General features: G+C 39.1%; 10 protein-coding genes and 1 long non-coding RNA gene across 19 annotated transcripts; 7 read left to right on the top strand and 4 right to left on the bottom strand.

Annotated features, from left to right (window-relative positions):
- Nucleotides 1-16,954: 16,954 nt before the first annotated feature.
- Nucleotides 16,955-45,371, top strand: lsp1a (lymphocyte specific protein 1 a). Of its 2 annotated transcripts, XM_066667321.1 has the most exons (14): nt 16,955-17,255; nt 25,974-26,120; nt 28,727-29,117; nt 29,206-29,357; nt 30,052-30,304; nt 30,533-30,664; nt 32,961-33,002; nt 33,491-33,534; nt 35,388-35,469; nt 36,027-36,167; nt 37,630-37,728; nt 38,354-38,446; nt 38,567-38,675; nt 44,220-45,371. In XM_066667321.1, the coding sequence occupies exons 1-14, from the start codon at nt 17,197-17,199 to the stop codon at nt 44,243-44,245; spliced, it is 1,770 nt and encodes a 589-aa protein (XP_066523418.1). In that variant the 5' UTR covers nt 16,955-17,196; the 3' UTR covers nt 44,246-45,371. The 2 variants fall into 2 exon arrangements, with proteins under 2 accessions (XP_066523418.1, XP_066523419.1); XM_066667322.1 differs by lacking the exon at nt 32,961-33,002 and having other exon boundaries at nt 16,957-17,255.
- Nucleotides 39,607-59,075, bottom strand: prr33 (proline rich 33). 2 transcript variants are annotated; one of them, XM_066667319.1, is made up of 4 exons: nt 58,907-59,075; nt 57,328-57,429; nt 46,139-46,188; nt 39,607-44,005 (listed from the first exon to the last, which is right to left on the bottom strand). In XM_066667319.1, the coding sequence occupies exon 4, from the start codon at nt 43,988-43,990 to the stop codon at nt 40,682-40,684; it is 3,309 nt and encodes a 1,102-aa protein (XP_066523416.1). In that variant the 5' UTR covers nt 43,991-44,005; nt 46,139-46,188; nt 57,328-57,429; nt 58,907-59,075; the 3' UTR covers nt 39,607-40,681. The 2 variants fall into 2 exon arrangements, with proteins under 2 accessions (XP_066523416.1, XP_066523417.1); XM_066667320.1 differs by lacking the exons at nt 57,328-57,429; nt 58,907-59,075 and adding an exon at nt 46,598-46,726.
- tnnt3a (troponin T type 3a (skeletal, fast)) lies at nt 50,154-59,000 on the top strand. 2 transcript variants are annotated; one of them, XM_066667324.1, is made up of 14 exons: nt 50,154-50,173; nt 50,943-50,953; nt 51,687-51,698; nt 52,669-52,839; nt 53,849-53,866; nt 54,790-54,808; nt 54,983-55,028; nt 55,135-55,251; nt 55,368-55,445; nt 55,558-55,671; nt 56,110-56,219; nt 56,307-56,397; nt 56,579-56,619; nt 58,964-59,000. In XM_066667324.1, exons 1-14 carry the CDS (start codon nt 50,154-50,156, stop codon nt 58,998-59,000), a joined length of 885 nt encoding a protein of 294 aa, XP_066523421.1. The 2 variants fall into 2 exon arrangements, with proteins under 2 accessions (XP_066523421.1, XP_066523420.1); XM_066667323.1 differs by lacking the exons at nt 50,943-50,953; nt 51,687-51,698 and having other exon boundaries at nt 52,664-52,839; nt 53,861-53,866.
- Nucleotides 59,076-59,760: 685 nt separating the features above from the next.
- LOC136693923 (uncharacterized) lies at nt 59,761-107,458 on the top strand. Its single transcript, XR_010802130.1, has 3 exons — nt 59,761-59,824; nt 73,874-73,957; nt 107,019-107,458. It is a non-coding gene; the product is annotated as an uncharacterized lncRNA (long non-coding RNA).
- Nucleotides 62,660-64,676, bottom strand: myod1 (myogenic differentiation 1). The gene is made up of 3 exons (XM_066667867.1): nt 64,060-64,676; nt 63,306-63,378; nt 62,660-62,951 (listed from the first exon to the last, which is right to left on the bottom strand). Exons 1-3 carry the CDS (start codon nt 64,570-64,572, stop codon nt 62,707-62,709), a joined length of 831 nt encoding a protein of 276 aa, XP_066523964.1. The 5' UTR covers nt 64,573-64,676; the 3' UTR covers nt 62,660-62,706.
- zgc:172145 (Ferritin light chain, oocyte isoform-like) lies at nt 66,737-71,753 on the bottom strand. The gene is made up of 3 exons (XM_066669901.1): nt 71,378-71,753; nt 68,739-68,885; nt 66,737-67,298 (listed from the first exon to the last, which is right to left on the bottom strand). The coding sequence occupies exons 1-3, from the start codon at nt 71,543-71,545 to the stop codon at nt 67,002-67,004; spliced, it is 612 nt and encodes a 203-aa protein (XP_066525998.1). The 5' UTR covers nt 71,546-71,753; the 3' UTR covers nt 66,737-67,001.
- Nucleotides 107,459-134,932: 27,474 nt separating the features above from the next.
- Nucleotides 134,933-160,677, top strand: ush1c (Usher syndrome 1C). 3 transcript variants are annotated; one of them, XM_066668114.1, is made up of 24 exons: nt 134,933-135,013; nt 138,764-138,831; nt 139,824-139,967; nt 141,244-141,382; nt 142,425-142,533; nt 142,678-142,702; nt 143,442-143,499; nt 143,580-143,683; nt 143,808-143,892; nt 144,023-144,082; nt 144,255-144,311; nt 144,780-144,922; nt 145,467-145,532; nt 145,632-145,771; nt 145,926-145,987; nt 150,712-150,828; nt 151,643-151,705; nt 154,817-154,858; nt 155,234-155,287; nt 156,407-156,506; nt 156,660-156,769; nt 158,442-158,497; nt 158,802-158,933; nt 160,231-160,677. In XM_066668114.1, the coding sequence occupies exons 1-23, from the start codon at nt 134,978-134,980 to the stop codon at nt 158,914-158,916; spliced, it is 1,953 nt and encodes a 650-aa protein (XP_066524211.1). In that variant the 5' UTR covers nt 134,933-134,977; the 3' UTR covers nt 158,917-158,933; nt 160,231-160,677. The 3 variants fall into 3 exon arrangements, with proteins under 3 accessions (XP_066524211.1, XP_066524213.1, XP_066524214.1); XM_066668116.1 differs by lacking the exon at nt 158,802-158,933; XM_066668117.1 differs by lacking the exons at nt 150,712-150,828; nt 151,643-151,705.
- Nucleotides 146,602-150,470, top strand: LOC136694037 (harmonin-like). Its single transcript, XM_066667377.1, has 4 exons — nt 146,602-146,664; nt 146,822-146,960; nt 148,919-149,525; nt 150,391-150,470. The coding sequence occupies exons 2-4, from the start codon at nt 146,823-146,825 to the stop codon at nt 150,468-150,470; spliced, it is 825 nt and encodes a 274-aa protein (XP_066523474.1). The 5' UTR covers nt 146,602-146,664; nt 146,822.
- Nucleotides 160,678-162,564: 1,887 nt separating the features above from the next.
- abcc8 (ATP-binding cassette, sub-family C (CFTR/MRP), member 8) lies at nt 162,565-225,895 on the top strand. Its single transcript, XM_066667098.1, has 39 exons — nt 162,565-162,804; nt 174,597-174,759; nt 176,362-176,503; nt 177,228-177,349; nt 178,317-178,483; nt 181,924-182,166; nt 184,858-185,046; nt 188,047-188,211; nt 188,590-188,745; nt 190,618-190,752; nt 191,214-191,376; nt 191,927-191,967; nt 192,281-192,426; nt 193,852-193,960; nt 194,082-194,204; nt 194,376-194,448; nt 194,827-194,932; nt 200,434-200,463; nt 200,869-200,967; nt 202,381-202,465; nt 204,510-204,590; nt 204,938-205,075; nt 205,616-205,741; nt 206,144-206,240; nt 210,911-211,158; nt 213,638-213,804; nt 214,263-214,332; nt 215,294-215,451; nt 218,701-218,793; nt 219,554-219,656; nt 221,140-221,253; nt 221,610-221,730; nt 221,988-222,118; nt 222,513-222,591; nt 222,680-222,788; nt 224,360-224,463; nt 224,939-225,072; nt 225,456-225,518; nt 225,650-225,895. Exons 1-39 carry the CDS (start codon nt 162,784-162,786, stop codon nt 225,785-225,787), a joined length of 4,752 nt encoding a protein of 1,583 aa, XP_066523195.1. The 5' UTR covers nt 162,565-162,783; the 3' UTR covers nt 225,788-225,895.
- A 1,099-nt stretch (nt 225,896-226,994) lies between these two features.
- On the top strand, nt 226,995-232,104 carry kcnj11 (potassium inwardly rectifying channel subfamily J member 11). The gene is made up of 2 exons (XM_066666990.1): nt 226,995-227,785; nt 229,455-232,104. The coding sequence occupies exons 1-2, from the start codon at nt 227,405-227,407 to the stop codon at nt 230,229-230,231; spliced, it is 1,158 nt and encodes a 385-aa protein (XP_066523087.1). The 5' UTR covers nt 226,995-227,404; the 3' UTR covers nt 230,232-232,104.
- Nucleotides 232,105-233,677: 1,573 nt separating this feature from the next.
- mob2a (MOB kinase activator 2a) lies at nt 233,678-286,166 on the bottom strand. 4 transcript variants are annotated; one of them, XM_066666994.1, is made up of 5 exons: nt 285,778-286,166; nt 238,764-238,924; nt 238,296-238,389; nt 236,025-236,149; nt 233,678-235,112 (listed from the first exon to the last, which is right to left on the bottom strand). In XM_066666994.1, exons 1-5 carry the CDS (start codon nt 285,792-285,794, stop codon nt 234,838-234,840), a joined length of 672 nt encoding a protein of 223 aa, XP_066523091.1. In that variant the 5' UTR covers nt 285,795-286,166; the 3' UTR covers nt 233,678-234,837. The 4 variants fall into 4 exon arrangements, with proteins under 4 accessions (XP_066523091.1, XP_066523088.1, XP_066523090.1 ...); XM_066666991.1 differs by lacking the exon at nt 285,778-286,166 and adding an exon at nt 261,374-261,587; XM_066666993.1 differs by lacking the exon at nt 285,778-286,166 and adding an exon at nt 258,846-259,092.
- Nucleotides 286,167-286,504: the final 338 nt, after the last annotated feature.

The raw sequence follows: 286,504 nt of genomic DNA, 5'->3' as shown, positions 1-286,504 counted from the left end.
GATAATATCTCATTAGTTTGAGATACTAAATAAATTTATCGATATATCTTAATTTTGAGATATCCATCCATCCATTATCTGTAACCGCTTATCCAATTTAGGGTTGCGGGGGGTCCAGAGCCTACCTGGAATCATCGGGCGCAAGGCGGGAATACACCCTGGAGGGGACGCCAGTCCTTCACAGGGCAACACAGACACATTCACACCTACGGACACTTTCGAGTCGCCAATCCACCTACCAACGTGTGTTTTTGGACTGTGGGAGGAAACCGGAGCACCCGGAGGAAACCCACGCGGACACGGGGAGAACACACCAACTCCTCACAGACAGTCACCCGGAGCGGGAATCGAACCCACAACCTCCAGGCCCCTGGAGCTGTGTGACTGCGACACTACCTGCTGCGCCACCGTGCCGCCAATTTTGAGATAGTAAGTCAATATATTGATATAAAACACTCAGTCTACAATTATAATATTTAGTATCTCAAAATTACGAGATAATAATATTTTTGAAATATTGAGATAAAAAAGCATTAATGAACAAAATATTTGTGATTTTTAAAAATTATTATTTCATGTGGTGGAAACAGGCTTCCATATTAGCCACCTGGAGCCCACGTGAGCTCTGGCAGATCTTATGGTATTACATGACATGAGCTACTTCATATTTAAAATAATAAAGTTTATAAGCTTACTCTATGAGAGGTCATGAACATAGCACTACCTAGTGTTGGCTGCAGAGATATACTTGTTATTATACACTTTCGTGTATGCATGATGGCTGCATATCCTGCTTCTGTTTAATGCCAGGTGTGCATATTCTCAGAAAATAAATGGTACATGGGGCAGTTGCTGCTTTCAAGTACAAGTCAGGTGGTGGTTTCCTCCGAAGTCCAACTCCTGTGAAATAATAAAAAAAATAAAAAAATAACATGAATGTTCTCAAGATGTTTAGTCATGTCATGTTGATTTTAACCTGTCTAGGGTTTCTTTTAAACATAAATTAGCAAAACAACACGTTTAATGTACATATGTACAATGTTCATTGTAGGTTTTTAAAAACTACATTACTCTTTGAATTAAGTACAAATTGTACATTATTATTAGATGTTTTGCTGTGAACTGACTGTTCCGCCATGTTGAAAACAGTGTTTATGTCACAACTCGAGCAGTTCATGCTGCACTGAAAATGTAGATGTTTCTGACTTCAGCTTCTGATTTCAGAGGGTATACATGTGGTGCCTCCTGGTGGGAAACTTGTTTTTCCCATAAAACCAACACCACTTTTATGCAGAAAGTGCACAGCAAGGTCCGCTATTACTTGCGGCATTCACTGGTCTTCCCTCAATTGAAAGCCCCCAGTTGAGGGCAGACCAAAGAAGACTCCAGGAAGCTGAAAGTTTTGTATGGTATCTGCATACATTGCAAGCATGCTAAGCTATGAAAAGACAAGTTTCTTATCTGAGCTTGCTATTCCATATTAAATAATACAGTTCACGACAGAAACGGATTGCAATGCATTTCATCAAATGACCCCATTGCTGTACCAATAAGATTGAAATTAAAACCAGTAATAATGTATACAATTTTACATCTTGGTAAGTAGCAAATTTAAATATTGATTCTGTCTTTCCATCATTGTTTAAGTCATTTATTAGTTTTCTATCTTTGCTCCTAGATGTAGTTCAGTGACTTACCAGAATCACTGGTCACAAGACTGGAATATACCCTATCCATCACGGCACCCATATACAGTCTATGGGCACCATACAGTAGTTATATAATCATTAATAGTCTGTAAGCCCTTATCTAGTTCAGGGTCGCGGTGGGTCTGGAATCACTGGGTGCAAGGCTAGCAACACCCTGGAGGAGGCGCCAGTTCTTCACAGGGCGACACACATTCACACATTCACTCACCCCTATGGACACTTTTTGAGTCGCCAATCCATCTACCAACGTGTGTTTTTGGACCATGGGAGGAAACCAGAGGATCTGGAGTAAACCCACGGGGACACAGGGAATAACATGATTTGATGTCTTTAAGTGTTAGTGATAATTGAATTGAATTGAAGGCCTATGATTATTCTTATAAAAAAATATAAAATATATAAAAGTTGTTCCCTCTTTGGTCCTAACACATTATTATGCCAGTGATGTCATGACCCTCTGTAGTCTCTGGCTTCTTTCAGATGCCTGAACATTTTAGAAAATAAATGTCAAAAAGACAAACCAGCTTCTGTTATTTGTCACACACAAACATGCACATGAGCACATTAACACAATAATATTCACAAAGAGACAGAACAAAACAATGAAAAAATAAACACCATAAAATAGGCAAGGGTATCAGACATAACCATAATAACAGGTTTTCATAAAGGAAAGGGGCTGTACTGCAATGCAAACTGTGTTTTAGGTTGGCCATAATTAAGTCTGTTGGCTCAGAGAGCTTAGTGGATGGCCTCTCTTAGCTAATAAATTCCCTACTGATGCACTGTGCAGGTCAGTTCTACCACCACCTGGTAGCACAGAGAGAATATTTCATGTATTGTAACATTGCTGTTGCATGTACAATAAAATTAGTCATTCAAAACATTAGTTATGACATTCCACTTCAAATGTTTAGTAATTTTCTATAAGAAAAAAAATGTGCCATTTAGACATTCTTGGTGATTTCTGATTATCTCAGCAGAATAGACTGTATTTGAGCAGGAAAATCATAAAATCTAGTAGATTTACAGCAGTCAGAATGCATCTTTCATGTTTTTCATTGCCATGAGTATGCCAGAAATTTGTTTTTTTCCTCCTGTTTTTTTTTACTCAGAAATAGATTTACCACAATACCTGGTGTAGATTTCTTTCAAATCTGTAGTAATGGGATATGATTCTCTCTCAGAGATTCTCTCTCATCTCTTAGAAACCAAAAAAACTTGAATATTGTTTATCTGATGGTGGGTGTTTTGGCTGTCTGCCAGGTCTTGTCTTACAATGCCCCATTTTTTCTGTAACATTTTATTGGTCTTATACCATACCCTATATACTACAACAGTAAAATACATTTTGCTGTTAGAAACAGCCTTCAGAAATTAAACACAGATGGCTTCATACCATTAATGTATCATTTAATATCTTACTTAAAACTGGCCTTTTTCTAAAGCCTGTTTTAGCATGTGTTCTGATACTATCAACAGCGTTAAATCAGGCTACACAGGATGTGTTGAAAAAGCCTGCATTAGATTAACGCATTTGTCAGTATTTGTCAGTGTGCCTTAGGCTCTTTCTGTTACACAAATTGTGTCTGTGTGCGTCTATACTATTGACTGGGTCCACAGAAGGTTGGCTTATGCTTAAATTGTGCTTGTTGAGTTAGAGTTTGCTGTGCTTGGGGGTGGGGGGGGCGGTGCGGTGTATGGGGGCAGGGGGGGGGTGACACTGCACAGTTTTTCCACAAACAGAAATGACGTCTGACAGACATTTTTTAATATTTTAGTGGTTGTTATAGGGTGTTAAATACTGATGCATACGCTTCTGTTTCTTAGTTTAAGCCACTAGATGGAGTACTGCTTCAGGTCATTTGATCTCTTGCAACATGCCCCAGACTTGCCCCTGTATAGGTTTCTCATACTAATAGTTTCAAGCTGGTATTGTTTCTGAGATCATTCCTATGAAAAACATCAGCTGAATAGTGGGGAAGCAGGCAGTATTTTTCCTGAAGGTGTAAACTTACCCTGTAATACCCTACCTTTCTTTAATCAAGCTTGTGTGCCTCATATCTCATGAATCTGGCAAATTAGCATCACATCTGGCATATGATTGGCAGGGACAATGTAATTTCCATTAATGCATCCCCTTAATGGACATATAGAGTTAAAAGTGATTTTAAATTGGTTCCCACAAAAATTTGGTTCTGGAAGCAAGAGGGAGGCATCTGGCACCTCATATGAAATATCTAAGCCTATAAATATGCTGAGGCTCATGCAGTGGCAATAAAAGAAAATAAATAATGGAGAAGTCTTTGAGAAGGGTCTGCCTTCGAGATGGAAGTGCATTCTTGTTCTCTCTGGAGGCCTGTCTTCATGTGAATGGACCCTTATTTTGTCTTAAGGTCCTTAACCTAGTGATGTAAGAAGCCAAACAGTCTGATCCCTTGGTTAGAGGTGCGTATATTGTTCTGTCTAGAACATTTAGACCACTGTGTAGGTAACCTGCTGCTGCCACGATAACTTTGCTGAAACATCCATACCACCTACATCTAGAGGGTAAGGAAGGAGATGAGAGAAAGCTGAATGATGAAACATGTTATGGTGCCCAGGCTGAATAGGACAAATGGTATGGCAGAATACTTACGTGACTGAACAAATGCTAACAGATGATTTGTAAAGACAATTATAAACCGAAATGAAACACCAGAAGAAGCATCTCATTTCTGTTAAATTTTCTACATACATAATTTGACTGTTTCTCCCTCTCTCTTTTTTTGTGCTAATAATTTATTAATATAATTATTGCCCAGTCAAGAACTAAACACATTAATGCCTCTCACAGAAAATCAGGTCACTCCCTGTGGCTATTTAACTTTTAAATATGCTTGGAATATGCAGTCATGCCAGACATTAGCGCATATCTCAGACTTTGGCATTTCGGCTTATTACATTTTTACCGGAATCTGGTCTTTGGTCTGGAGGAAGCAAACAAATTAAAACTTTTTGTTAACTTCCAATGACGTCAGCCCTATTTGCACCCACTCACCAGAACCCAGGAGGGGAGTCACATGGTGAGTGATTATCCTAGTAGAAATCAGTATCACCTCCATGTTGTTATCTCAGCCTGTTGGAATGTGCCTGCACACTGTTTCTGTTCCCAAATCCCGGCAGGGTTAAAAATCTCAAGTACTTGGTGCTGGAGACTGTTTATTGGGGCATTACTTTGGCAGTGTGTGAAGCATTGCTTGCATGCTGTTAAGTGTTAGGTGGGGGCAGTAAAAGCCAGCTTTACAATGTAAAAAATCTAAATCAACTGGGAAGCATGAAGATGCTAAACAGCAGTGAGCAAGAAGAAAACACTGCAACTAGTTCATTATGTTAGATAACAGGCCTGCTTAAAAGGTTTGCTAGTGGAAAGAGTGTCCAAACCTTGTGTTGCTCTGTTGTACAACAGGACATTGTAAAATCTTGTACATAACTTTGTAGTGAGGCATCAAAATGAAACATCTGGTTACTATTATAAAAAAGCCAAAACTAACCAATAACAAACAAACAACAAACAGGGAAATATGGTGTGCAATCCTTCTACATCCAGACACACATAATCTTCTTCTACATAATCCAACAGAGCGCAGCATCCTAACTGAAATATATTGGAGAAACACCAATTCTGAAACTGTGTCGGATTGTAGTTTGTAGGAACGTTTTTATTAGGAATGTAATTAATATTGATTAGAAGATTAGAACAAAAAAGACAAGGTATTTCAATGTATTGAATTAATAATAAATATTTCTTTCGTTTGTTCCTCCTGTCAGGGCACAAACTCCTATGAGAGGAGAATTGATTATTTGTCACTCTGTTAGACAGAGCCAGCACAGAGTACAGATGTGGTACGAGGTTGTGAAGTAATTGGAAGTTCTGGTGTGGTGACAGCTGATGACATGGCATCTGTTTTTTTTTTCTTTCTTTCTCCAGTGCCTGCCCTATAAAGGAGCAGTGAGGCCAGTGCTGCTCTAGCTAAAATAGATGGAAAAAGTGAGAGTGTGTGGAATGTGACATAAAGGCCTGACAGAGGAACACTCATCAGTTTAGGGCCTTAGAGCACCATGTTCGGAATCAGAACTTAACATTCTAACAGCACAGTAAATTTCTTAAACGTCCAAACACATGAACTCCATTTAGGCTAGAAAAGAGTTTTGCTTGGAAAAAAAAGAAATGTAGCTGTTATGCAGACTCTGACGATTGATGTCCAATTTGTGTTTGTAAATATTTTCTTCTGTTTGCATTATGTTTATCTTCGGCATTAACCGTGCCATCCCAGGAAGAAGGGCACTGAAGGCCACAGCTGCTAGGTTCTCAGGCCATTTTTACAGCTCATAAACACACACCAAAAAAAAAACAGCCTCTGTGTCTCTCTCTTCCTCCTCTCACTCTGTCTGGATTGCTCATACCTTTCAGCGCTCCCTTCCCAGCTGTTATATATGAGGATGACACCGACAGGTAAATGAGTCAGACTGAGTGACAGGTCTCAGACTTGCCTCTCTCCGCATGACACCATGACTGGCTTCAAACTCCAGTCCCTGGGTCAAAGTTCTCTCTTCTTCCTCTGCTTATTTTCCTTAAGACACAGGCCACCCACATGTACCAGAGCTTGGGGCACCCCTGAATCTAATGCTGGATAATGGGTTGTATGTCCTTGTGCTGGGAACACATGAAAAAACCTGTAATTTTGGAAATGCTCAAAGATCATTCACCTAGCCTCCACACGCTGTACCTTGTTATAGTAGCTCAGATCCTTGCACTTGCCCATTTTTCCTGCTAGCAGCGCATCAGCTTCAAAAGCTGCCTGATTCAAAGCCTGTGTGCCAAAGTTGAGTTCTGTCCAGGCGTTCAGCAAGCCTCCAAATAATTTCACAGCGACACAGAGTCACTGCTGTGAAATAGTACCATATGACACTATGAAATGACGCATGACTCCCATGGTTTTGTAAATAGAATAGAAACTCCACTTGATTTTCAAGTGTTTTTATTTTATTGTGTAAACAGTGAAGCGAAGGTACAAGAACAAATGCATTTACTTAACATTAAATATTTTAATAGCATTCTGATATTTGTATCAAGGTGTTTTTGTTTTCATTTCAATACACGAGAGGAAATCTAGCATGTCTGACTAAGCCATTGTTTTGTTTACTCATTTACTGACATCAGGGCTTCGTAAACATATTAGAACATATGAAGGCTCAAAGGAACCATGTTTTATGTTCTTGTGTTTTGGTATCATTGTAGCTTTGCTGAACCATGGATGTGAGAATTGGGTATGAGTGTGTGTGTGTGTGTGTGTGATTGTACATTCCTCCTTTTGAGTCATGGGTCAACCCTAAGGCCTATGCAATGACTGGGTTTATTTTGTGTGATCAGCAGAATTTTCTCTTTCATTTCTGCAGTGAGACGGGCAAAGATGGGGTGGGGGGGGGGGGTTGTATTTATGTCCACTGAAGCCAACAGTGTCAGTGTTTTTTTGTTGTTTTTTTTTTTGTAGTTTTCTCTTTACTTTGTGATAAAACGATAAAAGGCTGATATACCACATATCCTATTCTACATGGTTTTAAACTATTCTGAATTATTATTATAATCATACACAGAATGCCAAACAATTAGAGGTTCACATAGGGCCCACCCCACTCTCTTTTTACCAGCAGCCACATAATTTCTATTCTTTCAATCCTACAGCTACACCCTAAAATTGCTGTGGCTGTTTATGGTTCGATCAGCAACCAGCTACCCTTAACATCTAAGGGTACTCATTGAGCCCATCACATCAAACTACCCACTGCATCATTAGCTCTTCGCAGGGGTTATCAGTTAGACACATTCTCTCGTCAGTGTTTCAATGAATTAAGCCTGCGACACCTCCAGCATGTTCAACAGTGAAGTCTGGTGTCCCAGACCCCCCCAAGCTAGATTCCTACCTGTCCCTTCAGTATCAACAACCATAAATACACACTGCAGTTGTAATATTCCTTCTCAGTTTCTTTAAAAAATTGCTCTTAAATTCACTTTGCATGTATATGTATGTTTACATGTGTTTTTGAATGTTATTTTTCAAAATTAAATTTGCTTGATTTGTATTCTATAAAAGTGGGTCGTGACTTAATGCCCATGGAGAAATGTGTGTCCTGGGCTTAGACCAGTTGAGAACCCCTTGTCTACTGCATCTTCAAATGGAATTGTTAACTCTATGAAATAAACTATCCATTTACTTTTAGAATACAGCACCATATCTGGCCATCAGACAGTGTAGTTAATGCAATGCACTCTGGGACCTGAAGTTTTTTACCTACATCCACAAGCAATTTCCAGTCTCGTGCTTTGCACCATCTATCACTATTTATAGCACACTCTCAAATAAGTTCACACTCATGTACAAACCTAATCAATTTATTACTTGTTAATGCATTTACCTCTAAGCATTTGCTGTCCAACAAACATGCTAAAACAGCATACCAACCCCTGTACATAATATACAACTAGGGTCTTCCCCTACCCACTGTCCAAGATTTTGTAGAGGTGGAAGGACATCATAACTTAATACAACGTACCTCCATTGCCCATAATTCTTGCCAAGTGATCTTCCGCTTCTGTAGATTCTCCCAGTGAGGCCACTGGCCTTGTTTTGCCTGTGACACTGCTGTTGCACACCGTGCTTCCTCTTCCTGAATAACAATTCATTAAATAGTTCAAGAACTAAATTATGTTAAATTAATTGTTAAACTAATGACTGACAAAGAAGTTGGCAGTTTGTTGTCAGTTACTTTCCAAACCATGTTATCCGAAGCTACGGACAATTTTAGCCTGCTGTATGCTGTGTGCCAAAGCCTAGCATTGGCAATAACATTATAATGATGCACTCATTTCATTAGCAAACTTGATTTTAAGTCACTTACAAGTATCTTAGAAATATAGCTCCTTATGTCCACATTCTGCTGCCAACCTAACAAACTTGTGTCTCCCGTGATGCACCTGAGTCTTGCACTCGCTTATGACTGGAAATTTTTCCTTCCAGTTATGGTGATGCTCACAACCAAACATAGCTGCAGAGACTCACATGACAGCAGGGAAAGGCACAGGCAATCACTTTGGCCATATGTGTTACGGGGAGGTAGGACTCGAGTAGAAAATGTGATTTAACCCGTTCTGTACCTTTAGTTTTGTGGGAGGTTGAGGGGATCAAATTACTGGTGGGGACAATTCAATAATCACTGGATATTGGTGGGGAAATGTCACCTCTGTCCACGCTAATTCTACATCAATGTAACTGCATTTTCTGGAGTTACGGGTGCAACATTCAATACCTTTGTGTTGAGGTGGATTGGCTTTTGTGATTCAAATCTAAATATTCAGAATCAGTGTCTGACATCATTAATGCCTTTGTGGCGTATTAATCAAATCACCGAATAGAATGTTCCATGCTTTAGTCTTTCCAGAAAAATTCAATCTTGTACTGTAAGCAAATACCCAATATTTCAGAGAAAATTTTAGCGAAGAAAGTGTCTCCTAGAGGTGTTTATTTTACAATGCATAAATTACCTTTTTTTTTACTTTGTGACTATTCTTCTGACAGAATTGACCACCACTCTTTTAATCGTATGATACATTTTGTTTGAATATGAATTTATTACAGATATTCTGAAGCCATAAAAAATTCATTACAGATATTCTGAAGCCAGAGATTTTTAACATAAGAGCTAGTCTAGAATTATGCTTACGAATTTTTGTTCATTATAAAACATATACAAAACAACAAACACAGTTGTTTTTGTGCCTGTTTGTGCCTGTGATTAGTCGAGAAATCTCCCCCAGAGAGAGGTTTTTGTTCTGCTCTGGACCTCCCTGATCCCTACCTCTCTGCAAAAGTTGGAGCTGACGAAAACATCCCCAGCAGGCTAAGCAAGGAGAAAGATGTGGGAATTCTGGAGTGGTTTAAATGCAATAGTTCATTTATGTCAGAGCACCATGGCTGTGCTGTAACTACATCACAAATCAGGGAACATGGCCAGAAGCAGAGCTGAGGAAAGAATGCGGGGAGAATGTGAAGTGGATTTGATAAGTGATGCAGCTGTGATTGTCTCATTTTTATCTAAACATCCCCAAACATAGAAAAATGAATCACCCATTTGTTACATCAAGAACTCATCATACTAAAGTCTTAGAATGTTAATGCTTTGTCTGGTTGAAAGTAACTCTCTATGGAACAAACTGTTTACAAAAAAATATCAGCTGTGAGTTTTAGATCATTTAAAAATGTCAAATGTGAGGAAATAACTTATATATCAACTTAACACAGAAACTGTAAAATAAAAGGAACAAATGTGGGGCTTTGTTTCAGTTACATGTTTGGCACTACTGAGTATTCTGAGCAAATGACTTCAGAATTCATGAGGATGTCACATGGACAATGTTTGTTCTACAGAATGTCTCAAATGTAAGGAAACAGGGAAGTAAAGAAACATCCATATAATAAGGTGGTCCAGATGTAGACACAAGCTGTTGAGGAAGGTGGAAATCATGTCCTAAAATGTTTCAGACTTCTCCCACAGCTTGGGACTCAAATTACTTTATATGGATGCTTTCTTACTTTTCTGTTTTCTTACTTTTGAGACACCCTGCATTTTTTTATTCATTCATTATCTAAAGCCACTTATCCAGTTCAGGGTCGCGGTGGGTCCAGAGCCTACCTGGAATCATTGGGCGCAAGGCGGGAATACACCCTGGAGGGGGCGCCAGTCCTTCACAGGATGACACACAATCACACATTCACACTTACAAACCCTTTCAAGCCACCAATCCACCTACCAACGTGTGATTTGGACCCTGGAGCTGTGAGACTGCGACACTACCTGTTGCACCACTGTGCCGGCCCTCACTTAAACAGTTTGACTTAATTTGTTGATTTTGGCATGTGAGCTATGCTGGTACAAATATAATCACAGACCATAGATACATTTGAGACAGTCTTTTTCAAGGTGGAAATCTAAGATGTTTTGAATGAAACATATTGTATGGGGTCTAGCTTTAATGAGATGGGTACATTCCATATTAAGAAGTACTGTCAGGAGAGAGGGGCGGATTGAGGGAGGCGGACGCACTCGCTAAAACACAGCTTTTTAATAAAGGAAAACAACAAAACAGAGACCTTAACAAAACGAAAACAAACAGGGAGCTAACCAGGCTAAACTAAACAAGGGGAGCTAAACAGGGCAAACGGGACTGACAGACTAAAGACAAAACGAAGGAACGAGAGAGGAAAATAAACTACGACACGAAACAACGACTAGGGAAACAGACACGGAGAAACTGTGGAGACAGACGGACAGACTCGAAAACACGACCGACTAGACATGAGAAAAGTGAAATGAGAAATGTACGACCAACAGGACGTGACACAAGAGGGCTTAAATACAGACACAAACGAGACACACCTGGACAGATAACGAGGACGGGCTGACACATGACATGGACGAGGAGGCGGGACGAGGGCGGAGACAAGGATATAAACAAAACATAGCCATGTGCGAATAAAGCACATGGCGGGGACAACAGACTGACAGGACGAAGGCGTGACAAGTACACATTTCAGAGAGTCAAGACTGTGCTGTCGAACTAAATTACGAAATCCATGCTGTATCTGAAAATAATACCATCCCAAAACCTGAAGTTGGTGAGTGCCTAAAGGAGGTCACGGACATGGCACAATGAATCATACTGGAGGCCATTAAGCCGATCTGGAGCCACACAACCTGGAACCAGATAACCCAGGGAGCTTCTGCACACCTTACTATGCTTTTACTGAGCCAGCCAAGTCTGTCTGTGACCATTAGCTAGAGAGCTTGCTACAGTCAGGGAAATCAACAAAAAGACCAGTTAACAGGGGTTACTTCATCCAGCCCATAGCAACTTAGTTGCATAATCGCAAGTGCTATTAGCTGACACGCAACGCTAAAAAAATCCTCCATGGGCACAAGAAATAACCTTTTCATAATCAGTGTAGGCAGGGATAACAAATTCAGGAACATCTGGCGGATAACCTATTTTGAATTGAGTCATATTGAACATTTTGCGGCTAAGGAAAGTAATATTTGTGAAACCTGACTTCAGACATACGATCTGAAGTTGAAATTAGAATGTTTCATGTCTGGCCTTGCACCCTACTATATTATCACATTTCATGCTGTGAGACATGAGGACAACTAAATTATGCTGCAATCAATGCATAGGTCAGCAGATGATACAAAGTCATGAATGACAGGTGTTATGGATGTCATTATTCTTAGAACTACAAAAATATAAGCGCAAGTTTATTTTGGCCTGGGTTAAATATGGTGTGACATTTAGGTTAATTAATTGAAACTTTAACTAGATCTTGGAAAAAGAATCTAAGTTTCAATTGAATAATAACTTGAAAAGTGTGACTCTGACAATGGTCTGGTTGAAGAACATCACAAGTTTCCAAGTCAGCCAAGCCTGTTCTTTCCATTGGTTACATGTTCTCACCTGTAGAGTTAACTAATGTAAGATGTGAATTTTTTGTTTTATTTGTTTTTAGGATCCCCATTAGCTGCTCAGAACTTTAACCAGTCAAAGTTTTTGCTGCTATGGAATCAGCCAAACAAAACCTTCCATTAGGCAGATATGTTTTCTGACCTGTATTTGTAAGTCTGAGATTTCCTGCGGTAATTTCCCGCTTCCAGATTGTCACTAGGTTCACGCGTGGTGCCTGCCAGCAGCTGTTTGCTCATTTATATGCTCTCATTGCCACTGAGAGTAAAAACAGGTCACTATTTCCTTCCTTAAACTGACATATGGAGGATTAACAAAGTAACAAAGAGATCTGACTGTAGAGAACTATCAAATAATTGATTAACACACACATATTTAGTTGTCTGTTGTTATAACACACACACACATATATATATATATATATATATATATATATATATATATATATATGGATTATGCTTTCATTTTTAAATTGCAAGGTAAGCACTGAGTATGCAAAATCTGCAGATACACGACACTACCAGCAGTGAAAAAAAAATTGACAGTTAGTGGAAGGATATGCAAGATAACCTACTACACTTGTTTTCGTGTGACATGTAGGGGCAGGCAATTCCTTAAACAGGGCTACAGTAAAAATACACTCGTGGGAATTGAAGTGGTCCGCATCAGCAAACACATCAAGATATTTTGTTTACCACCTTCTACATATTTAAAAGAATACTGCTGAATGGTTAAGGAAATGATGTCATGGATTTCTTGGGCAAATATTTAAAAAATCTGTTACTTTTCATTGCAGCCAGTTGCCTGAGATTAGTCCAGAGGTTAGTTTAAGCAATATCACAGCACCTTATAAGAAATAAATGCTTATTCCTTTACTGTGAAAAATGAAAATTTATATTTAACTCTGGGCGGCACGGTGGTGCAGCAGGTAGTGTCGCAGTCACACAGCTCCAGGGACCTGGAGGTTGTGCGTTCGATTCCTGCTCCGGGTGACTGTCTGTGAGTTGGTGTGTTCTCCACCAACTGTGTTTCTGCGTGGGTTTCCTCCGGGTGCTCCGGTTTCCTCCCAAGGTCCAAAAACACACATTGGTAGGTGGATTGGCGACTCAAAAGTGTGAGTGTGTGAGTGAATGTGTGTGTGTCTGTGTTGCCCTGTGAAGGACTGGCGCCCCCTCCAGGGTGTATTCTCGCCTTGCGCCCAATGATTCCAGGTAGGCTCTGGACCCACCGCGACCCTGAATTGTATAAGCGGTTGCAGATAATAAATGAATGAATGAATTTAACTCTATCTTATTGTCTTGCTGTTGCTGGAATGTTTTTCTCACTCACTGAGTATTACAAATATTGCAAATGGTGGCAACATAGAAGTGACACCAGACCCATTGTAAAGTAGGAGGAGATACATTTGAGTTAAAAATAGATTGTGTTGTATTATTTAATTTCAAAACCATCTCATACATATAAACAATATTTAAAATGATGTTCACAATTGTAATCAAAAACCTTTAATACAATTTTAAGGATTTTTTCTCACCCTTTACTAGATCTACATTCCGGTTGTGCTGAAAACTGGTCTAATATGTTTATGAAGCCCTGGTGTGAGTAAACGAGTAAAATAACAAAATAGCTTGGATCATGCTAGGTTTCCTTTCTCTCTGCTCAAGGCAGAAAACAGCAAAGAGACCTACAAATGTTGAAAATACTGGAGAGGGCACCTGTCCTTCACAGGGTGACACACACTCACACACACACACCTATGGACACTTTTGAGTCGCCAATCCACCTATCAACGTGTGTTTTTGGACTGTGGGAGGAAACCAGAGCACCCAGAGGAAACCCACGCGGACACGGGGAGAACACACCAAACACCTCACAGACAGTCACCTTGAGTAGCACTTGAACCCACTACATCAAGGTCCCTGCTGGAGCTGTGTTACTGCAACACTACCTGCTGCACCACCGTGCTGCCTGTAACAAGCATGTTTTTGTGGTAATTCAAACAGTGAATAAAAACTTTCAGTGAAACTTCAGCCAAGTACAAACAACAGTAGTGTTTCCCCTCAAACATAATGTTCCCCTTTACAATATGCAGAGCTTCTGAACATAAACGAAACAGCGAACTACTGTTCCTCAAGACTGTAGACATACCCTTTAAGTGAAAAAAGGAAAAAGCACACATGCCCTGCTCACCTTTGTATAGGAAAAACAAATCACTTTTAGAATAATCAAATATTTGTTTTTCTATGGGTGGAGAGAGTGAGGTGTAAACTAATTTAAAGCCTGAGTGAGGTAAGATATGGTCTAGAGGAACACTGTGCTGTTTCCTGTGTGTGGAGACTAGCAGCTTAATGACCAATGGATCTGGTAGTATGGACCTTGGGTTCTCTCGTGTGCTGTGCCAAATGGAAGGGAAACAAACACCCTGGATATTGATGTAACGTTTTATCATGGATAATGTTTTGATTTTCACCTTAACTGCCATGCTACAGTCAGAAGATGACCATGTCCTGCATGGACTTGGGTTTATCAACTGAGAAAATTATTTCAGTTGTACGTTTGTGAGATTTCAAAAGACATAATCTGTTCTCGTTGAAGGTGCCCATTGGCTCCTGGTATTGGCAGATTTGTTCCAGTTACTTAACTGTAATATTTATTCTGCCTTCTGGTAGTATACCAGTGTGAGAGATATAATTTATCTTAAAACCAGCCCTCTTCTGGGTTTTTATTATTTATTTCATTATTTACTTATCAATGAAAAGGGGAAGGTAACTCTTCTTTTTCATGTTTGTGCACCCTTGCCAGAAATGTGAGAGATTAATTGATGTTCCTACAAGAAAAGTATAAATCTACACTTACACTTATCAAATGTTTCACTCCTCCGATTCCTTTGGCTTGCACTTTGTAAAATCATCTCTCTCTCTCTCTCTCTCTCTCTCTCTCTCTCTCTCAGTATCACTGACATGCTCACATACACATTCACACAATGATGTGTCTGATGATCTTCCTCCCTTGTCTTAATAATGCCCTTACTCTGGGCGCTCAGCCATGGCCTGGATTGAGAGCCAGAAAAATGCACACTTGCCCCATTCTGTCTGTCTTTCTCTGTTGTAGAAGAATGTAGCTTTCTGTTCAGACTCTCTTCATTCGGTCACACTTACCAAAAGTGACACCATTACTTTTTCTCAGAAAATATTTTGACCCAATATATCCTAAATTCTCATTATTACTGCTGCATCTTCATATCATTTCATTATGGCTTATGGATTATTGTAAAACTCCCAATAATATTTTAATGATAAAATCAGTTGAAGTTGAGACCCAAGCCAATGCTTCTCCTGACACTGAAAAGTGGGGGTGAGATGAGTGAAAAAGATGGATGGATGTTAAACTATGCAGGACACTGATTCCTGCATGTTTCACCAAGTGTTTCCATAGTACAAGAGGTCATGTCCAAGACCTTAACAGCACTTCAGACCTAAACGCTGTGTTCCTTGCCATGGTAACAGTGGTAATGTTGTTGGTCTGGTGAACTGAGTGGGCGAAGCCTGTGTAAGTGAGTGTGAGTGCCTGTGGCGTGGCACAGTGGGTGTGAGTGGACATAAAGGGATGAGTGCTGGGATGAGAGTTTGTGGATTTTGAGAATGTTTTGTGATCCATAGCCAAGGCACAGAGAAAAGAGAAGCATTAGCTGCTCGTGTATGTTCTGTTGAGGTTTAGTGCGATTAAAACAATGTGTCAGTTTCTTCACAACATGCAAATTAAGTAGAGTTTTGCTATTAAAACTATCACAGAAGTGTGTATTGCAGTAGTTCCACCAGGATTTCCCAGATGCAAAATCAATATGCTCTACATTTTTAAGCCATGATCAGAGATTTTGAAACTGTGTCACAGCCACCATGGCACCAGCTCTGAGTTCACCAGTGGAAAGTTTGGGAAAACAGATATATTGTACAGTTCAACAAAGGCGGTCACAGTCTAAAAAACAAGCCTGCAAGTTGCAACTATCTTTAATCGTTAAACTGCTCTTAAGTTCTTAACTGTGATTTCAGTATATTCAAAACACTGCATCCATATGGTCAGAGAAGTATATAAATCTGAGTCTAGATGTTGGTTACTTTATATGATCACTATCTTGTGAATCGTCCAGAATTACACAAAAGTCCAGGACACTCCCTCGTCTTGAACCAATAATGTCTTTTAATGCATTATAGTACCAGCAAAACTGACAGAGATGTCAGACTTTGGTTCACTTTATGACAGATATTAAACTAAAAACACACAAGCATAAAACTACTCAAGTAAATAACAATGTGCTTACGTAAAAGAAAACTAAGCACCTCAATTCTTGCTGTATGTCTGGTTTTCAAGTGTTTTCTAAAGGCTCATTTGGTCCCATGCCTTTGTAACAAGAGAAAGAGCAAGATATTGAGTTAGATTGAGTTCTGCCGAAGGGACTGGGGGGCTCAGGGGGGTGGATTAGTGGCATGGGGTGGAGGGTATCATCTTACATTCCCTCAGGGACAGCCACATGACCTCACGTAGAAGGGAAGGGAGGGGAAAAAAAGATGTTGAACTACGGCCTGAGCGCTTTCAATGAGAACCACATGCAGGAACGAGGGGGAGTGAATGAGAGGAGGAGGAGGAAGAGGAGGAGGGCTATGACTAAAGCCTGTCTTTTAGAGAGGAGTGTATACCGTGTAGATCTCACTTGATATTTTCTCCAGGCAGCGCAGAGGAAAGGACCTGAGAGGAGGTGTCTCAGTACCCATAGGAAGAGTGTTAGTGTGTGTATCAGTTTGGTAGTCCAGTAAAGTAGAGAAGGAAATCAAGGAATACAAAGCTTTTCTGAACACACAGCACAGCTCTGTCAGCTCAAAACGTCCAGTAAGGAGACAGTGCTCTTGGGCAGAAGAGAGGGAAACAGAGAAAAGAGACATGTCAAGTGCAATCGTCAGACGTAACTCCAGCAAACAAGGCTTGCAGAACCTCCTAAGGTGAGTCTTTGAATGTAATGTAATTTAATCAGCTGTAGGCATTCGTGTATCCTGTGTTATCTCTTAATTAGCCTTTACTCTAGAAGCATTAGGCAGAGTCAGTGTAAGTGAGTAAATTATGGGCCTGACATTGAAGAATAATAGCTTAGAACAATACCTCTCCTGCGTTATTAATTTTGTTCCCATACAGTTGTTTTAAAATAGCCTTAGTCTTAATTAATGATATTTATTTATTTATTTTGATCTCTTCAGAGATCTTCAGATTTTTATTTTCTGTGAGTGTTAGCAGGGGGTTATTGTTTGTTTAGGAGATTCCAAAAGTCATTAAAGATGGAAGCAGTTGAGGTGAGTGTCGAATGGGCTAAAGGGCCCCTGATAAACGCCTGGGAGAGGTGACCTTGTGACCCGTGTTTGAGAAGATAAGAGGTGACCACCTGGAATGTAGGGTCTCATGTGAAGATTGCTCTAAACAACACACTGGTTTGGACAAAGCAACACAACAAACATTAGCTTTGAAACTCGCATTCATATGTTATGATTTCAGTACTCTATGAATATGAATATGAAGAAGTCCTTACATAGTCCAATAAATATTCCTAAAATATAAAGGTTCCTAACTCATTTGTGACATTTTCTAGAAGAAGCTTTTCAGAGATAAGAGGTTCTTTAAAGTTTAAAATCTCACACATCTCAATTAAAAATTTCCCATTCATTGAATGGTGGCTCTAACATTTACCTATGACAACTTTATATTTCAGTGTACATTTAAATAAATGATAACGTGGCAATCACAAATACAGTGTAACTCCAGACTGAAGCTAGTGAGAAAACTTTGAGTTAGTCAGTACTTAACCTGTCTTCCTGCAGTGATGAGACCTCAGGTGAATCAGGTGTGCTTTGTTATACACATTTCAGGGGCTACACACAGGTTGCATTGTGGAGGGTGGTTTAATTTCTCTGGGTTTTTCAGAGCTGCCAAAACTGTCCTTTCTCACAACAGACAAGGTGTCTTGGCACGTGAATACTGGGTACTTGTCTTTATTACCAGAGGCATAGGCATACACCTGACTCATTCCTATTAATGATGTATACCCTGCTGTTTATGTTGTGTACACAGTCCTCAGCTTCATGGACTTTCATTCTCCCAGAGTGAGAAAAATAGCAACTGAAAGTCAGACAAAGAGTGAATCACAGTGCTCCTGTCTAAAAGGGGTTTTCTGTGATACTGGCACGACAGACATCAATCTGCATGTATCTTAGATGCTCAGCTGTTTCTCTGTATGATTCAGCACTTGTTGGAAATTGAAAGCAATAGTTAATAATTTTATGAGGATTATGTTAAGAAGAAGAAGCACCTAAACAAGTTGTACCCTTATTTGCTGGTACCACAGAGTATAATAGAAATGGATTATTCTGGATTATTCTGGAATATTCTATTTCTTTTTGCACACTCATTCAAAGGAATTTCACATACTTTAATCAAAACAACTGCAGCTGTTAGTAAGTGTCTTCCATAAAGCCCTTCCATGTCTTCCATGTCTGGCCTTTGTCATGTTTATTACCACCACAACATTGGAGCTGAGGAAGTGTGTCATAAAATAAACCAGATAAGGAAGAAAGAGAGCGAATCTGCAGCTGAAAGGCAGAAAAATGGTGTTTGTGAGCTCAAGGCCCACAAATTAATGAGCAGTTTGCCAGAGGGGGCAAATGATGTACCACAGTGATCTGGATTGAATCAGTTAAGTTAGAAGTGTTCCTGTCAGCACCAGCTTTGATCGCAGAGTGATCTCAGGCATGAAGCATGCAGGTGCGAACTGTGATCAACATGTGTCTAATATGTGTCTGTAGGACTTACTTTTGATGCTTTGTGATAGCAATGAATTTTAGCAAAGATTTTGCGTAAGTGGCACTAGTGATAAATATTGGGTTGTAATTGAAATGAATAAGAATTAATGGCATCCAAAGAATCTGCAACATTTTGCTTACACAGTAGATCCAGATGCAAACTATATGGATTTAGACCATCTTTAGTACTGACAAACTTCTAAAATTGAAATATGTGAGCCAGCTTAAGCCACTATAACGCATAAAGACAAAAGAAAACAATATAGAAACCAGGGAAACCTGGACGTTTAGATGGACGTTACTACAAGAGGTTTTTCTACCAGTGCAGGCAACACTGAGTGAAGAGGAAAATCTACAGCTAAACACATCATATATGACAATTGTATATGAGGTCTTTTATCAATCCTCAGTAATATGCAAACATGGCTGTCATGCAAGTGAACTAGCATATGTCTTTTGAGCTTTCAGCAGCTGTCTTAAATTTTAAGAAAAGGTAAGAAAAGCTTAGTTAGTTCACTGATTACAATTCTTTCAAAATGTTATGTTTCATTTGTTATAATTAGTGTTAGGAAATACTGTAACCTAGGGTAAATGTTACCCTACACTACAAAGTTGAGTCCAGAACTTCAGTTCAATTGATACAATGAAAAAAACAAAAACAAAACGAAACAAAAAACAAAACAAACTGCTACCATCCAGATGTTTGGGACAGAATGCGTTTGAATTGAATGTTGCTCAGTAACAAATTCCACATGTGTCTGTCTAATAAGTCTAACTAATATACTGCCGTTGCCTTTTTCACTGCACATTTGTCCAGAGTGTTTGCTTTGACTTACAGAATTGGTTAAGAGTTGTTTCAGTTCGTGTTTTGTTATATTTCCAGTGACCATTAAAATCTTAGATCAAAAACATTCAGTCTAACACTCTTCACAATGTTAGACAATCAATGTGTCAGCAGACAGTTGTGATCGGTGTTTGCCACTATGGAATTAACTATGGATTTTAATGTATTCCTTATTCATCCAATAACTGTAACGTGAAACATCTCTTATTCTTTGCTGGTCTGTGTTAATAGATTCTCTCTGTGTGTATTGAACCATGACATGCGTGATCCCTGAGCTTTACTTTGCCCCCTCTTCTGTTTACGATACTGTGATAAGAGCAGCAGGAATGCAGGTTGGGAGGGAGCTGGGGGCTTAGCCTTTGAATGAAAGGGGCAATAAACTCTTTGCTTTTTGCCATCCCCATTGCAGGGTACTTTTCCAAATGTTGATGGGCTCCAGGAGAAAGTAAAGGTAAACAGTAATGGGCTTCACTGCACCGGCCTTTATATAGCTAAACATGATCTGAACTCTTGTTCCCTTATTTCTGTATTCTGGGTTTGCTGTCCACTAGTGGAATAATTTATACCAACTTTTATGTAAATACTAAGCTGCCTCAGTGTCAGGGTTTAGTGTGACATGCTCTGCATTAGGAAAAGTGGAGCCTGTAGGGTTCCAGACTCTAGCCATCAGAAATGTGCTGTGCACCCTTTAGGCTCTGTTGGCGTCTGAACACTCAGACATAACATGCTGACTGGTGTCTTCAGATGCACTAAGGACACAGCCCTCACTCTTTAGTGTGCAGACCTGGACTATCCACATTACCATCAGAGGTTTGAGTCATTCATTGTTATGTAAATAAAGATGAATATGATGCATGTTTTGGAAAATGAATAGGGCTTTCATTTATCTTAGTCCAGAGAGGCATATTCTAACTGTAATAACTGTCCTTTTTCCACTCTTTGAATTACAAGTGTGTGGATGTAATAATTAGTCTGAGTTATTGAAGACGGATTTTCCATATGTTTTTCAAGCTGTTCTGGGTACACTAAGTGACTTGTGTGAGAAGTTTGTTGAGTCTCTGCTGTACGCTTTCAGCAGGGAGACATTTGAGTTGTTGGTCTGGGTCAATAACTCTCTTTTACTCTTAATCTGTGGCTTGCTACAATGACATCATCTGGCTCAGCTGCTTACAAATCCCATGCCCTAAACCTCAGATGGCCTTGCATGTAGGAACAGGGAGGAAGTAGGAGCATTCACTGGTTGACTTGCTGAAAAAGGGAGTATTTATCTTGTTATTTTTCCTGAAGACAAAGGCCAAAGAGAAAGAAGCATTAAGGTACTTTCAGTAGAGGGTGTGTCTTTGGTTTCCTGGGAAGAAAAGAAAAAAGCCGTTGAAACAAGATTGTACAACTGGTCTTCTAGCAGCCGATGTAATGTTTTGGCTTAATTTGACCAGTATGTTGTATTTTGCTCATTTTATTTTTCTGGAATTATGCTGGTTGTTCCATATATGGTTAATGTGTGCCTTAGTCATGGGTGAAATTGTATAAATATTCTATTATTATATGTAAATGCATTGTCACAACACAATAAACATTACTATATTTTGACACATAGAGACAAATAAAAAAACACTTTAAAAAGCTGCCTTCTTTCAAAGTATTTTAATTTTCATTCAACATTTCATATAATGCACTATTCATTCATTCATTATCTGTAACCACTTATCCAGTTCAGGGTCTCGGTGGGTTCGGAGCCTACCCAGAATTACTGGCTGCAAGGCAGGAACACACCCTGGAGGGGTCACCAGTCCTTCACAGGGTGACTAACACTCACACATTCACACCTACGTGAGCACCCGGAGGAAACCCACGCAAAACACATGGGAAGAACACACCACACTCCTCACAGACAGTCACCCGGAGCGTATATATATATATATATATATAAGAGATAATCCAGGATCAGGTCTAATATTATATCCTAGTTATGTTATTTGTATAATAAAAACACTGAGCTGGTCAGTGTTGTCTAATTACATATATATACATTATATCTTAATACTCTTCATCAATAATGTAATTTAGAACTTTTGCACTACACAGTTGTCATATTGTGCACTTTTCTAACCTATGCATATTGCCTAGATTTGATAAATATTTTCTTATAGCACTATTCAGGACTTCTAAAGCAATGGTTAAAAGAAGATATGGAAAACAGAGCTAGCTGTATTAACACTGGTGCTTCTATTTATTTTTTTCTGTGGGGACATGTCCTGCTGTGTTTCTTATGGTTATAAACTGCCCCCAAACTCATGTCAGACTCCAGGTGTTGTGAATGTTGGATATGGTAAATATTTTCTTCTCCATCCTCCATCCATAAATACCAGCCTCAGCTCAAAGCTCTCGGATATGTTCCTGCACTTCACTTCCAAGCAGGATTTGTCTTGTACATTCCTTTAGACTGTAAATCAAACAGAATTGGCATTCGCTGTTGTTGAATGCACATGATGTATGAAGTGTTTCACTGTGTGTATAAAAAGAGAGATGGATGGGGTATAAATGTCTAGTCTGTTCTTTATTAACTGACAGATCTTTCACATTGTCAGTTACTAATTTTCATGATATTGATATAACTCAGTCCAGTCTGGATCTGGAGGCCCTCACACTGAGATAGTAAAATTAAATTCTGAATTCTAAGCACATTTTATATCACACTGTGCCATGCACATTTAAATGGAGGTGATTCAAGTGTCAGTTCCACATGTAACCTGAATACAATTATGGGCTGACATAAGCTAATTAAAAGTCAGTCTCTAATGCTTATTTAATATATTGTATTCGTATGGAATCAACATACAGGTTTGAACTGAGTTAATTCGAAGCCCAGTAGTTTTTTTTATGGCTATTATTGCATTCCTTCATTCATGTTCAATTACTAAATATATTTTCATTACCCGTATTAGTCAGGTAATGGCATTACTGTGAAACATCCTTACTGTGCTATAAACTTAATTCCACACTAATACCACTAATACTATCACCAAACCTGCATCAACAGTAAAGTTGTCATTATAATGTAGATCAGTTTGACAGTAATGGTACACAGTGCGGTTTCTTCTGCATAGGAAATTTTGACCTCTACCTGACCCATGTAAGAGTGACCAGTTTGGCTTTAACAGTCATTCACTGTTACATGTTGAGGCTTGCTCTGCTGTGATTTAGCAAATGCAACAATAGCCAAAAGCATTCCCTCAGCAAAATCGAATGTTCACCCTCCTCCCTCTCAACACCCCTGGGCTTAGTTGCATTATGCTTAGGAAGCAGAGTCAACAGAGTGTTGGGAAAGGTGATATATGTTGAGCAGGAGCCAGATTATTTTTTTTTTTTTTTTAATTTCCCCTTCAGTATTCCAAACTACATGAGAATAAGTAGTCTGTTCTTTATGTATGCACACTGGATATTCAGACTGTGCTGGAAATGACTAGGTGAAGACAAAAGATGGCTTCCATTTAGTTAAACGGAGGCAGATTGTGTGTTCAGACATGAATGAAAGAATAGAGCGATTTGTGAGCCTGTCGCTGCTAGACAAATCATGGCAAGACCAATGACCTCATCTCCGTTGTTGACGTCATACAGGTGGCCCGTGCCAGAAATGAAATAATCCCATCATACTGATTAAGAGGTCTGAATAACAAAGGCTTCAGTTAAAATCTCAACAAATACATTTTCTATGTCTATGAGCCACTGGAGTTAAATTTGATTCTATGGTGGTGTGTTCCTTTACTTCTGGAGTGAACTGTTAAAGGGCCCATAGCATGTTTAATTCCACAGTTATTAAAATAAGAATTTAATGTAGTTTATTGGTAAAGTTTCAAATTATACATTAGCAGTACTTATGACAATACTCTTCAGTTTATTTCTAAGGTATATAAAATATTATGAATTCGTAGGTACATAAACAAATATACATAGAATAGATCAAGGAGCAAATAAAATGCTATACGTGAAATATGTAGGATATTCATTCATTAATTCATTGTCTATAACCACTTATCCAGTTCAGGGTCACTTTGGGTCCTACCCGGAATCACTGGGACCCAAGGCAGCAGCACATCCTGGAGGAGATGCCAGTCCTTTACAGGGTGATATGTAGGATATGATCCCTTTAAATGGACAGAAACCTTGCTTTTGCTTAAATCTTGTCAAATCACATATTGTGATTTATGATTGTAATTACATTAAATATGGAAGCCATGACTGAAATAGAAAGGAAAGACAGGGAAGAGGGGAAAGAGAGTGAGCAATGTAAGGTCCAGCTGGCTGGTAACCCTTTCACCCTTTACCCCCACTTCCCTTGCTACTCTTCCTGTGAGAATGCCTGAGGACATGGCTTGGCTTGGTCAGACATATCACAGTGCTGAGAGCAGGGGAATGAGAGATGTTTAGCAGACCAGAATGCATGTCCCTTTACAGCAAAATAGCTAATACAAGAATGCAGTGAGGGGAGGCAAGTCAGACTTTTTTTTTGATCATGGGGTACATTTTTGAACCTCCTCTGCTATACATGTCTTTAGGGTGAGCTGTAAAGTCACTAAAACAGATTGTGACTCTACAGGTCTGGTATGCATTAAGGGCCCATTAGTGACCTATGTGGGCCCTTAATTGATCCAGAAGCTGCATTGGTGTTCGTTGTAATATGACACCAAGGCAAACAGATTGAAGCAGTTGACAAACCCCCACAGAAATGCCCCAAAGGCAAATAGGATAACCCACTCTCCAGAAATAAAGTTTGCACTTTCTAACTGTTAGTGACTTTTAACTTGAGCTAATGTAGCTTTACCATCAAAATGTTGAGAATTACCCAAATAGTAAACATTCTGGTGAGTTACACAAGGCTTTCTGCAGTAGTATAAACACACTTTCCTCTGCCACAACCACAGACATGTACACACACACTTGCTTGCACATGCTTAGTGATGAACCATATATATATATATATATATATATATGTGTGTGTGTATTTTTTCTTTTTTTTCTGGATGAATAAACACAGGGATGCATCAACATCTCCAATGTGTGTGTGTGTGGGATGTCATCACTCAATCATGGCAGTTTAAACTCCAAAGCAGATGTTCCATTGGCTCTCTCTCTGGTCCTGGAGACTTAATGACCCATTGTTTAGAGAATCTTCTAGAGACCCTGTGGATAACTCCGTGAAACAGACTCAGAGGGTGTCTGAATGAGTGGTTCTTCTTTGGTCAAACACCACAAGATGTTGTAACAAACCTGCAGAGAATTTGTTTATTATTTGGTTGTTATTTACTATTAAGTTTACAGTTTATACAATGGAAAATAAAATAAATATTTATAGATAGATAGATAGATAGATAGATAGATAGATAGATAGATAGATAGATAGAAGAGAGTTAGTTTAAGTTAAGGAAATACTTTTTTGTTTTTACATGTGGAAAGTTTTCATTTTATATCATTGATCGCCATTTTTTCATGATACAATTTGTGTCTTTTACTGTCTTGTATGCATTTCTAGCTAAGTTTGCTAGCAAGAAAAGGGTACCTTTCTCCATTCATGCTCAAATTGTAGGTACTTATACTATAGGTTTATAAACTAAAAAGTGGGCCAATTTAGTCCACAGTAAGTGTACTTTTGAAATATAATTAAATTTTACTTAGGTACACTTAATACAATTATTAAAAGTATAATTGTATGAAAGTGTATTTTTGTCTTTGACACTAATGATAACATCTTCAGTTCTTCTAGTTAGCAATATGCTGATAAAGTTCTATCTATCTATCTATCTATCTATCTATCTATCTATCTATCTATCTATCTATCTATCTATCTATCTATCTAACACCCACTGACCAGACTGAAGTACCCTGTGTTTTTTGATAGTGCTATTAGTAATTCAGTGTTAGCTAGCTGCAGATGCACTGATGCAATGCAATGATTATTACTGAGTTTAAGAGTGACAGATTAATCTATCATTTTTGTTTACACTTAGGATTTATTCTGTTTCTCTCTACAGAGTGACTGCTCAGCGCAGTATTGAGGATGCTGAGGAGATTGAGAGGGAGCGACGACGCAGGGCTCGAGAGGCTCTTCGGAAAGAACACAGTCTCACTGGATGTTCTGGGTCTCCTCAGGACAGTACAGGGCCATCTGAGGACTGTCTGTAAGTTCAAGTTTGGATATTTTGAGTTAAGTTATTTGCTCTCTCTCTCTCTCTCTCTCTCTCTCTCTCTCTCTCTCACACACACACACACACACATTGTCCCTTCTGTTTCTTCTTACTAAAACAGAGCCTACATATAGTTACAATCTCTTCATTACTTAAGCAGTAAAGTATGTCTGGTGCAGGCTGTATAGGTCCCCTGGTCCTTAGCACAGTTTACACATTGTATGTATAACTTCCACTCTGTATCAAAAAGTGTAATTATGGGTTGTCTGGTCATGGGCCACACCCCTCCGGCGTGCCAAGAAAGACGCAGCTATCACACAGCTCTGTGAGTCAAACGTTTTGCAGTAGAAATCAAGTTGATTTCCAGCGCTCTGTAATTATATTTTTGATCATAGAAGAGTCCTGGCTTTGAGATTCTGAGCACTTTCATGTGTCCAGGTTAAAGATATAAAACTTTTTTTTTCAACAAATGTTTACTCAATACTTACATAAAAGAAGTATATATTTAAATAATTGTATTTCAAAAATATAATATTTGTATGATCTGCCATAGATTTGCAGCATTTATTGTATTTCGATGGGTTATTATTGGATGGAAGTAAGATTTAATCATCTGCTGGAGTTTTATGTGAATTCCTCTCAAGCAGGTTTTGGACAGATGAAATGCATTTTTATTTCAGGACATGTTAATAAACCTAAAATCATTTCTATCGTCATTGAGAATGTACCGGGTTCCTTTAAAAAGGACATGGTTAGCTCCCTTTTCACTAATGAAACTAATGCAGGTGTGTTTCCTTTGGTTAAGTCTGTGAGAAGCCTATAAAAGTGTCTGTCTGTCTGTCTGTCTGTCTGTCTCTCTCTCTCTCTCTCTCTCTCTCTCTCTCTCTCTCTCCATCCTTTTAATAATGAGCCTCAACCAGTCCATCATACTTTGCTTGATGCTTGTGAGTATCTGACGGCACATACAAATGATGCCGCTCTTCATTTATTCAATATCCTGTTAAGTATAACCTTTTATGTATAATTATTTTTATTTTCCAACAAATTCTGTTTTTACAGAACTAGACACAAAATAAATACACAAACAAATTCCAACTCCAAATATAAATATTTTCAGTTAGAAGTTGGTGTCCTTTTCTGCTTCTCACAATCCCAGTATCTTAGATACCTTCAGTGATGTTGAGGTCTGGACTTTGCGGCCAGTCCATTGTCCAGAGAATTCCAGAGAAGTGTTTATTTGAAAACCCTGTTTCCTTCACTCAGTAGCAGCTTCCTCCCAAAAACACATCCTGTCAGACACATAGTGTTCAGTTGTCTTCTCATAATGGACAGATGGACAGAATTACGTGTGGCTTTTCTTCAAATTTAAATAAATATGGTGCTTGATTTCCTCTCGAACATAAATTACGTTTTCGCTATATCTTTACTCTATGAGATTGTTTGAATTCTAGTTTTGGGAACTCCCATTTTTCACTTATTTTCCTTTGACTTTGGTATTATTTTTACAAGTAATTTTTTTATATCCACGCAAGAATATCTCCTGAAAATAATTAACTTGATTAACTGTTTATTTTAACAATAATTAAATAAATGAATGATACTCTGTGATTTATACACACTCTGTTATTATGGATTTCTAAGCTAGTTCTGTCAATCTGTTGCTCTTAGTGCTGTTGAGGCTTTGATCTTCCTATGAATCATACCCGTGGTATTTCTGATGTGTATTCCTCATGCTCATCAGCAGCAGCCTGTAATGTATAATTTGGAGTCACTTTGATGATGTTTTCTACTGTTGGTACTTTATCAGGCGTTGGCATGTCATATATTATGTCACAACATATGTTGGCATATCAAGTGTTAAGTCATTTCAGATGTTCTCTCCTGCTCCCTGACTGTTAGTGTGGTACTGGTTGCCTGTAGCAAGAGAACAACAACTACAACAACAACAAAACCCAACTCACAAACCTCAAACATCTGTTTCATCGAGCTGCGTTTGAAGTGAAATGCCAGTGTTAATAGATGGACCAAATGACATCATTGCATAGTTTTATCACCGAGCATTTGTAGTTATATACCACTACAGGTGTGGGCTCCACATTTTGTCTACCCTGATGGTGTCCGTTCACGCTTTACTGGCTGTTAGCTTGCCCACACTTCTCATAAAATGGTTATATGGGGGGCCATCCTGACCATCCACCGACTTTCAAAACAGTATCCCTCTCCCAGTCTAACTCCCACTCCCACCCAGCCCACTGACTCCCCCTGAAACTTTGATGTTATTCTGCATTCTCTTTGGCTGCTCCTTCTCATTTTCACTCCTCTACTTTTCTCATGCTTGTCTGACCTGACCATAGTCTATCATAGAGGCACCATGGTCTTTTCAACTGGGTCTGGCACAAAAAAGTAGTTGGCAAAGCTTGGGCATTGCTGGCTGTGGATGATAGGGTGTAAGCCTCCTCTTCTTTGAAATCTGAGAAATTCTCTCCTAACACCTGCATAATCACACTCTCAACTGTTTTCATTTACCTCAGCTAAAAATGGCCTTCGCTATAAAGGCTCATGTTGTGCAACACATCTGAAAGCAATGTGTGTAACTGCAGGTACGAGAGCAACCTGAAGCCCAGCAGTCCAGGGGTTCTGGAGGAAGACGAGGGTTTCAGTGACTGGACACAGAGAGCGGAGAGGGGCAGACAGGTCAGACAGGGGGTGAACAGCCCCCGAGAAGAAGACTTGGCGGTAGACAGACCCATGAACGGAGCAGCCAGGACAGGAGAGAAAATCAACTTCCCTGTTCTCACTCGACAGCAAAAAACCCAATGCGAAGTAGAGGACGAAGAAGAGTACAGGCCAGTGAGGAAGAGCAGTGAGAAAAGGATGGAGTATGGAGAAAGGCCAAGCAGTTTCAAGGACAGAGGGGCAGAAGAATGGAAGGAAGCGATGACGAGAGTCACCAAGGGACAAGAGGAGCATCTAAGACCACACATAGACAAAGTAAGAGGTCTAGTGTTATTGTTTTCCATATGGTATTTTTATATTTTGTATATATGTTCTGTTTTTGTAACCATTCTTACAATTGTAGGAGAAAGACAAGAGGCAAGAAGTGAAGGTCTCATACACTTCTAAGGTTTTCCTGCAGCAAGACAGAATGCCCAGTGTCGGCAGTGAGGATACTGCTGGAGAGGATGCTACATCTCAGCTTTACAAACCCAGACTACAAACCAAAACTACAATGTAAGCTATGTGTTTTTGAAGAATTAATGCTCACAAGAGACTTAGTTCACTATGCAATCCAGTTCAGGTTTAAGGACTGGACAGGACATATTAAAATGAACTGAATTATGAATAATTTGTATCTGATCTTAAGATATGGCCACAAAGTCATTTTACACTCTTCTGCAGTTCTGTTAATCATTCATGAATCATCAGTGCATTTCCCCCCTAGATTTTAATTTCCTTACACATTATATGTAATTTGTGAAATAACTCATGAGAAAAATGTCATGCAGTTGCAGATGTCAAACGGGTTTGTTAATAATTCCACGGAAAACACTGATACCAAATGTTAAATTGTATCATATTTTACCACAGTAAAGAAAAACCACGCAAAGTCTGAATCATTCTTTGATCCTAAAAAGGCAACAGGATCGTTTATTGCAAATGTCTTTTCAATGCTGTCATAGCTCATTGAAGCCTCATGAAACTAAAGCCTTCGTATTCATGCCTCAGTGACAAAGAACCTTACAGTGCATCAAGAAGGTTTTTGGTAAGAAATGCATCCTTATCCACTCTGTGAAGGACATGGCTAAACAAAGTGGCTGATGTCATAGTCTGACGTGGATTGTTGCCAGGGAAATTCCAGCTCTGTGAGGTTCTGATATTATGTGACAGCTCTTGCTCATCTTCCTTTTCCCTTCATGTTGAACAGGAGTGCAACACAGGCATCTGAGCCAAGGCAGCAGGCTGAGTCTGGGCTGGAGACAGAGCAGAAGCTGGAGAAGATCCGTCGCAGCCACCAGGAGAAGGAGAGCCAAGAGCTCGAGCAGCTTCGGCAGAAACAGGCTGAGGCAGAGGTGGAGCTGGAGGAACTGAAGAAGAAGAGAGAGGAAAGACGGAGGGTCCGCGAAGAAGAAGACCGCAGGAGAGAAGAGGAGGAATATCACAGACTGGTGAAGGAGGAGGTGCAGAAAAAGCAAACACACAGACACACACATACACACACACAACACAAAAGGAATTTGAAAAAGGGCTTTGTAGACTAAACTGAATATGGGTACACTATACCAACATTAACAATTATTAAGAAACATTTCTTAATGTACATTCCACACACCTCCAGTGTGTAAGCCGCATGTTCTCTGCGTGACTTTATTGTGTGGTTGTCTATAAGTTTGTGGGATGGTTTGCAGGAGGAGAAGCGTCAGATGAAGGAGGATATTGAGAGAAGGAGGATGGAGGCAGCTGAAAAGAGGATTAAGAACCTGAGTACTTCCAGTCCAGATGGAAATGATTCATTTAGTCCAAAGAGTTCCACTTATAAGGTAAAAGATTTAATTTAATTGACAATACCGCTATACAAGGACACACAATGTTATAGATGACAAACAGTACTCTTATCAAAATCAAAAGCAGTATGACATCTAATGATTTAGCCTGCTAAATATGATTGAGTGAGTGAACAGGACAGTTTGATTAGGTGCCTTATGTCAAAATCAGAAATGCTTTGCTTCATACTAAGCACTACTCAATATAGTTCTGGAAGCAGCACTGTGTTCGAGGCAGAAGGATCATGATTGGTTACTAGCTAACAGGCAGGGATGTGATTGGCTAAAATGGATTGGTCAGAGATTGGTCAAATACTGTGCAGTAAACCAGTAAAGCCCTGCCTAAAACCAGGTGTTTGACTGCTCTAAATGTCAGAAAGGACTCTGGAAGAATACATGTGGAGTATAAATTTCTTTTTTTGTTGTTGTTACTGTACACTTAGATCATACTTTGTTGGAAGTGCTGCAACAATCTCAGTAATCAATGCTCTGCTGCCTATGAAGCACATTTGTGTTATGACTGCTGCCTCAGGGGAAGCTGTAGAATGTTACACAATTAAAATGTGGCTGCCTATGAAGCAGATTCTAAAGAAGTACAATTTCCACACTTGATTTATGTTTGGTAAAATGACGTACAATAATGTTCTTCTTCCTCAGAGGCAGTAAAGCATTAATGTATAACATTCTGTAGCCCCTTCAAATATCCAGGAAAGTACTTCAGAATCTGCCGCAGAGGAAGCAGAGCATTATAACATTCTGCAGCTTCCTCTGAGGCAATTACATTAGGTTCATTTCAAGTAAAACAAAATAGTGACGTTTTTTTAGCACTTGCAACACATTTTGAAACAAAGCTAAGTCTACAGTAAGTTATTCTTCCAAAGTCATTTCTGACAGTCACATCAGGCAAACACTTGGGTCTAGGTGGAGCTTTACTGGTTTATTGAGCAGTATTTGAAAATCTCTGCCCAATTGGTTTCAACCAATCACATTAATTCCCGCCTGTTGGTTGGTAACCAGTTATGATCCTTGTGTCTCAAAGGCAGCGCTGTCTCCAGAGCCGTTTTGAGTAATGCTTTTGCTCACTTGCATGTGCTGATGTTATATTTTATTCTTGTGTAAATTATTTAGGCTTTTGAATGAATTAATGGATGGATGAATCAATTGTAGATACTTGTATCAGGAGCTTTATTTACATTCTTTCATTAACAGATAAATTTCACTATTAACTGGAATCTTTCTGCTTGTCATTGAATTATATTTCAAATAATCATGCCCAAACTGACTATTTTTCCAGATGTTCCATTTATACCTGTAAGTTGCATGTGTGTGGTTTATTTGAGTGATTTTATGGTTTTTTTTGTTTCTATCACACCTTACTGGATACACATAAAATGCATGTATAACAGGATGAGGTTAATTGGTTTTGGACCATTTGCAGTTCTGATGTGTTGTATTGTGTGTTCACGGTTGGGCTGATGTTCATGTTAGTTCCTTCAGTGTTTTCTCTTTGTTTCTTTTAAAAGAAGGCCTGATATCACATGCATAGTTAACCTCATATTCCCTGACCTTCAGTTTGCCTTGTTTTACACACAGACATATTTTATTACCTACTAACATTAACCTTAGAATTTAATATTTTGTGTTTAACATCTGCCTTAAATATTGTATGTTTGTATGTAAGTATATATGTGTTTATCTAATTCATCTTCGGTTTGGGACTATATACTATTAAATAGTTTCTAATTATTACACACATTTTATTATAACTTGTGATTGTGAGTTTAGATAACTGAAAACTAGAAATCATATCAGAGCATTTTTTAAAACTAAACTAGTACAGAATAAAGTTAAAATGTAAAATATAAACATAAATATGTATCAGGTAACCTACTCAGATATCTGAATTGGATCTTCCCACCTGAAACTTGCATCAGAAATAGCAGTAAACTACTCCTATTGGTCAGGTTCTAAATGTGACCATGGTTTCATGGTTTTTTCTTCTTCCTAGCTTAGGATGGCCACTGCATGCATCTATCTAAATGCATTTTCTGCATTTACTCTTTACATTTTCAAAATATTCACTGGTAGTGTTTCTCTCTTGAAGGATTTTCACAACTTTGCCTTAATCAGCCTCAAGTAGTGTCAAGTATCTATTCAGATCTATGTGAAATGTGCATGTCCGTACTGTTTTCCTTCCAAATCTGACTGTGGACTATGTGGTGGTGGTTGGGTGGTGTTTCTGAAGCTGTGTCTATCGTCCTGAGCTACCTTCTGCTTGCATGTGTAATTTCAGAGAGAGCATGAGGAGAGATTGACAGCTGAAAGTACATGCTTGGTGAGTTGGGGATCAAAAAGCCAGCAGGCTCCACAGCCACACAAGGGGATCTTTTGTAGGGTTGAAATGAGAACCACTGAGCATGCACAGTGTTGCCCTGCTTTGAAGTACAGAAACAGTGGAAGAAGCATTTGGGGCCTAGGTCATTTTCCACCATGACACATTATTACTCATGCACGTATGAACTCAAACTTTTCACCTGCTCTAGGTTTGATGTGTTTTTTTAGCCACTGAGTAGACACCATTATGCAATACTGGAGGAGCACATGGATGGACGGAATAGACTTAATTACTTCTTTTACTGAATGGGTTGATGTAGGGTTCCTCTCAGTCTAGGCTGCTGCTTCTCAGGAGTTCCTCTTATTTGTGACTGAATAATCTCCCATTAGAATAAAACACTAAGAGTCAGTCCTGGTGATGAGGCTATGGAATACCCAGAAACTGAAATAGTTAAATTGTTCCCCTTTCCTTGATCTCTCTTTTTTCAGATCACAGAGAGAACAGAGTCCTTGAATCGATCCTTAAAGAAAAGGTGAGTTTATTAAGCCTGCATATTCAGATTCAGATGACTTCTATTGCTGCCTAAACTTGGCCTGGACTTGACTATAAATAGTACCTCTATTTAGACCAAAACTAAAGCCATTCTGGGAAAACGACTGATGCCTGTAGGTAAACATTGACATAGGTGCTTTGGGTCACCTCTATATGCTGTTAGTTCACCACCTTTATAGGTCATGATTTATGGGCAGGCTAACATAGTCCAGATGTGGCGTGTGTGTCTTTCCTCTGGTGGCTGGAGAGATATTGTGGTGGACTCAGACCAGGCTCCATACAGTCTGAGTCTGTGACTAAGTCTATATGCACACACAGCACACAGAAATGTAAAACAGACATGGGTGATATGACAATATTGTTATAGTGATAATAGTCATCAGGATAAACGTTATGCTTCTCTTAGCATGTAGTGGACGTCGTCAGTAAGTGTAAAGAACTGATGAACTATATATCTTATTAAAAATATAGTGTTATTAGTTTAATTGGGTGTAGTGCAGCATTGTAATCAAATGTTGAGTAGGAACCACTGTGCTCGGGCAGTTTTTAAATGTGGATTGTGTGGCAAAATATTCTGATTAATATCACATCTATTGGAGACATTTTGGGACATGGTATTTTTGCTATGTTGCTCACCACTGGAAAAGTCATAGAGTCATAGAAAAACTGTGGTCTAAAAATCTGACTTAATGTGACCAAAATCACAGAAGGAAGCTGGAGGTGATATCACACCCAGTGTGAAAATATACTAGATATCTACAGATTACTGTAGAAATGTAGATGACAACAATGCTTGTTTCTCAGAATGTAATGTTCTGGAACCTTTCCCAGATGACATTAAATGGTTGACAGGTCAGTACATGCAATTGATGTCAGCTATGTTGTCTGTCTGTAAGCCTGTGATTGGCTGAACTAACATAACGGTAAAAGATGACGTTAACAACGTACACTTTAAATGTTAAATCTGTCTGCCGCAAGAATGACATCACTCACCATATCTGTCTCTCTCTACGCTGCTCTGCAAGACAGCACAGAGTTAAAATTTATGAGCTGTATTTGTCATGGGAAAGTATTGCGTCATTTGTAAAGGAGCTAGTTAGTCACCCACCATATCACTAATGACTAACATATGTCTCCCCTCTGCTCACTGATTTAATACCTTACACATATGAAGTGACTTTCCTATGAATAGGGTCAGAGTTTCCAACCTGATCTAACTGACCGCTTTTTTGTTGCCAGGTACTGGGAGTCTTTTGTCATCTGGCAGAATAGAAATATGTCCTAAACACACACACACACACAAACACTGATTTGACTGGAAATTATAATGTACAGTGCTATGAAGGAGTCAGATGTCACTCTTTATTTATTTAATTTCAGACAAAATAGCCATTGAATATGTTATTAATTTATTAAGCTATTTTTTGGGAGATGAAAAAAGATAATTTGATTAACTACTTTTTTAAACAGCAAGGTTTCCTTCAAAATGTACAAATACAAACACACACACACACACACATACTTGTAGGATGCTGGCAGAAGAAAGAGGTGACCCAGTTTGCACCTCAAAGTCAACAATAACAGATTGTTCCAGACAGATAGATATCCGCTTTGAAATGATAATGAACGAATGGTAGCGAAAAGATCCCATTGCACTTTGGGGACATTTTCACAAAATAGACAGCCAGTGGGGGAAAGTAATATTCCACCTGGGACTTATCCTCATCTGGGCTTCTGGCCAGGTGATGAGTTTTAAAGCTTGTATGTATATGCTGCTTCTCCGCTGTGCTGTCTTTCACATGCCCTAACCAAGTGCCTTTGTTTTGGAAACAGCAACAGCTTTAAGAAGACTCAGCCGCCAGTGCTTCTTTCTAAGATTGATGATAAATTGGAGCAGTACACTCACGCTGTGGAGGTGAGTTTATATTCTCTTATAGCAACAGATCTCACTGTTGATCAGTGAGATTTCATACACATAATGACAGAAAAATGGTACAGTTATGATGAGATATGACCTTAGCTTTAGTCAGAGGGATGCACTTACTCTACAGCCCTGGGCAATGATTCAGCGGTGACTGTGCAGAAGCTCTGTCATCACACCTCCATTCTGAAGCCTGCTACAGATTGCTTCAACTCCCCTTGTGTTATTCAGAGGTGCTTTGTCATCACCTGCATGTCCAGAGACTGGGCCAGTCCACCATTAAATTCGTTTTTGGTGAAGACTGATGGGAATTCCTGGCATGAATTTTCATGTTGTGCTTGTTTGTGTGGTTGTTAGAGAGACATTTTTTTTTCCTGTAATGCCATCTGAACACAAAGAACCCCAGTATATACTCAGAGAAAGGTTTTACAGGATGAAATGCAAGGTTAGATGTCTGGCCATCATACATCCTAAAAAACTTCATTGCATTTAATTCCACTGCATTTTGATGGGTGTCAATGAATAAAATGAATATCTGTTATGCTCTGCAGGTCTCCTCAAAAGAACCAAAGACAATCAAACCAGTTACAGTGGACATGCCTAGTGTCCCTGAACCAGTGGCTGCCAAAAAGAATCTGTTTGAGGCTGGAGAGGCCTGGAACCAGGGCACAGCCAAAGGCACTCCATCAAAGGTCTGAGAGCATCTATTCTCACTAGACGTTTTGATGGTTTATTGACTGAATGTACAGGGGTTGGACAATGAAACTGAAACACCTGGTTTTAGACCACAATAATTTATTAGTATGGTGTAGGGCCTCCTTTTGCCGCCAATACAGCATCAATTCGTCTTGGGAATGACATATACAAGTCCTGCACAGTGGTCAGAGGGATTTTAAGCCATACTTCTTGCAGGATAGTGGCCAGGTCACTACGTGATGCTGGTGGAGGAAAACGTTTCCTGACTCGCTCCTCCAAAACACCCCAAAGTAGCTCAGTAATATTTAGATCTGGTGACTGTGCAGGCCATGGGAGATGTTCAACTTCACTTTCATGTTCATCAAACCAATCTTTCACCAGTCTTGCTGTGTGTATTGATGCACTGTCATCCTGATACACGGCCACCAGGCTGCTCCAATTTAGCCATGAAACCTCCCACACTAAAATGACAGGTGTTTCAGTTTCATTGTCTAACCCCTGTATACTTTAGTTGTTGTCTAAGTTATGCAATGTGCAGGTTATTTAAACTTTTTATGAACTTATTGACAAATCTTTTTTAAGTGTCTTTCTCTGGCATCACTTACATCAACAACATTTACACCACATTGGGGTGGCACGGTGGCGCAGTCACACAGCTCCAGGGACCTGGAGGTTGGGAGTTCAAGTCCCACTCCGGGTGACTGTCTGTGAGGAGGACTGCTGTGTTCTCCGTGTGTCCATGTAGGTTTCCTCCTGGTGCTCCGGTTTCCTCCCACGGTCCAAAAACATATTGGTAGGTGGATTGGCGTCTCAAAAGTGTCCGTAGGTGTGAGTGTGTGTGAAGCACTGTGAAGGACTAGTGCCCAGTAAATCCGGGTAGGCTCCGGTCTCAACACGACCCTGAGTTGGATAAGGATCAGAAAATCAGAGAATGGATGAATGAATGAACTTTCCACTCTCACCTTATCACATAAAAAGACAGGTTTTAAGATTCTACAGAGGATCTCTGTAGTCATAGAGGTAGACAAAACTCCAATCGATTCTCATAAGTGAGATATAATCATTATTATTGGCATGAAATTTGATTTGGCTGATGTTGAAGACAAAACATATACAGTAGTGATGGACTGGGATCAAAGCAATCTTAAGACTCTCTATATTCTCTATATATTTTCTATAGTTTCATTTCAGCCTAACACACACTCCCCCCACACACTAATGTATCTCACCCAGACAGTCAAAGCCTTCCAGAGAGCTTTATTAGCTGAAGTAAATGTGGTTGGAACTATGCAGGTCTTGGGTATGGGTGGTGAAACTGCTATACGACATCATACTTTGCTTTTTAACTATAGTAATGCAACATTCCCAGAACTGTGTAAATGTGTGTGTGCGCATAAAACTAGTTAGCTATATTTTCACTTTCAATATGTTATATAACGTGTTGTATGTGTGTTTTAGGAAACTGAGGGTCTGAAGGTGGGTGTGGCTGACCTCATTACTCAGTGGGTGAAGGGGAGCCCAGAGGGTGGCAACAGAAACTCACTGTCCAAGCCATCCGTAAGTGTCTGCTGACTGATTCTAATCAAATCACTCCATTGCTCATTCTCCACTCCATTGCTCAGTGGTATAGTCTTTTCCCACAATAAAGCTCTTTTAGTGTAAAATCTGCCAGAGGCACAAGTTCACAAAAGAGAATAGATATTTGAGGCATGTATGTGTCCTTCCAGCAAGAAATTAAGGCCTCTTTTTGTCTTTTTTGTCTTCTTCCAGTTAATATCTTCTGCTTCTTTCATCCTTCCTATATTTTCTATCCAAGGTAAAACTGAGGGCAATTTCTACCTTTCCCTTCCTTCTCTCTGGGATTTTGCAAAATGAAGGTTTACACTGTATGTCAATGTCCTGCCTGCAGACACTTAAATATAAGGATACTTAAGGATTCTTGGATTGGACCCACTATTCTAAGAATAAAAAAGGACTTTGTTATTGAACTTTTTTTAGCTTATTCTATCAAATCTGTCCACAGAACCTTTTTTTAATCTATCCAGTGATTTTGAGAGGACTCTTTATTAAGCAATAAACTTGTGGCATATTCTTCATTACACTGCCCTCTGGTGGGTTACTGATATTTTATTAGCAAATCATTTGCCTGTACAAGACTGATCATCCCCTTGCTCATTCTCAGGATGTTAAAGCAGGAGATGTGCTCCAGAAAAAGAATATGTGGGAGATCATTGGAGAGGGATCAGCAACACCACGCTCAGGACAAGCAGGGAAGGTAATTGTTTCATGAATGCTCCATTAAAAAGTAGAAGAACAGGGAATAAGATGACTGCCTCTGCTTCTCTCTCGCCCATCTTCCTGTTACAGCTGTGTGACATTTGGTTTTTATCTTTAGGGCACTTCTGCTGGTAAACGCTACAAGTTTGTTGTAACTGGCCATGGCAAATATGAGAAGATTTCCATGGATGATGACCAATACGATGACTACCCAAATGGAAAATCAGGTAAAACTGTCTATAATAGCCTATGCACTTGGGTAGTGTTAATGACTCTTGTATACAACCTGCGCTGCACTTTTAGGAACTGCCTGTATAAAAATCATTCTATTGCACCTTATCAGCTGGAGCCATTTTAGATAAAGCCCTGTAAAACCACATAAGCTCTGCTAGGATATAAATTTGTGGGATGTTGACAGGACTCTAACACATGCTTATGCATTCTCGCTCAGCCTGCAGTGGTCTTAAATAAAGACGGTTGGAAATGTTCACACATGCCAGGCTATGCATTGCAAGGCTTAAGGACATTTATTTAGGGCTGTATTTAAGATAATCTTTAGAAAGGCATGTTATATGTTTTATCATGATTAGCAGGTTATCTATCCATTATCTGTAACCGCTTATCCAATATTAGGGTCGCGGGGGGTCCAGAGCCTACCTGGAATCATCGGGCGCAAGGCGGGAATACACCCTGGAGGGGACGCCAGTCCTTCACAGGGCAACACAGACACACACACATTCACTCACACCTACGGACACTTTCGAGTCGCCAATCCACCTGCAACGTGTGTTTTTGGACTGTGGGAGGAAACCGGAGCACCCGGAGGAAACCCACACAGACACAGGGAGAACACACCAACTCCTCACAGACAGTCACCCGGAGCTGGAATCGAACCCACAACTTCCAGGCCCCTGGAGCTGTGTGACTGCGACACTACCTGCTGCGCCACCATCTAACAGTCATTTTATTCAAATATCTGTTAAACCTCTGATTAATAACATGCAAAAAGTAAAAACAAAAACAATAAAACAAATAAATGATGATAATTTGTGGAATAAATCTGTACATTCATGTATTGGGCCCACAAATGATCATCAATTATTTATTTATTTATATACTTAATAAACCAGTGTAAACTTTCTCCAAATCAAGCGTTTTTTTATTAAAAAAAATATAAAACAATATCTAGTACAACACACTTTAAATTGCAAAGCAATTTACACATCACTGCCCCAGTCTGATGTTTAAAGTCATACATGCAAAAGAAAAGGCCAAGCATTAAACATAATTTATAGACAATGAATTAACATCAGATTTTCACGTAACTTTTGTTTGAACTTTTTAAAATTAACATTTTAGCCATGCAAAAGAATCGACAGTCAGCGGACACTGTTCAACACTATAATTACCCATGTTTCCAGTTTAAAGAGAAACCTGTGGCTATTATGTTCCGTTTAGGATTCAGTCAGTGTAAACTGTCTGTCAACACTTGAGGCAAGCAGCTTCAACATGCTCTGGTCACCACGATACCTCCCTACATCATCTCATGAGGATTTTGGTGTATTCAGTATCTCTCAGTGCTTACTGCACATTTATTTCAATCATATTTTATCATAGTCAACCCCAATCTCACACCCTTCTATACAACTTTCATTTACCCTCTCAAACCTGTTCACTTAACACACCATCAGAGCATTGTCCCTCATTATCTTTACTGGTATAGTCTTAAAAAAGCAGAAAATAAAAATAAAGTGGGAGAAATACGTCTAATAACATGCTCCTCATCTTCCTAAGCACCATATTGAATTACTGAGCATTCAACTAAAATTAGTTGAACCCCCATGGTGCCAGATTTTTACACTTCCATTATATATTTCCATTTGGTATTAAAGCTTATGCTTTAAAAAAATTGCATAAGTGAGGTTTTATGATTCTGCCACTAGTGTTTCTCCCACTGGCAGTGAGCAAATATTAACAAAAACAGGTTGTGAATTCATAATCATTGCATTTTTAATCACTGAGGGATTTCTCTCTGCCAAATTAATGACTTACATTACTTTAGAGAGACTGGAAGTGAAATTAAATAACACTATTCTGATCATTAAAATTCCTCAATGTGTTTTATACAAATGATATTTATGTTAACTTTAAGCAAACTGAACCGGGGATGAAGAGAACTGTACAATTTTGAAGAAAAAATGACAAACATTCTTAGCCATTTAACATCTAACAGCTAAACGTCAGTGGATTTTGCAGCACCGAACCCTTTGGCGGTTCTGTTAAAGTCTTTTGGTTCTTCTTCTTTACTTTTGCGGCCTATGAGACCCATCTCAAACACGGTCGCAATCTTTGTCACTGGTCGTGCGGCTGCCTCTCTCAGTTTTCTGGCATCAAATCGAGGGCTGTAGAGGAGAACTGGAAGGCGATGAGCAAAGGCTGGAATTTCTTTTGGTTTAGTCTCATGAACATCTTCTTTCTTTTGCGCATCGCTTTTGCTGGCTTCGATCTGTTGCATAATACTCTCTTTGGTGGAGAACATTTGGAAGAGGACAGCATCCCACATTTTCACAGCCCTGGGGCTATCTTTACCCTCTTGGCTCTGAGATTTTTCACTGTTCTTATCTTTCTCTTTGTCCTGCTGTTTTTGCTCCTCTGGTTTGTGAGCAGTGACAGCAGGGACATCTTTGTTCAGGTTTGGCTCAGGCTCAGGAAACTTGGGCTCCTCGACCTCCACCACCATGTGTTTCTTGAGGCGAGACCAGCCACTGAGTTTTGACTTCATGCCTTTTGGTTTCTGAAACGCCTTCAGGAGAGGTTCTGCAGTTGGGGGGGAGCTGTTGTCATCCTTCTCTTCAGCTGCAGGCTTAGTCTCCTGTTGGGGACTGTCTTTAGCCTCTGCTAAATACTCTTTCTCTGGTTTAATTTTGTCTTCTTGGTCATCCATTGGCTTGACCAGAGGTTTATCTTCTGTCTTTTCAGTTGCAGTTTGTTCGAAACCTTTTGTTGCTAAAGATTTTTGCTCTTTAATCCTCTCTAGTAAAGACTTCTGTGGTACAGATGGCTTCGATACTTTTTTTATTTTTGTAGTAACTGCAGCATCTGCTGGAGTTGGCTTTGGAATTTTAGCCACGTTTGCACTTTGGTCAAATGTTGAAGGTTTTGCAGATGGTGGTGTCGGCTTAGATTCAGGTTTACTGGGTTCCACCTGAGAATCAGGAGGTTGTGTTTTTGGTTTAGGAGGGCCATATGTTGGAGTCCTGACTCTCTGTGTGACAGGAACAGTTGTTACCACCTTTGGAGATTCCGACGGTGGTGTGTCTACTTTAGACACTACAATGGTTGGAATTATAACTAAAGGAACTCCAGAGACCTTTTCACTTGTTTCCTTCACATCTGATGTATGTACCTTAGATATGTCCTGTTCTGGTTTTAGTTTTGTCTCAGTTTTTCGTGTTGGCTCTGAGACTTCAGCAGATGGTGCAACTGATCTTCCATTAACAAAAGCAACATCTGTGGATGTTGGTATTTCACTCAAAGGTGTTTTTGATGTCTCAGTTTCTTTAGGAATTTCTACAAGTCTAGCTGCCTCTTTCAAAGTAGATTGTTCTTTACTTGGTTGATTTTGTGTAAGTTGTTCTGGTTCTTGTACTGGGGCTATAGATACATCTGTGGATTGTGATACAGTTCTAGAAATACTAAATGCAGGCACAAAGACCTGTATTCCCCCATGACTCACATACTCTGCAGGGGTTAATCCATAATATATTGATTTGGATTTTGATGTTGGTGTTTTAGGTCTTTGACCTGCAAATGGAGATACTCTTGTTCTTTGACGCTCTGGTAAAGGTGCTGCAGGTGTTACTTCATTTGATGTTATGAGTGACTGACACTCAGCTGTAGGGGCTACAGGCTCGGGACTTTCATGTACAAGTGCCTTTGAGTTTTGGGGTCCTGAACTCTTTGTAGACTTTGGAGCATCTTGTGTTGGGATCTTTTCTTTGGATAATTCATGTTCTGTAATGCTTTCAGAAGTAATCTGGGACAATTTCAACTGAATCTCTCCATTTAATATAGCTTCTGAAAGACCAGTTTCCTCTGGTTTATCTTTCTCTTTAGGAATTTCATCACAAGGCCCTACTAAACTTGAGGTTGGTGTTTTGGATCTTCTGCCCTCCATATGCACAGGGGAAACAGCAAATAAAAGTGGATTAGCCCTTGAAATTTCTATAACTGGGGTTCTGGCAGGTGACACATGATATGAGGGTGTCTTGGGCCGCCCTGAAAGAGTTTTAGCAGCTATAATCTCTAGTGTTGGTGTTCGTTCTCTTGTTGGGGTTCTACCTCGTTTTGTCTCAGTTATTACTGTTAAATCACTTTTTATCTCCGATGTTGGGGTAGTACCTCTCTTAGTTTCTGGTGTAGGTGTTGTTCCTCTTTTAATTTCAGGTGTAGGCACTGTACTGCTTTTGATTTCAGTTGTAGATGTAGCATTTCTTTTTATTTCAGTTGTAGGAGTGGGGGCCATTTTTATTTCAGTTGTTGGTGTTGGGCCCCTTTTTATTTCTGATGTAGGCGTCGTTCCCCGCTTAATTTCAGCTGTAGGTGTTGGACCCCTTTTGATTTCAAGTGTAGGCGTTGGGCCTCTTTTAATTTCAGATGTTGGTGTCGCCCCTCTTCTGATTTCTCTGGTTGGTGTTTTATCTCTTGTCAGCTCTGACGTCGGTGTCACAATCCTTCTAACTTCAAATGTTGGTGTTGGACCTCGCTTCACCTCAGGAAGTGGTGTTTTACTCCTTTCTTGAGTTGGTGATGATGCATAATAAGTTTTTAAACTTGTAGTTTTAGCAGTGTAATGTGTAATTTGTGGAACGTCAAACATAGGTTTTGAGGGTTTGATGTTATCAAAAGCAGTTGGTTGAGGGCTTGAAGCTTTAGAGGTAATAACAGTTGGGGTAAGACTTGAGTTGGTCTCCAGTTTTGAAGCTAGCACAACACTATTTGTGTGCATAACTGTGGCACCTGATTTTGAGTCCGCAGGTCTGATTACCCCTGTCATGGTAGTTATAGCCGTTACAGATGTAACAGTAACAGAAGTGGCAGCATATGATGGAGGTGTTGTGTAAGAGAAATAATGTTCTGGTGAAGTAAGAGCTGAAGTAGCATAAGGCTGTGGGGAGAAACTTGCTGGTTGGCTGTAAGCGAAACTTCGATGATGAGGGTATGGAGACGGTGAGTGCTGATATAGTGGCCTGACGGTGAAACGTGGGTGCAGTGTACCTCCATAGATGGGTGTTTCTGGCGTCTTGGGTGGAGTTGAATGGTCACTGTGCTCCAGGTCTGGACTGGCCTCATTTACAGGAGAGAGGCTTGATCGAAATGGAGCTTGTGTTTGTGAGGCCTGTGAGGCAGTTTTTTTCTTGGCAGTTTTCTTAAGTAGTTTCTGGAGCCGGACATTTTCTTTTCCAGGTTTAGGAAGCAGAGGTGGTGGGTACTGCTGGGAAAGCAGGCCAGCTTGAGCAACGTTGCCAATATATACAGCCATGGAAATGTCAGCCCCCTAAAACAATGAGTGAAAACATATTAGCATATTTAAATGCTCTGTTGAATGTGTGATGTTAAGTGCTTGTTTGAAGTCAGAAAGCTGAAAGCATACTTGAGCATATTTTAATTGAACAATTTCTACAAAATGTAAAAAGCCTCTAAAAATATATATGGTATCAAGCTAAGAAATTTAAATAGTAATATTTCATTCTTTCTTTCTTTTTTCCTAGGAAACCTGTGCCACAATGACTTGTAAAGGGATGATGACAGTTACTATGTTATGTTTATCAGGATGATTTATTTACAAGTATGAAATTCATATGCAACAATGCCACAGATAAATGTCAAACACCAATGTCTAGCTTAGGAGTGCCAAAAATGATTTTTTAATCATATGAATCACATGTATTATTATGTCTTAATATGTCATAAAGCTCATGATGTTTACTTTTTTCCTTGTTTAATTTTATTCTGCTATGTTTTCTAGATATTACCTGATATTATACAGTATTTTTTTTTGGATAGTTGGTTTGTTTTAACTTTTTTATCTGTCTTAATGATGCAACATTGAAATGAAACTCATGGTGCAAAGCCTTTGTTTTTTTATGTAAATAGATTGCCAGAAATAAAGATGTCATTTTAATATTTCAGAGGTGGCCTAAATCCCAGAACTTTAGGATAGCTATGGTTTAGAGTACATTCAAGGACATTTTAATTGTAATTCAAAGAGCATGACTGGGCCAGATATTTGCCAAGATTTCTCTTCTATTATTAGTCACCAATTCCAACCTGTTAGCAAGGAATACCCCAATCCCTCCCACAACGTCACAAGCCTGGGAGGACAAAACAAGAACATACTTCTTTGAAGACATGTGACGCAGGCCATCACTTCTTGTTGAGCTGCAACTAATGTAACCCCACTGGACAATTCAACATGCTAGAGGAGGGCGCCAACTGGCCAACTCGGTCACATCTGCTAAATTATGCCCACTCTGGCTAGCTATGAACACAATGTGATGACTGGAAGAAGGGGGCCATCCTACCCACACACACTGCGGGAATGTCTTCTGGCCAAGATGGCTGAGGTATAACTGGAGCACAAACCAACGATCTTCCGATGATAGGACCACGGCTGATTGAGCTATTTAAATACATTTCCAAGGACCTAAATTTTTTTTTAATTAAGTCATATTTTTATGTCATTTTAAAAAAGCTGATATAAAAAACAAAACGCTGTCAGTCTAATTTTTTCATTTTTGATTTGTAGTAAACATCTTTCAGTGATGAACATGGTTTGAGCCACAAATCTACACAAAGCAGAGAAAATCATGAAAAGGTCACATTTTCTTTAAACTATGTATATTTTGAGTGCATTAAAATTGAAACCCTCTTCTGTTTTACTGTTTTATAAATTTGACAGTTTTTATACCCATACTGAAAACCCATACTGCTGGCTATAATTATTAGCTCATAATCTTTCAGTTATATCATGTGGCAGTTTTTTTTCTGGCAGTGAAAAAAAGGCCCTTGAGTTCAGTCTGAGTTCAATTTAACCTCAGATCTATAATTCGTTTAGTGTGGTTATGCCAAGCACCTGTCTTGTGTAATACTAGTTGGGGTAAACTAAAGTTTATGGCACCCATCTCTCTTTGCAGTGAGCTGGATATCATCTATGCCAAATTTTAGGCTCAAAGCAAAGGCAAGACTAAAGTGAAATAATGTATTTACAATCATCAAAACCTTGTGGACCAATTTCATTTTACAGTTATTGGACAAATGGAAGTGTGTGTGCCAGCATAATGCTTCCATAACTCTTTGCTGAAAAGTAGGCCAGTCATAAGTGTTTTAAAGGAGCCTTAGTGCCATAGAAACTGAACCTGTCGCCTGCCATATGACACATGAGATGGGATCATCCTTTTAAGGCTGGGGAAGGTTAGGCATTCTGGAATAATTCCAGCCCTCAAGTTCAAAAGAGGAAAGCATAAGAATAGCCAGGCAGTGGATTCAGGCCCTTCACAATGACTTCATCTTAGCAAACACCTCCGAGCAAAAAGCAATAACCACATTTATGCAAACATAGCAGATTTTCATATCTACCCATGGCACATGTGACACTGCTTTAAAAATAAACACACGCACATCAACTTACCAAGAGATGATTTTAACAGATGACAGATGGCTCGCTTCAATTAAAGTCCCCTTTAAATATAAATAAACAAACTGAATTATACCATGCAAGCAAACACAATATCCATCACAAAGGCATATTCATTGGGGTAAAGTAAGACCAGCAGTAAATGTAGAGCAGAAAATTCATTTATTCACATATTTCTTTGCCAGTACTGCAGTCTGGTTTGTATGAGCTGGATAAAACGCCAATCATCTGGTGCACCATATCCAGTACTAATTCCAATAATAGTTGTTTAATGCCATACCCTCAGAAAATATCATCCAAAGACCTGTCAGAAGAGCATGCTACAATGGACCCAAGCTGGCTACAGCACCCACAACACCTGTTCCAAGACTACAAGACCACTCATCGACAGTGACATCAACACACTGACATGCGCTCTTCAGATAGAAAAAAATTTTTTTGAGTTTCTTTTACCTGTATTTCTGCTACTCAGGGGTGACCGGCTGCTGCCTGCTTCTCCCAGCTTAGAGTGTCAGAACAGGAGGCTCATGTTGAGCCCAGCTAGCCCTTTCCTCCAAATGGAAGGCACAGGCTCCATAGCAGTCCAAAAATAAAACCAGAGCCCTTTACTTAGAATGGGCGCTCCGAGTGGTGATGGTGCACAGGGACCACCAGCAAGGAATGAGATTTCCAGAGCACCTTCCCCTCACCCCCACCTTACCTAAAGTCACCAAAGCCCACAAAAACAAATTTCAGAGCCTATAAGGACACTGCCCTCTGCAGGACAGTTATGGTAGGTGCCTCCCCACCCTGATGCAGCCTTTGAATAGAACCTGAAACCACCAGCAGGGTGTGAATCGATAGTGAGATCCAATTACTCCAAATTGGAGAGATGTCCAATTACTAAGACGACATTAAGGGACGCTTCCCTAATTAACCTCAGAAGATTTGTTTCCAAAATACAAATACATTAAAACAACAGTGGTATGAAGGCTGCTTTGCACATACACATGTATTCCCATTCTCTCCCTACAGAGATATGTATTTTTGTGCAAATACACATACGAAATCAAGACATATTCTTTATCATGCTGTCATTAGAGCAGCCTTACGCTGTTTGAGTGCTGAAAAAACTTCAGTTTCATAACTGATTATGTGCTCTCAAAGTAGTTATCCAGAAAATCCTGTGTATTATTTGTATCTTTAGGGTCCATAATGGTTTGATTTTGATAACTCTGTTTGTATATATCCATCTTGTCCCAAGTTGGCTGTCTGTTTTATTATCCTTCAAAGTTCCAATGATATTGTCTTTTCCAGGTTAACAGTACTATTAACAATATGTTCAAAATCAAAATCCCATTTGTCTTCTTTGCCACTCAAGGTATTTTCCAAAGTCTTCTCCAACACCAAAGTTCAAAGGCAATATGCTTCATGAAAACATAATAAAATCTTAATTCAAAATAGCCTATTTTCCGGATGAGCTAACATAGTATAAGATTAAAATAGCTATTTTTAGTCTTAATAATTTTAGCTGAGAATTATTTATATAGCCAACACAACATCTTCATACTTCTTTGTTGCGATTTGAGCATAATTCATAACATCTGACAAGTCATCTGAATATATATGAGGTTTGACTTGTATTGCAACACCCCTTGTGGGATGAATTATTGCACCCTTGTCTTTGAACACATGCCATCTGTGCGTTCATGACTTCTTTCCTTCAGGAATCACCCAATGGAATGAGCCTGCTGATGCCTCCATGTTTCAAATGCCTCTCCCACTCGCTTTCAGACGTGGGCTTCATTTTGCTTGCCTAATGCAATAGCAAATATAGCGATGCTGTCTCCATTCCAAAATTGTGCCTCCCTCCACATTCCCTCAATCCATCCATCTCCTTATTCAGTGCATGGGCCACAACCTAGACATGGCCTCCTTAGCCCTACCCACTGAGTTACCTTGGCCAATGGAGGGCCTTCGCAGATCAAGTGTCACTATAACAGAAGGACTTAATCGGCCCTGGACGTTTGCAGAACTTTACAGCCAGTCTCCACCACCAGGGAGCTCTCTTCTTTCAGCTTTTCTGAGGTAAGGCAGTAAGAAACATAGAATGATAGTAAGAGAGTATGGTAACAATAGAAGAAGAAAGTGAGAGGATGACAGTGTGTCTGTGTGTGAGTGAGAGGAAGCAGTAAATGGAGAACAAGGAACCAAATGCCACCTGTATTTCAGTGGAATATACATGTGCAAAAAGCATTGCCACTGTCGTGCTTTAAATGAGAGGACAGTCCACAGTACCACTCAGTTTGAGACCTGGGAAAAGGTTACATCTCTAACTGAGATGCTCTGGATTATAGCATGTAGAATATCTGCTTATCTGTTGAATAGTGCACTTGGCACTTACATTTTCATTGGTTGAAGAGGACAAATACTAGCCTAGGAATTGCTAATTTGTACACTGGGTTGTCAGTTGTTGATTTATAAAGCTAAAAAAGAAGGCAGTGCCCTGAGTTGACACACTGGTGCCCTAAGGTCACTGAGCCTAAAAGTGTGTGAGTAAATGTGAGTATGTGTGAGTGCGCATGTGCTTATTTGGCGTATCACTGATGCTACTGTTGTTGATTGCTACAGGTGTTGACTGATTAAACTGTGTAAATCACTTCAGAACAATCACTACTGCTGGCTTCTGTTTGTCTTCTCAAACCTGCAGTAGAACTACTATTCTGAAACCTATTCTCTTCGCTTATTACAACTTACATAATAATAATTGGCCAGTGTCACTGACATCCTAGACGTGTTTAATGAAATTTGTTAAGCTCTGGGGCTCTTGTGGTGGACTTTACACAGTGCACTTGTTGAATGTCTTTGGAAGTGTATCTGTAATCTTTATAGTAGATGCAAAATTTAAAAACTGACAAGAAGATAAAAACATAGTCCTAGAGTAAACATATTATATGCATCATTAAAACAGAAAGCAAATAAAATATCACCAAGATGATATCTGTGGCACATTTCGTATTACATTTTGTGTGACCTAGTATAATTTTATAGTCTGTTTTTCATAACATCTCATTCAGAAAAAAATCAAGAGAAATAAATTATTAATCTTTGTTTTGCTATTCAAATTTCACCCAAATTATTATAATGTCATTTTATGAACTTGCCCAAATCATCTTTGCATTTGCTATGACCAGATAAGGCAACTAAGTTTGGGTTACAGATACTATTCCAAGAGAAAGAACCTGATCTTCAAGCTGGAAATTGGATACTGAATAATGTCAGGAAGAGACTTGCAGCTGTTTAAGAGGGAACACTTATATCCATAAAGCCTTGGTGTGTGTCTTAGCCCATAAATATAATTCACTTAAATAAATCACATAATAGAACAGTGAATTTTGTCATAGAATTTGGAAAGATATCTAATTTAGCAACAATGTAAATCAAAAACCTAACAATAGATAACTGTCAAATCAAACCAAATAATCTATCGTTTGGTTACAGAGCTTATATACTGATGGACAGTACTTAACCTTTGACCATTACAGTTGACTCTGGTATTTTGACAAGCCCATTCATATGTCAGACTGTCAAAAAAGAACATGCTGTATAGCCATATGTGGAGTTCTCTCATTTACAGCTCAGCACAGCCTGAAATTCACAAAATCTATACAATTGTTAATCAAGCTGAGTTTATTTCCTAGCTCACACTGAAGCTTAGTGGAAAAGTACTTAAATATGTGTTGAGTTTAAAAACTTCGGTATTCCTCGTGGTCATTTCTACACATTATATTTGTTGTACGGTAGGAATTTGGGAGGACGATGAGTTCAGAGGCTAGTGTTGGGGGGTCCGGGTTAGGGTGGGGTCTATCTGGTAAGGGAAGGAGATCTTTTTATGGCTCCAAGTTCTGCCTCAAGGAAGCTATATATAGCTTCTTGTATCTTCAAAAAGATATTAGGTGTTTCATGTTTAGTTTTGCCAAAGGGATCTAATCTTTCTTTTTGTCTTTCAGTCACAAAGTCCACTGTCATCATGTCTGATACAGAAGAAGTGTAAGTATATTTTCATTCACAAAATCAACTTTTTAAAAAATGCCTGAGCAACAGCACAGCAGACGAATGTAGTGAAAATATATCTCAAAACATTTTGACATACATAAAATATTCAGATATTAATAAAGAATACTAACACTACTGTTCAAATTCTGAATTCACTATTATTAGTAACAAGATAACAATGTGCTTGTAGACAAGAATAAAATTATTCTAATTGGCTCATTCTGTGTAAACATTCAGGTTTCAGATAATAATTATGACAATAAAGGTCTGTAAATAAAATGAAATACAAAATCATATACAGAATCCTGTTTCAAATGTGATAATCAAACTAAAAACATATGGTACTGTGCAGAAGTCTTAGACACCAAAGATAATTATATATATTTAAGCTAATGCCTTCTCAGTAAGTGTGGTGCTTGTATAAAGTTATATATAATCACAGTAATTAAAAAAATAATAATATTATATAAAACAAATACACCAGGAGGTATTTGGAGAAAGTTAAACCAACATATTCACAGAATATAACACTTACTGAAATAATGTTATTTGGTTTTATTCTAATGTTGGATGTTATTTGTTGTTTGTTTTTTAGCAAATAAACACGTACCGCTCAGATAAATAGCTTTTTAAATCATATATATATATATATATATATAAGGTGTTCCAGAATTGTCAGTGTACATGTGCAACATCATTATTAAAGTGTACAGTAGGCTGAACACTAAAGTAACTGATTCCTTTTTTTTTGTTTTTCCCCCAGTGAGCAACAGGGTAAGTACTGTTCATTTTATCACGTTATTAATTATAATATTACATATATTATAATATCATTATGTTTGCATATTTTGCAATGAATCATGATGAATAATCACTGATGTAGTTACAATATTTCCATTTCAGTTGCAGTGTTGTATTCCTCCTAAACCATGGTCATTCATTTCAGTCAGCATTAATAAAATACATAGTATAAATCTGTTAAAAGTTACCATAAATATATTACAGTAACAAACAGAAGTTTCAGAGGTCCGTTATTTTGTAATATTACATTGTTGGATGAATGGTGCTTCTGTACTGTGATCTGAATAAAGAATGAATTATTCCTTGCTCATGCATGGTTGCAGCTACTGTTGCCAACAGAACACTTGCAAAATTGATGAAGAATCGTGTCTCTGTCCAACTATTCAAAATTAAATTACTCCACGCTGTAGATTATGAAGTATGTTTGCAACAGTTCCTGGAACTTTGTATTTATAAATGCACTTCGCTTCCTCCATGGCTGGATAAAGTCATATAAAGGCAGATTTAATTAAACACATTCAATTGGATGTGATTGGTTACCATCACCAAATACATGTGTATTTACAGGCCATTTTTACTAGCTATGGAGGAATGTGCATTACATTGCATGACCCCAAGCTGTACACAGATCACTGATTTGGGCACAGCTGGGCACATATGATTATTCTGCTGATCTACTGCTTTCTTTTTCCAAATTAAAATGAAGTCGGCGATGAAGGTAAAATATCGTAACATATTTCATGCAGTATAAGTACTAATTTTCTAATTTTGCATTTTTCATTTAGATTACCCCGTGACACTCCATTTACCATAAAAATTTATGCATGTTCTTAACCTTATCACTCTCTCTTTGTCATTTGCATCAACCTATTACCTGGACCCATAAATGTGACATGGATGTAACTTATTATACTTTTTTATGTAGCTAAAAACTAGCTGGTTTTATCCAATGATGAACAATTTACAAGTATTAACATACAAACCTGAAGTAGCTTACCTTGCTTCCTAAAACCTTTTATTTGCTGCTAATTCTAATGTTCTACTGACACAGAATGACAGATCACTGTGTGGTGTGCACACTAGTGTCCACATTTATACAGAAAAAAAACTTACATTTTCTTTCTTTAGAAAGTAAAAATATGAGCATTACATAATAATTGTGGCATGCATATTAAAACATACCTTAAGCTAGTGGTTGGCAGACTTTTCTTGCATTGGCCCCTATATCTGATAAGAATATCCACTTCCCCCAACTCTGACACAGTGCTAATTAAAGTCTTTAAGTCAGATCTAAAACTAGGTAGGTTAATAATGATCATATTGAGTTCAAATGCTATTTGCTAAGCTAGTACCACAACTACAGATCTATCTACCTGTAGCTAATTATTAAAAATAATGAAAACAAATGGCATTAATTAAAAGTGATTTCTATTTCCCACTTTAGGTATATTCCATTACCTAATAAATCTCTGTTGTTCTTCCTTCATGTAAAACCAGCAATCCTGCCCCATGTAATTCATATCCCTTCACAGTGCCACATGGTGGCCTTGGTGTTCCTTTCATTCAATGGCCAGTCGAACATAACTCTTGTTCTAATGTCCGATAATCCCACTACCGCCTACAGCTTCTACTAACTTCTCTCACCATAATCCTCCTTTCCTCAAACCCACTCCCTTGCATGAGTATAGTAGAGGAGATAGTAGAGGTAGAGGTGGCGCCTGAGGCAGCCCCAGAACCAGAACCTGAGCCTGAGGCTGAGCCTGAGCCTGAACCAGAGCCAGAGCCAGAACCTGAGCCAGTAGTCCCAGAACCAGAGCCAGAACCAGAACCAGAGCCAGAACCTGAGCCTGTGGCTGAAGGTATGTGGCATGGAATATTCTCTCATCCTTCTCTATATAGCAGCAGTGTGCTCCAGCCAATTACATGCTAGTTATAGTGGACTAATTAGGTACGCTCGGTAATCATACATAACCTCCTCTTCTTACCTGGTTACAATCAGAGCTGCATTTATGCCTTCAAGTGATGGTTAGGATGCTTCATCATGTATCGCTGCCCACTTATGCAGTGTGCAACACAGATGCCAGACTCTGCCTACCTTCTACAGAGTAAATTCTCCAGTGTTAAATCAACACTGTAAGTATTAATTTAACACTGTTAGTGTAATAATTATCACTCTCGGTGTTAAGTTAACACTAATAGTGTTGATTTAACACTGGAGAATTTGCTGTGTAACTGCTATAGATGAGCCTCTAGGCGCTTTATGTGCATTATTACTTGTGCTAAAGCAACGATGGGTGCTCTCACACAATTTCATCATGCGTTGGCTAAAGTGAATAAAGGCTAGGGGATAATATTCCCATAAAACTGAATGACATTACAGCTGTCATAGTCTTAATTATAAAAACAGACAATCAATCACAATATTAAAAGATAATTCATATTCTCTTTTGCTCTTCGTCCTTACTTAGGGTACTGGAAATTATCTAGTATGTTTAGTTGTTGTGTAATTTATATTATTTCATTTAGTCTCCTTTGATGTTAATTTACCACTTAAAGGTCTGCATGCTAGTCTAAAAACGTCTATAAGAAAAAAAATATTTTATTTGGTTTTATATAGAATGGAGAGTATATCTTTCATATAGCTCTTGTTATATCAAAGTATCATTTTTATAATTTCCTTACACTACTCTCTGAACATGAAATAATTTCACAAAATAATCACTTTAATGGCAAAGCTCTTTAACTTTCATTGTACTGAATGTTAATTCTAGCCATTTAAAGTTTAATATAACCTGATGGACATACAGCTGTACTGCAGTTGCTAATATTGTCTGTTCTGATCTTGCTTTCATCGCTTGCTGCATGCAGAGGGCTTTGAAGAGGAAGGTATGTTGATTACATATGTATCCCACCTTTTTTATGTTGGAGGACTGTGTTGTACTTTGTCTCATCTGTCTGCAGTCTCCCTCTATAGGAGAGTGTGTGCAATACGCTTCCCCTCAATCAAACATTTTTTGGAGCAAGGAGCACTGCTACAACTGGCCATGATCTAAAAAGATAACAAAGTAAATAGCTGTAAAACATATGAACACTAAATATTAATTCAAAGTTGAAAATGATAAAATAGAGTTTAGTGTTTGAAGAAGATACCTGATGAAAAGGGTGAAAGAATATTAAATGCTAACAACCACTAATCACAGCAGTCATCCAATCATGCTAAGCCACTCACCTCTGCATGGCATGCACTATCACCCGACTAACACCTTTCAAAATGAAGGACCGCACTCTAACTTAGCCACCAGGCAAGGGCATCATTTTGGAAAAATCCAAAATGGACACACATTGACTGACTGGTGTGGGGATTAACATAAAAGACTGAGACCTGGCTCATATAACGCACAAGGAAAATTACTGTTGGAAATATTTTATTTGAGAAAGCACCATGATAGTGTTCCTTTAAAGAGACACATTATAAATAGAATGGGTATTAACCTTCATGTAAAAACCCTCAACATATTCTGTCTGATTTTAAAAAACTTTGACAGATTTATGGTAATGCCTGTGTATTAATGTGTGTCTTAAGCTTGAAAGTTTTAGACTTGAAATGATCACTTTATACTTCCATCTTTTTCTTCTTAGTCTTTTGATCATCTCTTTACTCATTTTGTGAAACATTTACTCATTTGTTAAACAATTTACTACCAGCATTTGGATTTTGGTTTGATATACCACTTTTCTTCCTACACTACCATGAGTGGATATCTAATCCTGTAATGTGTACTTGTCCCCTCTTCATTCTTAATCTACAGAGGAGAAGCCAAAGTTCAAGTAAGTAACAACCTTCACATTCAGCTTCATTGTGAACACAAAAAAAAACAAAGGTTGACCTAATAATTCTATGGGAAATTGTGTTCTGGAACTTTCACAGTGATTAATGATATATATTTATTAAGAATTTAATTTAAGTTTGTGCTAATTACAATACTTTTATTTTCACCAAAGGCCAACAGCACCAAGGATTCCTGAGGGTGATAAAGTGGACTTTGATGTAGGTATCACTCTAAATATGACATGCTGTAATACTCATGTTTGTAACATCTGAAGCAAATGAAGGGATGAAACTAACTTTATGTGTCTGGGTTTCCACCTCACAGGACATTCAGAAGAAGCGTCAGAACAAGGATCTCCTGGAGCTTCAGTCCCTGATCGATGCTCACTTCGAGATGAGAAAGAAGGAGGAGGAGGAGCTCATAGCCCTCAAGGAGAGAATTGTGAGTGAAAGTGAACAATGACGGGATTCACTTACATCTGTATGGGGAGGACATGAGCAGGCCAGGAGCAAGAGCAAGAGCAATAAGGCGTTTTTTTCTTATGTGTTAAACAACAGGAGAAACGTAGGTCTGAGAGGGCAGATCAGCAGAGGATCATGGCTGAGAAGGAGAAGGAGCGCCAGGTCAGACGTGAGGTATATATGTTCAACAAAACTCCTACTTATAACCAAATAATCACTCAAGAGTGTGAAGACTTTTGAAAATCTACTTCAGTGAACTGAGACTATGTCCTTGTGAATTCAACAGGAGGAGAGGCAGAGAAGGGAAGAGGCTGATGCTAAGAAGAAGGCAGATGATGATGCCAAGAAGAAGTCTGCCTTGTCTAGCATGGGCTCCCAATACAGCAGCTACCTGCAGAAGGTAAATTTTACTTTCCATTCTGTCCTGTGACTAGACATAACAACGAGGCATGTCCCAAAATTCAACACACAATACTATTACAGTGGACACTGCAAACAGGTTTTGTTATTTTTATATGTATTAGATACAAACGGCAGCTCTGGTTTCCTAAGATATTACTATGTTATAGCAGTGTGGTTATCTTATGGTATGGCTAACCTGACAGCTCAGTAACTGCTGTAGTTATCTCAATGTGACCACTTAAAAATGTGTGTGTGTGTGGTTCTCATACATTTGCTTCCTTGCATATGGATATTCCACAAGAATGTAATTCGCAATTCGCAAAAATGTATAAATACAAATGTTTCTTATACCACAGTCACACCATAAACAATGGTACTACGAATATCTTAGGAATGTGACTTACCTTTTATTTGCCTACAATTTATGACTTTGTAGGCTGACTCCAAGAGAGGTAAGAAACAGACAGAGAGAGAGAAGAAGAAAAAGATCCTGGCCGAGAGGCGCAAGCCACTTAACATTGACCACCTTAATGAAGACAAACTGAGGTAAGCACTGGTCCAGTCATCATAACAAGCAGGTGGGGGTAGAGTGTTGAAACATTAACTTATTTAGCAATGTGTCCTGTGCCTCAGGGAAAAGGCCAAGGAATTGTTTGAATGGATGAAGACCCTGGAGTCTGAGAAATTTGATCACGGAGAGAGACTGAAGAGACAGAAGTATGAGGTAAGCAAGAAAATATACAAGATGGCAAATCATACGTTTATATGGTATCTTCCCCAGTGTATACCAAGTCAGATCAAAACATCTTGAGTTAGGTGTTTTTTCTTGTTTTCATAAAGTCCTGTTTCACCAGTTACCGTTGAGATACTGAGATACATGTAAACACAACTTGAATCTCCTTCAGGTTACAACACTTCGTAAGAGAGTGGAGGAGCTGAGTAAATTGTAAGTTGTTACAGATTCAAAAGGCAGGAAGTGCCCTGCTATGCATGGCCTGTGTCTGCCTGCTGAGTACAGTCACAAGGTCACCATTTCATAAGTAGGAAATCTACTGGTAAGTTAAAAAGGTGACTGACCTTTAGGCTCATCTTCTGGTCTAACAACAGGACGAAAAAAGGTAATCAGGGCATTCAGTCTTGAAAGTGATTATTGTAACAGAAGACAAACAGGTCCTCCCTCAGAATGAACAATGTTGGAAACATTGTATGAATTGTTTTTGACCATGAATGTAAGTAAAATAATAATAATAATAAAAAAACACACTACACCATAAGTAACATAAGACCATCTGGGGATGCGCAATGATATTGGAATCATGGAATCAGAGTGACATCAACAAAAACAACTTTCAAATAATGAACAGCATCACACACAAATATTGTTTGATTAAAATTTCAAAATGATAAATATATAATTCTTAAAAAAATAGTAAAATGTTATGTTAATTATGATACAATGCCTAAACAGCTGCATTTATTTTTAATTGCATAAATAGTATTACATTTCTCTGTAACAACAATAGAGAAGAATCTTGTGCTGCATCAAACATGAAGAACATTGGCTATAGATATTTAGACCAACAATTCCAGTATGGCCGCATCCCTAGTCTGATCCTCCTATGCCAACAGTCCTTTGCCAGAAAGCTGCTCTTACCAAGGTGAGACCTGGGTCCCAATCCGTCTGTGCCTCCTTGTATGTTAAAAAGTCTTGATGTGTTGTTTTCAGGTCATCACTTTCAGAAACCGCATTGATGAACTGCAGAAACAGTAAGTTCAGTAAAATGGCATATGTGTATCATCATAATCTCATCCCATCCCATCCCATTTCATTATATTATAATTAAAAGCTGCTTGCAAATGTTGAATAATGGTAAAGCTACCATCACTGCTGAAGCATATATTATAGAGCCACCTTGCATCATTCTTATGGTGACATGCATGGAATAATAATTTGTCCCAGCTTTATTTAAAAAAAACACACAAAACACAAACACATCCAGAGTAGTAGATTTGAGGACTCGGTAAGATGTCATATCTGAAGATATGGACACAGGTTTGTACCAGTCCCACAGTCCATAGTTAGACTTCTATTTCCTGTTTAACTCATAAAGGTAAGTGATGCCTGTTTGTGATTTGGATTGGCTGTACTGCATGAATCCCTATCCAGGGGAGTTTAACTCTGTCCCCCTCAAACCAGTCCACATTTTTTCCCTTCCAGAGGTAAAACAAATTAATGAATGTTACACTAGATACAAACTGACTCGTTTCCCCATACTATAGACACAGTCAATCAGTCAAGATGTTTGATATTTTTTGTTTTAGCAATGGAGCTGATGTAGGTAAGTAATGGAAGATTCAAATGTATATTTTTTTCTTAAGACTCAACTTTTATTCAAGAAGCAAAATTTGGAACCAAAAATTCTCATCTATTTGTTGTACTTATTTATGTCCTACAAAACGTAAATAGGTGAACCAATACATTTTACATTTATTTAAAATTTGTTTCAGAAATTTTCTGCCAGGAATGTCATAGTGCAAATCGGTTGAAAATAAGTGCATATTACTTTTTCCATAAATAAATAAGAATCCTTCTAAAATGTAAAAGTGTATGTTTGGCTTCAAGAACCCTCTTTGGTGTCCAGCAATAGTCTGCCAACATAAAAGAATGGACTGTTCCTTGTTTCTGCTTTCCCATGTCCAAAATGATTAAATCTTTCACAGTGCTCATCACTGACTACACCGATCATACAGGGAAAGTACTGAAAAGCAAGTGCGTACATTTGCTCTACACTCACATTGGCCTTATGTGTTATGGCTAGGTAGGACTCGAGCAGAGAACATGATTAGCCCATTCTGCATCTCTATGTTAATGAGACGTTGACAGATCAGGGTTTTTTTTGGAGGGAATCAAAATGTTAGTGGAGATAATTCAATAATCACAGACACGTCACATCCCTCCTAATTCTATGCGCTTGCTGAAAAGTTTACTGAGAAAATGTTTATAGTAAATATCTGAAATAGATTATTTGGATTCAGTGTGCATACTATTTGGGGAAACAAAACACATTCTAACCAGGGTAAATGGGAAAATGATGCAATAATACAACAAAAGTGTGGACTGGCTGAGGATGTCCCCAGGGACTGAATGGAAAACTCCAGAAACTGGATGTGAGCATTGTGTACCTCTTTTATACCACTACTTCTTTGGAATAAGGTATGTAGCTAAAGGCTACCTGTCTGTAGAAGCAGACTCTCTCAAACGGCTCTCTCCGGCTCTTGTCCCATTACAGCAGCAAGAAGGGAGCCGCAGCTCGCCGCAGAAAGTAAGCGCCCTGCTCCAAGGCCCACGGCACGTAGACGACTCCCAGTCTCAAGAGTTACCGTCATATGTACTCGCTATAGGTCTGCAGCTCTCTGCGCCTGCGCAATGGCAGAGACCTACACTCAGGCTTTCTCGTCTTGGACTGCTCTTTGGTTCTCATTTCCTTTTTTCCATGTAAATAAAGTGTTACCAATAAAGCCTTTGTCAGAAGGTCTGTTGTTATTTAGCCCGAACATCAATAAAATATTTTTAGCCCTTCATTTACGTTATTTTCTTATCTACATCTGAGGGGTTATTTTTGTCCCCACTTATCTATGTTTCTCCGCATAAATAAAATTAAATATTTAGAACGTGTTTAAAATTATATATTTATATAATTTTCTACATTTATTAAACATATCATATGCAAAATTTGAATTTTACGATTTAAAAAAAAAGTGGCACGACCTCTTCAGAGAATACCCTTAAATATGAATTTTTCCCTGTATATTTTTATTTATTTATACTTATTTTCTAAGAATAACATTTTGAAAATATACACTAAAGTACAAAATGCTTCCTACATTTCGTACGTATGACTTTTTTTAAACATATACTGCAGGTGTGTGTTTTCTGGTGTTGTACTTATTTTGACCAAGAAAATCAACGACATTTATGCTATTAAAATTTTGAATTGTGTATTCATTATTGCTAATTTAGCTAATATTAAGATGTTTTTTAAATGTTCACTCAAAAGCGTGCCTTGAGTTTCTGATAAAATTCAAACTGTAACGGAAATATTGCAACAGCGAAAGACCAACCGTTGCATCCGAAGAGGAGCGGGAAACAGGTTAGTGTTTAGTTTTCATTGTTTTTCTTATCATCAAGGGACATATCAACAATGCACTTAAATTAATTATTTTCATAATGAATTTGAGTGGATTTTTAAACATATGCTAAAACATCTGCTCAGCAAAGTGGTTTGTTACAACTCGGCAGTCTACTGAGTCTGCATAATGAAATATGTCCTAGTTAGAAGTTATACATTTATAATTATACTTTATAAGATACAAATATACTTTCCATGAAACAACTTTTAGTAGCAACAACTTTAAAGTACAAAGGTACTCTGATAGCAAGGAGACGGCGGACCACTGTAGACCCACTGAGGGCAAAGTTGGAGGTCCACTAGTGTTTTACACAGCGTTTTCAGGGCGGACCGCCGGTGATTAAACCGAATTTTAGACAAAATGCCACATTTTAGCACTTTTTCATTGACAGTCCAATTTACATTTTTTCCCTTCATTGGGTTCTTTTGTTATCATTTATAAATAAGATGAGTCAATAATTTTAATCCAGCACAGTGTCAACATTTTTAGCATTTAATCATTTTATATCAGGTTTATACCCATTATTATATCTCTCAAAGTTGTTGGTAATATTTGTATTAGTTTGTTTTCCAGAATAAAAGTCTCTGTGAGTTTAAAAGGAGATTATAAATGAGTTATATCCGGTACAGGACAGTAGTCTGAGTTTTCCGATGGTGGACCAGCAGTGGTCTACAGTCAGTGGTGTGCCAGCCTTTTTATGCCAGTGGACCGACATATGCTCGCTGTCTGGATAGGTCCAAATAATTTGATCCAAGTATCTAAATGCAGCGAATCTTCTCGGAACATCTGTCAGGAATGAAAGATTTGAATCGTTATTTCTTTCACTTGGCTCTAAAATAAATGTAAAAAAATCTTAAAGTGTTGCTAATCGAAAATCTGTTACATTAAGCCACAAATGTTGCCACTACATTAAATTAATAATTAAATTAAAATATGAATACAATTTAAAACTCAATATTGTCCTTATTAATACACTTTAGAAAAAATATTTTAGAAATAAAAATATATTCATTGACTTGAAAATACTTCAGTGACTTATGCTAGCCAGTGACACTTCAAGATTTATTAGGACGTCATAATCTTTCACAGTGAACAGTGCTGCTACTTAAAATAAATTGTAATGGTCTAAAGCGCCGTTTCTTTTATAAATCCGTTAACTTACAAACATTAGCAGCATTAAAGACTGAATATTTAAACGGGGGTCTGATTCGGCATTTGTTATTTATTATATAAATATCTGGACTAATTGCGTCAGTCCATTTTTTAAATGATTGTCTTTAAGAGTCCTGTTCATCCGCATGTCACCTTATTTTCTCTTACTGTTTCTGTTAAAACGGATAATGAATATTAAACAAATGCTTTGTCAACAAAAATTAAACAAAACGCATTAAGAAACATTATATAAAAGAGCATTAAGGGTAATGAAACTCACCTAAACCAGTATGATTATGATAAAAGAAGAAAAAAAAAAGTAAACGTGAACACTATCCTGGCACATGTGTGTTCTGTGCTACATCAACACAAGGTGGTGCTGCAGTCATATACAGAAGCAGTCATCTACACGCAAGTACGTCTTGCTTTAAATATTACATTTTCATGATGTTTTTGAAAGTGTGTTTGCACTAAAAACGTATACAGAGAAGTCTCACGAGAGAGTGCAGCAGTTATGTTTGTGCATACAAATAATATATGAACATTTATATATTAAAACTGAACTGAATAAATATTTATATATTAACACTGAACTGTATGCATACATTACTGAAGGACATTTATATTTGCACATTAATATTAGTTTGAATTTATAATGTACATCATATTGAAAACATTTTGACCTGAGAATAAGGTTTATGAATTAATAATAATTATTATTTTATTTAAATTGACTCATCTGGTAATTCAAAAGCTTATATTAAAAGTTGAAATAATGCAGTTTAAATATGTGTCGGTGTATTTGTTTATTTTGAAGGGTATATTTATATATGCATTTATTCATGAAATAAATAAAATAGTATTTTCTGTATATTTGCTGTATACATTCATAAATAATTAACTCAAACAAAAATACACAACTTCAATCTGACTACATTTTAAACCTTCTACCCTCAGAATAACAGACAGACTCTTCTCTGTGTATAAATAAGTCTTATCTTTATTAATTCCACATTCACTCACTGAAGATGTATAAATATAAAGTTGAACGCTTAGACACAACAACAAACTCCTCACACAGGCAGCATTTAAATACACAATTTTGATCACGGCTCCGTTTTCTTTTACTTTTTTTTAACAAAACTCTTATATACACATATACAAAAAATGGTCCTCTACTTTTCATATCTGAAGTGGTTATTCTCTCGTGAATAATTAGGAAATAATAAAAGATGAAGGTGACAGGAAAGAGTCACACAAGGGAAGGATATGGTCACATATTGCAGCGCTGACACAATCATATAAATAATAGTTATATTTAAGAAATTGATTGACTTCTGCAGAGCCATCTTTATAATGGAATAGGCACTTTCTACAGAAAGAGACATGAAAGAAAGAAAAATGAAAAGGGAACATTCGAGAATAAAAAGTAAAAAACAGAAAGAAAGAAAGAAAGAAAGAAAGAAAGAAAGAAAGAAAGAAAGAAAGAAAATTAGGGGAACAATCGAATGACAAAAATGAAGAGAGAAAAGAAACAAAAAAAGCGTAAAACAAAGGAAGAAAGAGTGTAAGAAGGAAGGATGATGTACAGAGAGACAATGGGGATAGATTCACGTGTCCTGCCCCTTGTCCTGTGACGCAGGAACGGCAGAGTCCTGAAAGCTCGTCCACGCGCCTCCACGTGTATGTTTCACAGAACCTGGTAGACGGGATCGTGCGCGTGCACAGCGCTGTTGCCGGGTGACGGGGTGTTCGGCGCGGGTTCACTGAGCGCGTGCTCGTGTTGCGGGGACAGTGCGCTGCTGCTGTCTGAGGGCTCGTGCGCGGAGAGCGGCGGACAGGCGGGAGGCGCTTCGGTAGAAATGCGCTCCACGATACTGGAGAGACAATCCAGACTGGACACCACCGAGGATTTAGAGCTGCTGCGCACATCTCCTGAAAAAAAAAAAAAACACCTGTTAGCATTTAACATTAACACAACCCAAGGAAATACGAATCACTTTTTAACAGAAAGATTTATTTATTATAAATATTTTTTATATGTTTTAGTTTTTCTTCAGTTGAGTAAATGAGTGATATTTCAGTAATGAAAAAGTGTATTTTCATTTTAATTATTTATATTTTCCAACATTTTTAAACAAGGCTTTGTTGCCCTAGCTATTGTTGTGTAATTAAGGATGAATAAATGCTGAAAAATGAATTGAAAACAAAGGCCTTAAGTTAACAAAAATTAAGAAAGAATTCTTCATATTATTATTTTTGGATTTGGCGGTGTCTTGTTAATCTTACCATTGTCGTTGAAGTAGGAGCTGTCATAACTGTTTCTTCTTCTAGACGGACATGTAGGGCCGTTAAAATCCATCTGTGAGGAAATTAAATTATAAATAAGTTATTCGTTCGTGTACAAATTGATTAAAATATATACAAAACAATGTACAATATAAAAAGAAAACGCAAAATGCTACGTATTTTCCCAATTCAGTAAAAAAGTAGCTTGGAGTATATTTGTTTCCAATGTGTTCCGAATCAATCAGTACCGAATGAATTAATCAATCACATTAACACAAACACTGATTTTCATTTTACTTTGACAAGTACTGTGTGAATGCTGAGTGAACGGAATAGTAAGTTAACGGAAGAAAATATGTCAATTGAGTAATATCAGCGTTCAATGTAAAAATGTAAGGCAGCACGAATAAACTTTGGGGGGGAAAACGCTTGTTATCGTGTAATTTCAAAACACTAAGTGTATAGACTTGTGACTTGTTGACGCTAAACAGAAGAAAACGTGTTGATTTAAATTGACTTGAATGAAAATGCGTACACCACATGAACGAACGATATCAATACAGTTGGTGCTCATGTTGTGATTCCTTTTTTGTTGCAGGGAACTGGGTCTATGTGAGGTATTCCATTGAAATTAATTTTACTCTTTTCCCAGTACGTGCTCTATATTAATTTTGTTGGAGTATGTTAAAATCGGTTATCTGTCTTGGCAGTATTCCCTCTCTCTCTCTCTCTCTCTCTCTCTCGTTTTTCTCACCATGCCGTCGGAGCAGTTGGACCTGGGGCTGGACGCGTCCGAGTCGCCGCTGTAGTGCTCGAGCAGCGAGGGGCAATACGTGTCCTCGTGGCTGCGCAGGAGCGCCTGCAGGGACTCGATGTAGCTGATGGCGTTTCTGAGGATCTCCACTTTCGGCAGCCGCTGGTTGGGGTTGGCGGAGGTGCAGCGCTTCAGCGTCTCGAATGCGTCGTTCACTTTGCTCAGGCGCCTCCTCTCGCGCATCGTGGCCGCTTTGCGCCGGTCCGCGTTCGTGGTCTTCCTCTTGCACGCCTTGCACGCCCACAGCAGACAGCGGCCCGCCTGGTGGTGGCCGCTGGGCGCGCGCACGTGCTCGTCCTCTGCATGCGCGCGCTCGTCCGCCTTTAACAGGCTCACGTGCACGAGCCGCGGGTCCAGGTCCTCAAAAAAGTGCATGTCGCTGGTGTTGAAGCACGGGTCGTCGTAGAAGTCGTCCGCCGAGGGCAGTGGGAACGGGATATCCGACAGCTCCATCCCTTCTGAGCTCCACAAAAGCACAGATCAAATACACTCGAATTTTTTTTGTATGTGTGAAAACGAATTGTAGCCCTGATTTTGCCTCCTACGCGCTCTGACACCTGTCTCGAACTTTGTATTTAAAAAATCAAAACAGGCTCAGTGTCCTTGGTGAAGTGAGAGTGACTGACTGAGAGAGTCAACGTTGTAGGTCGGACTCGCTCTTGACCCTGTGCAGGCTGCAGCCACTTGTTGCTTGTGTCCTCACAAGCTGTTTATATGCGACAGCAGCCGCAAAGGGAGGTGGTCTCGGCCTCATTCACTGACCAATAGACGCGTGTGTCGAGGTGATGGGTGGGGCTTGCGTGTGTCCGGTGAAAAACTAGAGGTTACATCGAGAAGTTAATTCAAAAAACAAAATCAAAACTTCACTGGCATGAGAGCAAAGAGACAAATGCACAGAAACGTGACATGATACGAAAAAGAAAACTTATACAAATAAATAGACATCTTAATATAACGTCAACACAATTAATTCGTTTTTTAAGAATAAAAACATTTACTCGTTTTAGATTAAAAATATAATGTTTTATAAAACTCTACATTTTCCGAAGAGGACGTGTTGTGTACCTTATTTTGTCAGTAACTGTGAGGAATTCGAATTCCCATTTTGACAAACCCAGCGCTTTACAGTTTATAGTGTGTTGAGTTTTAATGGCCTACATTTACTCATTTCTGTTTCACTTTATGATTTCACTCCACCGTTAAACCTTCCACCTGAATATTTAGGGGTTCGAGCACGACGTGCTGGAAACCTTACTTTAATTGTTAGGATTTATTGTTTTTTTTATATTAATCTCGGGACCTAAAGCGTTAAATGCGTTCAGTTAATAGGGTTAGGTAATAACTAAGTATAGTTTATTACATCACCTCAAAACTGAATATCCAAAACGAAAACGTATGTAATCAATATCACTTCCCATTCAAATGACCAGTGAGATCAACGGGCTCTAATATTAGAGTTAGTTTATATGCGAATAGTCAAATGAAAATTAAGACTCGAATGTAAGGGTTGAAATATATTGTAGATATTGTCTATGTTGGTTTAGGATCATTTTTCCACCAATTTTCTTCTTTGATGATTACTCTTCAGATCACTGTGTGTGTTCAGAGTCTGTAATACAGCACTCTTAAAAAGAAAGGTACGGGTTTTTAGAGTGATGCCACAGAGGAACCACTTCCAAAAAGGGCCATTTTTCTTTAGGAAATGTGTGTGCGAGGGACCTTTAAAAGTTTTACAAATCACTCACTCGATTTAAAGCTTATTTCCCATTTATACATATTAGAAAAAAAATAGTTCTTTGTGGAACCCAAAGTGGTTCTTCTATGGTACCGCTCCAATAACCTTTTGTAGCACCTTTATTTTTAAGAGTGAACGTGGACAAAATAATATATGCCAATGAATGGATTTAATGTATGACTAAAGGAACCAAGAAATAAATAAAGCATCTGACAGAAGTGACTAATTTTAGGAGTTCATTCGGTTCACAGGCTACGTATAACATGTACTTGCCTACTTTATTTAGTTTCTCTCAAAAATAGGCATCAGCAGTCTCAAATCCTCACCAACAGATGGCACAAATGAGCCAGAAGCAGAGCAGCGTTCTTTAAAAGCCTTCTCAGAGAAACAGCATTTATTACACTTCATTAAGAGGTAGGGTCAAGTCTTTCCACCAAATAAGAAATTACAGGCCTAGACTCATAATCACATGAATACTACTACAGATTACGTGAATGTTTCTGTAAGTTTAATGTTTCATGCGTCAATACACAATAAACACGAAACATGTATAAAATAAAAACTTCGGTTTGACAAACAACATGTTCTCACTTTGGCCAGAAGATAATTCAGTCACTCATTTGAATATATGAGACCTTAAAGTAATATATGTGTCAGATAAAAAAGTTGAATAAAAATGTTAAAACTACAAAACGTTTAAATGATTTAAGTTTAATGATGTAAGAAATATTCTACAAAGTGCTCTACAAAGTTCTTCAGCATCTTTATCAATAACAATTACAATGATTCAGTTTCCAGACTTTAAATACAATAATTTACTTTTCAAAAATAGAATAATTATTTAATAAGCAAGTTATAGGAATCTGATACAAAAACACTCATATTCAGATGAATTAAAAAAAATCAACCGAAAAAAAAATGGCTTATACAATGGTGAAGTTTACACAATACTCCATACAACACTTTTAACAAAGGGGGAAAAGTGAATGAAGTAATAAAAAGTTTTTTCAAGAAATCAACAGCTCATTTCTATCAAGCATCTAAAAGAATGCATCAGATCTTAACTGTAAGGAACAGAAATTTTTAATAGGAAAGAACTGCTGATTAGTCATTTTTAGTGCATCAATAGTGTGTTTTGAGGAGAAGTTCAAGCACTCCTTGTCAGTTCCTCATACAGCTGGTCAATGAGGTACTCCCCGAATCCTCCAGCACTATTACTTGTGCAGCCCACTCTTCGAGCATTGGTCAAGAGGTCACCTAGCAGCTTGATTTTTGGTGCAAGAGGCTGTAGGAAGCGGCTCTTGACCACACTGGAGGAGTGGGGGTCACCATGCTCACGTGCTAGCTGACACAGCTCCACCATGACAGCCATCTCCTCCTTCCAGTGACCCAGCAGGAGTTCTAGCGCTGGGAGCAGAGCACACACCTGCTCTGTGCCTGGTCTCTGCACACCCAAACACAGACACACACACACACACACACACACACATACAAACAAACACCTTAGTCAATACAAAGTGAATATACCCTGTACAGTGGGCAATACAATATACATATACAGTACTGTGCAAAAGTTTTAGGCACCAGAGATTGAGCAGTAAGTGTTTATTTGCTAAAACAAACAAACAACAAACATTAGATTAAAACCAGATTACATTATTCCAGTGTGATACTCTGTGTGTGAATGTGTGCGTTTAACTTTTTCCAAATCTCTCGTGGCAGTCCGTATTATTTGAGGTTATCATCCAATACCTAGTTTTACCAGTTAATAAATAATGAGTTTAAATAATGTTTGCTGTTGATTTTACAAATTGATGCAATCAAGGAGAATCTGAACAAAACATTGTTATTCAAACTCACTCACACCTACTACTTTATAGAAAATATATATATATTTCTTATTTGTTTTATATTATTATTATGTTGTATTTACTGTGATTATATGTAACTTTATCCAAGCACCACACTTACTGAGCAGGCATTAGTTTAAATATATAGAATTATCTTAGGTGCCTAATATGTCTGCACAGTACTGCATATATATATATATAAGCATTATTGCAGTACATTAATTCCTTGGACATCATTTAATGATCAAATAAGAGTTCTTCTGCTTTAAGGAACTTTACTTTTCTGTTTAGAAATGACAATTAAGCAACACAGAGACTAGTTTTAAACACACACATGCCTTAGCCTCTCCATGCATCAGCGGATAACAAGGTGTTCCAAATTGCTGCTGATGGACCCTCACCAGCCTCACTCCAGATCAATTTTACATGAGTCATAAAACTAGGGAAGAGGAGGAGGTTGGAAAAAAAGAGAGAAGACACAGGCCGAAGTGGCAGGAGAGCCAGTGCCACAGTGTACATCTGGAACTACAATTAATGCACTGTCCTTCCGCTTTCACATTAATCTCCCCAATTTTCCGGAACTCAGGGGAAACGTATACCCTGACAGGCATTAGAGAAGAGATCCCCGCAAAGCCCACAGGGGTTTAGCCCTCTCTCTCTCTCTCTGACCCCTTCCCCCTTAAACTGCTGCCCTTTCCAGCCAAGAGGCCTTCCAAAAAAGTGAGATTTTTAAAGGTATAGAGAGACATGGATGTCTCGGTAATATGATGAGGATATCTTTTTGGCAATAACCAAGGGTACTAAAATAACTGTGAAAACTTTGACTTCCCAACAGCATAAGCATGATGCAGATGGAGCATGTGAGCAGTAAGAACACTGAGAACTCTGGTTTTCTGATTATTTTCAATATGAAAACAATCTCAACGTCTAAAACCCATAATCCTATTTGTTTCACACTAACAGTGCTGTTTTCAAATTAAAGTAAAGCTGGGCATGTTCAGCAGTTATGGAGCGTTTTAGCAAAAACATGTTACCTGAACAACTTTGCTGCAGTACTGTCCTCCACGCTCTGACATGTAATGCAACATAGCTTCAGCCTGCTTCTGCTCGCTTACAGACTCCTTTTGGAAAAACTCTGCCACACGGGGCAAAGCTACGTCATCCTGCTCAAAAATCTTAGCCTGAAATACACAACATGCAGAATATCATTTAAAAGAAAGGCATGTTAAACTGAGGTCCGTTTCATATAAACATATAGTAATCACATTCCATTATTATTTTCTGTGTAACAAAAACTGCACATCTAAAAGTCTTCTAATATCAAAGACTGTTTTATTGATTTTTTGTGATATTTTCAAACCCTGAACTTGATAAGCTGTTACAGATAATGAATTAAGTAACACATTTTTTTAGACGACAATAACTGTATATACAAATTGTATATCTAATATATAATAATATAATTATTATTTTTTTTTATTGTATAGCTAATACATAATAATATAATTATATATATATATATATATATATATATATATATATATATATATATATATATATATATATATATAATTATATTATTATATATTAGCTATATTATATATCATAGATCGATAAGCAAAAGTATAAATTAAAAAATGCTGAAATGGGTGAATATGTTATTTAGACAAAAACCATAAAACATTACACTAATCATGTATTAATGTACTAAGAAAAGAGATGGGGACATACTTATAAAAAAGGCTAAGCACCAGCTCTATGAAAGTGTCAAACAAATAAATACATTGGAATTTGAGTTCCTAACGTGTGTTTATTGATAGTCAGAAAACATGTAATTTCTTACTAATTGAAGGAGTAAGGTTTAAAAGACCGTTGGTCCCAATCCCCCCCCAACGGTGTTCGGAAACTCTAATAGGCGTCTTGTCTGTGACGTAGATGGTGGACAACAACTCTGGAAGTTGCACTTAATTTAATGTAAAATGGCGAAAAGGTTGTTTTTGGCTGCAATCATTCAATGTACAGTGGGACATCTGTGAACAAATTGCCCAAAGATTCCACAATATCCAAAAAATTTACTAAATTTGTCAACTATAAACGGGCACTTTGGAAAGGACCCTCCGCTCACTCTGTTATCTGTAGCTCATTTCACTGGCGCTTTTCCAACACTATGGGCATGTAAGGACACCAACGAAAGGTGATCAAGAGCCTCTGTAACATGGAGGTGAACAGGGTAAGGACACTCACTTCGCCTGTTTTAGTTGGTGTTAGTTAACGGTAGCTTGACTCGCTAAACTCGGTGGCTCAGATTATACTCGGCTACGTAGCTGCATTACGGAGGTTTATAGTGAACTCGGATGAATTTGAGTTCGACTTCGATCACATTTACAAGAATAACGGTACCTCTACATTTGAGTTTAGCTTATTGCTTGGCTATTGTCATGAATAATATTGGTTATTTAGCTAGATACTGTCATAACGGTGTTTTACCGCGGCGTTGTTCAGCTGTTGTCCACCAATGACGTCACGGTTGCGTTCAAGAATTTCCGTAGCGAGCTCGGGTTTTTCCGTCAATTTAATAAAATTGTCAGTTTTAAAGCAAATTAAGCGTGATAAATAATGTGAAATATTCATGGAGGTCCATTAAGTGGTGCTTAACCTTTAAACATTCCTCAACTCTGGGCTTATGTTATCTAGATAACTCTCAAATCCTTCTCTGGCTTATACACCCCTGTTCAGTTGTCCAGTTAGTTACCTTGTCTTTTCTGTTTATATGTAGAAAATAGAGCAACTTATAAAAACATTTCATTCATTGCCTGGCTGCCCTACGTTGTGGTTATATTCACCAGTGAATCCTAAACCACATTTTTATTCCATCTTAAAGCTGACAGAGACCTGTCCTCATGTTTCATGTAGAACAGCATTGCTCTAACTTTTCTTAAACACTAACATTTTTCCAAACGTTTCCAATCCTGTATCATTTTTTGGCACATTATAAACTATCCAATTCTAACATAAAGTATTTGCTGCTTTTAGTGTGACACATGAATTGACCTGTCTTGACACTTGCATGAGATGCAATTTAAATTCCCATTTATTTCATTTCCAACTATAAATGTACTTATCGGTACCAGCCTATATGTAGTATGCATATTTCCTTGTTTAGAACCAACTATATTAATGAGCACCAGATCATTTTAAAATGAATAAAACTGCATCACTTTTATATTTTCTAAAGACATTCATGGCATGTAGATATTAAGCAGAGTGTAAACTGTCTGGGTCTGAGGATGTATGAAAAGAGCACTTTAACAGGAGATTGCTGAGGTTTTTTTTCACTTTCCTGCGTAACTCACACGTTTAATCAGAGGTGTTCCGACTGGTTTCAAATGAACTGGTGCCTTTTCAGATTCCTTTACAGTACACATGACAGGGATTAGGGATTGAAATTTCACAAGCATGGCTTTTTTCCCATGGTGACTAGTGAATTGTCATACTTGTACGTTTTTATATGGATAAAAGTATATTTGTTGTAATTTCTTTTCTTACAGAAGAAAGCATTTCACACCACACCACTCTGTGTGACATTATTTACGCATTAGCCATTAGATTATGCACGAAACTTTTGGAAAATGGCTGTAATGTTCCTCTCACTGTGTCTAAGGTCTCCTCTTACCAGCGCATGGAGACGATAAGAGAACTCCATCAGAGAAGTGGAGACTCCACACAGAGCTTCCTCCACCGCTGAGGGCAGATTCTGCTTTACTTTGCTCCCGACCTGAGCTCGGTGTGTTTTACACGCGGGGACACCGCTCTTTAATCTCTTCCCTCGAGGTTCAGACATGTTCTCTCAGACACTGCTGCGGAAGATAACGCGGCTCGCGACAGTGACCTCTCGCCGAACTGTCTCCGATTTCTGAAACGTGCCGCGTGACGTCGATGTTTTCCGAAGTTGCGTGATATCGCGATCTGCGCCACAATGTCCGCGGCTTTTACAGAAGGCGAGGGATTTAACAGATTTGAGCAGCGTCAAATCGTTTCCCGTTCAAGCTCTCAACTTCATCCGGTGCGAGTGAGCGGAGGGGCACTGAGCAAGAAAAACATTCTCTATCGCCTGCACATACAGAGCTCCTCCTCAGGAAACCACACTACCCACCGCTCGAAATGAAATGACACGTTATTGGATGCAAGTGTGCAGATTTGAGCACAAAGTGAATACATGTGAAAGACTAACCTCGCCCACCCATACTGATGAACTTCAATACAATCGGTGTGAATAGTTTTCACACAGTTCTTGTGTGTTTTTTTGTTTTTGTTAAATTATTATCTATTTATAATCTGCCCCACAGCAGAAAAGTTTTCAGCATGACTGAGAAATGGCTCCCTGTTATAATAGGACAGAATTTTGCAGACACTTACTCGTCCAGCATTTCTTTTGGAATTAAAGGCTTAAACAGGAATATGGTCTCCTTTGGCTGCAGTAGCATCATCTATCTAGTGTCGCAGTCACACAGCTCCAGGGTCCTGGAGGTTGTGGGTTCGATTCCTGCTCCGGGTGACTGTCTGTGAGGAGTTGGTGTGTTCTCCCTGTGTCTGCGTGGGTTTCCTCCGGGTGCTCCGGTTTCCTCCCACAGTTCAAAAACACACGTTGGTAGGTGGATTGGTGACTCAAAAGTCTCTGTAGGTGTGAGTGAATGTGTGAGTGGGTGTGTTGCCCTGTGAAGGACTGGCACCCCCTCCAGGGTGTATTTCTGGCTTGCTCCCAATGATTCCAGGTAGGCTCTGGACCCACTGTGACCCTGAATTTGATAAGCGGTTACAGATAATGGATGAAAAACGAGAGAAGTTGTGATGTTGGATAAATAGTTCTGGGTCACAAACAAAATGACTGAAGCTCCATCACTCAAAAGAACACCGTTGTTATTCATTCATGAAATTTTTGAAACTTAATTCAGACTCTGCTTCATCCTGTTTAGGGTTGCAGTGGGTCTAGAGCCCACCCGGGATCGTTGGGCACAAGGCAGGAACACATCAGTCCATCACAGGTCACCACACACTCACACACTCACTCAAACACTCACACCTGTGGAAACTATTGAATGTTCAGTCCACCTTCCAGCACGTTTTTGGACTGTGGGTGAAAACTTCGGCATGTGCTTTTAACACACAACCCCAGGACCCTGGAGAGATGTGACAGTAACATGGCCTGTTTAGCATAAATGCTGGCCCCTCAAGGTGAGCTCATGTGCACTTGCTCCAACAAGTCCCATTATACCAGCAGAATATTTCTTTCTACATATTGTGTAAGTTGTGTGTGCAGTAAAAATGCAGTGAGCTTTAAAAACTTATTCTTTTACTTATTTACTTTTACATGATTGCTAGTAGTGCTAGTGTCGCAGTCACACAGCTCCAGGGGCCTGGAGGTTGTGGGTTAAAAGCACATGCCCAAGTTTTCACCCACAGTCCAAAAACGTGCTGGAAGGTGGACTGAACATTCAATAGTTTCCACAGGTGTGAGTGTTTGAGTCAGTGTGTGAGTGTGTGGTGACCTGTGATGGACTGATGCTCCGGTTTCCTCCCACAGTCCAAAGTCCAAAGATGTGACCGTAGGTGTGAGTGTGTGTGTGTGTGTTGCCCTGTGAAGGACTGGCGTCCCCTCCAGGGTGTATTCCTGCCTTGCGCCCAGTGATTCCAGGGAGGCTCTGGACCCACCGTGACCCTGAATTGGATAAGCACTTACAGATAATGGATGGATGGATGGATGATTGCTTTCAAATGGACGAATGCCTGATTATGCAGATCAGTAGGCAACACAGGTAACCTCTGTAGAGCAATGTTCATAAGGCTACATGACACCTGATTTAAAGTTACATGAACAAAAATCTACAAATATTGACTTCAGGTGGTGTTATCTGTCATATTCACTTTTATTTTATGGGTCTGTTTTAATTGTTAGGAAGGGGTTATGTATGGTGATTGCTGTGGATGCTGCAGAGCTTCTTGTTTATTTCATGCTTTTCTATTGTTTCTAACTAGGACTTGTTACTAGGATTTTTCCCCAGTGAAAAACCAACAACTACAACAACAAAATGACGTTGTATTAAATGGTGCATCAATTTATTTTATGATTTATAAATGTTAATTTTTATTTCATGAATATATCACGTTTCAGGTTCTGAAAGATCTGTTTTAATACAGTCACCATGGATGAGCTGGTGTATGATACAGTGGGTGCTGAAGGAAGCTTACCAGTGAGGTATGTTGTTAAGGATCATAATCCGGCTGGGCAGATGAGTCAGTATTGTATATAATGGCTGTATAATTGTGGCAGTATTTATATAATGGCCAAACGCCATAACGATTTAAGGGGGTTTAATTTTTTGTAAATAAGTTGTGTACTTAATCTCATAAAAAACACAGATGACAAAAAGCAATGCCCCATTCTTCGGCATGTTATTTAGATAAGATAATATACTGCTGAAACACTTGCCCTATTTCTCTGTCTGTGGCCCTCATCCCCCATCCTCTACCCAGTGGGTCCTCTCCTGTTTCAGCCGTGGCCGGTGTTGCTGTGGTCTCTCTGGGCTGTGAGTGATGTGAGGGACTGGACAGACCCTAGGGGCCCACTGGGCCCTGAAGGAAGAAAGGAGAACACCCAGATTATAGGCAGGGCTGGGTCACCACCATGTCTTGACCTCTGCTCTTTAAGGTGTTTAGATAATCACCTTGTCCGGGTTTATGTAAGTGTAACAAATTGCAGATCCAAAAACAGGGCTGAAGTTTTGATGGCTTGTTTGTAATGAATTTGAGGTAAACCTTTTGACAATTGCAATGAAAATAACAGGGATCAAGTTTCTCAGCAACACTCATCATTATTAGCATCATGCATTGTGAGGATGATGATGATGATGACGATGATGAGTGTCCGTGCTTGGGTGTGTGTGGGGGGTATGCTGAACTGCAAAACTGTGTTTTTTTCTGAACGATGAAGTGACAAAGTTTGTCCTACTTTTGGGAAGCACACTTGCAGACCTCCCTGTAGAATGCCACCTGCCTTTTGTCCATGTTTTGTCTCTGGCTGAGTTGTAGAACTGTCTCTTGGCGCAGCTGTCAAAAGACTCCAAACATTTTTGCCAGTCTGTTCTAAAGATATTTTTTTCTTCCACTTTTGCACTTTCAGGCATATTTTCTAAAACCAGACATAACAGAATGTATGGAAACAGTAGCACAATTGTTTTAATGATATGTAGCCATTCAGTAAAGCCATCTATAAGGAGGTCTAATATTATTGGTTCTGGTATTCAAAAAAAATCAAGAAGGCAGAGAGTATACACATGCCACTGTGTTATTAAAATGATAATTCACACATTAATCATGGATGTTCAATCAAATACATGTTTGGAAGTGTACAGAATCTTTGATTATATGAGAACTCTCAGCTGGTACAACAGACCTCTCAAGTATCTATCTTTATTTGTTCATGTCCCTATCCCACCACATGTCCATGAGCAGAGATTCCTGGTTTAAGCTGGATTGAGATATTTGTCAGCTAATTGTTTAATCACTCTGATCCCAAAATAACGGAGCTTGGCAATGCCTGGGCTAGTGGGTTGACTGAACTGAACCTGAGTTAGTCTGCTAACCTTTAAATCTGTCACTGCAGTTTACCAGCTGATTAATTGTGGTTGTGAGTGAGGGGGAGACCCCCTTTCTTCACACCTGCTTTGGGCTGTAAAGATGGTGCTTTGACGCACCAAGTGACAACAAGCTCAGCTCTGTACTGGGACACCTAAGACTCTAGATTACATTACCAGTGAATTACACTTTGTACAACAGTGAAAAGGACACACAAACATGGGCATGATGCAGTGGAGTGCTTATTACTTGCCAAAACCTAGATTTACATTTCTGACATTCAGGAGCCAGTCCAAAGGACTGTTTTACTTGCCTAACCTCTGCTCTCAAGGCCTGCTCTGCTGAGGCCTCTGATGCCCCTGTCTGCCCTGTCTAAAGAAGCCATGGGATTGTCTTTTCTTTTTCATAGCCTGGATTGACTTATAGCGGCTAGACATCCCCTCATTTAATGCTATCCAAACATACCCCAGTTAAACAGAGAGGCTTAGCTTTTTCTCCCTCAGGGATATCGCTTTCTGACCAGTCAGATGATGCTGCTGTCAGCTTTTAATTAATATTTACAGCTTTTAATGAACCTGCTTCTTTTTGGGTATGGATAATAGGCTAAATGATTTTGATTAAGTAAGTTATTTGTGTTGGATATGTACTGCCTTGTTCTTGGCAGTCAAACAGAGTACACCTCATTGTGACTAAATATTGATATCAGTGAAAATGTCACCAAATAGAAATGTTATTAAAGAAATAATGCCTATCCCATTATCAACATTAGATTTAATTAATCTCTATCTTCTCCCATCACTCACAGATTAGCCATCTGAAAAAACGTCTTTCTATATTAGTTTCTGCATTTCTCATTATGTAAATGTGATTTGTAAAGTCTGTCTTCCTGTGGTTTATAATTTCATTTGTGGCACTATTTCTGATGCCGCTGATACCCTGAGCATCAGGGAGAATCTACTGAGTAGATTCTCAGTACACCGCTGCTGGAATGTGGCCTTTCCCATTTTAATGCCTGTCTCTCATTGTGAGCCTCAGAAAATAATATGGAGCTCATGCACATCAGATGTCTTTGAAATCCTTCTTTGCTTCTTAATGGAAACCCCCCCCCCCCAAAAAAAAACAGGGCTTCCTATATGCCTGGTTTTTGTTCTGATAGATATTTTACACAGCCTTTACATGAGGTGGAAGTTCTTTAATATTTAGAAGGTTTTTTTCACACATGCCCATTTCCTTTATTGAATCTTTATTTAAAACCAGTGTTTTCTCTGTGGTATTGCATCATCTTATTCCATGTTTCTCTCTGTGGGTCAGTAGCGGTTCCTGCCAAATCTCTCAGGCAAAAACTGCTAATGTGACTGGTTCATTGGACAAATTAAGAGCTAGCCATTTAGACAATTGGCACATTTCACTATACATATAATATTATAATCTGTAGCAGTGAACACACACACAAAAACTAGTGGCTGTGAACTTACACCCAGAGCAGCAGGCAGTCGTCCCTGGCACCCAGGGAAGTTCAGTGCCTTGCTCAAGGGCACTTCAGCCATGGATGTTCCTGCCAGTCCTGGGGCTCTAACCAGCAATCTTCCTGTAACAAGCCTGGTCCTCTAACCTTTAGGCCAAGGCTACCCCCTTGTTGTCTGTTATCACTTCATTTAAAAATAACACCAGTAACCAATAGATTCATACATCTTTCTCTTTATCTACATAAGGTACTGTACCTGTGGAGAGCTTTATCCAGGATTTTTTTTGCCTCTACAGTGAATCAACAATCAACTGTGGTCTTGTGGGTTTGAGTCCCGCTCCGGGGGACTGTCTGTGAGGAGTTTGGTGTGTTATCCTTGTTTCTGTGTGTGTTTCCTCCGGGTGCTCTGGTTTCCTCCTGTGGTCCAAAAACACACGTTGGTATGTGGATTGGTGACTCAAGTGTCCATAGGTGTGAGTGAATGTGTGAGTCGCCCTGTGAAGGACTGACGCCCCCTCCAGGGTGTGTTCCTGCCTTGCGCCCAGTGATTTGGGTTAGGCTCTGGCACCACCGCGACTGGATAAGTGCTTACAGATAATGAATGATTTTAACCAGAGATGTAGGGCACCACATCAATGTCAAAACTAGAAAGCACAAACCTCCAGGTTGAAAATATAAACCTGCAAGTTTAAACCATTTGTATGTATGTAAATATTGCTTTCTCAAGTGCAAATGTGAAACTCATGAGCTCAGATGGAAGGAAGTTCATGTGCACTGGTTACAATATTGCTCTCCAACTGTCTTAATTCATAACCAAGTGTCTTTTACTCTCTCTCTATTTAATTTTTTTTCCCATGGCCTCTTTCTGCTCTTGAGAAAAGTTTTTTTTTGCACTTGAATTTTGTGGCTCAAGTCTCCTGTTATTATTATTATTATTATTATTATTATTTTCTTTTGACTGCCTGTCTAGTATGAGTTGAAGCAATTTCCAGAAAACAAACATGGAGGACATGTTTTGAAATTGGAAAATTAAAAACAGGACACAACTCCTTATCCAATCTCTGGTTTGAAAACAGAAAAGAAAATGACAAGGAAATAAAACAGGAAAATGCTCTGTTTGTCTGTTTGTTTTCTGGGTCAGTGCTCTGGGCGACTTGAGATTCATTCTCTTTGTTCTTATCATAGTTTTCCCCAGCACAGCACCAGAGCCATAGAGTCATGTTTATTCCACCGTTAATCCACTTTCCTTGTAATTTTTCATTTTCAAACCAGAAATTTTATAATGTGTCATCTCCTGTTCAATTTCCCATTTCTGTATGAAGTTTGAATGACAAAAATGTATACATTTAAAGCAGAAGTATCTATCAAAAACCACCAAGTAGGTGTAAAGAGCAGCAGGACAAACAACCCCTAAAACATCTTCTTCCAAACTTAAAGTTCCTATTAGAAGAAACTAATCAGAAGAAAGAAGAAACTAAAGCAATCACTTTTTGGGATAATACAATGCTAAAATTTTAATGCCAGACTTTGAGCCTTGAGAGACAGCTAATTAGTCCAGGTGCTAAATCAATGGAAAGAGATGATACTAATTCCTAATAACACAGGTGGTATTTAAATGCAAATAATCAAAAACACCTCCCCTTCCACAAAAAGTGTCAGAAATCACAAGACACTTAGTTCCCTAATTGTCATTTCTTCATTTCAATGAATGTCATTTTTTCAATTAGAAATAAATACATGGTACTAATTGCAAATGGGAATTATCCTTAAAAAAGTGCAAGGAATGGATATTTTTCCATCAGGCCCTGTTCATTTAAGAGGTTAACCTTAAAAGTGAAGAAAATGTCTTGGGCTGTTATTGCTTCCTAAATCTTATGTCTGTGTTATTAAAATTGCTTCAGATTATGTGTAATGCTGTGTGCTATACAGGGCCATGACAGAACAGGGAAGGCCGCCCAGGGCTTACAAACACAGCTGGTAAACACATCAATAGGTCATTGCTTTTACCAGGGCCAGCAGCTGTCTGTTAGCAATGTTCAGTAACATCACCGGCACAACAAACCCAACCCACTAGGCTGCTAATTGCCACCCAAACAGGGCAGTGAGACGGGCAAAGGAAAATACAAAGAGTGATCATAACACCAGAAAGCTGGAAAGCTGATCTCTTTGTCAACCCTCTGTTTCATAGGTGGTACCTGACACCTCCCGTAGAATCATCCACAGTGGAAGGGCTGCCTTATGGGGTCCTTTACTGTTGCGTTAGGTTATGCAGAGTATGCTCTTCAGACTCTTTATTTGGTTTTTGTAGTTCTAGTGAAGTTGTCATTAAAATAATGCGAGTGAGATGAGATGCATGCCGTCTAGTTGATGAGCAGCATGTGCTGAGGGGTACTCTTTCTCTCTCTCTCTCTCTCTCTCTCTCTCTCTCTCTGTGTATCCTGGCTGGGGCACATTTGTCCTAGGCACTGCGATTAGGCAGAAATCCCCTGGAATGCTGGCCCCTCATTAAAGAGACAAATATAGCATACTGCGTTTGTGTGTGTGTAACATAACACCATGTTTTATACGGCAAGATCTGAAGAATGATAAATGATGATCATGTTGTTGGTGAAGATGATGTAGATCTTTTTTCAGAGATGAGCTGGTCATGGCTGTTTTGAGCTTTTTCAGTTTCAGTTTTTACCATTACACATTGAATAACAGCATGAAAAAACTGACAAAGGACATAATGGCAAGAAAATATAGATCAAAGTACCAATAATGATAAAGTTGTTTTTGTTAGCTGACGATGCTAAACCTTTTAGGCCTGAGCTGATCAGAATCATAGTTGTTTAGGTTTTTACAGTTTTAGTATATCAGCTTCTCAGCCTCTCGACAAGTTTAGGCAGAGTTACCACCACTGTTTTCCTACTGTTTACCACTGACTGAAGTGGGCAGGTCCCAATACCATGTGTATTCACAATCAGTTGTGTAGGATGTAGTATGTAGGATTTACAGAAGGCTGTAAGGGGTGATGACTTTTTTCTCATAAATATGGTCCCACCCATTGTAATCAAGAAATGACTGGTTGATTCCTGTGTCAGTTCCTCATTACAACATGCTGGTGGTTATCTGACAGGTATTGTCAGGTTTTAACAATTGGAAGTGCCTATTTACCTTTCTCTACACAAAAACCAAGGGCAAATAAATTCTGATTAGACAGTTATAATGCTGGGTGCACCAAATATTTCTGTTTAATTTTTGTTTCAATCCAAAACTTTCAAATGGAATTGCTGTAGTATATTCGGTTGGTTGACACTTGCTCATGGTAACGTATGCCAGCTCTGCAGCTAGCTTAAATACACTGCCAGACTTCTTATCCTATGGGTGAGTTAAAATAACTTAGTGTTTAAAGTGCTACATCTTGTGGGCAGTTTGGCTGTAAGAATGGTCTGGAGCTTCCAGCACTCTGACGTTCTATAAAATGTAATTCATTCCATGGGCCAGAGCTCAGGGGCAGGAGAGTGTGGTGATGAGAGGGCCTGGGCTGGTGTGAATGTTTGGGATGCAGCACTGTGGCACGGCTGACCAACCCACCGGCTTATGTTTCAGCTCACTCTCCTCTGCTGTCAGGAGTAATGGTGACCCTGGCACCATGAGAAAGTCACCTTAGATTTATGTTGCCTGTAACACTGCACATAAAGCTTTCCACCACACCCCTCATTTGTAAAAGTGTACTGCTATGAAAAATGTATCTATAACAAAACTCATTTCATTTTTGCTGACTGACTTCACAGTTTTTCAATTAATTAGTTTCAGTGGTTTATAGTGTCATCCAACTTATTGTTGATGATTAAGTTACCCATTTCTAGTCGTATTTAAACCCAATCAAAATATTACTATACAGGCCAAGCGTATATTTCATATATATATATACTGTCTTGTGAATTATTGGGACAGGGTTGTGGGAGGTATGGTGGAGGTATAATTATGGACCCTCCCTGGAAAATATGCCTATGACCTGGGTACAGATGTAGTAAATTTAGAAGAAAGTAAGGGCATTTTGCCATACTCAATAAAAATGGACATAGGTCAGAAATAAACTGCAGCTGAAGTTTAAATGTATGTGTATTAGTTTTGACTAAAATAGCCCACAGAAATCTAAAAATTTTTAATGCATGTACGGCATGTTTCTTATTATGGTTTGCATTAAAATAACATGCACTATATGGACTAATTAGTAAGAGAATAACAAAAAATTCATATGTTTGCAGTGCTGTGGCCTTAAGGTTAGAGAGACACTATGGCTGACAGCCCACTGCTCAGGTTGTGTGTGTGTGTGTGTGTGTGTGTGTGTGCTCACAGCCTATAGTTTGTGTGGTTAAAAAAATGTTTGTTCACTACCACAAAGAGGTTAATGCATTTCCTAAAGGAGAATATTTAATCTTCTTTTGCTTGAGGCTTGAGATCTAAATAAAAAAAGGATATTTTTAGATATGAATGAGAACAAGTAAATTATTTTAATCATAATTATAATATTGTGTGTGCGGACCCTCCAATTTCTCACTCTCATTACTAAATAACTTACATATTATTATTTCATATATTTGAATTGTAATTTATAGTAGGGACTGAATAATAAAATCTGAAGGTCTATATCTCAATAAAAAGCACATTGTTTAAAAAACTGACATTTTTGTTACCCTAGTATTTCAGTAGTGAGAGTGATATGCTGGAAGAAGTGACCTATGGCAACAGGACCTTCAGGTATAAAAAGAAATTTGGCACTTTAAATGACAGACGATTATGTGAAGATTAGCTGGTGTATAAAGTGTCTGTGTGTTTGGATGAGTGTTTTTTAGATGGCTGGGACATGTCTCTGAGTAGGGAGGGAGGGGTCAAGAGGCATCTAGTACCGATTTAAAGGGCAATGTAATTCTATGAGATAGAGCTGAAACTGAACACTGCTTAAGATCCAGGCTTTGGGCAGCAGGAGGCTGGGGGCTGGACTGTGGTTGAGAGGCTCATAGTAGGGGACTTCTGCATGAACTCCACAAGTCTGTCACTGTGTAGACCCAGCAACACATCACTGAGGTGTGTGTGTGTGTGTGTGTGTGCGTGTGTGCGTGTGTGTGTGTGTGAGAGAGAGAGAGAGAGAGAGAGAGAGAGAGAGAGAGAGAGAGAGAGAGGTGTCATGCCCTGGGTCCCCTGTAAACACTTCTTTGAAGAGGAGCTCTTTAAAACCACAGGAGCAGTCATCAACATACACCTTCACGTTGGCCCACCCAGTCTCATAACACTCTGTGTGTGTTTTTAGCTCGACTCCATCGTCTCACCTATGAAAATAAGATCTATTTTTCTGTTTTCAGTGTATAAAATATTCTGAAATTTAACTAGCATACAGTACCAGTCAAGATAGGTGACAGTTTTTCTCCTCTCTTTCAAAACAGAATGGATTCATTTCTGTTTATCTGATGGTCGAGTTGCTCATCAGGTCTTGCAGAGTTATTGTCTATAAATTAATTATAAATTAAAGGTGATCTCAATATGATCGCTATTAGGTTTTAATTCTAACTATGTTTATTGTACAGTAAGAAAAAAAAATATATATATGCCTTCAACATATATATATATATATACACATATGGGACACCTACATACATGTACACATATTCATATGCCATAAATAAGTTATGAAGAGTCTACAAAGTCTGGTCTGTGTGCATTTACTGCTGTGTAACAAACAAGTACAGTTCTAAAATGATGTATTATAAAAGCATTCATCGCTCACTCATTAATTCACTCATTCATATTTATGCTCGCCCCCTTCAAAAAAGACATTCTATACAGTAATGTACAGGGGCTCTTTGTCTTGCGCCAGCACTATCCAGACAGGTGTTCTTTAATGATTGTCCAGATAATGCTCATAAAGTTCAACTACAATGGGCAGTAAGCTGAAGCCTTTTTCTATCTGACCCTGAAGACCACTTTTAAAATAAATGCAAGAAATTCTAATGAGACTCCTATTACACCACCAACTAGGCACAAGGTCAGACAAAAGTGAGCATGTATGCACATGCTTGCACAGTTATGTCTATGACTGTGTGTGTGTGTGTGTGTGTGTGTGTGTGTGTGTGTGTGTGTGTGTGGACCTCGGGGGGTGATGTGGGGGTGATGTCTCCTCTCTGTGTGGTCTGTTTAACTCTCTTCGGTCCTAAAGCCATGGGACCTCCAACACTCTTGGACCAGCTCAGTCACTGAAGCCCAAATGGGGCAATATATTACCACACATTTTTACCAATTATACCTACATTATCTGCCCGCTGGACAGAGATACTGCAGCTGCTGCTGTGTGCATCGCTCAGTTGAAGGAACTGAAGAAGCCCTATAGCTGTTCTAAGGCCCCAGTTCAGCTTTGTTCCTTCCATTATGTGCCACATCTTTGCAAGTTAATTTCAGTCCTGCTATTTGATTGGCCTAAGAATGAAAGGTTGTTATAGAAACACTTTCACAATCAGTCTCATAAGTTGTGCATATTAAACTGAAAATAAGGAAGCACAACATCAAAATGCTAGGTATATGTTATCAGGCTATATTTTCATTAGTGCCTGTTTGCTAAGTGTTTCTCCTGAAATTAAGGGTATTAACAATGAATTGCTCAAAAATCTGATCTTCTAGGCTTTACACTGGTATGCAGTGTACATTGCCAAGAAGATTTGTTTCAGTCAAATAAGCAGTGAGGTATTGTAATGAATTTGGTTGAGTTTTGGATCACAAACACCACTTCAGCTCATCCCAGTTATACTGGATGGTGTTCATCCACGTAATCTGACTGCTGCACAGCTCAATGCCTCTAGCCTTTTAGCCCACACTTAGCAATAAGCATGGTGACCTTGGGTTGATGTGCAGCTGCTCCAGAGTTTCCCATTCTATTGGCAATGCTTTTCTATTCATATAATACAGCTAGTGTGTGTACATGTAATGCCCGGGATAACAAGAGGTGCAAATCACTCATTAGAGGAGGTGTCTGAAAACCTTTGGACGTAAAGTACACCTAATTCGATAACTGGAGGTATTAACACCTATAAAAAATGTACTTCATAAACAGACTGTAGCTTTAGCTTTAGCTTTAGTTAAAGTATCTAGCATTGGTTTTATGGCCTGAAACACCTGGAATTTAAATGGCTACTATTATTATAATTGTTATGTTCATTATTAAATAAAGCTCTCTTGAATATGTGACTTGCTTTGCACTCTGATAACATGCAAATGGTTTCCCCGCTCTGTGTGTGCCTATCTTAGTCCCTTATGATTCCCGCTGCATGCTTCTGTCCCCCAGTACTCTGTGAGGTTGTCCCCAGCCGTGGTGGCCCTTAGCTGGGCATTGCTGCTACTTTAGCGCCTGGGGGCAGGATCACAGATCCACAATGTTGTGATAGGTTTCTGGCTTTGATCTCCCTGTGTTGGCTTGCGTCCTGGGGCAAGAGATACATGAGAACACACACACACAGACGTTGTTGTGTGACAACAGGACGTGAAGACTCTAGGCCTGGGTTTGGGACCGTTACATTGGCAGGGAAGCAGGTGTGAAAACCAAGCAGAAGACAAACCGACTTCTGCCAAATTTAGCCCAGATTTAGTGGGAGGAGGAGGAACAGTGTGTCCGTCTTGGCCAGCCACCGTCACCTCGACTGCTTTGTTGCTTTAGTCTTGGTGGTCCATTTTGCTACATTTCTTGTCACATGCAAATGGCCAGGAGGGTTCATGGTGGCCCAAATGTAGAATGTTCTGAGTGGATGTGAAGGGTGAGGAATGTGCTCTCTCTCTGATGTAATACAGGGCTTACCTGTCACCAAACAAAATGTTCAGTCTTGCATTTTGTTGGTTGCATTTTTGAAAAAAATCATCCAAATAACCTCTTTTACAAATTGGTTCAAGTAACTCCTTTTACTGATTCATCAGTCATCAGTTCTACTGAAACTTTGTTTATGTTACTGTTTTTCCTGTTTGGACTCTTTACAGTACACATCCTTTCATAACCTTTGTGCTTATTTGTCTTCTTACTGTAGAAATCTCTCAAAGATGAAAGCTGTTGATGAAATCCTTGATTGTTTACCAGATCTTGCATATCTTGATATTTATTCTTTATTTATTATTTATGTATTTATTTATTATTATTATTATTATTATTATTAATACTAGGTTTTCTACTTAATTTCCTATGACTTTACTCTTCCTTGCTTTTCCTTATCCAAGTAGATTATCTCTTAACTCACTTTGGTCTTTTTGAATGAATATTAAATGAAAGAAGGGAAGTTTCTATTTATTGCACAATACAGTTTATTTTAATTATAAACTGCATCCAACATGTTTCATTTAATTTAACACCTATCCAAATGATATTTTAGCCTTCTGTCTTCCTCACTTCTTGGAATGTGTTTGCCACCTTAACATTTTAGAGCATTAGCACATTAAAGTTAAGGGCCATCAGCATGCAAACTGGGGCTGGTGTGGAACAGAAGGTGCTAGTCACTAATTATACTCATTTGTGGTAATTAGTGAGGATGACACATGCCTTCCTCTCTCTGCCTGTCAACAGCAGAATTTAAGGGCTGCATAGAGCTGTCACTAGCATGCAGTCTGCAAACACACAGCTATGGTCTGCTGGAAAGACTTTACTTTAGATGTTTGAACAGTGAATTTGATTGCATTCAGCCACAAGAGCCTTAGTGAGATCAAATTAATTTTGACTGAAAGACACCACTCTAAATCATTTCCAATATATACAGTTCCATCCCCCACAGCAGTAACATTGACTTGTAAGTGCATTGTACCCCAGTCCTTTTCTGTGGATATTGTGCAAGTTGGGGCCAATTAAATAGACAGTGAGTATTCCCCAATGAACAAGTAATTCAGAGTCCCAAATATCCATATATAGCTTAATGTTAACACTAAATTCATTTGTCCTGGGACAAAAATGCATTTGCAACTTTTAATTCATAACATGGCAGGAATTAAATATATAAAAGAAATATTTTAATTAATTCTCATGGAGCGTCATCTGATATGACTCAGGGTGCATGCTGCCACACCAACATAATAACCTGCATTTAAATATGGAACATGTTTTCTAAAGTTACTGAAGGCATTGAGAATACCACCCCAGAGACATGTTGACAGATTAGTACCTTTTGTCAGAGGGTGTACATCCTGAATTTTACTGTTATATCATGATATACATTCTGCGTCTTCTAGCTGACACTTTCTCACAACCTGAGAAGTCACACACTTAACAGTCGCTGGCTCTATTTCCAGTTTTGGGCACCTAAATCATATCCATTTTGCCTCTTAATTCCTCAAGTTCCTTCTTTTGCCCTTTCTGTCGCCATTTGACTAAGTTACTACCCAAATATCTTAATGTTAATGTGAAGCATGGCTGTGACGAAAGTGCTGGAATGTGCTCTCAGAGGACAGTTAAGAGCTTACCTTAGTGTTTATAGCCAGGGTGATGCAGTTCTGTTCTTAATGGGAGGTGCTAGGACCCCTGTAACACTGTGGGATAGAATTACACGAGTGTGCTAGCAGACTCTTACAATGCATGAGTGTTCAGTGATCTCACTATGCATGCTGTGTTTTTATCACAAAAAGGATGTGATATGAAAGGGTTAAAGACACAAATTAGAATCAAAGTGCTCTAATAAGATTTATATGTGGATAATATTTAGTTCATTAATGGTTAAAATTAGGTGGTAGACCCCTTAAAATCGTTAATAATCTGTTACAACACATTTATAGAAATGGCAACAGTAATTTTTTGTTTGTCTAGGAGTGAACTCCCATCCATTTACAGTGTTAAACCTCAGATCTTGCCAGATACTTAAGTTAATTTTGTCTTCTCCAACAGTCAATATTGACACTGTTAGCTTCATAATATATAAAACATAATATTAACATTTTAACCACCAACACAATGTCATATTGACATTAATGAAAATGTGGTGTGTCTTGAAATATAAAATGAATAAATTCACATTCCAAGGTCTTTACCTTGCTTTACCTATCATTTATATTTATCATTTACCTATATCATTTATCATTTATATGCTTTACCTTGACATTTTCAGAAAGTTAACTGGCACGTTCACTATTGGGCAAACAGCATGTCACTGTTGCCTTTTCTGTCCATGGGTTATAACCCATGTAGTAACCATTTAATAAACATATTTTAGACCATCTATAAACTTGTATAATGCTAGTCTTATATTAAAACTGTACCAAGACAGTAATATGGTGATTTTTTTTGTTTAGAGGTAGTTTAGTTATACAGACAGAGTAACATAATTCACAAACTAGCCTAAATTTTATTGTAAGAACTACCTCAACATTAGACTTATAAAATACTGTTTGAGTTACTCCAGAAAACAATTAAAGTGTCCTTTTAAGCCAAAATGATATTGAATTGTTTACTTGTCAAGACATTGCCAGTTTCCACACAAAGGCTAAGACTCTATTCTGTCATAATTCCCCATTTGGTGAGAATAAGTACTTCCCCTCCTAGACTTCTAATTACAGAGAGCTGAGGTGTTGCTGGGATTCAGCGCTCTCTATCAGAGCATGAGGAACTGTTTATTCACAGGTAGGAATGCTTTGAGTTATAAAGGCAGCTTTATTGGTATAGCATAGTGGGTAACACTATTATCTTCCACATATAACAGATTGGGGTTCTGGCAGAAACACACTTTAAAAGTTGATGATGCTTCAGCTACCTAATCCTGGGAGTATTAATCCCTTTTCACACATGCACTGTAACCCAAATTCTTCCGGATTTTACCCGGAGGAGCTGTATGTGTGAATGCACAACATCTGTTCCGGACATTACCCGGACTTTGTCCAACTAGCCCCCTAGTAAACACAGGATAAAGCTAGAGTCAGCACATATGTGACTATGTCCTGCACGCGCTGCACAGGTGCCACCCCAAGCCAAAGCATGCAGTATATTTCCCACTGAGAGAGAGAGCATGTTTGGCACAGAAAATCTCCTGCTGTTTGTGAGTTTGTGTGTGAACAAGGTAATAGAAAGCACAGTATTCTCTCCTCTCTGGGTGAATGGGGATGGCCCACACTCCTCCCTTGCCAGTCAATCATGATGTTAGTCTTTTACACTTCAATGAACTGGGGAGAAAACCTGATGAAAATGCTGAACGTACCCACACTACATATGCCTGATGAAATCATGTAATGTGAATGATCATGTAGTCTCATGAAGCCTCATCTGAGATCACTAGTGTAGTGTTCACAGTGACATTTCAACAAGCAAATGACAAATTATTCTGATATTCTGAAGGATTTGTTATGTCTATGTGTCGTATCTAGTTTTAATAGCTATAGAATATATTTGATCTGATTTTTACAGTGTGCATATGGAAACGTGATCTCATACATGTCCAGGGTATCTGGCTGCTCAGGCTAACTCTGCACTGCAGCATCCTCATACTTGCTTTTATGACAGAGCTACCATTACTGAAAGTTCTGGCGTGCATGGACAACATTATGGAGTATGTCCTATCAGCACCTTCACCATCTGCCAAGTCTCCACAACTGGCTTGGGTCAAACAGGCATTTTAAAAGTAGCAGAGCTCTGAGGTCCACCCAGCTACATTAAAGCAAAACCTCTTGAACTCTCAAAGCACCGGTGGGGCTCTGAGAGGCGAAATTGGAACCTTTGTTTTTTCAAAACAAAATTATCCAGAAAGTCTGAAAAAGGAGGATTGGAAATGACGTTATTTGCATGTTGTGTTGGAGAGCAGGAGAAAATACAACTGTAGAAGGCGGGTCAGCTTGAGGGTCTCTAGGCTTTGGCCACAAAGTTCGATGGGTACTTTGGCAAAACCATTGTGTTCTCGATGACAACGCCATTTGGCTTGTGTCATGCTTTCTCCATTTCTCATAAAATGCCATGCAGAGTAGATCATCACATGGGCTTCCCAGCAGTTCCAGCTTTTAGAGCTATACCCCCCCCCTTCTCTCGTATTGTTATCCTTTGATTGTTATTATTATTGTTTCTGAATCTGTTCAAAAATGTAAACACACTCCAACACATTTAATTAGGTCAGATGTTCATGGCACCAAGAGGCATTTTGGGGGGGGTTCTCTGTTTTATTGGTCATTTCATGCCCAGTGCCAGGTGTGGGTATAGCTTAGGGTTTGGATCTATGCCCAAGTGCTGGGCCTTGTAACCAGGCATGGCCTGGTGCACCGAGCTGAAAACCCACACACAGATCACTTCCCGCGCCACAGCCTTTAAAGACCTGGACCCAAGTAATCCCCACTCCCACAGCCTTGTGAAACATTAAATGTTGGTGTAAGCAGCAGAGGCGCCATCCTGCCCGTCCTGCACTTAATGTGGGCTCTGTGCCAGACCTCGAGTGGGGGGTCCCAAACCACTGGCATTGGGCTTGGAAAATAGGAGTGTGTTGTGCACAAAGAGAGAGAGAGAGAGAGAAGAGTGTGAGCGAAATGGGCGATCAGGTCCGAATGATGAGAGATGTTGAGAGGCTGTGCTAAGCCCTGCCCCCTCCCTCAGACCCCCACTTTCTCCTAATACTAGGATCAGTTATTAGCCCTAGAAATCCAAAGTACAGATTAGATACAGGGATAAAGGGCACTGCATGTTATTGCTTCAAAGACTGATCCTCTCCTGGCAAACATGTTTATGTGATCTCATTTATATACATTTAAAATCAAGAATAATATTTTTTATGTTGCTTCATTTCTCACACATTGTTGGTACCCAAAAACGCCTACTCCCGTGATAAAGGCTGATGTCTTGCTAACATAGGGAGGAGAAGAGCCGTGAAGTATTCACAGTGTGGCGTTGTGCCATGCCCAGTGTCATCTACCATGCCCCTCCACCCACCCACCCTTTCACTTAGTCCAATAACATGTGTGATCATCACTGCCCTCTCCTGCCTCTTGTCCTCCACACACAGGCAGCTCTGACCCACAAGGTACAATTTTGTACTTGCTTCATTTGAGCTGAAAGTCAATGACCAACAAATAAAAACATAAGACCCCACTCTGGTCCTAAATATATTTACCTTAAATCATTAACATATTAAAACATCTTCTGTAGATAAATTATTCAAGACAGTCTATTAAATTAATATGTCATTTATATAGCTATTAAATGGACCTAAATTATCAAATATGTTATTTGATTAAATGGGATACATTTTTGCTCATACTAAGAGGGTTTTTAATGGTTAAGGTTAGATAATATTAAACTGTTCAGAGTACTGTTATGATACATTTAGTTGCTCTCAAAATTAATAAAATGTCCCAAAAATAATAGCTTAATTGTAAAATATTGACTTTTTGTATTAGTGTGTTATACATAAATGTTTCACACATTGTAAAGAACAGCTTCAATGTACAAATAACGTAAAATGTTTAGAATGAAATCGTTTTGACAATATTTGACAAAGATTTAGAATTAATGAGTCAAAATAGGCCCAGTGATTATTTCATTTTAATTCCATTACGTGCTGATGAAAGTGTAATCACACTAGAAAACTGATGTGAAATACTACCTTGACTCAAAATCACTATTTAACACAATGAATTAAGCCGGTCTCACACACACATGCAGGCTAAGCACATTGTGCAGTTAAAGCTGGATGGATTTAGCAGCTCTGGACTGGTCTGTCTGGCTTGGGGAACTCTGGTGGGTATCAGATTTAATATCAATCTGAATCGCTGCGTGTTCTGTGCTCCTAAAGAGCGTGGTAATATGGTCTTGCCCCTCACACTGCAGGAATCAGAGAGAGTGTGAATAATTGTGCCGTATCCAGGTGTATTTAGTCAGGGTGGCAGACAGGGCTGTAAATTGGTTGGTCTGGGCAGTGGACATGCTATGCTCTGGGCTGGGATCCACATAAAAGTTTTGTACTGAATATCCAGATGTTGGACCTGGACATCAGACGTCTGGGGAAAAACCTGTGCCATGTTGGATACACTCGTGTATACTGTCATAACATTACGTTTTCTGTATGTTCCATATCAGGCAAATGTTAATTTTCCATTATTGATTGTCATCAAATATCCCAGATTTGATAAGATAATTTTTGACTATTAATTAATCAAATGATAAAAGGGCCATTTCCAGGACTGGCATTTATTCTACTCCTTGACTACTCCTGTTTTTTGGCACAGCAGATTCATTCTAATACCATATTCATTCTTTTAAAATGGAATACTCAGTCAATTTATTTGTAAGCACCAAGACAAGAGTTCAGGAATTCAATTAGTCTCTGTTTACATTCTGTGAGGTTTTGTCCAATTCTGTCTAAATATATTCATTCTGTACATCTGTACATTTCTTATTTGCTAAATACTGAAAACTAAATTTATAAGCTCATTCTTAATGTATATTTATGAATTTAGTAAATGTATGAAAGTGAAATGTTGATTTAAAACCTTTAGAGTGCTAAAACGAATAATTGTGGTACTTACTGCACTGTCAGGAAAACTGTCACTGTAATGATATCCTCAAGATTATATATCCAGTACCTTTAGTTAGGGAACATAATTGTACCTTATTCTATTATAATTATAGATTTTAAAATAGTGTTGATTTCATACACCCCTTTTCATCTCCCGGATTTATACCTGTTTTTGTGTTTTTTTACACTGATCTACAAATATTCACCCCTTCTTAGGGAACAAAACTGGACTTTAACACCACTGAACAATACTGTACTCTACTGTACCTTTTTTCTAACAGTGTGTTTTTGGAAGCAGAGACAAATGTTTAATTATTTATTACAAATTTACTAGTGTCTATTAAAATAGCAACGCGATCTACACTAAGAAATTAGAATTGACAGTAGTATGGCTGCTCCGTGGTCCAATTGTGAACTTTTTGAGGTGCAGGTATGCAAAGCAAATGCCACCATGCCCCATGTCCCATTTATAGAGGGGAATAGTTGTTTTTAGTACAATTTTATTATGTACTGTATTTAATCCAGTTTGTTGTGTTGTTATGCAAGAATGGTTATTTTGAGAATGTTATTGTAATTCACCATCCTCACACTTTTTTTCCCTGATGGATTCTTTTGGGTATTGTGCTAAATGCTGGGTGGGGCTTTGTAAAGACTGAAGAATTGCCAGCTCAGTAAAGAGCATTACTAGCCATATGCACTCATACACATTTCATACACGTTTCATACACATTTCATACTCTTTACCCAAAATGGCGCAATACTACAACACCTTTTCCAAAAATGTAGATGCTGTGAAAAATTAATTATTCATTCATTCATTATCTGTAAGCCCTTATCCAATTCAGGGTCGCGGTGGGTCCAGAGCCTACCTGGAATCATTGGGCGCAAGGCGGGAATACACCCTGGAGGGGGCACCAGTCCTTCACAGGGCAACACACACACACATTCACTCACACCTACGGACACTTTTGAGTCGCCACCTACCAACGTGTGTTTTTGGACTGCTGCACCACCGTGCCGCTCAAAGTTTATTATTATAAATAACAAAACAAAAAAAAGTGTTCTGGAAAAAACACTTTACAAAATCACCTGAATATACTGAATATTTCATTGTAGCCCTCACAAAATAACACTACATCTAGCATCATTTTTTTCATTCATTCATTATCTGTAACCGCTTATCCAGTTCAGGGTCACAGTGGGTCCAGAGCCTACCTGGAATCATTGGGCGCAAGGCGGGAATACACCCTGGAGGGGGTGCCAGTCCTTCACAGGGCAACACAGACACAAACAATTTCACTCACACATTCACACCTACGGACACTTTTGAGTTGCCAATCCACCTACCAACGTGTGTTTTTGGACTGTGGGAGGATACCAGAGCACCCGGAGGAAACCCACGCAGACACGGGGAGAACACACAAACTCCTCACAGACAGTCACCCGGAGCGGGAATCGAATCCCACAACCTCCAGGTCCCTGGAGCTGTGTGACTGCGACACTACCTGCTGCGCCACCGTACTGCAAAAATAAATTAAAAATTAAAAATTAAATTAATTCTGTATTTAAGGTTGGCGGCACGGTGGTGCAGCAGGTAGTGTCGCAGTCACACAGCTCCAGGGACCTGACGGTTGTGGGTTCAAGTTCTGCTCTGGGTGACTGTCTGTGAGGAGTTTGCTGTGTTCTCCCTGTGTCTGCGTGGGTTTCCTCCGGGTGCTCCGGTTTCCTCCCACTGTCCAAAAAACAACATTGGTAGGTGGATTGGTGACTCACAAGTGTCCGAATGTATGGGTGAATGTATGTGTCACCCTGTGAAGGACTTGTGCCCCCTCCAGGGTGACTTCCTTTCTTGCACCCAGCGATTCCGGGTAGGCTCTGGACCCACCGCGACCCTGAACTGGATAAACGTTTACAGACGTTTATGAATGAATGAATGAATTTGAGGTTGTAAAAAAAATTTCAGATTGGGCATGTTTACTAATGTGTTGCATCATCTCTTTTAACACTCTTAAAAGTTTGACAAGAGCAATCAATGTATGTGACTGAAAGTGAAATGTTCTCCCATTCTTGGATGGCAGAATGTTTCTCAAAATCTCTTTATATCATTCAGCCTTAACAGTACCTTCACAGATGTGGAAGTCACCCTTGCCATGTGTACTATTACCACATCATGGATGTTGGTTCTGAACTATTCACTTATAACCCAAATTCAGAATGCCCATATATTTTACAAAAAAACAATAACATTTCTCAGTTTTAACATTTGAAATTGTGTCATTTTATTACCTATTATGTATACTACACTTTTTTTTCTTTACATTTTCCACTGTCCCAGCTTTTCTGGTAATGGGGTTTTTAATACCAGTATGTGAATAAACACATCCTTTTAAAAAAGAAAAATAATATAACGTCAGATTAGTCTTTCAATAATATGTTTTGTGACAGTATTGTTGCTATTTAATTAAATAATAATTTAAATGTTTGTATTTGGGTTGTGCTGTTTTTTAAAAACATACATTTATGTTATTATATGACATTTTTGATTTTATCAGATACAATAATGATTGTTATTACATTTCAACAGTTGCTGTAATGATAAAAAGAGCCCCCGCTTCAAGATCCCACACTCAGAATCACTGTACTTTCTCATGAAACCCCACTGAATTAGTCTACCACATTGAGCTCTCTCTAAACAAACCTGCGGCCTGTTTAGGGCTCCTCAGTAGCCTGGTTGAGCTTTCCCCGTGGGAGTTTCAGTTCCAAGCCCTTCCCAATCCCACAACCATGGACTGGACAGAGCTCTGCTAATACTAGATGTTTACTGCTGGTCTGAGATCAGTTGCCTCTAACAAAGGTTGGTTAGTATTCTGAGTTGGGGCCTGCCCTAGATCAGTGTTTAAGGTCAGTGAGAGGGGTCCATGGAATGGGCATGTAATGACATGCTGTTCCCGCCTGAGTGTTAATCACACTGGACTGTCCCTACCCTGCCCACTCTCCACAGGGGGCAGCTGCAGAGGACTAGGGGGGCTTCAATGAGGTAGAGTGAGATGTGCTTTCCAGATGAGCTAGGGGTTTTCCCCCACTGTCTTTATTGTTGTTGTTTGTGTTGTGCTTTTCCTTTGCTGACATAGCGTAACTCACGCTAAACACACACTGTCAGTGCAGGCAGAACAATAATGTTTCGTTATTATTAAGAAAGTCTTAAGTATTTCTCAATCAGTGTTGACCACTTCGTAAGTTGAGCACTAATAATCTCTTGAAGCTGAGAATATAGTGTACCTCAGTGATGACCCACTTATTTAGAGGTCCTCTCGTCACCCTTGACCTGAGGAGTAGTGGGCTTTGTTGCTCAGTGGCGGGCACAGTGACCTTCCTGGACAGTTTATCCTGAAACAGGAAAACAGAGCAGGTGGTCTGATCACTGACTGCATCTGCAAAACCATCTGTAAAACACATAGAACTTAGATACAATACAGGCAGTGAAGTGCAGCATCAGTATGGGACAGATGTAAATATCAAGGCAATTATTGGGCATATCATGGTCGTATATTATATTCACATTATGGGCTTTTATTTTTTTTTAAATCTGGTTTAAATGTTAAAAGTTTTTATTTATAGTTTTATATTTGAATCTATTATTTATATTTTATTTTATAAAACTATGCGCATATAAAGCAGTGTTAACTTTTTAAAGTCAGAGGCCACCCTATCTTTATTTACTTTCCATTTAAAACGGCCATTAAAACAAATTGTACATTTTTTAGAAGATACATGAATGGGGAGTGTGTGTAAAGAAAACGAGAAACCTTTTATCACAGCAAAATTCACACCAGCAGGTAAACCTTACTTTAAGCTTTCCTCTGTGAAAGAAAATCATGCTGTTTCTTCAAATCTAAATAAATCCACAGGTGTTTCTCTCTCTGTACAACCCTCCACTGTGAGGCAAAATCTCAGGGCTAAAGGTCTGGTAGGACATAGGTCTAAAGAAGCAGTTATGAGAAAACATATAAATGATAAAAACAGAACAAATTTGTTCAGTTTTTATGAAACTGAACAAATCAAATGAAGAATTCTGCTGGTTTTCTAAGGATAATGATCAAGACCCAAAACCCAAACTTTACAATATTAGTGAAAGTGTTTAAGACTATTTTCATTACTAGAAGTGAAACATACAACCAACTTCTAAGACTGCTCTTTGGGGATTTTGAAAATTATGATCAGATTTCAGTGAAAAATTTAAACCAGATTTTCTTAACGGAATGGATGCTGTAATAAAAGCAAAGGTTGGATCAGATATTGATTGGCTGGGAGTATCTGTATAATTTACTTTAATGTTTAAAGTAATAATAAATTATCTCAGTGTACCTCAGTTTGAAGACTCTCCTAAAAAATGTAAACACTACAATAATAATCTACAGAAAATGATTGAGATGTAATGGTTGTTATTGCCTTCAATATACAATTAAAAAAGCTAATAAAAAAGTTGTATCATTTACTGAAAGCTATGTCAGAACAATAATGTGTGATGTAGTCAAGGTTTGCTGCAGATAATTAAATAGGTTCCTGTTCTCATTAATCTCAATATAAATGGCAAGAGACTTCATGTCATGTGTGGGGAAAATTCATTGTTATTAATTATTTATTGATTATGTTTAGTCTTTGTCTTGAGCAGGTCTACTCAACAGGTGGAGTGCTGGGTGGTGGGGGACCTGAAACTGGCACTCTTTGCCTCTAAATTAGCTTCCTGTGTCTTGACCCCCAGGTCCCTGACCCACAACTGCAATGTATTTTGTGTGACTAACAGCTGTAATTCCCCAATTATCACGCTGTGTTGTCCAACTGCGCCACAGGTTCAGTTACCAGGAGGCTGCAGCCAAGAGCTGGACCTCGGGCCTGGCTCTTGCACCAGCATGAGCCGGACTTTCTTCATGGGTTCCTGCTAGCAGCACAACACTCTTCAACATTAAAACAGCAATCCTGAATGTAATTACATGATTCACTTGTGGTAATGTTAATATTAATATGTGAATAACTTCAATAAGACACAGCTGGAGAGAGTACCGTAATCCAGTGTAATGCAATTCATTTGCTCGAATCAAATTTATTGCCAATGATAGAACACCAAATTTGTGACTGTCTGGAATTTATAGAAATATGGACTAAAGTCATAGTTTCTCAATGGGCCTGTACTAAAGCAAAATTTGTCAAGTAAGTGATTTACAACTGAAAATAAGCCCATGGTAGTTTTTTATACTGTGGTTCTTATCTTGATATTAATGTATAAAAAGTACAACCCTCACCCTTTCCCTCAACTTTAGACCCCTCATTCCCTGTTGTCTCCAGGGTTCAGAGAGAGAACCATGACATTACACAGCCTTCTCTCTAATTAACCAGTGACTTTCTCCAGGACATCAATCTGAGTCAGTCCAGCTCAAAACAAAAAAGCCAAAGATCCTATTAACTGTCAACAGCGAGGCTGCCCTTGGCCCTGAGTGGCTAGACGTACGAGGACAAAATGCAGCGGAACCTGTTGAAAACGCCATTTACACTGCCAGCCTGCTACATATGGCTACTCCATTTTTAAGCTGGACTCTTTTAACACTTGGCAGGAAGGTGTGAAAGAAAAGTTACCTTCTGAGGTACAGGACACATTATAAATAGATCCCAGGGGGCTGTTTGGGAGCGATGCAGTCCAAACCCGTACTGTGTTTGGGGCAGGATTCCACAGCAGCAGTTGACCCAGTGGCACACAGTGAGCTTCAGGATACAGGCTTGATAAAGTGTAGGGAAGCAGCTAAAACCCAAGCATTACTGAATACTGAACTCTAAAGCACAGCAGAATTGTATGTGAAATTGAACATCTTAGTGGTCAAATATTGTCTGTGCAAATAAATCTCTGTGTGAACTATAATGGTTTATTTGGCCATGGACCCTGAGAAAATATTAGAAGATAATTGTATACATTTTTCAGGTGAACATCTGAGCTAAGACTTTTCAGTAACACTATTGAAGTGCAGCTACAAGTTTAAAGTCTTTCTTGGGAACACACATAACCCCCATTTTGTGCTGTCAAATTTTACAGTGAAAAGCACAAGTTGTCCTCATTACTATTATGTGAATTGTATGACAACTGAAGCTTCTCTAAATAAGCACTTATACATGCTTGTATGACTTTTTATTCACCCTGCCACAAACCCCATTGGTCTATTCATATTCAAGATGTACATGGGTTTAATGGACAGTGAAGCTAAATAAAACGTCATGGAAGGTTTCAGTAAAGTCTTATAAAGTGTTTCTTCTTGGTTTGCATTTAGTAGTTTATTTCTGGGTTGTTATATTTGCAGTTGATTTAAAAAAAGGAATTGAATTGAACCTGGCTTCAGGTTACAGAGGCAGGTCACTAAGATCAAGTCAGCCCTTGATATGCAAGAGTTTGATTAATAGTGATGCACTAAAATAACAGCAGGGTTCACCAGTCCTCATATAACAGATATCAGTGGCTGAGGAAGCAGCAGAGGGCAGTGGCAGGGATGGAGTGAGGGGTCAGTCATGCTGTCATGACTTAGACTGGACGGCAATCTCTGTAATCCACCAACAAATAACTCAACATCAACAGCCCCCAAGGCCAAGGTCACCCAAGGAATGCCATTCCAGAGTGAAAGTGTGTTATTGGGCAGCAGTGCATGTAGGATATTCAACCTTAAAACATGTTTATTCAATGGTTTTAGAGAACCAATGATTTTTGATGATGCATGTTTTTGCTCTAATGTTTGGTTCTACCTAAGACATGTGAGTAAAAATTAACCCCACTCTGTCTGGGGTGTTCTGATACCTGAGTGTCAGGCTTCTGCTATGACAACACCCCCCCATCCCTCACCCCTGCCTCTCTTTTTCTCTGTCTTACTGTTATGAATGTTTACCTTTAGGAAAGCATAGTCGTTCCATGTCTTAACCATGAAAATGGATATGCCAGGACGATCATGGTCACTATTTACTCAACTGCTGTGTCCTAACCCTAATGTCTGTGGCTGCGTCTTGACATGATCCGTGTTAATACTGACAAATGACCCTCTGACCAGGAAGTTTAAGGAGCACTTAGGCAGGGAAGTTTCTGGCACTGGTAAAACTGAACACTGGAGTGTGTATACAATCTTTAGTTTGTACTGAGAACACACAGAAAATGCTCCTATAACTTGGAAATTTTACTTTGCAAATACTGAAATAAGTACTATGGATATATTATAAAATTAAATAATTTTCTGTGGCTAAATTGATAAGTACAGGTCAGCATTGTCCAATAAATAACATCTTGAAGTGAGATAATCATGGGTTAATCAGGTTTAGTGGTCCTTGCAGTTACTTAAAACACACCGCAAAAAGCCCAGAAAAATGGTGGGAAACTCATGAAAGTAAAAATGCTGAAATTCACTCTGTGATGGTAATCCAGAGTAATGCCATTGCAATGAGAGCAGCATGAGCCTGATAACAACTTGCTGAAACTCATGTCATATCATTGTCACTGATGCTGCTGTTTCAGCTGTCAAGGATCATGCTTTGGTTTTCTCTCCCTCCACAAAATAAAAACTTCAGTTAATGTCTGTATTAACTGGAGGATTTAGTAGATCAATTTTATATATCACTTTTCTTTTTTTATTTTTTTGGCTTCTTTGGAGATGTTTTTAATGTTTAAGATTAAAGGAACAGCTTTCTGTCTCTGACCTGCAACAAGTATTGGGTGCTGATTTTAATAACTGGCTTGTCTTGATCCCTCAGCACCATCTGACAATTGTGGAACTGTTTGGATTGTGTAAAGCAGAAAAGCAGAAAAATAATGCATATCCATTCGACACATTAAAAGCAAGTGGATTACATGTATTTAATGGTTGTTTTGACTAGAAATTGAATAAAAGAATAGTGGTGTCATTTTTAGAAGATCTGTGTGATCCTCACAAGGAAGAATAGATATGAAGCAGGGACTGACCTTGTATATAGTTATAATTTAAAGGGTACGAAATCTCTTTTGCCCTGTGAAGGACTGGCATCCTTGGGTGTGTTCCCACCTTGCGCCCAGTGATTCCGGGTAGGCACTGAACCTACCGCGACCCTGAACTAGATAAGCGGTTTCAGACAATGAATGAATGAATGAATGAAAATTTCTTTTTCAGTGCATTAGCATATTAATTTGGGTATCTGAAATTCATACAAATCCACTGTCTGTAAAATAAAACACACCAGTCAGGTATTGTTGTTGTTGTTGTTGTTGTAAATAAAATTGATAAAATGTTTCTTTAATTTTCTATGAAGAGTGCAGACACTTTAGAATAGTTCCACCTCTTCATCTCTCCAATCACAACAATAAATCTGTGTTTATGTGAGTACATAAAGATGATGTTAAGCAGACAAAACAAACAGAATAAGCATGGAGAAATGACAGTATTGACTTAATACGGAGAAAACCAAAATAGTGAATGGAGATAATGGTTTAAAAACAGAGTTTCTGCTTCTCGCTTCTCACTCCTGGGGTCTTGCATTAAATGTGAGCTGTGGCTTGTTCTTCTTTAAAGGAACAGTGGCTGAAACAGTTGTTCTGAAAAGGGCTGTTTAAACAGGGTAAGAACGATGCTGCGTTGTTTGATCCCTGTGTCATTTTGACCAAAGCAAGTCACAGATGTTTCAGTAAGACTCAGAGAGTGTGTTAAATTGCTGAATAAGTTTGGGGTAGAATAGGAGGCTGTATGTATCCAGCATCCATGCAAGTGGCCACTGGCTGCTGTCCTATAAATAAACAGTAATAACTGACCTTTGCAAAGACAACAGAACAAAAACATACACAGAAAAGCGCCTGTACTCTGAATTCATTAGATAGTATATTGGTGATTAAATGAGCGGTAGGCATTTGTCTAGCTCCTAAGCCTCCATTTCAAAGCAGTGGCAACAACCAAACAGCCATTCTCAGCTTCTTTTCTCTTTTTCTTATTGTTTGTCATTTATTGCATGTAATTGTCCACACTGGCGTCCAGCCTTCCATACGCCCTCTCTTCCTGCATCATTAGTGTCAAGTTTCTCAGCTCTGTTCCCTTAATGGAGCCCTGGTTTGGGCCAGAGCTTTGTGTGATGTTGGAGAAGGACCAGATGGGCCGTCTAAAACACACTTCTGTATTTCCCTGTTCCCTAAAACCTCCATATCCAACTCATAGTGACAGACTCTGTCATAGGCTGTCATCACTGACAGTGGTTTAATTGCACACATCATCAGACACATATATGGAGGGACGTGGCCACTGTGACCTCCTGCAGATGGAAGTAGGGCATGGCTTCTAAATGTATCAACAAATTCAAATACAGATGGATACTTTTGTAGCATTCAGGACATATACTTTACAGTTAGAATAGTCGAGGAACTTTGAGTGTTACAGTAACGCTTCAGAGATTTCAAGCTGGCAGTTTGAAATCAGACCGGATTTCAGCTCAAAACAAACAAAGTGTAGTTCTTGGATTTCTGCAAAAAGCACACATTAATATTTATGTCAAAATACACAATTTTACACTATAATCTATAATCGTTTTTTTTTTTTACTGAGTGAAACCCATTGGAATGAGAATCGTTCCTTCATAGAGCTAATGTAGTTTATATAGCCAAGCTGCTGGGTTAGTGGCTCAATCACAGTGACAGTCGAGTTAAAAAAGTAGTCAACTAAAATACCTTGTTTTTAAAAAGTATGATATTTTAATTAATTTAATACTGTTCCAATTCATATCCAACACCTAACTACTCCTAAATATACATAAGATGTGGCAATGTCATTTTCCAGCAAAAGTTTAAAGTGTAAAGATCAAAAGCCCTGCCTTAAACCCACAGATCATCGCTGTCTGTTTGTGTGTCAGAGAAGTTCATTAAAGATGACCCACATTCAAAGGGGGCTTGTTGTGAGGGTTTGGAAGAGGTGGCAGGTCACTTCCTCATGAAATGAACGGGGGACAAATGTCATGCTCTGTGGTTCCTGTCACATGGGCACTCACTTGCTGTTCCTCTCCTAGTCCCTGTCAGCGCCTGCTCAATGCTGCTGACTGCTGCTCATGCTGGTGTCATTAGGACTCTCCACCTGATTCTGACATTAGGAGGAGTTTCCCACACTTCCCCCCCCCAAGCAGCTCTGGAAATAACCCCAATCAACCCAGTTTAGGGCTTGTGAAATAGCCCTCTGATGATTAGGTAGTCAATTAAACACTTTTTTTTCTCAGATGCTTCCTAAGACGAACGGTCATAGTAGCTTCTTTCAAGTGTTTATAAACTTGCACCAAACATATGTTCGCAATATTTACTTTAAACCTAGAGCTGTGTATTAGCAGTTAAATTTGCTCTACTACATTAACTGGAAACATATTGATCTTATTCCTTGTAAAGTACCTTCAGATATAAAATAATCTATTTTACATTTTTAGTTTACAATTTTTGTTTTTTTAATTTTACAAATTGGGTTTCATTCTTCTCCGTCACCGGGTCATTCCACTGGCCTTTGAATTTGAGCTTTTTATTTTAGAACAAAGGAACACAGAAGCTTCCATTCTTATCCTGATCGTTATTTTATTTATTGCACATTTGTGTCCCAACAGTTATGGAACTTAATAGTATTTTTTGAGCTATTAAGCACAGATGCTTCATGAAAAGGGACTTTATGCACTCCTAGTTGACACTTGGCATGGTGAGCATAGGCTCATATGTGTGCTTCAGAGTGTCCCATTCTTTCAGTAGTGCTTTTCTATGGATATCACACAAGCCGTTGTAAAATTCCTGTCTTGCCTTGTTTCTCCAGGTCCATGTGCTTTTGTTTGTTTTGGTTCTGTGGCTCCTCCCTTGCTCTGTGACGGTTATGTGTTGTCCCTTAGAGTGGTCAGTAGCCATGGTTACCTTTTGGTACCAGGTGTTTTTGATCTCTTGCCACGTGTTTAAATAACCTTTGTCTTTGTCCTTGCCTTTGCTTTGCACTGTGATGTTTGTTTTGCATATGTGTATGATTCTTTGTTCTAACCCTATTCTGTGTTTCTGTGATTTTGATCCAGTTTAGTTTGTGTTGCTAGTAGTGTATAATCTTGTATTCTTAGCTCTGTCTTTAGTTAGGTCTTAATTATGTTTTCTTAGGTGATTTTCCATACTTTACAAAAAAATGTATTCAGTAGTAAGTTTTAAATATTCAATGTTAATTAATATGTATATGTACATTCCTTTTAAGTAAATGTGAGTTATAACATCTTACTACATAATGCAGCAAAAATGCCAGTGTTGCCTATGATTCTTAAGATTTTTCATGTCAAAGGGTTACATGAATTTAAATCTACATCCAGAGATATGATTTAAGTAACATTCATTCATTCATTAATTGTCTGTAACCACTTATCTGTTTATCCAGTTCAAGGTCACGGTGGGTCCAGAGCCTACCCGGAATAACAGGGTGCAAGGTGGGGACACAACCTGGAGGGGGCACCAGTCCTTCTCAGGGTGACACACACTCACACATTCACTCACACACTGACACCTATGGACACTTCTGAGAAGTCAATCCACCGTTTTGAACCGTGGGAGGAAACCCACGTGGACACTGGGAAAATGCACCTCCTCACAGACAGTCACACAGAGCGGGGCTACAACCCACAACACCAGGACCCTGTAGGTGTATGACAGTGACACTACCTGCTGCTCCACGGTGCCGGCCATGTACTCATTCTCAAATGTTGTATCTGGATATAGATGACTGAATTTCATGCAACCATTTGACCAAAATGTTGTTGTTTTTTTTTATGTGTGGCCCTGATTTTTAGGTTGCCTTTGAGAAACACATTTGTCCTGGTTGCTTCAAGAGTAAGTTTGTTGCATAAAAGGTTGTTTTGATTGGTCTAAAGAGGACTTCTACTTTAGTCGAGTTAGATGAATATGTAACAGTGTGAAGTAGATCAGTAGTCCCAAGTGACCAAGTGTAAATTTGATCATAAATTAAGGGAGAAAAAGTTTTCTTCAGATTTGCGTTCAGGCATTCTCAAAAAACAAGGACTGAAGGACATTTCGGGAATGTAATATCAGATATGGATATTAGTAGATTCAGTTTATATCCAAGTCTAAAGCCAATCTGGCGGCGGTGAATCTTACTCAGTATAAATACAATGGAACTCTGTTGTAGAAGTGTTGTCTGCAGAATATATTTGATACTCTATATAATATAGCTGTTGCTGTAGTCTTACTGACATGGAAGCATAATACATATCCTCATGGATTCAAAATGAACTGAAAGTTACCCTTGTCCCCAGAGGGATTTATATTGATAGCAGGGGTGTTATTGAGTGTTTGGTGCTTATACGATTCATTGCATATTTTTAGGGTACAGTGCAGAGCAGGATGGAGTGGAGGCTCAGTTCTAAAGAGATTTATGGAACTTTTAGCAGCAGAGGGCCATGTCCAGCTGCCGTTATAGTCACGGGAATCAGAGGGAGCAGTGCACTCCTCTGCCTTAAACAATGGAGCAGTGAGTGCCAGGGAGAAAGAGAGAGAGAGAGAGAGAGAGAGAAAGAGAGAGAGAGAGAGAGAGAGAGAGAGAGAGAGAATGAGTGTATGTGTGTGTGTGTGTTTGCGATGTTGTATGGAGAAGAGTCCCAGGTTCTCCTGTAGCGTCTGTCGAGTAGATCAGTGTTCAGGGCGAGAGAGTGCTGCCCTTATTGTTTGGGCAGGTGCGAGCTGTGTGTGTAATGGTGGATCGAAGTATAGTTAATGTTTATATTCTAGAAAATATACAAAATATAGTCTTTGTAAAGGTTGTGGCATATTTTAAACTTCCGTTATATAAAATGTTTAATAAATAATTTTTAAAAATCTAAAATATTTTAGTTAGACTTTTTAAAAATAAAAACATGTTTTTAGAAAATAATCAGAGATTGTTATTTTACCAGTTGTGTTCAAACTTTTGCATACGCGTGTGAAAAAAACATGGTTAGAAGTGTTTGTTTTTTAAATCCAATGAATTACATGTAAGCTGTCAGGTTTTTGACCTGCCAACAAGCAGCCAACAAGGAGCTACTCTAAACAGGAAGAGCGCGAGCTAGCAGAGCAGATCAGTTGATTTTTAGTTTACTATATCGTTTGAACACAGTAAAAGTCCTTCAAATTGTGTGAAAATTTTATTTCAAGATTAAGGTTAAGTGAATTAAATTTTTTCCTTCTCCTATAAACTTACTATAAGTTTCTGTTCGGACTGCAAAGATATATGTTTCCCTATAAAACTGACTAAGAGAATGCAAAGCTATGTAACACTGTAGCAGCTGCACATGAGCCTAAGATCACAATACCCAATGCAAAGTGTGGGTTAGAGGAATATAAAGCCCTGGGTATAAGGCCAATAAGCAGTGGAGCAGAGAAGTGTATTCCCTGTAATGGCGCCCCATCCAGAAGTTGGCATGGTGTTGGTAATCCAGGACTAATCATCCAAGACTTGATCTCACTAATGTCCTCGTGGCTGAATGCAATTCAGATGTCGAAACATTAAAAGTTAATTAAAAAAATAGTCTAGGGCAAATATTTGTCCAATAAAAATGAAAAGTAACAATGAAATGTTCATAATGAAAATAAACGTTCCCTTAAAGGTGCAATAACAAAGACTGTACCTTAAGGTGCACAAAGTTGCAATAATAAATTAAATATTCTGTAAAAACATTGATTTTCCAGTGGAATGCTTGGATATTTGTAAATTTAGCAACATAACTTTTCTATACAGAAAATACTTAGTGTGAAGACATGGTTTATGGAATTGTGCAGTTATCTTCATGTAAAATAACAAATTTATGGTTTATCTTTTCTCTAGAAGTTAATCAATTTGTAATATTTGCAATTTGTTTAATGTTTAATGATCTCCCACATTTTGAATGAAACATGATGCTACAGAGAACTTTCTGAACATTTTCTATGACTGTGTAAACAAGAATACAATATGCTCCTCAAGTTATTTCATACATTCTTTCACCTGTCCAGATCAGAAGCAAACAGCAGACCCACCATTATTTATGTAGGTTTATATCATTTCTGTTGACAAGCCCATGCCTGTGCCATTTAGCCTGATTAGCATTGCTCAGCAGAACCTATTATAAATCATATCTATTTATGTATATTTTGCATCTTAGAGATGATCGTTTAAGAACATGTAAATTATAAACATTTTTAAATTTATGGGGTGAGTCAAATGTCACAGGACCCCTATTCGGCCCTTTTGACTATGTCCGGAACATAGATCAAGGGCAATTTCTTCCAATGACAAGGTGGTCATGTGCATATCAAAGAAATAAAAGGGTGTCCTGTGACTTTTGACTCATCCTGTATATTTAAATTTCACAGTGGTCAAACTGCACACACACACACACACACACACACACAGCTCACGTAAAATTCATAGAAAAGTATTCCTGATAGAATGGTACTCTTTGGAACAGGTAAACGAGCATCAGTTTACCATCCACAATGCCAAGTGTTGCCAAGTATGTTCCAAGAACTGGGCAATAAACATGTAACATGTAACACAACAAAACATGTTTCCTATTGACACATCTGCATTTTTGCTGTTTTAATGCACAAACATGGAAAGTGAATAAATAAATAAACATCATTTTTAAATGATTATTTTCTTGTCATCAGACATAAGAAAGAAAGACATAAGATAGAGAGCGGTCTGTGCTGGACAAATGAACTGGCAGGTCTTAACTGCACTTCCTACTGATGAGGTGTATATGGGCATCCCCATAACATAAACAGAGAAGGGAAGTGGTGGATGTAGGTGATCAGCACAGGGCCATGCTTCACTGTGTCCAGCTCTAGCTGCTGGAATGGTGTTTACTGTTCAAAGCCAACTGGCCCATCCAGTTCTGGGCCACTTGATCGTGTTGTGCTCCGCTAGCTCCCCCTCTTCCAGTTTAGAGCCGCTCCTCATTGGCCGCTTGTGTCGTCACGGAGACAACAGCTGTCTCCGGGATGAAGAAGCTACTTTTGGGGTGCCAGCCAGTCTGACTGCCTGCAACTGGAGAATCCCAAAGTCCCTCATGGCCTTCAAAACACACATTTGCCTTATAGCAGCCGACACACAGACAGAACAGTGCCCTCTAGAGGAATGATGGCAGAACTTTGTGTTGCTGCCTTACAGGTCTCACTGTCTACTTACCCTTTTCCAAAGTATAAACCTAGCAATCAGCCTTGAGTTTTAAACTCATACTAAACCCCAAATATTCATTGTAACTCAAATATAAACTTTTATTGTTTTACCTTGTAATCACAATCATTTCTGTGTAATGCATGTTGGTTAGTGAAGGACCACTGATGAACTCACATGAAAATGATATAACATATGGTCAATATGACTAAGACATACAATTTTGTACAGGATATTGCATGGAAAGTTATAATGAGGAAAGAGCAAGTGGAGTGTTCAACATCTTGTCCCAGAAAAAAGGAGATTAATTTATATTATATGATTAATATATTAACTTAGATGCATATCACCTACATGTTCATTACAAGTGACATAGACTTATGTAAAAGCAGCTATATTAACTGTAGGAGAAAATGTTAACCATTTGTGTAAATCTGCATACTGTTCTGTCTATATGAGCCCTATATGAGTGTGTGTGTGTGTGTGTGTGTGCCCCTTTGGGCCTATCCCTATGTGACTGTTTTTAAGTGTGTGTGTGTGTGTGTGTGTGTGTCCTTTCAGAGAGACAGTTGAGCTGCCCTTCATACTCTACACAGGAGAAGACCCTTCTGTAAGCTGCACCTGCTGCTTGCCCAGCACGTTGGTCCAGCCGGCTGATCCCAACGCTCTATAAGAGTCAGAGTCAGTGAGGCTGGGCCACAGGCTGCCTGGCACCCTGGGGAACTTGCACCCAGGCCTACAGAATGGAGTGGACACAGTGCGAATGGATGAATAGACAGCGCATGGAGGATTATGCTTGGAGTAGGCGGAGGGTGTGGAGGACAGGCCTGAAAGTCTGTGTGTGTGAGCTATGATTCAGAATGACCTGGATCAGCTGTTTGCCTGGAGTATATTTTTCTCATGGAGAATGTGTGTGTGTAAAAAGTTACTGGCTAAATGGACTTTTTACTGAAGACTGTGATTAGAGCTTTGTGAGCTATATGTGAGAACTTCAGTTTCAAGATGACATTAGAAGTTTGAGTCGTATAACGCTTTTTTGAATATGACATTGTAATGTTCAACCTGACGTAGACTAAGTTCCTCTTAATGTCTGTATTGAGATTGTTATTTTGCTGCTGTACTGGGTTTTGGCTCATGCAATTTTGTCAGCGCTTGCAGAAATTTCACAGGCCTCTGGATTTTTCATTACAAATATCATCATTCAAAGCTTTATTCTGTTGGAAAAGCTTTTATAAATGTTTACAAACGTATAAGTCGTTTAGTTATGGGTCACGCTGGTTTAAGTTTTGCAGGTACAGTTTTCCAACGCTGAGTTCTGGACTAAAGATTATTCAGAGAAACCACCTGAGTGAGCATGTAAGATTACAAATGCAATAAGGCAGTAATACAATAGTTAACACTTTGACAACACTCTTCTCTCAGCTGTACTTCAGCAAAGAGAGCAGGCAGCACAAGTTGTAAAAATGGAAGAAGGGTGTATTTTTCAGTCCAGTATATCATCAGACAAGTCATCAGTCAACATCTCCGGTAAAGAAGCCCAGTGCAGAAGACATAGTTCATATTGAATTGTCACTGTAGGCCTAAGGAGGTTTATGACATGGTGCTTTAGAAATTACAGGATTTCTCTCTCTCTCTCTCTCTCTCTCTCTCTCTCTCTCTCTCTCGCTCGCTCTCTCTCTCTGCTGATTGACAGGTGGGGCAGGTGTGGGCAGTCCTGGGTTGTTCCAGAACCCCCTGGACGTCCCACCTGTTCACTGCACACTCTGTTCGGCCCTTGACCTGATGATCAACTTCAGCAAATGTGGGCCAGGGGACCGGCTGGTCTTCATAAATAACAGCTCATCCAAACAGAGCCTACCTGACCTCCCTCTGTACAAGCTGCCCACTGTGGTTTACTGGTATAGACCCTGCTCCTGCCCCCTGACCCCTGCCCTGAATGGATATTTTATAACACACAACATGTACAGGGCAATGGGCATAGCCATGTCAACACTGGGAGGTGATTGTATTTACAAATCCCCCTATAATATATGGATTAATGTAGAAATGCAGTAGCTGTATATATTGTTTCGCATTAATACAGGAAGTATTACAGGAATCTGCTTGTAAAATGTGAGATAATATTTCCAAAATTCTAACTTTACTGGATAATGACATTTATAGCTTTTAAAACAAGTTGATATACCAAAGTCATTTTGGAGCACATATATAGTAGGTTCATTTACAAATATTATCACAGTGCAAATGGAAACACATTCATATTCAACCAAATGTATATAACCAAAAAACAAGAGATACAAGGATTTGTTCTAAATGTAACCTTATGTTTATAGATCATGCCTTTTCTAATGTGTTATTTTGCTAAATTTCTATCATTCATTCATTATCTGTAAGCCCTTATCCAGTTCATGGTCGCGGTGGGTCCAGAGCCTACCTGGAATCATTGGGCGCAAGGCGGGAATACACTCTGGAGGGGGCACCAGTCCTTCGCAGGGCAACACACACACACTCACTCACACCTACGGACACTTTTTGAGTCACCAATCCACCTACCAACGTGTGTTTTTGGACCATGGGAGGAAACCGGAGCACCCGGAGGAAACCCACACGAACACCACACCAAACTCCTCACAGACAGTCACCCGGAGTGGGACTTGAACCCACAACATCCAGGTCCCTGGAACTGTGTGACTGCGACACACTGCCACCCTAAATTTATATCAGTGAATATATATTCGGTAGAGTTATGAATTTGATTTATTTAATTAAGAAATGCCCCCTTCAGGTTTGTTCCTGTCTTGCGGCCAGTGATTCTGGGTAAGCTCCGAACCCACAGAGACCCTGAACTTGATAAGTGTTACAGACAATGAATGAATGAATAACTAAGAAAATGCACTTCTATACATTCATTCCACTAGTTAGTCCCTTAATGTACTTAATATCTAACATTAGCAGTATAGGAACTATTAATATTAATGAACAAGTAGTATATAAGTATATATTTGTAATCAGCTATTCCTATTGTCAGTTATAACAGTATTATTGTATTGGTGATAATTAGACCATAATTTGGCCAGAGACAGACAGGCTTGCTCTGTCTGTTGTCTGTTGAATAAGCTATGACGTAACCTATGACGTAAGCTATGACAAGTTAGTCAGACATTGCTCACTGAAACAGATATGCTAAGCATTAAATGGATTTGAATTTTTACCTCTATTTGATTTAATAATTTAAATGTTTATTTTTATAAAGAAGACTTAAAAATTGAATATATATATATACTCTTTAATTCTACAGAGAGGCAACACTCTAGACAAACCACTGTTTTAACTAAAAAAGAAATTCTAGTCAAAACTTTTGAACTGATTGAACTTTTAATAGTAAGTTGACAGATCAGGAATCTTTTAAACTCTGTGCTTTATTTATATGAAATTAATTTAACAAGGTACAAATCAAGATTTATTTTGAGATTTGTTAGAGGGGGCTCAAGCCTGAGGGTGGGCTTATTATGATTTCAGAAGTAAACTGGAAAGAATGTCTCTGTTGAACAAGCCAGTTTTCTCACCGTGCAAAATCAAGTGAGGTAATCGTCGCTTTAACAAGCAATGACACTATGTGTAAAGTATGAGAACAGTCATAAGCACTGTAGTTGACAGGCAAACGGGAGTTTTCCCTGAAACTTATGGGCAGCTCTTCTTGTATTCATTTTTAATAGGTGTAGTGCTGCTGCTATCTTATATGTACTTTACTGTATCATGTACGCTTTCTGTCACATTGGGAGTCAATAGATGTCACTGCAATTTTAGTAGGTGAGGAGTTCATGAGGCATTCTGGAAGACACCAGCTCTCTCTCTCTCTCTCTCTCTCTCTCTCTCTCTCTCTCTGACTATACTCAGTCGATGAGTTAACACTCAGTCATTTCAGCATACTGTAATAATCTGCCTCCACAACATGACACATTTCCTGAGTCATGTTCTTTCTCTAATAATGATACTGAAGATAATCTTAATGATACTTAACATCTGTTGAATCATACAACTGTCCATATTATATTTATTGGGTCATGGGAAGGTATGCCAAATAACAGATATATTTTACAGAAAAATTACCCAGAAACCTCAACAACTAAATATGATTCAGTGTTTAGAATGACCACACCGCAGTGGCATTTTTTCACAACTCAAAAATTCGTGCCCTGATCAGTCCCAGTAGTCTCAAACACAGCTCAGTTCAGACTATGGGACTGAGAACACCAGCACATTGTGATTATTTCCTTTTTTCAGTAACACAATGAAAACTGCACTTCCATGAGTTGTGTTCCTACAGCGAAAACCAGACAGAAACACCTGTGGATGTTTTTCATATTTGAGGCAAGCATGTTATTCACCTGTCTCTCAAATATAAATGCTTTTACATATGATGGTCTACAAGAGTTTGCATTGTTATCTTCATTTCAGTCTTTTTTTTTAACTCAGATTTTGAAATGTTTTTTTTTTCTACTGATTCATTTTTTTTTTACTTATTCATTCATGAAGCTGCTTTGTGACAACATCAGTTGTAAAAAGCGGTATACAAATGAATTTGATTTGATTTGAATTGCTAGGAAATTAAACAAATAAACATGGTCTCTGATGTCAGCAAGGTACGGTATACAGTAAGTAACTTGGGAATAATTTTAGAACATATGAGTAACTTGAAGATATCATTGGCATGGATGTGGTCATAGCAACATTTTGAAAATTTGATATGAGTCATTTTCAAATGCAGATTTTACATTTCAAACAATCTATATTTGGGTTTGTAAGTAGAAAAGGAGATATCTTTTTATGAATTTAATTTTTTGAAAGTTTTGTTGTGTATATTTTTTATGGTGGAATATGGATTATTTTTGTCATGTAAATTAAAATATGTAATCATCACGGTATGGGCATGTTTGGACGGTACAAATAAGTGAGTGACAAACAACTGTTAGTCCGCATGTGATTTTCATTTGAATATAAAAATAGCTATCATCTTATTCATGTTAATTAGATAATGTCTGGATTGTGATTGTTGTTTTTTTAGTATTTTTAGTGAGGAAGTGTGCATTCCTGTGTTTTAGGAGACCGTGTGCTGATATCGAAACTCCTTCCCTCTGAGCTGTGTTGGTGTCTGACTCAGACATGCTGGCATTCCGCTCCCTCACCAGCGCACAAACCCTCACTACACAGGGATTATCCAGCCACTCCGAAAAAGATGTGTGAAATTGTGATGAGCACGGAAATAACACAGGAAAGTGTGTGTGTGTGTGCGTGTGCATGTGTGTAATGTATGCCTGGTGTGGCACGCTAGTGTGTAAGCTGATATGTGTGTGTGCGTGTGTGTGTGCGTCTGTGTGTGTGAAAATCATAGGTGCCATAAGAGGATTTTAACAACATGCTTCTACGATTCACCACATTATACAAAACAACTGAAATACTTTAAAGTTCTCATTAAAACTTAATGACACAAAGTATACAGTTTAATGTAATGAGAATCTACTGATGTTATACACTGTAAAAAGTAAAAAAGGCCAGAAACTGATTTGAAAAGTTGCTGAGGTATAAATTAATACCAAATTATCTAATTTGATCCATTTTGGCTTTGAAAATAGTTTATCCAAAGTAGTTTTTATTTTGAATTGAATATATTCTTTTAAAATGCTGGTTACATCATAAAGTAATGTTTAGTTTGCTTTAAAGTGTGAGGTAAGTGCTCATAATATATGCAAGGGAGATTTTATTTATTTATTTATTTATGATTGGTTGTCCTATACTAAAGGGCATTTCCAGTTTCAAGTTATTAGTAGAGGCCTATTCTCCTCAGTAAGTACATCTATCAGTACTGGAAACAGAAACCAAAGCAATGCATGGTTTCATATTAGATAAAATATAATAAAGTTAATAAAGAAAAATTAAAGAGGTATTTATTGTATCTCTTTGAATAGATAGCCCCCATACAGTTTTTTTAATTAAGTCTTTAATTAAAACTCATAAAAGATGTTTGATGAGACCAAAGCATGTTGGATTTAATTTGCCAACTGTATACCATGTATGTATCCATTTTCTTTACTTACCAGTAAAGTAGGAAATTATTTACAGACTGCAAAAAGGATGCTAGGGCGGCACGGTGGTGCAGCAGGTAGAGTCGCAGTCACACAGCTCCAGGGGCCTGGAGGTTGTGGGTTTGATTCCCGCTCCGGGTGACTGTCTGTGAGGAGTTGGTATGTTCTTCCTGTGTCTGCATGGGTTTCCTCCGGATGCTCCAGTTTCCTCCCACAGTCCAAAAACACACGTTGGTAGGTGGATTGGCGACTCAAAATTGTCCGTAGGTGTGAATGTGTGAGTGAAAGTGTTTGTGTCTGTGTTGCCCTGTGAAGGACTGGCGCCCCCTCCAGGGTGTATTCCCGCCTTGTGCCCAATGATTCCAGGTAGGCTCTGGACCCACTGTGACCCTGAACTGGATAAGCGGTTACAGATAATGAATGAATGAAAAAAAGGATGCTAGATGTAGTGTTATGTTGAGAGGGCTACAATGAAATATTCAGTATATTCAGGTGATTTTGCAAAGTGTTTTTTCCAGAACACTTTTTTTTGTTTTGTTATTTATAATAATAAACTTTGAGCGGCACGGTGGTGCAGCAGGTAGTGTCGCAGTCACACAGTTCCAGGGACCTGGAGGTTGTGGGATCAAGTCCCACTCTGGGTGACTGTCTGTGAGGAGTTTGGTGTGTTCTCCCTGTGTCCCCGTGGGTTTCCTCCGACCGTCCAAAAACACACCGTAGGTGGATTAGCAACTTGGCTTGCGGCTGATCCGCTGCGGCGACCCCGGGTTGGAGCCGCTGAAAGAAGAAGAAATAGAAATATATAATACTAACCTTTCTAGTTATGATTTAAATAGTGAAGCACTTTGTGTCTACAAAGCCAAATGCAAAATGAGGACTGGCATTTTCTTGCTGAAATAACCATGCAATTCCCAAGAATATATCTTTCCTTGACGATAGCATTTATTTTTAAAATCCCAAACTATAAATCAAGTCAATCTTACTTTCACATATAAACAAGTTACCTATGTAGTGGGTACTGATGTACACCCCATGACAAATACTGGCTTTACAAGATTCCCAACTATTCAGGAAATTTGCATATGTTTACCTACATTTTCGGTCTGGAGTTTAGATCTCCACTTTTATGGTTATTTTAGACTCTGTGGTTGTGTTAATAATTTAAGACATATTTACGTTCTTAATATTATGCAAATACAAATATGTACTGCACATTATTAACATATTGGGGCAGCATGGTGGTGCGACAGATAGTGTTGCATCCACACAGTTCCAGGGTTCTGGGGGTTGTGGTTTCAAACCCCGCCTCAGGTGTCTGTGAGGAGTTTGACGGGTTCTACCTGTGTCTGCGTGGGTGTCCTCCCAGTGCCCAGGTCTGCACACTCCAGAAGCACATGTTACTGGATGAATTGACTTCGGTCAATCACAATATATTTTCTTCTACTCCAATATATGTATTAGGAAATAAATGCAGTATAAGTCTAATTTTCAGCCAGACAGGACTGGGCTGTCCTTTCTGCTGCGCTTCAATACATTACACATAGTATTTGACAGCAGTTTTTCTAATGGTCCTTTTACTTCTACTTTCACTTTACCAAGGTAACAACACATTTAATTAAATAGAATTACGCACTTCTGTGTATTGGTTTGATGTTTTGTTGTATGTTTATGTATCTGGTTGTAGTAGTTCCTTAGTGAGACATAAGGGTGAGGTGTATTTTGCCTTGGTAACCTGTCAGCGGCAGTGTTTTGATCAAAGAGGCAGATTAAAGGATTGCATTGGAATGTAAACTCTGATTGGATTTGCAGAGCAGTGAAGAGGTCTTAGATGAGCTATGTCTATGACAGATCAATGTTAATGGATTCTTATACATATGACGACTATACATTCACAAATATTACTGAAGAATTGTCTTTAGAGGGGCTTAAATACACTAGGATTTCAGGTCATTTGAATGCTTAAGGTCATTTTAGTGTTTTATTTTAATTATCAATTAAACATGAATGTCTTGTGTGTGGTTATTAACATTCTGATTTTACAAGGTAGCACATTTCTGTTAAGCATGCTAAAGGGAGGCAAAATGTGTGCACAAGTTTGTTTTCATGCATTTTGGAGACAATGCATTCATTTTATGGAAACTTAATCTTTTCTTCTCCATTAGCACTATTAGCATGACATTAACCTTACCCTGTCTTTACAATATGTGCACATGTTATAATATAATAGTTAATTGTTTGGGGCCAATTTGTGGTCTCCCAAAAGAAGAAAATACTTTAGATTGGGAATGTACAAAGAGTATTTAGTCCTCACCATGTGATATATACACAGTACACACACTAGAATCAAGAGAGGAACTCTCGCAAGCTGTCTTATTTCAAAATACTGTCAGAAGGCACTAGCCAATTCTGCTGAACATCTGCAGCTTCTCAAACATGGCTTTGCTTTTTTTTCCCCTTGGTCAGTAAGATCTCTCTCTCTCTCTCTCTCTCTCTCTCTCTCTCTCTCTCTCTCTCTCTCTCTCTCTCTCTCTCTCTCTCTTTCTCTCTCTCTCCCGCTCTCTCTAGTGGTCTTCTGATGGGCCAACACAGCTTTCATTTCAAAAAGCTGGTGAAAATGGTCTCATGGTCTACAGCTGGACATAAGGCCTTTACTTTGAAATCAGAGCTGGTTTTCGAGTTGTTTGCATACCGCGTGCAAGCAGTGTGTGGATTTGAAAGAACACATTAATTAATGGTCAGGACCATACCGATCACTCACAGGGACTCAGTCTCTCACTTCACCTCCTCTGATTTTGTGACTTACCACACAAAATATTTGAACATCAATTTAACATTGAAATTAAGCACATTGGTCAATTCTCTCTCTCTCTCTCTCTCTCTCTCTCTCTCTCTCTCTCTCTCTCCTCTCTCTCTCTCTCTCTCCCTCTCTCTCTCTCTCCCTCTCTCTCTCTCTAATTCTGTTTTTTTTTTTCATTTGTAGTTGGTTCTGCAGAATAACATATTGTTTCACCTGATTGTAAAACAAACTCTATGAGTTCTATGAATTCAGTAAATCCCAGTACTTTACTGTGATCTGTGATTGTAGTCTTCTCTGCAAGCACCACTTCCACAGCACTAGCAGCAGGCCTGAGAGTTAGAGGTGAGTTAATTAAAGGTGTGGGTCCTGTTTCAAATCTCTGACCACTCCAAAGTGCTAGTTCCTCTCACAAATGGTGCTTTACCCTTAACAATGTAACACTAGCTCATTAGCATCCAACTGAGATCTTCACACTCTGCCCCAAGTACTCTGCCTTTTTAGCTTCTGTTTAAGCAGAAGTCAGGGGTGGCAGCGACAATGGAATTAGAGATTCAACTCTAATAGGATAAGTGTGACAAGCAACAGTTTGTTCTGTCTTTCACTATCTCTCTCTCCATTTAAGATTTGTGTATCACACTTCTCATTTCCCAAGTCTTCATGAAATTATGCTTCATTTAAACAATGAGGGAGAAAAGAGTGTCCTTTTCTAATCGTGGTAAATACATTTCCAACAAAGTAAAAATTTTACTTAGGCACAAATAATAAGGTAAATGCAACATACAAATGTCTCTCTCTCTCCCTCTCTCTCTCTCTCTCTCTCTCTCTCTCTCTCTCTCTCTCTCTCTGTGTGTGTGTTTAGGACAGAGAGCCAGAGACCTGCAGTGCCACAACACTTCCCAAGCCTCTCTCATTATCCCATGCAGATGTTAAGCAGCCCCGGCCAGTGCCAGTGTCAGTATAAGGTGACCTCAAATCTAATCGATATCAAAACCCTATTAAAACTCCAGGGAGATGCTAAGCCCTGCACTGGCTCTCAGGTTTCAGCCACTCGTAAAAGTCTGGATTTTTTCCTCCTTTTCTTTGCTGTAGAAAGCCGTTGGTGCAGAGATCACACGCTGTCCTGACTTCAAAGCCACTCCGAAGGCCTCGCTTTCACAGCCTCAGAAGGTCTCAGTTCCACCTATTCTCTCTATGTTAGCATCCTTCAGTATCTGGCTGCTTCGCATCTGAAGCGCTTAATCAAATGAATCATGCTTTGCCTTTTATCTCACCGTGGGGCCCTTTGTTTTGGGCCCCTGAAACAAAAGCATTAATAAAACCTACTGGCAAACAGTGGATCTGACATGGAAAAGTGATCCTGAGCTGGTATTACAAAGGCACATAGGAAGGGAATTGGAAGATTAAGCCAAGGATGTGGCTGTAATGACTTTAAAGCAGTTAATCCTGCCCATCTGGGGCTGGCAATTGTTTGATATTTAGAGTTGATCATCAGCCTTAATTGGTTTGTTATTCTTTATGAAGAGAATCTGAATGGGAAAGGGGTAAGCTGTTTAGTTTTCATTGCGGTTCTTCATTGTTCACACCCTGGGATTATTTTCACAAAGTCTTCTTGTGTTTTCTCCTGGTGCTTTTGTGGTGAAGGGGTAATGTATAGGTGTCTCTGAGGGACACTGGGAGCAGACAATTTAAGCTGAAATTAAAGCATGGCCATGCTCTCTGTGTTTGAGCCTTAGAGAGGATTATGGATATTATGGCTATATTAGATCAGAGTGAGGTTCTCACAACACAACACTGTAGGAGCGCTCCTGCTTTTCCTTTGAGTGAATGCAGTTGATGTCTGTGTGAATGCTATTGATATCTGATACTTAGCTGATATGGGTATGATCCCAGTGTAGTTTTATGGATGAATCCAACAGTGATGGTATGTACTGGGCCTACATGGCATTCTTGAGACTTTTTCCTGTATGACTCTTGGTGTCAGGGTACTGCAGAGAGTGCGTCACTGCATGTGTCCTGTGGCTGAGAGGTCTGCGAGAGCTCCACCTTTAGCCCACTTTCGTGATGGATGGCTTTATGACTCTATTCTTGTCTTCAACGTCAGTGGGAACCCAGCCATTCTGAGCTGAGTATGTGACCTTTCCTTCTCTCTCTCTCTCTCTCTCTCTCTCTCTCTCTCTCTCTCTCTCTCTCTCTCTCTAATAAGTGGTCTGCGTACAATAGCTTGTCCTAAGTTAGTACCTTGGCCTTGGCAGATGATAATATATGTATCAAAATATCAGGCATAACTTTACTGTAGGTCATCGTTCATAAGCCTACATGACATCTACATTCACTTTTTATGACATAAACATCTATAAAGGTTTAGTCAAACAAGACAGCTGTCATAAATGCTGTTTGGTTTAGTTTAAATAAGTGTCAGATCTTATCTGGAAAATAGGTAAAAGCTTTGATTACTACTGTAATGACACCTGCAATACAACAAGTGTGATTCTACAAAAAAATAATATCTACAAAGCCTCAGAAAGCATTGATTAAGTTTTGAAAAAGATAATCTGATGTTAAAAATTGATAGCTATGGCATAATCATTGTATTATAAATATTAAATATTAAATTACCCACAAAGCCTTTTCAATCTTAAATAAAAATATGTATTCAATAAAATCTATATCATTTACTTTTGTATTTAGTTAATGATATTACAGTCAATATTGTGTATTATATTGTGCTAATATTAATACATTTGAGAATGCTTTCTCCTTACAGGATATCTTTACAAATATCTGTAACATACTTCAAGAACCAAGTACTGACCACTAGAGGGCAATATATAGCACTTGCTGCTTACATAAAGTATGTACCCAGTTTGAAGACACCCGCACATGTAGACTTTATTTTGAGAGAGTGTTAAATGAAGTATATATATATATATATATATATGTGTGTGTGTGTGTGTGTGTGTGTGTGTGTGTGTGTGTGTGTGTGTTGGAAAGTAAAGATGACTTCAAAATAATTGAATTATTTTTTTTTACTTGAAAGAAAAAGACATCAATGTTCAGTAAACATTAATAAACAAAAGATGGTCTGTATTATATGTGACAACCATTAGCTTTTCTTTTATCTTAAATATTAGTCCTAGGTACAGTTTTATAAAGATATTGGATGGTAGTTTTATTACTATTATTATTATTATTATTATTATTATTATTATTATTATTGGTAAAGTAAATCTGAAAAATACTTTTGCACAGTACTGTATATATTCTAGGGGCAGCATGGTGGTGCAGCAGGTAGTGTTGCAGTCACACAGCTCCAGGGACCTGGAGGTTGTGGGCTCGATTCCCGCTCCGGGTGACTGTGAGGAGTTGGTGTGTTCTCCCCGTTTCCCCGGAGTTTCCTCCGGGTGCTCTGGTTTCCTCCCACAGTCCAAAAACACACGTTGGTAGGTAGATTGGCAACTCAAAAAAGTGTGTGAGTGAATGTGTGTGTGTGTGTTGCCCTGTGAAGGACTGGCGCTCCCTCCAGGGTGTATTCCCGCCTTGCGCCCAATGATTCCAGGTAGGCTCTGGACCCACCGCGACCCTGAATTGGATATATTCTGTTTGGTGCACTATAGATATTACAGTGTGCAGCTTATGACCACTGAGCTTTAATAAGTTGTTATATGCAAATGCTGAGAACTTATCTTAAGTTTGAGCCCCATTTAAGCAGCACTTGGAGGTCTCCCTTATTTTACAATTTAATTTCAACAGACCTGGCTCTAATATTAAGTAGCTCCTACTTTAACTTGAAGAGCCGTGCCTTTTTGGAGTTTGGTTTGGAGTTTAACTCTGTAGGAGAGTGGAGCTCCAGAATCAGGACTAGACACCCCTGCCAACATGGATGACGGTTCACCACACACCTATATCACAAGAACACTGGTTCAGGAGATGCACACTCCTTGAAGACAGCAACGTTACATGTATATGACTTTAAAGAAGGCATTACAGTTGTGAGTTAGAGTACAGTTGGAGATGAAGTGTTAGTGTCTTTTTACATGTACAGCAGTGGGCAGTATATTGTGAGCTAAGGCTGGGCGTATCACGGCCTGTGAAATGCCAAGCATTTATGGAGATATGTAATAGGCAGAGGGCTTCTCCTCTGATTGATGTCTGTCTGCTCTAAAAGCAGTAAAAGATAAATCAGAAATGACTTCTATCTGCAGTTGTCACAGTGGACAATGTTTGTTGTGCATTTTAATGAGCTTCTGCAACACATTGCTCTGTAGAAACTGAGCTGCCATTGTGTTTAGATCTTGTTGCCCTGCTCGTGTGTGTGAGGCAGCATGTGTGTGTGTGTGTGTGTGTTGAAACGGTCTGGAGCAGTGAGGGTTAATGGGGGAGATGTGTGGCTGGTGTTTGGTGCGTGCCAGCCTACAGAGACTTGGCTCAGGTCTCCACCATCACAGCCCCTCCATGCTCTTTGTCCGCCATAAAATCTCTGAGAGCCCCATGGTCACGGTCCTCGTTCCTCTCTGGGCTTGGTCGACTCTGCCTGAGCCAAGCAGCTAAACGCCCATCATAAGTTTCACAACACACACACACGCACTACCCAGCAACACACACACAGATCAAGGGCACACTCACTTACTGCCTCAGTACAGATGCCCCTCAGTCATTACTTAAACTTAAACATATATATATATATATATATATATATATATATATATATATATGTGTGTGTTATACACATATGTTATATGTTATATATAGGTTAAATAAGATTAGACCTTTAAATGCATACAGCCTTTAGTCTGTTGAATATATTATATATTTTCTATTGCAAACTTTATTTTGATGACTGGTATATTTTGACTGGATATTAAACAAGTCCAATTTGCTCTCAGAATTTTGCATGGTGTTGTAAATTTTTGGAAAATTTTGCTTCATGAAACCAGTTTAGAAGAACAGAGTTTACCTCAGAAAATATATTCATAGTATACTATGAGGAAATGGATGTATTGTGTTTGGAAAGCCCAGATAAGTGAAGTCTTGCTCATAAGACCGGGTTTATCAGAGGGGTCTTTCCAGATGTGGTGATGCATAGCCTTGCACTGAGCCAGGAGCACAGGCTGCATTACATCTCCTCTTGCACCTGTAGCAATGAGCTGTCCTCGACTGGACGCCCAATTAGAAATGCTGTTTAATCACGGGGTCTCTAGGGACCTCCGCAGGCCTTTGTGAGCTGTGTCTGTGTGTGTTGGACAGCCTCTCAGTGGGATCAGCTCCCCTCGCCCCCAGGTCCTACGCCCCCACTTGCCAGTAATCCCTCACTGTTAAGGCTATGTGGGCGATGCACGCGAAGCCCTCAACACACCATGCCTACTGCCTTTAACACCTCTGACCTAAAATCACCACACATGCACAAAGACACACACACACACACACATGAAAGAATGGACACACGTGCACATGAACACACAGACAAGCACTAGCACACACACACATAAGCAGGCACCCCACATCACTCCATACACATGCAGCATGCAGGCCTTGTGTGGAGGATTTCACTTCGTCTCACTCTCGTCTTTTTTTCTTTTTCATGAGGCATCTTGTTTTTTCACTTGCTCCGTGACATTTGTTCTTGCAGCTGAACATGTGCAGCACAATTTCTCGATTCTTCCAGGGGCGGACAGCTGCGGCGCAAATTACACTAAAGCCGTTTGCTTTGGGGGGATTAGGGCCGTACAGTGTGTGTGGAGTAGAGGCAGGGGGTTCAGGCTTCCCCATGGGTCATATTAACCCCATCCAGCCAAAGAGCCTCACGCTGTCTCCCCACACCCTCACCCAGCAAGCTGCACTTAGATACAGGCCGCCAGAATCCTGCTGACCTTTAGTAGTGGCCCTAACAAATAAAAAATTGATAGTATATATAATTAAATAAATAGATGTGTTTAATTGTGCTCTAACTATTTATTGTCAGGAGATATTTGAATACATGTGTTAAAACGTGTATATACTGTAATTAAATCCATACCTCAGGCCTTAGTACTGTCAGAGCAATATCTCAGCAAAGTGAAATTATTGTTTTGGTACAAGCAAACGCTTATTAAGGATCATTTCTGAAGACCAAACTGCATAAATGAGCTATAGCACCGAGAAATAAATTCAGACTTAGAACAATATCCTAATGAGACATTTTAAAGTGATTTTATTTACAAAGATTACATTTTTTGTGTACTCACTGTAGCCACACCCCTTCTACCTGGTTTTATACAGTCATTACATTTTTGTTTTTGCTATTAAAATGATAAAATATATTTCTAAATGATGTTCTTTAATCAAATGTAGCAGTGTAAAGTCCTAGAACCTAAAAGAAAGTAAAGAATGTGTCCCAGTTAAAACTTCTTTCTTTGTAACACACACCCAAGCCACTGACATTTAGGAAGCGTATTATAATCATAGTTATAATTCCTAGATTGCTAATGACTTGAGGTAGGAATAAAAATTGATCAAACACCTGCTGATTGATACAAGTTAAACGACATGTATATAAAGGTTCAAACTGTGCTGCTAATGTAAGTAGGGTGTAAGTTGGTCAAGAAGGGGTTAACTTGGCCAGGGATGAGTTGTTTTAAGCTCAGCCTTTCAGTGATAGCAGCAGGGAGCAATCACTCTGGTTCAACCTTGAACATGAATCATTGTAGCACAGAAAATATATTGATTTCCACAGGAAGAAGTTAAAACCCCCTGAAAAATTGTGCCGGTAACATGAACCCTCGCTCCAGAGAGCAGGGATTTCTATTCTTCTGAGAGACTCTTGTGTGCAAGAGTTGCCCCCCTTCAGCTTCTTTGAATCTGCAAACTGTGCCAACATACGAGTCCTTTATTGTTGCCTTTCTTGACTGATGCATGGCCATGAGCTAGTCTGATTTTAATGGCAAAGAATACGAGCACATTTGCTCTGTTGACAGATGTTTAGACCATCGCTAACTGATAAAAATGTGGAAAAAGTGCAAAATTAAAAGGTTGTTTAATGTTGAATTATTGGTATTCATCCACAAGGATACAAACCAAATGTTGTCAAAATATTAGATTAGAATTTAAGTTTTAAATTTGTTATTTACTTGTTCAACGTTAGTGACTGGTTGAGTGAGAGAGTGAATCTGTCATTGAATGGGCAACAAGAGAGGTTTCACAGGGTACTTCAGGCATCCAAAACTGAATCCACTTTGCCAGTGTGATACTGCACCTCCCTTATAAAGCAGGGTTCTTCAGTAGTACTTTAATAAAGACAATGGGTGTTTAGCCTGGTGAAACTCATACAGCAGTTTGAATGCTTAAATTATTCTCTGTATGGTTTAGTATTTCTTTACATGATGTATCTGTTATATAAGGTTGTTCAGTCCATGAGCCATTCTTTTAAGTATGGAATAAAATATTTTTTTCTAAGAGTGTACAGAAACGGAACATTTTTCAGTGAACTTTACCAAGTGGGAGATATAACTCAGGCAGTAGGAATTCTTGCCGAGCACCATGACATTGTGTCTGTATGCTCATTTGGGTTGTGTTTCTGACCCTTAGTAAGACTGAAGGAATTTGGTCCTCACCTATTGTAAAGTCTAAAGGCAGTTTGTTAGAGAGGAGGAGTTAAAAGATTGACTCCATGTGTTCTAGTGTCTGTAGTAGAGCAGAAGGTCAAGATGTAATTATTATTCATATTAATTGCCTGTAACCACTTATCCAGTTCCGGGTCGCGGTGAGTTCAGAGCCAGCCCTTCACCTACCAAAGCTTGTTTTGGACCATGGGAGGAAACCAAAGCTCCCGGAGGAAACCCACACGGACATGTGGAGAACACACCAAACTCCTCAATTACAGTCACCCAGAGTGGGACTTGGTCCCTGGAGCTGTGTGACTGCGACACTACCTGCTGCACCTCATGTAATTATTACAGTGTTGCCCTCTGCACAAAACATTAGAGTTCCTGGCTCTGAGAAAAACACCATGCTTTACTATTAAGAGTCCTTGGGTAAGACCCCTAATCATGCAATGTCCTTTCTCTGTTACATGATTAAGAAAAGTAGCTGTGGTTAAGAGAGCCTACAAAATGCCTTACATGTAAATGCACTGGATCTTACTTATGTCAGTCTCTTGCTGACTAAAGTCCAGAGGATGCAGGTCATTACATGAGCAGTCTGGATTAACAGTGCTCTTTTCACATGGATTTTTTCTTAAGTTTGAATCTCTCTTCTAGAGTCAAGCTGATGAATCACCAGAAAACAACAGCTTTAAAGAGGCTCACTGAAGATGCATTTAAAGACAGCACTTGACCTGGGCTCAAACAGTGTGAAACACTACACCGCCTCCCTGGGTATTTAAAGGTGAAATGAAACCTGTTAGTACCCCACATCTGGGTTATGACAAGTGTTGGTGGTTTGTGTGTGTGTGTGTGTGTGTATGTGTGTGTGTGTGTGTGTGTGTGTGTGTGTGTGTGTGTGTGTATGTGTTTATGTGATGAACCTGTCTCACCTCAGTGATTCGAAAACCATCTGGGGGTAGCTAGGTGTTGTTATCTCTTTGTGAGACTATGCAGAAGGTAACAGGCTTATTTACTGCACCTTATATTTACATGATAAGTGGCACAGCCCTGACTGACACGCGAGTGTCTTTATGACTGCCCACACATGCAGTCAGCTCACTTCTGTTTATTTAGTGTCCAATGCTGTGTTTTCAGAAAGATGCTTGTCTTTATCACCTTCATGATCTGCTGTCAGAGCTAATATTGAAGGTCTTTTAGTGGGCCTGAAAATTCTCTTGAAATATGACCAGTGAATTGCTGAATCATACTCAATCATCCATGGACTGAGGAAAATCGTACACCAACTCTAACCTTTACCATTTTCTGAAATGAGAAGAATGAAGTTCCATTGTTTCCAGAAAGAGACATGACATAAATATAAAACAGTGCCTTTTTGTATTGTACTATTCATTGGATTTTTTGTACACAGGACACAAGCAAGTAAAACGATCAAGCACAAGAGCTGAGCAACATTCATATTTTCAAAATTGAATAATATGCTTTCTGGAATTCTAATATTACATTAGGTGTACAACTATGATTTAAATGGTAACTGATACACATTATTAAAAATGATCATTCAAATTTTATTCAGCAACAAATGACTTAAAAATGGGGTATTACAACTCATTCATTATAAAATTCCTGATCACTAACATTGTTATCACTATCTTTAAATCATCTAAATCAAAACTCACAAGTACTTTTGCATACAATATTATCCCCAAACAAGAACAAGCACTTTTTCTTTGATGGAGCTCATAGTGAATGCAGTGATTAATAAATTCTTCTCGCTGGCCATTTTCAAATTACTTAGTGTTTAGTATATCTTTTGTTGAATAAAATGACAGTTACCATACCATGATAAGAGTGTGAGAATGTTTGAATTACAACTTTATGTTACACAAAAATCCTTTAAAGCTTAATTGTATATCTAATATTATTGGTATGATTCAATCAACACAAATCTATGTCTAATTTGATCCTTTTAAATATATGCATTTTATATTTTTTGTCCACAAGTGGATACTGTGTACTTGTTGAATTTTCCTCCACTGTGCAAGACCACTTACCTTGCACAGCTCTCTCTTATTGTGAGACTCACAAAGTCCCTGATTACTGACTCAAAGCACACGTATTATTGGTCATACTATTAACATTCAATATATTATCATTGAATCATTTCATGTTTGTTTTGCTGGGCTTAGAAAACATTGTGGAGTTGCACTACACTTACGCAGGTGCCTGAGGTACTGATCAACTGACACTGAAAGAATTTGAAGGTGTTAATGGATAAAGAGTCTACCATAGACATACTGACAAATACCTTCAGAACTGTGACCAACCTCAACAAGTTTGACAAGCAATAGGCTTGAGCACTGCGTCATCTTTTTCACATCCTTGCTCCTTGTTTGCACTAGCTCACATCCCTATCGATTACTCAGTTCTCAGTTACCTAAAAAAGTGTTGTTCTGAAATCCACAATACGAACTTGGAAACAATTTAGGTGTCACTTTTGATTGCAGATTTATTCTGTCTAAGCCCCTGTGGTAAATAACCATTTATTCCCTCCCTCCTTGGTGGATGGGGCCTTCACCCTTTGGTATCATGAGATATTTTAGAGATTTCTATATTAATAATGTGTTTGCTTCGTTTCAGCAAATATAATTTCTCGTTACCCAAATCCCATTGCACCAGGTATCTTTAATTCCAAAGCTTTGTGCACAGGGCACTGTTTCACTGTCATATAATACAATTCAATCCCTTGAATATTGTTAAAATAGGATTGTGGAAAAAGTTTCCAGTACTGTATAATAATAAAACATATCTTTTTGATACACTTGCGGATGTAGCTCAGACACCCATTGGTCCATCTCCTTTTGCTTCTATCTTTAGTGTTTTTCCTGAAGCTATCTCTGTCTCTCAAGCTGGACTTTTGTTACTCTCCTGGCAAGATGTCTTATCCTTTTAAATGGAAATCATCAATTTCTCCAACACATCATGGCGGGATTTGAGAAGTTTTTGCATATGAAACTTCAGAAAATCAGATGCACTTTAAGAGGTTTTTGTAGAAATTTTAATAAAGTACAGGACAGCTCTTTAAACATATTGTATCCTACAATTTCAACTTGCGGTATGGTTTCTGAGTTTTTAAATATTTTAGATTGTAACACGTCTTAAATGTTAGGCTGATACGCTCGTTCTTTTAACATGCATGGGGGGGTTGACTTATTGTGTGTATCTTCAACTAATATTTATTATTAACCTCTTTTATTTACTAGCTAATATGAAGAACAACTGTCTGAAAGAAAGAAAGAAGGAAACATGAACTCGTGTGTCATGAACAAGATTTCTTTTAGTCAGGAAAGCACATTGCGATTGACCTCTATTGATAGGTGTCAGACAAGTTTCAGGGCAAGACCCAGCGACAGAGGAAAGCCAAACATTTCCTAACAAAGCCTGTTCACTGGGGAATTTAGCCTCAAGAGCAGCTGCAGAAACAAGAGCCCTGTACCTGCAGATGCACTGAACTCAATCGAGGAAAGAGTTAGCCCTAATCCTCAAATGTTCCTTGGAGAATTGTCAACACACTTCAAACAGCAGTGCAAAAAAATGAGGCAAGGGTTTTGTGTGTACAAACTTCAGTTGGTTGCCAAGATTTTTAAGGACATGGAGATACGTATATGGTATGTGATATATACGAATGCACAATGTATGAAAAATCCCTGAGACACTCAAAACCAGTGGCTGTTTTAATGCTTATTAGAATTATCGTATAACATGGACATGATTTACATGATGAAATGTGTACTTCGGTAGCAAAATCAGTTTACAAAATGAACATCGTTATGAAGGATTTCCATTCTTGGGATCAGATGCTGTGTGAAGTGTACAAAAATGCTTTGATTTGGTAAAGAGAATAAGAACGTAAATTGCAGTTGGTAATTTCTCTTTATCACCCTGCGAAGGACTGGCACCTCCTCCAAGGTGTGTTCTCGCCTTGCGCCCAGTGATTCTGGGTAAGCTTCGGACTACCGCGATCGTGAGCTGGATAAGTGGTTACAGACACCGAATGAATAAATGAAATTCTCTTTATGCTAAGACAGATCCAACCTTCATTTATGGTACTAACACTAGGGTGACCATATCTGAGATGGTGAAAAAGAGGACATGGCTCGGGGGGGGGGGGGGGGGGGGGGGTTTCTCGCCCCTCGCTGTTGTTGTATGCTTAGCTGAACCTATGTGTGCTCTTAGGTCCCTTACACCTTTATTCGCTACACAAAACATGGGAATTTCTTTTTTATTCATCCGAGAACTTACATTTACGTTACGGCATAGCTGCTCGAGCTGAGGGTAGGTACATGAGCTTTGCCTGACGTAAACAAGGACTACTGACGTGCAGACTGACCAATTAAATGTTTACAGAGGTTATCGACGAATGACAGTAGCTCTACAGTCAGACCGTCCAATCAGAAGATTTTAGGCTACTTCACCATGCCCCCTTCTCACTCAAGCGAACCAATCGGAGGAGGGGAGGGCGGGACTAGTTTGTGAACGAAACGCTTCTCGAAATTCTATGTAAGCTCTAGAAAAACAAAATCCCGGACGTTTGTGAAATTCCGCCCGGACATTTATTTTAAGTCTAAAAAAGAGGACATGTCCGGGTAAAAGAGGACGTCTGGTCACCCTATCTAACACAGAACAATGCCAGACCACAGAGAAAATACACTGAACAAAGTAATGTTTTACTTCATTCAGCCTTGTACAACTTCCATAATAACTTACAATATGCTCCATCAACATAAATTACATTACTTCATCTCCAGGTTGACTTACTCTGAACAATAATTGTGTTTATGTAACAGACTTTATTCGTTTGCTCTGTAGGCTAACACTAACATGCAAGTTTGTGTTTGACCTCTATGAGCCTACTGTCCTAATGAAGGGTGCAGTGTCTTCAGTGTGAGCTACTGCACTGCTGGGGGAGAACTGTTGGGGGTAGTGTTGTGTGGAGTGGTGTAGATGGAGTGGGGGATGGAGCGTGCCATGGACAGGGCCGCAGTAGCCGTAGCGACCGCAGAAATGACAGCTGCAGGTGCCGACACGGGGCCTGGAGGGGAGGAGAGGGCCCAAACAGCAACTGTTGGCCTAATGCCACTGGGATAAATAATAAAACAACTGTTAGATAAGCGCTCCTATTCAAGCGAAAAAATGGAGAGGGAAGAGGAGAGCAGGGGGTGGCCGAGTAAATGCATAACTTGTGGCAGAACTCTAAATCCTGGCACCCGTGGTTTGGCACAGGAGATTATGGGCCAGAGGTTTAATTAAACAGATGTCGCGATGAATATTTCAACTTGGGCGAAACTGGATAGTGGGGTGAGATGATGTAATTTACAGAGGGATCAGTAAATAAGGCCCAGAGCACGCGTGGATAGGGTGCCGACACTGTGGCCGTGTCACGCTCCTCAGTGACCCCTGAGTGTGTTTGCACGTGTGTATGAGGTTTTGTTTTCGTGTGTGTGTGTGTGCGTGTGTATTCCAGTTGGTCTTTAGTATAGTGCTTAATATTCAATACCAGTAATTCTGTCTTCTAAACATATTGCTTAGATTTTTAAGCAAATACTTGTATCCTAAACTACTCTGACACTGGAGTTCATTTTCATATGCGAATTATATCATACTGACCAAAATTAAGAAATATACCCTGATGTAAATTTTGGCCATATTGTCCGGCTCTATTTGAGGGTTGACATCAAAGGAACACTGTGTAATATTTTTACTTTAAAATTACACTTCAAAATCATTGGAATGCTCCACTGATCTATAATAGATATAATAGGACCTCTGATGTTGCTACTCCTGGCTCAGCACTAAGGAAACTGCACTATGTAACCTTTGGGAGAGGGTAGGACCCCTCCATCCCTATGTCTGAAAAACTGTGGTAAACTGACCTTGATTCCCATTTCTAGGAATCTGACATAAACAGTTCTACCAATAAGAGTTTAGTTTGAAATAACGAACAGTCAGATATACACCTGTAAATCAATTACAATAAAACAAAATTCATTCATTCATTCATTATCTGTAACCGCTTATCCAGTTCAGGGTCGCGGTGGGGCTGAAACCCACCCGGAATCATTGGGCGTAAGGCAGGAATACACCCTGGACGGGGTGCCAGTCTTCGAAGGCAACACACACAAATATATTCACTCACACACTCACACCTTTGGACACATTTGCGTCCCCGTTCCACCTACCAACGTGTGTTTTTGGACTGTGGTGAAAACTGAAGCACCCGGGAGGAAACCCATACGGACAAAGGGAAACTCCTTACAGACAGGCAGAACATACAACCCTGGGGCTGTGTGACTGTGACATTACCTGCTGCACCACCATGTCACCCTCATAATTTGGAAGAACATTTATTTTTTAAATATTTTAACTTTGTACAAATCTGTTGACAAGGATAAGAAAAAAGATTATAGACGGCTAGACACAGCTTGATAAACTGAACTGTGCTACTGGATATTGAGGTGTTGAGAACACACACATACACACACTACCACCATCTGCAGGAATCTCATCTGCAATTGCAACATACTGTGTAATTTTTTTTATTTATTTATTTTTTGAGGTTGATATTAGTATTTCAGAGCACAGAAAAGGAAAATGGAGACATGATTAAAGTGAAATTAGAGACATATATAAAGGATTTTTGGGCCGTGTTTCTGTTCAGTCCAACTCTATACTGAATAAAGCAATGCACTGAATTTACCATGAATTCTCTGTTAGTAAACTGTATCACATCAGTACTATCTTGAGTTAATGTGAGAAATGCTAGGGATGTTATATATTTGGATCAAATCAATTAAGCTCATTACTATTTTCAAAGTTAGTGTTAATTCAACACTGTAGGTGTTAAGTCAGCACTGGGGATTTTGCCATGAAGAAAGTAAGAACTTGATCCTAACTCAGCAGTCCTAGCCCAAGATGTTTTGTGACCCAGAATGTTTTGTGCTGCTCTTTTAACACTCTTGTAATGCAACTCTTTCTATCCAGCCAACTGGACACTGGACTACACCACCTCAAACTGGTCAGTGTGCACCATAGCCCATAGGCCTTCTATCTCTCTGTTGGGTGCTTTCTCCACCTCCCCTGGGCTCTCTCTCTCTCTTCTCCTTGGCCTGTTATGCCTGGCATCCAGCGTGGTCAGCAGGGAAATTCTATCTGCTTTTTTGCCTGTGGACTCTGGCCCTCAGTGTAGCTTTCCCATTAACTAAAACAAATGCTGCTGTATTTTTAGAGTCTGTAATTACCCTGTCTCAGCATCCTGGCTCTCAGAAGAAGCACATATATACCCTCTACTGCCACCACCCCGACTATCATTTGGACACCTCTAACCCCCACTACCCCCATTCCTTGAACCGCCCACCTGGAACATGAGTATGGGATAAGATCATTAACGTAAGGTGGGGGGTGATGCAGATTGCTCTGTGATGTGAGCTGCAAAACAGAGGTGTGATTTTTCCACTTGGATCATGTGAACATGCAATAGATCTGATGAGGACACACATGAACTTTTTAGCTACTTTAGGTTTACAGCTATATCTGGATGTTCATTTTTCATATAGCACCAGTTAAGCAACCATATTGATTTTCTCAGACAACTGATTGCTTTATTAATTGATATAAAATGTAGAAAAGATAAAGGGTTCTATCAGTTTTCTGATCTTTTTGTTTTGTTTTACTTTGTTTTGTGTGTGAACAGTTTTGAACTGTCTTGGTTCTGTTTCCAGAATAAATCAACACTTAGGTTTATTGAAAAGTGCTTTATAAATAGAATGTATTATTATTATTATATATAATGATTATATATATTATTATTATATTATTATATTAATTATTATATTATGTATGGGTTTCCTCCCATTGTCCAAAAACACATGTCGGTAGGTGGATTGGCTCCTCAAAAGTGTCCATAGGTGTGAGTGTGTGTGTGTATGTTGCTGTGTGAAGGACTGGCGCCCCCTCCAGGGTGTGTTCCTGCCTTGTGCCCAGTGATTCTGGGCAGGCTCTGGATCCACCACGACCCTGAACTGGATAAGTGGTTTCAGACAATGAATGAATTTGACATGTTATATGCTATATATAATAATTTTATATTTTTGCTTTTCAAAAAACATGAAAGAGTGGAACTATCAAAGCAAAGAGTCAAACAAACACTGTTGCTATTGCGCAACGGATTGATTATAGCGGTTTCTGCATAGAGTGACCGTGTCATCCTCCACATATCTCAGCATCCCTGTGATTAAAGGCTTTCTCCCTCCCTTAGCAGCCTCTTGGCACTGACAAAAGCTGTCATTCCTCCGTGAGGTCGAAGTGTGCCAGCCAACAGCTGCAGGGCTCAAGCTCATCCAGCAGTGCTGCCGCCTGCCTATTAGTACAATCCCACTGGCCACAGGGCCACCGGGGGGCCAGCACAGGGCAACTTTAAGGCTGAGGAGCCTAAGCCACCAGAGGCCAAAGCACATCAATGCTGCCATTGTTTCCTGATGGTACGCCCAACTTCTGCAGCAGATCACAGAAAGTGCTGAGGTCCAACATATGGTGTGATATTCATTTCACAATCTTATCAAAGGCAATGAAAGCTCAGACTTGAGCGCTTAACATAATGCAATATTTAATTACATACAATCACCAAAGCCTACATGACAAAAGCGCAAATGACTAGTGCAAGCTGTTCAACCCCAACACGTAACACATCTAATGAGCAAATTAGGAGCTAATTCAAAATGATTGCCTGTCTGCTTATGCAAGAGCCATTTTAAGGTTTGTTCATTTTGCAGAAACTGAGATGGTTGTCTAACCATAACAAATATCTGAAGCCATGCCATCGAGGCAAATGCCATTAAATGCCAAGGCGTCAAAGGTCTTTTGATCTTTCACCCTGAGGATGGCATGCTCATGTGTGTGTATGCAGTGATCTCCCTAAGCTCTACTGGCCTTGTCAGCATGGGCCCTCAAAATTGACGTTTAAATGCTTGGCTGGTTCATCAGCCTCACAGACGTCATACGGGTAGCGACACAGTATCTTACATGAACCAATCAATAAACTGCTGCATTTTATTTAAGTGAACAGCAACGGAGTGCCAGGGCAACACTATTTCACTGCTGTTTTCAAGCTCACTCCTCAGAAAACCTGCAATAATCTTGAAAACATTTAAATAATGACAAAGAATTGTTTTAATATTAAGTGCTTTCTCTTGTCCATATTCTTCGCTGTCACTGAATTAGTGACTTTGTACTTTTCTGATAGCTTAGTTGCAGAAGAAGCAAAGCTGTAGATGGCGGATGATTTACATTGTCACGCAGTGAGCTGGATGAGTTCTGAGGTTTGCGTTGCCATGAAGAGTAACATGATATCCCGGCCACCATGAGCTGCTGTGGGTGTGTCACTAAATACTGTACTGCACGTCTCTACCAAGCTGCCAACACACACCCACCTCCTGCTCCCTCCACCCGCCAGAGGGCTGACCTCAGAGAGAGAGATCAGGAAAATGCTTAATCAGTTTTCTAAAGATAACACGCCATGGACCCATTTGATCAGAGTTCCTATTACTTGTCATTCTAAATTATTTGGATCTGTACACTTCTCAGAAGAGGGTTGGGTGTTCTATTTACATTATGCTGAAATAATCTTAGGAGACATTGTTGAGAAGTGTCCAAGTAACCAATCACATTGTTTACAAAATCAGAGGTGTACAAACAAGTTTTGTGCCCTGGACACTTGCAAAAGTGTAAAACACACAAACAAACACAAAAACAGCTGAATCTAAAGGGATCAACATACAGATAAACAGAATTTATAATATTAGAAGTTGACTTTTATTATATTATGGTGGAATTCAGTTGACAAAACACACTGATCTTATGTAAAATAAAAATAACCTCACATTTTTAATGAAGATAATTAAATAAATAAATAACCTTTTATCAGTATACTTTATCAGTGTAGATTAAATGACATCTGCATAGAATGGAAAACAAGGGCGATATCCAAACCAAATGTAAAAAGCATCTTGGCTGAATTTGTTTTTATTTCACAGTAGCCCTGTGACAGATTTGTGTGGGCATTCCAAAGTGTGGGCTGTCCACATAAACCTACACTAGAACAACAGGGTACAGGTGTGTGGGCTCACCCACGCTAAACCTGCATGGATTTAAGTGAAGACTGCCCACATAAATCACTAAGACACTGAACCTTGTGGGTGCAAAATGGATTCACCCATAGTGGCCCTGCTTGGGATTTGGGTGGATTTGGGCCCAGCTAGGGCTGACCCAGAGAGGCCTTTCATGGGATTTGAGTGGGCATTCCTATGTGCAGGCTGCCCACTGAAACCCCACTTTGGCCTATTTCTGAAGTGAATGGGCTAGCCCCTGCCAACAGTACTAACGGTGTGCCCACAAATGACCAGAATGTGCATGTTTGCTGAGACCATCCAGAAAAGGATGTTAAAATACTACACCAATATTGATTGTGCTTTTATTTGTAAAGTATTGGTACAAGAAAAACCGGCAAAATTCCCTCAGTAATATTAGGAAACTTACTGACACCTAGAGGATTACAGGTGCTCTGCAGCTTCAGTCATGCTGCCATTATAGTTTTATCATGTCATAGCTTGACATGATAAAACATGAAAAAAACACAAATATAATATTAATATCTGTATTGTTTATACAGATAATAAAACACATGGCATTTTAATAAATAATAGAAGATAAAAAAATAATTAAATTCCGAAAATATACTCAATGTCCATGAGTTCAAACAACTTACTACATGTAAAGGCTTCATTACACTTCCATTGTTAAAGGGATCATATTAAATTAATTGAGTATAGCATTTTCAAAAAGGTCTGAAGTGAATGTAAATGCTTTTTTCGTTTAAATGTTGTGAGTCCGTGTATGTTTTGATGGTGAGTGCATGGGATAGTATTACAGACTGTAATCCCTCCTTGTACACCCCATAGGTCAGGGCCTAAAACCCCCTCCTCCTAACAAAGCACTACACTGCCAACAGCTGAACCAGCAAAGGGCCAAACTGCCTACTCTCCCTGCAAAATGGACACTTTACACACGCACAGACGCACTGAACGCTTGAACTATAATTCTGGGTCACGTACTGCAGGTACATGGGGAAACATGGATTGCTTTTCTGAAAACTGAAACTCAAGTTCAGCTTGCCCTCACAAAACCATTTTACAACAGAGCATTACACACATAGTTGTTAAGTTGTTACACACATAATGTTAAGTGTGATTTTACAAAGATTGTCATGTTTGTTTGTATTTGTTTATCTTTTAGAAGTAAGCTTACGTAGCTTAATAAATGAACCTAATAGTAAATTTAACAACAGCAAATTATTGGGAATTATTTGGGAATCTGTTTGTTGTCTGTATTGTGTGTAATACATTTATTTATAATATTTCTTTATAATAAATATATAATACATAATAATAATAATTCATCATCTCATAGTCATATCCTCCACCAGGGGACGCCATAGGACCCCTGTCACAACCTGGATCCTGTGAGAGGTTCTGGGTGGTCATTGGTGGTCTGGTTCAAATGGGAAGAATCCGTTATCAGCGCTGATTATCTCCTCATAATAAAAACTCCGAGGTGTGCTGCTGACGTATATCCGCCAGTTTCCGTTAGCCTCGCAAACCCTCAGGCTTGAATTAATCTTCTTTTTGAATGAGGACCAAAAAAAAGCCTGTTTAACAGTTCAATTCTTAGAGATAAAGAGAAGTTGAACACTAATCATAGAAAATATAACCACTTAAAAAATAAATAAATAATAATAAAAAAAAAAAAACTCGTCCTTACTAGCTCTAGCTCATGACACAAAAGAATATTATTTTTGAACAGGGCACAGACGGTCAATAAAGCAGCAATAAAACAGTAAATGAATCCTTAGCGACCTCTAACCGACTCTCTCTCTCTCTCTCTCTCTCTCTCTCTCTCTCTCGTCCACACACACACGGGACAGACGACGAACACGGTGAGAAAACTCCTCTCAACATGGAGCGTAAAGTAGCTCGAGAATTTCGCCACAAGGTAAGCGGCAGTTGACATTGTGCTTGTGTGTATTTCCACCCGCGGTCACATTGTTAAAGTATAAATAAAAGTAATCTATAAAACTGGCCTTTGTCCGATGCTGAAAGGTGACCAGGGGCCCTTTAAGAATGGCGGAAGTCATCACCTCTCACAGCCCAGCAATCGTTAAAACATGTTAAAATGTCGGGCAGTTTATCGCTGGCTGATATTAAACATAGGACGGATACAGCTAGTTATGAATATATTTTCTATTGTTACACTTCGCCCTCGTTGATATCTATGAGTTTTGAGAGGTGAACTGTCTGTGCACCTGCTCCTTACACTTAGCAGAAAAGTTACTTTAAAGCTGTTCTCCGCAGGCATTTTTTTTATTTACACCTGGGTCCCAGTTAAACTCTGGGGGTTCTTAAACTTACCACAAGGGAGTGGTCCGCACAAACAAGCTTTTAAACATAATTGCCTTCATGATTATGCTCATGACTAAGCAAAGCACAGGTGATGAATACACAGTGGCAGCAGCTCACAGAATTGGTTTTAATTTTACTGCTGTTGCTATTATTTAACATTTTTAACCTTTTAAAAAAATTATTTAACTTTCTATACATGAATGTGCCATATTCCTTTCATTAACTTGTTAATTTTAAAAGCTGTAAATTTCAGCACGGACAGAAGTACTATCTGCTGCTGTATATTTATGAAATACTTATGCCCAGAACTTAATTCGAAACAGTTACAGTAGCTTCCTCATGTGCACTATAGTAATAAGCCAACATAAACCATCTGCTGTGTGTGAGAGGGGGTTGGCTGGCACAAAGGGTCGTTCTTCACTGTTTTAGATAGATGAAGTGGCAGAGGAGTGCAGCCAGGCGGAGAGGATTGCTTCATTTATTGTTTGGCCACGCTGCTGTGAATGTAAGCCTAGGACTCGCACTAATAACCTTTTGTTTTATTTTAGTGCTTGCAAGCTGATATTTCTTGTCAGCTGTTGTGAATTCCTTAAAAATTTCAGTAGTTATACACAAACATTATGCTATTTTGACCTTTAATAAATAAATAAAGAAAGAAAGAAAGAAAGAAAGAAATATGCTGTATGTAGCAGCTTTATTGGTTTATGGTGTTAAAGTCCAGTGTGTGACGCATGTGGAGCTTTTACCGTTTCTTCTTTAACAATCTTTCCCTCTCCATTTAGAACATATCTTATTTTTTCTGTTACAGTCTATTCATTTCTATTCTATTCTGAAAACACCCTGAGTGACAAAATATTAACAACTGACACTTAGATAAATGGAACATATGACAATCTAGCAATCCTCTGGCATGTATAAGAAGGTTGAGCAGGCATAGTTGTCCAGGATTTTGGATCAAGATGGCCAGAGTGGTCAGATTGTGTCCACAAGTGCAATATAAAAAAACAACCAGGCTGCACAGAGACAGTTTAGTGGTGTTGCATTGTGTAAAACTCATCCTATAGACAACTGCACATTTATGAGTTTAGTGACACATAACCCATATTCGTGGATGTACAGAGAAGTGGGACATTTTCTCAGATGAATGAACCTTCAATAAATGGCGTATGGGCCTGGGTGTTTGACCCCTACAAAGATGGAGTCCAGGTGGGTTGTTAAGTGTGGGATACATTTTTCTAGCATGGTGTGTGTTCACTTGTCTCTTTAGAGTGAATGGTTACTGCACAATATTAGTTCTGAGAGATGGTTTTAATAATGAAACATTTCTCTTCTGATTAAGTCATCTCTTCCAGGGTGACAGGGCCCATCCACAGGACACAAGGCTTCAGTGAGTGATTTGATGTGTTTGACAGTGGTATAAATCATGTGGTATGGCCTAAGCAGTGACCTAATCTCAATCCTGTCAAACTCCTGTTGGGCAATGTTTAATCTACACATTGAAGAGCAGTCTCTACCACCATCATCAAAACACCAGTGCTTCTGTTTCCCAATCCCAGAGATTTAGAGAATCAGTGCCAAGTTTCATTCAAGCAGTTTTGGCTGCTTTGTTGTTGTTGATGATGATTTTTCTTTAATTTGTCATCTGTCTACAAGTATAGACTACATTGTATTTCCGTACACTATTTTGCCAATAGTTTCTGGACTAAATAAAGTTTATCAATAAGTCGTATGTCCCACTTCTCTGCAGCGACATCTTCTAGTTTTTCTGAGGAGGTTCTGATTATTTCTGTTAAGATTTGATGGTATTCTGTCTTGAGAACTTTAGTGAGTACAGATGCTGAGGATGTATACTCAGCTTTTGATCAGAAACGTCACGCCAGCTCATCCCAAACATTTTAAGTGGGGCTCCATCCACCAGCTTCACTGCTCCAGCTAGCCAGCCTTTGACATTGGACATGGTGAGCTTAAGCTCATGCAGCTGTGTCCCAATTCATTTTATAATATTCTATGGAGATTATATAAACAGTGTATGTACAGTTGAACACCTCTTTCCACAAATTTAGAGAATTATCTACAAACTTTAGGAAACATTGTGTATATAAAGTGCATTTGTGAATTTGAAATACTAATGCTGTTGTTTTTTTTTTGGTTAAATAATATATTCATATGTCTCTACTTACATTCAGAGACATAGTTTACCATTTGCACTTTTCTCTCATGAGTTTGTTTGTTTTTGTCTAAACACACTCTTGCATTTACAATCAATACCTCCCCAAAGAGAGATTCAGCCACCTCTCTGTCATTAACACATGATGGACTCACCTCCAACTATCTTCAACACTACATGGACCCATACCTTATTCTGTCACTAATGCACTAAATTGGACACATACCTATCCCTTACTACTCTATTTAATGTGCAATATTTGCTGCTATAATTCATTACCTGTATAACACTCTTGACGGCCAATTTCAGTATTTATGTGACAGAACAGCACCAGTGCAATACCTACACAATCTATGTGCAATATCCATGTGGTGAACTTGTATATTGTATAGTCTTTATTTTTTATGTCTCTGCCACCAGATGTTTACATATTTATGCGTACTGCATATTTTATACTTGTAAAATGCGCACCATTGTCTACGTATTGCTTATTGTTTATTTTATTATTACTTATTTTGTATTCTCTGCTGCTGTAACAATGAGAATATCCCCCCATGGGATAATAAAAGACTATCCTATCTTTTCTGCAAGAATACAACGTTTTGTGCCGACGTTGTGCTGAATTCTCTAACGTTTTATTATTGTGACACAATGTGAAAGGCAGAATGCATTTTCAAATAATGACAAAAATGAAAAATAACAAAATTGCAGGCACCAGGTTTGGTTTAAGCAGTGAGGATTTGCTTTTGACGTAGGACAATGATGTAAAATGAGCCTCTTCAGTGGCAGAATGTGGAGTGCAGGGCAATAAGCAGGTCTAGTCAAGCACAGCAGCACCAAGCAGTTCCACCTGACCCGCCCAAACTACAACAATAGCTTCTGTGACTTCAGTCTTCCAGATCACATACACACACCTCCCACATACTGTCCTACACACACACACACACTCTCTCTCTCTCTCTCTCGCTCTCTCGCTCTCTCTCTGAATCCTCCTTCTATTTCTTGCTCGAACTCTCTCTGTGAAAGAAATGTGCTACATCATTGACTGGCCCAAGCGCTTTCTTAAAACATTTCTAGAGCAGTTCAGTCACCACCAGGTGAGTAGGATGCTTTAGATGGAGTTTTGCTCTGAGTGGGATTGTTCCAGCAGATTTTCTGTCTTCTTGTGCATTTCAGGTCGAGTTGCTGATTGATAATGAAGCAGAGAAGGACTACTTGTACGATGTTCTGCGCATGTATCATCAGTAAGTCTGATGTGGTGTGGTTCTGAACATATTTTGTATTGATTGAGCATCTAGACACAGGTTTAAAAAGGGGTTCAAATGTAATCAGAAAGTCTTGAAAAAGCTGTGAATATTCCAACTTCCTGGAATATTTCTGTGATCTTGGCTTGCTTTCTTGTGCTACACGCTAGCCTAAAAGCTCAGAATACACCTTGACATCAGGCCTCTATTGTGACTCCTGAAATACATTGGAGGTTGTTGGTAATTTAAACTACATTAATATAGTACACAGGATGTGTCATGACCATTTAAAAACAAAGTTTCTTAGTTTTCATTAGTTGATAATCCCTCTTTAAAGCAGCCTGGCATCTATCACATGCAGCTAAATCAGACAAATGTATTCAGTTTCTCTTTATTTGACTTGATCTGAATAGAGGGAAAATAAACCTGCAGCTTTTTCCACCTGATCTTTGTGTAGTTGCTTCATTGGACATGGAGCTCAAGCTTGCACTATTGGATGGAGATCTGATAGTTTCCACTCTCCTCCACCCAGTCACAAGCAGCCATTCACTAAAGCCCCTTTGCCTCTGATATTTGAGTCAGGAGTGAAATACCTGTCATTAATGATTAATGGACCAGGGCATGACACCAAATTCATATGCAGTTATTATTAAGAGTCACTTTCTATTTCAGATTGCTAAAGACAAAGACAGGGCAATATTTCAGTGCTCATTATTAAATTGTATCCTACTGTAGTGCGTTTTTGTAGGAAGTAGGATGGGATCATGCATTATTTACCATCATTTATTCACCAAAATATTACATTTTAGTGTTCATATGCTTTATTTCTTTACTGGATTTGTAAATCCAGTTTAAAAACAAAATGTTATGTTTAAGTGAGACACTTAAACTATTCCAGCACCATCCACAATAATGCTGTTATGTGTTAATGTCTTTTGCTTTTATTCATGTCCAGACTTTGTCTCAGAAAATCTCTTTTATTTGTGTCTCAGGTCTATGGATCTTCCTGTTCTGGTGGGGGATCTGAAGCTTGTGATAAATGAACCCAATCGCCTCCCTCTCTTCGATGCTATCCGGCCTCTGATCCCTCTCAAGCATCAAGTGGAGTATGACCTGCTTACGCCTAAGAGATCCAGGTGAGGGCACCATCCAAATAAATCTAGAAATAAATATACTGTTTTGAGATAGAGGAAAAGAAGGGTCACAAACAGAGGAGTGGTGTAAGACCGTGGCGCAGGCCCCTTCTGCTGGACCAACGTAATTGCTGTCTGTCATACTTGCTGAAGCGTGGCAGAGGAATGCTGGTTATGAGCCCCAGGAGTGCAGCCGTGTGTGTGACACACAGCTCTAATGGAGCAGAACCGCATTGCACTCAGCTGTAGTCAGTCTAATATGAAAGTGTACATTCTGGAGTTAGGGAAATTGCTAAACAGCTCATTGTAGCTGAAATAAGGCTAAGTCTTTATAAAGGTCCATTATGGCTAGTGCTCTTAAGGTGGAAATGGTAACAAAAACAAACAATTGTGTTTAAGAATCACTGGTCCAGAGCTGTGATGGTGAATGGTTGTTTACTGATTGATGATCAGAATCAGTCCAGAGCAGAATTGTCTGGTTTTTGTTTAAAAGCAAAAGGGAATCAGTTGCTTTAATGATGGGATAAAATGTTGTGACAAATATAATAGGACCCAGGTGAAAAGAACTTGTGTTTTACTTGATTCTGGACCAAAGGCTTGTACTGTCACACATTGTGCTAAATAATATGAATAAGCTGAATGTAATGCCAGTTTGACCTTTGACTATAGACGTTCATGATTGATGTGTCCCAAGATTGATGTTTACAAAAATGTGTTTTTTTTAAATAAATAAATAAAACTTAAGGCTAGAAAGTTTGTTTATGGAATATGAAGTAGTTCTGTAAGAATATTCTGCAATGTTGTTTACAGTAGGACTATGCTATATAATCACTATATCACTTGTTAATGATTACTGCAGTATTCACCTTTGCACTGCAGGCATCACTGGGGACAACAGTATGCAGAAATGCCCTCTATATGTTTTTTTATGATGTACCAATTTTAGATTTTCTCAGAGGTGTTTCAGGGTTGTTCTTGTGATCCAACAAATGTAATAACTGGTGTCAAATTAAGGAAAATATTTAATTATGTCAGCAGCATGTGTTTAATATACTAAACACATATAGCACACAACAGTGATATATCACTGTTACAACCTGTAAAATTACAATTAATATATTGATCAAAATTTATTCAGTTCAATTTCCTATTGTATTTTTAGCCAGTTTCCTTTTCTGTTGTATAGTAGGAAAACACAACTTTTTAGTTGACTTGATAAAATATTATCTACTTTGATTGTGTGCTGTGCTCTTTAGTAATGTTGTGTGTGTGTAAGCAGGAAGCTGAAGGAGGTGCGTCTAGACCGCACTCATCCTGAGGGTCTGGGTCTGAGTGTCAGAGGTGGACTGGAGTTTGGCTGTGGGCTCTTTATCTCACAGATTGTCAAGGATGGACAGGCTGGAAATGTGGGCCTGCAGGTGAGAGAGAATAAAAGACGTCAACATGTGAATGCACACACACACACACACACATACACCAGTATATAACATTATAATTAATATGTAATATTTAACATATGTATTTGCCCTGTGAAAATTCGCAGGGTAAATATAACCACTTCCCTGTGAAAATGACTAAAACTATTTAGTGTTGGAAAAGGAAATCTCACAGAATGTGTGTGAGAGAGTGTGAGAGAGTGAAGCGTTCAGAAGTAGGTGTGGCACAAAGGAATTGAACAAATGAAGTAAATTAAAATTGCATCCTCATACCACTAGATGGAGTCAAGAACCCAGTGTTGGATCTGATCAAGCCGCTGAAACAATGGCAAAGACATTCTATTTTTATATTCACAGGTTTATCACGTTTGAGAGAAGGTGTCAGTACTGGGGACTACGTAATATAAAGAAGGGGCTGCAAAAGAGAGGAAAGGAAACCTTACTGGAAAAACATGCTATTTATATGCTATACATGAAACTTAAATATTAAATGATTAATGAGATGTTAATGAGGCCTTTGAAAATGCTAATGAATACAGAGCCCGGAAAGACATAATGTGTATATACACCATGCAGATTCCCTGACACTCTTCCTCTAATGCACAGTAAGGTTATAGTAATACAACGTCGTCTTTTTAAGTGAAAGAGTAATGTGCTATCGTAAATCAAGAATTAACTGGCAGCAGTTAATTTTCAAACAGCAATTTTCTTCTCAGCAATCCATGCCAACTAAAGTCACAGCTATTTGCCATCGAATATGAGCCAGATGGGACTGAATTACTCTGCGGTCCTGTCACCGTTGGACTTAATTACATCAGCAGAATGACTTCTGTGACCCGTCTATATATATATATTCAATACAAGAACCTTTAAAACCTTTACCCATTTAAATCTCTTACATTCTTTCTTTTTTTCTACACACATATATACACACACTCTATCTATATTTTATAGTAAAGTAAAGGACACTTCTTCATGGGTTCCAGTCAGCTCCCATTTTTACCATTAAATCGGTTGTTTTTAGGTGGGGGATGAAATTGTGCGAATCAATGGCTTTTCCATCTCCTCCTGCATCCACGAGGAGATCATCAGCCTTATCAAGGCCAAGAAAACTGTATCACTTAAAGTCAGACGTGAGTAAAGATGCAGTGCAAGATTTTTCATTAAAAAAAGCATATGCTTACATCTATAAGGATTTATTATAGAGGCTTTTCTGATGATTATTTAAAGTAAAGTGTATGATTAATTACCAATTTTTTGTGTTTGTTTCTTCACAGATGTGGGAATGATTCCAGTAAAGAGGTAAATTTTTTACTAAATATCCAGATTAGTTATCATATATCCACTATTAACCTTTATATCATATATCAATTATATATCATATCATATAATGAAAAAATCATATAAATGTTATTGAAACATTCAAAAAAAAAAAAATATATATATATATATATATATATATATATATATATATATATATATATATATATATATATATATATATTATTGGGCGGCACGGTGGCGCAGCAGGTCACACAGCTCCAGTGGCCTGGAGGTTGTGGGTTCGATTGCCGCTCCGGGTGACTATCTGTGAGGAGTTGGTGTGTTCTCCCTGTGTCCGCATGGGTTTCCTCCGGGTGCTCCAGTTTCCTCCCACAGTCCAAAAACACACGTTGGTAGGTGGATTGGCGACTCAAGTGTCCGTAGGTGTGAGTGTGTGAATGAATGTGTGTGTGTCTGCGTTGCTCTGTGAAGGACTGGCGCCCCCTCCAGGGTGTATTCCTGCCTTGCGCCCAATGATTCCAGGTAGGCTCTGGACCCACCGCGACCCTGAACTGGATAAGTGGTTACGGGAATGAATGAATGAATATATATTATTGTCCAGCCCTACCTTGGATACTAATTGTTTCTATTTTCTATCTACACGTGTTTGGTTTCCAACAATTTGATACTTTGTTTAATATTGTAAACTACAGGCTGAGCTTTGTTGGTCTATGAGAGTTATGTCAATTTTGTCTATAATTCACATTGTTTCCACCAGTTCCTCTGATGACCCTCTGAAGTGGCAGTTTGTGGACCAGTTTGTGTCTGAATCAGGGGTAAGAGCAAGTCATTTCCTTTACTCTTCCTGTGTAATTATCTCTAATATATTCTGATTATTAACATCACTGACTCTCAGGAGAAGAAGAACAGTATTGCTGGCATGGCCTCCCTCGGAGGAAAAGAGATTAAAGAGAAGAAGTTCTTTCTTAGTCTGGTTGGCACTAAGGGCATGGGCATCAGGTGAAGTTATGGTTTTATTTACAATGGCTTACCACACAGGTCATTTCTTTGAAATCAAAGTATTATTTGCAAGGGTAGCCTGGATAAAAACCACTATTCTAACCACTATGACACTGTACTGCAGCATATCAAGTGGTCCAACCCAGAAACCAGGGATCTACATCAGCAATGTAAAGCCAGGCTCTCTGTCTGCAGAAGTGGGCTTACAGGTATGGCCCTGTCTAGTCAGTATGTGAAACTGAGCTTCCATTCATTTCTAAAAACCCTTTTAAGACAACATTAGTGTGCTCCTATCTCTATACCAAGACCCTCATGTTCTTACGTGTGTGGTGAATATAGGTGGGCGACCAGATTGTCGAGGTCAATGGGGTGGACTTCACTAATGTGGACCACAAGGAGGTAAGTGACATTGCCGAGGCAACTCTGTACACTGCAGGCAATTATCTTGCACATCTTTAAGCGTCTCATGGTTCCTGTTCACTGCTGAGTTAAGTTTTACAACTGCAGAATCAGCAGACTTATTAGAATGGAGATTTGAACTGGAAGTAACATGATGTTTGTGTTTTTCTAGGCTGTTCGAGTGCTGAAGAGCAGCAGGAGTCTAACTATCACTGTTCTCACAGGGGCTGTAAGTACTGTAATTCAGTCATCCTAGTCCTCTCAACCCATGTGGCACTCCTCAGCGCTCCACTGTGTCTCATTAGCACCTAGCAGAGCCTCTCCCCCCTTCACAGAGGCACCCATTACTCATAGTCATTTTCCGAGCTGTTTTCCAAGGACGGGAAATTAAAATTTTGCCTCTGATGCTTTTTTTTTCTTAAGACATACCTACCCACAGATGACACCCAAAGACAATGTGGCTGTTAAAAATCTAATCAGATATTTCTCATATTCTGCCCAAGATGAAAACGATAAACTCAGAGGTTATACAAGCGCAGTGTGACACCGAGGTTTATTGGCAACTTACTTATGACTGTTTAGGGGTTATGGTCAGATTTACCATATTATGTGCTCACACAGTGTGTATGAGTGCGCATGAAAGTATGTGAACACACTGTCAATAAATTTGTCCTCAATTTGCCTGGGTGTTTTTCAGGGCAGTGAGTTGTTTATGACTGATGAGGAGAAGTTGGCAGTGGAGGCTCGGCGGGAGCTGGACCGTCAGGAGCTCATGCACCAGAAGAGGGTGGCCCTGGAGACTAACAAGATCATCAAAGAGCAGCAAGAGAAAGAGCGCCAGTCAGTCAAAGAGCCTGGAAATTCCCTATTGCACACATAAAATACACACAATCAGAGAGAGCTCAACTCTGTCATCCTGTTTTGGTTAATATGACAAGAAAAATATTTTTAGAATTACGTGTAGCAGAATATGAGTGAAGCAAGTGTACAGTTAGATGAAGGCAAGATTGGTTCCTGACATTTTGGTGCACTATAGAGACTGCTTGTATTTGTGAGTTGTTGGATTTATTAGCTAAAGCTTGTATGGGATGGTAATTGCACTGGTCGTCCTTGAGGAGGATAGAGAAAAGGTGTGAATATTCAGGGTTTCACATAGTGTGAAAACACATATTGTGTGTCACTCATTATTCCTACCATGATTAATCTGCTGCAGACACAAAAGTCATGGCCTCATTTTTGAATTTCATTTGCACATGCCACAGTATTTATAGATTCAATCTTCTCTCAGTTTGTGATTCAATTTGCAGTTTTTATATCTGCCTACTTCATGTTTTGAGAATTTCAATTGATTAGTAATATGTTATTGTTTTGTTTTATTTTTTAGGAGAAAGGTGGAAATTTCCCAAAAGACTGAAGAGGAAGAGGAACGATACAGAAAAGAGATGGAAATGTATGTTTCTCTTAGTAGGGATCAGATAGAAATTTGTTATAGTGATACACTCATTTGTCCCTTCTTCTGCATTTGTGTGTGTGTGTATGTGTATGTTAGCATCGAAGCTAAAGAGAGAAAGCACAACAGAGAGTGGGAAGAAGACTGGGGTTCCAGAGAGAAATCCAAAAGCCCATCTCCTGCTCCTTCTCCTTCACCTCCATCTCATTCCCCACCTCCTTCCAAACCTAGGAGCTCAGGTATGGGATCACAGTGGATTTCATTTTATGACTCCTCTGTTGCATGATCATATTTGCATTCTGCCTTTGAATGCAAAGCCTTTCTGTTTTCTTTCTTCTTTAATCTCCCTGTCTGGCTTGTGTGTGCCATGGCTTGCCTTCCTGACCCATACAGCTGCTGAGGCTGATGATAATGAAGAAGAAGAAGAAGAAGAAGATGGAGAGGAGTGCAGAGAAGTGAGTGATATGGCTCTGAAGGAAACCTGATGTGTAACACACTGCATGTTAAAATATTTCCTTTCACAACTCTTTCACTATGGTTATGTTTCTAAATCACCATAACACTACACAATTTGAGGTGGTAAGCATTTTTTGGTTGGGTCACTTCTTGGCAGCTGTTGTATTTTCATTCTCAACATATTCACCCTTTCATTGTTGGTTCAATTTAATGCAATCCACTCTTATTCCCATAGCTCTCAACTGGTTTTACCGTTATGAGGGAAAGTTGCCTACGCTGAGAAAGGTATTTTGTGTGCTGGAATGGAGTGCAGTGGTTTTAATTTTATGATACTTGCTAACTAATTTTCTTTCTCACATGAGTTTAATAGTTAGAGTACTGAGCATCTGTTCAATATATTTATGGCGTGTTAACTCAGTATTGTTCTTGGCACTGTGCAACACTATCAAAACCCGTGGTTGTTCTTGGCACTCTGCAACATCATTAAAATTGCACCATGAAAATTTAGAAAGGAAAAGAGGCAAAAAAGAAAAAGAAGAAGATGTCCAAGACGGACACCCTCCCAGCAGAGCGCAAGAGCAAGAAAGAGATGGAGTTTGAGTTGAAGTTAGCCAAGGAGAAGGAGGAGATACTTGAGCGAGAGAAGCAGATGAAAATCAGTCGACTCTTACAAGAGGTACACCCTTCAGTAGTGCTTTTACATTGTGACTGTGTTCCATAGACATTCTCCCAAGCCTCCAGATTAAGGCAGCACTGTTTTTTTTGTCTCCTGGTTATTGTTGAATGAAGAGAAGCTTTCAGTTGAAGTTTACAGTCTTAGCAATATTTCTCAGAATGGCTGGTCTGGTGTGGCAGGTATCTGAGACGGAGCGAGAGGATCTGGAGGAATCAGAGAAGGTCCAGCACTGGGTTGAGAAACTATGCCAGACTAGACTGGAGCAGATCTCCTCAGTGGAGAACGATTCTCCAGAGGTATAAGCCCCTAAGTTCCCCCCATGGCTGATGCTCATGTGATATCCAAATTCATTATGTGATTTAATTTCTATACAAATGTGTGAAACTACAACCCCAATTCCAATGAAGCTGGGACATTGTGTAAATCATAAATAAATACAGAATACGATGATTTGCAAATCCTTTTCAACCTATATTCAGCTGAATACACTAAGACAAGATTAAGACAAGGTATTTAATGTTCAAACGGATAAACTTTTATTGTTTTTTTTTTTGCAAATATTCACTCATTTTGAAATTGAGGCCTGCAACACATTCCAAAAAAGTTTGGACAGGGGCATGTTTACCACTGTGTTACATCACCTTTCCTTTTAACAACACTCAGTAAGTGTTTGGGAACTGAGGACACTAATTGTTGAAGCTTTGTAGGTGGAATTCTCTCTCATTCTTGCTTGATGTTCAAATTCAGTTGCTCAACAGTCCAGGGTCTCCGTTGTCGTATTTTGCGCTTCAGGTCTGGACTGCAGGCAGGCTGGTCTAGTACCCGCACTCTTTTACTACAAAGCCATGCTGTTGTATTGTGCAAAATGTGGCTTGGCATTGTCTTGCTGAAATAATCAGGGATGTCCCTGAAAAAGACGTTGCTTGGATGGCAGCATATGTTGCTCCAAAACCTGTATGTACCTTTCAGTATTAATGGTGCCTTCTCAGATGTGTAAGTTACACATGCCATGGGTACTGACACACCCCTTATAGCATCAGAGATGCTGGCTTTTGAACTTTGCGCTGATAACAATCCGGGCAGTCCTTTTCCTCTTTGGCCTGGAGCACACAACGTCAATGATTTCCAAAAACAATTTGAAGTGTGGACTCGCCAGACCACAGGACACTTTTCCACTTTGCATCAGTCCACCTCAAATGAGCTTAGGCCCAGAGAAGCTGGCAGCGTTTCTTGGTGTTATTGATATATGGCTTTTGCTTTGTATGCTAGAGTTCACTGACAGCGGTTTTCTGAAGTGTTCCTGAGCCCATGTGGTAATATCCTTTACCAAATGATGTCGGTTTTTAATGCAGTGCCGCCTGATCAAAGGTCATGGGCATTCATTATTGGTTTTTGGCCTTGCCGCTTACTTGCAGAGATTTCTTCAGATTCTCTGAATCTTTTGATGACGTTATAGACTGTAGATGATGAAATCCCTAAATTCTTTAAGAAACGTTGTTCTTAAACTGTTGGACGATTTGCACATGCAGTTTTTCACCAAGTGGTGAACCTCGCCCCATCCTGAGCCCTTCGGGATGCTCCCTTTATACACAGTCATGACACTCACCTGTTTCCAATTAACCTTTTCACCTGTGGAATGTTCCAGACAGGTATTTTTTGAGCATTCCTCGAATTTCCCAGGCTTTGCTTGCCCCTGTCCCAACTCTTTTGGAACGTGTTACAGGCCTCAAATTTAAAATGAGTAAATATTTGCCAAAAAAGAGTATAGTTCCATTTGAAAATTTAATATCTTATCTTTGTAGTGTATTCAATTGAATATAGATTGAAAAGGATTTGCCAATCATCATATTGTGTTTTTATTTGTTTTATACAACGTCCTAACTTCATTAGAATTGGGGTTGTATTTCCAACACATTTTGGGTTGTGACTAAAGTGTAGATTTAGTTGAATGTTTATAGTGGCAGTTTAATGAGTATGTATAATCACATTTACATTTCACTCTTTTTCATTATTCAAAATGTGATAGATTAGCCAAGGAATGTTTGGTGGCTAAACTGTTCTTTAGAAATGCACTGGTGCTATGAGACTAAACATGGACATTTACATAATTTGGAGCAGTTGTTGCAGCCGTCAAATGCCTGAAGATCAAACTTCAGACTCCAAAAATGTCAGGGTTGCACTGTACTCTGTGAGTGTGGCATGTTGAAACACAGGTTGTAGGCAGGTGTTCTGAGCAGATAAGGTGTTTGTGCAGATGTCTCCACCTCGCTCTCCCTTGTCTACTGGACCGGCTGTGAGAAGATTCCCTGGAGGCCTGCAGCTGGCCACAACTGACTTGGATGACATCAACCTGGATGAAGTGGATGAGAGTCTGAGAAAGCCTCTAAAACGACTAGCTCCTACCCCACCAACCTCCAATCTACCACCACCACCTTTGCCGCTTCCCCCTCCCTCACCTCGCCTCCACCAGACATCAGCCCACCACTCTCCATCCCCAAGACCCTCCCTCACTCCATCCCGCCCTGCTCCCCCTTCTCCAAGACCAGCTCCTCAGCGCCCACCTTCTCCACCTGCTTCCAGAGTGCATCCTTCTTCCATCAGCCGTGGGAGACTCCCCACATCTTCATTTCAAATTCAGTCTCAGCCCTCCTGGGCTCCATCTTCCTCCCATCCACCCCCTCCTCCTCCCCCTCCCCCTCCTCCCCCTCCCCCACCACCTCCTCCACCTCCTCCTCCCCCTCAGCATGAGGAAGATAAATACCACACTATGCCTCCCAGCTACCGTCGCCCCTCTGAACATGGGAGTGACTGGGAAAGCAATGGCTACAGGCAGCGAGGGGGCTTCCATATAAACGGCCATAGTGAGCCAACCTACCCCGGCAGCGCAAAGGTAGCCTCATATCAGTTTTTCAGTGTCCATACTTTCACACACACAGGTCTGATATATCTATCTTTAAAATATATATATATATATATATTTTTTTTAAGAATATTTTAAAAAAAAAAAGCAAAACAGTAATAACATATACAGATCTACAGGGTTTAATGAAAAAGGTCTAACAAAGTTAAATAAATGAAATAAAAGTTTTAAAATATTGGCGATAGTAATGTTGGTTATTTAAAGTAAAAGCATGAGTGGAATCTTGTATGTATGTATGAATAATAGCTGCAGATACATTTATAACACTGGTGATTTATTAATTACATAAAAAATTGACTTTAAACAACATTTTATAAACAATATTAATAATAAATATAAAAAGTACTTAAATACAACACCTATTTTGTGCTTAACCGTTATATAATACCATCAATACTTACATAATACCGGATATTATTTAGTAAACCTTAAAGGTGATACAAATTCACTCATATGTAATTGAGTAGCAGCTCAGTACTGATATTGAATATTGATATAGGACTGAATTGGTGCAGGAGTATCAGGCCTCAGCAAAAATGAAAAAGACAGAAATGGTGTTCTTTTAACGGTAATTGTAATTATGGAGTTTAATGGAGCTTGAATGATGTTTTCAATTTATAGATTTCAGGTGTTGTTCAGGTGCTGAAGTACTTTTCATAACAGTCACACTGATTGTGTAAGATTGCTTGTGAGTGCTAAGAGGGGGAAGAATGGTGCTGTTCATGCTCTTACATTGTGATGTGTATATGAGATGCTTGGTTTTGGTTTCTTTGAATACATTGTAACATGTTATCACTGTGGTGTAGGTTATGAGAAACACTTCTCATGCCAGCAGAATATCAACCTCCAGCAATCCACTGGTGAGCCTTATCCTTCTCTGCTTTGATCAAAGGAGAGTGGCTGCCTGTGTCTCTCAGAACCACTTATAGTAATTCATACTGGATTCTCTGTTCATGTGAGACGTTCTGTGATGCATGACCTTTTTCCTATATCTCAGCTCACACTCTTGTTCTGGCCCTGGTTCACAGGGGTAGGGTGTGTTTGTGGGTGAAATGTTACTTGCTGAAGTTGACAGTCTAAATGTAAACCAAACTAATCCCTAATGCCTAATTCTGGTCACTCTGTAGCAAATAGCCCCCAGCCCTCCTAACCAGAGGAGACAGGTCAACCCTGTCATGTCAAAACCAGTCATGCTGCCGCAGTCTCAGACCTCTCACAGACCCATATTACGGCCAGAGCCCACGGTAAGTGTGGCAATGTTAGGACTTTATATAGGACTAAATATCTTGCCTATGAATACAGACAGATCATTTCCCTGACTGCGCTCATTTATAAGACCTCTGCCTCAGAATGAGCATTTCAGAGAGTCAGAGAGATTGATAGTGGATGTGAAAGCAATGGGGAAAAATAAGAGAATGGGATGACAGAGAAAGATAAGGGAGTTGAGGATGAGGGAAGAGAGAGAAAGTGGATTTGTGGAAATTTAGATTGAGAGTGAGAAGTGAGTTTAAGTTAGAGAGAGAGAGAGAGAGAGAGAGAGAGACGGGTTCCCACTGTCCAACTAAATCCAATTGAAATCTAAAGTCTGACGGATAGACTGTCTAAGACTGTCTAAAGTTGGAACCGTCCTCTTATCTATGCTGCCTCATCTTATTAGCTCACTAAAAACGATTGCATTGTCTTGCCACCGTGTGTATTCTGTGTTGCTATAAAAAGTGTGGTAATATCTTATTTGTTTCATACAACTCAAAAAAATGCTATAAGTCAGACACTGTTGAAAATAATTCCATACTTTTTCTGTACTTATCTTTGACAGCCTCCAGGTAAAAAGTTAAGAAGCAGCTGTATTTTCTTAAGGTCATTCAGTCCCTAGATCATCTGTATTTAAAGAGCAGTCAGGCAGTATGTGTGTTTGTGCAGTTCAGAAGCACCTTAATTGCAAATATAACCCACTGGGATGCTGATGCAAAGGTACTGAGGGAGGTGTGTGTGTGTGTATGTGTGTGTGAAAGAGAAAGAAAAATAGTATTTTGTAACTGTCATGTTCAATGTTTGTAGTCTCCACAGATGCTAAAACGGATGGTGGTGTACAACACGTCCTTTAAGTCCAACAAGAAACAAGTAATTAGAGTTCTCACTATAAACCTCTGAGTGATTTTTGTGTTGTTAAAGTGTTAGTGTGCATGTGTTTTGGAGTGGAGTGTGGCACTGACCTATATATATATAAAATAACATTATTCCAGTGAGTGTGATACTCTGTGTGTGAATGTGTTGGTTTAACCTTTTCCAAATCTCTCCTGGTGGCAGTCCGTATATTATTTGAGGTTATCATCCAATATCTAGTTTTACCAGTTAATATATAATGAATTTAAATAATGTGTGCTGTTGATTTAAAAGATTGATGCAATCAAGGAGAATCTGAACAAATCATTGTTCTTCAGACTCACTCACACCTACTACTTTATAAAAATATATATATATATATATATATATATATATATATATATATATATATATATATATATATATATATATATATATATATATATATTTTATTTGTTTTATATTATTATTTTTTGGTTTTTACTGTGATTATATATAACTTTATACAAGCACCTGTTATATATATAGTTTATACAATTTATCCCAACCAGGTTGTTGGGAGTCTATGTTATGTTAGTTGTTTAATATATTTTAGTATTTTGTAAATCGTATAATTGTTTTAACTTTCTTCTTATAAATAGATAAAGAAAAACTGTCACTGTGGTGGGGAACCTCAAGGGTACAGTTCTGTACCATCAGTTAGGGCACATAATTGTACCTTATTCTATAATAATTATAAATCTTAAAATTGTGTTGATTTCATACGCCCCATTCATCTCAGTGACTTATATTATGTTGTAATTTTACACAGTTTTACAAATATTCAACTCTCCTTCTGAGAAAATGCCATGTACCTTTAGGAAAGGCACCACTGTTGTACTTTTTAAAGACAAGTTTACACTGTTTGTACCTTTCATGACAAATAATGTACCTTTACCGTACCATTTTTTGAGAGTTTAGATACACTTCAATTACATCTATATTCTTATGCATGTGTGTTGTATTTACATTGTGACTTCTGGATTGACTCCGCACTCAGAGCTTAAAAGCAGCTAATAAATTACAGCACTGGGCACGTTTCCAAGATCAGCCTCTTAGAAAACCATTATTCCCTAATAATTATTCTTCAAAAGCCTGCTAATAGCACTTAGCAATGTTTATCATAAATGTATTTTAAAATGGCATTGCGAATGCTGATAGTTACGGAGAGCAGCATGGTGGAGCAGCAGGTAGTGTCGCTGTCACACAGCTCCAGGGATCTGGGGTTGGGGGCTCGAGTCCCGCTCCGGGTGACTGTCTGTGATGAGTTTGGTGTGTTCTCCCTGTGTCTGCGTGGGTTTCCTCTGCACATGGATAGGTGGATTGGTGACTCAAAAGTGTCCATAGGATGTGAGTGAGCGTGTGTCGTCCTGTGAAGGACTGGCGCCCCCTCCAGGGTGTGTTCTTTCCTTGCACTCAGTGATTCCAGGTAGGCTCTGGATCCACCGTGACCCTGAACTGGATAACGGTTACAAATAATGAATGAGTGAATAATAGTTTGTGAATGGTTAATTACAAACAGCATCTAAAAACTTTATCAATAATGAAAATATGGAATATATGATTCATTCTGTTGGGAAATATTACATTCATCTTGGGAAGTATTATATGTCATCTGATAATGATTTTTATTTTGTAGGTTATTATATAAATTGAATACATCTTCTACACAATAGCCAAAATGATACTGTCAAACCAGACTGTTTTATGTCTTTAATTCATTCAGAATTAAATCTATCCACTATGTGGTTTGCTGTCAAACTGAGCTTTGAATAGGTGTAATTTAACAGTGACATTTCTGTTACATTTGAATTTGAACATCAAATCAATAGCAACCTAATAGTAACCTGTCTCTCATATGTGAATCTAGGAGAGACAGAGTGAGACAGAGGTAGCAGTGGCTATCTTTTATTCATGCAGAATAAATAGCAGCTCAGTCATGCTAACCACAGTTGGGATATGTGTGTGTGTGTGTGTGTGTAATCCTTCACTATGACAACGCCTAAATGTTGGAGATTGCAGAATGACATGCTTTGTTTGATGCTGTTTTGATGCCAGTGAACATTTGTCACTACCTATTCACACTACATATTGAGTAAGACTGTCAGTGTTTATTTCCCTCATTGACTTCATCCACCACAAAGCTGCCAGTGATTCAACCAAAGAGCCTCTGCCTCATACCCTAATTTGTCAAATGTATATATGGAATGTTCAGAGTGTCTACATGTCTGGGCATTAAGAGACTACAGGAGACTAGGGAGGGTTGAAGACTCTATAACTAAGCGGGTATTTGTGATATTTTTTAATGAGATATCTATATTTGTTTCATATAGCAATAGTGTAGATATTTACCAAACACAAAATTATGTTTCTGTTTTAAACATTGTTTCATTCTTACCACCCGCCCTCTTACGCATTTTACACAGCAAATTAAATTAGCATATGATTAGACCATATAAGCTAGAGTAACTGATATATATTACACACACACACACACACACACATACATATTTATGTATATATAATTAAAATGTACATCTGACAGACAAGTAGTCTTCAGACTTCCCCTGTTACCTTGGGCGGGGGGTGGGGGGGGGGGGGTGTTGTGAATGACAGCAATGATGTCAGTCCCTTATTTTGATGAAACTGGGGAGTGTTAGAGCTTGCCCTGTGTTAGAGCACTCCCTGGTCTCCCTGTGTGTGCTCTTCATGTGGGGACATCTAGTTCATCTATTTTAACTTTCAACATGTTTAATACCAATAATTTAACTACAGTGTATGTTTCAAACACAAAAGGATTTTCAGAATAACGTCCATATCCATATTTCACTATGGTCACTCTGTTCCAGACGGAAATTAAACTGTTTCTAACTTTGATTGAAAGTAATTGAACGGAATATAATTCATTTTGAATAAGAGCAGTTAAAGCTGAGGGATTGTAATTGAGTTGAGGGCAAATTCATTGTGTTCATAACAAGTAAAATCTCTGGGCAAATCAATACACATTACTCTGTGTGTCTGGCATAATTTCTTGCTGATACTGGCAGTCATTAGAGATCTAACTCTTTTGTCTCTTATTTATTTATACAGGGATTCCAGAAATATGTTGATGACTTTGAGCCCTACACCATGGTATTGTATAATTGTAATGTTTGGAGTGGCATGTCAGTAAAAGACTGTTGTTAGTCTTAATTTACAGCTTCAAATATTGGGCCTATAGTAAAATGTCATAAGCAAATATTGTGGTAAAACAAATACATATCTCAGAAATAGTAACTGAGGGCATGTATTTTACAGCTAAACATTTTTGTTGTAACTGACCTCTAGCCACCTGCTTATATCCAGCTATTTCTGTAAATATGTCGGGTGCCTGTTAGACCCATCACGACCCCCCACCCAAAACCTATTTATCTCTGTGGCATTTAGCCAGAATTCCATTGTTCTGCTGTTCTAACTGTCCTGGTACTAGTATATTCTTTATCTACAATGGTTTATCTCCAATAACAGTTCACCGCTGAGCAGATAGCAGGAAAAGATGTGCGGCTGCTGAGAATTAAGAAGGTAACATTCCTATTGTCTGCTTAAAATTAAATCTTTGCTAGATTAAGAGTAGTGTTACACTTCCTGCTTCTAATTCCAAGCCTTGTTTAGAAATTTAGGGCAGCTGTGAAGGAGTTATCAGAAACAGCTGAAAGGTCTAGTCAGTGGTTGTGGATAAGGAAAGCACAGATTTCTTGGGGAAATGCACTGTAGAGGTGCTGTTGTGGTGGTTGGTGATGTAGCACGTGAAGACCGCATGGAACTGGTGGCACTGAGCATGTATTACCGGCGGGCCCAGTGGGGCTAGGTACAGCCTTAGTCACCAGGGAGGCCAGCGTGGATTTACGGTTGTTGATGGTAAAGGGTAAGATAGGACTGTAAAGCTTGGAGGGGGGTGGGTCTGGGACGGCAGACTTCACTGTTGAGCCTTCTGGAGGTGTCATGGGCTTAATTCAGTGAAACACTGATGAGGGGAGGTGCCTACATAATGACCCCTGTGAAGAGCTAGTGATACAGTGGGTGGTACTCATGGGCTGGGATCAATGAGTAACCTTAGATGTTAAGGGTAGCTGGTTGCTGATCGGATCATAAATGACCACAGCAACCATAGGGTGTAGCTGTAGGATTGGAACAATAGAAATTATGTGGCTGCCTTTAGGAAGAGGGAGGGGTGGGCCCTGTGTGAAGCTCTAATGGATTGGCACAGGATATTTTACATCTTATCTTGTGTATGATTATAATTACATTACTATAAAATGTATTGTTACGTTGAAAAACACATTATTTAAAAAATTCTCATGTCAGCCTCAGTGTGCATCATATACAGTTGAATATGTTTTGCTAATTGTAACGGTATGTTGATATTTAATTTCCATGTAATTGTATAATGCAGATCAATCATTTGAAAGTTTAATTAACAGATTCTAATAAAAACTGATTTTCCTGAACTTGATAAATGTTGTAGATTTTATAGCAGTGGGTGCCAAGCTCACGTTCTATGCTAGAGGACTACTCTTTTTTCCATGCTTCAATACCTCCTGACATTTGTAATTATCTGAGGAGTCGTTACGTCTGGGCTTTCATTAAATATTTGTGCTCTGACCACCAAGGATTCAATTTACACTGTTTTATGCTGTGAAGGCTGGAGAACTGGACCTAGCTGTGGAAGGAGGAATAGACACTCCACTGGGAAAACTTGTGGTTTCAGCTGTTTATGAAGGAGGCTCAGCTGACAAGCATGGTGAGCTTACTGACTTATTGTTCTCAATACCACTGTAACCCAATCTGCTACAGTTCCTCTAACAGAACCTCTGATTGGGCACATGTGTTAAAAATAAGAGTTTCATTTTGAGCTGTCTTTAAAAATGTCTTTCCTCTTGTCTCTCACTCTCAGGTGGGATTGTGCCAGGTGATGAGATCCTGGCAGTAAATGGAAAAATTTTGACAGATGTTACCTTGGCAGAGGGTCAGAACTCTTTAGCTCGAGCCTGGAAGAGTGGAGGGGTGAGGAGAGTTCACGCACATATAGTGATGCTGATATTAACAAAACGTTCCTATGACTGCTACCAGTGTCTTTCAGAAACTTTGTATCAAACAGTTTGGAGCGACCTGTTCTGATATAATAATATTTACATTCTGCATTTGCAGGTTTGGGGTGGTATACTCTTTAAATGAGGCCAGAAATGTGACATTAGGGAGCCAATGTGGTTATACAAAGAACATTTAAACATGTGGTTTGTATAGATGCCTGAGTATGAAGAGCCTTGTTAATGTAACCTAACTTAATTTAAAGATACTTGTACAGGGGTTAGACAATGAAACACCTGTCATTGTAGTGTGGGAGGTTCCATGGCTAAACTGGAGCAGCCTGGTGGCCAATCTTCATTAATTCATTAATTCTTCATTAAAACATTGCACCAGTAAGACCATGTGCATTCAATGGTTTAAACATTGTGTCCTGAAGGTGGTGCCGTGTATCAGGACGACAATGCACCAATACACAGCAAGACTGGTGAAAGATTGGTTTGATGAACATGAAAGTGAAGTTGAACATCTCCCATGGCCTGCACAGTCACCAGATCTAAATATTATTGAGACACTCTGGGATGTTTTGGAAGAGCGAGTCAGGACACGTTTTCCTCCACCAGCATCACGTAGTGACCTGGCCACTATCCTGCAAGAAGAATGGCTTACAATCCACTGACCACTGTGGAGGACTTGTACATGTCATTCCCAAGACGAATTGACGCTGTATTGGCCGCAAAAGGAGGCCCTACACCATACTAATAAATTATTGTGGTCTAAAACCAGATGTTTCACTTTCATTGTCTAACCCCTGTATGTAGAACCTACAAGAACCCTTTAAGAATAAACATCACACTCATTGTCCTTATCAGTAGGATTCTTTAGAGGATAAAAGAGATTCGGTGGAACTGTTCTAAAAGCCCTTTGAGTGACACTTTTGACCTTTCTCTTTGTTCCATTGTCCTGAAATAATAGCAATGGGACAAAAATGTAATTCAAACTCAAACTCAAATAATACTACAATGTTCTTCTCTATGTACAAAGTTAAACATTTACTATCCACAATACTAACGGAATGTCTCTGTTTCACTAAGATACAAGTGAGAAATGGTTTGTACAGAATAACACGATACGTTTTGCTATTGCTGATGATCATTTTCAGTTCCCAGACCTAATGTTTCCTTTTTCTGAATCTAAAGATTTTGAGGCGAGTGTACTAGTTAATTATCCTAGTGATTATGATAATGTTAATGCTAAATTTAGCTGAATCAAATGTTGTTTCACTGGGTGTTTGATTGTTTCTGGTATTGGCCACAATAGGAATTGATCTGACCAGACTGAGAGGAGAGGGAATCAATACGTTGACAGAGTGCCTTTCTTTTTTTCATGAGGAACATAGAGGTTTTTGTGTGAACAGTGATACCATGAGATAGCGCATTCAATTTCGTTTCCAGAAATCAGAAACTGTTATTCATTACTTGCACTCTGTGAGAAGTGCTTCCAGGACCAGCAGTAATGAAATGGTAGAAGTGTTTATTAAAATGAGATTAGGAGCAGAGTAGAAGATAAATGGGATGTGGTGACAGGGGTAATTGTATTTATCTAACAAGCTTGTGTGCGTCTGTATCTTTCACTGTGCCTATGATTTCAGGACTGGATTGACCTGGTGATAGCTGTGTCTCCACCAAAGGAGTATGAAGATGAGGTGTAAGTACACTGTCAGAGTTACATATGCTTCATCTCAACCTTGTAAATCTAATCGTTTAATCACATCATATCTTTTAAATTTGCTCTGTGAAGGTTAATCAAACATTGATGTGAATCTTCGCTGAGCTAATTTAAGTTGATCAAAGTGTTGATCACCTTTGCATACCCCCATATTTAACCCTAAGACATATAATAATGTCAGTATGTGTTTTAAAGACCTGTGTTTATATGTGATGTAAAAGATACAGGCCTTTAGTGTGTGTCTGTGCTGAATGTTTGCCTGTCCTCTGCACTACGTGTCCAGCCCTAAAGCAGCATCAGTCAGTTCCACTGCAAACAGAAAAGTTTTCCAGGGCAGTGCCTCAGTGTACAGGCAGGGCTATGTGCTACAGATGAAATCCCCTGGCCCTTCACCCTGATCAACTACCTCCCTTGGGTAACCACTGTGAACCTCTGACCCCCATTCAAACTAGACTAAATGTATGTATCATGTACATGTGACAGTCTCTCTCCAACCAGAAGCACACCTGTGTTTAACTGGGGAATCCATGGTACATCCAGGGTTAAACAATATGGATACCGATATATATAAGGCCATTTTTCCACTGTACAAGAATGGATAGGAATGAAAACCAACATAAATTGTGATTATAGTTACATTTCTATCTGGTTGAGAGACAGCTGGAACCATAAATATCATTTTATTCGACACCTAAGTGTGGAGCTACAGTGTTTGTGATATACTGCAGGGTTTGAAGTATTTCACACAGTCCTTATCTTCCTCTGGGGAGTAGTGAATTTGCTAAGTCATTATCTTCAGCTGTAAGTTTCACAAAGTAAATTTGTCGAATACAAGGGTATCTCTTAAAACTCAACTTGAGAAGTTACCAAAACAACTAAAAGACTAGAAAGTTCGGTATTGTACCGATGTCCAATCGTAAAAGCACAGTTAGAGTTTCTTTTGCCAAAGGATTGTGCAGTTGAACAATGTCTACTCTGACATGCCGTATGTTAAATACAAATTAATAATTGTGATGTCATTGGATTGCTCTCCATTTTTGGACCCAAATAGTTTATATTTTTGTTGAACTGTGGTCAAAAAAGCATTCTGATTGGTTTGAAGCTCTTTAGCGTATTGCATATCGTTTTCTATTAAGCAGCGATGCAAAGGTCAGTATCATAACGATTAATGAACTCCATTTATCTGTTCCCAGTATGATATGATTAACATGTAGAACATTCCCAAAGTTTATGTCCAAAAGATTGCTCAAGCAGTATTTAAATCATTTTCACTGCATCTGCAGACTACTTAACGAAGATGAATTCTTTGGCCTCCTGCTACGTTGGCAGTCACCCTGATTGATGTTGTCCAAAGGGACTGTTACATGTCATGACTCATACAGATAGATATTGATTTTGATGGTTTGATTTCGGACCTTGCTACAGCATGTTGCTATGTTGTGCCGAGTGCAGAGGCATTAAGATTTATGTGGAAATTCTATTCTAATTCTAAGTCATTAACACTGTGTCACATGGACGACATCGTAAAAGAGGTCAAGTGTAAAATGATGTGTTATAAAGAACTGGATTCATTTAGCAACATGCTGTGCTCCAGATGTGTTTCTGTCCCTGTCTATTTTAGTCCCTCTGTGTGTTGCTCTTGTGTGGAGGTGTGGGACACAGCGTCAATTTTATGCTATTTTTTACTGTACGTTTTGTCTTATTTCATGTAGGACTTTCTTCTGATACCCATGTTCAGAGCCTGCGGACACAAGAGGAGCTCAATGTGGACACTAACACCATTCTGTTGTATTTTATTTCATAAGGAATTTTGCTAAATATTACGTGTAGTCACATAGATTCACATAGATTTTATAATATATATATATATATATATATATATAATATATTCAGTTCACATATTACACACAGAAATGGGGGACATATAATTTCACTACATCTGTAATGTATTCCATACAAGGAAATTTGGTCATTCTCACAAACGTCACAAAAACCAGGACCTAACTTGAGGAAATGAATATTATTTTGTCTTTCTTCTTTTTTTATTTTTTATTTTTTTATGGTGTAATTAAAAAATTAAAAATGAACTGACTTGAAGAAACACAAACAACTCCTGTATTGAAGACGATGTATTATAACTCATTTTTGTAATCTATATACTCACTATGTGTTATTAACCTAATAATTAAAATATTTAAGAGGAACTGCGTAATTGCAGTTTTATATTATTAAAAATTCATTAATACATTGAAGTCTTTGGGTTTTTTTTAATTTAATGTTTCCATTTTTGCTGTTTTCTATAGATTCATAAACTATTTTTACCTTCATTCATTCATTGTCGGTAACCGCTTATCCATTTCAGGTTCGCGGTGGGTCCGGATCCTACCCAGAATTATTTTCCCCTAATGGCAAATAAATAAATATATTAAATAAATACCTATCAGAAATAAGAGATATTCACCAGCTCATTTAAAATTTCTTCTAAAATCAAGAGTATTGCTAGGGAGCGTGTTCCCATTTGCTGCTTAACCGCTTCAGCTCTTCTTCAAAAGCTATATATATATATAAAACAGCAATGACATCAGTGACATCCACTACTGATGTTGGACTGTTAGATCTGACATACAAATACTGTCTGTATTATTATCCCAGGGGATTTGTCCAGATCCACTCCTCCACAACCGAAAGCCAGGTGGATAAACTCTTTTTTCCACTGTGTGGTATTGGGCATTGTGATCTTAAAATTCAGGTGCAGCTTTTCAAAGTAATCCTGTTTATTTTCAAACTGTTACGTGGACATTATACACAACTGAACATCTGTGTCTACAATGAGTTCTCATTAAAGTAGCTGAATTCAATCATGGGGAACAAACAAACAACAACAATAAAGATGCATCCTCCTACGCCACCCTGTTCCATTTCCAGGTGTGATGCCCACACGCCTAATGTAGGCACTTTTGGTGGTGGGCAGGTGTAAGTACAGGTGCTCTGAAAGGTCTTCAGCTATCTAGCCATATATTAAATGATCTGTTTTGTAGTGTGTTTCAATGCCATTTGAAAGGTTCTGACCCACAATTTGGCCCTCGATAAAGTCTCTCACACCCTTACAGTTTCCCATATTTCTTTCTTTCAACACATCAACTCCAAGAACTGACTTTTCACAAGCTGCCTAATATACTGAGAGCTGCTACTGAGATGAGAAAATCCATGCTACTCATGTCACCACTCGGTGGTGTATATCTTATGGCTGATTAGTGTATATTAATTTTAGTAATCTGCGTAATGTTTATGGTGCTCAGATATTGATGGGCATGTGTCTGTTTTATGAGCATGAGCAGGTATCTGCGGGTAATGTTCTGTTTTTTATGCACAGTTTTATTGAATATTGATTGTATTGCAGGTCAGTGAAGTTAATAAAGTAATAAATAACAGTGACCTGAACTTAATCGAGCCTCGTTGCTGTGGCATTTATGGACTGTAGGGGGCAGTCGTGCGTTTCATGTTGAGGGTGACATTCAAAGGGCAGTTGTTTTTGAATGTGTAGCCTATCCGTGTCCTTTCACTGCTATTTCTTTGTTTGTGTTTCAGCATTTTAATATACAGACACCCGATTTTTTTTTGTTGCGCATACAGCTGTATGATATTTTTCTATTAATATTTGCTCCCTGATTTATGGCACATAAGCGTCACATTTGATGTTTTGAACATATATCCAGTAAAGAGCTTTTTGCGGCACTATGATATAATTCAAGAAATGGTAAATTGCGGGCTCGGTGAATTAAACCACTCACCAGCGGTGTGTATTGTGTAAGTGAATGCTAGGACCAGCAGTTGACGTGTGATTCAGTTTCCTGTGTGTAACATGGTTGTGGGTTGGTTCCAAACGCACACACACACACACACACAGAGTACACAGTATACAGATAGTACCGAAGTCTACATGTGTACGTGACCGCGCTCGAACCTCACACACTCTCCAACCTCAACGAAGCTGAATCCACAGAGGACTTTTTTAACACCTCGTTTCAGCACCATGGCCAGTTCCACCGACGGAAACGCGTCTCCATAAAGACCAGAGACTCCGTCACTTCTCCGCCGCTTCTCAATCGCCGCTTCTCCATCGCGGTTCCTGGAGAGGAAGAGCCCAGAAGCTGATCACCGGACCTGGACACAAAGCATGTAGACCAGCCGGCCGCCTACAGGCGCTGTGTACGCGCTGGAAGAGCTCCGTTGCTGGACTAAAGTGGACAATTCTGGCGTTAAAGATGATCTCCCGCCACAGACCGGTACGTACACCATCCTCTTCTTTTCTCCGTACAGTAGACAACGGTGGCGCCATTTATGATGGTTATTTGAGCCACGTACAGACTGATCATTATAATCCGAGAGCCAAATACATGTTGCATGCCATTGTTCCTCCCTTTTAGTTCGATTCGGGCAACGTCTGAGGCACGTGTGGGGTCATTCTACAGAGTTGTGGGGCCAAAAGTTTACTCCATAAATCACATCGTGACCCTCAGTGGCACAGCTGGTGTATATGCTTTGTGTGAAGAGAAAAAATATTCTGACGTACTGTGCCGTGCAAAAGTCAGAGGCCACTCCTCATATATTTTATCTTGTCAAAAAGACCATTCAGTAATACAGTAACAACAATAATATTGAACATTTCAATATTTCATGTGTCTATCATTTGCCTTTATTACAGTGTCCAATCTTAACAGATTTGCTTTCAGATTTTAAATACATTTCCAGGGGGATGCTACAAGGATGTTGAAGTCTGTGCTCTGATGCCAGTCCATTGATGAAAACACCACGAGGCATCATTTACATTATTTGATTTACTAATGTTAATGCAAAGCTACTCCCACACACACTCACATCCATAAACACATGGTTAACCTAAACATTTTCTCAAGCAGACACCACTCATTTAATTATAGGATCTGTTCCAGAAGGTGGTGCTATTCAGTGCTTTGCATCAAAAACACTTTGTTTTTTGTTTTTTTTTTTTGGTCCTATGTTTTCCTTAGGCAAGGCAAGTTTATTTATAGAGCACCTTTCATACTCAAAGTGCTTTCAGAGTCAACAGAAGCAGTGAACAGTTACAGTGACTGTTATGACCTCTCTTTAAATTCTAGTCAACGTTTTCCTTGAAATGTGCACTTTGATGATGTTGTCGAAGGGTGAGGAAATGGGTGAAAGTGTTCAAAGTGTCTTAGTGTTCAGACTGAGAGCAGAATCGGGACACACTCTGCCTCTAGCCCTTTCAGCTGTGCACATCACTACTGCTGAGGCTGATTTACTGAATGCTTGAACAGAAAAGGATGGAAAATGTATTGAAAATCAGACAGCATTCAATCTGATTCATGTGTGGAGCCATTTCTGTGGCCAGTGAACAGCCATTAATTTTCTGCTCTATATTTTATAAAAGTAAAAGTCATCTGTCTCTATAATGACAGGAATACATTGCACAGATCTGAGTGTGAATGCCTCTTTGATGAGTAAACTGAAGTATAGATCAGAATAGCTTTTCTGTTTAATCTCAACGTTACATGGTAATTCTCTGGACTTATTAAAGAGAGCCCATGGTTTGCTCAGCATATCATATGGGGTTGTGAATGGATTTAACTAATTTACCTATAGCACCGTTTTCTCAACCAGACAGGAGAACTTCAGGAAACAGCTCTTTAAATGTGAGTATTTCAAACGACTGGTCCCTAGCAATGTCCCGTCTCTATATCGAGTATATTATTATCTTGTTGATTAGAGTAGAGTTGATTAGACTAGAGTTCTGAAAGTGTGTGTGTGGTGAATCCGAATATCCACATATTTTTCTGATATTGGAATATCGGATTTAATGCTGGGAGATTTATCTTTTAGAGTGACAGCGAAGGACTAATGAACAGAACAGATTTATAAACATTAATATTAGTACTAGGGCGGCACAGTGGCGCAGCAGGTAGTGTCGCAGTCACACAGCTCCAGGGACCTGAAGGTTGTGGGTTCGTTTCCCGCTCCGGGTGACTGTCTGTGAGGAGTTGGTGTGTTCTCCCCGTGTCTGCATGGGTTTCTTCCGGGTGCTCCGGTTTCCTCCCACAGTCCAAAAACACACGTTGGTAGATGGATTGGTGACTCCAAAGTGGAAGGTGTGAGTGAATGTGTGTGTGTGTCTGTGCTGCCCTGTGAAGGACTGGTGCCCCCTCCAGGGTGTATTCCCGCCTTGCGCCCGATGATTCCAGGTAGGCTCTGGACCCACCACGACCCTGAATTGGATAAGCGCTTACAGATAATGAATGAATGAATGAATATTAGTACTGCACATTAAATAGTTAAACAAAGACAATTAATCAATGACTACAATTAAGCATTTTCAAATACATTACTCTTCAAAATCATATCAATCTGAATACAGAAATAGATTCCATTCCAGGGCCTTACATTTTCTTGCAGATTCATTGTGTTGAGTTACCCTCTAACTGTGGAAGGACATACACTGTTTTGTTGCTGGGAGTTTAATTTTTACTTCATTTGTTTATTTTCTTCTTCCTTGTGCATGTGGATTATCTTATATTTACAAATGAATTGTGCTCAGTAGCTGTTTTGATTGGAAATTAAACAGGATTTGGTCCCCCATTCTGGAGCTGGTAGTGATTTGCGTGGTAAATGTTTAGTGTTATGAATGTTCGGCCATGCGAAGTAGTGAGGCACCACTATGTGGGCAGAAAATCAATTTGCTTCTGAACACTACAGCAGCCCTGGCCTCCAGACCATTCTTTTATTACAGCTTTGTGTGAGTGTGTGTGAAGTAGTGAGAGAGGAAAATGAGATAAAGTGAGAGCCGGAGTGAGTGTCACAGCCCAAGAATGCTTCTGCTGCCTTCTATGTTTATTAATGATGCATCGTCAGCCTCTACCCTTGACCTATGATTCCCTCCACAGTCTTGTAATAGCTCAGCTGGGACCGCACGGAAGACTCCATCCACCTCAGGCTGGCACTTAGGGATCTCACTGTCTATAGGAGCTGGTTTCTGTTTGATTTAATTGTGACATGAGTTCTCTTGTATGCTGCATTTCAGCACATGGTTTTGAAATGAAACAATAACAATGAAGCCACTCCTTCTCACTTTAGGGCGTCAAAGTGCATGCCAGAAGAAATGAACCACTAGGAACCAGTCTATGTACAAGGCCTGACACCACTACTGAATGTTTGTGACCTCTAGACCTCAGCTGACATTATATTAGAAACGGTCATGCAACTGTTGTAAATGCAGACACACAGGCTCAGGAATATTTTGGAAAACCGTCATTCATCACTTACCACAGTCCGACACAGCATCAAGAACTGAAAATACACAGAGTATGCAATCCATCATATCTATGTAGAAAACCTTCACTGGGCCCAGGCTCACCTCAGATCGCCGTTCAACATCAGTAAAAGGTAAAAGCCATCATCTGTCATGATGTGAGTGTATGTCACTATCCACAGCATGGGTGACTTTGATGTGGAGGTGTATGCTGAAATTTTACAGAGACATATGCTGCCACCACAATGTTATCTATTCCCTGGAAATCCATGTTTATTAAAACAGACAGACAGACAGACAGATACATAGATAAATAGATAGATAGATAGATAGATAGATAGATAGATAAACAGACAGACAGACAGACAGATAGATAGATAGATAGATAGATAGATAGATAGATAGATAGACAGACAGACAGATACATAGACAGACAGACAGACAGACAGACAGACAGACAGACAGATAGATAGATAGATAGATAGATAGATAGATAGATAGATAGATAGATAGATAGATAGATAGATAAACAGACAGACAGACAGATACATAGATAGATAGATAGACAGACAGACAGACAGACAGACAGACAGATAGATAGATAGATAGATAGACAGACAGACAGACAGACAGACAGATACATAGACAGATAGATAGACAGATAGATAGATAGATAGATAGATAGATAGATAGATAGATAGATAGATAGATAGATAGATAGATAGATAGGTGGGTGGGTGGGTGGGTGGGTGGGTTGTCATTGCACAAGTCCAAGAAATGCAGTTAGCATCTCCCCGAAGTGCAAAATATTAGCAACAGTGAAAAATGGAAGAGTGAATTTGTGCATGAACTATATCAATGGTAGTTCATGTATTAATTATTTATATATAATGTGTGGAAAACAGAAGAATGAAAATGTGCATGATGTATGTCAATGATAATATACATGTATTATGCATACATGTATATAAACAATATAAATAATATAATAATATGTTTAAATATATGTTACATTCAATTGTTATTTGACAAAGCAGTATGCGTTGGGTCAGTATACCATGTTCTGGCTGTAGTACAGGAATCCGAGGGACAAAAGACTAATAAATAATAAATAAGGTGGGGTGTGCAGTATATGAGAAGGCATGTTAGTGGTGAGGTGTGGAGTTTAACAGGGTTATGGTGGAAAGAATGAAGCTGGACTTGAGTTGGCCCCAGTTGGACACTCCTGTATCTCCTCCCGAATATTAGGAGGTTACATCTGGCTGTGGTGGTGAATATCACTGATGGCAGGAAGCTGTGCACCAATGCTGCACTGAATGGCTTTCACCACATTTTGGAGGGCATTCCTCTCATCCAGCGTAACACACAGTAACACAGTTGGTCAGGGCGCTCTTGATGGTGTAGCAGTAGAGGTTTGTGAGGATCTGAGAAGACTGATGGTCCTTCTACGGAATTTAATTAGGCCCAAACCATTCCAGTCCTCATTCTGCTCATGCTGAGACAGTGCGGCTTGATAGAAAAAAAATTGTTTTGTTTGGCCCGTGTGCACTTCAGATTTGTCTCCTCCTGAAAATGCATGGCGCATCATGGAGCTGAGCAACTGTTTATTATTTTTGTGGTCTTGATCTAACGTTAGCATGGTGGAGTATTTTTATATGTGACTTATATATGTCACATACTTTAGCTTAAACCTGAAAACTGTTCTACAGCAACCATTTGCTATAGTTTCTCATCAGGTTGAAGGGATTATTTCCAGTGCTCTGTAAAACCAGTCCAGCCTTGCCACAATCTCCACATTAAAATGCATTTGTTAGACGGTGGATAGGTCAATTAGACATTGAACTGTTCAGGTTTCTTGGCCAGTTGTTTGTCACTGCATCATTAGCCCATGCACAAGAGACCTAACAAAAAGGTCAAGCGCTAGCTAGATGTGGCATTTTAAATGAGAACCACACAAGTGTCAAATCTAGTAAAGCAGGCCATTGGAAAAATAAGAATAGATCAATCAAAGGATTATCCAAAGCACAGCTGTGTTAAATACAGCTAAACTCTAAATTAGAAAGAACAAACTGCGGTGCTTAACATGAACAGAGTACAGACGACACAATACTTTCATGGCTGCATCTTCCAGAACAGTAAGTATGGGTTACATTTGGATAAATATTTAAAGGGTCTAATTATAGATGATTTACAGCACAATATGGGAACAGGGAGAACACGTATAAACAGATCATGATCCTAAGTAAGATCTAGACACTATTCTAGATTCATTCTAGATACACATATTCTCCATTCCTAGAAGCATGGTTAATTCCAGTATGTTCTGATGCATTCTAACTAGGCAGACCTAAGAACCCCCCCAAAATCTTGTTAGCAGAACAGTGTGAATAAATGAACAATGGGAAATTGGAGTAAAAATGAATCACCAAATCACAAAGAGCCAAATCCCACTGAACATTTCCATGAGAAAAGAGTGAAGGTCAAATGAATGATGAAGTCCTACAAAGCAAGTGGAAATAAAGATGACTTCATTTAGAGCTTGCATAACATCAACAAGGAGGACACCGAGGGTCAAATGTCAATAGGTTACAACTTAAAGCAGTCATTGATTTCTCTGGATTTTCATCCATGAAGTCATTATGATCCTTTCATTTATGGTTAGTTAACTTGCCCATTCATTTGGTGTTTCCTGAAATTAGTGGCCTTTGTACACTTACGGTCAGTTGAAATGAGTGAGTGATGATAGGTTGGATGTTGTCGAAAGTTTCATTTCAAACTGCTGCAGTGCCAAGGTAAAAGATGGTCAGAGTTATGTCACTTAAACTACTGCACTGGATGTTGTGTTGCCAGGTAATGCTATCAATTACAGAGTTATTTCACTTATATACACTTCCACTGGAGGAAACATTGAATTTGAGGACTATAGGTGTGTTAAACTTTATGTTCTATTTGTGGCTTACTCATCTCCATCAATATCACTGCTATGAGAAGCTAGGGATTTTCTCAAACAAAACACAAGTGTCAGTATTTTAAGTATTTACAAAACAATCAACAACATAGAAAACGTAAAATAAAAAAATACTTTAAGTTCTCCAGAGGGACCTCATTTGTTTCTGCTTTGTAAGGGTAGAAAGATGGATGAAACTGTTTGTATGGGAGAGAACGTTGATGAGAGTCCAAGTGTTGTTTGCTGTTTCTTATTACTCATTCTTCAGTGTGTTTCTGATGATTTGGAACATGTCTTTGAATTTCATTTTGTTTGTGTGCCTTTCTGGTGTCACTGCGTTAGTAAGTGATGTATTCAACAGCAAGGCAGCAGACAAGCTGATAACAGAAGCACAGTATTATTATTTGAAGAATATGACATTTGTAAACAGATTTGACTGATATTGCTACATAACCTCGTCATAACATGTATATACCTTGACTATGTTCATTTCTCTCTGTTGCTTGTGAGGTGTTCTTAATGTGAACTCTAGGGGATACTTAGAGAGACTCTGAGACTCATTCACTGAACCTAACCTTATTGGATCTCGAACACATTCGATTTAATGTAACCTAATCATTCAGTTAAATCAGTTCAATAAGCCAATTTATTGCCGCGGTCGACTGGAAACAAGTCGCAAAGTCGAAAGAGCCGATCCCATTAAGCAATGCAATCGACCATTTTTTAAACGGTGAGCTGCCACTGATGACTCTGATTCAAGCAAACTACGGTACACTGGAAATGTCTAGATACTGCAGTAAAAAAAGGTAGAGTAGAGGTACATTATTGGTCACTAAAAGTACACACAGTGTGAATGTAGCTTTAAAGGTACAGCAGTGGTGTTCGCGTCCTGTTCTGAACTCATTTTAGCCAGTAAAGAGAATGAGGTTTAGTTAAGTCAGGAAATGGTTCTGGATTATTCCAGTTCAGTATTCTAAACGAGTCTCTGTGTCTGTTTACATTTTGCATTAACATACATTTTTTTAGTGATTGACTGAAGACTTGAACAGACTTCACTTGACTTCTATAAAAGCTAGATGTAAACACACTAAAGATACACTGTAAGCCACATTTTCTTTTTCACCAGTCCTGACTTCTGTCTCATACAAAACCTTCAGCTGCCAACCAAAATATTCTTGTGCCAAGACAGAAATTTGTTGCCTGTTGTAGGCGGTTTCTGCTCATATCTGACAGCGTGTAAAACACTGGCGATAGCCTGTGAGAATCATGTTTACAGTAGGTTTATGGAAGTAAAATGGAAACAGTTTTCATGCTGATGTGTGTTTCATGAGAAAAGTAAGAGCAGACATTAACAGGAAACGCTGGGAATGCATTTTAGTGAGAAGTGTACATGTGTCCCACACAAGAATTTTCAGATACGATTTTAGGTCCTGCTCTTGTCATCAAAACAACTGTTCCCCAATGAGGCATGGACTTCACAATTCTTCTGAAGGTGTCCTGTGGCACAAAGACATTATCTGCAGATCATTTAAGCCTTTATAAACCTAAACTACTGGGTACATTTTTGGAATTTCTGACATGCATTTTTTCTGTCATTATTTATTTTATTATTTTCTGTTTTATTTATTATATATATATTATTTCAGATCCAGGTTATTCATTAATTTCACCTTTTTTAAATATGTGTTGACCCTTTGCTTGTTTATAAAGCTGTGTGATTTTTGGAGTTGGGTAAATCATTAATTTGATAGATATGTTCCTGTTGATCATGGACCATGTTGGTAAGTTAACACCTTCATTAGTTTTGAACTCTAATGATTTATTGAACATGTTATTGATTTTCCTAATAGGGTTTTTTTTGACAGTGCTCTTTTAGATTTTAACAACCATGGGATGGTTGAATAGATGAGGGCTTACAGATTGTTTTGGTTTGTGAATCAAATCTGAAAGTCAGTACATTTCTGAGTTATGATGTCAAGTCTCAAATTGCTGGTTTATGTGCAAAGTCCTGTAAATTGTAAGGTGCCCGCCCCTCCATGTTTCAGACTTGTTTTTCCATTACATTCCACGGATGTTCAAACAGACTGAGTTCTGGGGAATGTGGAGGCCAAGTAAAAATCTTGTAATGTTCTGCAAAAAATTCCTAATATAAATAATAATCCACATAGATGCCAGGATCCCTGTTTTCCCACCAGAATGTTCTCCAAAGCATCAAACTGACATTGTTGGCTTAACTTCTTCCCAAAGTGCATCATGGTGCCATCCCAAGGATCTCTCTCTCTCTCTCTCTCTCTCTCTCACACACACACACACACACACACACACAAACCTACAACCACACCACAAGTTGTAACAGTGAAGCTAATATGAAGGAATGCTCTATATTTAAAGTTAAATTTACATATTGAATGGCAGACTTGCTTCACACTATCAGGTGTAATGGAGTTTGAATAAAAACCTGAGATGTAACGTTAATCAATTTCTGCCTCTTTAGATTCAGCTTTGAAATATCAGCCATTTAAGTGAATAAGAGTGCTATAAAAAGCAGCTAATTTTTAAACGCAATACACTGCATCATGCATGTTGCCATTTACCAGCCGAATATGACCAATATACATCAGATACGGGCAGGTAATAAAAAAAAAACACTGTGATGCTAATGGCTATTGTTAGACTTTTTACATTAAATATAAGAATTTGAAGCATAGAACTGACTTATTACAACATATTATACCACACCTCATCTGACAACTGATCCTCGGAGTGCTCCATTTCATTTGGGTTAATCTGGTTGTGTGTTTTTAGGTTTTAAGACTGTGGGCACAGGTAGCCTATCAGAATTTATTTGACAAACAGCACCACAGAGCCATAGGCCACTCAGTTAGTATTCTGGAGGTGTGCGCATCTATGAGCCTTTATGTGCAATGCTTTTATAATTGCAATGCAATTATTTCTTGACACGGAGACGTTTTCATGAGTCTACACAGAAGTATAAACTTTGCTGAGGGCCAAATTGTGATAATCATAAATATTTTCAAAACAGTATTTGCTATTTTCTTCACATTGTCCCTCAAAGTGTCTGCTTCTCTCCCACATGTAAAACCACACAGTTGCAAAGAGGAAGGAATATGTTAGAACAAAAATGTCAGAGGGCAGAATCAATGGATGTACTACTGCCTGTATGATTGAGATGAGGTATTTGTTGGAATCAATATTTGAAAATGTCATTTCGCTGTGTCACAATTAATTTGCATAAAATCTGAATTCTCTTTGTCTCTTGTTGCTCTTTTGTTGTGTTGCTTGAGGCTTGTCACTGAATTGCAACTACAAGTCAGATTCTCCCATAGGAAATGACTGGTCAATATTTCACCTGCTAGTGTGAATGCACAGTAAGTCTCAGTGGTGCATGTGGGGAGAGATGATTAGGCCATCTGGTGCAATCCCACAAAAGACCTATTGTAGCACAAAAAAGTTAATGCTGCCTGTGATAGAAAGCTGTCAGAAAGCACAATGCATTGCAGCTTGTTGCATATGGGGCCAATTCACCACAGAACAGTCAGAGTGCCCATGCTGACACCTGCCCATCTCCAAAATGTTCGGCAAGTGAGAATCAGAACTGGATAATGCAGCAATGGAAGAATTTGGCCTTTTGTGTGTGTGTGTGTGTTTTGCTGTCCTGGGGAAGAGATGGCATATGTATGCGCGATGGGACAAAAGCAAGCCTCTGGGTAATGTTCTGCTGGGAAACTTGAGTCTTGGCATTCATGTGGATGTTACTTGGGTAAATGCCAACTACTATAACGTTGTTGCAGACCATGTACAGCCTTTCTTGGCAACTGCAGTGACATTTTTACAACCGGATAATGCACTCTGTTACATCAAACACGCTCAAACGTTGTTTTAGAATGGCTTGAAGATGGGTGTGAATATATCAAATTTATCCACAGATTCCTCCTCTAGTGCACTCTTTTTGCAGAACCTATGGATATATTAGCAGTTATTTAAACACAGCATCGCTGCTGTTGATTACATTTTATTTATACTATATTTAATTAGGGTTGAATGATATGGGCGCAGCAGGTAGTGTCACAGTCACACAGCTCCAGGGACCTTACATTATCTGTAAGTGCTTATCCAGTTCAGGGTCGCGGTGGGTCCAGAGCCTACCTGGAATCATTGGCCGCAAGGCGGGATTACACCCTGGAGGGGGCGCCAGTCCTTCACAGGGCAATACAGACACACACACATTCACTCACGGACACTTTTGAGTCACCAATCCACCTACCAACGTGTGTTTTTGGACTGTTGGGGGAAACCGGAGCACCCGGAGGAAACCCACGTGGACACAGGGAGAACACACCAAACTCCTCATAGACAGTCACCCGGAGCGGGAATCGAACCCACAACCTCCAGGTCCCTGGAGCTGTGTGTATTTAAAAATCATATTGCTATTATTGAAACATTTTATATTGAGATATATATTGAAGTTATCATCCAGGCCTATATTAAATGTCCTAATTAACTGTCACTTTTCTACCCCTCCTTGAAAATGTCAGTGTGAGTGTCTGTGTGCACTTGGTTACCCACTCGCTCCACCTCACTCCACCTGCCTGTAAATAAGAGTCCTGCCTTATGTGCCACTCATCAGGGAGTGTGTTCGGACGAAGGTTCCCAGGTCGGCTGTCGGGTGGTATTTGTGCATGAGACAGGAAGTGAGAGGGAAAACGAGAGGGGGTATGTAAGTGCCTGGTTCCTGATTTCTGCATAGACCAGGTAGCCAGCCTAGACTTAGACAGTATAAATGAAATAATATAGGAGTTGGACAAATCTTTATGTGTATGTTTAGGTTGTTCTTATTTATGCTATTAATTGTGAGTTTTCAGAGATATGTAGTGACAGTTTCTATATTTACCAGACCTTTTAAAAACAGAATATCAGAAGCAGAATCTGTGTTGATTAAAGACTTAAGATCTGTGTCAAACTGTATTTGGTAAACAAGGTGCTCAAAATATGAATTACGTAGGAGCTCAATGGGTTTGTGGTTTTTCTCTCTGTGTCCTAGTTATGCAGCTATTTTTTGCTTCTGCCATCCTAGAGGGTTAACATACTGCTCGCTTTAATTTGCAGAAAAGCATAAGAGCACAGTTTTTGTCTTAAGGATTTCTGTTTAATTCGGCAGTCATGTGTGATTTATCATGCCAGACACGTACCTCAGCATGATGTGTGAAAGGATTTTTTGAAGCTGCTGCTGCTGCTGCTGCATGTCTTCAATCCCTCCCCCATTCTCCTTCAGCTCTCTCTCTCTCTCTCTTTCTCTCTCTCTCTCTCTCTCTCTCTCTGCAACATCATTCTTCTGTCATGCACACACACACTCATATGCACATACAGTCTCTGAGGCACAGAAATGCACCGACATCCTCTCACAAGGTCAGCTTTGAGTGCTCATGCACAGATGCAGAGACTGCAGTGTGTTCCTAGCTGCTGTTTTCTCCATGTGTGTTTGTCCGCATGTAGTTGTTTTCCTGGAAATGCTTTCTTTTTTTGGCGGTGAGCTGAAGTGGTTATTAAAAGGATGTCTTTGAACTGGATGTCTCTGAGCTGTGGAACCCGATGCAGACATTCTTCGGTTTCTTCAGTTAGTGAACAGCAGCTGCTTTGCCAGAGGGATCTAGAGCGCCACTTCCATCGGCGCCGGTCTCCTGCACTTCACCTGCAGCAAGGATGTAACCCTGCTATGCCCTGACGACCTCTTTTCAGCCTCTCTCCTTTGTTTTCTGCTTCCCCACCCTTCTCTCCATTCTTTCTCTCCTTTGCCACTGCTGCTGTAGAGCCCGGGCTCCACCATGTCCTTGTCCTTCTGCGGCAACGAGAACAACTCGTCTGCCTACAATGTGGACCGTGGTGTGCTCAACAACGGCTGTTTTCTAGATGCCCTCACTGTGGTGCCCCACATCTTCGTGCTCTTCATCACCTTCCCCATCCTCTTCATCGGTGAGTGTCTGGGACACGCAGAGTGGCAGAACACACGTGGCTGCATGTTGTGTTATGTCATAATACTAAAAGCCTGAATTATGCAGTCACGAATCAAAAAACGCCTGATTGTATTTGCTGCATGTGATATAAGCTTGCTTGCATAATGTGATTGGGGCTGTAGACTCTTTTCCTACTTATTAAGATGTTTTCCCTGTTCTTAACACTTGAAAATGACCTGAAATGGATCAAGTTTAAGTGGCTGTGTTATATCAGTGACACACTAAATCAGTGCTGGGAATTACTATTTTAAGTTCCCAAAAATATTTATTTTGTAGTCATGTCAGTAATAATAAGTGTTGGTTCCCAAAAGATCCTTTTAAGGAGGGATAGATCAAAGAACCAGCTTGACAAATAAGAAAGTCTAAAATCTTACACCTATGACATTGTAAGGCTGCTTATTCATAACTAATATAGACGTTGCAGGTTGGCTGACAAATATGGAAGTGTGTAATAGATGTTAGAAGCTGCTATTGGCTTTCTAAGAATACTAGATAATCTCCACTTAAGTTAAAAGTTCTATCCAGATAAAAGTATTCCTTTTAGAGGCATATATCCCCTTTAGGATATTTTTATTTTAAAGGGCCCTAAATGATTATATTAATGGTTTCTCACAAATTAAAGCCTATACATAATAAATTACATAAATAATTTCCATTACACCTCTTTCACACTAAAAGATGCCAAAAAAAATGTTGTTTTCAAAAACATTATTTTTGGCGCCTTTATTTTTGACAGTCTTGCAAGGCTCATCTAGGCCAAAGATAAACACTGCAGATGAGAAAGTGAATTGGAGTAAACATTACCTAGCATAAACACCCAGGGGGTATTCTGAGAACACAGCAAACAAATATTACCTTAGCAGTGCCATTTACAGAACTAGAGCTGACACCATCGCCGGCCTTGGATATGGGGATTGTTAACAGAGACCTCTGCACCGATACTGGTTATCCAGACTAGCTCTTCTATTACATTTCATTATAATCAGTGTGTTATGTGTTATGATCAGTGTTTACAAAAAATTCATGTCTCTATGAGTTACTGAGATGAAGGGGGAGGCCCTTCATTTAAGGGGTTAGTTAGCCCACAAGATGTAGTGAAGCATTTAAGCTGCACAGCTGGAAGGAGCACGCAGAGCTGGAAATATTTCTTCCAGGATTAAACTAATCCCTTCACCTGGGAATGCTCCTTCTCAATTAGCATAATGTTATCGACAGGCAAATGCCTTTGTCTCCAGAGTAGGGCATTATCAAGTTGGACAACATCTGAAGTACAATGAATATGGGGCTTTATTCTTCAGGGATATCCCTGGCTCTGATGAGGACAGATGTGCCCCTAGCTCTGCATCAGATTGGTGCTTATCTGAAATAGCAACTTCAGTACACTTAATTCAATAGAGGGGTCTAGGTTTCTAAAGCTCTTATATTAAAAAATGATAAATAAAATGTAAACTTGTTTTGTAGAGAGTGTGAATCTGAGAGCAATAGAACAGTAGTCATTATCTGGCTATGGATTTCATATTTCATGATTTCAGGCTGAACTGTACTGTATATGTATTGGCAGGTTGGGGAAGTCAGAGCTCCAAAGTTCACATCCATCACAGCACATGGCTGCATTTCCCTGGACACAATCTACGCTGGATCCTCACTTTCATCCTCCTGTTCGTGCTGGTGTGTGAGATCGCTGAGGGCATTGTGTCCGATGGGTGGGTTTTAGTTCCAGAACTCTTGTTTATAGCTGAAAGCATGTTTACATTGGCTTTACATAGTGATCCATTGTAGATGTTTGTTGCATGAAACAGTTGGCGCAGCAGGTAGTGGCACAGTCACACAGCTCCAGGGACCTGGAGGTTGTGGGTTCGATTCCCGCTCCGGGTGACTGTCTGTGAGGAGTTGGTGTGTTCTCCCTGTGTCCGCGTGGGTTTCCTCCGGGTGCTCCGGTTTCCACCCACAGTCCAAAAACACATGTTGGTAGGTGGATTGGCGACGCAAAAGCATAGGTGTGAATGTGTGTTGCCCTGTAAAGGACTGGCGCCCCCTCCAGTGTGTGTTTCCGTCTTGCGCCCAATGATTCCAAGTAGGCTCTGGCCCCACCGCGACCCTGAACTGGATAAGCGCTTACAGATAATGAATGAATGAATGAATAAATAATAAAAGACAAGCAATCTTAACAATGCATCCATTACTATGTAAGTTAGTATCTTGCTATAGTTTGTGCAACCACAGTTAAATAGTCTAATATATATTATCCATCCATCCATTATCTGTAACCGCTTATCCAATTTTAGGGTCACGGGGGGTCCAGAGCCTACCTGGAATCATCGGGCGCAAGGCGGGAATACACCCTGGAGGGGACGCCAGTCCTTCACAGGGCAATATATATTATTATTAAGGCAAAATATTTACTCTGTTTCTTTCACTCTCACACAGGTTCACACAGTCACTTCATCTGCATCTCTATATGCCCTCATGTCTGGCTTTCATGGCAGCCATCACTTCTATAATCTACTACCACAACATAGAGACCTCCAACTTCCCAAAGTTGCTGATGGGTATGTTTAGCCTCAGTCCAAGTATGTACATCACATGGTTCCCTTTTACATGTTTGCTATTGATCTCAAGTGAATGGTGTTGTTATAGTCTTAATCAGCACTTCATTACTGACACTTGGATAGCAAACAACAAGAACAAACAGGTTTCTGGCTTGCCTCATGCTGTCCATATGGTCAGTGATAGTTCAGACAGCTGTACGTAAAGAAGCATAATTACATCTAATGCTGTAATTACCTGAGGCTTATACGATTATGGGGATAGTAACAACAGCTTAAAGATCAACATGAGGAAATGCTTTGCCATGCCTATTTATCCCATGGGTCGTTGTGATGATCACCACAGCAGCTAAAAGGAATTACCTTTATTAAAACAAAATAACAGCAGCTATATTGCTAGTAAAATGCTGGTAAACTGGATTGTTTTAACAAAAGCCATTACACTGCAGGATTTGAGATTAATGATTGCTTTTTGGTTGAATGCTATTTTCCTTTCTGTAATATGCATCCATATACAGCAACATGTGGATCTATCCCTGGTAATCTCTTTGAGTCAATATACACTCTGCAACCTTTTGTATCAGTAGTATTAGAGCCGTACAGTGAATCTAGGTCTACGTGCTTCAGGTCACGACTGATGCTGCATGTGACCATCATTTATCTCACAAATTGTCTGAGGATCTCTTGTGGTTAAAGAAAGACAAACGAGAAATCTAAGATATCCACGCCAAAGTTGATAGCATCCCTCTACTTCTAAGCATCATTATGGTTTTACTCTAATTAGATCAAAATTGCTGCGACAGTGCACAAACTGACTGTATTGCTGTAGTTATGGATAGCTTTAATAACATGGAAGGCTTAATGTCTTTACTCAACTTAGAATTAAGTCCCAAAGCTAACACTGATTGCTAATGTAAAAATTGAGAGCAGTCGTTGTTTTTGAACTGTCATTGTTTTGATCTGTCCACAGCTTTGCTTATTTATTGGATCTTGGCATTTATTACAAAGACCATCAAGTTTGCCAAGTACACAGAACATGGCATTGGTTTGAGACAGCTGCGTTACTGTCTGACTGGCCTGCTGGTGCTGCTCTATGGCCTGCTACTGGCTGTAGAGATCAACGTTATACTGGGAAGGGTAAGTATTATAAGGTATTGTATGGGAGGTGTGCACGGGTGAATCTATTATGGCCAGTAATGTTAAATATCTAGGAGTGGTTTCCAAGACAGAAATTATAAGTTTCTATAAGTTCAGTTTCATGGAAAATCACAATACGAAATGCTGTGTAGTCCAGGGCTAGGGCTAATTCCTGTCTGGGAAACCACTCCTTATTCTCCAGCATGTCATAGGCGTGTGAAGGTAACTGTTATTATTGTATTTATATTTGTATCAAACTTTGCACATGAATTATTGCTTCTAGCTGTTGCTATTGCTGTTGTGTCCTAACCTTGCACAAAAGTGCACACTTGTGACGATTGTAATGCTGGAAAAGATATACACAATATTGGGTCACATTTCATACAGCCTAACAAGAAACGTGAAACAAGAATTTTTGAAATGTACAGTTTTAAGTGCTTCAAAATCTATGTGCTATAGCCATAAATATCTCTCACTATAGCTGAGAGACAATGAGCAAGCTGGAAATGGCAAAGAAAAATTGGTGCCAACAATAACACTATACCACACAAAAATATACCACACTGGGTATATATCGTTGCTGTCCAAGCAAAAACTCGTATATCCATTTTTGTCCATTTTCATTTTACTACCTCATTGTAACACAACACCTGTCCTTCACACATAGTGAAAACGTCTGGATGTATAGACCAGAAGAAAAGCTCCAAATTTACTTCAAATAAAATCTTTTTACATTCACATCCATTGAAATTTAAGAACGTTTTTTTTTTGCTTTATGATGCTAGCCTAGATCTGAGTTACGAGTGTGCAAACTTATCCCACCCAACACTAGATAGCCCAGCAAGCATTCAGTTCATTTGTTCATCTTGCCGTGCAAGCATCTCTGTTGTATTGTTGTTTTTTGTAGCATTAAAGCATTCAGTGTGAAACAAGTAAGTTAAGTGATAGAGCATGAATACAAAAGCTCCCTCAACCTCCTCCACCAATCTCTTTCACCTCCACCAGCATCTTCACCTGATCTTTATGGTAAATACACTTAATAAAACCACCAGTTTATTTCTTTACATTCTCTTTTATTATGTATTTTATATATATATTATTTGTATATGTTATTTATAAAGTACATTTTTCATATTTAAAAACAAAAAATGTGTGTAGTTTTTGGGGGGCTGGATTAATAGCATTTCAAATTATTTTAATGGTGAAATTTAATTTGATATATGAGCAAACTGAGTTATGAGCTTGGTCACAGAACGAATTCCTTCATAAATCAAGGTATTACTCTACGTGTTTTTGATTGGACAGCAATGATATATTAAAAAATCTGAACTGTGTGGTGTAATTTCTCAGTGCAATGGCACCAATCACTGAAGTTTGTCAAACCTCACAAAGAGTTGCTTTGTACCTCCAAATGTATGTATTTTTATTTCCTCCACAACTACTTACACAGAAGAGATATGGAATCAGAATAAACGTACTGAAGCAAGAAACTGAAGTGCTGCTGAATAAATATGTTTAACAAGTGTGTTAGTCAGCAACTGTAAACGACACTTGAAGCAGCATAATGATGAAAGCTCCAGCCGAGTCTCACGGTAGATTCCTGCAGCTTGTTTAACATTCAGTTGGAAATAGTGTTTTTATCCTCGAAAACATTTCTGACCTTCTACTGCAGCCCTAGAATTCAGGCCATAGATCATTGATAGAGTCGTGTACTGCCTTGTGATCTCAGGCTCAGGGACACTTTATAATAAACAGACTTTATCCATGTGTATTGTCTAGGACTGAAGACCAGTTCCATTAGAAAGCAGCATTGTCTCAGTGGCAGGCTTGTTAATCTAGGCACAGGGTTACCAATTTGTTGAAAACAGTGCTGCAGTTGCTAATGATATTGATGTTTATCTTGCTGTTTGGTTTTATTTGCATAATGTAAATAGCAGGACCACTGTCTGATCACTGACTGGAAGGTAATTATGCCACATATGAAAAGATTGTCATGGCTGAGTGATCAATTTGTTATTACTGTTATCAGAATATCAGTGAAATGTGTCTGTGATAGCACACTGGGTTTATGTGAACTTTCAAAGAAAATTCTTTGATCTATCCTCAGAGTGTCCTTCAAAGCACAAGTCCACTTCCAGTTGAATGGACACTGTGCATGTTTACATTGAAAGCTCAGTAGTGGCACATCTGCACTCTCTCCAAAAGCAATCAAGCCTCTTGGCTTTCAGCATTAGCCTTTTACTTTTTCAATGCCATTTCTGATTTTCTTTCTTATCAGAATTGAGTCTTGCCAAAAGCCTAAGAGACAGTGATGATATGCTCAATCTAGAGGCCTATTAAGGGTTTGTTTTTGACTTCAATAATAAATTGATAAATTGATCACTCTTTTAGAAATGCCTCATTAGTGTTAATATATAATTATAGTGGTAGTTTGTTAACTGCTGTGGTTAGCTGCAGAGTGGAGAATGGTTAAACATTGTTTCTGTTCTATATCTTTGTAGATATAAATAGCTTGCTACTTGTAAGTTCCTTGTATGATCTTTTGCTGGCTTGTAACCTACTTTCCTCAGGCTACTGTTATTGCAAGTCAGTGATGCACAGCAGAAATGCATAGGGATGTTTTTAAAGGGGAATCTCTCTTGATAGACCTCTGGCATGTATATTACATTGTCTCTTTTTCCTGCTCTGGTTTCTTTTGTTGCTCTGTATGTCAGTTTTAATCTCAACAACATATTCCAGACTGTGTCTTGTCTATGGCTTACTTTATAAACAGCATTGGGCCCTATTGTAGAAACAGCTCTTCCAGCTCTCTTTGTCTTATTGCTGATGTTAGTGTGCAGATTTCAGTAAACATTTTCTTTTGGCCCTCATTGTGACCTGACTAACTATTATTGACCGCAGCCACCTGCAACCACTCTAAGAATCCACTCTCAAAACAGCCTTCAGTCTGCCCAGCATTTTTATTTAGAACTGATTTAAGTGAGCTAATGGATATTCTGAATTTAACATGAAATGTATTCTTCCTGATTTGCTTTTTTTAAATTAATAAATTGATTTGGTCATCCAAACATAGCTATAAACAATTAATTAACAGCAATTCATTTTTTTTAATAGCCAATTTCATTGGCAAAGGTTTTAGTGGGAATATTAATATATCAAATCACTCTGCTCTAAATGTAATGGAAATGTTAATGTATGTCTTTTTCATTTTATTTGCATTTACATAAGTATACTTTGCCTTCAGGTCTTTTGATGTATTTTAGAGGATTTCTCAGTGGGTTCCTCAGGTTCTTTCATATCTTCATATCTAGTTAATATACACTGTTTTAAATGCTGACAACTTACGTTAAATGACCTCTGCCTGCAGTTCTATACTATATACATTTCTCCTAATCCTTTGCTAATTTTGTGGCTCATGTTGTCTCACTGTTTGTGTGCAGCGCTATATGTGTTTCGCCAACCCCATGGAAGTGAAGCCTCCTGAAGACCTACAGGACCTGGGCGTACGTTTTTTGCAGCCATTCGTCAACCTGCTGTCGAAGAGCACGTACTGGTGGATGAACACTTTTATAACATCCGCCCACAGGCGTCCCATTGACCTGAAGATCATCGGCAAGCTGCCCATTGCCATGAGGGCTCTTACCAATTACGTGAAGCTACGCAAATCCTTTGAAGCTCAGAAGGTACTAGAGATGGAGACCATGGAGACAGATAGAATGCCACATTACCACTTAAAATCACAGTTATAGTTTCTGTTGGGTTTTTTTTAATAAGTAAAACAGAAATCATTTAGATTTTTTTATCTTCTCTTCCACAAAGATGCGAGTTGTTTCAGTTAGAGATTGTACAGTTTTCCTTGATCAGTATAAACATTTCAAATTTTCAGCCTCTGTAAACCTTCACCTTCAGACATTCAGCTTCTGTAAACCAGGGCTTACCCAGAATCACTGGGTGTGCAGTGCTATACAGACACTGAAACTGAAAATATTCCCTGAAATCTTTTGAGAAAGTATTTCTCCCAGGATTTGTTACAGTTACACATGTTTTGTTGTACACATGTTTATTTCTTTTGTGTTTATTGGAACAACACAAAAAACAAAATTTATATAATTTAGTGCAAAACTCAAAAAATGGCACCCTCAACTTAATATTTGGTTGCACACCCTTTGGAAAAATTAACTGAAACCAATTGCTTCCTATAACCATCAACAAGCTACTTACACCTCTCCAACTGGAATTCTGGGCCACCCTTCTTTTGCAGACTGCTCCAGGTCTCTCAGATTTGAAAATGAATATTAAGATCTCTGCACAGATGTTCAATGAGATTTAGATCTGGACTCATTGCTGACCACTTCAGAACTCTCCAGCTGTTTGTTTCCATCCATTTCTGGGTGCTTTTTAAAGTATATTTGGGGTCATTGTCCTGCTAGAAAGCCCATGACTTAGGAAGCAAACCCAGCTTTCTGACACTGGGCCCTTCATTGTGACCTAAATGATTAGGGCTGCTTATCCACTATCCAGACTATCCTGCGTTGCAGCCTTTCATTAATTTTTCTCTTCTGTCCACGTCCGGGGGAATTAGTTTCAGTGCCATGGGTTGTAAACTTCTTGATTATGTTGCAAACTGTGCACAAAGGAACATCAAGATCTCAGGAGATGGACTTATAACCTTGAGATTGTTGATATATTTCCACAATTTTGTTACTCAAGTCCTCAGACTGTTCTCTTCTTCTCTTTCTGTTCTCTATGCTGAGCATGGTACATACAGACACACAATGCAAAGATTGAGTCAACATCTGTCCTTTTTATCTAGTTTCAGGTGTGATTTTTAAATTGCCCACACCTGTTACTTGCCATAGGTGAGTTTAAACGAGCATCACATTCTTGAAAGAAAAAGTTATTTACCCACAATTCTGAAAAGGTGCCAATAATTTTTTCTGGATAATTTGTGGAGTTTTGCTTGAAATTATAAAAATTTTGGTTTTCTTTTCTCTGATTTCTGTGTTGTTCCAATACACACAAATGAAATAAGCATGAATAAAACATGTCTAATTGCAATAATGTTCCTGTAAACATTTCAGGGGTGCCACCACTTTCAGCCATGTTTGTGTGTGTGTGTGTGTGTGTGTCTGCATTTAAGACAGGACCATGTTTTCTTAAAATTGGTCATCTAAGGCTTCTTATTCCATAATCAGTTGTTCACATTGTCTGCTGTAAAGATAGGTAGAGTATGAATGATCTTCTTCTTGTTTCCCTTTTGATTTTATTTTCCGATGTAACCCTTCTGTATTTCACCCTTGGTCCACAAGCAAATTTTTTAAATTTGAGGGTGGCTTTTCAGTCTTAATTTGAGATTTTATTAGTCATATTGGTCTATTTCTGCTGATCTGATCTATTCATTGTTAAAATTAAGCATAGCGTAAATAACAGATGTTTTCAATTAAAAAAAACAAAACAATCAAAATGCATAAATAAAAGACGGGATACACCAAGATCAAACTTAAGCTAAGCCCTCTGGTTAATAGGGTAGTGTGTGTTTAAAGATAACTCTGTAACTTACTGTAGCTCCAGCAGCTCTTTGATGGTGATGAGGTAGCTCAAATGATACTGTGTGGTCATGCTAAGGGCTTCATACTGGAGATCGGTGAGGTGGTCATCATTTTCCACTCATGGTCTGACCACACTTTCATTTACTGAATTGTGTGTGTGTGTGCATGTGTGTACACTCGCGCTTCCTTCCGGGGGATGGAAGACGATGACTGTTCCTTTTCCACTGTGAATGCTGTGACATCTTGACCTTTAGTGGGGTGAAAGCACTCTGTCACCCTCTGTTCATGGGAATGAGGAACGCTCTGTGTGTGTGTTTTTGTAAGAGAGGGGGAAACTGCAGGTAAACGGATGCTGTGGCTATGGTTCTGCGTCAGAGTTCACGTGCAATGGGAGGGATATGTGATAACAGTCACGTCTCTGATCACAAAGTATGTCTTCCCCTGCTCCAGATGCTGCTAATGATAATAAACTCATATTAAACTGGGGCTAAAAGGCTACATTACAGGCTTAATAAACACCCTCACTCACATACCGAGTAGTGCGTTAGATTATTAAGCATCTCTCTCATCCTGATCAAATAAATACACATTTTTACAGAGAACACACATAATGAAAATAATAATTATGTGCTCAAATTAGCAATATTTAAGTTAATTCGCTAAGAAATTCAACAGAACTTATTTGACTGGGGCTGTCTGAAATTGTACAAAAAATTTAGTGTAGAGCAGTTTTTGAACTTCATTACTGCACTATAATATTTTATGTAAATAATAATTTATAGCTCTCTCTCTCTCTCTCTCTCTCTCTCTCTCTCTCTATTACAGAGGCCTGATGGTCTTCAGCCTCAGGGGCCCCAGTGGATCTGGAGGGCCCTTCGTCAAGCCTTTGGAAAGCCCCTGTTACTCAGCATCACCTTCCGTTTCTTGGCTGACCTGCTGGGTTTTGCCGGGCCACTGTGCATCTCAGGCATTGTGCATCACATCAGCAAGGAGAACCATACCATCCAGGCACCAGTAAGAGCCCTTACCTGCTAGATGTTAGATGTAGGCCCCTCAGAATACTGCAAAGGAATATTAGTGCCATAATGCAAAGTAAGATTTGCAGAGCTCAGAAATTGCAGTTTGATCAAAAAAGTAAGTATAATTGAATATATTTGATTATAACATTGCAACATAAGTACAAAAAATAAAATCTCCTCCTGCAGATCAATACAGAAAGGTTGAAAATTGAAGGATGTTAAGAGCATATTTATTTTTATTATGTTTATTTAGTTTTGTGTGTGTGTGTTTTTTTAACTCTACAAAAATTGATTTTTATGACATCGCATTCTAAATCCATAGGCATTAATATAAAGTTGCTCCCTCTTATGCAGCTATAACAGCTCATGTCCTTGAGGGCGTTTTACAAGATTTGAGTGTGTATGTAGGACATTTTGCTTGTTCGTCCAAAAGAGCAATTGTCAGATGCTAATATTAGACAAGGGAATCTGGCTTGTAGTCTCTGTTCTAGGTTATGCCAAAAATGTGTGATGGGGTTGAGGTCAGAGCTCAGTGTGATCCAGTCAAGATCTTCTACAACAAACTCCTTCCCAACCATGCCTTTATAGACCTTGCTTTGTGCACTGGGGCACAGTCATGCTGGAATGCTGGAAACTGACATTCTGCAAACTTTTCTCACAGTGTTGGAAGCATATGTCCAAAATATTGTGGTATCCTCAAGTATTTAAAATGCATTGTACAATATTCTGACAGTGGATGTCACACTAGAGCACTAGAATCTCAAACCAAAACACACACTTCATATTCAGCCATGCTTCCCGTCAAGCAGAAAAGCACATTGAATGAATCAACAAACAATCATGTCTATTCTAGCTGTCAGTTCAGAAACATCAGTTCAGAATCATTTTTGAGGCATTTGGCAGCTCTGGTCATGCATTCACACCTGCTTTGTTTGTTGTGAATCAAAATAGTATGCATGATGCATGCCATAGACCATGGTTCATAAGGGAGAATGACATATAACATATCTCCAGTTTCACACATTGATTGTCAGGGTTTTTATATTGTGTTACTCTAGTGAACATAAATAAATGCTGAAATTAAAAAAGTAATTCTCACCCTGTTACAAATTGCACAGTAGCTCACTACATAGGTTATTAGATGGTTTTAGAGTGCAGTTGTGTTCCCTTAAAGGCACATTACATTCTCTTTTCTGGAAGGAGAGTTAATATATACACCACATGTCCTGGAGATGAAACTGGGCATATGAAAACAACATATCTTAAAGAATACAATTAATAAAAACATGAAACATTTACATTCCCTAATTTAAAGTACTTAATATGTACCGTTGTGGGTGCCACCAAAAACAACCCCATAGCTTTATCTCTCCTCCACCAAACTTTACAGTCGGCCTCATGAAGTCAGGCAGGTAAAATTGTGCTGGCGTTCACCAAATCCAGACTCAGTAGGAAGTCAGCAGAGCGTTGGTGACTTTTACACCTTGTGCGCCTTTGCATTTGGTAACCCCACCCTGTAACTTTATATAGTCATTTATTCTTTTCAGTAATACCACTCGCAGTTGACGGTGGAATATCTCAGAGGGAAGACATTTCACAGACAGAGATATTATTAGAGTACCACATATATAATCAGTTATTTACCACAACCCGTTTTCACAGCTGTTTAAAAAGGCAGACTGCAGGTGCTTGATTTTATAAACAAGCAGTGAGGCAGAATGAAACACCTGAATTCAATGTCCCTGTGTCCCATTACTTTTGTCCATATAGTGTACATGACACCACTTTAATGACAGAAACAGGCATATTATAAGATAGTATGGTGTTTGCTCACCACTGATTTTATCATGATTATACCTAAGGGTGTAGCAGTGATGCTGATTGGTCTATTCTTGGGGGAAAACTGTCCATATTCATTGTGCTGATTGTCCCATGTACTTCAAGGCAAGGTCATGTTTTTTAGAGACTCTTTAAGATTGATTGGGAGTCATTCTACTCTTATGCCTGTTAGTTCTGTAACATGATGTTCTTCTACACGTACCATTTCTTTGTACTTCATTGCCATGATGTTCTCCTCCATCTTCATGAAACATTAACATGGCTGAATAGAATGCTGTCTGCCTCTCAAATTTCTGCTTGTTCATGTATCCAGTGTTACAATATGATCTTACTTAACACATCAAGAACATATCTTAATGTGACTGAATTAATTTAATGGTATACATTTATATTATATGATAGCTACTTATATAACATTGATAGCCAGTCTTACAATATAACTGAATATTGTTTGATACCTCCGTCTGTGTTAATCCAAGAAATTATTTTGACAAAGTCTGTTGTTTACATTCACTTCTTTAATAAACAATATAAAAATGTTTTGTTAATTTCAAACAACATTTAAAACAAATGTGCTTTCCTGAAATTCCCAATAAAGTCTTATGATCTTTCATTCATTGGTAATTTATTACCCCTCTCTCCCAGATATGGAGATGGAGTAGTTATATTGTTCATCTGCAGGGCCTGGTGAGAAGGCAAAGATGGATCTGAATTATTTAAAGCTATATTCTTTAGCCATTCCATCCCCCTCAACTGCCCTGCTCTCTCTTTGACTTCAGCACAACCTTGGTTATTATTAGCTCTCTTCCATCACCTTGCTTTGCTTACTAACACCATGTAATGTTTGATATTGACTAAAGGCATTTTAATTTTATTTTAATCAGAAGGCCCTAGTAAACTGTCACTTTCATTTAAATTAGCAGCAATCTCTCACACTTAGAGTCAGGATTTTCTCTTAATCTGCTGCTCTAAGTGTAATGCGTGATACCAGACTCCAGCCAGTACCCTATGACATTGTGAAATATTAAAGTTTTCCCTTTTCTTTCCTAGACAGAATGACCTTGAAATGCAGACAGTGTGAGACACTCACGCACACCTCGCTCATGGTGCTGAAGCTGTTCTCACTAGGATGAATATTTATCTTCTTATGTTTCAGGCCCAGTTGTTGGGGATCTATTTCATCTCCTCACAGGAGTTCTTGGCTAATGCCTATGTATTGGCCGTATTGCTCTTTTTCGCTCTGCTGCTACAGAGGACCTTCCTACAGGCCTCCTACTACGCAGCCATCCAGACTGGAATTAACCTGAGAGGAGCTATACAGGTATATATATATGAGCTGTATGTTTTATGACAGTCTGTTGTTGTTAGTCTAGGCATTTGTTCCTAAATGTATACCAAACCAACAACATCAACCATGTCAAACCCCTAAGACATAGAAGGCTGAACTGCTTTCTGGGTAGAGACAAAGAGGCCATAGAGTGACAAAACACACATAAAAATCTATCTTGCCTTTGTCAAGGAGACCATCAGCTGTATAAATGTCAAGTCTTATTGTTGATGTCACTCCAAAGATCCAACAAATAGCATTTGTAGATGGGTGTAAGGTTAAGCACTTAAGGTTATAGGCCAAGGGTCATGGAAATGGTATTTGCTATGAATGTCTTCATGATTGTTGCTTTTGTGGACTTGTCTCTGGTAGACGAAGATCTACAATAAGATCATGCGGCTTTGCACCTCCAACATGTCTATGGGAGAGATGACAGTGGGCCAGATTTGCAACCTGGTGGCCATAGATACCAACCAACTAATGTGGTTCTTCTTCCTGTGTCCCAATCTCTGGGCCATGCCAGTACAGGTAAGATTCATTGGAGACGTTTACAGTCTTTTGTGGTAGTGTCAAATGATTGCAGTAAAAGGGACTGTGTGGTCACTTTATCATTTCATTCCTTGTTGGTTATTTGTAGCTTAGAATCATAAAACGAAAATGCAAGTGAAATGTTCATCGATTCAATAAAATAACAGAATGTGTTTGCTCACTGGTATCACAGAAGAGTTGTGCTACATTACACTATATTATAATTTTTTCATATAACTAGCATGCTGCTCTATTGCACTTCTGCTGACTGTAAATGTAATTTACAGAGTTATTATTTGCTTTCAATGGCTTTCGGCTCAAAAGATATTCAAAGTCATTCTCTTTGTGTTCTTCATGCAGTTTAATATAGCATATATGATAACATAGTAATGCTGGCTACAACTTCCCCACTGACTCAGATAAACTTAGCCCTAACCTGGGGAAAATTCAGCCATAGGAACATTTTCATAAGAAGCCGTATTTTTAGAACCATTTGCCATAGATGCGTTCTGATCATGCAGAGAGATAGGAATGCTTCTGAAGATACGCTGAAGGTCAGCCTTATTTTCCTTCATCTTTAGGACCACATAAGTGAAAAAAACATGTTTTTTTTCCTTACATCCCACTCTCCCCTACCAGATGGGTTTTTTTTTTGGAGTTTTAAACTCAACTGGTAAATGAAAAATGGGAAATGCTGGCACAGTATACAGATATAGTAGAAGCATTGCTCTTTGCTGCTTTAAAGCATCTGTGGTTGTCTATCACACCTGTTAGTCCAGGATCCAGAGAGATAAAGCACCATATAGGCAAACAGCATATGCTATTTATAGCCTTGTCCTTGAAGGGCTTTGGGCAATCAAACTAAATTTCTCCTGGTTTGGTTTCTGTTTCATATCCTCTGTGGTTCCTGAATGAGGAGCAACTGCAGGCCCCTATTAATTTGAGTGTAATTGGGTAAATTCTAAGCATCTTCTCTGATTTAGCAATTGCATTAACCTTGATATTATTGGTGCAATGACTTTGTGTAACAGGTGGCTGACTCAATCTGGGAAGGAAAGCTGATTTATTAAAGATGAACCAATTGTATGTAGCATTTTTATGATAATGAATAGTTAACTTTTGTGCTGTTGGTAGGTTCTGAGATAGTAGCCAAGTTTTGAAAAGTCAGTTAACACCACCTGTGCCTCAATTTCTGTATACGGAGGGTGTTTTTTCATTCAGTAGGCAAATAGAAATTGGAATTCACCATTGATAGCCACAAAGTGCTTTCTGGCCCCTTGTGCCCTGCACCACAAGCTGCTCCATAATGGCCTGTGTCAGCTTTGTTTTGTGCAGCTGTATTATCTGTCACTCATACATGGAAGGGCAGGGGGACATTCTCTTCTTTCATTAGAGAATACTGTGGTGGATTGCAGTGACTCAGAAAATCCACCAGGGGTATGTGTATCAGGGATAATGACAGCAGCAGGCTGTCTGCTACAATTCATCTCAATTTCTGAGCCCTTTGGCATTATGTTCCGATCAAGAGTGCACAGGAGTGGAATTCTGATTGCATCTCTTCCGAAAATACTGCGGCACTCATTACATCAAATAGAGTGATATGTGTAGAAACCTTTTGTTATTTAACAGGCTTGTATTGGACTTCTACGTTTATCCCATCATCCAATTTACTGCAGATTTGGAAAAACACATGACATTAGACACTGAGCAGTCAGTCTGTGGTGTACTGTTTGTTGGAAGTGTAAAACTGAAGTGTAAAACATTGTTCTTTGTTGACCATTGATGACCATTTCTCATGTCTGAAGAATAAAATAAAATCTTTACCGAATAAGGACTGGAAAATGAATTGAACTGGCTTTTTCTCTTTTTCAGATTATAGTGGGGGTGATTCTGCTTTACTACCTCCTGGGAATAAGTGCCTTGATAGGGGCCACTGTCATCGCTCTCCTGGCCCCTGTGCAGTACTTTGTGGCGACCAAACTGTCCCAAGCACAAAAAAGCACCCTGGTGAGTTCCCTTCCCACTTAGTTTTCCAAATGCTTCTGTACATTTTTAAACAAACCCTTTACAGCCCAGCTCTGAGAGAATGTGCAAATATGGGATGTAGTCAAATATATATGGTACCGCATATTTTTAGAAACTATACCGTCATTTTCAACAAAGTCTGAGGATATTTACTCCTAGACTGTAAAAAATGCTTTGTCAGTTCATCCAAAATATATTTCATGTAGTAACACATATTTCAAATGCTTGTGTTCAGCTCTCCCACTCACTCACTCTCACTTACTCACATATACACTATACTCACCTACATTTAGGAACTGCACTACAAGTGTGTGCTATTCGGTGGGTCACATCAAATACACTTTGTCCTTATTTACATTGTACATTTATAGCTCTGTTGATTTCACCCATGAAGAGCACTGTCAACAACAATATAAACAAGTGTATTTTATGTTGTGCTATAGGAGTACTCCAGTGAGCGGTTGAAGAAAACCAATGAGTTATTGCGAGGTATTAAGCTGCTGAAGCTCTATGCCTGGGAGCACATCTTCTGCTCCAGCGTGGAGGAAACAAGAGGAAAGGAGCTCACCAGCCTTCAGGCCTTTGCCCTTTATACGTCTGTCTCCAGTGAGAAACCTATCTTATATTGTAATCCACAGATGTACAGGTATTTGTGAAAAAAATATAGAAGCAGGATCTGAGACTGTAGTCTTTGAGTCACATTGCTTCTTCTAATATTTCTATTAATAATTAAAAAAAAAACTTTATTTCAGTAACAACTTTTGTTCTTATATGCTGCTCAGTATGTTTTGCAGAGGGATAAAAATGAAGAGTACTAATGATAAATATGTATGTGTAGTATATATATATATATATTAAGTAATGCTACAAATAATCATTAAGTAATGTTAATTAACAAGAACTAGCATTAACTAGCATCATGAAATAATGTTTGTTCTTGTTTCTGTCAATACTTAATGATTAATTGTGATATTATAATGTTATATAATGTTACTAATATGCTTATTACTGTCTTTTTACTTAAAACTGTCTTAAGTGCATTAATTACTCTTAATTAGAATACGAGTAATAAATTCACTCTTATTGTAAAGTAATGCCTATGTTTCTATTAATGAAATGATATATATCTCATACATATTTTTCACATCTTTTCCAGTTTTTATGAATGCCGCTATCCCAATTGCTGCAGTTCTTACTGTAAGTATATGTTTAGCAGTATGCTGGATAAAGTCCAGCATAATGACATTACTCAGAGACAGAAAAACTGCTTTAGCAAGGAATGCAGACCCTGTTTATATTTAGCCAGGCTTCCCTGGCTGACTTTATCTGTAAGCACACAGCATCTTCACATGAGTGGTGGCATGGGTTTTTATCCTGTTAGCTGTTAACATTAATTTTGTAATGTCATTTTTATTTTTGGTGTGTGTGTGTGTGTGTGTGTGTGTGTGTGTGTGTGTGTGTGTGTGTGCGTGTGTGTGTGTGTGTGTGTGTGTGTGTGTGCTTCTTCCAGACCTTTGTGGTCCATGTGCACATTTCAGATGAAGCTGACCTGTCTCCAGCTGTGGCATTTGCCTCGCTTTCCCTTTTCCACATCTTGGTCACACCTCTTTTTCTCCTGTCCAGTGTGGTTCGCTCCACAGTCAAAGCACTCGTCAGGTTGGCTACACATTGCTGTACACTTCAGAAATTTTCATGCACCTGCATATCTGTTAATTATAGCAAGCCATCTTTTTCAGAGACCAGGTAAAAAGAAACATTAGATTGTAGCAGACAATTTGAGAGGCCTTATCAAAAACCACCAGGTCCTGTTTTTTTTAATTCATGCACTGTTTATGTTTCAAAATCATTTGCCAAAAAGACCATACGTGTAGAAATTAAGCTACAACAATGTCTTGATTTATATTTACTTACCTCAGCCTAAAGAGGGTTCACACAGCAGTAATTAAGACTGTTACTGAGAGTATGATGTGTGGGAAAATTAATAAATATTCTCCTCAAATTTCAGTTTTTGGTCAATATTAATTGACTATTCAAGTCTGTAGTTAACATACTAGAATTCTACAAGAGCAATGGCTTATTTAAAGTAAACCAATGGGTTTTTGACACAAGAGTCTCTGGATTTACTATCTACAGGAAAGCAGCTTAGGTCAGACTTAATTGACCATGCCATTTCTTTATTAGTGCCAGGTAAATCACTTGGATTCAGTGGAGTGCTATACGTACATTGCCTTGAGATTGTATGCTCTTGGCCATTCCATGTGAGGAAATGGAAACCTCTTGTGGCTTCTAATAAAATCAGTGAATTGGAATGAGTTTAGAATGTGAAGGCTATATTTATGTCATTGTGTTGCTGATAGGTGAAAAGCAGAAGAATGGTATGTGTCTGTTCTAGGGGTGTAGAACCAGTGACAGGAGAGAGGAGGTGGATATTAAAGGGACATGGATGGGACTGAATCTGACAATATAATTATATAACATGGTCTACTCTTTGCTACCTTTCACCAAATGTTTTTACAGCATGATAGTGGTAGCTGTAATGGCAAGTATGATGACATGCATTTAATTTCAAAACAGTTTTAGGAAAACTGACTCCAATCACTCTGATTGCTTTCTAATCAGAGCCCCCATTGTGTAATTTCCTTTCCTGGTCCTCCCCTTCATGCTTCATTTACACTGATGTGTTAGGTGTTCTATAACTGCACTGATTGTAAGGGTTGACTCACAGCTGTAAGTGTTAGATAGCAAAAGGCCTAAGGTAAAGGACATATACACGAACAAGAGGTAAAGGACAGATACATAAATGTGGGTATCGTGGAAAGTGAATAAAATGTTTGGTATCTATATATATAGGGTCAGGTGGAGATTTTGGTTGGATTAAAATTCCAGCACAAAGAAAAGCAACTAAGTAAATGAAAAATCTTTTATACCCTATTGCTACAGAAAATCAGTCGACCCTGTTTTGTTCTGTTGTTCATAAACATATTTCCGTTCACATTTCACATTTACACAATTACAACATGATTGTGTGAATAACTCGAATGGTGAGGCCATATTAACCCTAACAGGACATTTGTGTATTAGTGTGCAGAAGCTGAGTGAGTTCTTCTCCAGTGATGAGATTGGAGAGGAACAGGAGCCCAAGGCAACTATTCCATCCAGCACTACCAATCACAGCAATTACCAGGCCTTGGTGAGGATGCACTCTGACAGTCCCTGTGTCTAGCTTTCCATCATTCTGTCAGTATACCTCAACACTTAGATCCATGTAAATTACTTCCCTGTTCTTCTAAGTGCTGTTTCTGTACCCGTAGCCACTGAAGGTTGTGAACCGTAAGCGTCCAGCTCGAGGATTTGAGGACTGGAACAGCTATGGGCTACACGGTGAGCAGGACACTGAAGCAGCAGTGGTGGATGATGAGGACACCTGCATAAAGGTAAGTCCAGGAGCTGTTGTAAGGGATATTAGTGGGTTTTAATGTAGAATATGGCCTTAAGTGCCTGGTACTGATTGGAGAAAAGAAGCGGGATAAATCTGTGGTATATTGCTTTTGTTATGTTAGGTTATGTTTTGATATGTATTGCTATTTGTTTCACTGTTTTGACAGATAACTAGTGGATATTTCAGCTGGACTGATGGTGCACCCACACTTGCAAATGTAGACATCAAAATCCCATTTGGTGAGTTACCACAAACTATGGGAGTGCACTATACAATTTTTTGTTGCAGCATTTGCATGTATGTGACAATTTCGTAGCAAACACTGACCTGATATCATTAGCTACTGTAGTAATATATATATATATTTCTCTTTAAAGAAGAAAACCGTTGTTTGTGCATGTGCAACAGGTTCTCAAAAATAGTCATGTCTCTTTAATATACATAACATGAATGCAATCCAGGTATATTAACAAACATCAAAAAACCTGTAATTTTTCAGGCTTGAAAGGTATATAGTTTTGCCTTCCTTAATCATAAGCATTTGTGTTTGTGGCTGTGTGTGCTTTTGTGTGCACATGTACATATGCATGTGCATTTGTCTGTGTGTTTTCCACCAGGTCAGCTGACTATGATAGTGGGTCAGGTGGGCTGTGGGAAGTCATCTCTGTTGCTGGCTGCATTGGGAGAAATGCAGAGGATTTCTGGCAGTGTCACTTGGAACAGGTAGCTATGCAGTTCCCAGCAATGACAACAAAAAATATTTAAATGTAATATAATGGTTTAAAATTGTTAATAATTATAATATTAGTTTTATTCAGTGTTTCCTTTTTGAGTTTTGATTAGCCACCACTTGTGTATTCACTGTGGCATCAATAGTGGGCATGAGATGCAAAGGGAATATTTCTATAAATGACAAATGGAAGACACTGATAATAGAAGATATGGTAGTGATAGTGCAGAAGATTAATATGTTATGATGTATGGTTTATATGTTAGATTAAAAACTCTGTATGACATGTTTGCATTATTACCAGCATCAGAAAAATATTTGTGTAGAAAAGAGAGCAGTTTTTCTTTTGTACCCTACATCACTTGCAAGGAAAAATAATTATGTCAAAATATTATGTAGTTCTAATTTTACAGAGCTCCGCAAAAGCTGCTTGTATCTGTAGATACAGCCTTTCATTGTTAGAGCACTAATAGTGTTGCAGGGTGGTTTAAGTCAACACATTGTTGAAGACTCTGGAGACATAATTAAAAATAGCTGTCTACAGATCCAGCAGACAGGCTATTTCTTCACCTTGTGAGTAGGCATCCTATACAGTTACAAAGTGCGTGTGCTGTGTCAGGGAGTGTTTGTGTGTAATTACATTACAGAAAATGTGCTTGAAGCCAGAACACCTTATTGAAAAGAGATATACGGGAAGATGTAGGACAAATAATGCTCTACCACCTTGAGAATGTTGTGTTGGTATGTTCCTCTGTCACATGCCAAATCTGCTATCAGCTGATATGATTTTATGTTGGCTGCTGCTGAAAGAAAATATATCAGTTGTATTAGTGCTTTAATCTTTGCCCAGTTGTGTGTGTGTTGAGTTGATTTAAATGCAGAGAAGAGTGATGGACACCTCTGTAATTAGATAACTAAAACATTAGGTCAGCAGTCAATAGAGCGATTGTGTGCTTAAGTAGGAAAGATTGCCTCCTTCCTCACTGTCACAGAAATCTAATTAGACCTACAGTTGGACATTGGTCAGAGCGGCTTCCTTTAAGAAAACTGAGACTCTTTTATATACATTTTGGCTTGTTTTCAAGTGCTTGGACAAGTTACACATAAACCCAGATCTAAATATCTTGAGCTCTATCAGAGTTGGCTAAAATAACCTAAATCAGGTAAAAATATTATTACTTTGTTGAACTAATGATGCAAAGAGAATTAAATGGCATTTAATTTAATGAAATGTTTATACTGTTAAATAAATATTGTGTAATATGTGAAGTTTACAAGAATATGCCACAGATGATAAAATAAAAACAATTAAGTGTCTAAAGATGTGGTGTAAGATGGCATTGGAATTAAAGTTCAAATAAAAAAACAGGCCAGTGGCATAAACAGTAATTTAGAGTAATATGCAGCTGAATCTATGTTTGCTGTGTTTGAGTCCTTACAGCCTGAGGGAACATGCTGTTTTTGAGCCATGTGATGTGTGCTGTGAGGTTTGGGGTACGTTTTGCTGGAGGGCAGAGGTGAGAACAGAGTGTGAACTGGATTGATGCATCTGAGATAATGGGCAGAGTTGTCGTCTGATGTTGTGAAGTATAGATGTGGTAGGGTTTGGGGGAGGTCAGTATCTGTAACATTTTGTAGCACTTTTGACAGTTCTTTGTATGAGTCAGAGATCCTGGGGAGTCAGGTGTCTGAGCCAAACTGAGATGTGCTGTGATAAAAGTTGATCACATGTTGGAGGTTTTCACACCTAAACTAAAGTTTAAGTGCTCTCTTGATCTAAAATGATTCATCTGATGATTATAAACATTATCAAATTAAGGAGAGAGAACTGTCAGAACTCTGGTGTGGAATTTTCTATTGTACTGTGGAAATAGATTTGTGTAAAAAGTATTATTAATATTAATAATCAAATCTCCAAACAAGCCTCCTTTCTGGTCATGAGCTCTATTCCGCATGAATTCTCAGCTTAATAACGTGTTCTGTTATTGATTTATATTGCTCTATTTTCAGCAGTATATCTCTCATTCCATTCACTGTTAGCACTGTACAGATCAGCACTGTGAAACACATGTCAAATAACTTCACTCAGGTAATCAGCCTATCAAGCCTGAACTTTTTTTTTTACAAGATGCCTCACAACAGCAGAATTACTCTATATTTTTTCCTGTTAACTCAGTAATCCAACTTCCTTTTGTTTTAACAAACAAATGTCACATAGTGCGGGCAGTGTGATCCCGGCATTACCCCAAAACCTAGTTCAGATTCAGTTTGCGTGGGATCCCCTATGCTTCACTTGGTCCGTAAAATGCTCTCAACTGTACTGAAATAAAAAGATAGCCTGCATAGCACAAGATCGCATGTCCTAGCATAAATTACAGCAGCAGAAAATGGAAGATTACTACCGCTACTGCTATCAAAGCCAAGGACAGCTTATCAGTCTTTGCAATCCCAATTTACTAAAAATATTTTTAGGGCAGAAGCTTTATTCAAATAGCTTCTTTATCTAAGATGAAGTGTAATCTTGGTGTGAGAAGCTAGCTCTAAATGTTTGTATGCCTCTTACGTGACTGTGTGAACTGTTTTCACATTCCAGAAGGAAATGGTCTTTAGATAGATGAAGGGGACAAAGTAGCAAGGCTGGCTAAAGTTGAGAGAGTTATTTTATCAGGAGTTGTAGCAGGAAAACCTTCCCTGTATATCTACATCATTTATCAGCCAACTACTTTATGGACTTTCTTTTAACTGTGACAAATTGTTCTTACCGTCTATGTTTACGTCATTTCAGATTCTCCATTGAAAAGTTTATGAAGATGAAAGCACACTGTCATCATTTAAGCATTAAATGTGTGATTATTCTTTTTAATTACGTTTACAAAAACTTACCATTAGCATAAAGAGGTGCCTTAGTTGAAATAATAGTCATGTTAATGTATACCAGGGTTTTTTTGGTGGGGGAGGGGGGAGGGTGTTGTGTTTGTGCTTGGTGTATGTTACACATTATTTCAGTTACTAGTCTGTTACTTGTGTAAAGCCTAGAGGGTGTGTTCAGTTGTAGCTCGGTTCTAAGTACCTACTCACAATCACCAAGACTAGAGCTGTTTTGCATGATCACTTTACAGTCTGATGGTTGACACTAAGCCAAGAGTCTAAGTATCAATATACATGGTGTCCGCTTTAACTGTTTGTGTCCAATGCTAAAGAGAGATTCCTTTTCACCCAGGACAGTGGAACCCGAGTTTTACAAGCATGAGAACTAAACGTGTTGTTAAAATGTATTAGCCCTAGCGTTTTCCACCTGCAAAGAATGGGCTAAGCAAATTGAGAGTCTGGATGTAAGCCTTTCATGGTTAAGACTTAAAATATAGTGGTCAGAATGGCCATGTAAACATTCATGCTCTCTGAGACTAAACCCCTGCTTACAGCATGAAGGAGGGGCCAAAACATAATGAACTGTATCTACTGATTTATAAACATGTTTTCTTTAATAAATATGATCACAGATAGTAAAGCTTTTGAATCTACACTGCATATAGATTTTATAACGTATGCTTAAAGGTTTTTCCTTTTTGTTTATTTATTTATTTATTTGCAGTAATCTAAAACTGGATTCAGAGGGAGATGAAAGGTATATATACTACTCTTACAATGTAACACACATAGAGAAAATAGTCTTTTAACCCTGATTTGGTCATGTCCTTGCTAAGGGTTTGGTTTCACGTAATACATTTTAGCAGTACTTTAACTTAACACAAAACTCCTGGGTGAATGGAGGTGCACGCGTTTGCATGCCTGTGTTTGTGTGTGTATGTCTCTATGTGTGTGTATTTCATGATGCGTGGACTGCAGCACTGTTCCTTGTGGTGAGTTGCAGTGAGCTGTAGCTAATCCTTGCTCTTTGATTGGCTCGGCCGGGCTCTGTAATAACTGGGCTAAGCCCCTAACCCATCCCCACTCTCTTTGTGTATGCTCAGCTGTAGTCAAACCCTCTGCAATCCACACACAAGTTCCGTTGCATACCCTTTCAATAGTCCTCCCACTGAAATAGATCAATGTTTTTGGTTGGTTTTCTTCCCAATTCTTTTGATTCTAAATCGTTTTCCATTTCTGTTTTGCCCTTTTCAGACTACACTCATTCATTATCAGGTGATGTGTGTAACTACAACAATAGTTTAATAGTGACGTTACCACACTAATATGCATTTAACTGGTGCTAGTTTAATTGCGAACAAGGCCATTGTCATTAAAGGCTGTTGCAGGCAGTGTAAGAGAAATCTGCTGAGCCATAAGAGCATTGTCCTTGGTTATTTATTATGGCCTCTCTGACCTCAACATGACACTACAGTCAACTTTTTTAACTGAGTGTGTGTGTGTATCCATTTTGCCTCTCTCACATTTGCCCTTTATGTGCATCTCCTGTGTTAAACGAAACTTGAATGGCAGCCAAGGACAGACAGCTCTTGTTACTGTTGACTGTCTCCTAGCTGTAAGAAAGCCTGAAGCTGTTGGGCTTGTAACTATGGACACACCGAATGGATATTTAAGGTCATGTCAGCATCTTTACTGTGCAATACGCTGAAAGGTGTTTCACTATATAATGAATTTTCTAAATTTCTTAATTTTGTAGATTTGTCTAAAAAGATGTTTCTAAATAAACGTCAGGTCAGAAATAGTTGCTTTTATCATTTCTTCCCCCACATTTCAGGTACAGGTGGCACCACTGGCTTTCTTAAGAAAGGTTCTCTAGACCTCAATCTTAATTCTCCTTTTCTAACAGCATGTGAAATTCTAAAGCAGGCAAACACAAACTCTAGCTGAAATAGCCATTTTACAAAGAGTAACTAAAAATGGATCAGAAAAGTCCCAACATATCTCACCGGATTGAGTTTGTTATTAGGACAAGGGGATGTGTTGCCAAGTATTATAAATGAAATGATAAATATGTCCACTGAGCTTACCATTGGCAGTACAAATGGAAACATAAATAGGGAAAAATCTAACAATAGTATAACATTCTGAAGCAGTAGGGATGACTGTCAAAACAACATATTGTGGTGACTGAGCAGGCACAAATGGAGTAGAGGTAGAGGCTCAAAACCGTTTACACTTAAGAACTGTCAGTTTCAAGTATATAGGTCAAGGTATAGGTCCTGTGATATTGTCTTTGTCCTAATCACTCACCAAACGTATCATTTATGGATACGGATGGAACAGCTGGAACTCCTAAACATCACCAAATTTCTTTCGTTCACCACAGGAATCACGACACAGCTGCTGGTACCAAATATTTATGTTTTCCCTGAGCATCAGAATGCAACAGACTTCCTCAACTTGGCCTGAGTGATGAGTCATGCAGTGAAATATTTGCATTTGCATGTAATGATGTGAATCCATTTGTGTGTGGGGGTGTGTGTGCGTGGATGCGATTGTGTGTGTGTGTGTGTGTGTGTGTATGTGTGTGTGTGTGTGTGTGTGTTTGTGCACTCTCTTTTTTCAGTCCAGATGGACCTGGTGATGACGAAATCAGGTATGGACACACAATTTTACCAGGAAAATGCACACCCACTCACACTACACATACATACTCATGTGAGGCTTGCAATTTTAATAAGACAATTTGATTTAGTTTCAATAGGACAAAAATGATTATGCTCTTTTGGATGTGCAGTTACTGACATTAATTCATAAACTTGCTAAATGTTCTTTAACTTCTTACATTGTTAAGATCTATCATTTATTCGTAATGTAACTCTATCGGTTTACACTGATGAACAGTTGCATAAAGCTGATAATATGATATAACTTGCCAAGTCAGACTAGTTTATCAAAAGTGAATACATTCTCTGGCCTTTAAATAATGAATTTCATTGAAATATTTATAAGATTTAAGCTATTTCACAAGTAAAGAATTTGCCTTTGTTTCCTTCAACAGAAAGAGAGGGTCTGTAGCATATGCTTCTCAGAAACCTTGGCTGCTTAATGCCTCTGTGGTAGAAAACATCACCTTTGAGATGCCTCTAATTAAACAAAGGTAAGTCATTGCAATAACATTAATCTCATGAATATATTTATGTATGACTTTCTAATTCTCTTTTATATTTTATTTTGTCGCCAGAAGCTTTTAATGTTTTGAGTTCTCCTTTGAAATCTAACCACACATTGGATCATACTGTGATTACTGGTGTTTTTTTCTGAAACTATCTTTCATTGTCACAATGGCATCATTAGCATGTTTAAGGGTGCACTTGATGATACCTGTGTGTTTTTCTCTATGGACACCAGCAGCATGCTTCTCTAAACAAAGAACAAAAATGATGCACCATATGCTGCCTACTTTTTTCAACTGTGACCATTGCAGCTGGTCCATATTTAATCATTCCTCCAAATGGCTTCTTTGACAGACTCATCCACATTTATTGTCGTACTGAAACTAGACAACATGCCTAATGGAGTGTCTTTTAGAAGACATTAAGCAGCTTCCGGTTCCCTGTTGCTGTGGTGAGGGTAGATATAAAGGGCCACTGTTTACCCTGCCCTTTCCTCTTTCTATGTTTCATGTACTCTCTCTCTCTCTCTCTCTCTCTCTCTCTTTCTCATTCACACGTCTCCCACTTCACTCTTTCTTTCTCCAAAAGACTGATGTTTCTAACAGAAGCAGGGCAAGAAATACTCCATCACCCTACTTTTATATTTAGTATTGTAACAGAAATTTCATAAGCCATATTATTTACATATGACCTCCAGAAAATATCCAGAGAATCAAGTCTGGACATTTTCCAGTATTTCATATATCATCGCTGTCCAATCAAAAACATGTATCTCCCAAAATAGCAACTTTAGATGAAATGGAAAAAAACTTCACTTAAATTTCAATGGAGGTCAATGTAAAAAGGTTTTATTTAAAATCATTTTGGAGCGTTTCTATTGGTCCATTCATCATGAAATTTTCACACAGTGTGGAGGACAGATGCTGTGTTCTAATGACTTAAGATACATATTTTTGATTGGATAGCCACGATATTTAGTATACAGCCAGAGATTTTCCGTGTCAGGTGCATTCTCACTACAGGATATTTTCTGCATGGTTTAGGCATGTGCACCATGTGCAGGAGGCAAAGCCTGAATTCACTCTGAATTCTCCAGAATGTCACACAAGGGCTCACTCGGACATTACCTGGACTCTATACTATGGGGTTGTCAGGATAAAATCCAGGTAATGTCCAGTACAACTGTTAAGGATATTTGTGTTCACATGTAAAGTTCCTTATGGCAATGTACAGAAGAATTTTTGCTTAGCCAACATGTCTGAAAGGGGCTAAACAGGACGTTGTTGAAGATGAGACTGTGCTAGAAGAATTAGCTTTCCCTGTGTTAGAAGTCCTTTGCATTGAGAAAACATCAGGCCTCCAGGGGCAGCTTTAATTATTGTCCTGACTGTGTGCAGGTATAAAACAGTGATCGAGGCCTGCTCTCTACAGCCAGATATTGACATCTTACCACAAGGGGACCAGACAGAGATTGGAGAACGGGTCAGTCTGATGTGGATCACACCATGCACACCAATATAATCCTATTCATTAATCAGTACAATTTTAATTATGTGAGATTTTTCGGGGGTAATTTTTAAATACAGGTGTAAAAATATCTTTAAACAATAAACTTTAAACAAAAAGGCATGAACACAATATTTTGTATTATTCTTTAAAGGATTGCATAAGAAATATTGTAGAATTTGTCTCATTTGGTTTGGGTAGGCACACTACTGATTGGTTCAGAATGTGGGCTATTTTTTTTTTTTTTTTTTTTTTTTTTTTACATTTTTCTTCACTTTTTAACAATTATCTTACTATATATATCAACATTTCTTACAGTAGTAAGTGAGTAAATGATGGGTTCTTGTAAAATTTTTGAGATATGTCCACCTCGTACCAAAATAGCTCTGAGACATGGACCCAAAAAGACCTCTGAAGGTACCCTTTGGTATCTGCTACCAAGGTGTTGACAGCAGATTCTTTGCATTTCCTGTGCATTTTAAGGTGGAGCCTCTGTGGATTGGAAATCCCACAGATAAAAAAGGATTGGACTAAAATATGGGGAATTTGAAGGCCAGGTCAAACCCTTGACCTCTGTACCTTGACCTTCCCTGAGCAATTTTTACAGTGATCCAAGATGCATTATCTTGCTAAATGAGGCCTCAGCCATGAGGGAATACTGTTGCCATGAAGGGGTGTACTTGATATAAAACAGTGTTTTATACATGAATGACAAGATGCAAAGTTTAACAGGAAAATAATGCCCAGAACATCATCCTGCCTCTGTCAATTTTTTATCTTCCTATAGTGCCTCTTCTCCAGGTAAACAATGCATATCCATGCAGTCATCCAAATGAAATGTGAGGAAATCTGAGCTGTCATATCAGGCCTTTGTTTTTCCATTGCTCCGTGGTCCCTTGCCCATTTTAGGTGCTTTGTTCTTTATTTATAACATTATTCAGCAGTTTTGGCAGTAGCACTTCTGTACTATTTGGCCAGATGGGCTAGCCATCACTTTTCATATGCAAAATAGTGCCTTTGGAGCTCTTGACTCTGTCACTGGTTCAACGATCCTCATTTGGACTGCTTTTGGTAGGTACTAACCACTGCGTACTGGGAACCCCACAAACCTGCCTATTTTAGACATGCTCTGACAAGTCGTATACCCATTGTTTTTGGCCCTTGTGAAAGTCAGTCAGATCCTATTAGTAGTCCCCTATCAGTAGTTTTACTTTTGTAGCTGAGGGATAGTATTTATTCATTCATTCACTTATCTTATGTAATCATTTTAGTTCCTACTTCAGATGGTTTGGCATTTATTCCTGTCTTCAGTAAATAAAACTGATGCTCAGTTGGGTTAAGTTTGGGTGACTGACAGTCAAGAAGCTCTTGATTTCTATTACTGTCTTGACATATAATTTCCTTTAGCAGTTGTTTGCAGTAAGATTTCTTTAAGTATGTTGTTTGATCTAGCTGTTAAACCACTTGTGTGTGCTTAAGAACCCATTCACTTGCTTTTAGTCAACATCAGTCGAGAGATTTTTGGATGGGATAGATTGTTTTTGTTCTTCCACATATTATTTTTTTCCCCAACCATGGTGGATTTTGTCCTAGACATATACTGGCTTTTTATGTACATAAACTTGCATGTTCTGGCATTTCAGTGGCTGAGGTGTACTGATATTTTGGATTTTAGAATATTCTGAAGGTTTTTACTGAATTCACATTTTGAAAAACAGCAGATGTACATACCTTAACTGGCCAAGTATAATCCAGGTGGACTATATATAAATAGGCATTTGATTCTTGAACATATTTCACCCAGTTTGAATGAAAATAACTTTGACTTAATAATGACTTTGTGCAGCATGCAATTCAACCTCTGTAAACTCCAATACATTTGATGGCCTTTTCATTATCTCTCTCTCTCTCTCTCTCTCTCTCTTGCTCATGCTTTCTCCCTGACACACACACACTGAGTGAATATGCATTGTAAGCCGTATAACTACCTGTCTGATGAGTCCCTCTTCACTCTTCCCAGGGAATCATCCTCTCAGGAGGCCAGAGGCAGCGCATCAGTGTAGCTCGTGCTCTTTATCAGTCAACCAATGTGGTTTTTCTGGTGAGTCTAAAGCCCTCCAACACAGCCTCTGGAGAATCTGTCCACCTCCCCCACATATGCACCCACTGCTGAGTTTAGATTTTGCTACTTATTTTCCCAAGGTGCTCACAACTGTATATGTCTGCTCTTACACAATGACTTCCAGTGCCTGAGGCAGTGTTTCTGCCTGAATATTAAGTGTACTGGTTCCTATATAATTTGTATATGATATCATACTGTCAAAACCTTCTGAGATTTTCCATATCTTTTACATTGTTAATTGCCCCTTTCATTATCTGACTAGCTATTTTGAAAGCTATAGTGTTTAAATGAAGGCTGCCTTTGGTCTCTCCTAATGTTGTGCCAAGGACGACCCATTTTCGGCACTGGACATCCACCTAAGCGACCACCTCATGCAGGAAGGCATTCTGAAACTGCTGAGAGAAGAGAAGCGGACTGTGGTGCTGGTCACACACAAACTGCAGTACCTTCCTCATGCAGACTGGGTAAACCACACACACACACACACACACACACACAAACATTCACAAATTTTCCCCATCATTTTCTAAATGTTCCTTAAATGTTTAAAGTACTGAAGTCCTTCCTTTTTTTGTATGAGTTCCTGTTCTAAAAGTCATTCCATTGTTTGTGGTATTTCCTCTGCATGTTCTTCTCTTGATGTGGTCCTACTTTTCTCACCATTTATTTAATGCAGTACCAGACTGACAGATTGAAGCCTCCACAGTCCTGCTAACTTTGGCAGTGACTGACATTATAAATGGCCTGCTTACTTATTCATCTCTCTCCTACCATCCTGTAATGGATGGCAGTCTTACAAGAGAAGGTTGTTTACCTCCCTGTGTTGATGACTATTACTCAGCTCTTAATTTGATACAGCAGGAACTCCTCTGTTCTATGGACAAGATCTTTATCTTTCCCTGAAAGATGCATTCAATCTACTCTCGTATATGAAATTTATGAAGTGATTTATTGGAAGTAAGAAATGTGCTAATGGGCTGAATTTCTGCTTGGGCTGTCTGTAGATCATTGCGATGAAGGATGGGACTATACAGACAGAGGGTACGCTGAAAGACATCCAGAACTCTGAGCCTGAGCTTTTTGAGCAGTGGAAAACCCTCATGAATCGACAGGACCAGGAGTTTGAGAAGGTATAACCCAAAAATGGAAATTTGTAATTGTTGTATATGAAAACTGAGTGCCTTTCAGACAGACTAGACAGTGGTGATATTCACTGACTCAATGGAATTTCAGTACATGGCTGCCTTATCAGTGTGTGATTCAAGATTGTAGGACTTATTTTACATACATACAAATCTTTTTTTAAAAATTGATATCGCTTTGAGATGTTAGAAGAACATGGGTCTGCTGTTTCTGTATCTTTAAGCAAACCAGCTATTGTATTTAATTTTTACTTATTTATCTACTCATTTACAGATGTGGGATGATATCTGTGAGTAGCTAGTAGTTTAGCTGAGGCTGCTACCTTTGCTCTCATGTGCCTTTATTTTAGTTGTGATAAGCCTGCTGGTGGGCTTGTGTATGTGTTGTAGGAGACAGTTGCAGAAAGCATGACCATACTGGAGAGGAAGAACCTGAGGAGAGCCATGTACTCCAGAGAGGCTCTGAAGACTGAGGAAGAGGAGGAGGGTAAGAGAAACAATTACATAACTGCTACTTACATTTCTTTTCAATGTTGATAGCTTATCTCTCTCTCTTACATGTCAGTTTGTTTGTTGTGTTTGAAGGCATGATGTACTGTATACCCTGCAGTGTAACATAAGGCTTTATTTCAAGAGTGTTGGAACGTTCTATAACTAAACAGGCATAGTTGAGCTGGTAATGTAATTGATATCTTACTTCTGTTTGTGCAAAAGCATTCAATTTATTTCACAGCCTATTCTTTGTTCATTCAAACACATACCTTCATATGTGCCCTTCTGAACATGTGGAAGTCCTGTCATACTCACTGTTGTGTTTCTGTCTCTTGAGAATACATTGATCAGTGCCCTCTTCTAGACCAGGATTAGCAGCTCATATATGGCTGCTAGACGGCTGGCAGGCAGCCCTACTATAATACTATCCCACGGTCACATTGTGTCTGAAATGTGCCAGAGTAACCTTTAGCAGCATTGTAGCTAAATCCTTCTTACAGCAAGGCTCAGGGAGTAAGTAGTTCCTTTAGAAATCCCTTTTCCCAAAACATTATCGCTTTTGAAGTAGTCCTATCAAAAGAACTGGGGTAATATAAATGCAAGTTATTACATGAAATGATTGCAAATATTGCCCAATTCCTGAGATATAAATTAGTTTGAAACAGGTTTAGCCTAAAATAGAATGGTTTTCTTTTCTAGAGAGGCAAATGCAAGATGTTGTAAGGCAAGTCACTACCCTAAAACCAAAATGTTGGAATTGGCCATAGTTTACCACTGCCAGTATACCTCAGAATGAGCATGTAAGGACGTCATCATTTTGGAAACTATGTAAAATGGCTACAATCATGCTGTAGATGACACAAATCCAGGTTTCCTTTAATACCTCTTAAAAATGTGAGATGCCAAATTTCTGTACATGGTTGAATGACTGTTTATTTTCCAAAGATTGTATTATGCAGAAATGTTGAGAAATCTGTGGATTCCCTTGTAATATTTAAGTGTTTTAGCAGTTAGCTCATGTATATTAGGAAAATCATTTTGCTCATAAACTGCTAGGATGCTAATTATATCAATCACGGTCATTCCCCATATCAATTTTACTTAAGCTCATTTTCTGTATTCTGTAATTTCTATTATGAGTAAAAATGCTACATTATTTACTTTATATTTGTTATTGAAACACCAAATGAATAGGGTAACTGAAGACAGTTACATTAAAAGTACATCGTCGCTGTTCACAGAAAGACATCTCTCTCCATTGTTGTGGATATTTAGTTTACTGTATCATCACAGCAGCTGTCCTCCACAGTGCGTGAAAAGTTCATGATGAATGGACCAGTAGAAATACTTCAAAATTACTTGGAAAATAAATCTTTTTCTTGAAAGTTAAGAATTGAACAGCAACAATATGTTAATTATGTTAATACATGTATAGCTACTGACCTAGAGAATGTAATGAAAGTCACACTTTAGTTCACTGGAGATTGCGAATACGTTAAATGATGTAGCTAGTATTTCTGTATCATCTCCCTGTGTGGAAAGAGTCACATCCCTACCCCCTGCTCCATATTGATATAACTCTCATAACTCTCACTCCCACTCTCATTCCAGTGTTTCATGCAAGAACCATGCAGTTTAAATGGTTACTTAAATTCACAAATGGTTACTTAAATTCACACGGGTTAAGCCCTGCAATGCTATAAAGTGGCCTCTTCAGGACCTGTCAGGCTGCATTGGATTGATGCCAGTGTCCTCTTATGTGCTGTTGTCCTGCGAGATGCTCATGTTGAGTGTTGTATTCTCTGTCTCTGTCTGATGAATGTGGGTGGCTCTCGGGCCCTGTGGGGACTCTTGTCGCTGCAGAAATGGGGACTGCACTCACTCCTGAAGCAGGTGTGGGTTGAAGTGCATGGTTTGTTCACTGTGCTTTTGCAATGTGATGTTGTGTGCTCTGTCATTGCTCTTGTCTGCATGCTTTCATTCACACAGAAAATCTCTCTTTCTCTCTCTCTCTCTCTCTCTCTCTCTCTCTCTCTCTCTTTCCCTTTTTCTTGTTTTCTCTCCTCTTTTCTACTTCTCTATTTCTCCCCCCATCATCTCCTGCTAGTGCCCATTCGCCTATGCACTTAAAATGACTGCATGAGGCTGTGTTATAAATTTAGAATGGAGTGGGTGGAAGAGCTCAGTACTTGTGTTCTGGGCAAACCCAACTTCCACAGAAACATGAATTAACAGTAAAAACAAGATGTCAACAGAAAAAATGGAAACACTGTACACTTTTTTCTCCCTGTACACTCTCATCTCTATTAAAGTAATAATTAAAAAGAAACATATTTACACAGGTTTCCCCTTATCTCAGTTACAGTCTGTACAGAAATGTTTGTTTAGCTTTATAGATCTACTAGGCTAATGAGGGGGTCACTTATTTATCCACAGCGTGGCAGTGTTTCTGTAGGTTTTCATTCTAGCTAAGCTGGAGGACACTTTTTCTGACCTGTTGTTTGTAAACTGAGACCACTTGATTAAGAAAGTGCAATCAGATGTACTTTTTGCTGTATTGGAATAAGGACATGAACACTTAAAGGCAACGTTCACACTTTTTAATCAAAAACCAGTTTTTAACCACTGTTTCCATAGTTATCGGACACACTTTGCGTGCTTGAAACCGGTCTAACGTTTCTTAGCTCCAGTGTCTACTTACAAAGCCCCAATGTCTGTAAATGGGTAAAACAGTGGCTTGCTCCAGTATGCTAAGCTTTCTCTGTCTGCTTACAGAAGAGAAACAGCATTTGGAGGATTTTAGATAACATATAGACCTCTAAAAATTGAAACTCATGAACTGAGATGAGGGCATTGTTCTATTTCTCATCCAGATGTGGGTAATATTGAATTATTTTTGCTGTAGATGGAGTTCACCCAAATAAAAGTTAATTCATTTGTTATCTGTAACCACTTATCCAGTTCAGGGTCGCGGTGGGTCCAGAGCCTGCTAAAACACACCCTGGAGGGGGCGCCAGTCCTTCACAGGGCAACACACACTCACACATTCACGTCACCAATCCACCTACTAACGTGTGTTTTTGGACTGTGGGAAGAAACCGGAGCACCCGGAGGAAACCCACGCAGACACAGGGAGAACACACCAACTCCTCACAGGCAGTCACTCGGAGCGGGACCTGAACCCACAACCTCCAGGTCCCTGGAGCTGTGTGACTGCAACACTACCTGCTGCACCACCGTGCCGGCCCTGTGCTTAAAGACAAGTTAAACTACAGCCACATACAAACATACTGTTTCACCTAAAAAGATGAGGAGCTTCTGAGTGTAATCAAACAAGAGATCAGCATTTCCCCACAATCGTAGATGTTGCCTTTCATGCACATGATTGGTGTCTCTTTTCCTAAGGAATCACTTACTTGCCTCAGATCACATGAAGATTATCATGAATTTTTAAATATATTGGTCAACAAATTTGGACAGTTTGGAAAAATTTGGAGGACAAACTCGAGACACATGAACATTGTGCAGCTGAAAGGATGTGCTAAGGATACAGCCATTTACATGTGACTGTCAGAGCAGCAGGACAGTGGCAGCTGGTGTGTAGTCTAGGGCATATGTCAATGTACATTTTAGACCAAAAGTAGAAAAAAGAACATTACCTTTTCCATATGCTATACATATGCATAAAAATATGCCCATAATCCTTGACCGAACAGCTATATTTTTGGTAAGAGAAATTGTTTAAATTTTACCTTTTGCCAAACTTTCTTTCCTCAGCTTCTATTTTTGTTTTTAGCCTTTGTCTGCATATGTATGGTTAATTCCTTAAGTCTCTTCTTGTGATTCCCATTCAGGCTCTCTCTTTCTTTCTCACTCTCTCTCAATCTCTCACACACACTCTGTAGCTCCTCATTCTTTATTATACTTGAGTAGCCTGAAAGCTCCAGGCACAAATCTATATCCAGAGGCCCTGTTTACCTCCCTCTGTTCATTCTTCTCTATTCCAGTGGATTCATCAGATCAGTTGTTTTTTAATGTTGCATGTGAGACTTAGAGAGTAGTAACATGTGGCTGTGGCTGCATGCAGCGACTTCCAGAATTAATAGCATCTTTAAACATTAAAGGTTTGTTTAGGCTACTCTTCGAAATTTAGATTGTTGTCATTCATTTTGGGTAAGAGATCAAACTGAAAAAGCAAAGATAGTTTTACCATTCCACTTTGGATTTTCAAAGGGTTTCTAGAGTTCTGGAGGTCCCTGTGTGTAAATATTGAAACTAGTGTTAGTGATGCTTTATAGGGGTGTATAGAATGTTGTGTATTTTAATAACAAGCAATTGACTGCAGATAATGAACTACAAAGGGCAGAACTGAATAGGTGTCGTTAACTAAACTCTACCTATGTAATATTCAGTACTAAAAGATGATATGAAGTATTATAAGAGATGAATATTTATAGGTAAAGTTTGCTCCCCATTGCTTAATTTTATATCAATCAACATGGTTGATATTTTGCATAATTTGCAGAAAATGCTTCTTTTTCTGTATGGCTCCATACATTGTTGTAGCTGTAGCTAGTAAACCGGCCATAACGTCATGGAAGCAAGCAACCGTGAGGCAAATTGTAGTCAATGTCTGTCACCTGGCGTCCTTGTGTGTGCATCTAGAGGAGTCACTAGAGAGCGATGATGAGGACAACCTATCACAAGTGATGAGGCACAGAGCAACTATCCCATGGCGTTCCTGTGGGAAATATCTGACCTCAGCTGGCCTCCTACTGCTTCTTCTGCTGGTGCTCTCCCAACTGCTCAAACACTCACTTATGGTGGCCATTGATGTGTGGCTCGCACACTGGACGTCTGATGTCATCCGCGCCAAAATCCATGCTGACCGGCACAACTGTACATTTGTTCAGGTGAGCACTCTTAAAGTCCTTCTATAAAAGTCTCAGAAAGGACTACAGCAATCCACTCTCGCTATTTTTCCATTCATAAAATATCAGCAGTCATTTGCATAAACCATCATGTTTTCTTACATTTACCTTAAGTAAGTCTTCTGTTTAAAGAAGATTTCAACAATGAGAAAGAGTAGTCTTTGAGAAGCTTTGGTGCTATCAGACACCTTGTATATTAGCGTACAAGTAATTTAGTGGTTTTTAAATTTTTTGCTCAAGTGCAGTCACACAGCTCCAGGGACCTGGAGGTTGTGGGTTCGATTCCCGCTCTGGGTGACTGTCTGTGAGGAGTTGGTGTGTTCTCACCATGTCTGTGTGGGTTTCCTCCGGGTGCTCCGGTTTCCTGCCACAGTCCAAAAACACATGTTGGTAGGTGGATTGGCGACTCAATAAGAGTGTAGGTGTGAGTGTGTGAGTGAATGTGTGTGATTTGCCTTGCGCCCAATGATTCCTGGTAAGCTCTGGACCCACCGTGACTCTGAACTGGATAAGGGTTACAGATAATGAATGAATGAATAAGTGTAAACACTGAATTTTAATGCAATGCTATTGGTTGAGAGAGCTGGTCTTTAAATATGTTGTCTTCTAATGGGCTTATTTTATCTTGTTGACCTTAAAGATGTGTAGTGTTTTGTTACCAATCAAGCCTCTGTAAATTAATTTCACATTTGACATCACATGCCACATATGTCAGAATGTCTGCACTAAGCAAGGCCATCATTACTATGTCAGTCATTGTCTCTTGCATCTAAAAGCCACACCAGCATAATTATCAAATGTCATGGTAATTAAACTTGTTTGAAGATCACAAATTAGTTTGAAGTCGCACAGGTACGCAAGTAAAAGTGTAAATATTAATACTGTGGTGGTGCCTTAGACTCTGTTGACATTCACAGCATTATTATGAACTAAAATTAATGAATGCTTCAAAGCAGTGCTATGTTACACTCACTAAACAAATGATTCAAATAAAAAAAATGTGAATTCTTTTACTTAGAATATTCAGTAAGCAAATGAAAAATGAAAAAAACATATTTTGTCAAGGTCAACTTCACTGTTATTCCTTCTCAACACATTTGAATAACAATAAAGTTGAAAAAAGGTTTAAACAAAAATAAACTTACCCTTACAAAGTAACTCTTACAGAGTAAACACAAAAGCACAATGTTGAAATCTCATGTTGAACAATGCCTAACATTTTTTCAGATTATATATGAATTAAATGTTTTGAAATATATCCAATAGAAAGGAGATTTTTTCACATAACTAAAATGTTTCAGTTTATTACTCTTCTTCTGCATTGTATACATTCTCATGAACACTGTGTGAGAGGTGCAGTTGTCACAGCAGGTGTATGGTGTTAGCTAAGTGGCACACACTCACACTTTATTAATAGACACACCAATGTATCAGTTGTGCTGTGTGAGGAATAGCAGACAGATAACACATGCTCACGCCTGAGCAGTGCATGCTACATCAGGACACATAACACAGAGGCGCTCAACACCATACACTTATAAAATAAAGACTTGAAATAGAGAAAGTCACCCTCTGAATAAGAATATTTAGTGACCAAGAAAAAGGTGTACAACGATTTTCTCTTGGTGCAGGTGTCAACATAAAATTAAATCAGATAAAATAAATATAGAAACTAAGTATAAATAGACAGTCCACAAAGAAGTGAACAATTAAGTGTTCTCTGCTCCCTGGAGATTTCCAGCACAGCTGTTCCACTGTGTGATCAACCACCCACAAAAAATTGATCCTACCTTAAGCATGACTGTTCAGAGACACTAAGAGATAAACAGAAAAATGAACTGAGTTAACCTGCTGGACACCAGATTTTTAGGGTTTTTTTTTTTAGTTTCCTAATTAATATTTAATCCACTGTCATTTCATTTGTGCACTAAAAGGATTGTAAATTGCATTATGCTTACTGAGTGGAATCTGCTGCTATGGTGAGCGAATTGAGTCTCTTTTAATTTGTCTGACGTTTTACTGCCAATAATTTCCCATGGATATGCATTAGTGGTCTTTAAGAGTACAGGTGCAGGGTCCTTATGGTTATTACTGCATTGATTTCCTCTGCTTTTGCTTATTTTGGCCATGCATAATGAGCAGTATGATTTTTAAAAGCACCAGATTAGAAGTTAAATGATTTAGAAAGTCAGAAGTGATTAATTTTATTTTCAACATAACTTTCTTACTTCCTGTACTGATAGTAGTGTTCTTTGCCATTTGAGTCAGTGTTTTGCAGGTACTATCTGTCTCACTCTCAGCCCTACCACCGTAACCCATTCTCTCACACATATGCATGCACATAGAGGCCCTGTTTTGCACATTCTTGATGTTGTTATTCATTATAATATGAAAATGATATTGTCAAAAATATCTAGTAACTTCCATTCAAATGTAAGTGTATTTTTTTCTTCTTCTTCAGGACTGTGGCTTCAGTCACTCCTCGTACCTGCTTATTTTTAGTGTGCTGTGCTGTCTGGGCATTGTACTGTGTCTGGTCACCTCTGTGGCTGTGGAATGGACAGGGCTGCGAGTAGCCAAAGAGTTACACCACAATCTGCTCAAAAACATCATCCTTGCCCCAATGAGGTACCCACATGTGTGGCCTTATTATTGCTCTAATATTTATCATCATAATATTAAGTGTGTGTGTTTGTGTGTGTCTATGTGTGAGCACTTATCTGTGTATGTGACTATAAAAACATTTACAGTTTTGCATAGTCAGTTCCTAATGAAGGGTCTGACTGTTGACTGATGTGCCCCATTTGTCTGGGATAGGGACAGCAAACAGCATTTATCCTTTCAGCACCATGGCAACTGATTGGGTGCCCATGGGTAATGAAGGACACATTGTGTGGTTAGGTGATTACGTTTTCTGACCTGCTCACCCTTCATATGGACCAGTGTGATTATACAGTGTCACCTTATATGCAATAGATGCAGAATGAGGTGGAATACAGCTTCATCATATGATAAATGTTCCAACTGGGCCAATATGAAACGTTTTTTGTAAGCTTCTGAGTAATGGTTTGCTCTTATTTGTCTAGACTTTTTGAGACAACTCCTTTGGGAAGCATTCTGAACCGTTTTTCTTCAGACACAAACACCATAGACCAGGTATGATAATTACTCACCTATACTGACTGGACTTAGTTCACCATGTGGGTATTATTTACCATGGTTCATTAAACAACATGTCTTTTTTTTCACAAAAACCTAGACAAACCAAAAAGAGATGAGCGATGAAGCATTAAAAATAATTTGTGTCAATTTCTGTTCTTTTTGTCCTGATGTTTTTGTTCTTCGGTGCCAGTAAAATGATAAATTTGCTTTTTGCAATCATATTAAAGTTTTCCACTGTACTGACACAATAATGGGATCACTGAACCCTACATACATCTTTTGATGGCTGAATCGCTCTTTATTAATGCTCCAAATTAGCCCCTAGGGATAGCCATATAACTGTATACAAAAGCATTATATTATATGTTTCTTTCTGGTTGACAGCTATGAAAGCGCAGAAATAAGCAATTGATATTTAGAGATGTTGCTAAGACATTATATTTTTCAAGATCTTTTGCTCATGTACATCCAAACATCCATCTCATGTTTTCTTTTAATTAGAGAACAAATAAATTACATATATTGCTTCTAAGAAATTTGCAGTTAACTAACAAATTATCCTTTTTTTTGTATTTTACTTATATGTGGTTCTAGGTTCTGTGCCATTTTATTTTTTATTGTATGCAGTTATAAATTGAGTCATTGAAAGTCGTGTCTGGGTTGACGAGCAGTGTACCATTTTAGGGAGGGAAAAATGTTTATATGTCTAATATCAGCATTATTCTTTCACTAAAATACAAAAAGGATATACTTTCTCGTTCCCATTGTAAATTTGAGCCCATTTTAAAGGTAAAGCCAGGATTCACTAATGAGTTAAGGAGTGCAGAAATCTGCTGCTACACTAATGGGTCTCAGTGCCCCTCATGCACCAACACTTTGCTGATTAGGCTAAATAAGGCAAAGGCACTGATTAATGTCCTCTCACTCTGTGTATCTTATCTCTATGTGTTTCCAGCACATCCCTACTACAATAGAGTGTTTGATTCGCTCCACACTCTTGTGTGTGTCTGCACTGGGTGTGATATCATATGTCACGCCTGTCTTCCTCATTGCCCTCGCCCCTCTCACCATTGCCTGCTACTTCATCCAGAAATACTTCAGAGTGGCATCCAGGTATGTTGCCTGCAGTAGCACTGCTTTTCACTGGAGAAGGGTATTTATAGACATGGTTGGAAATAGAGGCAAGCAAGTTTAAATAAGGACCTTTTAGTTAAACAGCTGTTAGACCATGGATTATTATTATTAGCTGATTATTCCTGAGATATATAAGTTTGCAACCATTATGAATTTTACAGTTAAATGTATTAAAGTAACACTTTTGCATATCACACGTGAGGCTATTCAGCCAATCAGATCTGTGCATTATGATCAAATCTGCACTATGTACTATGATCACTTAAATGAGTGACACACACAGGCCAGGACTCCAGACACAGCTGTCCTGGGGTGAGTAAAAATAGCTCAAGGGACATGATAAAAGCACTTTTGGGACACTTCCATAACGACTGTAATGTGTGAGTTAAAACCAGAACCTTTAAATATAAGGGAACAATTACGAGTTGAAATTCTCATAATGCTGAACATGGATTCTCGTCCTTCAGCATATAGAGCCAATGAGCTTGCTGTTAACTGCCCTCCAGCAATAAGAACCAGTCAGATTGCTGGTTATGTAAAGCAGTAAGTCAACTGCAACATGTGCATTTTAATTTTACTAGAAATTAAACAAGGACATTTTATTTAGAGTTTTCCTTATTTATAATATTTATAAATCCTGTTGAAATATATCAAAATCTAATTGAAAGGTTATAAAATGTTGCTATAACTACAAGGCTACTTCAATATGCAGGATATGACACTGATCATAATGCAGGTTATACATTATGTTCCGGACCATGGCTTGAGAATATTTTATCTAACTGGACCGTAATGAAATTTAATTAATTACACCTGCTTTAAACTATTTAAGATGCCCTAATCACGTATTTAAAAACACACAAACATAATAATGTAGAGATATATAGTTTTCATTGTAATTTAATTTCTAATTGTCTTGGAAACTATTTAAGCTCTACAATTTTCTGGAAACAGTTTTGGGCCCTGTTGTTATGTAAAATACACTGTTATCTCTGTGCTTTGTGTACGTTTTCACAATGGTAAGAGAAATGAAATGACCACGGATTATGAAATAAGGGAATATGGATTATGTTTTAAAAAAAAGGGCCCAGCAATCAAATTTCAGGCCGGGGATTAATTTGAAATAACAAACACAATATACAATGGCCATGAGTTGCTTTTTGTTGCATATAATTTCATACACCTTAGGATTCATTGAATTGTCATGTTCACACAGATTTAAAGTTCAGAGGCTTATTTAACTTTATAGGCTGTTATTACAGCATCTTGAGAGTTTAGGTTTTTACTGGACTGGGGACGTTTTTCTTTATGTTCCCTGGTTGTACCATAACTGTATTTGTAAAGATTTCTTCAGCTCTCACATTACAAATCAGTCATGATCTGTGTGTGGTTTGATAATGAAAATGTTTTCCTTTATTACCAACACTGAAGATGTAATTTAACATGAAAATATGTCACAAGATTCTACCTGTTTAACTGTTTTATTCTTTAAAATAGTTCATTAGTCACCCCTGCCATGAGCTGCTTTTTGTATCTTGAGACATTATTGTGTGTCTTAGAGCAGCTGTATAAATGTGTGAGAAAAGTGTAACTGAGAAGATCCTCAGTTTATTACGGTGCAAGCATATTATATTTTACAACTTATTAGGACTTCGAGAGCTACGGCATGGCAGCTGGACCCCAGGCCTACACATTTAGTAAAAGCATGCTCAACACTGATTTGTTGATTGATTATTCAGGTCCTAGCAAATGATAGGCCTACATCAAATCTTCCTTATCTTGCTAAATTATTAGAATGAACTGTTGCTGCCCAGTTATTAGTACATCTAGAATCATTAGATCTGTTTGAGATTTTCCAGTCAGGATTCAGGAAAAACCACAGCACTGAAACTACTATTGTTAGAGTCAAGAGACTTTTAGCATCAGGTGATCAGGGCTTGCTGAATATGCTGGTTTTATAGGATCTTACAGTAGCCTATGATATGGTTAACCAAAATCTACTTGATTGGTTTAAGTCATATTTGGCAGATAGGCAGCAGTATGTCTCTGTAGGTGGTTATAGTTCAGACCCTTGCTTTTTGCTGCACGGTATCCCTCAGGTTTCAGTTCTTGGCCCACTTTTTTTTATATTGTACTTGCTTCCACTTGGTGAAATCATTAGGCGACAAGGACTGCAACTTCACTGTTATGCGGATGATGTGCAGATTTATATTTGCACAAAGCCTACACATAACTTACCACCCCCTGCCTTAATGAATTGTTTGGGTGATGTTAGGATTTGACTGCAGGAGAACTTCCTGAGCGTAAACATAAATAAATCTGAGGCCATATTAATTGCATCACCAGCTAAGATTAAGAAGGTGGGCAATGTCTGTTTCAATCCATGGGTATGTTGATTCCTCCTCATCCCAGATTAAAAATCTGGGAGTTATTTTTGTTATCTTTCTGTTTGGCTTTTGAGTTGCATATCAAAACATTTGCAAGACTGCCTCTTTCCATTTGAGAAATATTGCAGGGATTCATCCTTTTCCCACTCTCAATGCAGCTGAAAGTATCACTCATGCCTTGTTTCATCTAGGATTGATTACTGAATGGTCTCCCTCCTCGGGTACAGAGTAAATTGCAGTATGTGCAGAATTCTGCTGCTAAGATGCTGATCCATACTAAATCCTGGGAGCGTATCAATGCTATTTTGAGACAGCTACACTGGCTTCCAGTTTAGTACCGCATAGAGAAGTAGTCTCCTCCAAGTATATTCTCCTAAACGTGCTCTTTGTTCACTTGATCAGTACTTGCTTAAGGTTCCCCCCTCTAAACTGTGCACACTTGTTTCAGCTGGCCTTTGGATACGCCTAATGTTATTTCATTTATTTCTATGGGTTAGATCTTAATGTTAGATCTTAAAGGACACTCTATACAGTGTCCTTGGGTGTCATGAAAAGCATTTATTAAATAAAATGTATTATTATTATTATAAATCACCTTATATTCCTATATCAATACCACTTTCAGCTTTCCTGTGCATGGCAACTGAAGAAGTCTTTTGAGCTCACTCTCAATGTGGAGATGTACATGGCCTTGTAGCAGAGACCTATGAGCATTTATTTTTTTTATTGACACTAATGAATTTATTTGAAATAAATGTTTGTTCCTGGTGAATTAGATTTCATTGAAAATTGACATTTTTTTTCTCTGTGTTCGTGTGTGTGTGTATGTGTTTGCACCCAGAGATCTGCAACAACTAGAAGACAGCACCCAACTTCCTTTGCTCTCTCACTTCTCAGAGACAGTAGAGGGGCTGACCACCATCAGGGCCTTCAGGTGAGAGTGTATTCTAGTGCTTTTAGTATGAGCAGATCAATGTTTCACTTATGTAAGCATTGTCTTACTTATACCACAGTAACCACAGTTACATCTTACCTCTGCTACAATGTCTGTTACAGAGAGGCATTCCTGTAGTCCGAGCATCTCCTAATAATACCTCTCCAAACAAATATCTTGAAGTATCACACTGTTTATTCATTGCACTTTAGTAATTTATTCATGTATTGCACTCTATTTGCCTGTAACCTGGCAACAACATCCATTGCCGTTCGCAAGTGCCAAACGTCAGTTTTGACAAACTCTTCAAAGCTGAGCCTTTATTAAATCTAACTAAAAACGGATAAGAGAAAAACACAGAGTAAAATTTATTGTTAATCTGTTTGTGTGTGTGTGTGATCATTGTCTTAAAATGATGAAAGTCAATAATAAAACTGATACAATTGCAGCAATCCAGAGTAGACTATACGTATTATATTGGCTCTGTTGTACTGTGGTGATATGTCTAAGGTATATCTCAGTTATAGCACGGTTTCACAAGTATTACTTTCTAAATAATTCTTGCTTATCTATAATATAATGGCGGAATACTTGTATGTATGCAATGTATGTTGTGTACACATGTTGTCTGCATGTGGTGTAGTTCCTGTGTCATGTGTTGTTGCAGTGCATGGCACCTTGTGCCTGAAAAACAGTTCCACTGTTCCACTGCAATTTATATTCAGGAATGACAGTAAAGACCTTGAATTGACTTGTTTAGGTATGAGGCCAGGTTTCGGCAGAGGCTTCTGGAGTTAACAGATGCTAACAACGTCGCATCTCTCTTTCTCACGGCTGCCAACCGCTGGCTGGAGGTGCGCATGGTGAGTTTTTTCCCTTCACACACACACTCAGCTTGCAGTTTCTTCAGCTCTTAAAATGAGTGTTTGTCGTACATTGAAATGTGCATACATTAAGTTTACTTGATTCAAATATTTACATAATTTCAAAATGATTTTAATATATTAGATTAACCCTGCTTTCACTTTGCTTACTTTTGATAGAAAGTTATTTAAAGTACTTTAATCATTTGTAAATTGTATCCATGTTATCTAATGCCTATTCAGTATTCAGCTCACATCCTCACATACTGACTCACTCAGTCTCATACATATATACATACTCATTTACAGTGAAAAAGGGCATCACTGATTGTGCTATTTCTCATTTACTTACTCACATTTAGGGCTTTGGTGTTTTGCATCAGTGGTACTGTGTACTTGTTTGTTCAGTAAAGCCGTTGTTCTGTGACAGCTTGGCTCAACAAAGTATGACTTAGCCATTTAATGCCAGCCTTACATCAAACGACTTTTCAAGCCATTTTACTTTAGCAGGCAAATTCCCAATGTCGGAGTAAAATCATAAGTGTTTTGCTTAATGTCTGGCAGACTCCCATCATCTCAGTCATTTGGTTTAAGTGGTCAGAATAGCGGTCTTAAGCCCATGGTTTTAATTTCTTGCTGTTCCAATAAAATCAACCTTGTTTAATATTGATATAATTTTTTATGACAATGGCTCATGCAAAAAGTGGCCGTGCAAAATAACCCGTTTTTGGGAAATCATAGTCTATGACTTTTAGATGTGAGAAAGTGTCAGATTTCAGACTTTTACAAGTTATTTCAGAGACTTTTGCAGTTCTTTTTGTATTGGGATAGGTGTTTCTGTACATGTTTCTAATACTGCAGTTTCTTTATGATGCTGCTGTTCATCAAATATGAACAAAATGTCAGTTGTGTCACAAACAGAACTAAGTCAATAGTAAGTATGCACTCTCACTTACAAATTGAACGCATCATCTTTTAATTGGGTATATTATTACAAATTCTTCTGCCAGCAGATTTCAACACTTAATTTTTTGGGTTGTGGTACCAGGCCTGCCAGGTTTATGAGGTTAATATAACAGTTTGTATATAATTCAGTGCAGTATTATTATTGTGATATCTGTTTCACAATGTTGTGTAATCAGTAATTTCCATCTAATAATATATACAGTTCATTGGACCAGTCATGTTTGCTCTCTCTTTAGGATTTCATAATTTACTCATAATAATACAATATCAGCTTCTTAAAATGGTGCGCTAAACATGTATTAAAGAAAGAGCTGTATACTCAGTATTGTAAATGTTACACTTCATTTAGTGTTGCAGTATGCTTGACCCTGCTATTGACAGGTTTCAAACAGATGACTTGGATGAGAGGTCAAGAGACTTTTGCAATTAGATGTAATTACGTGCTGTCAGCACAGATTTGTTCAATCAGGTTGAAAAGCTCTGTTCTGAGTAAAGCAATTTCTTTCTCTTTTTACAGGAATATATTGGAGCCTGTATTGTCCTCATAGCAGCTGTGGCCTCTATTACTAGTTCACTCTACAGTCACCTTTCTACTGGGCTGGTGGGGCTGGGACTGACCTATGCTCTCATGGTATGAGCCAAACAAACACTGACACAGCATTTGAGTGAGAATATTAATTTATATATATATAGGGATGCAATGATATGTTAGATGTGGACTGATTCTATTTATTAAACGTAGAAACTAGTCAAGCTGGGACATTATAGCATTACAGAGATGAATTAGATGTTGGTTAAAGCAAATAACTGCAGTTATGGATCGGATAGCACCGTCTCTCTCAGTATTAGTTTATTTGTGCTTAATTTTATGAATGTTATGATCTTCATTTTAACTGTACACACTGCCATTGAACAAATTCCACATATTGCATATCTACTGCAACATCATTCTATTTTATCTCTAACTCTATCTGTACATATTGGTAGGTTTCAAACTACCTGAACTGGATGGTGCGTAACCTGGCTGATATGGAGGTGCAGTTAGGAGCAGTGAAGAGGATAAATAACCTACTAAAGACGGAGCCAGAGAACTATGAGGGGCTGATGTGTGAGTGAAAGGCTGTTTCTGACCCACATCCTACACAGACTACTGCTATTATACTATTTTTCTTCACACATTTCCCTCAGGCGAGCTTTTTACTCTTTTTATTTCTTCCCTGTAGCTTTCACTCTTTTGGCTTTTACTGCATTAAAGTCATAAAATCTTACCCTCTTTCCCTAAATTCATCCAAATTTCTCCTGTACCCTTTTTTCTCTGTTTTGACTTTTTTTATTTGTGTTTGCGTCCTCGCTCTTTGTCCTCAGCTGCATCCCAGGTCCCAGAGGGCTGGCCCCAGCAGGGTGAAATTCAGATCCAAAACCTGAGTGTTAGATATGACAGCACTCTGAAGCCTGTCCTAAAGCATGTCAATGCCCACATTACGCCTGGACAGAAGGTAACTGAATCATATCTCAACTTAAACACTGTGTTGAGAACTTGCATTAAAATCCTAAAAAAGTAAAAGAACAGAATTCATTCAAAGATTTTGATTTAAAGATGATAATATAGATGTTAATTAATTATCTTTACATTAATAAATTATCATTATATTTGTTGCCAAAGGTATATATTTAGTAATATATAAAAAATATAAATATGAAATATTATTAGAAACTCATATTACTATATTTTTGTTTAATAAATTTAATAAACCTTAATGTAAACTAATAAACACAGCAATAAACATCATTTGCAGTGTAACTGTAAATTAGTTAGAGGTTCTGTGTGCACATATGTTCATGTTCATATGTTAAGTTTAAGGAATCCTACTGTTTATGTTTCTATTTCAGGTTGGAATCTGTGGCAGAACGGGAAGCGGAAAGTCTTCCTTCTCCTTAGCCTTCTTCCGTATGGTGGACACATTTGAAGGTACCAATTCAAAACCAAATTTGAATAATCCTAAAATGTTTATCTTTCTCCCTGCTAAAAAGTGTGCACTTGTATTTCATGTTAACAGGACGGATAATTATAGATGACATTGACATAGCAAAGCTGCCTCTCCAAACACTCCGGAGTCGTTTCTCAATCATCCTGCAAGATCCCATTCTCTTCAGTGGAACAATCCGGTTAGTCATTTTCCAGTAGTCTGCACTTTTTTGCAGTGGGTTGTTGGGCATACACTCTGTGATCAGGTGAGGAGCTTGGAGTAGAACAACTGTTCTTTCGCATTGAGAGGGTAAGGTGGTTCAGGTATCTGAACAGTGTGTAGCCTATAAGCCTCCCGCTGGAGGTGTACCATGCATGGCCATCTGGGAGGAGACTTTGAGGTAGACCCAGGACCCACTGGAGGGATTATATCTACGGACTGGTCTGGGAACATCTGTGGGTTCACCAGGAGGAGCTGTAGGCATTTGGAGTCGACAGAGGTTCCTGGGCTTCTTTGCTCAATCTGTTTCTACCACTATGGTCCAAGTGGAAAAGATGATGATGATGATGATGTATTAAAGTGAAGGGTGTCTCAAATTGCTAATATTGATGCAAAAAAATAAAAATAGAATAATATAAAATAATATATATTATAAAAATAATTTAAAAAATAGATAATAATTAGAATGCAGAATTACTATATAGTAATACTTGGCTACAGACATTGCAGGCTTTGTCAACCTATTCAAATAAGGCATCAAATTGTTCTTCGAGGGAGCCATGCTTTAAAGATTGCTCTACCACTGTGACTAATGTCCCATTTGAGCCATATGCCATCCCTAGTTGGGGGTCCCAAGGATGCCCTTAGCTGCACTCTCATTGGACAGGAAAGACAGCAGTGTACTTCTCGTCCCGTCACTTAGCAACGTATCAGCCAATCAGGGGCATCTGCTCGAGTCAGCATGCTCCCCTGAGTAGCCTGTGCTGTTTAATTGATGCTGCTTTTTTTGTTCAAAAGTGATTGCGGCCGGCACCGCAGAGGGTGTGAACCTTCCTTCTGTCCTGATTGGGGGTTCTGATTTTGTGGTGTGACACTTGCTTAATACAAAGTGTGATGGGAAAATAAATGTTGTGAGGAACTTGAAGTAAATCATGTTAAACGGACTCAGTCTATGTGGCTTTATGAGGACTCTCACAGTCCTGTAATTTTAGCTGATTATAAAATCTATAAAAATCTATAGAAAATTATAATATCATTTTAATGGGTGTCTCCAGATCAACTATGGCATGACAAGTTTCACCCTTCTCCCACAGCTTGGGTTTAAAATTGGATTACTTTTATTTATATTGGTGTATCCTTAGTTTACTGTTTCCTTGCTTTTGAAATACACTGTATTACTGTTCATTATTTGCACCAGTTAAACCAGAATCCTAAAGTGGACCAGTTCGTTTATTCCCATTTTGTAAGTTAACTGGTGATCTTTAGTAGTTCTCAGCAGCTTAAGCTCAAATAAACAAACATTATTTATTGCACTTTTCTAAAGGTATTACAGCACCAGGAAATGTGTGTAATGTTAGAACTGCTCTTACGTGTAGAGGCATGATATTTCAAATTATTGGGGTGTTTTTAGATTTTTAATTTACATGTATTTACCTAAAACCAATGGATAAAAATGCACCCTATTAATTCAGGTGAAAGTTCAGGTGAAAATGGTGGTCAGTTTTAGTAACTGGGATCTGGCTTCTTACACTGAATCTCCCTTGTGTTCAGTTTTAATCTAGATCCAGAGATGAAGGCTACAGACAGTATGCTTTGGGAGGCTCTGGAAATTGCCCAGCTCAAACCAGTAGTGAAAACTCTGCCTGGGGGACTTGGTAAGGGAGGTGTATCTTTTTTGATATAACAACACATACTGTTTGTGCGTAAGACAGGAATTTGGTTTGTTTGGTGGTTTTATTTTCTGTTTTCATATAGTTTATAGTTTGAGACGTTTGGCATTGAATAATTTAGTGAGGCGTCAGAGCCTTTATTATGGATTTCAAACAAGTGTCTATATATGAGTGAGAGGGCTAGACAGCGTACAGGATTATTAACAATTCATAGCTTTCAGCGATCAGAGATATGTCTTCTGCAATTTATTGAGGCTACTCATGAAATACACTGTCCACCCAACTAGAATAACAAGATCATCAGTGTTTCACTGTACAACTGTGTCACCGAAAATGGGCCCACGTTTAACAATGAAGAGTAAAAACAATAAATCAGGACCATGTGTGTTTACTGATTCCTATTTTTGCAGCATGAGTCTTGTTTTTAAGACGTTCCTTTGACACCTACTCTCTGTTTTAGATGCCATGGTGACGGAAGGTGGGGAAAATTTCAGCCAGGGGCAACGCCAGCTGTTCTGTTTGGCACGGGCGTTTGTTCGCAAGAGCAGCATTCTGATCATGGATGAGGCCACTGCATCAATAGATATGGCAACGGTGAGTGTATGAGACGTAGAAGCCCAAAGGGCTGGACTCTGTTCTCTTTACTGTGCACTTTTTTTTTTGCTTTTGCCTTTCATAGACAGTTCTGTCACAATTCAGTACCCTGAGCATCAGCATAGCTCTCTGTACAAATGGAGCGTGGCTGAAGTAAATGCACTCGCTTCATTTAATAGCTGAGGCAACACACTCTGGGTTAAATGGTTATTAAAAAGATTTACTTCAATTAATATTCATTATAGTGACTGTCAGACTGAAGTAAAAAAAAAGATGAAAGCCGTAATTTGCTCACTGCTCATTTGAAATCACATGCTTAACCTAATGCTCTACATTTATTCCCTGTTTTTACGTCTGTTTGTTGCATTTCACTCCTTTTACAGGAGAGCATTTTGCAGAAAGTTGTAATGACTGCTTTTGCAGACAGAACAGTGGTTACCATAGCAGTGAGTATCCAGCAACACCCGTCTTTAATGTTTACACTGTATTTTTGATGAGCTTAACTGGAAACAAGGTATCTATGACATGTCCAGTGCATTGGCCCAGTTCTGCTGATATGTCATGTTCTTTCTTGCAGCATCGAGTACACACTATCCTGAATGCAGACCTGGTGATTGTGATGAAGAGAGGGGTCATTCTGGAGTACGACAAACCAGACATTCTCCTCAGTACTGAGGACAGTGTTTTTGCCTCTTTTGTTCGGGCAGATAAATAATAACTGAGGACTGTCCATTTAAAGTGCAATTCTACCATGTATTATTGTTTTGTATTTCACCATACATCATGTTTGTAAATAAGATGGATTTCTTTATTAATAAAAGATAAATGCCTATATATGCTAAATTTATCATTCTTATATATAAATATATTTGTTGATGAAATGTGACATGATTGTGGGTGGCTTAATGCAGCAATAACCAAATATAAATGGGCCCATGTCATGGAAACTACTTTTCCTCAATTTTAGGAAATAAACGTGTTTGATATGGTATGTAAACACGGTTAAATTCCAAATGTTACTGTTTAAGTTTTGATTCAGGCAAATGTTATAAGTGAATCTCAGTTGGAAAGAAAAATGTAGGATATTAGCCCTTTAACTTAATTTTTTTCAGAGAGATTTTGAATCAGATTTGGGGAGGGTGCATATGTTACTGTTCTGAGGTAATGATTTCAGATTATAAGAAACATCTGAATTTTTGTTTACCGGTTATTGTTAACCATTATTCTCTACGTCTCAGAGTATCTAAAGTGTTTTATTTACATTAACTTTTGAAATAGGACTGTGTGAACCTGGGCTGGGTTAAGTGGAGCTCCTCACATGCCTCTGTAACTCAAATGCAGTCTCTGAACAGACTGAGGGCGGCTCTAACGATGGCTCACAGAAGATCCTGTTTCAGGCGACGGACAGCAGCAGCTGAGCCACTGGAAGTTGAATCTTCTCCTGGGAGTTCCTCTCTACAGAGCTGCAGACCGGCGATACGCCAACAAATGACTCTTTATGAATGACTCCTTTAAATAATACATAAGTCTGAAGGGTTGTGGTCTTATTTACGGTTATCAAACAGTAAACAGTTTCTTAGACAAAAAAATGGGTGTTGTGTGAAGTGTAAGCATTAGAAATAATAATAAAACAAAAAACAACCAAAAACTCACTTCCACTTACCACAGAGAATTGACCCAACCGTCGCTGTCGATTCAAATGGTTACACTCCAATCAAAAGAATCAAATCAACATGGAGTCGACTCATGCAAACAGACATTAAGTAAAATATTAATTAAAACGTGATTCGTTTCGCCCAAGGAAACAAGTGAAGAAACGATTCGAATCACTATACGAGTCGATACAAACATGACCTTTATAAACAGCATACTCCCACGCCAAAGAGCGTGACAAAAATAGTGCCCCGCCATTAGAAGTGAGTTCGTTGGTAGGGCATGTGTGTCGTGGTAACGTGTGTTTGTGGACGCAGTCCTGCGCAGTAGGAAATCGGAGAGTCGTTCAAAAAGCAGTTTACGTGAATCGAAGCTAGTGAGCCGATTCTCGAAAAGAGTATTTAGAAATAAAAAAAATAGTTATCAGAAGAGCGAGTCGATTCTCTTTGTCTCATTCCGACAACTGGAAGGAGTCGAGTCTGTAAAGTGATCCGTGGAACACATCACCGCTGTGTGTCCGGGACGGTGTGTGTTTGTATGTGTGTGTGTCAGAACACTTGGCCTGCACGTGCTGTGGGTGAAGGACTATCGCGGAGGTTGTGTTCTCTTTGTGTCTCCGCTGTGGAGGGGAGCGGACCGCGGCTCATGAGCAGGGTTATTATGGGACTGGGACGCAGAAATGTTGTCCAGGAAAGGGCTGATTCCCGACGACTTTGTGGTGACGCGGCTGGCGGAGGACGTGCTGCAGCCGCGGCTGAAGACTCGCCAACGCAAAGCGCGCTTTGTGGCCAAGAACGGCGCGTGTAATGTCGCGCACACGAACATCCGCGAGCAGGGCCGCTTCCTCCAGGACGTGTTCACCACGCTCGTGGACCTCAAATGGCTGCACACGCTCTTCATCTTCACCATGTCGTTCCTGTGCAGCTGGCTGCTGTTCGCCATGGCATGGTGGCTCATCGCCTTCGCGCACGGGGACCTCGCCGCGGACACCGACACCGTGCCGTGCGTAACGGCCATCCACTCCTTTCTCTCCGCCTTTCTCTTCTCCGTGGAAGTGCAGGTGACGATCAGCCGCGATTATGGGCAGTCTCAATGTGGAGTTATCATCTATAAAAGTAGCTTTTGGTCCCTTACTGGGCTTTGTTTTAACAACAAATTCAAGAAAAAAATTCAAACACTTGAAGAACCTTTTGCATGATTAAATGCTTCTTTTGGATAATTAAAAAGGTTCTTTAGATTGATGGAGAATGTGCTATAGATGGTTCTAAATATAACATCTTTTAGAGAAGGGTTCTATATGGCACCAAAACCAATATCAAGCGTGCTGCCATATAAAAGGTGCTCATTCTCCATCTGAATCAGTCTGAATCTGGAGAAATCATTCATGATACAAAAAAAACCCACTTTAATCATGCAAAAGGTCCTTCAAGTGTTCAGGGTTCTCTATATAGAACTATTTCCTTTAATAAAGAACCCTGTGAGAACCATCGTTTTTAAGTGTGTACAATTAAAAGACGTATAAAAATACAGATTTACTTGTACAACTATAATAGTTCATCCATGGCGCAGCTGTAAAACTGACCACCTCCACCCAGTCAGAACACGATCTGTGGTATATTCTCTTCTTCATAATTAGAGGTGGATAATATTAGAATTGATCTTTATCATATGTTTCTCAGCAGCATTGTTTCAGCTTAAATATAATGCCATTTTTATTATTAACAGGTCATCGTTTTTCAAGAGAGAATAGAAATCGCTCTAGTTTTTCATACCACTAAGTATCTGAATATATATGGTGTGCTATATTGTACACAGTTATTCCTACTAGATGTATTTGTCACTGAGTGTGTTTGTGTATAGACCAGTCACAGTCATTGAAGGTCTTAGGTGATTTTTCATTTTCCATTTTCTTTAAGTCAGCTGCTAAAAATCTCTCCAGGAAAATGATTGGTAAGTGGACAAATAGAATTTTTAATGTGAGAAACAGAACTTTAATCGTATGCCTCATGAATTATATATGTTCCGCCAAAATGGTAAACTCAGCATATAAATAGAGATGGTTATGCTTTGTTAATTGCCATATTTCAGTTTGTTCCCTGTGGAGGATGTGCTAACATTTTGGTCTGTTTGTTTGCTTTCTGCACTTATTAAATCATGTCCTATTCCACCAGCTAACTCAGTTTCCCTCTGTTACTCAATGCCACTAGGCTGGGGGTGTGAAGGCTGGCGCATGCTTCTTCCAAGACAGGTGTAGCCAGCCACAGCTGCAATGTCAGTTAACAGCTCAACCTACTTGGATGTAAACACATACAGATGACTGCCTAGGCTAGCATTACACTGAGCCACCCGAAGAGAGCAGCCACAGCTAGAGCATCAAATAGAGCCAAGGAGTAGACAGTTGCAGAATTAAATAGCATTTCCCTCACCCTGGTTCTGGAGAACTTCTTGGTGTACAAGCAGTTCCCACCAGTGTTCCTCACTGGTCCTATTTGAGTAGCTGTAGTGCTAACCCTGCTCCAGCAACCTTCATCACATACTTAATTATTAGCCCCTGGAGGTGTCACTGTGGGTAAGCAGAAAGTCATTAAGACAGGGCTCATCAACTCTGATAGGGTCCGGCGCTTTTCTGTTTAGCCGTGACCTGCAAAGCCAACCAAATGTGTCATTTGACCAGCAGTGTCCAAACCTGTGCACATGTGTCTGACCGTCGCTTCTCTGTCGATGTGTAGGTGACCATTGGCTTTGGCGGACGAATGATCACAGAGGAGTGTGCAGCAGCTGTGCTGTGTCTACTGGTGCAGAACATTGTGGGGCTGGTCATTAATGCTGTGATGCTAGGCTGCATCTTCATGAAGACTGCGCAGGCTAAGAGACGGGCAGAGACGCTGATTTTCAGTAAACACGCCGTGGTCGCCTTGAGAAACGGCCGGCTCTGCCTCATGTGCCGTGTGGGAGACCTGCGGAAGAGCATGATCATCAGCGCCACAGTGCGCATGCAGCTGGTGCGGCGTGGGACCACGGAGGAAGGCGAGGTGCTGCCCCTGGACCAGATCGACATCCAGACGGACAACCCTGTGGGGGGCAACTCCATCTTTCTGGTGTCACCCCTCATCATCAGCCACCCAATGGACCGCAGCAGCCCTCTGTACAATGTGAGCGCCGCTGACCTACAGCGACACGACCTTGAGGTGGTAGTGGTCTTGGAGGGCGTGGTGGAGACAACTGGCATCACCACGCAGGCCCGCACCTCTTATATTGGTGAGGAGATCCTGTGGGGACATCGCTTTGTGCCCACCGTTTCTGAGGAGGATGGTATGTATGCGGTGGACTATTCCAAGTTTGGAAACACCATCAAAGTGCTCACTCCCAGCTGCAGCCCCAAAGAGCTGGACGAGCACGGGGGGCTGGACACCTTCAGGCTCAGAGAGTCTAACATCGCCTCGGCTATAAGAGGCTCAGTCCGAAGGAGGATCAAACATCAGCAGACCTTCAGCAAAGAGGAGTGAACCTGGTTTAAGGAAGGAAACTGACCCATGTGCCTTTGTTCCTAGGAAAATAATGATGAGCTCAAGGGTGAAATTGGTTCATGCAAAGAGAAGGCAAGGTTTGTTTTTTTCCCCCACCACCCCTCTATTTTCTATGAGTTCTACCCAACTCTGGACCTGGTCATGTCCAAATATGCAATTCTTGGCATCTGCTTGGAAACAAAACTTAAGAAACTCATTTAACACTGCAGACTTTGCTAAGTTACTAATTTTTAATCATTCTTTCATTCATTATCTGTAAGCGCTTATCCAGTTCAGGGTCGCGGTGGGTCCTACCTGGAATCATTGGGCGCAAGGCAAGAACACAACCTGGAGGGGGCGCCAGTCCTTCACAGGGCAACACACACTCACACACACACAGTCACACCTACAGACACTTTTGAGTCACCAATCCACCTACCATCGTGTGTTTTTGGACTGTGGGAGTAAACCGGAGCACCCGGAGGAAACCCACGCGGACACAGGGAGAACACACCAACTCCTCACAGACAGTCACCCGGAGCGGGACTCGAACCCACAACCTCCAGGTCCCTGGAGCTGTGTGACTGCGACACTACCTAATTTAGTAATTTAAATATAAATTTTAAAACCTGACATTGTATAATACATGTAATGGGGTGTAACTATCCATATCATATTACTGTAGACCAGTCAGAACGGGATTTATGGCACGTTTTTCTCCTCATATTTAATTTGTGGGCACGGATATTTTAACAGACACTCATTGTGTTATCTGCTGTTCTGGAATCAGGAGCATAGGGTCTTATAGTGAACATTGGGGTTATTTTGTATTTTCTGACTTTCTTTATTCAGCACAGGTTTCAGAGACAGCACTAATATATTGTTACACTAAGGTGCAGACTATATATTATACACACACACACACACAGAATTGTGTTGGTAAGTTGGTAGATTAATGTAGATGTGATAAACGCTGCTATTTGTTTTTTCTTCTTGCTAGCCTAGCTATACTGTACTTTCTATACGCTTCCTATTTATTTTCAAACATAGGCTTCAGAAATGGGAATGAACTTGTTAGACCCAACAGGGCTGGAGTACGCAATACTTTGTAGGTTGAAGGGTTAATGCTGATTTTATGAAAATAAGGGTACTATAAGGCTTTAAGTACATTTTACACAAATAAAAGCTTTATGCAGTCAATATAAAAGCCAGGTTAGTCTTTATAGACATGCCCATTTTCAGGAGTCTGGGTAAGGGATTTTTTAATTAGCTTCCTCTTCTAAATATTAATAATGCACTATTACACACAAGACCTGGAACTGACCTTTATGAATTCAGAAAATACATGTGGTTGTTGTAGCCTCAGAGACATGGTTAGCACTGCAGGCCACGGAAGGCTTTGTGTTTTTGCTGACCAGAGACAAACTTCTCACTATTCATAAAGGTCATTAAGAGTATCATGGCACGGGAAGCTATGAAATGCAATACCACGGAGACTGTGGGGCTGAAAAGGAGAATATCAGCACTTTCTGTCCCTCAAACTTATTCAGGGTTTTGGCTTTGACTTGACATCAGACAATCCATACACTTCCAGTTTGGAAGATGAAAGCTTTTTAATGTCATTTTTTTCACCAGATGCTCTGAGGCCTGCTCAAGACCACCACCTAGTGTAGACAAGGAACATTTTGTATATGTTTCCCCTTAGCTTTATTTTATCAGGGCACTCTTACAAAAAGAAAAAGAAATGCATTTTCCCCTTAAATATTTGAGATATTTGGATGCTGTGTTTCTCAGGGCATGGGATTTGTGAATGCACATATTGGTTTGCAATAGATTAATGCTACATGCATGCTTCCTGGACTTTATATGCAAATAAACTGGATTGTTAATAAAGGACTGTAGTGTTTCTGTCTGATTTTTGCTGTTATGCATGTAGAGTTTATAAAGGAGTAAAAGCTTAGGTAGAAACCGAGCAGAAAATAATGACATCTGCTGGTAAGTGAGCAGAAGCCTCGGTTTTTAGACATGTTCCCTTTCTTATTCACATTTCTCATGTTTGTTTTATTCCCTTTAACCTCAGTTGTGACCCTGAACTGGGTAAGCAGTTACAGACAATGAATGAATGTTTAACCTCACCTTTGCATTCCCACATAAAAGTGTCTGGACAATACTGAAGTCTCTACACTCCATGTTAAAGACAGCACAAAATATGATTGAAAATATGGGATAAAACAAGACAGACAAAAAACTGCTGTTTTATTTCAGTTTGTGTGATAGTAAAAGTTTTTAGTAGATTTATTTGCACATGCATTGAATTATTGACTATTCTTTTTACCCCACCCCCGAAATGTCCCCTTTAAAACCTTCTTACTCTAAGGGTCACAAGCAGATGGCCATCAATGTTTGGAAACTGAAATTTAAAATAAATAGATTAATAAATATATAAATTCATTCATTCATTGTCTGTAACCGCTTATCCAGTTCAGGCTCGAAGTGTGTCCGGAGCCTACCCAGAATCATTAGGTGCAAGACGTGGACACAACCTGGAGGGACGCCAGTCCTTCACAGGGCGACACACACACATTCACTCATACTTACAGACACTTTCAAGTCGGCAATCCACTTTCCAAAGTGTGTTTTTGGACTGTGGGAGGAAACCGGAGCACCTGGAGGAAACCCACGCAGACACAGGGAGAACACACCAACTCCTCACAGACAGTGAGGAGCGGGACTCGAACCCACAACCTCGAGATCCCTGGAGCTGTGTGACTGTGACACTATATATTTTTTTGTTTTTTCCAATGTAGTATTGAACATTTATTTAATTGTAAATCTCAAAAATTAAAACTTAATGAACACTACTGCACCTCTGTTGACTTTTGGCAAAAACGACTTCCAAGTTTTGCCTATCATTTTCATTGTTAACATATAAACTATTTTTTTTCTTCTTCTTTGGGAAACTGAAGGCTTTAAAAATTCTTGCATCTAATTACATACCTCCCTGTTGCAGTCTGTATTTATTTTTTTTAATAAACATCACATGGTTTGGTCAGGCCAGAAGTGCATGTATAATATAAATATACTTATTAATATTTATAACATGCTTCATTGACAGGTAATAGGGAGAAAAGGCTACTTGAGGCTCAGCAGTAAGAAAACTGCATCATGTAAATTGATTTCATCACCATGCCATAAAAGTTAATTACACTAGAGTAAGCTCCAGGAGCAAAAACACCAAATTGTACCTAGTGTTCCTTTAAAACTTTATAATTGCTGCCATGTGGATGGAACTGCACTCAGGAATGAAACTGTAGTCCGCAATAAATAATGACTCTTTGGTCCACTAATGCTGTGTAATAAACCCATGCGTATGACATGTATCAAGTAGTAGATTAGTACCTCCATGCGGTCTAACTCAAAGATAAAATAGCTTTAGTCAAGGTTTATTCTGTTTTTTTTATTAGATTAATATTTGCAGAGCTTAAAATAATAAATTGCTTTAACTTAAATCATTAAGTACATAAAAGAAAGCCAGAACTGAGGAACCCTGCAAATAAAATGTCAAAATAAATAATAGGAGGCAAATGTCTCTCCACAGAGGCTGTTCTTAACATAACCAACTTGCGATCTTCATTATATAGTTTACAATGTGTGCCTTAAAACTGCAAGCAGAATGTGCATGATTTACACATGGTGTAGGCTGCAATAATATTTGGGACCTCTTTTAATGACAAAGAAAAACAAAATGGAAAAATAAAAAAGGTCTTTGAGGAGGGCTCCTCATCAGTACATCAGCAAATGAATTACAACAAAAGGAATTCCTTCCAGTCAGAAACATTCGAATCCATCCTGCACTCATTCAAATCCACATTCTGCCAGCTTCAATTCGCTTTGCGTTTGCAGAGAGAACACATGGCAACTCTGTCCATTCAGTTCTGGTTTTAAATTGTTTGACCTCTCATGTTTCTAACCAGATCATAACTGTAGATGAAGAAATGGTCCGGGGGGTGGGGTGCGACTGGATGAATCATGGATGACAAATGGAGAGAATGAATAAATTGGTATCAGCGTGAGGGGAATGAAGGTTTTTAAGTGAAGCCCCAGTCATGGAGAACTAACAGTCAGAATTAGCAGGCACCTTGCAATAATCATGTCTCCACGAGGGGGCACTAAGTTTGCGATATACGTGTAACCCTGTCTAACAGCACGAGACAGTGCCTTGGTCTCATGTTCGAGGCATTGCTAAGGTGCTAAGGGCCAAACAGAAAACACCACATCCCCTTAAAACAACATTCTCCAAGAATGTGCACAAAAAAATAAATAAAAATAAAAGCAAATTTTTAAAAAATGTTCCTAGATAGCAAGGTAGACAGAGGGGCTATATTAGGGAGAAAATTCCACACCAGTGTGCGCTGATCAGTGACACTGGCTTCCCCCATGCTCCGCCACTTTGACTGATTCTTAAGGTGGTAAAAAGTGATCAGGCCGTCAAAGGGTCTGCGAGTCCTGCCAGCAGCCCGGCCCTACCCTGCCCTGCCCAGGGCCTCATCTCACCGCCTACTTATCGTCCTCTTCACTAATGGGTGTTGGTGGTCCTGTGGGCAGCTCATCTCTCAGTCACGTGGTTCTGTTGTGGGGAGGGGGGCAGGGGGGTGCACAGCACCTCCGACAGGTCGTCCATGATGCACGTCTCCTTGGGGTCGACCAGGTTGAACTCCCTCACGAAGACGATGAAATGTGCGTACAGCGTGTTCAAGTGTCCATGCAACTCCAGAGCCACCGTTTCTTTAAAGTGCACCCAGTAGATATGCGCCAGAACATGGAAGAGGTACCGACAGATCTTCTTCACCAGAGACTCAAACGAGTTGGGGAACTCTTTACCTGAAGGAGGAGATAATAGAACAACAGAGGAAATCTGCATTAAAGCACTGTGGATTCACTAGTAAGGAGTTCATCTTCACTCAGAAACGTTGCTGGTTTGTTTCAGCTCACCGTTTTGTGTCAAACCTTATGAGAGGAACATTCAGTGTACAAAGAGTTTAGGTCTTTCATGTCGTACAGTACACAACATTGTGGGGAACAACGCACAAACACCAGCACGGAAATGTGTGCTCTCATCACATTAGACCACATTTCACCTTGTGTTTGTGGATTAGTGGGAATTTAGAGAGATATACGCTACCATTAAGTCAACTACTTTTTTCTAAGTCGTCAATAGTTTGTTTTAGCAAGACTAGGCCTCATTCTGCAGGCACTTTGGCTTTGTAAACAATGTTCACATGTGTTTAACTGGCCTGCCTGCAGTCCACATATGCCTTCTACAGTGGATCAAACGAATCAGACAATGGTGACAAACAGACTGAGGTGCTGAAGTGTTGTATCAAAACAATGCAAAATCCACTTGCAAAACTTCAATAATTAGTATCAGTCCTAGATTTTTATTATTTTCATAAGAACCAATTCAGTTTATTTCATTTAATAATAAGACAGCTACTGTATTTAAATAGTTTTACTGCCTTTTGTAATGTGATAAAAATGTAGGTACTGTGTATCTTCAAGGATTTAGTCCTAAACTATTAATTTTTTTAAATGTATATCTCAGCCTAATCAACAAAAACTGTTCATTTTTGATACTCTCCTATTTTGATTTCAGCAAATTCTCTCATCAACTAACAAAACGTCGCCTAAACCAATTAGTTTCCCTTCCTTAACACTAGAAGGGGATATTTCATTACTGTTAAAAAAAAGGTTTTTAAAAAAAATGACCACAGGAGGTCACTGCTCTCCACTCACCATATTTCGTTGGGAAGATTTCTTCATCCGTCACTAGTTTCTGTGCTAAACTCATGACAAAGTCCACATACTGAGGTGCTGTACACTTGATCTTCTTCCCCCTCTCATCATACCAGTAGTATATTCTGCACAGATATGAGAGAAGAGACAGATGTTCATGTGGTTCATCACTGCTTACTTTTGTGGAGGGAAAAAATGGTGCTTGAACAGATTCCCCTTCATTATTTTCATTAAATCAGAGCAACCAAGTGAGTTAACAATTTGTCCCAGTAAAAGGCTCATCAGTAAAACTGTGCCATTCCACCAAACTACATTTTGGAAATAATGGACTGGAATTCCTCCACCATCCGTGTATTTAAGGAGGCGTGCAGTGAAACAGACAGACAAGAGAAAAGGTCGAGGGTTTCGGAGGCCTGTAGTCATTACAAATCCCCAGGAATGTAGACTCTCAACATAGCTGACCATGCTACGAGGGACCCACTGACCAACAACCAACGTTAATAACGCTAACAACATATCCGGTTCAACAGGGGACGCTTCGAAGATGAACACAGAAAGAAAGCTGAAACACCAAGACAAGAGAGAATCCCAACCAGCTCACAACTGAAATAAAGTTTAACAATGGCCCACAAAAACGAAAGCCCCCGTTTGAGTCCCGTAAAACAGGCTCAACCTCTGGCTCTGTGCCAATAACAGGTTCCCAACTGCCCTCTAAAACAGATAAAAGAACAAGTTTTGAGAGCTCAACGATATTTAGTTTACAAGAAAATCTGGCACTAGATTTATGAGGGTCTGGGACATGTCAGTTGTTGACTGTAAACACGATAACTATTGTCAACTGGCAAATTCCTCTTGCCCTTTTTTCAGCCTTAGATAAAAGGTTATGCCTTTACGTGGACATTTTTAAATTCACATATTAAAAGGAAATTCCACTGAATGTTTACATACTTCAATCACTGAGATGTAAACTGCACTATTAAAACAAGCTTCCTCAAAGAGAATTCAGAGAGAGTTTTTTTGGTTTGTAGAGTGTTTAAATTGCCTGTTCTTTACTGAAGACACTGTAACAGAACACTATCAGGTTTAAGTTCACTACACCTTCCTGAATAAGGGTGTGTATTCAATTAAACTCCATGAATCTAACAAAATGTACCTTTGCATATTCTCTGAAATAATAATTAAATAATAATGCTATTATGAAGTAAAATCTAATTGGGAGCTATACAGTTGCTACACCGCCTCTTAATGACAATGTACAATACCTATATTTATCACAGTGGAACTTACAAAACCAAAATTTCAAGTGCATCATCATATAAACTTTCAAATAACAAACTGCTGACAATTTGTCACCTGAAAAGTCACTGCTATTGGGACACATATGATGTCACCTGAGTAGGTTGTCTTGATGAGTAAACCCACCCCTGCGATGTTACAGGCTGTGTCTGAAAGCTGTTAGTATTTTCCATAAAGGTGAAGGGGTAGAGGCAAGGTTTCTGTAGTGGGAGATCAAGTTCTACAGGGCCATGGTGTGATGATGAGTCACTTGCAGGGGACCTGCCCTACAGGTCCACAATAAATACACACCCCTAAATCTCTAGTCAAACAAGGCCAGCTTGTTTGGTGATGGGAAGGAAAAAAAAATCTCTTCTAGGCTTCATACAGGCAAGACATTAGTGTACCACTGTCAAGAAACAATTCGCTGAACTGGAATATAAAAAATAACATATCTCTCAACACTAAGACTGAGTGCCATAATAATACCATAATTGTCTTGTCAAAGCTAATACGACAACTGCTGGAATCCTAATCCACACCCATCTTTTAACAGTCTAACTCTCCATGCCATTTCCTTACTCAAGTATACTGAGAAAAACCTAAGACCTCACATTTTAAACAACATTTTAATCTGGTTTAGCTCTGAAACATTAAAAAAACAAACGCAATTCCTACTAAACCGCTTATGTGAATATGTTCCCTCAACATGCCAACAAAACAGGTAACTAAAGAACGTGTGTCAAGGGTACATTTCCAGCCTGCTTTAACCCAGTCCCCTCTCGGACACCCAGTCACCACTGTTGACTGTGAAAAATATACTTCACGATGAGACCTAGATCACTCAATAACCTTAAGGCCAGAATAAAAGCTTGGCATCTAAACACACAATACTGGAGTCAACTTTTACATGCCTGAGAAATCAACTAATTTTTAAATTTGCCATGAGGTAGCAAACCCTGGCCTGAAGGCTAACCATTTTAAAGACGTACTTACGTATTACACGCTGCCATGGCTTGACATGTGTCACCAGTGCAAAACTCTGAGATTGTGCTATACTGTAGGTTGATGAGATTGAAGAATGTTGTTGCTAGAAAAAAAAAAGAGAATTTCAGAAAATCTGCAGTCGAATTGTCACAGAATGCAGGACTCATGAAAGCATCGATAAGAGCTCATGAGGAAACAAAGGTTATATGACATAAGATCACACCACTTCGTAGATATCGTATAAGATCTTTACTACTTGAGTATTTTCCTCTTAAGAATAAGCTTCAAAATGTGAATCACATGAAAACAAACCCAACAACAAGAGAGTGGCTTCCTAAAACTCACTCGGCAGGAAGCTGCTAGTTTACGAACTTAGTCAAACAAATCTCTACAGATGACGGCTGACCCTGATGTCTTTAACATAGGTGGGAAGGGAATGTGTTTATACAGTAAATCAGACAGGCTGAGCTAACTCACTGTTGCTGGCCAGCCATTCGTTAAGGTCAATCTCCCTGGGCAGCACCACCAGCTCTTTGAGGTCGAAGTCCACTACCCGTACTTTAGTGTAGTCCGACTCCATATAGTGCTTCTTCTCCTCGGCGGGAGGCTTCTTTCCATTGGGCTTTGTTTTAGACTTCCTATAAAACACAAAAAAGAAGCAAATTTAATGAGCTGCCAGAATAGCACCCCCCAAAATAAATAAATAAATGAAGCATTGGAGAATGGGATATCCCAATATCATTTAAATCTCAGGTGAAAAACACAGCATAAATTCTAGTGCTAATTTTAAAGCATACATGTTAAAACCACATTGCAGTGATAGTTTCCCGTCATAAACAGTCTGTGGAGGAGGTCAATAGGCAAGGGCCAGGCTACAAGGTGTTAACAGGCTAATAAACAGAACAAGAGATCCAGTGTTATACAGGGGACAAGACAGCGTAGTCTACAAATTAAAAAAGACATTTTGATGAAGAGCTCTTCACTTCCTACTGATTCTAATGCCTCTTGCTGTCTTTCTCGTTGTTTCCATGTTCCCTTTGTCAGTGCTACTGGATTTGGGTTTAGATTTGTTGCAGGATAGGGGAACTTCAGCACATTCCCATAATTTACAGCTCTTCTCGTTGACCTTAATTTCCGGCTTCTCCATGCCCCTCCAACGCCTGCTCTCTGTGTAATCTTCCTCCTCTCCGACTCAAATGTTCTTGGCCTCTTCCTCTTTCACCCCCAATTCACACACATGCTCCCTCCCATTCCTGGACGAACCAGCACAACCAGGAAAAGGATTTCTCTCAAAGTCCTAAGTACACAAAGGACACATTTAGGCACTGGCCAGTACAAGGGAACAGCCTGAAGCTGTTTTTAAGTTTTATTTTTAAGTTTAATTTTATGTTTTATTTAAATTCAGCTCTAAAATCTAACGAGCTTGAGTCTAAACACTTCACACCACCACCACTGCAGGAAAGCAGACAAAACCAAGTGCTGAAGGAACAGTAGCTTGTATACATACTACCTTAACATTTTGTTATCATGGTTGTCCTCATACCCCACCATTTTGTCCAGTTCAACTCACAAAACATAGAAACAAACAAAACATATGGTCCTGACAACTGCTGGTTTAACTCTTACTTTAAGTGTCACAATTTCTGGGGAAACCGAAATTTCAGCACGAATGACAGGTCTTGTGAGTGAAGGCCCCTCTGAAGGAACCTAAAACAGATGTTGCGTTTTCATGCTTACTAAAGACCAGCTTACTCTACAAAACGTAAGCTCCAACCATTGCTTTTACTGATGTCAGATCAGTCAGAGAAGCATGCGGAAAGAGCGAGAGAATGGCAAGCAGCTGTCGCATGCAGCTGGTGCATGAATGAAATGAAACCAAGGCACGGGCCTGCTGAGTCTAAGAAACTGACTGATCAGCACAGCTGAGGGAAGAGGAACAACCTCATATGCATTTAAACCTTACTTTGACAGGACAAGCACACACGAGGCAAGGACTTATCTGAAAATGCCTTCTACAAACACAACGTTCTTCTTAAGGCACCCATGTGTCCTAAAATGCCTTACAGAGAACCTGTGAAAAACAATGGGGAAGATGCAAATGTACTACATGAACAACTAACTGTATACCGGTAACCAAACACCAGTGCAGCTGAGCTCTTATTGTCATATCTGGATGTACAGAAGCTGGTTTTGCTCTCTGGTCAAAGCCTTCTGGCCTGGACTGAGTCTACACTACCTTTTATGGTGAAGAAATGTGGAAGTTACCAGAAGCACACATGGATCTGTGAGTATGTGTGTGTAAGGAGGAACCTAAGAAAGCAACCAAGCCAACAGGAGGACTGCTGGCAGTGGGATGCTTTATTTCCCCTAAAATAAGTTAGCTAATGTCCTAAGAATCTGCCCTCTCCAAGTAAATCCAACAAAAGAAATGCTTCCTGGAAAACGTACCAAAAAAATAAAAATCCCCTCAGAAACAACTTAATAAAATGTACGTTATTCTGCTGCATATTTGGAGGCTGTTTTGTCCTCATTTGAAAATAATCTAATTTGGGTTAAATTCAGTGTATATGGAACAAGGAACTTGTTCATTCATTCTTAACAAGATATTTCCTACAAGCTTTTCGTGGTGCTTGTGTATGTTTATTTGTACAAAATATGTCTGAGCTGACCTCAGATAAAAGCCGTTTGGTTCCAGATCATAAATTTGCTGGGCTCAAAAATCCTAGGAAACTGACTATGTAAACTTCACAGTGTAAAGAAGTCTCTTAGACAAGAAAAGCTGGACAATATCTGCTCTTGCCCAAAGAGTATTGGTGAAAAGGGGCTTCAACTTAACCATATGGATGACATTACTTTAAACAATTCAAGGCCATTATTAAAAACCTAGCAAAGAAGGCACCTTCAGGGCTGCTAGAGGCAACTATCTAAAGTGTTTAAACATTTAACATGACATGATTATCATTTATAATTGAATAAACAGTTCTGAAGGGAATTTTAACAGGTCTAGCAGCCTCTCCATCTGGAGGTTAAATTACATTTACTCAAATCAAGCACTTCATGCAAAAGGCAAAGAGTCCCAGCAGAACCTTGAGTTTGAACTAGTTCACACAATTTGCACAAGCTCCACTAAAGTAGTAATAAAACAGGGGTGCAGAGCTCCAAATCTGGAATGGCCAGCATCAAAAAAAAAAAAAAAAAAAAAAAAAAGTCATTCCGCAGACAAAAACACAGCCACTAAACCTGCCATTTAACAGATTTGTTTGGAGAGTGTCTTTAGAAAAAGACTGTGGAAAGCACTCCTTCTGAAAGTGAGACCGTTAAAGAAATGGGGGTTCTGGGTTAGGGGGTAAATAAATCAATAAAAACAAAATCAGTGTACAGTTTCAAGGATAAATGCATATAATAGTGAACAAAAATGACATACAATAAAGTAATAAAAGCAATTGGTACCCGAAACTGTAACCAACTCCACACTAGAAAGCTTTTATAAATTATGAGTTGCACATATTCACTCTAACTTAAGCTTTTAAATAGAGAGTAAATTGACAATTACAGAAACTGTTAGCCTTAGCCTGCAGACCTAGGGATAAATGGAATCTGAATTTAAAAAACAATACTTGTTTGTGTTTTGTGGCAAACAAAGTATATTGCAGATATGTAGTGAATACAGAGAGAACAAAAGGACAGAGGTGAGCAGTCAGAACTGAATAGATCCTGTTTTTTTTCACACAATTAACATTAAGGGACGAGTAGAACAAAACCCTATCGGCATTTCAACAGCTTAGTGGGTGAAGAACTGAGGAGAGTCACCACACAAATTTTACAATCCCTCCCCCACATCTCAACAATTAAGAGACACACCTGTGCGTGTGAAAACAAAAATATACAAGACATGGTGAAAGTGTGGTTTTAGAAGCCCAATAAAACAGGCAAGTGAACTTTTAGATGGGTTTGTTGTGGAAAATTAATGGTGACCAGACAAAAGTTCATCAAAGGAAACATTCATTATTATATATCCGAGACACCCGTGTGTAGTGACGGGGTGGGTGGAACTGTGTAAACCCATATGTAAATACAACTATTAGTGAACAATGCCTCGCAAAGAGTATATATTTAAACAACTACCGAGGTTCTGAAATGTATTCCGTGTTTGTTTTTAAACAAATACCTTTTTATATGTCCACTCAAGTCCTTTAAGCATCCAAAATGTATCAGTAATAGGAAATAAACTTTTAACAGCTGTTCTTTTTTAATGCTCTTTTGGTCTGAATTAATACGATAAACCTAAACACTTTTAACACAAATGTGAAGTAAAATCATTATGGTTTGAAACTATAAATCAATTAAAACCATTCTTGATCATGTGGGTGCCTGATGAAAACGTGTTACTTCCTTCGTCTGGTGATTATTATTTAATACCTAAATGTAGTAATGCCCTACATTACATATCTCTTGTAGGGGCATTTACTAAATGGAAAATAACAGGTAAAAATCTAATGTAACCACTGTACAATTTGCACTTTCCACACAAAAGTGTTTCACCTGTGTTATTTTGCACCAAAATTGATTTGCACCCAGTAGAGCACATTACATGTTTATTAACCACCACTTATAAATCAGAGAACATTTGAGACATATAGTATGTATACTTGAACTTTTCGAGAACAGGGAATGCAGCTGGTTCTTGGTTCTAGATACATGGATAGATTAGACACAGGCCACAAATTCCAGCTGTGTTTTACTGGTGCAGCAAAGGGAGCTAGGTGTTTTTGTTTCCCTGTAAGCCACATAAACACAGAGGAGCATGATTAACTGCAGTAGGAATGCAGATGTATAACAGTGTCAGTACGTTGACAAGTAGTAACACCGGTTACGGGAACCAGAACCCGTGTAGACACACAACACACTGCTGACCTCATCCTTGTGGTCCCATCGTGTTTAAAAGTAAATAAAGTATAAAATACACTAAATAAATACACACACAATTAGATGGGATTTAAATGATATGGTAGTAATATGTGGTTAATATACTCCGGCAATAAATCAATTTATGTCTACGCTAAAGTCCCCACCATTCACAGGAAGAACGTCTCTCTCTCGCGCGCGCGCGTCGCAGGAGAATGCGTGGCAGTGTGAAGAGCAAACAGAAGTCCAGGAGCAAAGCCAGGCTCGAAAAGCAAACACAGAGGAACACAAGCCACTGCCACTTTAAGGGTGAACTGCCGTGTAACCAAAAAGGCTGCCAGTCCATCAACACCATAGAGTGTGCACCAATACAGCTGAAGGAGACACACTCGTTCAGAGCGGTACACGAAACTGAGAGATGTGGTGGATAAACTTCAACTAACGCTAAACTGAACACTTTTTCAGCGGAGTATTCTGACGTCTAAAGATGCCAAAAAAAGTTAGATGTTTCTACCTTAAAACCTTGCCCATTGCCTGAAGGACCATCTTGCAGCTCAGTCCGCCTTTGGAGGTTTTTTGCGAGTGCATATCCAAAGTGCTCCAATCAGAAACAACGGAATCACACCGCGAGTCCTGGGCGCTCGTGCTGCGGCGCGCTTTCACTCACCAGAAAGCAGCGAGAGACAAAACTTGACTGAAATGACCGATGATACGCCCACCGTCAGAGAACCAATCAGGAGAGACAGGGCGGAGCTGCTTATAGTCACCATAGAGTTTGGAGCCTCTGCACTACATATGCTACTCCAATGATGAACAAATCATATCATTTATAAATTTCGCTGAAAAACAATGCAAGTCAGAGCTTTTGGACATGAAATACTCTGTGGCAGAGAACGCTGCTAAGGTGTTTACAGTGTTGGTGACAGAAACATCTTTTGAGATTACTGCTTCTGACATTAACTTAAAAGTATTACATCATATATTTACTAATCCTTTGTGAAAAGAATCACAAAGAACTCCATTTTTAAAACACAGAATATGGCGACTATGGCAAAAACTATGAACACTAGTTTCCAGGTTTATCTTTAGAAAAAATAAATAAAAACTCCAAAGTAAGGACTCAGTTTCAGATAAAAAAAAAAAAGTAAATAAGATTATATTTGTGCTGTAGACATTGAGACCCCAGCTCTGAACAGTAATCTGATTCAACTAGATTCCCCACATAATTTCGTACCAAAACACTCATTGTGTTCATTTACCTCTTAATCCTTGAAACATCCTGAAATGTTAATTTAGGTATGTACATAGATTTCTATATGCCCTAACACAGTATGTGTTTACAGAAAGCTGTTCTTTTCCTTTTAGCTGAAGTACGCAGTCTTGGCGGCTGAGGAGAGGGAACACGGGTGGCAGGCACATGTAAGACCGATGGAGATAGGCATTAGGGGATTTGTAGCCAAGTCTGCCACATCCCTGCTTATGCAGTTCGGCATCAGGGGCCGGAAACTAAGGGCAGCTGTGAAGGAGTTATCAGAAACAGCTGAAAGCTCTGGTCAGTGTTTGTGGATAAGGAGAGCACAGGCTAGTTGGGGAAATGCCCTGTAGAGATGCTATTTTGTTGTTGGTGATGTAGAACGTTGCATGGAACCGGTGGCACTGAGCATGTCTTAACGGTGCCATTGGGGCTAGGTACAGCCTTAGTCACCAGGGAGGCCAGTGTAGATTTACGGCTGTTGATTGTAAAGGGTAAGGTAAGACTGTAAAACTGGCTTGGAGTGGGGTGTGTCTAGGACTCCCAACAGACTTCTGTTGAGACTTCTGGAGGCGTCATGGGCTTATTTCAGTGAAACACTGATGAGGGGAGGTGCCTACCTGATGACACCTGTGAAGAGCTAGTGATACAGTGGGTGGTTTGGTGGGTGGTACTCATGTGATGGGTTCAATGAGTACCCGTAGATGTTAAGGGTAGCTGGTTGCTGATCGGACCATAAACGGCCACAGTAACCTTAGTGTTCAGGTGTAGGATTAAACAGGAATTGTGTGGCTGCAGGTAGGAAGAGAGTGTGGTGGGACACATGTGAAGCTCTGTGATGGAATTGGCATAGGATATTTTACATCTTATCCCGTGTATGATTATAATTAAATATATATTTCTTTGTAACTTTACTGCAATGACACAAGTGTAACCAAGAGAATGTCATGATATTGCAAAGAACAAACAACAAAAAAAACAATTGCAACAAAAAAAAGAACAGACCAATAGTTCCAGTCAATCAACGACCAAAAAGTCCCAAATTCTCTCCTGCAATTCAAGCCTTAAGAAAGGAAGCTTACATAGTGTTCCCTTTCAATTCCTCTCATGTTCCACATGGGAGCCCTTAACAAAATGATATTCAGTTTAAGAAGAAAAACAGCAAGACCAAATGGTCCTTTCTCAAAGAAAGGTAGGAAGTAAACACTATTTGGCCAAAAGCCAGGCCTGATTTTGAAACTGTCATGACGTCCTGAAAGGTCCTGCTAAAATGCTAAAGTTCTGTACATATATAGGTTTCTCTACACAATAAAAATTGATACATTTTGTTTAAAAACGTGTATAATCACTCTATTCACATTATTATTTGTAAATATTGGAATAAAAGAAGCAAATCCCTATGATAAGGTAAAACTGAAATGCCTTTTAGATAAATGTTCTGAAGTTTGTGATAAAAGATTTTGAAAGTGGCAGAGGCCAGCACTCTGAGCCTTGACTCGAGAGCATGTCGAGACAACTGAAACAACATTCCGGCCCATGAAAGTGAACCTTGCCTGAAGCATAACTACATTCGGATTCCTGTCAAAACCAATAAGGAAACATGCCCTTGCTAGACTGATAAATGGCAACATGAAAAAGGGGAGAAGAGGGGGGACACACACAAAAAACACTTCTATATACTAAACCAAATACCTAAAACAAAAATGAAATGTTTAGTAAATAAACAAAACAGTTTAGGAATGAAGAGGAAGAAAGCGTGTGATCAGGCAGAATTCAACATCTGAACAAAAGTATACAAGATAATAAAGGAAGGAAGAAACAAGCAGGAGAAGCTCCTGGTGAGGAGAGTTGTGCAAGACTAGGTCTGGCCTTTCTCACCAAGAGCAAATTCAGACCACATAAACATGAGTCATTTAAAGACTGTACAGACCACAGATTACACATTAAGCATTTAAGAAAAAGGTAACAAGGTCAGGATGAAAAAGCAATATAAAGCGTAACTGTGTTTCACCATTATTAAAAAATCCCAGATGACTTGAATACCACATGACTGTATCTCTCCATTATATCAAAGACTACCTCTATTCTCTCTCATCACTGTACCATCAAAGTAACCTTGGTGTAAGAGGAATGACAAAATCCTGATAACACGTATCACCCAAAATAACAGGATTTGGAACGTGACGTCATTTGTGGTAAAAAAAGAAAACAATTTCAGAAATTCTAAACACTTTCAACAAAGGGATGAATTCTTCCTTAACTCTGACGTCACTGGAAACTCATGCCGTGACAAACAAAGTCACTTAGGAACTTATGTTTATTCATCACCTGATTCATTGTATGAACAAACTAAAGCAACATACCAACAGTACATCTCACGTCTGGTCACCTGTTTCCCTCAATTCTTAAATGTAAAACTCTCAGTACAAAAGAGGTTGTCCCCCAAAAAGCTGTCAGAAATTTTATTTCCACATAAAAAAATACTGGTATAAGATAACATCATTCCCTAACCAGTTCTGGTCTTAAAGTAAAAGTAAAAGAATGTAGTTGTCCAATAAGCAAAGTGGTCAAACTGAAAAGTATGCCATCACGTGTGAACAGAAACGTGTGAACACGTTGTAGACCAATTCAACATGGAAGGAATTTTTTTTTTTTTTTTACTAGCGTCCGTTTTTTCCCCCAAATCTATTTCTAAACGATAATTCGCATATTTGTAAAAGATGCAACATATTTCAATTAAAAATTAAACTCTGAATGAAACAAATATTGTTTGTTTAATCTGAAACATAGCTCCAACAACCAACTACTTAGCTAATTCAACTGGCTGGATGGGAAACTTAATGAATTGGAAATCATGAACAGGTTTTTACAAAGGCTTAAATAAGGGCAGCAAAGAGAATCTAAAAACATCTTTCAACCTGTGGTATTATGTGTCAAGTATTATAATTTTTTTAAAAGAATATATAATTTAAACTTTTCTATGTAATCTCTCTTCTGAGTACATGGCTGGAGCAGGGGCGGAGTTTGAAGAGCTTGAAATTCAGAAGGAAGAGAGACATTTTACAACTGGAAGGAATTAAGAATCATCAAAAACCAGACAAACCTGACAAGCCAGGATACACAGACACTCTGTGCCAATCTGGCATTATACAGAACTGGAAAAAGAGCACACATTGTCCAGATTAGCCTTTCCTCCATTTTGGATTTTCATCCATCACCTGTCTGTGCCCGCCCATCCTCATTTCTAGTGGTTAAGGTTCATTGACCTGAGAGTCCGTTGCAGCAAACGTTGAAATGGTTTGAATATTTTTGATGCTTGACGAAGCGTTGTTAACTGTATGCAGACGCTTTCAGTTTGTCCGAGATAATGCAGAGTCCTACCTACTATATATGTATACCTAATAATAATAATAATAGAGGATTAGTAGATTATACTGATTGAAAACTTCTGGAACACTCCTTGTATATTATTCTAAATTCATCAATAACATAAGAATAATTCTTTTCAATGACCTAAAACCCAGTGTACGTTTGTGTGTGTCATTTAATGTGTTAGTATGGGCATTATTCCAGCTGAATATTTATGTCATGTTGGCTGAAGCAGTACTTGTTTACCTCAAGGTACATATTTAGTGTATGACCAGCAATGGACCACCAAGGTCAGGTGTGAACTTGCCCTTGCTTATGCTGCTTTTCCACCGCATGAGTCCAGCTCTGCTCGACTCAACTTGCCGCTTGTCTACTAGCACAGAACTGGGGTGCAGAGCTGTGATCAGTCAAAACAACAACAACAAAACATGAATACACGATGAGTGATCAAAGGCTGAATTTACTACTGCTGTTGTTGTGGTTTTTAAAGCCAGCAACTCCCGTTACTGACAGGGAAACCCCTGCCAGTGGAAAAGCGACAAGCATTAAGCCATGTAGAGCCAGACCCATCTGGTGGAAAGCACTCTGCACAGTTGGAACCAGGCATGAGCAGGGACTGAAAAAAAGTACCTTGTTCCAGGGACCGGGACCAGATTTGGCCAGTGGAAAAGCAAAAGAGCCCAGGCGAGTTGAGTCATATAGGTTTCATGCAGTGGAAAAGAGCCATTAGAGTTCTGTAACTTACAGGAACCATGTTAGCAACGCAAAACATACACCATTTTATGCTTTTGTATTCAGGAGACATCGGTTCCAGAAAAGCACTATTTTACCATGTTTTATCAGTCACCAAGATCTGGGTGCTGCTTATAACAGAGAACGGTGTAAATGCTATGGTGAATTAAGTCTCTCAAGAAGTAAACTGTAATTTCTCCTTCTCTGCCTTGCTGTCCTGGAGGTCTGCTGGAAGGCAGCCATGGCAAAACCAGCTCTATATCTCTCCCTCTCTCTCTCTCTCTGCATACCAGGAGGTGTAGGCCTGCAGGCACAGGCACGCTCTGCTGTCTGCTAACAAAAAACACACACACACACACACACTACACGGAGAGATGAATGGATGCATGGAAGAGCACACTTCAGCTGCAAACACTGCTGTTCAATGTTACTGAGTGTCTTGTATGAGCTTGTTACAGATTTAATCTTGCAGTGCTGTAGATTTTTAGAACAAGTCTGATCAAGATATGACTGAACAGTTTCAAATTTAAGGCTTTTGTTAACACATTTCAGCACTTTTAACTGGAGGGTTAGTTTTCTTGGCAGAATGATGGTTTTCACAGCAAAGCCCACGGGGAGAGAAGTGTGGGGGGAAGCTACAAACACTGAATAAAAGTGAATGGTCATTACATTTTATATATGTATTTGGAAAATTCTAATTAGTGATTACTATCTTCCATTCGTAGTTAGCCAACTTAGCTCATTTGGTCAAGCTATTTCTTTAAGGGATTTGTGAGCATGAGTGTTTGCTTAGTTGTGCAAAAAAAAGAAGTTACAATGATTGTTCTCAGGGCTGTGCCACACTCCCCTGCATTCCTGAGGTTGGAAGTTGCCGGCTTGGTGTAGGGCTGCACCTGGAGGGCGAAGAAATCCCCACCAACCGCCAGTAGACTCCATGGCAACACCTGCTGTATTGACAGGAGCTCACAGGTTACTGCTTTAATAACAATTTTAAGAGTAGTTCTTAAAACGGTCATAAAGAGGGTTGAAAGAGACAATAGCCCTAAAAGAACACCAAGATACCTTCTGCTCATAGTAATGGCTTATAGTCCATGGACGCTTGCACAAAATCAATCAATCCTGACTGTATTATAACAGATGCTGGTCATAAAATTAGAATATCATGAAAATCATGGAAAAGTAGATTTATTTCAGTAATTCCATTCGAAAAGTGAAATTTGTATATTATACTCATTCATTACACACCGACTGATATTTCAAGTGTTTATTTCTTTTAATTTGATGATTATAACTAACAACTAATGAAAACCCCAAATTCAGTATCTCAGAAAAATTACAATATTGTGCAATGGTTGAATATTTAAGACACCTGGTGCCACACCCTAATCAGATAATTAACTCAAAAACACCTGCAAAGGCCTTTAAATGGTTTCTCAGTCTAGTTCTGTAGGCTCAACAATTATGGGGAAGACTCCTGACTTGACAGTTGTCCAAAAGACAACCATTGACACCTTACACAAGCAGGGAAAGACACAAAAGGTCATTGCTAAAGAGGCTGGCTGTTCACAGAGCTCTGTGTCCAAGCTCATTAATACAGAGGCAAAGGGAAAGAAAAGATGTGGTAGAAAAAAAGCAATACACATAACCATGCCCTGGAGAGGATTGTGAAACAAAACCCATTCAAAAATGTGGGGGAGATTCACAAAGATGGGACTACAGCTGGAGTCAGTGAGTCAAGAACCACCACAAACAGATGTATTCAAGACATGGGTTTCAGCTGTTGCATTCCTTGTGTAAAGCCACTCTTGAACACGAGACAGTGTCAGAAGCGTCTCGTCTGGGCTAAAGACAAAAAGGACTGGACTGCTGCTGATTGGTCCAAAGTTATGTTCTCTGATGGAAGTAAGTTTTGCATTGCCTTTGGAAATCAAGGTCCCAGAGTCTGGAGGAAGAGAGGCGAGGCACAGAATACATGTTGCTTGAGGTCCAGTGTAAAGATACCACAGTCAGTGAAGGTTTGGGGTGCCATGTCATCTGTTGGTGTTGGTCCACTGTGTTTTCTGAGGTCCAAGGTCAAAGCAGCCATCTACCAGGAGGTTTTAAAGCCCTTCATGCTTCCTGCTGCTGACCAACTTTATGGAGATACAGATTTCATTTTCCAACAGGACTTGGCACCTGCACACAGTGCCAAAACTACCAGTACCTGGTTTAAGGACCATGGCATCTCTGTTCTTAAATGGCCAGCAAACTCGCCTGACCTTAACCCCATAGAAAATCTGTGGGCTATTGTGAAGAGGAAGATGTAATACTCCAGACCCAACAATTCAGAAGAGCTGAAGGCCACTATAAGAGCAACCTGGGCTCTCATAACACCTGAGCAGTGCCACAGACCGATCGACTCCATGCCACGCTGCACTGCTAGAGTAATTCAGGCAAATAGAGCCCCAACTAATTATTGAGTGCTGTACATGCTCATGCATTTCATGTTCACACTTTTCAGTTGGCCAGCATTTCTAAAAATATTTTTTTGTATTGGTTTTAATTAATATTCAAATTTTCTGAGATACTGAACTTGGGGTTTTATTAGTTGTCGGTTATAATCATCAAATTAAAAGAAATAAACACTTGAAATATATCAGTCTGTGTGTAATGAATTAGTATAATATACAAGTTTCACTTTTTGAATGGAATTATTGAAATAAATCTACTTTTTCATGATATTCTAATTTTATGACCAGTACCTGTATATTATATATATTTACACACAAATAAATAAAGAATATAATGTTAATTAATTTTTTTCTAATTTACCAGTAAAAATTAAATATTTGTTTTAAAGAAAATAAACTGTCTTAACGTTGTTGTTTTTTTAGAGCATACATTAACACAACGGACAAAAGTGGAAAATTAAAAAAAAAAAAAAAATTATATTATATATATATATATATATATATATATATATATATATATATATATATATATATATATATATATATATAATACAGATGCTGCAAGCAAGCCACATAAAAACACTTCAGAATGTATGCAGAAAGCACAGATTAAAGCACTCTAGTACAAGCAATTAGGAACATAAATGCAATGCATTGACTTATCAGTGATATATAGAGACACGCATACATTGAGCAAAACAGAAATATTTAACCAAATATGCTTAATGTTTCAGTCTCACGTACGACAGCAGGGACAATAATATCCAAACATTTAACGTCTCGTTCACTGCAGCAATAACCAAAAATATACAAGCCAGTCAAAACACTTTTACACTTGGTTCATCAGTCTGATCTCACACATCTGGACAGGTACTTAATGTAAAGAATAAGAGTTCTGTAGGCCAACACAGATAGCTAAACCTGCATCACTGAAAGCCTCATCAGGGCCCTTGCTTGGATCAGACATGAAAAAGACGCCAAAGGTAGGCTCATCTGTCTGGCTTACATGAAAGGAACCCATTATCCTGACTGCATGGTACTCAAGCGTGAATCAGGGCTGCACACTAGGCATTAACAGAAGAGTTTTTGCTTACATACTTTACAGACAACACTCTAAAGCCCATGTAAAGTGTTCACGCCGCAGTGTCAGTACTAAACACCCAAAATGGCCAGAGTAATCATATAAGTAATATAACTCATATATTCTTTCTAAATATCTGTTTGATTTACAAGAATCAGGAATAATTATACCATCATGAGCATCACCCACAGTTGAAAGAGACTAGACGTGTGCTGCCCCCAAGTGGAAGCTCACTGAAAAACAAACGATTGAAAGGTAGCCTACAATTAACTGATCCACAAACCTTTTTTTTGCAACAAAGCCGATTAGTTAAATATATAAACAAAGTAAACTTTAATATGTATTAATTTATTGTTTTTTCCAATGGTGTTCTTGTCAAGGATTGCAATACATTAATAAATCCTCAACATAAATTCAATATCTGGTCTATATCAAGCAGCACTACCCTGTAATAAAAACTTAATTTTCATGTTTATAAATTAAGGCTAACTTTCCTGAATAGCCATGATAAAAGAAATATTAGTAAATGTGCACTGTAATAGAAGTGGCCAATAGCCAAAGGTTCACAGGACACAGAGGCATTGGCTAAACGGAGAGAAGCTTTGCATTACATTAGGTAAGAAAGTCTGTATGCTGTAAACCCCAGTATACATAAAACAAGAGAACCAAAGGCCAGTGATCTCCAAAATCTAACCTTAAAACCATTATCCACACTCTAAAAAATAAAATAAAATACAGCCAGAAAGGGTTCTTTGGGGCAATGCAAGGGAAGAAAGTTTTCTGGTTCTTTAAAAGTTCCTTCTTAGGCTCCATGAAGATGTTTCACAGGGTTGGGAACCTTTTTAACTGTGAACTTCATGACTTACCAGAGGATGCATAAGCAACCTCCTGGAGTTCTTGTTCTCTTTACTTGTATTTTATTTATTATTTATTCCATTAACTTCGCTTGTACTTTGTCACCCACACACACTTCTTGAAATAAAAGGTTTCCATTGTTCTTTTATTTCCCCTCCCTCTACCTGTATTTGATTGCTTCTCCTATGCTTTGGAATTTTCTTTTTTGTTTTCCCATGCTGTAACAATTAAACCTTGACTTGAAAAATAAAACATAAAAAAAAAAAAAGTTGCTTCTCTATATAACCATTCAAGTACAGATCATTTTAAATGGTGCATGTATTACATTTTCTGTATTTGTTTTATTAATAATTCTATTTTACATGATCAATTTCCACCAATAATATACACTTCAGGATTAAACAGGCTGTTTTCCTTCTGTGTCTTTAAGACTGATATGTGCAATTAACCCACAGCTTGAATTCAAAATACTGTCTATATCAAGTATTCATGAAGGAGCTAAACTGATTTAAGGTGAAAGAGAAGTTTAAGTGGTTTCCATTGCATATATATGTGAAAATAAGAGGAAATTTTGCTTCCTGCAATAGACTGTACAAACCCAGTGAACTTAGGTCTTAAGAAAGCAGTAATTTATTTCATTAAGCTGTAGCACCAACAACTGAGGAGAACAAAACCATAGAGGAAACCTCTTTAACCCTGTCTTTAATGACTGATTACTGGGTTTTTAAGCAAATGAACAGAAATTAATTGCATCATCAGATAAATTTCCTCATATGGATCTGTGAAATATATAATAATAATAATAATAATAATAATAATAATATGGCTTTTAATTCTGCATAATATTCAGCATAACTAATAAGTTTAACAAATAAATTCTATGAAAATACTTTCCCACCCATCTCTCTCCCATGCAGAGAAAGACAAGTAAACATTTGTCTAAAACAGTTCAAATACAACACATTTTGTCTTCAAGTCCATAAAAGGAGATCGCAAACTAAAAACCAAGTCATCACTGGTACAGCCCATTTCTCTCCACCTCAGTGTGGAATGATGCTTTTTGCACAACACCAGAACTGAGCTGACAGCATGAGAGATAACAGCATGATTACTGACAGTTAGCTTGTCACAAACAAGAAGAGAACATTCTGTTTAAAAGTTTGGGTCCAAGCACGCAAATCCTCTTACACCCTCTTCAACCCAGACAGACAGAGGGAAGGAAATGAGCAACTACCACCCCCCCCCCCCCTCAAATACATCGCATATCATGGCATCAGCGTGTACATCTGTTATATTTATGTATAATTAGCATGGTTCACATTAAGTTAATGAACCCATGCTTCCTGGGTACTACCACTTCAAAAAAAAATATCTTAATTGCTTTGATTGCTGATAGTTTTCTTCTCTTAAAATCACTCCAAAGTGAAATTTACAGCATCAGTAATAATAACCAGACAGACGCTCTCAAACAAGAAAATAAAATACTTTACTTAAGACTGTATTAAAATCTGACATCACAAAACATATTGGAAACAATGTACACTGCTTAATGGTCCATTAATACTGCAAAAACCAATCCTGTTTCATTAGTATAGACATCGATATCTCAGCCAACACTAAAGGCCCACTTTATTTAAGTTTTCAGCATGCCTTAGCACCAAGCAATTCCATGAGACTGCATTTTATGGTTTAATCAACATCTACCACAGGACTTGCTCATTTAAGCAGTTATTGCAAATGAAGGTTCAAAACACATCTAGCCTTTAGTGCTATAAAAGAATGAAGTGAAAAACACCATGTGCAGCATCTATGGTAGACAGAGTCTAAAGCAAGGCTCAAGACTGGCTGCTGAGTTCACAAGAGTAGCCCAGTAGCTCAGGTGAGGTTCGTGGAAAGTATGCGTTATCTAAATGTAAGCAGCTTACAGGGCCATTGGGAGAGAGAGAGGGCACGTGAGAACACCACCCACTTCATCAGCTAGTGCCTGTGCAGTAGTGCTGCTGGGTCCCCAGGGCCGCAGGGGCCAAAACAACAGCACGTCATGCTCTGCTTCCCATCCCCAGTGAGGCTGAGCCAAGACCAACAACCTGCACCACCAGCTACAAAGAGATTAAAAGGAAAGGATTCCAAAACTGTTTTGATCATGAGGAGGATTATCTCACCTTCAAGAGTGCATTCACTGACTCTGTTATTCAGGTTCTATCATGATTACAGTACTGAAAACAGTGTTGCACAAAGACGGCAGGTAAATCCTTAGTAAATATATATGCTCCAAAAGCTTCAGTGCAAAAACAAGTCTAAAATGTGAACACTACAGAACATTGTACAATAAATCAGTGGGTTACAAAGCCAAAAAAAACCATCCAGAACCACAACAGTTTAAAGAGTTTGGCTGCACTCACTCGGCTGTATAATGCAGATTTAAGAGTCTAACACTGTATTAACAATTGATGTGCCTGAATGGGGATGTAACTTGTGCAAAATAAGTAACTTGCAGCCAAAACATTAAAGCATTGCTGCTGGATTTTCTCTCTGCACATTCACTGCCCACTGAACTGTCATTATGGACTAACAAAGTATGTGTGGCTAAAACAAAGTCAGAGACAGCAGCTCATATCTGTTTTATATATAGTATGTTAGTTAGTTAGTTTATATTTAACACCATATCTGCCCTTAGGGTCACGTTCATTTATTTTAGATATGTTGAGGCTGCCATCAATTTAAGTTCATCCAATGTGTTTTATAGCATGTTAGACATCCTCTAATCCATCAGTGGACACAAGGTTGCTGTTGGCTGGATAGTTTGGTTGGCAGAATTTTCTCTGTACAGCACTGACACCGTGGGGTTTAAAAACTCAATAAACCCTGCTGTCTTTTATCCACTCACACCAGTGCAACGCGCAAAAGCCAACCACCACTATGTCAGTGTGACTGCAGCACTGAGAATATTCCACAAGCCAAATCATACTTGCTCTCTGGTGGTCCTGCCTTACAGCTTGCAAAGTTCACCTATAAATGGTAGTGAAGTTGATAAAATAGTTAATGAATGTAGAGGCAGATTACTCAGCATTTTTTGTGCATTTAGTCAGAGACAGTACAACTGCGTATTTTAATCATATTATTTATAGTAATTTTAATACTGCACAGCTATCACATACAAACCCATTTCCATCCAATTTTGCAGCCCCTGTTACATCCAAGACAAGAATAACAGTTAGGATTCTATGTGTAAAGTATAGATCAAACTAATCTCTGGGGAGGAAAGAGCATAGCCAACACCTGGACAATTGTGCGCATATCCCATAACACCAAGTTGTGTAGCTAAATAACTGTATCCTTTTGAATGATTTCATCAGTGTGAGCAAGCTCTCTTCAGTGTCTGATCACAAGTGTCTCTCTGAGATGAGTGGGTACTGTGACCCCGCCCCCATCCCCCTCCCCACAAAGTGTTATGTAAGAACATGCTGCTGTGAGCAATACCGTGTCCTTCCCTGCACCTCTCCCCACAGAGGAGTTCCTGTATGGTATATATATAAAAAAATAAAAGCATGACACAGCAAAACGGATCATTTTCACTTAAAGCAATGAACTTCGCCAAGCCAGGCTATAGACTCATACCTTCATGATTTTGACATCTCATCGGAAATCATTCAAACAAATGAAGGAAGCACACCTGCCAAAAGCTGTGTGTGGTTCCAAGGCAATTAGGCATCTGTGCCGATTCGGGGGAAATAGTAGGGCTCTAATCTGTGCTGCTGGGCTGGAACTTAATGAACTGACCTTGGGAGCTGATGCTGAATGATTGTGCAGCAATGCTGTTTGGGCAACATCAAGTGTTTCCACAGCACTGCAGCTCTAAATGCAGAGGCAGGGAGATACGAGGTGAGAGAGAGGGCGAAAGCACAAGAGAAAGAGAGAGAGAGGGCGAAAGCACGAGAGAGAGAAAGAGAGAGAAAAAAAAAACGCACAAACAAACAGACACACGACTGCCACTTGAACAGCACAGTGGGCAGAGGGGGTGGATTATGCAATTCCCTGACTGAGACAGACAAAGTGTGGTCTGTGGAAAGTATCTAGGAGTCTAATCACTAATAAAAACTTCCAGTGTATTAAAATACTAGTGCCAACAACTAACATGGCTTAATCAACAGAGTAATTATACATAAAAGATCTTAGAAAGAGAGAGAGAGAGAAATATCCTGAGAGCAAAAAATAATCTAAATGTCTGTATCCTCCATAAGTGCAAGTGCAGCATGGGCTAACTTGGCAAATAGGCTCATTAATAGTTCAAACATGTGAATTATAAGTCCAGCCAAGAGCATTTAGTGTTTTACCTTGGGAGGTGACCGTCACAGAAGACTGGCCCAAAGCTAGCAAGGAATGCAGACAGGCAGGAACCAATGGCTGAACCACACCAATTAAAGCACATCAGACAAAACAGAGGCCCGGTCAGATGGCACAGCTGATAATACAGACTGCTGTTCCAAAGCCAGGCTTAAACTCTCCAAATGTACCATAGACTACTGAGAGAATTACAGTATATTAAATTTTAAAAACACATTTGCTCTTTTGAGAATGTAATATTAAAGAGGTGGTTTTGAGCAACAAACCCTTTGAGCAGCCAAATCTGTGTTTACATTATCACAAACAGGAAATGGTTCAGAACAGTGTGTGTACAGTGGGTTGTGGTGTACCACCCTTTAATAAGGATGTTTAGACTAAAAGCAGTTTAGCAGGACAGTAGCTGCCAACTATACCCAACCATCCGAGTTTTTCCATTAAGCCTTTTCTTCATTCAGTCATGTGGCTTAATGAAGACACATTAGCCTTAGACTACGTGCAAAGCCACACCACAAATACAAGGGAGAAAAATCCAAAATAGGCATACTATAATTTGTGAAAAAATATGCTTAGCACTTGAAACAACTATTTAAAATGCAGCATAACCACTTATACAAGACCTATTAACACTACAGTCAAGTAGATGGCACTAACAGCACAGTCAGTGGCAAAAGATCGCTCTGCTTAATAAATGAAATAATATAAGGTCCTGCAAGGCTGCTGAAACTAACTGTGCAGAGTACAACATATCCCTGCCAAACACAAAGGCCTAGATGTCTCCCCCAATAAGCGAGCGAGCGAGCGAGCGAGAGAGAGAGAGAAGCAGTCATGAATCACTCCAGTCTGTTGCTTTTAATCAGATACAGCTGTGACTGCTTCAGTTTGGCGAGCATCATCAAAAACACTGGAGCTGCAGCAAGTAGTTATATATAGAACTATACTGCAGTGAGTATAAAACCCCAACCACATGTGAAAGGCTGAAACCCCATTTCTTCTCCTCTTTTTCATCCAAACACATGCTTGGGCTGGCTCTATTGCATTTGGCCCATGGGGGGATAAAAAAAAACACAACAACAAAACACCCATTTGTGCACAATAGCAAGCCGAGACAGAGGTTGCAGCAGCTATCCCGCTATCCTTTAACAGAGCAAAGTCTGCCCTTGGCAGTATGGAGGAGGGGGAGCTAGATGGGAACACACTGTCCAAACATCCACTGCCCTCAAACCCACAAAAAAAAGCCTTATACCAAGGGTTATGCTGATATAGAACTCTGGCTCACTGCCATGTAAATTCCTACTTCAACGCCCAGGGAAACCAGTGTTCTCAAAAGTCTGTAAAAGCAAAATGCCACCCCTAAAAACAGACTTAAATACATGAAACAAGTGAGAATGATCATTAAATAAATACTTAAAACAAAGGTATTTAAACTCCAGTTCTGGAGGACACAGCAGTGTGGTAGTTTGCCTTCTCAAACAGGCGAATCAGCACTCTGCTAAGCACAGGACCTCTAGGACTGGAACTGCACAACTCTAATATTAAATAATAATAAAAAAAGTTTATGTCAAATCTGGTACCTATAAAAGAAGCAATCGCAACACACTAGAACCCCCATACAGCTGGCCTTCTGATTGGCTGTCGGCAGAGTTCCTAAAAGCGTCCTCCCTCGCGCTCACTTGCAGGACGCAGGAGACTACAGGTGAGGGAGCGGGACGATCAGCATAGCGTGAAGCCTTCTCATAATTGCCATCAAAAAGTTCTGCAGTGAGGTCTTCCACTCAATCCTTGCTCAGTGTGTGCTGTCAGCTTTTTTCCCTCTGTGCAGAACTGCCCTCCAGTCAGCAAACAAACAGCAGTGTTCACAGCAGGTAAACGCAGTCAGTCTCGCACGATCACTCAGCACTTGTGTTCCTCACTGCCGCTATTCCCAGCCTTCCTCTCTCGCTCCCTCCCTCCCACCCTTTTTTCCTCCCCTCTCAGAGGCTGCTTCTCCTTCTCATCCTCCGTCCCTCCCTCTTTCACCTTCTATGTTTTTGTCTGCATCTCTCAACCTCCCTCCCTTTTTCTTTCCCTGCCTCTCACCTCTCTGGCTCTGACTCTTGAGGCAGGAACTCTAGCCAGGCATTTTTAAGGGCTCAGTGAGCCTTCAAAGTTAGTACCCAGACTTATTCTGCCAATATATAAATATTTTTAATCAGAAAACACAAAAAGGCATCTCACCAGTTAACTTTCATTGTGGTGGCAAACCGACCAGGCTATGCACAACATTTCTTATCTGTCAACATGTCTACAGTATACTGGGAAAGATCACTATCTGTTATTGCTGGAAAACACCTGCACTTGTGTGTGCAACTGAGGTCAATCCTTTATGCTGTCATATTGCATAATTACACATTGTACCAAACATTGTAGAGAATTTGTAACCTGGCACTTCTGCAAAACATTTATGCACCTACGCACAGTAAATATGTTGACATGGTTTAGAAAAGTACACATGATCTTTTGTTTCTCTTTTACATCCTATTTTATATAATATGAATAAATTAACTCAAAGGCTCATTTCCATCTAAGCTCTGAACTCACTTGTAGATTCAATTAATAGCAAAAGTGTATATTTGCAGTTACTGAATGCGTCACAAAAGTACAAGGAGCTATTAGTTCTTTAACAGGGTGTGATTTGCAGTGTTAAAGTTAAAAGCTGTGAAAAGGCTTGAATGCCAGCACAAATAAAACCCTGCTATGTCAGAGCTTCAGGCACACATTATTGGCTATAGGTGAAAATAACAATGTGTGAAATATGGTCCTCTCCTCTTCTAATATGGGAGGAAAGACTGTACCCTTTGCTGCATGATATGCAGACATGGGTAGAACATGGAAATAAAGGCAAAAATAGAGGCTAAGTGTGTTCAAGGCTGATATCATAACAGCTGCATTTCTCTCTCAGCTCTGAAGGTTCCTTTGATAAGCACCTTTCCATCATGCTGCACTGGGTGAGACAGCTAATAATACACAGTGCAGATCTTTTCAGAACCAGCACACAAGCCTGACGACTTAAACAGAAACCAGATTGTTTAAAAAAAACTGTTCAAGGTCAAACTTAATTAAACAAATAAATTAATAACTTTGTTTTTGTAATATAATAAAACTGTCAACATTTCCCATAACACTGTTCACTCCTCAGTCCACTACGTTGCAAAACAGGCCAGGCTTGGTATCAAAAATACACCTATATCTGCCAATACAATGTGCAGCAGTCTAGACTCAACGTCTTTGCTGTTACAAGGAGTGTTTCACCACAAGCTGCCTTCCAAATGAAACAACAGAAGGAAGCAAGTTAAACAGTTCATTTACACATATCAGTCTTAATAGGTAGGGTATAACACTGCTGTAAAAACATCAAATATGTAAAGAGCCCTGCTGGTGACTGCTTAATTAGAAACATGTGGGAACACAACACAGTAAGGTTAAATAACTGTATTTAATTAACCTGCAGTTTAACCACCATCACTGCTGTTGCTGACCAAAGTGGATATAAAAGGGGTAAAGGAGAGAGAAGGGATGGAGGGTAAGAGCATGTGACCGGGGTTCTAATGATGTGCAGTCGAATAGTCGAGAAGGTTTTGAAGGAAAGAAATAAGCTGAAAGGGGGGATGCTATCAGTCCCCTGTCAGTAAACATCTTAAAGGAAGACTTCAGGACCTATATCTTTCGTTTATTCAACATCCGCCCGAACCGAACAGGGCGAGTGGGCGGGATGAAGCTCGGGAAGAATCGGGATTTGAAACGAGACACGAAACTAAAGGGAATTAGCCGTAACCACATTATTGGTGTTTTAGGAAGGCGTAAGACCGGCATAGGACCGCTCGAGTGAAAAAAGTCCACGGGGTCCTGTGTGAGGCGTGTTGTGGGGAACACTAACACTGAACACATGGCGACAAGTAGCAACTTCGCGGTGTCTTCCACTACTCTGCCTCGCTCACAGAGCCTTTTGAAAAAAAAAATCCCCTTGTTCGTTACAAGGGATAATAATAACAACTGAATCCGGTCTGTGAGTGGGAGTAAATAGCATGTAAATAAGAAGACGGCGTGTAGAAGGATATCTTACCTATTCAAAGTGTACGAACCGTTTCGTTTGAACCTCATTCTGAAGGACAGCAGCTTGTCGACGAGCTCCACAACTGTCGGAATCTTTCTTTTCTTCTGACCACCGACTCTCATGTGTTGTTCGTGGCTAAAGACAAAGGAGGGGACTGCTTTGGGCAGAGTTTCCATGTGCAGCTCCAAGAGCACCTCCTCCTCCTCCCTCGGCAGTAGCAGAAGCAGCCATGCTTCCGCAGGGGCAGTTACATTGGAGCTGAAGGGGGGAGGGGGGAGGGGGGGGGGGGTGCTTACAATATCTCTTACAGCAGCCTGGAACAATACGACGTGATTTGGGGGCACTAATTTCCATTAGTTCCACTCATTTCCATTAGTGTCTTGCACGTTTACTGTAATGTCTGCAGTACGTTAACGATAAATCCATTACACCAGCTAATGTGTCACATACCACACAACAACCTTTGTAGTCAGGGGTCAGCAGTTTTCTTGCCCTAAAAAATGAAATTTCATATTATAAAGAATCTCTTCAATACAGCATCTGTAATGTGAAATGTTAGGGGGAGAGTGGTAGAATGTAGGGTGACCAGTTCTGAGATGGTGAAAAAGAGGACACGACTACTGACGTACAGACTGACCAATTAAATGTTTACAGAGAAGGTTATCGACCAATAACGGTAGCTCTACAGTCAGACCGTCCAATCAGAAGATTCTAAGGCTACTTCACCACTCCCCCTTCTCACTCAAGCGAACCAATTGGAGTAGGGGAGGGCGGGACTAGTTTGTGAACGAAACTTCTCGAAATTCTATGTAAGCTCCAGAAAAACAAAATCCCGGACGTTTGTGAATTTCCGCCTGGACATTTTTTTTAAGTCTAAAAAAAAAAAGAGGATACGTCCGGGAAAAAGAGGACGTCTGGTCACCCTATAGAATGCCTTTATATAAAAGCTTGGCTATTCTAAGCCTCCAAAAAAAAATGTACTTCAAGTTTATACATCAATTTTCATTTACTGTAGAACTACTCACAGCAGCAACTAATACTTCACTACTACAGCCACCAGATTAGTTTTTAGGTTCTTTTTCCAATTTTAACTTCCACCTCAAAATGGTGTTAAGTTGATGAGATTTATCCATTTCAGCTTATGATGTGCAAAAAATTAAAAAAACAGTCCACATAAAAAATAAATCTGGTTTCTTATTTGAATGTTCCACTTTAAAACCTGACGAAGTTACATTCAAAGTGTCTAAAAACACATCTTCAGCCTGTAACCTGTGTCACCACTGTAGCATTTAAAGTGGAACGGTAATTTAACAATTTAACATCTTCATGTGAGTGATTTACTGAAGGCAATAAAGTGTTTTAAAAGGCTAGATAGCTACTTACACGTAATGTCTTCTCTGGCTTGTGCAGGTGCTCCCTTAATGAGGAGGCAATCTACGTGACCAATACTGTGTGTGACAGGCGGAGAGGTAAAACGTAACAAGGGATGGTATGTTCTGGTGTCTGAGATCGTATTTCAAGATTCTTCCAGGGACGGATATTTTAAATGTATTGTAGTAATTAACATTATAGGTAAGAAGAATATATAAATGTTTCAACCACCGATCCCCCAATTCCCCCCATAATTCGAAACCTGGTTTACTGTCACCCTCTTCATCCTTCAGGAGCCACGACCCCACCCCATCCTCATGGTTCCCTTTCCTATATGATGGGTTTTTGGGTTGTTCTTAGAACTCGGGCTGTGTGTATATATATAGCATTAAACCCACCCATTTTGATTTACCTGATAGTGAATAATGTGAATTTCCATTACCTTATTTGAAAGGGTTTGATCATAATCATTTTGTTAAATTTTCAAACGTAGTATTTACTGTTCAGTCCATCTTTGAAAATTAAGCTCCAAAAACTATTTACAGGCCTTTTCAGTCTACACAATTTATCTCTGCTGAGGTTATGAGGACTGGGTTTGTTCACGTGCCAGTTGTGTTATGTGAAAATGGTCCCCACTCTGTGTATAAGTGGCACACAACTGTTGGGAAGTTGTATCATATGGTGTCAAATTTCCATCCCCTTCTCCAAAGTTACATAGTGCGGTTTCTGCTGTTGTGAGCACAGATTAGTAACAACAGAGGCTCTATTCTCCCTTTTACAGGTCAGTGAACTATCACAATAATCTTTAAGCTTTCATTTTAAAGTAAAAAAATATTATGTAGTGTACTTTTAAATAGGTTTCCCAACTCACAAAACAAAACAGAACACAACAAGCAATTAGGCTATTCAGTACTTCAAAAAAAAAAATTATGTTTAATTATAAGTGAGAAATTGGGTTTCAAACAAATGTAAAAATAATTCATTCATTGTCTGTAACTGTTTATCTAATTGAGGGTCACAGTTGGTCTGGACCCTGGAGGGGGTGCTAATCCACTGTAGGCAACACACACACACACACACACACACACACATTTGAGAAGCCAATCCACCTAACAACGTGTGTTTTTGGACCATGGAAGGAAACCCACATGCACACGTGGATAACACACCACACTCCTCACAGACAGTCACCTAGAGCAGAGCTAGAAACCACAACCACAGGGCCCCAGAGCTGTATGATAGCAGCACTACCTACTGCCCACAAATGTACAATTATATATGAAATACTCAAACTAATATGTTTGGATATATAAAAATGCCCAAAGATGACAAGTGGTCCTCATTGGGAAAAAAATAACATACCTGGATAAAAACAATCTGAGATATGGAACCTGTAAAGCAGCCCCAAAACATTACAATACTTTGCTTAAATAGTTCTGAATACCTTGATTAAAGCCAGCAAAAACATTTTTCACCACGGTACTGTATCAGTATTCAAGGACAGATCACATTTCTAGTTGTTAAGAAAAGGATAATGATGCAATCCTCACTGAGACGCATGTGATCACCAAAAATGTTCAACAGAGATTGGTTTTCTTCTGGACAATGATGTCATTTCCTGTTTCCTTGCCAATAGGAAATTGCTAAACAACACCAGGCGTCTGAGTGTAATTCCGACTCTATCAAGCCTCAAACCACCACATTTATGTTATAAATGACCAGATAAATTAAATCAGGAAAGCAGGCCCACCAGTCACTGTGGGCGGAAATAACCAATTATTTTGTGACTGCTACTATCCATACCCTTCATTTTGTTTGTAGGTGTATTTATCAGTGACTGAAGATTAGTTTTATTGTTTAGTTTGTCAGTATTAACAAAATATTTTCACCTCTGCTGGAGAAACTATTCTGTGAATAAAAGAGCAAACTAAGCACCTTTCACAGCTTATGTAAGAAGTCAATGTGCTCTTTTGGTTCATTCATGTGGTGGCCTGACTGCAGATGATGAATGCCTCTGCCTTTCTCCTCACTGCCTGTCTCTCTCTCTTTCTCTCTCTCTCTCCTGCAGAGAGTTTGGCTGGCTGCTCTAAGTCCAGCTCCAGGGCCATTCATTAGAACAGCAGCTAGTTGGCAATGCCCTCGGTGATCGATCAGCCACTGCAGATGGGATGGGGCAGGATGATTATGCAATATGCTCTCAGGACCAGCAGTGCATCTGCCCTGTACTGCAGCAGAAACACACCACGCTGGGACAGTCAGCTATTGGCTGTACAGCACGTAACACACGCACACACCCCTCTAGAACACATCTATGTTTTATAGGAGTTGTGAAAGTATTTGTTTTCTGGTGTAATCTAGTCCTTCTCTACTACATTGTACCATGAATGCATATCTGGGGAGAAATGTGATTGGAGCAGTTTATTTATTTGAATGAATTTAAGGCCATAATCTGCCACACATTTTTATACACATTTTTAATGTATTTGTTGTAATTTAGGGTGTAGTATGTGTTTATGTGCACTTTTAAGAGAGGTTTTTGATCTGAATGTGACTACCCTAGTAAAATAAATGTTTTAAAAAAAAAAACCACATGCACATACATGGACCAAAGGTTAAGCAAAAACAAATACTACACAGTACTTTAACACTGTCATAACACAGAAATGTTTCAGCACTAACCACAGTAGCCAACTGCACTCTATTTGCTGCACAGATAAGGACAGTACACTGAATTGCATCTGTTGACCCTTTTGTTACAGTTATTTGTGTCATTTTTTGGGATTTGCTTCATTATTGACTCCAACAACATTCAGAGTCATCACCCAACATGCCTGATATTCCAGTCTGTGGTACAAACTCTCAACTTAAAGCTATTCTAAGCTTTTTAGCAAAGCTAGGTTTAATCCTCTCAGAGCTAAAACTTTCAAGCCTTTATCAAATACAGACTTCTGGGGAAATGTCTGCCAAAAGGTTACAACATAGAAGAGTGTCTCCGACATGAACCATCCATCAAAAGTCTGTACGGTAAGAGCTGGGCACTGGAACATAATGCAGAGCCAAGTCTAAAACTCTGGGGAGATGAAAGTCAAAATGATCCAGCTTTCATATATTAAAGTCTATGATGAGGTACCACTATACAAAGTTTCTGGCCTATAAATTTTAAAGGAGCTATGATTTAGGAACCAAAAAAAGTTTACCATAAGTATTTTCCCCTCCAAAATCCATATATGGAGATAAAGTTACGAAAAGAGCCTATTTTGTAATGTCTTTTTTATTTTTTATTTTTTACATGAGACAGGCTACTCACCTTATGCAGTTTAGCAAACGTTCACACTGAAGCAGCAAAGAGAGATGTCACTAATCTATAGACAGGGTGAGTCAAAAGTCACAGGACACACATTTACCTGAATACCCCATCAAGTATCATGTACCCCTATCTTTTAGGCTATGCCCGGAATATGGCTACCGTATTGGAAAAACTTGCCTTTGATCCAATGGGAAGGTGGTCCTATGACTTTTGACTTACCCTTTATACACTGATCAACCACAAAATTAAAACCATAGGATAGCCAGTGAACTGGTATCAGGATCCTGGGCATAGGCTCATTTGACATGTGATATAGTGAAAGGGTCAGCATGGGCATGCAACCCCATACCTGGCAAAGTGTGAAGTACTGTGTATACTTCTTTCTAGCATAATCAGAATACATTTTTCAGTAGGGCTGGGCAATTAAACAAAAATTAATCAAAATTGACATTCAGAACTTCTAATCGAGGTGGCACGGTGGCGCAGCAGGTAGTGTCGCATTCACACAGCTCCAGGGACCTGGAGGTTGTGGGTTCGATTCCCGCTCCGGGTGACTGTCTGTGAGGAGTTGGATGTGTTCTCCCTGTGTCCGCATGGGTTTCCTCCGGGTGCTCCGGTTTCCTCCCACAGTCCAAAAAAACACGTTGGTACGTCAAAAGTGTGTGTGTGTTGCCCTGTGAAGTACTGGCGCCCCCTCCAGGGTGTCTTCCCACCTTGCGTCCAATGATTCCAGGTAGGCTCTGGACCCACCGCGACCCTGAACTGGATAAGCGCTTACAGATAATAAATGAATGGATGAATGAATGAACTTCTAATCGACATAATCTTGTCTAAATCGATTATTTTTATTCTATTATGTCCTCACTGTGTGCACAGTACTGTCCCTTTAAAACCGTGTTATCTGTTTAAAACACAACCAAGTGTACATCAATTTACTGAAACATCTACATACTAGTGAAACACTTAATTACATTTTGGTGTATTACCCAGCTAGAATTTTCTGTTCAAACACAACTCTTACCACTTAATTAAAAAAAAAAAACACTCCATGGTGAAACATACATGAATCTGCCACAGTCTCTTTAAAACAAAAAAAGTATGGTATTTACACATTTCAGTCATGTTGTTATTCACCTCATTCATATAAGAAAAACCACAAAACACAGTCACCTTTTAGTTATCACAATCCCGAACCGTCTTTATATAAAACACACAAACTATGGATTGGCCACTTCAAGGCTGCAGGATGCTAGTTTTGTGTACCTGGCAACCCTCTCTACTGGAACTGTAATGTGATTGGACAGAGGGCAGGATCACATGCTGAAAGTCCAAGTGAGCTCTGCGCCATCGGCACTTCATAGAGAATATACTGCCTCCAGCACTACAATCTGAGACACCAGTGCTTCAACTTAGTCTGTTTATTTATCTATGATGACACACCCTAGATAATTTATGAGCACAGTAAATATATTACAGAATGCTCGTTTAAGAACCCACAAACCTGTCACTGCGTCACCTGCTGTCCTTCCTTAGAAGAGTGCAGTGGTCTATTTGTCAAAGTGATGTAAGCGTCATCTGATATCATGCTCATAGGCGAGCAAGCATAATCAATTCAATCAGGCAGGCACAGGAAAGGGCAGAGGTGTCCACTTTACAATCAACTGCTGCATGTACAAAATCATAATCTCTGCTTAACAGAGCAGGCCACAAAACTCATAATGTATCAAAACTTCCCTGACACGCTAATTTGATTCATTCAGAGTCACCCCGGTAACAGCGATGAAAAGAGTCAACAAAACACCAGACACCATGAACTACTTGACACCAACTACGTACTTATATAACTCTACAATTTATGAGGCAAATGTTCTTTTCCAAATAAGGTCAACTGTACTGGTCTTTTCTCATGAGGTTAGAGATGTTTGAATAGTAAAGTTTCTCCTTTGGGAGACTGCACTGTGTTACTCTGCTGGCAGCAAACTATCCTGTCTCCTGGATTTTTCCACTCATATTTATTGCTGGAGAGCATGCTCCAATATCACCTACAGTCGCAGAGTCCAAGAGCATCAAAGAGAGCACAAGGCTCAGATGAAGCCTGTTTCAAATGCTGGATTTAAAATAATGTACAACAGTTAAATGATACATTAAGAGAGAGATTGTGTACTTCATGTGATTTAATTCCATCAATATCAAAATATTATGAATTAATATGTGATTAAAATCAGTAGGTTTTCCATTCATTGCTGTTAGAGCAAAACATAGCATCTCCATTTGTGTTATTTGAATACCTGTGGAACTTGAAAATGCCAGATGCCCATCACAATATGTTACAAATTATAAATGGGAAATTGAAACGCTACATTACCTTCAAAACCATATCCTTCTACAAACTTCCATTTAGAATTAAGGAAGCTTTGTCACTGTCCTGTACAGTTATCAATACAGAGATCTGGTTCAGACAGCAGCAGTATGTTTTTATTGTAAGAAAAAACAGTAAAAGTATTTAAACACTGTGTTAACGTCAGGTATATTGCAAATTAACCTTTGCTGATTCAACAAGAAGGCAATTTAATACATAAAAACATGGATAATGGAGATTAATGTTATAATTGTGACAGCCTTAAAACACAGGTATAGGTAAACATGGGGCTTTATCACAGAGGTCAGAATAACAGGGTGTTTCTGCTGCCATCTACTGATCAGCAGAGGGAATTCACCTTCATTTCTGACAAAGAAGGGCAATATCCACTGGCTTCTACAAGTTAATTCAATTAAGGAATTAAACATTATAATTTGGATGGATAGAGAGGGCATAACCCTAAGACAGAACATATATGGTCATATATGGCTTTCATTCATTCATTGTCGGTAACCGCTTATCTAGTTCAGGGTCCTGGAATCACTGGGCGCAAGGCAGGAACACACCCTGGAGGGGGCGCCAGTCTTTTACAGGGCAACACACACCCCTAGGGACACTACTGAGTCACCAGTCCACCTACCAACATGTGTTTTTGGACTGTGGGAGGAAACTGGAGCACCTGGAAGAAACCCACGCAGACACAGGAAGAACACACCAAACTCCTCACAGACAGTCACCCGGACCGGGACTCGAACCCACAACCTCCAGGTCCCTGGAGCTGTGTGACTGCGACACAATCTGCTGCACCACTGTGTCACCCCTCCTGCTTTCAAACTTACATTAATGAAACTCATAGTGTAAGTTACACTATAGCTTTATTCTTACATTAATACGTTTGAATTAAATCAGTGAAGTCACGTTGCTGCTTGTTTGTGTCTTGTTTAGTTTCAAAGTAGGAATACGCAGTATAGATAAAGTGGAACAAATATGCCCCCTACAGACATAATCTGGTACTACCGATAGATATTAAAGGAATAAGATTTTTAAAAACAATTCTCAGGAAGTTGTGAACAAATAAATACCTAGAATACTGCAGCTCAGCGTCATATTTCTGGATATCCATCAATACTAAAAACGTCCCCTTCTTGAAAACCTTTCTTTATACTGTAGTCCACGTTAGAAATTTTGTGATAATTCAAATAAACATTTGAAACATGTCTTTTCTTCGCCACTCTGCTCCCTGACTTCTAGATTTTTCTGTGTCTGTTCCTCTGATGTTTTTGAGGACACATCTGCAACTGCAGGCAGTACATCAGCTAAAGTGCAGACAGCTTCCCAGTTTTACAGAACCCTTAGAAGGGGTGCAATGCGGGAGTCATCTGCCTCTACGCACAGTGGGGTGGACGATAAAACAATGTTCCATTGTTGTCATCATTTCCTATTCTTGCTTATATAGAAGTTCACTAGACACTGTGGAACAGAAACTTGTCACGTTATCATTTTCATATACCTTTCATAAGAATATGTTATTACCAACATTCATTTTTAAAATGTGGCACTAACGCTGCATAATGCCATTCACAACTTACCAACACCTCTCAAAACCATAAATCAGCCTACTTCTCCGTTAACATGGAAATGGTCTCAACTACCCATTGAAAGCTTCATTAAATATAGAGACATCTCACCAATACAGATATTAACACTCTTATACTGGACAATACCAGTCTGATATGTCTTTCTTTCTTCTACTAAGTTTTAAAATGAGCTATTTAAAAATGGAAACATATTACTTAAGATGAACTTCTAAATGTAGGCCTAATATGCAAAAATAACTTAATCTAATATCATATCACATGAGGCGAAATAAGATCTGATTTATTTTTCAAATAATATCTGATCCAGCATTTCTAATGACATTTGCCTGATACTGATACCTGCTAGCCCTGTGAAGGACTGGCGCCCCCTCCAGGGTGTATTCCCGCCTTGCGCCCAATGATTCCAGGTAGGCTCTGGACCCACCACGACCCTGAACTGGATAAGGGTTATAGATAATGAATGAATGAATGATACCTGATACTAGTGAATGTGTTGCCCTGTGAAGGTCTGGTGCCCCCTCCAGGGTGGGATCCCACCTTGCTCCCAGTGAATCCTGGTAGGCTCCGGACTCACCATGACCCTGAACTGGATAAGTGGTTACAGACAATGAATAAATGAATGAATAAATGATACTTGCTACTGCAATACCACTATTATGCTCCCCATTTTGCCCACCTTGAACAGACACTCCCCATCTGCCTGCGATCCACAGTGAAGAAGGACCTCCCTGTATCTCTGTTTTTGTCAATTTTTAAAATCCTTCACATTATGTTAAAATGTAATGATGAATGGACCAATAGAAATGCTCCTAAATTACTTGGAATAAAATCTTTAAAGACTGACTTTCATTTAAATAATGTTTTGTTTTCCCCTGTTAAATTGCTATTTTGAAGATAATTTTTTTTGGACATCAGCAATATGAAATTGAAGCTGGATGTTTTTCATGGGCTTAAGGCTGTAAATCCATCTACGTAATTAGACTGTAGAACTAACAAGCAATTACTGGCTGGATCAGCTGGAGGGTAGCATTGATTTTAAATAAACGCTGCCCTTGATGTTTGTATCGTTAATTAGTAGCATTACTACAGTATACTTTCTGCATGTGAACGTCTTAATGCTTTTCTCTGTGTTTCAAGGCCAGAGCATTCTAACACATCAGGATCCAAGGTTCTTCATTCAGCAGTCTATTGTACTGCACGTTCAATGGCCTTTTATTTGCTGGTAGTTCTTGCTGGACGAAAGGACAGTGTATTGAGAAATGTGGTGAAAAGGTTTCTTCATTACAGACTGAGGCAGTGTGAATATAACCTCATGTGGAAGCTATGAAGATTTCGTGAAGGTCTCCTTTTTGCTCTATATTTCAGCAGCTTTGAGTTTCTTCAGTGGAAATAGTTCACTAGCAGCTCTTTGGAGTAAGCTCCAAAAATGCTTCAGCATAACTGAACTCTTCTTGTGTGTATGAAAACAAACAAACAAACAAATACAGTGCATCTCTGGGATTCAGCTCAGTTGAAGTGAATGGTGATACTTTTACAAAAATACCTTCAAGTTAAGACTTGCTTATGTGTATCTTTGTGTTTACAAAAGTTTCCTAAATGGTTCCTGGATTGTATATGCTGTTTTAGGAAACCCCTATATCAGTATATCAGTCAAAACGATCAGAGCTGTATAGCAGACTCCTTCAATGCCAGTTCCTCTGTATATCATTTTGGTTCAGTTCAGAAGCAATGAAAAGGCTCACCTTTTTAAAAACATCTACTTCCCAAGTTTAAAAACACTGGTATTAACACCTGGATTCAAAATGAAGGGTCTCTAAACATCATACTGAAAGGGGTGTAAAGCAGTTTACTGTGTATTTTTAAAGTCAGCCTTAAATGTAAAATTGTCCTTTTAACTTATTTAGCTTTATTAAGCATGATTCTTCACATCATACCATATAAATGAATTTTGCTCACCTCTGACCCTTGTCAGAGGCAAACAGTATTAATCAATAATATCATGTGTCAAAGTCCCCTTTCACCACCCCCAAGTATCATGGCACAAAGCCCTCAGAGACATTCTCAGATGCACATGATTCAGTTAGAAGCATATCACAGTATGGAAGTAAAATATGTTAAGATATGACATTCAACCATTCATTCATTCATTATCTGTAAGTGTTTATCCAGTTCAGGGTCACGGTGGGTCCAGAGCCTACCTGGAATCATTGGGCGCAAGGCAGGAATACACCCTGGAGGGGGCACCAGTCCTTCACAGGGCAGCACACACACAATCACTTACGGACAGATGGAGAACACACCAAACTCCTAACAGACAGTCACCTGGAGCAGGACTCGAACCCACAACCTCCAGGCCCCTGGAGCTGCGTGACTGTGACACTACCTGCTGCACCACCATTCAACCAAACAAAAAAAAACACTCAATGGAAAGCAGGCAATACAAATTTTCTTCTACAGTAATTTTAAAGAAATTCTACAACAGTCCAAAAACTCTGAGTAGTATTATCGTAGTTTTGTACATAAATGTAAACAATGACATCTCATAAGGTGCATAAATAACAGGACTACAGGCTCACAGCCTAAGATAATACATACAACAAGGAGATGTGTGGGAATGAATGTTGTGAAGTGTGAAAGGAATGTGTCAGGCCGATGATTAAACAGCCAAAATCATTAGTTATTTTCAAATGAGAGGAAGTACAGAATGTCTTACACACACACACACACACACACACACACACACACACACACACACACACACACACACACACACACACACACACACACACACACACACACACACACACACACACACACACACACACACACACACAGAATGGAAGGAACAGAGAAAAGGCTGAGGAAGTGAACCTCCAGCTTTAGGTCATTCAATGACAATCTCTGCTGCAATAACGTGAAAATAGATTCTAAGGTTCAAGCTGAATGCAGCTGTTTAAAATGCTGATCCTGATTAGAGCATGCTGCCAGTGTCAGAACAGCAAAACATTACACTGTCCTGAGTTTCAAAGGACAGCTGGGGGGGGGGGTGCAAATGAGAGAAGTTTAAAGGACTACTTTACTAATAAAATGGCAATGCTTTTCATGCACTCACAGAAAATGAAGCAGCCAAGACATGTTTAATACTAGAAATATGCTGCTTTAGTTTTTGAAGGAACTGAAATATCTTAAGTATGGAAGTTAATGTCACTAAAAATCTGTTAGCCTTGTGGCTCAGTTGCATTCCAATAATCACTAGCCTGGGCCTTAAACATTACATTACTCAGTAGCAAATGTCTGTTTTTCAGACTCTCTGAAGTGTTGACACAACCCAAACATCTCAGGCTAGTCTCTGCAATGGGAAGCGGATGTGAGAACAAGTCTTTTAATACTTGACCTTACTGTGCATAAAGAGTAATTGCTTCACCCATTAGCAGCCCTTTTCGGCTGAAGTGTTGACCCCATTTGCAGTGTTGAGATGAGAGCAGTTTTACACTATTTAACAAGTTGCTTAGGTTTCAGAGAAACTAGCTCTGCTTTTTTGAGAAGGGCCACAGCTCCACAGCTCTGACCACATGTCAGCAGAGCTGAATTGTAAATGGAACTGACCTTTTCTCACTGCAAAAGCACTAGCTATGCCTGTATCTGCCTTTTGCATGCTCTTGCTGCCACCAAGACTAACTCAAGAGGCTTCCGCTCTCTCTGCACAGATGGGTTTGTTAAAACATGGTGTGATCAAACAGGTTTTTTATATTTATTTATTTATTTGTTTGTTTGTTTTTACAAGAAGTAGACTCCTGGACAAAATTGCGAAGCAACTAAGGAATGAGTGATGATGCTTTAGACCTTATCTTACAAGTGTGTTTTAAAGGAACACTAGGTAGAGTTTTTACATTAAAATTACAACTTCAAAAATATTTTAAATGTTCCTCTGACATGTAATAGGGAGAATAGAGCTGAAACTGAAAACGTAACTTGAAGAGGAGGGTAGGAAACCACCCCTTCCCCGCATCCTCCCCATTGATTTCAGGATGGTGCTGTAAAAACAAATTACATTCTGTAATCACAGAAGCAAAAATACCCAATTTTACTTAGTGTTCCTTTAAATAAAACATCTGTGATCAGGGGGAAATGCTGTTCTCTGGTTTGTTTACATTCAGAAATTTCACATATTTTAAGGTGGAACGGTATGTTTGAGGGGAACGATTGTTTGTAGGTGGCTGAAGTTTATATTGTCTGTAAGTTTTTCTCTACTGTTTAAATTACCACAGAAACTCATTTGGTACTCGAGTTGTTTAGTTCTGCCTTAATCACAGGTCTGTGATTACTTTCATGCACTGAATTTAGAGTCAATTCCATCTACAGCAAAAATAACTCAGCATTACCCACCTATGGAGTAGGAATAGAGCAATATCCTCATCTCAGTTTATACTTTTCTGACTAAAATCCTCCAAAAATGCCACTGCTCTGCATAGAGAGAAAGCCCAGTATACCGGACTGAGACCCTTTGTTTTTTATTTTTTTCAATAACTTAAAAAGGCACTGGGGATTCATAAACACATTAGATCATTTTTGAGCACGCAAACAGACCTAGAGCTAGCAAATGGTGAAGAAATATCCTCAGAATTACAATAAAATAGTGTTTTCTGTTTTTGTTTTCTTTTTAATTAAAATCTTGAATGCCATCTTTAATTCAATAAGTTGTGGCTAAGTAAATGGTATAAGCTACAGACAACGTTCAAGGGTGTTACTTTTGCATTCAGAACATTTTGGATTTGGGCACATGCTTAACAGTCTATTCCACATTATTTACAAACAAAATCCCCTTTAACATTTCAGGTAAACTTAACTTGCTTTATACAATCACTGCAGATACACTGAGGTTCCTTTCAAAGCTAGCATTGTATTTCAGCACTTTTCTGTGTACTGCTTTCTAAATGAGTACAGCACTGATCACCTTCCACCTTGAAATTCATTGCTCTCCTTTTTCTAATACCTCTTTTCTAGATGTAGCTTTTTAGTAATACAAACAAGTGGTCAGAAATCTGTCAGATTGCTCGCTGCATATTTGACTATCATAGGTCATGAACTGCTTGACCTATGTACTGTGCTGTTGCATCACTTCACACCATCCAAGTCCTCCAATACCCAATGTGATACTGCGATTAAACAGAGTCTAACTCAACTGTGACAAACAGTTCCAAACTTCATTATTCAAACTCTTCAAATAGCAATAACTCTTCACTGTTTAGACATACTCTTCCTTGAAAGGTTTCAGAGCATGACTGGAACTCCATCTAGGACCTAAGGGAGGAAGTCTCAATTCTCTGTGGTTCTCTCTGGCAAAACAAAACCAAAAGTCAAGACAACACTACATCTCCAACCCACAAAAAGATTTCCATAAAAAGTCCAGTGTGTTACTCTTCAATTAAACATCTCAGTCCATGCCTTAACTGTTTTTAAAACAAGTTAAGAAATTCTAAGAAATTTAATCTTAACCTCGGCCAAGTCAAGAAAAAAAAAATGTAAAACCACTGTCTGCAATTGCCAGGAGATCTGCTCTCTTACTCTCTGCTGGTCCCCAGTGCTCAGTGACAACAGGAAATACACAATACGTACGAGGATGAAGATGCTGGGTTTAATTAGCCTCTCTTTAATCTACCCATGCTCTCTGACATGTCCCATAGATCAGGTTCAAACAGGGCCTGCGATGTGCACAGGCTTTTCCACAGCACCGCAAACAGCAGGAGTGGAGTGAATGCAGATAGAGCCTGCGGCTGCTGCAACCGTATCTTGCATAAGTCAGCATGGAAGAAAAGGGATATGCAACCCAACACATGCTGAGTGACCTAGAGACCAGACAAGCAGCCACAGGATTGAGCACAGAGGCCTATAGAAGAGCAGTTTTAAAACAACTTTACTTAACTGTCTGGTTCTATGACTCTAAGGCTCTCATTCCTTCAACACCAGTCGTTCTCCATATTAAGGCTGAAGGCTACACATAAGATCTAAAGCTCTCCCTGCATTAACACTGAGGTTGACAAACGTGATACAGTCCAGCAGGGTCTCTGGACTGAGATTAAGAGCGCCTGTGCCACAACATATAGGTGTAACTGCCATGGGCAGTGGAGAGAGTTTCGAAGGCTTCATAACTTGACCTGGCATACACATTTCCACACTGATACATAATGAAAGGCTTCATTACTTGTCTGTGTGTATACTTGCAGACATTTCTTCACTAGCATAATTAGAGATATGATTAGTTATCACCTCTGCATAAATAAACAAAGCACAGCATGCAAACATGTGGTTTCCATGCAAATGAGAGAAAGAAGAATGGGACACAGGTTAAACACAAATCTGTGTGAATATGAGCTGCAGAAGACATGATGAACCCATTTAGAGTTTAATTAAGTTAGACTGAAATGAGGCAAAATGATCCACAGCCTAATGACTGTTCACTGCACAGGAACATACTTTCCACTATTATGAGTCAATCATAGGCTTGTTGCAAGGTAGAGGCAAAAATAATTGATCATTTGTAGGCAGCCAAAGCAAGACCACGTTAGAGCTCTGTCAGATAAAAATGTGAGCTAATGATAATAAAGTAAGCAAATCGCAAGCATTGATTTCCCAGACAAAAAAACACTATGAGAAGCCCAGGATAGAGACGTCTCATACCATTAGAGTTAAGACATCCGTTTACTTCATTATGGCCAACTACGCTCTGAGGGGTGAACTAAATCAATAACAGAAAGTCTATGTTCTCTTAAAAACACAACAAAAAAAGCTTACGTTAATTGTACCTCATCGTCTTTCCTGCCTGGTCTTGTAGCCTGTTGTACTGCCAATCAGTGGGACATGAGAAGTTAAAGTTCTCCTTAGTGCAATTGAGAGGGGAAAGTGTAGCACGATACAGTTACCGGGCGGTCAGCTATACAAGAAGACAGCACAAACCCAGCTAGCAAAGTGATCCACTCCTCTAGCCTGCAGTGATCAGCTGAACTGAACTGCTCTCAGGCCTTTACAAGAAGGACTTTCGATCTGCCTGATGTAACACCTAAATAATCCAGTTATAGCTCCATGTCAACTCCTGCCAGGAGTGATGTAGGATAGCTCAGATACAGTAGCATATGTGCTTTGTGGCTAGAGTATTTGGTAGGCAATCAGGGACTTTTTTTAGTAACTTCAAGTCATCTCAATCACTCTGTAGTCTGTTTGCACTAACTATGATAACCCAGCAGTGTTGATAAAAGAACAGTTAAATATAAAATTAGCACCACATTCTCAATATCCAGCTGCTTTATGGCTTCCCATTAAAGGAAACAGAACAAAGAATCCAAACAAGCCTCAAAAGTTAGTGTATAGCCTCCAAAAACACTTTAAAATGTACCTCATCTGAGATACATTCCGCACAAGTACTGAATAATCAGGTTATTCTCTGTGTGCGCCCACTTCTGAGCTTTGCTCTAATTTGATTCTCTCCTCTTGTGCTGATTCAGACAAAATAACTGATAGGAGCTGACAAGAGCCAACAGCGCAGGATAAACTGCTCAAACTACTGGCAAAAGTCTACAAACATTCACTAATAAACTGTAATTTTCCATGATCTTAAAGTCAGCTTTGTGAGTCCAGGCCCTAGGTGTAGAGGAACACGGTGTGCCCTAAGCCTCAGACCTTGATGGCCAGCAAAAACACCCTGAACAAACAGTGGTACACTGTACATATGTTCTTGCCTAGATGCTGTAGGTTTTGGAATACCGATGTGTGCAGTCATCAGAGAGAAATAAAAACCTCAAGAGCAAGTTGTTCCCTTGGAAGGCTTTATGCCCTGGTGGAAAAAAGGGACTCTACAGGTACATCAATGTTCACTAAAGGAAGAAAGCGTTTACATGCACTTTTAAAAGGTACAATAGTGGTTTTAAAGTCTAACTGGTTTCCGTGAAGTTATATTATATTCTGTTCTTCAGAAGGAGAGGTAAATATTTGTAGACACCTTGGAGAGGAAGTGGTGGTTGTACGAAAGCAGCACAACATCGCTACAAAAATCTACAATTAATATAGAATAGGACACCATTATGTTCCCTAACTAAAAGCACTGAATATGTACCCTCCAGGGTTCCATCACATTGACAGTTTTTCTGAGTGTGTGCAATGACCAGGTAGTTTCATAATGATTGTAACCATATTCTTAGAGCTACAACTAAAATTCTAAACACAAACCACTACTTTAACCAGCAGGCTCTAAAAGGAAGGTGACAAGAAACCGTGAAGGAACTGTTCCACCCGTAGTCTAGACAACTTCACAAGGGTTAAGAGCTGGGGATATTAACCTGTTGTCAGAGTTTGTTAAATCTACTGTGATAAAAGTGATAGGAATCCGGCGAGGGCCTGATGACTAACATGTTCAAACACAATAGGACCACAGGGGCAGCTACTGCTGTAAAATAGACCTTTAAAACCTTATTTATCCATTTTGATCTGGCAGTTATATTGCTGCTGCTTTCAAGCTGTTCTTGCATTAAAGAGGCAGTTATGGCTAAGAGCAAACTGCTCTGATCTCTGAGGGCTTAAACAGCTGTAATGTTTAGTAGCATTTCCATTCTATTAATTTACTAGGAAAGAGCAAGTTGTGAATGACCATGTCCCTGCATTAAAAAGCTCAGATGAAGAAGAACACACAATTTGTGAATAAATACTGAAAATAAATGCCAACTCTTTTTTCATTTTTAATTATGACTGAATCTATTACTCACTATTAATTAGCTAAAGTAAATAAGACCATTCGGGTCTTGCAGAATAAAGAGCTTAGGGTTCTCCAGTTTTGGTTGTTTTCTTTTTAATCTGTTGGCATTGCCAGGTCCCTACAGAGCAGTTCTGTTCAAAAGAGCAAACGCAGCGGGAGCGCAGCAATGCCAAAAAAACATGATCAGAGTTTAAAGGACAGGACAAGACCTATAGCAGAAAGCAGTAGAAAATTAAATACTGCAACCTTTTTTTTTTTAATCCCCTTATTTTAATTTTATTACTATTAGTAGTAGCAATAAGCAGCAGATTATTTATTGTATTTATTATTCTTATTAGCTTTTAAATTTGAAGGTTTGCTTTAACTGTTGTGTCAAACAGGCATAGTCTAAAAAAGAACTATATCTGGAACACTTGCAGTTGCATCATGCCACAGCCTAAGCGCTGTCCTGACGTAATTCTAGACCATCAAAACCAATGAATCAGACTGTGTTTAAACCCACAGGCCAAAACCCTGCACGGCTACATTCATAATCATCCGTCCATCAACATTCTGTACATGTAAGACATACAATGGTGTCGAGATAAGGTCAGAACCATCTTGGCTCATCTGAAGAATGCAGCCTTAATAAATGTCATGGCCATTGTGTGAGTTGACACGGTACCCTTAAGCTACTGCTTTGAAAACAATAGCTTCTCCTCCTCCCAGTAGAGAGCATTTCCTTCCCCTGGCCTCAGCGTCATCTTTTTATTTTTGACTACATGGTGAATCACTCTGCTCTGTTAAACCTGCAACAGAATATTCCATTCCACTGGTTTTATGTATATAGCTCTAATCCTAGTCTTGCCATTAGACATGTCTAGAGAGCTAGCATTTACATGGCCACCACAGAATGCAACATCAAGCAGTAGCAGGTCACACGAGACGTTGCTTATGTAATTGGAAAAGAATGTGGATGTATTGCAAGGACTAAGGCCCGTTACGGCAGCTGGATGATGGCATAAACCCATGGGAATGCTTCACAATGCCTGTCTATCCCTCTATGACCAAAGGCTAATGGGATACACAGCCTCCCTCTAAATCTATATAAAGCTCCATTACTAAGGTACTGATAGTTCTTATCATTACTGTCAAGGTTTATATCTAGCCATGGACTACATTCCTTTCAACAATGAACTGCCATTCGTATTACTGTGTAGTCTAGTGCTAGGTTTAGTCCCTGTACCACAAACTGACTTCATGGCTCCAATTCAATGCTTATACTATGATATTCACTCATTCGTTCGTTCATTGGTTCATTCATTCATTTTCTGCAGCCACACCATCCTGTTCAGGATCATGGTGGGCTTGGAGCCAACCTGGAACAGCAGCGATTAAGGCAGGAACACACCCCAGACATGGCACCCATACATAACAGGGCATAACACGTGAGTTTCTGGACTGGGGTAGGAATGTAGGGCACTCAAGAAAACCCACGCAGGCAATGACCCGAGGTAGTGGGTCCTGGAGCTCTGTGACAGCAACAGTACATTATGCACCAGCATGCTACCATACATTCTTATATATAACACCTTATTTGAAGACTACCTGCCAAACAACTGAAAACCTATATAAAATAGGAATACTTTAAAATCTTTAGTGTATGTATGCATCCATAGGACGATATTAAATGATTTATGAAGTGAACAACAAAAAGTATGAGTTGATACACTGTCTCTGTGGTGGTACCCTCAAGGTTACATATTTATACCTTTAATTAGGGAACATAATTGTACCTTATTCTATTATAATTGTAGATTTTATTACATTGTGTTGATTTCATACGCCCAATTTCATCTCCAGGACTTTTACTGTGTTAATTTTTTTTTATTTGACACCGTTCAATAATTAAAACTTTCAAATATTCACCTCTCCTTCTGGAGAAGAGGATGTAATGTACCTTCAGGGAACACAACTGGACTTTAATACCACTGTTGTTCCTTTAAAAAGGTCCATTTACACTGTTTGTACATTTAGTGGCCAATAACATACCTCTACAATACCGTTTTTTTTTTCTGAGAGTGTATAAAGAACTTTTAAGATATAAAATTATGGACATTTTTTCAATGAATGACACTAGTGACCATTATGATCATTTTCTTCCAGATTGTCCTGTAATACTTTAGTATGAGGACATCTTTCACAGACCTTGCACAGTATATGGTAAAACATGGTGGCCTTACAAGTTTTCAATGATAGTTTTATAAATGCACATATACATACTCTCCATCACCACAAAAGTGTCATTGCAGCGCTGAGAATAATCCACCACAAAAAAATTAAATGTGCAGGTATTGCTCATTAGAAAATAGGGCTTATGCAGAATGGCAGAAGAACTACATTTATTGTTATAATAAAAATAAAACATAATTGTAACATGTGGGAAGTGGAACAGATAGACCACAGGTATAGAAACATGGAGGTCATTATAGTGTTTAGGGTGATCTGTGTAAATGCAACTACAATTTTGGTGGCACCAGGGATGAGCATGTAAAAAAAAACAGTGCTCTCTGTTTGCCAAGTTATACCATGACAATAATGTGCTAAATCTTTAAAACCTGTACACTCAACAGCACAGAGACGCGAAAGAGAGTTTTTTGATTCATTGCTCTGTTTGAGCATGTCTCAGCAGGGATCGTCATAATCTACAGAACACCAAACATGCAATGGCCTAAATGGTGCTATTAATCCCCTCTAGCAGTATGTCTTGACACTACTTTCATTCTTGGCTCTCGTGCTGAACATTGCTCAGCACGCAAACATCCAACTGCATTATCATTCCAAAGAGCAGACACCAGGCACTGCCTTGGCAAACAAATAAACAAACAAATGATTAGACAGCCCATGAGGCCTGCACGGATCCAAAATGCCACTGGGCTAAAGGAAGAAGCATGGAGCTAGATGCTGTCAACAATAAAGCTTCTGAAACATCTGCTCGGGATACAGTTAGAAGTAACTGATACGTGCTCCAGGTCATTTTGAAATTTAGTTTGACTTCACCAGCTTTGATTGTTTATTGGCAAAACAAGCAGTGATTACAACCTAATAGAAACTCTGACAAAACCACGTACACAAAAATGACCAGCACACATGAAGTTATGACAAAAAATAATGTCCTAGACAAGACAAATCGGCTCTGTTTATTACCACAGTCACACCATTTATAAAATGCTAGTTAAAAAAACAGGCCATGAGTCAAAGCATGTGTCTTAGGCTGCTTCCTCCACCCCTCTTTTTTTGGCTAAGCATGACATGGGTATGACTGGATCATAAGTAGAGCAGACTGTACTCAGCACTGATACAAAACAAACAATTGTATCAGATTCATACTGGCATTGGTAAATATTTGTTTTTAAAAAAACATCCACAAAAACCAAAGCCATGTTGTTTTTAAGGTTTTTAAGATTAATAGAGACAGCAAAATGGTTCCAGTACAAAGCTGCAGATACTTTATTAGTACAAAATACAAGTGGCTTGTCCAATCCTGCTAGCTACCTGCCATCTTTACACAGGCTCTAAGGAGAAAAAAAAACTTTATTACAGTGACATAACTTACATATATGTTAGTCACCAGTCCACTCATACATTATCATCCATCACTCAAAAGTAAAAAATGAAACATCCGTTTTCTGAGCCAAGCAGATTAGCTGAAAAAAAAAAGACATTTCCAGCTATGACGTAAAATCCTGTCGGGGCTTTCTAAAACCAGGCCTCAGTGCTTGATGCATAGTGACATGGTGTCCGTTAAGACACTGTGAGCAATACCAAAACCACGAGGAACCTGACAGACACCTTCCACAACACCACATCCTGCACTGGATGATATGAGAGCCTAGAATCATACAACAAAAATCAGAGAAATCAGCAAAGTCTACTACAGCAATCAATCAGCACATTCAGGTGTTGAGTTTGGGCTAAATCTGGCATGATTTCAACACAGCAAACTAACTCTCAGACAGCAGCTACCAGTAACTAAATCAGTAAAAACAGCCAGGCACAACTGATTTCTTTGCAACTGTGTGCTTGTTTAAGTCACTCATGGACATCAGTTCTCTTGTGAAATGAAGGATGTGAGAAACACATACAAACAACCCATGAAGCTCCTGAGAGCAAGCCACAGTATAATCAGTAATGAGCTGCAGGTGCATTAGGAGTGAACTGAGATGCATTTGTACTGTCAAGTTCTGGACTAAAAATGGCTAGGGCTGTAAAATTACATGTCATTTCAACACAGTTTATGAAACTGGTGTCAAATTTTTATTTGATATTACACATACACATTCCAAAAAATTCTGACTATAGAGAGCCTAATAACACCTGTGGAAATTAGTGTAATGAATCAAGCGTTTAAAAAAACAACAACAACAAAAAACCACCGTGGCACTGGCACTAATATAATGATGAAGAGATGTGACATTCTATACCTCTATAGTGGTGCTGTGCAATACACTCACCTCAAGAGAAAGGCTACATCCTGAATGGAATGATCCCAGTGAATGGAAACATCAGGACATTCGAACAAGGACAGGAACTAAGAAACGCCTGCACATATAGTAAGTCTAAGAAACAGTTTAGATTTCCCTTTTGGGAATGTCTGTGATGCTGACAGGCTTTACACTATGATTATCATTAATCTACAGCCTTTATAACAAGATGCACGAGGTCATATTACAGCCTCTGCTCCTAAAACAATCAGTAAGTGGAATGTATGTAAAAGGAAAGTATCCCTGTATTCGGGTCAGGAAAGGGCACCGACTAATCAATCACACACACACGCCCTTACACTGACACACTTTGTTTCCTTGACTAAACTAATGCTCTTTTTTCCCCATTTATTTCCTAATCATTCTATCCGGGGCAGCAGACACACCATTATTAAACATTACTCAATCGGTCACAACATGAAATGAAATTAAACATAAAAATGTAGGTTATATGTTTTTTCTTTGCAAACAATGAAATTAAATAGAGACGTGCATTAAATCCTCTGCAAACATAATAAAGGAAAATTATATTAGAGAAACTTATAAGCGAATTTACTTGTTCCATTGCGACAATCTGTCAATCAGCCAAGACAAAGGTTTGCTTATGTTGTTTTTCAATGCGGATATGATTCTAAATTGTGCAGCTAAAATATATATTATCATTTTAAGTTGTACAAAATAACATTATCTACCACACTAGCCTCAGCTAATTCACAAAACAAAATAAGCAGAAATCAGACGCTGAAATGTCCTGGCTGACCATCCACATTTGGACAACTGTGTGAATGACAGCAGGCCTGTCAAAAAGTGTGCCCTTCAGGCAAAAACAGGCCCTCATAATATTTGACCCAGCCCAACACAGAGTTACCTAGGGTGACCATATCTGAGATGGTGAAAAAGAGGACATGGGGGGGTGATGAGCTCTCGCCCATCGCTGCCGTTGTATGCTTAGCTGAGCCTATGTGTGCTTTTAGGTCCTTTACACCTTTATTTGCTACACAAAACATGAGGATTTCTTTTTTAATTCACCCGAGAACTTACATTTACTTTTCGGCATAGCTGCTCGAGCTAAGGGTAGGTACATAAGCTTTGCCTGACGTAAACAAGGACTACTGACGTGCAGACTGACCAATTAATGTTTACAGAGAAGATTATCGACCAATAACGGTAGCTCTACAGTCAGACCGTCCAATCATAAGATTTTAGGCTACTTCACCACGCCCCCTTCTCACTCAAGCGAACCAATCGGAGTAGGAGGGGGCGGGACTAGTTTGTGAACGAAACACTTCTCGAAATTCTATGTAAGCTCTAGAAAAACAAAATCCCGGACGTTTGTGAAATTCCGCCCGGACATTTTTTAAGTCTAAAAAAGAGGACATGTCCGGGTAAAAAAGGACGTCTGCTCACCCTAGAGTTACCCTAAAGTCACCTTCTTATCCAAAGAGACAACACATTTTTAAACAACCTCATTTATTTATTTTTCATCCAAGTATTGTTTGTTTTTCCGCTTAAAAAAACAAAACGATTGCACGAGTCTAGGCCACAATGGCTGGGACTACTACTGCAAATATATGGATCTCCTTCATCAAGACCATCCAAGGACAGATCACACCCAAGCAATGACAGACCTATAGAGTTTTCATACGTAAATCTCTTAACAGACCTTAAACCGAGATCATTCTCACACTGTCAGATGACAAAAGTCAAAAAGGTAGCTACAGTTAATCTAGACAAATGAAGCGCTGTCAACCTCCCATATAATCGGGCAGCCTACAAAACAAGAGCTGAGGCCAGGAGTTCAGCTGTGAGAAATATGGAGGTCCACCCAAAAACTCAAGTGACAGCAGACACGAGGGCTAGCCGGATGTCACTGTGAAGAGCACGAGTTGACTGTGGGTTCACAGTCCTGAATCTAAAGTATGTTTCTATCCCTTTCATATAACGGGCCACTCGGTCAGGTTCTGGGGGTCTTGTTGTTTTGTGTTTGAACTGCTTACCGCTGTATCACTCGCTTGTGTTGAAAGTAGCTGCGCTAGCAAAGCTAGCAGGCTACCCACAATACTTCTGTACTCAGTAACCTGCTTTAGAAACAGTGGCCACCTGCAGATATCTATATATTTTTTACGTTTTGGGGGTAAACTAATACCACACAAACAAACACACACAGCAGTGGAGAACCGCTGAGTTAACGGTAACCGTGACAACCGCGGCATCCCGGGTGCGCGTGAAAGAGTGGTGCGTGTGTGTGTGTGTTACAGCCAAACACAAGCGCTCAGGAGTCCGAGTCTGATTTACAGCGCTGACAGTAAGCAGCTTATCTCCAGCGCCTGCCCAGAGAATGAGAAAGCTGTTAAAACAATGAGAGTGAGACTATGGATATATTACTGTAATACGATACAGTCACCTGTCTGATACATGAGTCACCTGACTGTGCGCTGTGCGTGTGGCAGGTAATGAGTGGGCTTCAGAGTGCGATAAAGAACATATAACAAAAACGAATAACTGAACTCACCCCATGAACCAGTCCATGTTGTCGACCGTTGCAGGGGGATCAGGGATGAGAGCTCCGCCGCCCCGCCTCGTCTGCTTCACGCGGCCAGGGCACCGCGGGTCTCTCCGTCTTCGTGCTCCAGCTCCCACCGCTCCCCGCGACCCCCCGCTCCGCTCCGCTCCGGTCTCTGAGAGTGTCTAGAGTCTGGAGAACGGCAGGGAGAGTGCGCGGCGGTGTGGGTCTGAGGGCGGAGGAAAAGGAGGAGAAACAGGAGGAGATATAAGAGAAGGCTGCATTGGCTGAAACACCGAAACACAGCAGCGGCGTTATTAGCCCAGCACAGTGCTCCCCTCCTGAAACTGGAGCCGCTCTGCTCCACTGCTGTGTCCCGACACAGAGCGCTCAGTGCGAGTGTATGTGCGCGCGCGCGTGTGTGCGTGCGGCAGCTCAGCTCTCAGAGCTCACGTCCACATTTGCCCTTCTGCTACATAGTGAATCCCGGAAGTAAACACGGAAGCGGCACTCCCCACCTGCGTTTCCGCGGCGCGCGCATGCGAAGTGTGTGTCTGAGTGCACGCGAACGTCAATGATTCGTGCTTGCTACCAGAATATAAAGCCTGCGTTTTATTTACTGAGCTTAAAGTTAGGTTTAAATATGTTACTAGTCTACACAAACAGAGGTATGTGAGGTTGTGGGTTTATGTCTTACATCCGTAAAGACCTGCTAAGACAACACACCAGATGTCTA

This window comes from Hoplias malabaricus, chromosome 4 (genome assembly GCF_029633855.1).
Source record: "Hoplias malabaricus isolate fHopMal1 chromosome 4, fHopMal1.hap1, whole genome shotgun sequence".
Taxonomy (NCBI): Eukaryota; Metazoa; Chordata; class Actinopteri; order Characiformes; family Erythrinidae; genus Hoplias; species Hoplias malabaricus.
Note: the sequence above shows the minus strand (reverse complement) of the source record. Positions and strands in the feature narration are given on the sequence as shown.

Excerpts from the sequence above, each read along its gene's own strand:
- mob2a (XM_066666991.1), bottom strand. The coding sequence starts at position 261,540 with ATGGAAACTCTGCCCAAAGCAGTCCCCTCCTTTGTCTTTAGCCACGAA. Across the intron at positions 238,925-261,373 it reads GGTTCGTACACTTTGAATAG|GAAGTCTAAAACAAAGCCCA; the intron begins GTAAGATATCCT and ends TGTGTTTTATAG. Across the intron at positions 235,113-236,024 it reads AATCTTCCCAACGAAATATG|GTAAAGAGTTCCCCAACTCG; the intron begins GTGAGTGGAGAG and ends CTCCTCCTTCAG.
- myod1 (XM_066667867.1), bottom strand. The coding sequence starts at position 64,572 with ATGGAGCTGTCGGATATCCCGTTCCCACTGCCCTCGGCGGACGACTTC. Across the intron at positions 63,379-64,059 it reads CCAACTGCTCCGACGGCATG|ATGGATTTTAACGGCCCTAC; the intron begins GTGAGAAAAACG and ends ATTTCCTCACAG. Across the intron at positions 62,952-63,305 it reads CTCCTACTTCAACGACAATG|GAGATGTGCGCAGCAGCTCT; the intron begins GTAAGATTAACA and ends TTTTTTTTTCAG.
- lsp1a (XM_066667321.1), top strand. The coding sequence starts at position 17,197 with ATGTCAAGTGCAATCGTCAGACGTAACTCCAGCAAACAAGGCTTGCAG. Across the intron at positions 17,256-25,973 it reads GGCTTGCAGAACCTCCTAAG|AGTGACTGCTCAGCGCAGTA; the intron begins GTGAGTCTTTGA and ends TTCTCTCTACAG. Across the intron at positions 38,676-44,219 it reads CTACCCAAATGGAAAATCAG|GAAACCTGTGCCACAATGAC; the intron begins GTAAAACTGTCT and ends CTTTTTTCCTAG.
- ush1c (XM_066668114.1), top strand. The coding sequence starts at position 134,978 with ATGGAGCGTAAAGTAGCTCGAGAATTTCGCCACAAG. Across the intron at positions 142,703-143,441 it reads GGAATGATTCCAGTAAAGAG|TTCCTCTGATGACCCTCTGA; the intron begins GTAAATTTTTTA and ends TGTTTCCACCAG. Across the intron at positions 155,288-156,406 it reads GGCTGCTGAGAATTAAGAAG|GCTGGAGAACTGGACCTAGC; the intron begins GTAACATTCCTA and ends TATGCTGTGAAG.
- prr33 (XM_066667319.1), bottom strand. The coding sequence starts at position 43,990 with ATGGCTGTATATATTGGCAACGTTGCTCAAGCTGGCCTGCTTTCCCAG.
- tnnt3a (XM_066667324.1), top strand. The coding sequence starts at position 50,154 with ATGTCTGATACAGAAGAAGT. Across the intron at positions 55,029-55,134 it reads GTGATAAAGTGGACTTTGAT|GACATTCAGAAGAAGCGTCA; the intron begins GTAGGTATCACT and ends TCCACCTCACAG. Across the intron at positions 56,620-58,963 it reads GTGGAGGAGCTGAGTAAATT|CAGCAAGAAGGGAGCCGCAG; the intron begins GTAAGTTGTTAC and ends GTCCCATTACAG.
- abcc8 (XM_066667098.1), top strand. The coding sequence starts at position 162,784 with ATGATCTCCCGCCACAGACCG. Across the intron at positions 194,205-194,375 it reads ATGAGGACACCTGCATAAAG|ATAACTAGTGGATATTTCAG; the intron begins GTAAGTCCAGGA and ends CTGTTTTGACAG. Across the intron at positions 215,452-218,700 it reads TACTTCAGAGTGGCATCCAG|AGATCTGCAACAACTAGAAG; the intron begins GTATGTTGCCTG and ends GTTTGCACCCAG.
- LOC136694037 (XM_066667377.1), top strand. The coding sequence starts at position 146,823 with ATGGCTGGTCTGGTGTGGCAGGTATCTGAGACGGAGCGAGAGGATCTG. Across the intron at positions 146,961-148,918 it reads TGGAGAACGATTCTCCAGAG|ATGTCTCCACCTCGCTCTCC; the intron begins GTATAAGCCCCT and ends GTGTTTGTGCAG. Across the intron at positions 149,526-150,390 it reads CTTCCATATAAACGGCCATA|GTTATGAGAAACACTTCTCA; the intron begins GTGAGCCAACCT and ends ACTGTGGTGTAG.
- zgc:172145 (XM_066669901.1), bottom strand. The coding sequence starts at position 71,545 with ATGTCTGAACCTCGAGGGAAGAGATTAAAGAGCGGTGTCCCCGCGTGT. Across the intron at positions 68,886-71,377 it reads CTTATCGTCTCCATGCGCTG|GCTAAGATTTTTGAGCAGGA; the intron begins GTAAGAGGAGAC and ends TGTGTATTTCAG. Across the intron at positions 67,299-68,738 it reads ACTGCAGCAAAGTTGTTCAG|AGACCAGGCACAGAGCAGGT; the intron begins GTAACATGTTTT and ends TTGGGTGTGCAG.
- kcnj11 (XM_066666990.1), top strand. The coding sequence starts at position 227,405 with ATGTTGTCCAGGAAAGGGCTGATTCCCGACGACTTTGTGGTGACGCGG. Across the intron at positions 227,786-229,454 it reads TCTTCTCCGTGGAAGTGCAG|GTGACCATTGGCTTTGGCGG; the intron begins GTGACGATCAGC and ends GTCGATGTGTAG.